Source organism: Dipodomys merriami, unplaced genomic scaffold (genome assembly GCF_024711535.1).
Source record: "Dipodomys merriami isolate MVZ:Mamm:240054 unplaced genomic scaffold, mDipMer1.0.p SCAF_54, whole genome shotgun sequence".
In the NCBI taxonomy this organism is placed as follows: domain Eukaryota; kingdom Metazoa; phylum Chordata; class Mammalia; order Rodentia; family Heteromyidae; genus Dipodomys; species Dipodomys merriami.
The window spans coordinates 3493423-3781780 of NW_027206113.1; positions in this window are offsets into that span (position 1 = coordinate 3493423).

Consider the following 288358-nt stretch of genomic DNA (forward strand, 5'->3'; position numbering starts at 1 on the left):
AACTCTAAACCTAACTCTAACCAAATCCCTCACCCTAATCCTAACCCTAACCCTGACTCTCTCCCTAACCTTAATCCTAATCCTAACCCTCATCCTCTACATGATACTTACCCTTACCCTAACCCTAACCCTCACCCTAATCCTTACCCTCACCCTAACCCTAACCCTACCCATCAGCCTAACACTCATCCTAACCCTAAACCTAAACCTAACCCTCACCCAAACCGTAACCCTCACCCTCAACATCAACCTCACCATCACCCTCACCCTAACCCTTACACTCACCCTCAACCTAACACTAACCTTAACTGTAATCTCATCCTAAACCTAACCCTCACCCTCATCCTCACCCTCACCATCACCCTAACCCTCACACTCACCCTCACCCTAAATCTAACCATAACTCTAACCCTCACCCTAAACCTAACTATGACCCTCACCCTCACCCTCACCCTAAGCCTAACCCTACACCTAAGCCTAATCCTAAACCTAACATTCACCCTCACCCTAAACCTAAACCTCACTCTAACCCTAAACCTAACCCTAGCCCTCACACTAACCCTTAACCTCACCATCACCTTAACCCTAAACCTCACCCTAACCCCAACCCTCACCCTCACCCTAACGCTAACTCTCACCCTCACCCTAACCCTAACCCTAAAGCTCACATTAACACTCACCATCCCCCTAACCCTAAGGCTAACCCTCACCCAAACCGGAACCCTAAACTTAATGCTATCCCTAACCCTCACCCTCACCATAACCCTCACTCTAACCCTTACCCTCAGCCTAACACTCACCCTAACCCTAACCCAAACACTAACACGAAACCTCAACCTAACCCTCACCCTAACCCTACACCTAAACCTAACCCTCACCCTAACGCTCACCCTAACCCTCAACCTAACCCTATCCCTAACGCTAATTCTAACCCTCACCCTCACCCTAAGCCTAACCTGAACCTTAACCCTCACCCTAACTCTAACGCTACCCCTAAACCTCACCCTCACCCTAAACCTCATCCTAACCCTTAGCCTCACCATAACCCTACCCCTAACCCTAACCCTAATACTCACCGTAATCCTTACCCTCAGGCTCACCCTATCCCTCACCATCACCTTAACCCTCAACCTAACCCTAAACATAACCTTAAATCTCACCCTCACCCGAAACCTCACCCGAACCCTAACCCTACTCTAAACCTCAACCTAACTCTACCCTTCACCCTAAACCTAACCCTAACCCTCGCCCTCATAATAACCCTAACCCTCATCTTAACCTTCACCCTAAACCTCAACCTAACCCTAACGCTAACCCTAACCCTCACTCTCAGCCTAACCCACACCCTAACCCTTATCCTCACACTAACGCTAACGTTAACCCTAACCCTCACATTAACCCTAACCCTCACCCTAACCCCTCACCCTACCCCTCACCCTAACCCTAAACCTAACCCTCACCCTAACCCTAACCCTAAACCCAACCCTCACCTAAACCTAACCCTAACCCTAATGCTAACCCTAAACCTCAACCTCACCCTAAATTTTCCCCTCACCATCAACCTCACCCTAACCCTAACCCTAACCACAACTCTCACCCTAACACTCACCCTCACACTAACACTCACCCTAACCATCGCCCTAACCCTAACACTATCCATAACGCTCAACCTTATCCTCAACCTATACCTAACACTAATACTAATCCTCACCCTATCCCTAACCCTAACCCTCACCCTCACGTTAACCCTAATGCTAACATTAACACTCAACCTCACCCTAAATTTCGCCTTAACCCTTACATTCACTTTAACCCTCTCCCTCACCCTCACCCTAACCCTCAACCTAAACCTTACACTCTCGCTAAACCTCACGCTAAACCTAACCCTAACACTAACACTAAACCTCACCCTAACCCTCATCCAAACCCTAAGCCTAAACCTAAACCTAACCCTCACCCTAACACTCACCCTCAAACAAAGAGTAAACTTAACCCACAGCCTAACCCTCATCCTAAACCTAACCCTAACCCCCTAACCCTAATCCTCATCCTGACCTTAGCCCTAACACAAAACCTAACCCTCACCCTAACACTAAACCGAACCCTCACCCTCAACCTCACCCTCAGCCTAACCCTAAACCTAACCCTAATCCAAACACTAAACCTCACCCTCACCCTCACCCTAACTCTAAACCTAACCCTAAACAAAACCCTCACCCTAACCCTAACCCTGTGCCTATCCCTCGACCTAACCCTAACCGTAATCCAAAACCTAACGCTCACCCTCAACATAACACTTACCCTCACGCTAACCCTAACCCTAACCCTCAGCCTAAGTCTCACATTAACCCTAACCCTAACCCACACCCAAACCCTAACCCTCACCCTCACCCTCAACCTCACCATCACCCTCACCCTAACCCTCACCCTCACCCTCACTCTAACCCTAACCATAACCCTAACCCTCACCCTAAACCTAACCCTAACCCTCACGCTCACCATCACCCTTACCCTAACAATCACACTCACCCTCACCCTAACCCTAAACATAACCATAAACTTCACCCTAAAATAAACTCTGACCCCACCCTCACCCTTACCCTAAGCCTAACCCTACACCTAAGACTAATCCTAACCCTAACCCTCACCCTCACCCTCAACCTAATCCTCAAGCTAACCTTAACCTAACCCTAACCCTCACGCTCACCCTCAACCTAACCCTTACCTTAAACTTAAACCTCACCCTAAACCTAACCCTAACCTTAATGCTAACACTAAACCTCACCCTCACCCTCACCCTCACCCTAAACCTCACTCTAACCCTTACTGTCACCCTAACACTCACCTTAACCCTGATCCTAACACTAACACTAAACCTCACCCTAACCCTCAACCTAACCCTAAACCTAAACCTAACCGTCACCCTAACGCTCAACCTAACCCTCAAACTAACCCTAACCCTCACACTTACCCTAACCCTCACCCTAAACCTTACCCTCACCATAACCCTAAACTTAAGCCTAACCTTCAATATAACCCTAACCCTAAACCTAAACCTAACTCTCACCGGAAACCTAACCCTCACCCTCACCCTCATCCTATCCCTAAACCTAATCCTAACCCTAACCCTTTCCCACACCCTAACTCTAACCCTAATACTACCCTGACCCTCAACCTAACCCCAACACTCACCCTAATCCTGACCCTCACCCTCACCCTAACCCTAACCCTCACCCTAATCCTAACGCTAACCCTACCACTCACACTCACCCTCAATATCACCCAAACAATAAACCTCGCCCTAACCCTAAACCTAAACATAATCTACACCCTAACCCTCACCCTCACTCTCACCGTCACTCTCACTCTCACCCTAATCATAACACTAACCCTAACCCTCAACCTAACCCTAACCCTAATCCTCACCCTAACCCTAACCCTAAGCCTAACCCTCACCCTAAAACTAACCCTAACCCTAATCCTCACCCTATCCCTAATCCTAAATCTAAACCTCACACTAACCCTCACACTCACCCTAACCCTAATGGTAATATTAACCCTCAAGCTCATCCTAAACCTCGCCCTGACACTTACCCTCAACATAACCCTATCTCTCACCCTCATCTTAATCCCCACCCTAACCCTTGTCTTCACCCTAAACCTCACCCTAACCCTAACACTAACCCTCACCCTAACACTCATCCTAACCCTAAGGCTAACCCTAACCCTCACCCTCACCATCACCCTCACCCTAACCCTCACCCTCACCCTCACCCTAACCCTAAAGATTACCCTAACACTCACCCTAAACCTAACCCTCACCATCACCCTCACCATCACCCTTAACCTAACAATCACCCTCACCCTCACCCTAACCATAACCATAACCTTAAACCTCATCCTAAACTAAACTCTGACCCTCACCCTCACTCTCACCCTTACCCTAAGCCTAAACCTACACCTAAGCCTAATCCTAACCCTAACCCTCAAACTCACCCAAACCTTAACCCTCACCCTAACCGTAATCCTCACCCTAACCCTAACCCTAACCCTCACGCTCACCCTCACCCTAAACCTAACCCTCACCCTAAAACTAACACTAACCCTAATGCTAACACTAAACCTCACCCTCACTCTAAACCTAACCCTAAGCATAACCCTCACCCTAACCCTAACGCTAACCCTAATGCTATGCCTAACCCTCACCTTAACCCTAAACCTAACTCACTCTATCCCTTACCCTCACCCTAACACTCACCCTAACCCTAATGCTAACACTAACACTAAACCTCACCCTAACCCTCAGACTAACCCTAAACCTAAACCTAACCGTCACCCTAATGCTCACCCTAACCCTCAAACTAACACAAACCCTCACCCTTACCCTAACCCTCAACCTAAACCTTACCCTCAACCATAACCCTAACCCTAAACCTAACCCTCAACCTAACCCTAACCCTAACTCTAATCCTAACTCTCACCGTAATACTAACCCTCACACTCACCCTCATCCTAACCCTAATACTAAACCTAATCCTAACCTTAACCCTCATCCACACCTTATCTCTAAACCTATCACTACCCTGACCCTCACCCTAACCCCAACACTCACCCTAAACCTGACCCTCACACTCACCCTAACCTTAACCCTCACCCTAACCCTAAGGCTAACCCTAACCCTCACCCTCATCCTAAATATCACCCAAACAATAAATCTCACCCTAACCCTAAACCTAACCATCTACTACACCCTCACCCTCACTCTCACCCTCACCCTAATGATAACACTAACCCTAACCTTCAAACTAACCCTAACCCTAATCCTCACCAGAACCCTTACCCTCACCTTAAACCTCATCCTCACCCTAACCCTCACCCCAACCCTGACCCTAAGCATTTCCTAACAGAAACCCTCACCCTCACCCTAACCCTCACTCTAACACACCCCCTCCCCGTAGCCTTCACCCCAAAACTAACCCAAACACTAAGCCTCTCTTCACCCTCACCCTCAACCTCAGACTAACCCTAACCCTAAACCTATTCCTAAACCTAACCCTCACCCTAACCCTAACTCTAACCCTAACCCTAAACCTAATGTTAACACTAGACATCCCCCTCCCTCTAACCCTAACCATAACCCTCATCCTCACCCTAACTTTAACCCTAATGCTAATGCTAAAACTCAACCTCACCCTAACCGGCACCCTAACACTTACCCTCACCCTAAACCTCACCCTAACCCTAACCATAACCCTTACTCTAACTCTCACCCTAACCCTAACCCTAACCCACACCCTTTCCCTAACCCTCAGCCTAACCCTCACCCTAAACCTATCCCTAACCCTAATCTTCACCATAACCCTAATCTTAACTCTAACCCTCACACTAACCCTCACCCTCACCATAACCTATTGCTAACATTAACCCTCAACCTCACCCTAAACCTCGCCCTAACACTTACCCTCACCAATACCTTATCCCTCAACCTCACCCTAACTCCCTCCCTAAACCTTACCCTCAACCTAAACCTCACCATAACACTAACACTAACGCTCACCCTAACCCTTATCCTAAAAATAAGCCTAAACTTTACCCTCACCCTCACCCTAACCCGAACCCTAACCCTTACCCTCACCCGAACCCTAACCCGAACCCTCAGATTAAACCTTATCCTAAACCTATCCCTAACAATAACCCTCACCCTCACCCTAACCCTAACCCTAACCCTCACCTTAAACCTCACCCTCACCCTAATACTCACCATAACCCTAACCCTAATCCTTTCCTAACTGAAAACCTCACCCTAACCCTCACCCTAACCCTCACCTTAAACCTCACCCTCACCCTAACCCTAACCCTACGCCTATCCTAACTGAAACCCTCACCCTCACCCTAACCCTCCCCCTTACCCTCAACCTCACCCTAGCCCTCACCCTGAACCAAACCCTAACCCTAACCCTCACCCTCAAACTCACCCTAACTCTAACCCTAAACCTAACCATCACACTAACCATAACCCTAACACTAACACTAACCCTCACCCTAACCCTAAACCTAACCCTAACCTTCAACCTAACGCTCACTCTCAACCTAACCCTAACCCTAATCCTCACCCTCACACTAACCCTCACCATAACCCTTAACCTCACCCTAACCTAAACCCTAATCCTAACACTAACCCTCACACTAAACCTAAACCTCACACTAACCCTAACCCTAACCCTCAGCCTAAACCTCACCCTAACACAAACCCCAACCATCAACCTAAACTGATTCCTAACCCTCACCCTAACCCTAACCCTCAACCTCACCCTCACCCTCACCCTCAGCCGAACCATAACCGTAACCCTCACCCTAACTCTTACCCTCATTCGATCCCAGACCCTAACCCTCAGCCTAACCCTCAGCCTAATCCTTAACCTAACCCTAACCCTCACCCTAACTGTAACCATACACTAACCCTAATGCTCACCCTCAACTTAACCTAACCCTCAACCTCACCCTCAACCTCTGCCACAGCCTAAGCCTAACCCTAACCCTAATCCAATCCCTAAACATTACCCTCACCCTCACCCTAACTCTAAACATCACTCTAACCAAAACCCTCACCCTAACCCTAAACCTATCCCTAAACCTCTCCGTAACCCAAATCCTAATCCTAATCCTAACCCTCACCCCAACCTGATCCTTACCCTTACCCTATCCCTAACCCTCACCCTAAACCTTTTCCCTCACCGTAACTCTAACCCTAACCATCAAACTAACACTCATCCTAACCCTAACCCTAAAGCTAACCTTCACCCTAACCGTAACCCTCACCCTCAACATCAAGCTTACCATCACCCTCACCCTAACCCTCACACTCACCCTCAACCTAACACTAACCCTAACTGTCTAAACCTAACCCTCACCTTAACTCTCACTCCAATCCTTACCCTCACCCTAACAATCTCCCTAACCTTAACTGTAACCTTAAAACTAACATCACCCTAATCCTCACACTAACCCTAAACCTAAACCTCTACCTAAGCCTCACCCTAACCCTAAACCTAAACCTAAACCTCTCCCTAACCCACACACTAAACCTTACTCTCACCCTAACCCTAACCCTAACACTAACTCTTATCCTCAGCGTCACCCTAAGCCAATCCCGAACCCTAAACCTCACCCAAACCCTCACCCTAACTCTAACAATATCCCTAAAACTCACCCTCACCCTAAACCTCATCCTAACCCTTACCCTCAACATAAAACTAACCCTAACCCTAACCCTAATCCTCACCATAATCCTAACCCTCACCCTCACCTTAACCGTCACTGTCACCTTAACCCTCACCCTAACCATAACCATCACCCACTACCTAAAACTCACCCTCACACGAACCCTCACCCGAACTCTAAACCTACCCTAAACCTCACCCTAACCCTAACCCTCACCCTAAACCTAACTCTAACCCTCAAAATCATACTAACCCTAACCCTTATCCTCACCTTAACCATAACCCTAACCCTCACCTTAAACATCACCCTCACCCTTACCTCACCCTAACCCTAAACTTAAGCCTTTTCTAACCTAAACCTTTACCCTAACCAACACCCTCACCCTAGCCCTCACCCTAAAACTAACCCTAACCCTAACCATCACCCTCAACCTCACCCTCACCCTCAGTGTAACCCTAACCCTAACCATAATCCTAATATTAACCATAATCCTCACCCTCACCCTCAACCTAAACCTAACACTAAACCTTACCGTAATGCTAACACTAGACCTCACCCTCACCCAAACACTAACCCAAAGCCAAACTCTCACCCTAACCTAACCCTAACCCTAACCCTAACCCTCAACCTAACCCTCACCCTAACCATACCCCACAGCCTAACCCTCACCTTATATCTAACTACAACACTAATCCTCACCCTATCCCAAACCCTAACCCTAATCCTCACCCTAACCCTCACCCTCACCGTAACCCTAATGCTAACAATAACCCTCAACCTCAACCTAACCCTCGCCCTTAACCTTACCCTAACCTTAACCCGAACCTCACCCTCACCCAAACCCTAACCCTAACACTTATCCTCACCCTAAACCTCACCCTAAACCTAAGCCTAACGCTAACCCTCACCCTCACCCTAACCCTCTCCCTAACCCTTAACCTCACTCAAACCCAGATCCTAACCCTCAGCCTAATCCTAATCCTAACCCTAACCCTAACCCTCACCCTAACTGTAAACCCAACACTAACCCTAAACCTCACCCTCACCCTAACACTAAACCTTATTCTAAACCTTACCCTCACCCTAACCCTAACCCTAAGCCTCAGCTTAACCCTCATCCTAACCCTAAACCTAAAACTAACCCTCACACAAAACCTAACCCTCACCCTCATCATCAACCTCACCATCACCCTCAACCTAACCCTCACAATCACCCTCACCCTAAAACTAAACTTAACCCTAAACCTCACCTTAAACCTAACCTTCACCCTCACCCTAAACATCACCCTCACACTAACCCTCACCCTCACCCTTACCCTAATCCTAACCATAATCCTAACCCTCACCCTAAACCTAACTATGACCCTCACCCGCACCCTAAGCCTAACCCTTCACCGAAGACTAACCCTAAACCTAAGCCTCACCCTCACCGTAAACCTAAAGCTCACCCTAACACTAACCCTAATGCTAGCCCTCACCCTAACCCTTAAACTTACCGTCACCCTAACCCTAAACCTCAACCTAACCCTCACCCTCACCATAACCCTAACCCTCACCCTCACCCTAACCCTAACCTTAAAGCTAAACCTAACACTCACAATCACTGTAAACCTAAGAATAACCCTCACCCAAACCCTAACCCTAACCCTAATGCTATCCCTTACCCTCAACTTCGCCCCAACCCTCACTCTAACCCTTACCCTCAGCCTAACACTCACCCTAACCCTTACACTAACACTAAACCTCGGCCTAAACCTCAACCTAACCCTAAACCTAAACCTAACCCTCACCCTAATGCTCACCCTAACCCTCAACCTAACCCTAACCCTTACCCTCACCCTAACTCTCACCTTAAATCTTACCCTCACCCTCACCCTATACCTAACCCTAACTCTAACTCTAACCCTCGCCCTCACCCTAAGCCTAAACCTCACCCTAACCCTCAAAATAACCCTCACCCTAACTCTAACCCTACCCCTAAACGTCACCTTCACCCTAAACGTCACCCTAACCCTTACACTCACCGTAACCCTAACCCTAACCATAACTCTAATACTCACCGTAATCCTTACCATCACCCTCAACCTCACCCTCAACATCACCTTAACCCTCACCCTAACCCTAACCATCACCCACACCCTAAAACTGAACCTCACCCTCACCCTCACCCTCACCCTAAACCTAACCCTCACCCTAACCCTAACCCTAATGCTAACACTAAACCTCACCCTCACCCAAATCCTAACCCTAATCCTAACCCTCACCCTAACCTTAACCCTAAACCTAATGCTACCCCTAAACCTCAAACTCAACCTAATCCTCACTCTAACCCTTACCCTCACCCTGACCCTCACCCTAACCCTAACCCTTACACTAACACTAAACCTCACCCTAACCCTAAAGCTAACCCTAATCCTAACCCTAAACCTCACCTTCACCCTAGCTCTAACCCTAACCCTAACCCTCACCCTCACCTCACCCTAACCCTAACCCTCACCCTAACCCTCACCTTAAAACTAAAGCTAACCCTAACCCTCACACTCACCCTAAATATCACCCAAACCCTAAACCTCACCCTAACCCTAAACCTAACCATCACCTACACCCTAACACTCACCTTCACCTTCACCCTCACTCTCACCCTCACCCTAAACATAAGCCTAACCCTAACAATCACCCTAATCCTAACCCTAAACCTCACCCTAAACCTAACCCTCACCTTAAACCTCACCCTCACCCCAAACCTCACCCAAACTCTAAACCTAAGCCTTTCCTAACTGAAACCCTCATGCTCACCCTAATAATCTCTCTAAACCCAACCGTCCCCCTAGCCCTCACCCTAAAACTAACCCAAACCCAAAACCTCAACATCACTCTCACCCTCAACCTCAGCCTAAACCTAACCCTAACCCTAATCCTAACCCTAACCCTAAACCTCACCCTCACCCTAACCCTGACTCTAACCCTAACCCTAACCCTAATGCTCACACTAGCCCTCACCCTCACCTTCACCCTTACCCTAACCCTAACCCTCACCATAAACCTAACTCTAACCCTAATGCTAACCCTCAACCTCAACCTCACCATAACCGGCTCCCTAACATTTATCCTCACCCTCAACCTCAACCTAAACCTCACCCTAATTCTCACCCTAACCCTAAACCTAACACTAACCCTAACCCATCCCTTCAGCCTAACCCACACCCTAAACCCAATCCTCACCATAATCCTAACCCTAACACAAACCCTAAACCTAACCCTCACCCTAACCCTAAGCCTAACCCTAACCCTCACCCTGACCCTAACCCTCACCCTAACCCTTACCCTCACCTGAACCCTCAGCATAACCCTCAGCCAATCCTCATCCTAACCCTATTCCTAACCATAACCCTCACCCTCACCCTAAGCCTAACCCTAACCCTCACCTTAAACCTCACCCTCACCCTAATCCTCACGCTAACCCTAACCATAAGCCTTTCCTAACTGAAACCCTCAGCCTCACACTAACCCTCACCCTAACCCTCACCTTAAACCTCACACTCACCCTAAGCCTAACCCTACGCCTATCCTAACTGAAACCCTCACCCTCACCCTAACCCTCCCCCTTACCCTCATCCTATCCCTAGCCCTCACCCTGAACCAAACCCTAACCGTAACCTCACCCTCAACCTCACCCTAACTCTAACCCTAAACCTAACCCTCACACTAAACCTAACTCTAACCCTAACACTAACCCTCACCCTAACCATCACCCTAACCCTAAACTTCAACCTAACGCTCACTCTCAACCTAACCCTAACCCTAATCCTCACCCTCACACTAACCTTCACCATAACCCTTACCCTCACCCTAACCTAAACCCTAATCCTAACACTAACCCTCACACTAAACTTTATCCTCACCCTAAACCTAACCCTAACCCTAAATCTTACCCTCACCCTCACCCTAAGCCAAACCTGAACCCTAAGACTCACCCAAACCCTCACCTTAACTCTAAGTATATCGCTAAAACTCTCCCTCAGCCTAACCCTCACCCTAACCCTCAAAATAACCCTCACCCTAACTCTAACCCTATCCCTAAACCTCACACTCACACTAAGCGTCACCCTAACCCTTACACTCACCATAACCCCAACCCTAACCATAACTCTAATACTCAACGAAATCCTTACCATCACCCTCAACCTAACCCTCAACATCACCTTAACCCTCACCCTAACCCTAACCATCACCCACACCCTAAAACTCACCCTCACCCGAACCCTCACCCGAACCCTACCCTAAAACTCACCGTAACTCTAACCCTCACCCTAAACCTAACTCTAAACCCTCACCCTCATACTAACCCTAACCATCATCTTAAACTTCACCCTAAATCTCACCCTAACCCTAATGCTAAACCTAACCTTCAATCTCAGCCTAACCCCAAACCTAAAACTTATCCTCACACTAATGCTAACCCTAACCCTAACACTCACATTAACCCAAACACTCACCCTAACGCCTCACCATAGCCCTCACCCTAACCCTAAACCTAACCCTCTCCCTAACCCTAACCCTAACCCTAATGCTAGCCCTAAACCTCATCCTCACACTAACCTTTACCATTCACCCTCAACCTCACCCTAACCCTAACCCTAACCATAACTCTCACCCTAACCCTCACCCTAACCCTAACCCTAACCCTACTCCTCAGCATAATCCTCAACCTAAGCCTAACCCTAACACCAATCCTGTCCCTATCCCTAACCCTAACCCTAACCCTCACACGAACACTAACCCTAATTCTCAGCCTAACCCTCATCCTAAACGTAACCCTAACCCTAACCTTCACCCTGACCTTAGCCCTAACATAATCCCTAACCCTCACCCTCATCCTGAACCTCACCCTCAGCCTAAACCTAACCCTAACCATAATCCAAATCCTAAACCTCAGCCTCAATGTCACCCTAACTCTAAAACTTAACCTAAGCAAAACCCTCACCCTAACCCTAATCCTATGCCTAACCCTCACCCTAATCCTAACCATAATCCAAAACTTAACCTTCACCCTTAAAATAACACTTAACCTCACCCTAACCCTAACCTTAACCCTCAGCCACTCTCATCCTAACCCTAAACCTAACCCACATCCAAACCCTAAAGCGCACCCTCACCCTCAACATCACCATCAACCTCACCCTAACCCTCAGCCTCACCCTCACCTGAACCCTAAACGTAAGCTTACCCTCACCCTAAACCTAACCGTCACCCTCACCCTCACAATCACCCTTACCCTAACAATCACCCTCACCCTCACCCTAACCCTAAACCTCAACCTAACCCTAAACGTAATGCTCACGCGAAACCTCACCCTCACCCTAACCCTAACGCTAAACCTAACCCTCACCCTAAACCTAACCCTAATGCTAACACTAAACCTCACCCTCACCCTCACCCTAACCCTAAGCCTAACCCTCACCCTAACTCTAACCCTAAACCTAATGCTATCCCTAACCCTCAACCTCACCCTAAACCTCACTCTAACCCCTACGCTCACCCTGACCCTCACCCTAACCCTAACCCTTACACTAACACTAAACTTCACCCTAGCCCTCAGCCTAACAGTAAACCTAAATCTAATCCTCACACTAACGCTCACCCTAACACTCAACCTAAACCTAACCCTCACCCTCTACCAACCCTCACCCTAAACCTTATCCTCACCATAACCCTCACCCTAAACCTAATCCTAATCCTCACCATAACGCAACCATAACCCTAAACCTAACCCTCACCGGAACCCTCATCATCACACTCACCCTCAGCCTCACCCTAAACCTAACCCTAATCCTAACCATAACCCTCATCTTCACCCTAACTCTAACCCTAACACTAACGCTGACCCTCACCTCACCCTAACCCTCACCCTAACCCTCACCTTTAAGCTAAAGCTAACCCTAACACTTACACTCACCCTAAATATCACCCAAACCCTAATCTCACCCTAACCCTAAACCTAACCATCACCTACACCGTAACACTCACCCTCACCCTCATTCTCACACTCACCCTCACCCTAAACATAACCCTCACCCAAACAATCACCCTAACCCTAACCCTAATCCTCACCCTAAACCTAACCCTCACCTTAAAACTCACCCTCACCCCAAACCTCACCCCAACTCTCAACCTAAGCCTTTCCTAACTGAAACCCTCACCTTCACCCTAATAATCACTCTAAACCTCACCCTCCCCCTAGCCCTCACCCTAAAACTAACCCAAACCCAAACCCTCACCCTCACTCTCACCCTCAACCTCAGCCTAAACCTAATCCTAACCCTAATCCTAAACCTAACCCTAAACCTCACCCTAACCCTAACCTTGACCCTAACCCTGACCCTAACCCAAACTCTAACCCTAATGCTAACCCTCAACCTCAACCTCACCCTAACTGGCACCCTAACACTTACCCTCACCCTCAACATCAACCTAACCCTCACCCTCACCCTTACCCTAATTCTCAACCTAAACCTAACCCTAACCCTAACCCTAACCCATCCCCTCAGCCTAACCCACATCCTAAACCTAACCCTTACCCTAATCCTCACCATAATCCTAACCCTAACACTAAACCTCACCCTAAAACTAACCCCAACCTAACGCTCACACTAGCCCTAACCCTCACCCTAACCATCATTCTAACCCTAATCCTAACCCTAACCCTCACCCTCACCACAAACCTCAACCTAACCCTTACCCTCACCATAACCCTAACCCTAACCCTAATCCTCACACATATCCTAACCCTAACCCTCACCCTAACCCTAACACTAACCCTAACATGAACCCTCACCCTAAACATCACCCTAACCCTAGTCCTCACCCTAACCCTTACCCTCAACCTCACCCTAACCCTCAACGTCACCATGAACCTATTGCTAACATTAACCCTCAACCATAACCTAAACCTCGCCCTAACCTTTACCTCACCTTAACCATATCCCTCACCCTCCGCAAAACCCTCACACTAAAAGTTACCCTCAGCCTAACCCACAACCTAACCTTTACCCTAACCCTAACACTAACCCTCACACTAACCCTCACCCGAAAATTAACCCTAATCCTAACCCTCACCATAACCCTCAATCTATACTTTCACTCACCCAAAACCTAAACCTAACCCTCAGCCTAACCCTCATCCTAACCCTAACCCTAATCCTATTCCTCACTCTCACCCTAACCCTAACCCTAATGCTAACTCTGACCCTCATCCTAACCTTAACCCTAACCCTAACCCTAACCCTAGCCCTCACCCTAACCCTTACCCTCACCGTCACCCTAAACCTAACCCTCACGCTAAATTTAACCGTCACCCTAACCCTAAGCTTCATCCTATCCCTAACCCTAACCTTCACCCTCACCCTCACCCTCACCCTAAACCTAACCCTAACCCCCATTCTAACACTCACCCTCACCCTCAACCTCACCCTCACCCTAACCCTAACACTAACCCTAACCCACACCCTCAAATTAATCCTCAACTTAACCCTAACCCTAAACCTTACCTAACCTAAAACCTCACCCTCACCCTCACCCTAACCCTTACCCTCACCTTAGCCCATACCTAACACTAAGCCTCAAAATAACCCTAACCATAAACCTCACTCTCATCCTAATCCTAAACCTAAACCTAACCCTAACACTCATCCTAAGCCTAACCTTAAACCTAATGCTAACCCTAAACCTCACAATCAACTTAACCCTCACTGTAACCCTTACAGTCACCCTAACCCTCACACTAAACCTAAGCCTCACACTAACCCTAAACCTACCCCTCAGCCTAACCCTCACCCTAAACCTAAACCTAACCCAAATTCTTATCCTATCCTTAACCTTAACACAAATCCTAACCCTAACCCTCACACTCAACCTAACCCTCACCCTCAACCTAACCCTCACCCTAACACCCACACCCTAACACTCACCCTATCCCTAACCATAAACCTAAATTTCAAACTAACCCTCAACCTAAACCTAAACTTCACCGTCACCCTAATATTCACCCTAAACTTTACCCTCACCCTAGCACTTACCCTAATGCTAAACCTAACCCTAACACTAACCCTAACCCTAACCCTAAGCCTAACTCTTATCCTAACCCTAAACCTAACCCTAACCCTCACCCTAAACCTAGCCCTAACCCTAACACTAACACTAACCCACATCCTAACCCTAACCCTTACCCTCACCCTCCACATCACCCTCAGCCTAACCCTAATCCTAACACTAATCCTAACACTCACCCTCACCCTCACCCTAACTCTAACCATAAACCTAACCCTAACACTCACCATCACCCTCACACTAACCTTAACCATAACCCTAACCCTCAACCTAACCCTAAGCCTCACCATATACCTCACCATCACCCTAACCCTAACCCTAACCCTAACACTCACTGTAACCCTCACACTATCCCTAACACTAACCCTCACCCTCATCCTCACACTAAACCTCACCCTAATCCTTAAATTCACCAGAACCCTAACACTAATCCTAACCCTAATCCTCACCGAAACCCTAAATCTCATGCACACCCTAACCCTCACTCTCACCCGAACCCTCAACCTCACCCTAACACTCACCCTAACCCTAACCTTAAGCCTAATCCTAAACCTAACCCCCACCTTGAAACTCACCCTAACTCTAACCCTAACCCTAACCCTAACCCTCACTCTCACCCTCACCTTAATCCTCACACTCACCCTAAACCTCACCCTAACCCTAACCCTACATATCTCTATAACTCTCAACCTAACCCTAACCCTAACCCTAAACTTCACCCTCAGCCTGACCCTCAACCTCAGCCTAACCCTAACCCTAACCCTATTCCTATTCCTAACACTTACCCTCACATGCAACCTAAAACTAACCCTAACTCTATCCCTCACCTACACCCTCACCCTCACCGTAACCCTAACCCTCAACCTAACCCTCACTCTCACACTAAACATCACCCTAACACTAACCCTCACCCAAACCCTAACCCTAACCCTCAACCTAAACCTAAACTCAGCTTAAACCTCAACCTCACCCTAATCCTCACCCTAACCCTAACCCTTATCTAAATGAAATCCTCATCCTCACACTCACCCTAACACTAACCCTAAAACTAACCCTAACTCCGACCCTAACCCTAACGCTAAAACTCACCCTAAAACTAACCCTAAACCACACCCTGACCCGCACCCTCACCCTAACCCTCACACTAATCTTAAACTTAACATTCAGCCTAAACCTCATCCTAAACCTAACCTAACCCTAAAACTCACTCTAACTCTAACCCTCACCTTCACTTTCAACCTCACCATCACCCTAACACTAACGCTAACCCTAACCCTCCACCTCACCCTAAACCTCACCCTAACCCTTTCCCTCACCCTAACCCTAACCCTCACCCTCACCCTGACCCTCACCCTAAATGTTACCCACATCCTAAACCTCACCCTAACCCTAAACCTAAACCTAACCCTCACCCTCACCCTCACCGTAACCCTAACCATAAACCTAAACCTAAGCCTCACCCTAACAGTCATCCTAACCCTAACCCTCACACTCACCCTAAACCTCACCCTAATCTTTACCTTCAATCTAACCCAAACCCCAACCCTAAACCTAACACTCACACTCACCTTAAACCTAACCCTCAGCCTAACCCATATCCTAACCCCAAACCTGACCCTAACACTCACACTCACCCTAAATCTAACCCTAACCCTAACCCTCACCCTAACCCTAACTATCACCCTCACCCTAACCCTCATCTTAACACCCTCAACCTAAACCTATCCCTAACCCTCACCCTAATCCTAAACCTCAACCTAAACCTAACCCTCACCCGAACCCTCACCGTAACCCTAACCATAACCCTAAACCTAACCCTCACCCTAACACTCACCCTAACCCTAACCCTCACCCTAAACCTAACCCTCACCATAAAAATAACAATCAGACTAACCCTAACACTAACCCTAACCACCACCCTCACCCTCACCCTTAACCTAATCCTAACCCTCATTCTAACCCTAACGGTAAACGTAATGCTAACCCTAAACCTCATCCTCACCCTAACCTACACCCGCACCCTAAACTTCACCCTCACCCTAAACATCACCTTAACCCTAATCCTCACCGTAACCCTAACCCTCACCCTCACCCTAAACCTAACTTCAGCTTAAACCTCACCGTCACCCTAATCCTCACCCTAAACCTAACCCTTACCTAACAGAAACCCTCATCCTTACCCTCACCCTAAACCTAACCCTAAAAATAACCATAACTCTAACTCGAATCCCAACCCTAAAACTCACCCTAAACCTAATCCTAACCCTAACCCTCACCCGCACCCTCACCCTCATTCTAACCCACACTCTTACGCTAACCCTCAACATCACACTAACCCTCACACTAACCCTAACCATCACCCTAACCCTAACCCTCACCCTCACTTTCACCCTCACGCTCAGCATAACCCTAACCCTAACCCTAACTCTAATCCTAACTCTAACCCTCACCCTGACCCAAACCCTAAACCTAACCCTCATCCTCAGCCTCACCCTCACCTGCACCCTCCCCCTAACCCTCCCCCTCCCCCTTACACTAACCCTCAACCTCACCCTAAACATCACCCTAACCCTAACCCTCACCCTAACCCTAAACCTCACCATAACCCTAATGCTAATCCTGACCCTCACCCTCACCCTAAACCTTATCCTCACACTAACCCTAACCCTAACCCTAACCCTCAAACTAACCCTAACCGTAAACCTAAACTTCACCCTCAACCTGACCCTCCCCATCACCCTAACCCTCACCCTACCCCTAAGACTCAACCAAAACTTAACCCTCACCCTCACCCGAATCCTCACCCTCACCCGAACACTCACCCTTACCCTAACCCTCACCCTCACAATAAACATGAACCTAACCCTAACTCTCACCCTAACACTAACCCTAACCCTCACCGTAAACCTAAGCTTCAACCTAACCCTAACCCTCACCCTGAACCTCACCCTAAACTAACCCTAACTTTAACCCTCACTCTAAAGCTTACCCTAACCCTAACACTCATCCTAAACCTAAACCTCACCATAACACTAACCCTCACACTAAACCTAAACCTAACAATCATCCTCACCCTCTACCTCACCCTCACCCTGACCCTAACCATCATCCTAACCCTAACAGAAACCTAAGGCTAATCCTAAAACTCACCCTCAGCCTAACAGTCACCCAAACCCTTACCCTCACCCTCAACCTAACCCTAACCCTCATAGTAAACCTAACCCTCAACCTAAACCTAACCCTAAACCTCACAGCAAACCTAACACTCACCCTAATCCTAACCCTACCACTCAGCCTAACCATCACACTAAACCTAAACCTAACCCTAATACTCACCCTATCCTTAAACTTAACCCTAAACCTAACCTAGCCCTAACCGTAACCATCATCTTCACCCTAGCCCTCCTCCTAACTATAATCCTAACAATATCCCTAACCCTAACCATAAAACTCACCCTAACCCTAATCAAAATGCTAACCCTCACCCTCTTCCTCACCCTTACCCTAACTTTCACCCTCAACCTACCCCTCACCGTAACCCTCACATTAACCCTAACCCTCAACCTAAACCTAACACTAACCCTCACCCCTAAACCTATCCCTAAACCTCACCCTCACCCAATCCCTCAACCTCAGAATAACCCTAACCCTAACCCTAATCCTAAACCTAACCCTAACACTCACCCTCAAACTAACCCTAAACTTAAACCTCACCCTCACCCTCACCCTCAACTCAGCCTAACCCTAAACCTCACCCTAACCCTAACACTCACCCTCACCCAAACCCTAACCCTAACCGTAAATCTCAGCCTCAACCTCACCCTCAATCTAACCCTCAACCTCACCCTCACCCTAACCCTCACCCTCACCCTAAACATCACCCAAACCCTAATTCTCACCTTAACCCAAATCGTAACCCTAACCCTAACCCTCACCCTAACCCCAACGATAAACCTAACACTCACATGCAACCTAAACCTCACCCTAACACTTATCCTCACACTAACCCTAACTCTAACCTTAACCCTTACTCTCACACTAACCCTAACCCTCACCCTAACACTAAACCTAATCTAACCCTTTCCCTAACGCTAACCCTAATAGTAACCTTCACCCTCATACTAAACATCAAACTAACCCTAAACCTCACCCTAACCCTAAAGCTAACCCTCACCCTAATCTTACCCCTCAACCTAATCCTCACCCTCTTCTAATCCTAACTCTAACTCTAAACCTAACCCTTACCTAAACGAAGCCCTCACCCTCACCCTCACCCTCAACCTAACCCTCACCCTCACCCTAGCCCTCACTCTAATCCTAACCCTACCCCTCACCCTACCCCTCACCCTAACCCTAACCTTCACCCTAAAACTAACCCTAACCCTCACCCTCACCCCAAACCTCATCGTCACCCTAAAACTCAACCTAAACCAAACCCTCACCCACACCCTAACCCTCACTCTCACCCGAAGCCTAAAACTTACCCTAACTCTAAACCTCACCCCAAACATCACCCTAACCCTAACCCTCACACGAACCCTCACACTCACCCTAACACTCACTCTCACCCTAACCTTCACCCTCACAATAAACATCACCCTACCCCTACCCCTGAGCCTAAACCTAACCCTCTAAATAAACATAACCCTCACCCTGGCCCTCACAGTAAGCCTAACCCTAACCCTCACCCTTATCATAAACTTAACCTTCACCCTCACCCTCACCCTAAGCCTAAGCCTAACCCTAAACCTAAACCTAAACCTCACCCTCAGCCTAAACCTAACCCTCACCCTAACGCTCACCCTATCGCTAACGTTAAACTCACTCCTCACCCTCACCCTAACCCTCAACCTAACCCTTATCCTCACACTAACCCTCACCCTAACACTAACATTAACCCTCACATTAACCCTAAACTTCAACCTATACCTCACCCTAACCCTAACCCTATCCGAAAATCTAACCCTCACACTCACCCTCACCCCAACACTCACCCTCACCCTCACCCTAAACCTCACCCTCACCCTAAACATCACCCTAATCCTAACCTTCACCCTAACCTTAACTATAACCCTCACCCTAAACCTAACCACAGCTTAACCCTCACCCTCACCCTAATCCTCACCATAACCCTAACCCTTACCTAAACGAAACCCTAACCCTCACCCTCACCCTCACCCTTACCCTAAACCTAAAAATAAGCCTAACACTAACTCTAACCCTAACCCTAAAACTCATCCTAAAACTAAACCTAAACCTCACCCTCACCCGCACCCTAGCCCTAACCCTCACACTAACCATAACCTTAACACTCAGCCTAAACCTCATCCTAACCCTAACCCTAACCATAACCCTCACCCTAATCCTAACCCTCACTTTCATTTTCACCCTCACCTCACCCAAACCCTAACCCTAACCCTCATCCTCAACCACACCCTCACCCGCACCCTCACACTAACACTAAACCTCACATTAAATATCACCTTAACCCTAAACCTCACCGTCACCCTAACCCTAACCCTAAACCTAAAACTAACAATAACCCTAACCCTCACCATCACCCTAACCCTCACCCGAATCCTTAACGTCCCACTAACCCTAACCCTAACCCTAACCCTTAAACTAACCCTAACCCTCTCCCTAACCCTATCCCGACACCTCAACCTAACTGTCACCCTAACCCTAACCCTAACCCTCACCCTAACGCTCACCCTAACCCTAACCGTAAACCTAACCATCACCCTCACCGTAACCCTCACCGTCACCCTAAACTTCACCCTAACCCTAAGCCTCAACCACACCCTAACCCTCACCCTCACTCGACCTCTCACCCTCACCCGAACACTCACCCTTACCCTAACCCTTACCCTCACAATAAACACCACCCTAACCCTAACTTTCACCCTAACACTAACCCTAACCCTCACCCTAACCCTAAGCCTCAACCTAACTCTAACTTTCACCCTGAAACTCACCCTAACCCAACCCTAACCCTTAACCTCACCCTAACACTTACCCTAATCCTAACACTCACCCTAAACCTAACCCTCACCCTACCACTAACCCTGACACTATACCTAAATCTAACACTCTTCCTCACCCTCACCCTAACCCTAATCCTCATCCTAACCAAAACCCTAAATATAATGCTAACCCTAAATCTCACCCTCAGCCTAACCCTCACCCTACACCTTACCCTCACCCTAACCCTAACCCTAACCCTCAGACTAAACCTAACCCTCACCCTAACCCTAACCCTAAACCTCACACTAAACCTAACCCTCACCCTAATCCTAACCCTACCCCTCATCGTAACCCTCACCCTAAACCTAACCCTAATCCTCACCCTATCCCTAATCTTAACCCTAACCCCAACCCTTACCCTCACCCTAACCCTAATGCTAACCCTAACCTTCCACCTCACCCTAACCCTCACCTTAACCCTTTCCCTCACACTAACCATAACCCTTACCCTCACCCTAACCCTCACCCTAAAAGTTACCCACACACTAAACCTCCTCCTAACCCTAACCCTAAATCTAACCCTCACCCTAACCCTAACCCACACCCTTACTGTCACCCTCACCCTCATCCTAACCATAATACTTACCCTATTCCTAACCCTCACCCTCACCCTCACCCTAACTCTAAACCTAACACTCACCCTCACCCTCACAATACCCTCACACTAACCCTAACACTAACCCTAACCCTCATCCTCACAATATACCTCACCCTAACCCTTATTTCACCATAACCCTAAGCCTAACCCTAACCCTAATTCTCACCCTAACCCTAACCCTCAACCTCACCCTCACCGTAACACTCAACCTAACCCTAAACATAACCCTAATCCTAAACCTTACCCTCACCCTCAAACTTACCCTAACCCTAACCCTAATGCTCACCCTCACCCTCACAATAACCTGCTCCCTAACCCTAACCCTCACCCTAACACTAACCCTAACCCGCCCTATCCCTAACCCTCACATTCCCACTAACCCTAACCCTAACACTAACCCTCACCCTAACCCTAATCCTCACCCACACCCTAACCCTGTCCCTCACCCTCACCCTCACCCTTCCCCGAATACTCATCCTCACCCTAACCCTCACCCTCACCCTAAACATCACCCAAACCCTAACCCTTACCCTAAACCTAACTCTAACCCTCACCCTAACCATAACCCACAACCTAACCCTCAACCTCACGCTAATCCTCACCATAACCCTGACCCTTACCTAAACGAATCCCTCACCCTAACCCTCTCCTCACCCTCGCCCTCAGGCTAAACCTATCCCTAACCCTAACCCTCTCCCACACCCTTAACCTCACCCTAACCCATACCCTCAGCCTAACACTAACGCTAACCCTATTCCTAATCCTAACCCTCATATGTACCCTCACCCTAAACCTAACCCTAACACTAACCCTCACCCTCACAACACCCTCACCCTCACCGAAAACTCACATTCACCCTAAACATCACCCTAACCCTAACCCTCACCCTAAGCCTACCCCTAACCCTCACCCTAACCCTAACCTCACCTTAACTCTCAACCTAAACTTCACCCTAACCATAACGATAAGGTAAATGAAACCCTCACCTCCACCCTCACACTTCCCTTCACACTCACCCTATCCCTCACCCTAACCCTAAACCTAAAACTTACGCTCAACCTCAACATCCACTTCCCCCTCAGCCTAAACCTACACCTAAGCATAACCCTAAACCTAACCCTCACCATCCCCCAAACCTTCACCCTAAACCTAACCCTCAACCTTACCCTAACCCTAACCCACACCCTAACCCTAAACCTAACCACTAATCCTCTCTCTCACCCTCACCCTAATCCAAATACTAACAATAACCCTAACTCTCACCCTCACCCTAACCCTCACCCTAACACTTACACTCACCCTCACCCTTACCGAAACCCTCACCCTCACCATCACCCTAACCCTAATCCTTACCCTCACCCTACCCCTAACCCTAACCCTAAACCTAACCATCACACTAACCCTAACCTTCACCCACAACTTAATCATCACTCTCGCCCTCACCCTCACCCTAATCCTTACGATCACCCTAATCTTAACCCGAATCCTAACCCTAATCCTAACCTTAACCCTAACCCTAATCCTAAACCAAATGCTCACCATACTCCTCACCCTAACCCTTACTCTAACCCTAACCCTCAAAGTCATCCTAACCCTCACCTTCACCAGAACAATCACCCAAACCCTAACCCTCACCCTCAAAATAAACATCACCCTAACCCTAACCCTCAACCTAACACTAACCCTAACCCTCACCCTCACCGTGACCCTCACTCTCACCCTAAACATCACCCTAACCCTAAACCTCACCCTAACCCTATCCCTAACCCTCACCCTAAACCTAACCTCAGTGTAAATCTCAACCTCACCCTAATCCTCACCCTAAACTTAACCCTTACCTAACCAAAACCCTCACCCTCACCCTCACTCTAACCCTAACCCTAACAATAACCATAACTCTAACCCTAAACCTAACTCTAAAACTCACCCTACACCTAATCCTAACTCTAACGCTCACCCTCACCATCAAACTCACCCTAACACTAACCCTAACCCTCACCCTCACCCTCACCCCAAATCTCACACTCACCCTAAACCTCACACTAATCCTACACCTACCCCTCTCCCTAACCCTCAACCTAACCCTAACCCTAACCCTAACCCTACCCTTAAACCTAAACCTCACACTAATCCTAAACTTAACGAAAACCCTCAACCTAAACCTAATCCTCACCCACACCCTCAGCTGAACCCAAACCTTCACCCGAACCATCAGCCTCACCCTAACCTTCAACCTAAACATCGCCCAAAACTTAACTCTCACCCTAACCCTAACCCTAAAACTAATCCTAACCTTAACCCTCATCCTCAACCTCACCCTCACCCGCATCCTCACCCTAAACCTCATCCTCACCCTGACCCTCATACTAACCCTCTACCTCACTCTAAACATCACCCTAACTCTAACCCTCACCCTCACCCTAACCCTAAACCTCACCCTAACCCTAACGCTAACCCTAACCCTCACCATCTACCTAAACGTCACCCTAACCCTTATCCTCATACTAAACTTAACCCTAACCCTAAAACTAACCCTCACAGTAACCTAAACCTAACCCTCATCATAACCCTCATCATAACCCTAACCCTCACCCTCAGCCTAACCCTCAACCTAACCTTCACCCTCAACCTAACCCAAACCCTAACCCTAAACGTAACACTCACACTAACCCTAACCCTAACCCCCAGACTAACCCTTATCCTAACCCTCAACCTAACCCTAAGCCTAACCCTCATCCTAAACCTCACCCTCACCCGCAACTTCACCCTAACCCTCACCCTCACCCTGACCCTCATACTAACCCTCAACCTCACCCTAAACTTCACCCTAACTCTAACCCTCACCCTCACCCTAAAACTAACCTTCACCCTAACCCTAACGCTAACCCTAACCCTCACCCTCACCCTAAACCTAACCCTAACCCTCACCCTAACCCTTAACCTAAACGTCAGCCTAACTCTCGTCCTAAACCTAACCCTAACTCTAAACCTCACCCTCACCCTAAACCTAACCCTTAACCTCACCCTAACCATAACCCTCACCCTAACTCTCACCCTAACCCTAACCCTCAAACTCACCCTAACATTCATACTAAATCTTACCCTCAACCTCACAATATCCCTAACACTAAACCTAACTCTCTCACCCGAACACTCATCCTCACCCTAACCCCCACCCTCACACTAAACATCACCCTAAACGTAACCCTCAACCTAACACTAACCCTAACCCTCACCCTAACCCTAACTTCACCGTAAACCTAACCCTCACACTAACCCTCAACCCCACCCTCAGCCTAACGCTAACCCTAACCCTAATGTTAACCCTAACCCTCATCTTCACCCTAACCCTCAAAATAACACTTACCCTCAACCCAACCCTAACCCTCACCCTCACACTAACCCTCACCCTAACCCTTATCCTAACCCTAAATCTAACCCTCACACTAACCCTAACCGTAACCCTCAGCCTAACCCTAAATCAAACCCTAACCCTCACCCTAACCCTAACCCTAACCCTCAAACTAATCCTAACCCTAACTGTCAGCCTAACCCTCATCCTAATCCTAACCCTCAAGGAACCTTCACCCTAACCCTAACCCTAACCCTCACCTTAACCCTAACTCTCACCCTCACCCTCCCCATCACCCTCAGCCTAACCCTAACTCTAACCCTAAACCTAACCCTAAAACTCTCCCTCACCCTCACCCTAACACTAACCTTAACCCTAACCCTCACCCTAAATCTAACACTAACCTTAACCTTCATCCTCACAATAAACCTCAACCTAACCCTTACCCTCACCATAACCCTAAACCTAACCCTAATCCTCACCCTAACCATCACCCTCAACGACAATGTAACCATCACCCGAGCCCGAACCCTCACCCTCACTGTAACACTCTCTCTAACCCTAAACCTAACCCAAAACCTAACATTCACCCTCACCCTGACCCTCACCTTCAGCCTAACCCTAGACCTTACACTATTCCTAATCCTAACCCTCACCCTCACCCTCACCCTAAACCTAACCCTCACCCTCACCCTCACCCTCACACTCACCCTAAATATCACTCCAACCCTAACCCTCACCCTAACCATAACCCAAACCCTCAACCTAAACCTATACTCAGCTTAACACTCACCATCACCGTAACCGTAACCCTTACTTAACTGAAACCCTCACCCTAACACTCACCCTCACCTTAGCCCTCACCCTAAACCTAACTCTAACCCTAAAACTCACCCTCTAACTTCCCTTTCCCCTCAGTATTACCCTAAAACTATCCCTAATCCTAAACCTAACCCTCAACCCCAACCTCACTCCAACCCTAACCCTAACCATAACGCTAAGCTTCACCCTCAACCTAACCCTAAACCTAAGCCTAACAATAACCCACAGCCTAACCCTAAACCTAACCCTAAAACTGACCCTAATCCTAATCCTAACCCTAGCTCTCATCGTCATCCTCACCCTCATTCTAACCCTCACCCTCACCCTGACCCTCATCATCAGACTAACCCTCACACTAACCCTAACCCTCACCCTAAATTTAACCCTAACACTCACCCTTCATTTTCAACCTCACCCTCAGCCTAACCCTAACCCTAACCCTCATCCTAACCTAACCCTCACCTCACCTTCACCCTAACCCTAACCCTCACTCTAACCCTGACCCTCACCCTGACCCTCACCTTCACCTTAACCCTCACCCTCACCCTCACCCTCACCCTCACACTAACACTCAACCTCACCCTAAACCGCACCCTAACCCCAACCCTCACCCTAACACTAACCCTAACACTCAACCTAACACTCACCCTTACCCTAACCCTAACGCTAACCCTAAACCTCACCCTCACCCTAACCCTAACCCTAAACCTTATCCTCATACTAACACTAACCTAACCCTAACCCTCCCACTAACAATAACCCTCACCCTAACCTATCCTGACACCTCACCCTAACTCTCACCCTAACATTAAACCTAACCCTAACGTTCACACTTACCCAAAATCTAAACCTAACCCTCACCCTCACCAGAACACTCACCCTCACCCTAACACTCACCCTCACAATAAACATCACCCTAACCCTAAAGCTCACCCTAACCCTATCACAAACCGTTACGCTAACGCTTACCCTAACCCTAACCCTCACCCTAACAGTAACCGTCACACTAACCCTAAAACTAACCCTCACCCTCAACCTCACCTTCACCCTCACCCTAACACTAACCTCATCCTAACACTAACGGTAAACCTAATGCTAAACCTAAAACTCATACTCACCCTAAACCTCACTCTAACCCTTATCCGGAACCTAACCCTAACCTTAACCCTCACACTTAACCTAACACTCAACCTATTCCTAAACCTAATCCTCAGGCTAACCCACACCCTAAACCGAACCCTAACCCTAATACTCACCCTATCCCTAAATTTAACCCTAACAATCACCCTAACCCTCACCCTCACAATAACGCTCATGCTAACCCTAACCCTCACCCTAATCCTAACACTCACCCTAACCCTTACCCTAACCCTAACCCCAAAGCTCACCCTCATCCTAACCCTCACCCTAACCCTTACCTACACCCTAACCCTCACCCTAAGCCTAACCCTAAAACTAACCCTCACCCTAACCCTCACCCTAACCCTAAACATAACCCTAACACTCAACCCCACCCTCACCCTAAAACTAACCATAATCCTAATGCTAACCCATGCCCTCCCCCTCACCCTAACCATAACTCTAACCCTAACAGTAACCCTAACTCTAACCCTAACCTTAAACCTAAACCTAAAAGTTACTCTAAACCTAATCCTAATCCTAACCCTAACCCTCACCCTAACCCTAAACCTAAACCTAATGCTATCCCTAACCCTCAACCTCACCCTAACCCTCACCCTAACCTGAACACTCACACTCAATCTCACATTAACCCTAACCCTACCCCTCAGCCTAACCCTCAACCTAACCCTAACACTAACCCTAATCAAAACCCTAACCCTCAACCTCACCCTCACTCTAACTCTAACCCTAACCCTAACCCTAACTCTCAACCTACCCGTAACCCTATCACTAACACTAACCCTCACCCTCATCCTAAGCCTCACCCTAACCCTGTCACACTCACCCTCATCCTAACCCTCACCCTAAACCTCACCCTCAACTTAACCCTCATCCTAAACCTAATCCTAACGCTAACCCTCACCGTATGCCTAATCCTAGACCTAACCCTAAACCTGACCCTCACCCTAACCTAACCCTGTTCCTAAACCTCACCCTAACCCTAACCCTAACCCTAATGCTAAATCTAAACCTCAAACTCAACCTAACCCTCACCCTAACCCTTACCCTCACTGTAACCCTCAATCTAACTCTAACCCTAAGCCTAACCCTAATCCTCACCCTAACCCTAAACCTAACCCTAACCTTAATGCTAACACTAAACCTCACCCTCACACTCACCCTAACCCTCACTCCCACCCTCAGCCTAAAACTAACCTTAACCCTACTGCTAACCCTCACCCTAACCCTCACATCGCCCTCACCCTAACCCTAACCCTAACCCTCAGACTAACCCTAACCCTAACCCTAATGCTAACACTAACCCTCACCCTCATTCTAACCCTAACCCTAACCCTCACCCTAACTGTAACCCTAACCCTAATATTAAACCTAAACCTCAACATCACCCTAACCCTCACCCTAAACCTTCACCTCACTCTAAACCTAACCCTAACCCTAACCCTCACCCTAACACTAACCCTAAACCTACCCCTTAGCCTAACCTTAACCCTCACCCTAACCCTTCCACTCACCCTAACCCTAAACCTAACCCTCAGCCTAACTCTCATCCTAACCCTATCCCTATCCCTAAACGTCACCCAAACACTCACCCTAATCCTTTGCATAATCCTAACCCTCACCCTCACCATAAAACTCACCCTAAATCTTATCCTCACCCTAAACCTAACCTTAACCCTCATCCTAACACTAACCCTCACCCTAAATATCATCCTAACAATAAGCTTAGTCCTAACCCTCACCCTCACACTAACCCTCACTCTAACCATTAACCTCACCCTAACCCTAACCCTAAACCTCAGCCTAACCCTCATCCTAACCCTACCAATAACACTAAACATCACCCTAACCTTAATCCTAACCCCAACCCTAACACTCACCCTAACCCTAACCCTGACCTTCACCCTCAACCTCAACCTCAGCCTAAACCTAACCCTAACCATAATCCAAACCCTAACCCTCACCCTCACGCTCCCCCTAATTCTAACCTTAACCCTAACCTTAACCCTCACCCTAACCCTAAACCTAATCCTAAATCTCACACTAAGCAGTAACCCTAACCCTTATGCTAACCCTAAACCTCACCCAAATCCTAACCTTCACTCTCAACTTTACCCTCACACTCACCCTCACCCTAACTCTACCCCTACCCCTCAGCCTAACCCTCACCCTAACTCTTACCCTAACCCTAATCCAAACCCTTGCCCTCACCCTCACCCACACCCTAACTCTAAACCTAACCCTAACCCTAACCCTCACCCTAACCCTAACACTATCCATAAACCTCATGCTAACCACAAACCTAATCCTAAACTTAACCCTCACCATCACCCTCACCATAACCCTAACACTCACCTAAAACCTAACCCTAACCCTAGCCCTCACCCTAACACTTACCCTCACCCTCACCCTAAACCTCACCCTAAGCCTTACACTCACCATATCCCTAACCCTTAACCTAACCCTAATCCTCACACTAAACCTAACCCTAACCCTCACCCTAATGCTCACCCTAATCTTCATTCTCACCCTAACCCTTACCGTCACCTTAACCCACACCCTCTCCCTCACCCTAACCCTAAACCTAACCCTAACCCTCAACCTCACCATAACCCTCACCCTTACCCTCACCCCCACTGTAACACTAACGCTAAACCTAACCCGCACTCTCACCCTAAACCACACCTTAAAACTTGTCCTCACACTAACCCTAACCCTAATCCTAAACCTCACATTAAGCCTAATCCTCATCTTAACCCTAACCCTACCCATAACTCTACCCCTCACCTTAACCTAATCCAAACCCTCACCCTAACCGTAACTCTAACCCTCACCTTCACAATAACCCTCACATTCACCATAACCCTCACCTTAAACCTAACCCTCACCTACACCCTCACACTCACCCTAACCCTCAACTGCACCCTAACACTCACCCTCACCCTCACCTTCACCCTAATCCTAACCCTAACCCTCATCCTAACACTAACTCTTAGCCTCATCCTCTCCCTCACCCTAACCCTAACCCACACGGTCACCCTAATCCTCACCCTAACCCTAACCCTAACCCTTTCCTAACCGAAAAACTCACCCTCAACCTCACCCTCACCCTAACCTTCACCCTCATCCAATCCCTCACCCTAACACTAACCCTCACCCTAACCCTAACCCTAAAACTCACCCTCACCCTCTACCTAACCATAACCCTAACCCTCATCCTAACACTAAAGCTAAACCTAATGCTAACCCTAAAACTCACACTCACCCTAACCCTCACCCTAAACCTTACCGTCACCCTAACCCTAAACCTAACCCTCAAACTAAACCTAATCATCAGACTAAGTCTAACTCTACCCCTCAGCCTAAACCTCACCCTAAACCTAACCCAACCCTTATCTTTACCCTATCCTTCACCTTTAACTAAACCCTCACCATAACCCTCATCCTCACCCTAACGCTTATTTTAACCCTAACCCTCACACTCACCCTAACACTCAACCTAACCCTTACCCTCACCATAATCCTAACCCTCACCCTCAAACTAATCCTCATCCTAACACTTACCCACACCCTAACATTCACCCTAACCCTATATTTAACCCTCACCCTAAACCTAACCCTAACCCTATTCTTATTCCTAACCCTCACCCTCACCCTCAGCCTAAACCTAACCCTAACCCTAACCCTAACCCTCACAATCACCCTCACCCTCACTCTCACCCTAACCCTCACCCTCACCCTAACCCTCATCCTCACCCTAAACATCACCATAAACCTAACACTCACCGTAACCTTAACCCTAACCCTCAACCTAAACCTAACCTCAGTTTAACCCTCACCCTCACCCTAATCCTCACCCTATCCCTAACCCTTACATAAACGAAACCCTCACCCTCACCCTAACCCTCACCCTCAACCCTAGCCCTCACGCTAAACCTAACCTTAACCCTAATCCTCACCCTCCACCTCCCCTTCCCCCTCAGCCTTACCCTAAACCTAACCTTTATCATAACCCTAACCCTCAACCCCACCCTCACCCTAACCCTAACACTAACCCTAATGCTAACCCTCACCCTCATCGTCACCCTAAATCTAACCCTAACCCTAAAAATTAACATAACCCTAGCCCTAACCCTAACCATAACCATAAAACTCACCCTAACCCTAAACCTAACTCTAACCCTCACCCTAATCCTCACCCTCATCCTAACCCTCACCCTCATCCTGACCCTCACCATTACACTACCCTGACCCTCATCCTAACCCACACCCTCACCCTCAGCCTAACCCTTAACCTAACCCTAATCCTCACCCTAACACTCACCCTCATCCTAACCCTAACCCTAACACTCACCCTCAACCTCAACCTCACCCTCACCCTCACCTTCACACTAACTCTCAACATCACAATAAACATCACCCTAACACTAACCCTCAACCTAACCGTCCACCTCACCCTCACCCTAACCCTCACCCTGACCTTTATCCTCACACTAAACCTAAACCTAACCCTCACCCTCACCCTAACACTAACCCACACCCTAACCCTATCCCGACAACTCACCCTAACTCTCAACCTTACCCTAAAACTAACCCTAATCCTCACCCTAACCATAACACTAAGCCTAACCCTCACCCTCACCGTAACCCTCACCATCACCCTAACCCTCAACCTAACCCTAAATTTCAACCACACCCTAACCTTCACACTCAACAGAACCCGATCCTCACACGAACACTCACCATCACCCTAAACCTGACCCTCACAATAACCATCACCCTAACCCTAACTCTCACCCTAACACTATCCCTAACCCTCAACCTAATCCTAACCCTCAACCTAACTTTAACCCTCACCCTAACACTAACCTTCACACTAAACCTAACCCTAACATTCACCCTCATCCTCAAACTCACCCTCACCCTCACCCTAACCCTCATCCTAACCCTAACCCTAAACCTAATGCTAACCCTAAACCTCACCCACACCCTTACCCTAACCATCACACTAAACCTAACCATCACCCTAAACCTTTCCGTCACCCTAACCCTAACCCTCACCCTCACCCTACCCTCACCCTAACACTTACCTACACGGTAACCCTCACCCTAACCCTAAAACTAACTCTCACCCTAAACCTCACCCTAAAACTCACCACATCCCTAAGTATAACCCTGACCCTAACCCTAACTCTAAACCTAAACCTCACCCTAAACTTTACCCTCAACCTAACAAAAAACCTAAACATAAATATAACACTCACACTAACCCTTACCCTAACCATCAGCCTAACACTTATCCTAACCCTAAACCTAACCCTAACCATAACTGTAACGCTAACCCTAACCCTAACACTCACACTAACCCTAACCCTAACCCTCAGCCTAACCCTCATCCCAGCCCTAATCCTAACCCTAAACCTCACCCTCACCCTAACCCTCCCCCTCCCCCTAAGTCTCACCCTAACCCTAACCCTTACCTAACCGAAACCCTCACCCTCACCCTAAACCTCACCCTCACCCTAGCCCTCAGCCTAAACCTAAACCTAACCTAATCCTCACCCTCCACCTCCCCTTCCCCCTCAGCCTTACCCTAAAACTAACCTTAATCCTAACCCTAACCCTCAAACCCACGCTCACCCTAACCTTCACCCTAACCCTAAGGCTAACCCTCACCCTCACTCTCACCCTAACCCTAACCCTAAGCCTAAAAATTACCATAACCCTAGCCCTAACCCTAACCCTAACCATAAAACTCACCCTAACACTAAACCTAACGCTAACCCTCACCCACACCCTCACCCTCATCATAACCCTCACCCTCACCCTGACCCTCACCATCACACTAACCCTAACCCTCACCCTAACCCTCACCCTCACCCTCAGCCTAAACCTATCCCTAAACCTAATCCTAACCCTAACACTCACCCTCATCCTAACCCTAACCCTAACACGCACCCTCAACCTCAACCTCACCCTCACCCTAACACTCACACTAACTCTCAACCTCACCCTAAAAATCTCCCTAACACTAACCCTCAACCTATCCCTAATCCTAAGCCTCACCCTAACCCTAACCCTCAACATAACCCTAACGCTAACCCTAACCCTCACCCTCACCCTAACCCTCACCCTAACCTTTATCCTCACACTAAACTTAAACCTAATCCTAACCCTCACACTAATCCTAACCCACACCCTAAGTGTATCCCGACAACTCACACTAACTCTCACCCTAACCCTAAAACTAACCCTAACCCTCACACTAACTCTAACCCTAAGCCTAACCCTCACCCTCATCGTAACCCTCACCATCACCCTAACCCTAAATTTCAATCACACCCTAACCCTCACCCTCACCAGAACTAGACCCTCACCCGAACACTCACCCTCACCCTAAACCTCAACCTCACAATAACTATCACCCTAAACCTAACTCTCACCCTAACACTAACCCAAACCCTCAACTTAATCCTAACCCTCAAGGTAACCCTAACCCTCACCCTAAACCTAACCCTCACCCTAACACTAACCCTTACACTAAACCTAACCCTAACACTCACCCTCACCCTCACCCTCACCCTCACCCTAACCCTAACCTTCATCGTAAACCTAACCCTAAATCTAATGCTAACCCTAAACCTCACCCTCACCCTAACCCTAACCCTCACACTAAACCTAACCCTCACCCTAAACCTTTCCATCACCCTAACCCTATCCCTCACCCTCACCATAAACCTCACCCTAACACTTACCCACACCCTAACCCTCACTTTAACTCTAAAACTAACTCTCACCATTAACCTCACCCTAACCCTAACCACAACCATAAGCCTAACCCTGACCCTAACCCTCACCCTAACCCTAAACCTCACCCTCACCCTAACCCTCACCCTAAACATTACCCTCAACCTAACCCACACGTTAACCCTAAACTTAACACTCACACTAACCCTTACCGTAATCCTCAGCCTATCCCTTATCCTAACCCTTACCCTAACCATCACCATAACTGTAAACCTCACCCTCACACTAACCCTAACCCTAACCCTCAGCCTAACTCTCATCCTCACACTCACCCTAACCCTCAAACTAACTCTTACCCTCACCATAATCCTAACCCTCACCCTCAAACTAATCCTCAGCCTAACACTTACCCACAACCTAACACTCACCCTAACCCTAAATTTAACCCTAATTCTAACCCTAAACCTCAGCCTCAACTTAACCCTAACACTAACCATAATCCTCACACTAACCCTAACCCTCACCCTCACCCTCACCCTAACCCTCACCCTAACCCTTACCCTCAACATAAACCTATCCCTAAACCTAAACCTAACCCTAATTCTCACACGAACACTCAGCCTCACCCTAACCCTCACCCTAACACCAAAAATCACCCTAAACCTAACCCTCAACCTAACCCTAACACTCACACTAACCCTAACCCTAACCCTCACACTAACCCTAACCCTAACCCTCACACTCATCCTCACCCACACCCTAAACCAAACCCTAAACCTCCCCCCCTCCCCCTCCCCTTCCCCCTCCCCCTCCCTCTCCCCCTCAGCCTAAAGCTCACCCTAACCCTAACCCTAAACCTTACCTAACAGAAAACCTCACCCTCACCCTCACCCTCATCCTAAACCTCACCCTTACACTAGCCCTCACCCTAACTCTAAACCTCACCCTAACCCTAACCCTAACCCTCACGGTAACCCTAACACTCCCACTAACCCTAACCCTAACCCTCACCCTCACCCTCACCTTCACCCTAATCCTAACCCTAACCCTCATCCTAACACTAACTCTCAGCCTCATCCTCACCCTCACCCTAACCCTAACCCACACGGTCACCCTAATCCTCACCCTAACCCTAACCCTAAACTTTTCCTAACCGAAAAACTCACCCTCAACCTCACTCTCACCCTAACCTTCACCCTCACCCAATCCCTCACCCTAACACTAACCCTCACCCTAACCCTAACCCTAAAACTCACCCTCAACCTCTACCTAACCATAACCCTAACCCTCATCCTAACACTAACGCTAAACCTAATGCTAACCCTAAAACTCACACTCACCTTAACCCTCACCCTAAACCTTACCGTCACCCTAACCCTAATCCTAACCCTCAAACTAAAAGTAATCATCAGACTAACTCTACCCTTCAGCCTAAATCTCACCCTAAACCTAACCCAACCCTAATCTTTACACTATCCTTAACCTTTAACCAAACCCTCACCATAACCCTCAGCCTAACCCTAACGCTTATGTTAAGCCTAACCCTCACACTCACCCTAACACTCAACCTAACCCTTACCCTCACCATAATCCTAACCCTCACCCTCAAACTAATCCTCAGCCTAACACTTACCCACAACCTAACACTCACCCTAACCCTAAATTTAACCCTCACCCTAAACCTAACCCTAACCCTATTCTTATTCCTAACCCTCACCCTCACCCTCAGCCTAAACCTAACCCTAACCCTAACCCTCACACTCACCCTCACTCTCACCCTAACCCTCACCCTCACCCTAACCCACATCCTCACCCTAAACATCACCGTAAAACTAACACTCACCGTAACCCTAACCCTATCCCTAACCCTAATCCTAACCTCAGCTTAAGCCTCACCCTCACCCTAATCATCAAACTAACCCTAACCCTTACCTAACCGAAACCCTCACCCTCACCCTAACCATCACCCTCACCCTAGCCCTCACCCTAAACCTAACCTTAACCCTAATCCTCAACCTCCACCTCCCCTTCCCCGTCAGCCTTACACTAAACCTAACCTTAATACTAACCCTAACCCTCAAACTGACCCTCACCCTAACCCTAACCCTAATGCTAACTCCCACCCTCATCCCGACCCTCACCATCACACTAACCCTAACCCTCACCCTAACCCTCACCCTCACCCTCAGCCTACAACTATCCCTAACCCTAATCCTAACCGTAACACTCACCCTCATCCTAAACCTAACCCTAACACTCACCCTCAACCTCAAACTCACCCTCACCCTCACCCTCACACTAATTCTCAACCTCACCCTAAACATCTCCCTAACACTAACCCTCAACCTAACCCTAATCCTAATCCTCACCCTAACCCTAACCCTCACCATAACCCTAACGCTAACCCTAACCCTCACCCTAAACCTAACCCTAACCCTAACCCTAACCGTCACACTAACCCTAAACCTAACCCTCAGCCTAACCCTCATCCCAACCCTAATACTAACCCTAACCTTCACCCTCACCCTTCCCTAACCCTAATCCTCACCCTAACCGTAACCCACAACCTCACCCTCCCCATCACCCTCAGCCTAACCCTAATCCTAACATTAAACCAAACCTTCATACTCACCCTCACCCTAACCTTAACCCTATCCCTATCCCTATCCCTTACCTTTACCCTAACCCTAACCCTATACCTCACCCTCAACCTAACCCTAATCCAAACCCTGACCCTTACCCTAACCCTCACCCTAACCCTGACACTAACCTTACACTCATCCTCACACTAAACCTCACCATAAACTTTAATCTCACCATAACCCTAATCGTTTCCCTAAACCTAACCCACTCCCAAACCCTAACTCTTAACCGCACCCGAAACCTCACCCTCACTCTAACACTCTTTCTAACCCTAACCCTATCCCTAATCCTAAACCTAACCCTCACCCTCAAACTCAACATAACCCTAACCCTAATCCTAACCTTAACCCTCACCCTCACTGTCACTCTAACCCTCACACTCACACAAAAAACTCACCCTAAACCTATTCCTACCCCTCTCCCTAACCCTAACCCTCAACCTAACCATAACCCTACCCTTAACCCTCACCCTCACAAGAAACCTAAACCTAACCCTAACCCTCATCATAACCCTAATCCTCACCCACACCCTCACCCTCAACTGAACCATCATCCTCTCCCTACCCCTCAACCTCAACCTAAACATCAACTTAACCCTAACCCGCACCCTAATCCTAACCCTAACCCTAACCCTCAACCTAACCCTCACACTAACCCTTACCCTCACCCTATCCCTAATCGTAACCCTAACCATAACACTCACACTAACCGTAACCCTCATTCTAACCCTAAACCTAACCCTAACCCTAACCTTCACCCTCACGCTGACACTCACCCTCAGCCTAACCCTAACCCTAACACTAATCCTAATTCTAACTCTCAGCCCCACGCTCACCCTAAACCTCACCCTCACCCTCACATTAACCATCACCCTCACCCTAAACATCACCCTAAACCTAACCCTCACCCTAAACCTAACCCTAAACCTCACCCTAATGTTAACCCTCACCCTAACCCTCACTGTAACCCTAACACTAAACCTAACCCTCATCTTAAACCTCACCCTAAACCTTATCCTCACACTAACCTTAACCCTAAGCCTAACCCCCACACTAACCCTAACCCTCACCCTAACCCTATCCCGAAACCTTACCTTAACTCTCACCTTAACCATAACCCTTACCCTAAACCTCAACCTAACCCTAACTGTAGACTTAACCCTCACCCTCACCCTAACCCTCACCGTTACCCTAACCCTCACCCTAACACTAACCCTCAACCACACCCAAACCCTCACCCTCACCCGAACCCTAACCCACACACGAACACTCACCCTCACCCTAACCCTCAACCTTATACTAAAGTTCACCCTAACCCTAACTCGCATCCTAACCCTAACCCTAACCCTTACCCTAACCCTAACCCTCAACCTAACACTAACTCTCACCCTGACCTTCACCTTAACCCTAACCCTAACCCTAACCCTCACCCTAACACTTATCCTAAACCTAACCCTCACCCTAAACCTAACCATCATCCTAACACTAACCCTCACACTGACCCTAACCCTAACCCTCACCCTCACCCTAAACCTAACCCTCATCCTAACCCTAACTGTAAACCTAATGCTAAACGTAAACCTCATCCTCACCCTAAGCCTCACCCTAAACCTTACCCTCAACCTCACCCTAACAATAACCCTCAACCTCACCCTAACCCTCACCCTAACCCTTACCTACACCTTAACCCTCAGCCTAAGCCTAACCCTAAATCTAACCCTCACCCTAACACTCACCCTAACCCTAAATATAACCCTAACCCTCACCCTCACCCTAACACTCACCCTAAATTTTACCCTCATCCTAATCCAAACCCTAACCCTAAACCTAACACACACACTGACCCTAACCCTAACCCTCAGCCTAACCCTTATCCTAACCCTAAAACTAACCCTAAACCACACCCTAACCCAAACCCTAACCTTAACCCTAACCCTCACACTAACCCTAACCCTAACCCTCAGCCTAACCCTCACCCTAACCATAACCCTAACCCTGACCCTCACCCTCACCTTAACCCTAACTCTAAACCTAACCCTCACCCTAACCCTAAACCTCACCCTAGCCCACACCTAACACTAAACCTCAAACTAACCCTGACGCTAAACCTCACCCTCATCCTAATCCTAACCCTAAATGTAACCAAAACACTTATCCTAACCCAAACCCTAAACCTAATGCTATCCCTAAACCTCACACTCACACTAACCCTCACTGTAACCCTTACTGTCACCCTAACCCTAACCCTAACCATCACACTAAAACTAATCCTCACCCTAACCTTAACCCTAACCCTCAGCCTAACCCTTACCCTAAACCTAATCCTTAGCTAAGTCCTCATCCTATCCTTAACCTTAACACAAACCCTCATCCTATCCCTCACACTCACCCTAACCCTCACTCGCACCCTAACCCTCACCCTAACACTTACCCACACCCTAACACTCACCCTAACCCCAACCATAAACCTAACCTTCAACCTAACCCTCAACATAACCCTAAACTTCACCATCACCCTAATATTCACCCTAAATTTACCCTCACCCTAGCACTTACCCTAACGCTAAACCAAAACCTCACACTAACCCTAACACTAACCCTCAGCCTAAACCTTATCCTGAACATAAACCAAATCTAACCCTCACCCTAAACCTAACCCTAACCCTAACACTAACACTAACAATCATCCTAACCCTAACCCTAAATCTAACACTAAACCTAACCCTAACACTCAACATCACCCTGACACTAACCCTAACTTTATCCCTAACCCTCACCCTAACCCTAAGCCTCACCCTATACCTCACCCTCACCCTAACCCTAACCCTAAACCTAACACTCACCGTAACCCTCACCCTATCCCTAACACTAACCCTCACCCACATCCTCACACTAAACCTCACCCTAATTCTTAAATTCACCAGAACCCTAACCCTAATCCTAACCCTAATCCTCACCATAACCCTAAAACTCATGCACACCCTAACCCGAACCCGAACCCGAATCTGAACCCTCACCTACCCCTCACCCTAACCCTCACCTTAACTCTAATCCTAAACCTAACCCTCCCCTTCAAACTCACCCTACCTCCAACCGTAACCCTAACCCTAACCCTCACGCTCACCCTCACCTTAATCCTCACACTCATCCTAAACCTCACCCTAACCCTAACCCTACCTTTCTCCATAACTCTCAACCTAACACTAACCCTATCCCTAACCTTCACGCTTACCCTGACCCTCAAGCTCAGCCTAACCCGAACCTAACCCTATTCCTTTTCCTAACACTGACCATCACATGCAACCTAAAACTAAACCTAACCCTAACCCTCACCCTAAACCTAACCTCAGCTTAACCCTCATCCTCACCCTAAAACTAACCCTAAACCTCACCCTCACCCACACCCTCAAACTAACCCTCACACTAATCATAAACTTAAGACTCAGTCTAAACCTCATCCTAACCCTAACCTAACCCTAACACTCACCCTAACCCTAACCCTCAGCTTCACTTTCAATCTCACCCTCACCCTAACCCTAATAACCCTCCACCTCATCCTAACCCTCACCCTAACCCTTACCGTCACCCTAACCGTAAACCTCACCCTCACCCAAAACCTCACCCTAAAAGTTACCCACATCCTAAACCTCATCCTAACCCTAAACCTAACCCTGACCCTAACACTCACCCTAACCCTAACCCTCAAACTCACCCTAAACCTCACCCTAACCTTTACCTTCAATCTAACCAAAACCCTAACCCTAAACCGAACACTCACACTAACCTTAAACCTAATCCTCAGCCTAACCCTTATCCTAACCCCAAACCTGACTCTAACGCTCACACTCACCCTAACACTAAACCTAACCCTAACCCTAAACCTAACCATTACCCTCACCCTAACCCTAATCCTAACACTTACAATCAACCTAACCCTATCCTTAACCATCACCCTAATCCTAAACTTCAAACTAATCCTAACCCTCACCCTGACCCTCACCCTCACCCTAACCCTAAACCAAACCCTTACCCTAACCCTAACCCTCACCCTAAACCTAACCCTCACAATAACAGTAACCGTCACACTAACCCTAACACTAACCCTCACCATAACCCTGACCCTCACCCTCACCCTAACCCTAACCTTCATCCCAACCCTAATGGTAAACCTAATGCTAACCCTAAACCTCACCCTCACCCTAACCCTCACCCTCACCCTAAATTTCACCCTCACCCTAAACATCACCCTAATCCTAGTCCTCACCCTAACCCTAACCCTAACCCTCACCCTAAACCTAACCTCAGCTTAACCCTCACCTTCACCTTAATCCTCACCGTAAACCTAACCCTTACCTAATGGAAAACCTCATCCTCACCCTCACCCTAACCCTAAACCTAACCCTAACAATAACCATAACTCTAACCCGAACCCTAACCCTAAAACTCACCCTAAACCTAATCCTAACCCTAACCCTCACACTCACCCTCACCCTCACCCTCATCATTACTCTCACCCTGAGCCTCAACATCAACTAACCCTCACACTAACCCTAACCATCACACTAAACCTAACCCTCACCCTCACTTTCACCCTCACCCTCTGCCTAACCGTAACCCTAACTCTAATCCTAACCCTAACACTCACCCTGACACAAACCCTAAAACTAACCCTCATCCTCAGCCTCACCCTCACTCGCACCCTCACCCTAACCCTCACCCTCACCCTCACACTAACCCTCAACCTCACCCTAAACATCACTCTAAACCTAACTCTCACTTTAACCCTAACACTCACGCTAACCCTAACGCTAACACAAACCCTCACTCTCACACTAACCCTCACCATAACCATTATCCTCACACTAACCCTAACCCTAACCCTAACCCTCAAACTAACACTAACCCTAACCCTAAACCTATCCCAACACCTCAACCTAACTCTCAACCTAACCCTAACCCTAATCCTAACCCTCACCCTAATCCTAACCGTAAACCGAACCCTCACCCTCACCCTAACCCTCCCCATTACCCTAACCCTCACCCTAACCCTAAGCCTCAACCACACCCTAACCCTGACCCTCACCCAAAGCCTCACACTAACCCGAAAACTCACCCTTACCCTAACCCTCACCCTCACAATAAACATGACCATAACCCTAAATCTCAATCTAACACTAACACTAACCCTTACCCTAAACCTAAGCCTCAACCAAACCCTAACCCTCACCCTGAGCCTCACCCTGACCTAACCCTATCCCTAACCCTCACTCTAACACTTACCCTCACCCTAACCCTAACGCTCATCCTCACCGTAACGCTCACCCTAACACTTTCCCACACCCTAAACTTCACCCTAATGCTTACCCTAAACCTACCACTCACCTTAAGCCTCGTACTAAGCCTAACCATAACCCTAAACCTAACACTCATCCTAACCCTCACCCTCACCCTAACCCTCACCCTCAACCGAACCCTCACCCTCAACCGAACCCTCACCCTAAACTTTACAGTCAACCTAACCCAAACCCTAACCATATACCTAACACTCACATTAACCCTAAACCTAACCCTCAGCCTAACCTTTATCCTAACCCTAAACCTAACCCTCACCCTAACACTAAACATAACCCTAACCCTCAACTTCACCATAAACCTAACCTTTGACCACACCCTAACCCTAAACCTATCCCTAACCCTCACCCTCACCCTAACCCTCACCCTTTTCCTAACCCTCACCCTGACACTAACCCCAACCTTCACCCTAAACCTATCCTCAGTGTAACCGTAACCCTCACACTAACCCTCACCCTTACCCTCACCCTCACCCGAACCCTAATCCTAACACTAATCCACACCCTCACCCAATCCTCACCCTAACCCTAACCCTAACCCATATGTAACCGAAAACCTGACCCTCACCCTCACCCTCAGCCTAAACCTCACGCTCACCCTAGCCATCACCCTAACTCTAACCCTCACCCTAACCCTAATCCTAACCCTCATCATCACCCTCACCCTAACCCTAAACCTAACCCTAACCCTGATCCTAACACTAACCCTACCCCTAATTCTAAACCTAAACCTTACACTCACCCTAACCCTCTCCTTATCCATTACGGACACCCTAACCCTAACCCTAATCCTCAAACTAAACCTAGCACTCAACCTACCCTATACCTACCCCTCAGCCTAACCCTCACCCTCAACCTAAACCTAAACCTAATCCTCACCCTATCACTAAACTTAACCTTAATCCTCACCCTCACCCTAAACCTACCCCTCAACCTAACCCTCACCCTAAACCTCACCCTAACCCTAACCCTCACCCTAAACCTAACCATCACCCTAAACCTATCCCTCACACTAACCCTAACACTCAACCTCACCCTCACCCTCACAATACCCCTAACGCTAACCCTAATCCTAACCCTGACCCTCACCCTCAGCCCAACACTAACGCTAACCCTATTCCTAATCCTAACCCTCACCCTCAACCTCACCCTCACCCTCACCCTCACCCTAACCATCACCCTCACCCTAAACATCACCCTAACCCTAACCCTAACCCTTACCCTAAACTTAACCCTAACCCTCACCCAAAACCCTAACCCTCATCCTACCCTAACCCTAACCCTCATCTTCACCCTAGCCCTCATCCTAACCCTAATCCTAACAATAACCCTAACCCTAACCATAAAACTCACCCTAACCCTAATCAAAACGCGAACCCTCACCCTCTTCCTCACCCTCACCCTAACTTACACCCTAAACCTACCCCTCACCCTAACACTCACACTAACCCTAACCCTCAACCTAAACCTAACACTAACCCTCACTCCTAAACCTAACCCTAACCCTCACCCTCACCGAAACCCTCAACCTCAGAATAACCCTAACCCTAACCCTAATCCTAAACCTAACCCTAACACTCACCCTCAACCTAACCCTAAACTTAACCCTCACCCTCAACCTCACCCTCAACCTCAGCCTAACCCTAAACCTCACACTAAACCTAACCCTCACCCTCACCCAAACCCTAATACTAACTGTAACCCTCACCCTCAACCTCACCCTCAACCTAACCCTCAAACTCACCCTCACCCTAACCCTCACCCTCACACTAAACTTCACCCAAACCCTAACCCTCACCCTAACCCAAATCGTAACCTTAACCCTAACCCTCACCCTAACCTCAACGATCTATGTAACACTCACATGCAACCTAAACCTCACCCTAACACTCATCCTCACACTAAACCTAACCCTAACCCTAACCCTTATCCTCACACTAAACCTAACCCTCACCATAACCCTAAACCTAATCTAACCTGTTCCCTAACGCTAACCCTAATACTAAACCTCACCCTCATACTAAACATCAAACTAACCCTAACCCTAACCCTAACCCTAACACTAACCCTCACCCTAAACCTACCCCTCAACCTAACCCTCACCCTCACCCTAGCCCTCACCCTAATCCTAACCCTACCCCTCACCCTAACCCTCACCCTAACCCTAACCCTCACCCTAAACCTAACCCTAACCCTCACCCTCACCCCAAACCTCATCGTCACCCTAACACTCAACCTAAACCAAACCCTCACCCACACCCTAACCCTCACACCCACCCGAAGCCTAAACTTACCCGAACCCAAACCCTCACCCTAACACTCACCCTCACCCTAACCTTCACCCTCACAATAAACATCACCCTAACCCTACCCCTGAGCCTAACCCTAACCCTCTACCTAAACATAACCCTCAGCCTGACCCTCACACTAACCAGAACCCTAATCCTAACCCTTACCCTAACCCTAACCCTCAACCTAAACCTAACCCTAACCCTTACCAACACCGTCACCCTAAACCTAACCCTAACCCTAATGGTAACCCTAAACCTCACCTTGACCCTAATCCTCACAATAACCCCTACCCTCACCATAACCCTAAGGCTAACCCAACCTAATCCTCACCGTAAACCTAACCCTCGCCCACACCCTAACCATCACCATCACCCGAACGTTCATCCTCACCCTAACACTCACACAAATGCTAACCCTAACCCTTATCATAAACTTAACCCTCACCCTCACCCTCACCCTAAGCCTAAACCTAAACCTAAACCTAAAACTAAACTTCACACTCAGCCTAAACCTAACCCTGACCCTAACTCTCACCCTATCGCTAACGCTAAACCTACACCTCACCCTCACCCTAACCCTCACCCTAACCCTTATCCTCAAACTAACCCTCACCCTAACACTAACACTAACCATCACATTAACCCTAATCCTCAACCGATACCTCACCCTAACCCTAACACTAACCGAAAACCTAACCCTCACACTCACCCTCACCCCAACACTCACCCTCACCATAAACATCACCCAAACCTTAACCCTCATCCTTAACCGAAACCTAACCCTCACCCTAAACCTAACCCTATCCCTGACCCTAACGTCACCGTATCACTAACGCTAACCCTACACCTCACGCTCACCCTAACCCTCACAAAAACTCTTATCCTCACACTAACCCTAACCATAACCCTAACCCTAACCCTCACACTAAACCTAAGCCTCACCGTAACCCTAACCCTACCCCTCAGCCTAACCCTCACCCTAAACCTAACCCTAACCCAAATCCTCATCCTATCCTTAACCTTAACCCAAAACCTCACCCTATCCCTCACCCTAACCCTAACCTTCACCCTTATCCTTACCCTCACTTGAACCCTAACCCTCACCCTCAACCTAACTCTCACCCTAACACTTACCCACAGGCTAACACTCACCCTAAGCCGACCAATAAACCTAACCTTCACCCTAACCCTAAACTTCACTGTCACCCTAATATTCACCCTAAACTTTACCCTCACCCTAACACTTACCCTAACCCTAAACCTAACCCTCACACTAACCCTAACTCTAACCCTCAGCCTAACCCTTATCCTAACACTAAACCTAACCCTAACCCTCAACTTTAACCTAAAACTAACCCTAAACCTAACACTAACCCTCATCCTAATCCTAAACCTCACTCTCACCCTCCACATCACCCTCAGCCTAACCCTAATCCTAACCCTAATCCTAACACTCACTCTCACCCTCACCCTAACTCTAACCCTAAACCTAACCCTAACACTCACAATCACCCTCACCCTAACCCTAACCGAATTCTTAACCCTAACACTCAACATAACACTCACCCTATCCCTAACAGAAACCCTAACCCTCATCCTCACACTAAACCACACCCTAATCCTTAAGCTCACCAGAACCCTAACCCTAATCCTAACCCTAATCCTCACAATAACCCTAACCCTCATGCACACCCTAAACCTCACCAGAACCCTCACCCTCACCTTAACACTCACCCTAACCCTAACCTTAACCCTAATCCTAAACCTAACCCTCACCTTCAAACTCACCCTAGCTCTAACCCTAACCCTAACACTAACCCTCACCCTAATCCTCACACTCACCCTAAATCTCACTCTAACCCTAACCCTACCCCTCTCTGTAACTCTCAAATTAAACCTAACCCTACACTTCACCTTCACCCTGACCCTCAAGCTCAGACTAACCCTAACCCTAACCCTATTCCTAATCCTAACCCTTACCCACATATTCAACCTAAACCTAACACTAACCCTAACCCTCAACCACACCCTCACCCTCACCCTCACCCTAACCCTCACCTCACCCTAAACATCACCCTAACCCTAACCTTCACCCTAACCTTAACCATAACCCTCACCCTAACCCTAACCTCAGCTTAACCCTCACCCTCTCCCTAATTTTCACCCTAAACCTAACCCTTACCTAAACGAAACCCTCACCCTCACCCTCACCCTAACAATTACCCTAAAAATAACCCTAACTCTAACTCTAACAGTAACCCTAAAACCCACCCTAAAATTAAACCTCAACCTCACCCTCACCCGCAACGTAACCCTAACCCTCACACTAACCATAATCTTAACACTCAGCCTAAACATCATCCTAACCCTAACCCTAACCCTAACCCTCACCCTAACCCTAACCCTCACCTTCACTTTCACCCTCACCCTCACCCTAACCCTAACCGTAACCCTCATCCTCAACCTCACCCTCACCCACACCTTCACACTAACCCTCACCCTCACCCTCACCTTCACACTAACACTAAACCTCACATTAAACATCACCCTAACCCTAAACCTCACCGTCACCCTAACCCTAACACTAACACTAACCCTAACCCTCACCATCACCCTAATCCTCACCCGAATCCTTAACCTCACAATAACCATAACCCTAACCCTACCCCTCAAACTAACCCTAACCCTTACCCTAACCCTATCCCGACACCTCACCCTGTCACCATAACCCTAACACTAACCCTAACCCTAACCCTCACCCTAACCCGAACCGTAAACCTAACCCTCACCCTCACCCTAAACCTCACCGTCTCCCTAACCTTCACCCTAAACCTAAGCCTCAACCACAAACTATCCCTCACTCTCACCCGACCCCTCACTCTCACACGAGCACTCACCCTTACCCTAACCCTCACCCTCAAAATAAACATCACCCTAACCCTAACTCTCACCCTAACACTAACCCTAACCCTCACCTTAACCCTAAGCCTCAACCTAACCTAACCTTCACCATGAATCTCACCCTAACCCAACCCTAACCCTAATCCTCACCCTAACCCTTACCCTAACTCTAACACTCACCCTAAAACTAACCCTCACCCTACCACTAACCCTGACACTATACCTAAAACTAACACTCTTCCTCACCCTCTACCTCACCCTTACCCTAAACCTAACCCTCATCCTAACCTTAACCCTAAACATAAAGCTAACCCTAAATCTCACCCTCAGCCTAACCCTCACCCTAAACCTTACCCTTACCCTAATCCTCACACTATCCCTAATCTTAACCCTAACCCCAACCCTCACCCTCACCCTAACCCTAATGCTAACCCTAACCCTCCACATCACCCTAACCCTCACCCTAACCCTTTCCCTCACCCTAACCCTAACACTTACCCTCACCCTAACCCTCACCCTAAAAGTTACCCACACATAAAACCTCCCCCTAACCCTAACCTAAAAATAACCCTCACCTTAACCCTAACCCACACCCTAGCTGTCACCCTCACCCTCATCCTCACCATAATACTTATCCTATTCCTAACCCTCACCCTCACCCTCACCCTAACTCTAAACCTAACACTCACCCTCACCCTCACCCTAACCCTATCCATAACGCTCACCATAGCGCTAACCTTCACCCTATACCTCAACCTCACCCTAAAACTAAAGGAAAGCCTAAGCCACACCCTAACCCTCACCCTAACCCTAACACTAACCCTTATCCTTATTGTCACACTATACATCACCCTAACCCTTAACTTTACCATAACCCTAACCCTAACCATAACCCTAATTCTTGCCCTAACCCTAACCCTCAACCTAATTCTAACCCTATCCCTAACCCTCACCCTCCCCCTAACCCTAACCCTTACCCTAACACTCACCCTCACAATAAACATCAACCTAACCCTAACTATCACCCTAACACTAACCCTAACCCTCACCCTAAACCTAAGCCTCAACCTAACCCTAACCTTCACCCTGAAACTCAACCTAACCCAACCCTAACCCTAAACTCACCCTAAACCTTACCCAAACCCTAACACTCACCCTAAAACTAACACTCACCCTAGCACTAACCCAAACACTCTACCTAAAACTAACACTCTTCCTCACCCTCGACCTCACCCTCACCCTAACCATAACCCTCATCGTAACCCTAACCCTAAACATAATGCTAACCCTAAATCTCACCCTCAGCTTAACCCTCACCCGAAACCTTACCCTCACCCTAACCCTAACCCTCAGACTAAACCTATCCCTCACCCTAACCCTAACCCTAAACCTCACACTAAACCTAACCCTCACCCTAATCCTAACCCTACCCCTCATCCTATCCACCCTAAACTTAACCCTAACCCTAATCCTCACCCTATCCCTAATCTTAACCCTAACCCCAAACCTCACACTCACCCTAATCCTAATGCTAACCCTACCCCTCCACCTCACCCTAGCCCTCACCCTAACCCTAACCCTTACCCTAACCCTAACCCTTACCCTAAAAGTTACCCACACCCTAAACCTCCCCCTAACCCTAACCCTAAACCTAACCCTCAACCTAACCCTAACCCACACACTTACTGTCACCCTCACCCTCATCCTAACCCTAATACTTACTCTACACCTAACCCTCACCCTCACACTCACCCTAACACTAAACCTAACACTCACCCTCACCCTCAATCTAACCCTATCCCTAAGCCTTACCATAGCGATAACCCTCACCCTATACCTCAACCTCAACCTAAAACTACATGTAAGCCTAAGCCTCACCCTAACCCTCACCCTAACCCTAACACTAACCCTAATCCTCATCCTCAGACTATACATCACCCTAACCCTTACCTTCACCATAACCCTAAGCCTAACCCTAACCCTAATTCTCACACTAACCCTAACCCTCACCCTCACCCTCACCCTCACCGTAACACTCAACCTAACCCTAAACCTAACCCTAATCTTAAAGCTAACCCTCACCCTCAAACTAACCCTAACCCTAACCCTCACCCTCACCCTAACAATAACCTGCACCCTTACCCTAACCCTGACCCTAACACTAACCCTCAAACTAATTCTAACCCTATCCCTAACCCTCACCCTCCCACTAACACTAACCCTAACACTAACCCTCAACCTAACCCTAATCCTCACCCACACCAAAACCCTCTCGCTCACCCGAACACTCACACTTCCCCGAACACTCATCCTCACCCTATCACTCACCCTCACCCTAAACATCACCCAAACCCTAACCCTTACCCTAAACCTAACCCTAACCCACACCCTAACAGTAACCTTCAACCTAACCCTCAACCTCACGCTATTCCTCACCATAACCCTAACCCTTACCTAAAAGAATCCCTCACCCTAAACCTCACACTAACCCTCTCCTCACCCTAGCCCTCAGGCTAAACCTATCCCTAACCCTAACCCTCTCCCTCACCCATAACCTAACCCTAACCCATACCCTCAGCCTAACACTAACGCTAACCCTATTCCTAATCCTAACCCTCATACATACCCTCACCCTAAACCTAACCCTAACACTAAACCTCACCCACACCCTCACCCTCACCCTCACCCTCACCCTCACCGAACGCTCACCCTCACCCTAAACATCACCCTAACACTAACCCTCACGGTAAGCCTAACCCTAACCCTCACCCTAACCCTAACCTCAGCTTAACCCTCAACCTCAACCTAAATTTCACCATAACCCTAACCCTAAGGTAAATGAAAACCTCACCTCCACCCTCACACTAACCCTCACACTCACCCTAGCTCTCACCCTAACCCTAAACCTAACCCTTACCCTCCACCTCGCCCTCCCCCTCCCCCTCAGCCTAAACCTAACCCTAACCATAACCCTAACCCTAACACTCACACTAACACTAACACTCACCCTAACCCTTACTCTAACCCTAACGCTAACCCTAAACCTTACCCTCACCCTAACCCTCACCCTAAACCTTATCCTCATACTAACCCTAACCTAACCCTAACCCTAGCATTAACCCTAACACTATCCCGACACCTCACCCTAACAATCACACTAAACCTAAACCTAACCCTAACGTTCACCCTTACTCTAAATCTAAACCTAACCCTAACCCTCACCATAACACTCAACGTCACCCTATCACTCAATCTAAACCTAACCATCAACCACATCCTAACCCTCACCCTCACCCTAATGCTCACCCTCAACTGAACACTCACCCTCACAATAAACATCACCCTAACCCTAAATCTCACCCTAACCCTAACACTAACCCTCACCCTAACCTTAACCCTCAACCTAAACCTAACCCTCACCCTGACCTTCAACATAAGCCTAACTCAAACCCTTACCCTAACCCTAACCCTCACCCTAACAGTAACCGTCACACTAACCCTAACACTAACCCTCACCCTCACCCTCACCTTCACCTTCACCCTAAAACTAACCCTCATCCTAACCCTAACGGTAAACCTAATGCTAAAGCTAAAGCTCATACTCACCCTTAACCTCACTCTAACCCTTACCCTCACCCTAACCTTAACCCTCACACTAAACCTAACACTCAACCTAACCCTAAACCTACCCCTCAGCCTAAACCACACCCTAAACCTAACCCTAACCCTAATCCTCACCCTATACCTAAAGTTAACCCTAACAATCACCCTAACCCTCACCCTCACACTAACCCTCATGCTAAACCTAACCCTCACCCTCAACCTAACCCTCAACCTAACCCTTACCCTAACCCTAACCATAAACCTCACCCTCATCCTAACCCTCACCCTAAACCTTACCTACAGCCTAACCATCACCCTAAGCCTAACCCTAAACCTAACCCTCACCCTAACCCTCACCCTAACCCAAAACATAACCCTAACTCTCACCCTCACCCTCATCCTAAACCTAACCCTCACCATCACCCTCATCCTAACTCTATCCCTCACGCTCAACCTCACCCTCACCCTCAACCTAACCCTCACCCTCTCCCTAAACCTCAACCTCACCCTAAACTTCACCCTAACCCCAAACCTAACCCTAAACTTAACCCTCTACCTCCCCTTAACCCTCAGCCATACCCTAACCCTAACCCTAATCATAACCCTAACACTCAACCCCACCCTCACCCTAACCCTAACCATAATCCTAAAGCTAACCCTCACCCTCACACTCACCCTAACCCTAACCCTAAAAGTCACTCTAAACGTAATCCTAATCCTAACCCTCACCCTCATTCTAACCCTCACCCTCACCTGACCCTCACCATCACACTAACCCTCACACTATCACTTACCCTCACACTAACCCTAACCCTAACCCTCACGCTCAACCTCACCCTCACCCACACCCTCACCCTAATCCATACACTCACACTCACACTCACATTAACCCTCAACCTCACCCTAAACATCACCGTAAACCTAATCCTCACCCTAACCCTAACCCTAACCCTCACCCTAAAACTAACACTCACCCTAACCCTAATGCTAACCCTAACTCTCACCCTCACCCTAACCTTCACCCTAACCCTTATCCTCACACTAACCCTAACCCTAACCCTAACCCTTGCCCTCACAGTAAACCTAAACCTCACCCTAAAACTATCCCGACCATATCTCACCCTAACACAAACCCTAACGCTAACACTCACCCTAACCCTAAACGTAACCCTCACCCGAACACTCACACTCACCATATCCCTCACTCTCTTAATAAACCTCACCCTAACCCTAACTCTCACCCTAACACTAACCCTAACCCTCACCCTAAAACTAACCCTCAACCTAACCACAACCCTCACTCTTACCCTCACAGTAACCCACTCCTAACCCTAACACTCACCCTCACCATCTAACTCACCCTAAACCTAACCCTAACCCTAACCCTCACCCTCACCCTCACCCCAAATCTCACACTCACCCTAAACCTCACCCAAATCCTACCCCTACCCTTCTCCCTAACCCTCACTCTAAACCTAACCCTAACCATAACCCTCCCCTTAAACCTAAACCTCACACTAACCCTAAACCTGTCATTAACCCTCAACCTAAACCTAATCCTCACCCACACCCTAACCCTCACTCTCAGCCTAAACCGAACCCTCAGCCTCAACTTAACCTTCACCCTACACATCACCCAAACCTTAACCGTCACCCTAACCCTAACCCTAAAACTAACCCCCACCCTAACCCTCATCCTAACACTTATTCTCACCCTAACACTAAACCTAAACTTCACCCTCACCCTGCCCCTCACCCTCAGCCTAAATCTAACCCTATTCCTAATCCTAATCCTCACACTCACTCTCACCCTAACCCTAACCCTAACACTGACCATGACCCTCACACTAGCCTTAACCCTTAACCTAATCCTAACCCTAACCATAACGTTCACCCTCACCCTGACCCTCACCCTCAGCCCAACACTAATGCTAACCCTATTTCTAATCCTAACCCTCACCCTCACCCTCACCCTAATAATAACCCTAACCCTAACCGTCACCCTCACCCTAACCATCACCCTTACCCTAAACATCATCCTAATCGTAACAATCACCCTAACCGTAATCCTAACCCTCACCCTAAACCTAACCTCAGCTTACCCATCAACCTCAACCTAATCCTCACTCTAACCCTAACCCTTACCTAACGAAACTCTCACCCTCAACTTCACCCTAACCCTCACCCTCACCGTAGCCCTCACCCTAACCCTAACCCTCACCCTCAACCTCCCCTTCCACCTCAGCCTTACCCTAACACTAACCCCAATCTTAACCCTAACGCTCAACCCCACCCTCACCCTATTCCTAACCCTAACACTAAACCTAACCCACACCCTCACCCTCACCCTAAGACTAACGCTAACAATAAGCCTAAACCTAACCCTAAACCTAAACTTAAAACTCAACCTAACCCTAATCCTAAACCTAAACATCACACTCACCCTCATTCTAACCCTCACCCTCACCCTCACCATCACCAAAACACTAACCCTCACACTAACACTAACACTCACCCTAACCCTAACCCTCACCTTCAATCTCACCCTCACCCTCAGCCTAAGCCTAACCCTAAACCTAAGCCTAACCCTAACCCTCACCCTAAACCTAAACCACACCCTAACCCTATCCCGACAACTCACCCTAACTCTCACCCTAACCCATACCCTAACCCTAACCCTCACCCTAACCTTAACCCTAAACCTAACCCTCACGCTCACCCTAACCCTCACCGTCACCCTAACCCTAATCCTAACAATCACCCTCACCCTAACCCTTATCCTCACCCTAACCCTAAACCTAATACTGACCATAACCCTCACACTAACCATAACCTTTACCCTAACCCTAACCCTAACCATAATCTTCACCCTCACCCTGACCCTCACCCTCATCACAATACTAACGCTAACCCTGTTTCTAATCCTAACCCTCACCCTAAAATTAAACCTAACCATAACCTTCACCCTCACCCTCACCCTAACCATCAACCTCACCCTAAACATCACCCTAACCCTATCCCTCACCCTAACCGTAATCCTAACCCTCACCCTAAACCTAACCTCAGCTTAACCATCAACCTCACCCTAATCCTAACCCTAACAATAACTCTTACCTAAGCAAAAGCCTCACCCTCACCCTCACCCTCACAATAACCCTCACCCTCATTCTAACCCTAACCCTAACACTAACCCTCAGACTAACCCTAATTCTCACCCACACCCTAACCCTCTCCCTCACCTGAACCCTCACCCTAACACTCACCCTCACCCTAAACACCACCCAAACCCTAAACCTTACCCTAAACCTAAACCTAACCCTCTCCCTAACCGTAACCCTCAACCTAACCCTCAACTTCACGCGAATCCTCACCATAACCCTAACCCTTACCTAAAAGAAACCCTCACCCTACTATCACACTAACACTCTCCCTCACCCTAGCTCTCAGCCTAAACCTATCCCTAGCCCTCACCATCACCCTCACCCTTGACCTCAACCTAACTCTTACCCTCACCCTAACGCTAACCCTAACAATAATCATAATCCTCACACTAACCATAACACACACCCTAACCCTAAACCTAACCTTAACCCTAAACTTCACCCTCACCCTGACCCTTACCCTCAGCCTAACTCTAACCCTAACTCTATGGCTAATCCTAACCCTCACAACCAACCTCACCCTAAACCTAATCCTAACACTAACCCTCACCCTGACACTCACCTCACCCTTAACGAACGCTCACCCTCACCCTAAACATCACCCTAACCCTAACCATCACCCTAAGCCTAACCCTATCCCTCACCCTAACCCTAAACTCAGTTTAAACCTCATCCTCAACCTAATCTTCACCCTAACCGTAACCCTAAGGTAAATGAAACCCTCACACTCACCCTCTCACTAACCCTCCCCCTCACCCGAGCCCTCACCCTAACCCTAACGCTAACCTTTACCCTCTACCTCCCCCTCCCGCTCCCCCTCAGCGTAAAGGTAACCCTAACCATAAGCCTAACCCTAACCCTCACCATCAAACAAATCTTCACCCTAACCCTTACCCTCACACTTACCCTAACCATAATCCTAACCCTCACAGTCACCCTAATCCTAACCCTAACACTAACCCTAACCCTCATCCAAATCCTAAACCTAACACTAACATTAACCCTCACCCTCATCCTAAAGCTCACCCTAACACTTACTCTCAACCTCAAACTAAACCTAACCCTAACCCTATCCATAACCGTAACCCTCACCCTAACCCTAACCCTCACCCTAACCCTACCACTCTCCTTCACCCTCACCCAAATCCAAACCCTAACAATAACCCTAACCCTCACACTCACCCTCACCCTAACCCTCACGCTAACTCTTACACTCACCCTCACCTTTACCATAAACATCACCCTCAACCTCACCCTAACCCTAAACCTTACCCTCACCCTAACCCTAACCGTAACCCTCAACCTAACCCATATACTGACCATAACCATCACCCAAACCCTAACCGTCACTCTCACCATCACCCTCACCCTAAGCATTACCCTCTCCCTAAAGCTAAATCTAACCCTAAACCTAATCCTAACCCTCACACTCACCATACCCCTCACCCTAATGCTAACTCTAACCATAAACCTCACCCTCATCCTAACCCTCATCATCACCCGAACAATCACCCTAACCCTAACCCTCACCCAAACAATAAACATCACCCTAACCCTAATACTCAACCTAACGCTAACGCTAACCCTCACCCTAACCCTAACACTCACACTAAACCTAACCCTACCCCTCACACTAACCCTTACCCTAACCCTAACCCACACCCTAAACCTAGCACTCACACTTACCCTAACCCTAACCCTCACCCTCACCCTCACCCTAACCCGAACCCTAACCTTAATTTTATCACTAACCCTCACCCTCACCCCCTCCCTAACCCTAACCCTCATCCTAACACTCAACCTAAACCTCACTGTAAGCCTACCCCTCACTCTAACCCTAACCCTTACCCTCACCCTCACCCTAAGCCTACCTCTGACCCTAACCTTCACCCTAACCCTCACACTAACACTCACAATAATCCTAACCCTCACCCTCACCCTCACCCTCAACCTAACTCTCACACTCAAACTAATCATCACCCTAACCCAAAACTTCACCCCAAACCTAACCCTAACCCTCACGTTCACCCTAGCCTTCATCCTAACCCTAATCCTAACAATAACCCTAACCCTAATCCTAAAACTCACCCTAACACTAATCCTAAGGCAAACCCTCACACTCTTCCTCACCCTCACCCTAACCTTGACCCTCAACCTCACCCTCACCCTAACCCTCACACTAACCCTAACCCTCACCCTAAACCTATCCATAACGTTCACCCCTAAACCTAGCCCTAACCATCACCCTCATCCAAACCCTCAACGTCAGCCTAACCCCAAACCTAACCCTAAACCTAAACCGAACCCTAACACTCAACCTAACCCTCTCCCTCACCCTCAACCTAACCCTCACCCTCACCCTAAATATCACCCTAACCCTAAACTTCACCCTAACCCTAAGCCTAATCCTAACCCTCACCCTAACCCTAACGATAACCCTAAACCTCACCCTCAACCTAACCCTCACCCTAACCTTTAACCTCACACTAACCCTACCTCTAACCCTAAACCTTACCCTCACACTAACACTAACCCTCACCATAACCCTAAACCTAACCCTCAACCTAACCCTCAACCTAACCCTTACACTAACCCTAACCCTTTCCCTAAATCTAACCCTAACAGGATCTCTCAACCTCATAGTATACATCACCCTAACGCAAACCCTCACACTAAGCCTAACCCTAAAACTCACCCTAAACTTAAACCTGAACCTAACCCTCACCCTCCCCTAATCCTCACCCTAACCCTCACCCTAAACCTTACCTAAACGAAGCCCTCACACTCAACCTAACCCTCACCCTAAACCTTACCCTCAAACTAAACTTAACCCTAACACTGACCCTAACGCTAAAACTACCACTCAGCCTACTACTCACACTAACCCTCAGCATAACCCTAACCCTCACCCTAAAACTAAACATAACCCTCACCCTCTCCCTAAACCTCACTGTCACCCTAAAACTCAACCTAAACCTAACCCTCACCCACACCCTAACCCTCACCCTCACCCGAACACTAACCCTCACCCTAACCCTAAACCTCACCATAAACATAACCCTAACGCTAACCCTCACCCAAATCCCAACCCTAACCCTCCCCCTCACCCTAACACTCACACTAACCCTCAATCTCAACATAATTCTCACCCTAAAAATAACCCTAACCCTTACCTAACTGAAAAACGCACCCTCACTCTCACCCTAACCCTCAACCTCACCCTAGCCCTCACCCTAACCCTAATCCTAACCCTATCCCTAACGTTAACCCTATCCCTTACCCTCACCCTAACCCTCACCCTAACCCTAAACCTAAACTTCACCCTAACAGTCACCCTATACCTAACACTAACCCTAACCCTCACCCTCACCCTAACCCTCACCCTAACCCTATTCCTACACCTCACCCTAACTCTCAACCTAACCCTAACCCTAATCCTCACCCTAAACCTAACCCTCGCCCACACCCTAACCGTCACCATCACCCGAACGCTCATCCTCACACTAACACTCACACTAAACCTAACCCTAACCCTAATCCTAAACCTAACCCTCAACCTCACCTTATGCCTAACACTCACCTTCACCATAAACATCACCCTAACCCTAACCTTCATGCTAAACCTAACCCTAACACTCACCCTAAACTTCACCCTCACCCTAACGCTCACACTATCCCTAACGCTAACGCTACACCTCACCCTCAACCTAAACCTGAAGCTAACCCTTTTCCTTACACTAACCCAAACACTAACCCTAAACCTAAACCTCACACTAACCCTAATCCTCACCCAATCCCTAACCCTAACCCTAACCCTCACCCTCAACCTAAGTCTAATGCTAACCCTAAGTCTCACCCTCACCCTAACCCTCACCCTAAACGTTACATTCATCCTAACCCTAACCCTCACCCTAAATCTCACCCTAACCCTTATTCTCACCCTATCCCCCAGACTAACCCTAACCCTAAACCTAATGCTCACCCTAACCCTCACCCTAAACCTCACCCTAACACTTACCCTCACACTAACCCTATCCCTGTCCCTAACCCTAACCCTAACTCTCACCAGAACACTCACCCTCACCGTAACTCTCACTCTCGCTCTAAACATCACCCTAAACCTAACCCTCACCCTAAGCCTAACCCTAACCATCACCGTAACCCTTACCCTCACACTAAGCTTAACCCTCAACCTCACACTCACCCACACCCTCATCCTAACCATACCTTCATCATAACACTCACCCTCACCCTCACCCTGACCCTAACCCTAACCCTAAAACACACCCTCAGCCTAATTCTCACCCTGAACCTGACCCTAAACCTTACCTAACCAAAAACCTCACCCTCACCCTAAAACTCACCATCACCCTAGCCCTCACACTAACACTAACCCTCAACCTAACCCTAACCATACCCCTAACCTTAACCTCACCCTAACCTTAAACCTAATCCTAACCCTAACACTCATCCTAACACTAAACCTAAACCTAATGATAACCCTAAACCTCACACTCACCCTAACCCTCAACCTAACCCTTACCTTCACCCTAACCCTAACCCTAACCTCCACACTAAACCTAACACTCACTCTAACCTTAACCCTAACCCTCGGCCTAACCCTGACCCAAAACCTAACCATAACCCTAATCCTCACCCTATCCTTAACCTTAACCCAAACCGTCACTCTAACCCTCACCCTCACCCTAACTCTCACAGTAACCCTTACCCTCACACTAACCCTAACCCTATCCATCCCCCTAACACTCACCCTATCACTCACCCTCACCCTAACCCTCACCCTAACACTTATCCTAGCCATCACCATCATCCTAACTCTAATGCTAACCCTATCTCTCACCCTCACACTAACACTCACCCTAACCATCAACCGAAACCTTACTGTCACCATAACCCTAACACTAACTCTAAACCATAACCTCACCCTCACCCTAACCCTCGCCAACACCCTAAACCACACCATCACCCGAACCCTCATAATCATTCTAACACTCACACTAACCCTAACCCTAACTCTAATCCTAAACCTAACCCTCACCCTCACCCTCACCCTCAACCTAACTCTAACCCTATCCCTAAACCTAATCCTCACTCTCACACTCACCCTCAACCTAAAACTCACCCTCACCATAAACATCACCCTAACTCTAACCCTATCCCTAAACCTAATCCTCACTCTCACACTCACCCTCAACCTAAAACTCACCCTCACCATAAACATCACCCTAACCCTAACCCTCACCCTAAACCTAATCCTAACCCTCACCCTAAACCTAACCCTCACCCTAACGCTCAACCTATCCCTAACGCTAACCCTACACCTCACCCTCACACTAACCCTCACACTAACCCAAATCCTCACCCTATCCCTAACCCTCACACTAACCATCTCCCTCACCCTAACTCTAATGCCTAACTCTCACACACACTAACCCTCACCCTAAACCTCACCCTAACCCTTACCCTCACCCTAACCCGCACACTAACCCTAACCCTAATGCTCACTCTAACCCTCACCCTAAACCTAAACCTAACCCTCACCCTAACCCTCACCCTCACCCTAACCCTAACCCTATCCCTAACCGTAACCCAAACCCTAACTCTGACCTCAACACTCACGCTCACCCTAACCCTCACACTAAACATTACCCTAACCCTCATGCTAACACTTACCCCAATCCTAAACCATTCCCTAACCCTCACCCTCACCCTCAACCTCAACCTAAGCCTAAAGCTACCCCTAACCCTAAACCACACCCTCAACCTAATACTCACCCTAAACCTAGCCCTAACCCTTACCTAACAAAAAATTCACCCTCACCATTACCCTCACCCTAACCCTCACCCTCACCCTAGCACTCACCCTAACACTAACCCTCACCCTATCCCTAACCCAAAACCTCACCCTAACACTTACCGACACCCTAACCCTAACCCTAACAAACACCCTAAACCTAACCCTCACCCTTAACCTAACCATAGCCCTCAGCCTAACACTAACCCTAAAGCTAACCCTAACCCAAATCCTCACTCTATCCTTAAACTTAACCCAAAACCTCACCCTATCCCTCACTCTCACCCTAACCCTGACCCTTACCCTTACCCTCACCCGAACCCTTACACTCATCCTCAACCTAACCCTCACCCTAACAGTTACCCACACCCTAACACTCACCCTAAACCTAACAATAAACCTAATTTTCACCCCATTCCTCAATTTAAACTTAAGCCTCACCCTCAACCTAACCCTCACCCTAACCTTTACCCTCACCCTAACACTTACCCTAATCCTCCCACTAACCCTAACTCTAACCCTCAGCCTAACCCTTATCATAACCCTAAACCTAACCCTAACCTTCACACTAAACCTAACCCTAACCCTAACCCTAACCCTCACACTATACCTAACCATAACCCTCAGTCTAAACCTCATTCTTACCCTAATAATAACCCGAACCAGAACCCGAAACCTAAACCTCATCCTAACATGAGCCCTCACCCTCACTCTCCACATTACCCTCAGCCTAACCCTAATCCTAACCCTAATCCTAAACCTCACCCTCACCCTCACCCTAACTCTAACCCGAAACCAAACCCTAACACTCACCTTCACCCTCACCCTAACCCTTGACCACAACTCTAACCCTCACCCTATACCTCACCTTCACCCTAATCCTATCCCTAACCCTAACCCTCACACTAAATCTCACACTAACCCTAACACTAAACCTAACCCTCATCCTCACACTAAACCACACCTTAACCCTTACCCTCACCATAACCCTAACCCTAACCCTAACCCTAACCATTAAACTAACCTCAGCTTAAACCTCACTCTAATCCTTACCTAAATGAAACGCTCAACCTCACCCTCACCCTCACCCTGTCCCTGAACCTAGCCCTCACCCTAACCGTAACCCTAACCCTCACCCTCAACCTCCCGTTCCCCCTCAGCCTTACCCTAACTGTAACCCTAATCGTAAACCTAACCCTGAACCCCACCCTCATCCTAACACTAACACTAACCCTAAAGCTAACCCTCACCCTCATCCTCACCCTAACCCTAACCCTAAACATAACCCAAACCCTAACCCTAAACCTAACCCTAAAATTCACCCTAACCCTAATCCTAACCCTATCACTCACCCTCACCCTCACCATAATTCTAACCCTCAATCTCATCCTGACCCTCACAATCACACTTATTCTCACACTAACCCTAACCCTCACCTAACCCTAACCCTAACCCTCACCCTCACTTTCTCCCTCAACTTCAGCCTAACTCGAACGCTAACCATCACCCTCACCCTAACCCTAACCCTAATCCTCACCCTCAACCTCACCCTCACCTGCCCCAAGAACCTAACCCTCACCCTCATCCTCACCCTCACACTTACCTTCAACCTTACCCTAAACATCACCTTAAAACTAAACTTCACCCCAACCCAAACCCTAACCCTCACTCTTACGCTAACCCTCAACCTAAAACTAACGCTAACCCTACCCATCATTTTAACCCTCACCCTAACCCTAACACTAACCTTAACTCTTTCCAGAAGGCTAACCCTGACAGTAACCCTCACCCTCCTACTAAACATCACCCTAAAGCTAACCCTCACCCTAACCTAACCCTAACACTCACCCAAACCCTAACCCTCAACCTAACCCTCACCCTCATCCTAGCCCTCATCCTAATCCTAAACCTACCCCTCACCCTAACCCTCAACCTAACTCTTACCCTCACTCTAACCCTAACCCTACCCCTCTCCCTAACCCTCACCCTAACCCTAAACCTAACACTAACACTCTACCTAACCCTATTCCTCACCCACACCCTAAACCTCAACTTCTTCTGAACCCTCACTCTCAGCTGAACCCTCATCCTCACCATAACTCTCACCCTCACCCTAAACATCACCCAAACCCTAATCCTCACCCTAAACCTAACCCTACCTGTGAACCTCACACTCACCCTAAACCTCACCCTAACATTTACCCTCACCCTAACCCTAATCCTAACCATAACCCTCACACTAAACATAACCCTCACCTTAACCCTAACCCTAATCCTAAACCTAACCCTAAACTTCAACTTCACCCTGACACTCAACCTCAGCCTAACCATAACCCTAACCCTATTCCTAATCCTAACCCTCACCCTCACCCAAAATCTAACCCAAAACCTAACCCTCACCCTCACCCTCACGTTAACCCTCACCCTGACAATAAACATCACCCTAACCCTAACTCTCACCCTAACACTAACCCTAACCCTCACCCTAAAATTAACCCTCAACCTAACAGTAACCCTCACCCTGACCCTCACCCTACCCCTAACCCTAACCCTCACCCTCACCCTCACCCTAGCCCTAACCCTAACTCTCACCCTAAAACTAACCTCAGAGTAACCCTCAACCTAAACTGCACCCTAACCCTAACCCTTACCTAACCGAAACACTCATCCTCACCCTCAGCCTAACCCTCACCTCATCCTAGCCCTCAACCTAACCCTAACCCTAAACCTCACCCTCAACATCCCCTTCCCCCTAAGCCTTACCCTAACCCTAACCCCAATCTTAACCCTAACGCTCAACTCCAGCCTCACCCTAACCTTAACCCTAACCCGAACACTAAACTTCACCCACACCCTCACCCTCACCCTAAGGCTAACGCTAACAATAAGCCTAATCCTAACCCTAAACCTAACCTTAAAACTGAAATTAACCCTAATCCTAACCCTAAACATCACCCTCACCCTCACCTTCATTCTAACCCTCACCCTCACCCTCACCCTCACCATCACACTAACCCTCACACTAACCCTAACACTCACCCTAACCCTAACCCTCACCTTCACTTTCACCCTCACCTTCATCCTCACCCTAACCCTAACCCTAATCCTAACAATAAACCTCACCCTCAACCTAATCCTCAGCCTAACACTTATCCTCACACTAACCCTAACTCTAAGCCTAACCCTTACCCTAACCCTAAACCTTTCCCTAACGCTAATCCTAACAGTAACCCCCACCCTCATATTAACATCACTCTAACGCTAATCCTCACCCTAATCATAACCCTAATCATCATCCTAAACCTACCCATCAACCTAAACCTCACCTTCCCCTAACCCTCACACTAAGCCTAACCCTCACACAAACCCTAACACTCACCCTCAATTTCACCCTCACCCTCAGCTTAACCCTGATCCTAAACCTCATCCTTACCCTAACCCTAATCCTCACCCTAAACCTAACCCTAACCCTCACCCTCAACCTCACCCTCACACGCACCCTCAACCTAACCCTCACCCTCACACTCACCCTCACACTAACACTCAACCTCACCTTAAACATCACCCTAAACATAACCCTCAAACTAACCCTAAACCTGACCCTCACCCTAACCCTAACCCTAACCCAAAACCTAACGCTAACCCTAACCCTCACCCTAAACCTACCCCTCACCCTAACCCTTATCCTCAGACTAACCCTAACCCTAACCCTAGCCCTCACCCTAACCCTATCCTGACACCTCAACGTAACTCTCACCCTAACCCTAACCTTCACCCTCACCCTAACCCTCACCTTCACCCTAACACTTACCCTAACCCTAATTCTCAACCACACCCTAAATTTCACCCTCACCCGAACCGTCACCCTCACCGAACACTCACCCTCACCCTAACCCTCACCCTCACAATAAACATCAACCTAACCCTATCCCAACACCTCACCGTAACTCTCACCCTAACCCTAACACTAACCCTAACCCTAAATCTCACCATAACCCTAAACTTAAATCTAAAACTCACCCTCACCCTAACCCTCACCCTAACCCTCATCCTAACCCTAAACCTAACCATCAACCACACCCTTACCCTCACACTCACCCGAAACCTCACCATCACCCCAACACTCATGTTCACCCTAACCCTCACCCTCACAATATACATCACCCTAACGCAAACCTGCAGCCTAACCCTAACCGTCACCTTAACAGTAACCCTAATCCTAACACTAAACCTCACCCTCAACCTCACCCTCACCCTAACACTAACCCTAGCCCTAACCCTCACCCTAACCCTCATTCTAACCCTCACCCTCACCCTAACTCTAATGCTAACCCTACCTCTCACCCTCACCCTACCCATCACTCTAAACCTCACCCTAACCCTTCCCCTACCCTAAGCCTAACCCTCTCCCTCACCCTCACACTCACCCTAAACCTCACAATAATCCTAACCCTAACCCTAACACTAACCCACACCCTCAACCTCCCCTTCCTCCTCAGCCTTACCCTAACCCTAATCCTAACCCTAACACTCAACCCCACCCTCACCCTAAACCTAACCCTAATCCTAATGTTAACCCTTGCCCTCACCCTCTTTGTAACCATAACCGTAACTCTAACAATAACCCTAACTCTAACCCTAATCCTAAACCTAAAACTCACCCTAAACCTAATCCTAAACCTAACCCTCACCCTCACCCTCACCCTCGTTCTAAACCTCACCCTCACCTGACCGTCACCATCACACTAACCCTCACACTAACCCTAATCCTCACCCTAACCCTAACGCTAAACCTTACCCACACTTTGACCCTCACCCTCAGCCTAACCCTAAACCTAACCCTAATCCTAACCCTAATCTTCCCTCTCCCCCTAAACCTAACCCTAACCCTCAACCTAACCCTAACACTAACCCTCACCCTGAACCTCACCCTCAAACGCACCCTCAACCTAACCCTCAACCTCACCCTCACCATCACCCACACACTAACCCTCAACCCCACCCTAATCATGACCCTAAACCGAACTCTCACCCTAAAACTTACCCTAAGCGAAAACCTAACCTTAACCCTCACCCTAACCCTAACGCTAACCCTAACACTCACCCTCACCCTAACCTTCACCATAACCCTAATCCTCACACTAACCCTAACCCTAACCCTAACCCTCAACCTAAACCTAAACCTCTCCCTAACCCTATCCCGACACCTCACACTAACACTCACCCAAACCCAAATGCTAACCCTAACCCTAAACCATACCCTCACCCTCACCCTAACCTTCACCCTAAACCTAATCCTAACCATCACACTCACCCTAATCGTTATCCTAACCCTAACCCTTACTCTAACACTGACCATAACGCTTACACTAGCCATAACTTTTACCCTAACCCTAACCCTAACCATAATCTTCACCCTCACCCTGACCCTCACCCTCAGCATAACACTAAAGCTAACACTATTCCTAATCCTAACCCTCAACCTCACCCACACCCTAAAACTAAACCTAAGCCTAACCCTTACCTAACCGAAACCCTCACCCTCACCCTAACCCACACCCTCACCCTCACCCTAGCCCTAATCCTAAACCTAACCTTCACCTTCAACCTCCCCTTCCCCCTCATCCTTACCCTAACACTAACCACAATACTAACCCTAACCCTCTACACCACCCTCACCCTAACCCTAACCCTCACCCTCAACATCACCCTAACACTAACCCTAACAATAAGCCTAACCCTAACCCTAAACGTCACCCTAAAACTCAAACTAACCCTCATCCTAACCCTGAACCTCACCCTCAACCTCACCCTCATTCGAACCCTCACCCTCACCCTGACCCTCACCATCACAATAAACCTAACACTAACCCTAACCCTCACCCTAACCCTAACCCTCACCCTCATTTTCAGCGTCACCATCAGCCTAACACTAACCCTAACCCTAATCCTAACCCTAGAACTCACCCTCAAAATAATCCTCACCCTAACACTTATCCTCACTCTAACACTAACTCTAACCCTAACCCTAACCCTCACCCTAACCCTAACCTAACCCTCACCCTCAACCTCACCCTCACATGCACCCTCAACCTAACCCTCACCCTCACACTCACCCTCACACTAAAACTCAACCTCAATTTAAACATCACCATAACACTAACCCTCACCCTAACCCTAACCCTAACCCTCACCCTAACCCTAACCCTAACCCTAGCGCTAGCCCTAACCCTCACCCTCACCCTAAACCTCACCCTAACCCTTATCCTCACACTAACCCTAACCCTAACCCTAACCCTCACCCTAACCCTATCCCGACACCTAAACCTAACTCTCACCATAATCCTAAAGCTAACCATAACCCTCACCTTAAACCTAACCCTAAGCTTAACCCTCAGCTTCTCCTAACCCTCACCGTCACCCTAACACTCACTCTAACCCTACGCCTCAACCACAGCCTAAACTTCACCATCACCCACACCCTCACCATCACCTGAACACTCACCCTCACAATAAACATCACACTAACCCTAAGTCTCAACCTAACACTAACCCTAAACCTCACCCTAACCCTAACCCTCAGCCTAACCCTAACCCTCACCCGGACCCTCACCCTACCCTTAACTCTAACCCTCAACCTAACCATTACCCTAACCCTAAACCTCACCCTAAAACTAACCCTCACCCTTACACTAACCTTCACACTAAACCTAACCCTAACACTCACCCTCACCCTCAACTTCACCCTCACCCTAAACCTAACTCTCATCCTAACCCTCACACTAACACTCACGCTAATCCTAACATTCACTCTCACTCTAACTCACCCTTACACTAACCTTCACACTAAACCTAACCCTAACACTCACCCTCACCCTCAGCTTCACCCTCACCCTAAACCTAACTCTCATCCTAACCCTCACACTAACACTCACGCTAATCCTAACACTCACTCTCACTCTAACCCTTAGCCTAATATTTACCCTCACCCTAACTTTAACCCTAACCCTCACACTAAACCTAACCCTCACCCTAACTCTAACCCTTAACCTACCCCTAATCCTAAACCTAACCCTCACACTCACCCTCACCCTAAGCCTCACCCTCACCCTCAAACTCACCCTAACACTCACCCTCAAACTAAACATCACCCTAACCCTAACCCTCACCCTAAACCTAACCCAAACCCTCACCCAAAAACCTAATCCTCATCCTATACCTAACCCTAACCCTCATCTTCAACCTAGCCCTCATCCTAACCCTAATCCTAACAATACCCCTAACCCTAACCCTAAAACTCACCCTAACCCTAATCCTAACGCTAACCCTCACCATCTTCCCCACCTTCACCCGAAACTTCACCCTCAACCTCACCCTCACCCTAACACTCACACTAACCCTAACCCTCAACCTAAACCTAACCCTAACCCTCACCCCTAAACCTAACCCTAACCCTCACCCTCACCCAAACCCTCAAGTTCAGCCTAACCCTAACCCTAATCCTAATCCTAAACCTAACCCTAAAACTCACCGTCATCCGAACCCTAACCTTAACCCTCACCCCCACCCTCAGCCTAACCCTAAACCTTATCCTCACCCGAACCTTCACGGTAAAACTTACCCTCATCTTTTCCCTAAACCTAACTCGCACTCTCACCCTAACCCTAACCCTAAGAATAACCCTAAAATTCAACCTAACAGTAACCCTCAGCCTCACGCAAACCCAAACTCTAATCTTAACCATCACCCTCACCCTCACCCTCAACATAACCTTCAACCTAACACTCAACCTAACCCTCACCCTCACCCTACTCTCATCCTAACCCTCAAACTAACACTCAACCTAACCCTCACCCTCACCCTACTCTCATCCTAACCCTCACACTAACACTCACGCTAATCCTAACACTCTAATCCTAACACTGTCACTCTAACCCTCACCCTAATATTTTCCCTCATCTTAACCTTAACCCTAACCCTCACACTAAAACTAACCCTCACCCTAACTCTAAACATTAACTTAACCCTAATCCTAAAGCTAACCCTCACACTCACCCTCACCCTAGGCCTAAACCTCACCCTCACGCTCACCTAACACTCATCCTCAAACTAAATATCACCCTAACCCTAACGCTCAACCTAAACCTAACCCTGACCCTCACCCAAAACACTAATCCTCATCCTATCCCTAACCCTAACCTTCATCTTCAACGTCGCCCTCATCCTAACCCTAATCCTAACAAGAACCCTAACCCTAAAACTCACCCTACCCTAATCCTAACACTAACCCTCACCCTCTTCCTCACCCTCACCCTAAATTTAAAACTCAACCTCACCCTCACACTAACACTAACCCTAAACCTCAACCTAAACTTAACCCTAACCCTCAGCCCTAAAACTAACTCTAACCCTCACCTTCACCCAAACCCTCAAACTCAGCCTAACCCTAACCCTAACCCTAATCCTAAACCTAACCCTAAAACTCACCCTCACACTAACCCTAACCTTAACCCTCACCCCCACCCTCAGCCTAACCCTAAACCTTATTCTTACCCTAACCCTCACCCTAAACATTACCCTCATTCTATCCCTAACCCTAACCCTCACCCTCACCCTAACCCTAACCCTAAATATAACCCTAACCATCACCCTAAACCTAACCCTCACCCTCACCAAAACCCTAAAACCAATCATAACCCTCACCCTCACCCTCAACCTAACCCTTAACATCACCCTCACCCTAAGCCTCACCCTCACGCTAAACATCACCCTAACCCTAACCCTCACCCTAACCCAAACCCTAATCCTATCCCTAATCCTTACCCTAACACTCACCCTAACATTTATACTCACACTAACCCTAACTATAACCCTAACCCTAACCCTCACACTAACCCTAACTCTCACCCTAAACCTAAACCTACTTCTCACCCTAACCCTCACTCTAACCCTAACCCTACCCCTTTCCTTAACTATAAGCCTAACATTAACTCTCACCCTCATACTAAACATCATTCTAACACTAACCCTAACCCTAAACCTAACCCTCACCCTAAACCTACCACTCAACTTAAACCTCAACCTCCCTTAATCCTCACCCTAACTCTAACAATAACCCTTAAGTAAACGAAACCCTCACCCTCACCTTCACCCTCAACCTAACCCTCACCATAACCCTGACCCTACCTAAACCTAACTCTAACCCTCACCCTAAACCTAACCCTCACCCTAAACCTAAATCTACCCCTCACCCTAACCCTCACGCTAAGCCTAACACTCACCGTAACCTAACCCTAACCCTCAACCTAACCCTAACCCTCACCGTCACCCTAACACTCAACCTAACCCAAAGCCTCACCCACACACTAAGCCTCACACTCACCCGAAACCTAAACCTTACCCTAACCCTAAACCTCACCCAAACCATCACCCTAACCCGAACCCGAACCCGAACCCTCACAATAAACAATAACCTAACCCTACCCCTCAGCCTAACCCTAACCCTCTATCTAACAGTAAGCCTCACCCTGACCATCACCCTAACCCTTACCGTAACACTAAACCTAACCCTCACCCTCACCCTAAAGCTCATCCTAACTCTAACGCTAACCCTAACCCTCACCTTCACCCTAAACCTCACCCTAACCCTTACCCTCACCATAACCCTAACTCTAACCCTAATCCTCACCCTAACCCTCACCCTAACCCTAACCCTAATCCAAAACCGAACCCTCACCCTCACCCTCACCCTAACACTCACCCTCACCATAAACATCACCCTAACCCTAACCCTCAACCTAAAACTAACCCTAACCCTCACCCTTGACCTAAACCTAACCATCACCCTAACTTCACCCTATTCCTAATGCTATCCCTACACCTCACCCTCATCCTAACACTCACCCTAACCCTAACCCTCACACTAACCCTAACCCTAACCCTGACCCTCACCCTCACAATACCCCTAACCCTAAACCTAATCCTAACACTAAACCTCACCCTCACTCTAACCCTCACCTTAACGCTAATCCTCAACCTAAACCTCACCCTAACCCTCATCCTAACCCTAACGCTAACCCTAACCCTCACCTTGACCCTAAACCTCACCCTAACAATAAACCTCACCCTAACCCAAACCCTAACCCTAACACTGACCTCAGCCTAACCCTCACCCTCACCTAAACCCTAACCCTAATCCTAACACTAACCCTCACCCTCACTCTCACCCTCATCCTAACCCTTAGCCTAACCCTCACCCTAACCCTAATCCTAACCCTCAACCTCACCCTAACTCTAATGCTAACCCTACCTGTCAGCCTCACCCTAACACTCACCCTAAACCTCACCCTAACCCTTAACCTCACCATAACCCTAACACTAACTCTAACCCTAATCCTAACCCTGAAACTAACCCTCGCCCAAACCCTAACCCTCACCATCACCTGCACCCTCATCCTCACCCTAACACTTACACTAACCCTAAAGCTAACCCTAATCCTAAACCTAACCCTCACCTTCACCCTCACCCTAAACCTAACCCTAACCCTAATGCTAACCCTAAACCTAAACCTCACCCTCACGCTCACCCTCACCATAAACTTCACCCTAACCCTAACCCTCACCATAAACCTAACCCTAAACCTAACCCTCACCCTAAACCTAACCCTCAGCCTAACGCTAACCCTATCCATAACACTAACCCTACACCTCTCCCTCACCCTAACCGTCACCCTAACCCTTATCCTCACACTAACTCTAACCCTAACACTAACCCTAACACTCACCTTAAACCTAATCCTCACCCTATCCCTAACACTCACCCTAATCCTCACCCTCAGCCTAACTCTAATGCTAACCCTACCTCTCACCCCAGCGTAACCCTCAACCTAAACCTCACCCTAACCATTACCCTCACTATAACATGCAAACTAAACCTAACCCTAACCCTAACGCTCACCCTATCTCTCACCTCACCCTCACCCTCAGCCTAACACTCACCCACAGACTAAACATCACACTAACACTAACCCTCACATTAACCCTAACCCTAACCCTCAACCTCACCCTCACCCTCACCCTCACCCTCACCCCAACCCTCATCCTAACACTAACCCTCACCCTCACCCTCACCCTCAACCTCACCCTAAACCTAACCCTAACCCTAACCCACACCCTCAACCTAATATTCACCCAAAACCTATCCCTAACCCTTATCTAACCAAAAACTTCACCCTCACCCTTACCCTCACCCTAAACTTCACCCTCACCCTAGCACTCACCTTAACACTAATCCTCACCCTAATCATTACCCTAAAACTCACCCTAACCCTAACCATAATCCTAACACCAACGCTCATCCTAACACTAACCCTAAACCTAATTGTAACCCTAACACTCACTTTCACCCTAAACCTCAACCTAACACTTACCCACACCCTAACACTCACCCTAAATCTAACCATAAACCTAACCTTCAACCTAAACCTCAATCTAATCCTAATCCTCACCCTCACCCTAACCCTCACCCTAACCTTTACCCGCACCCTAACACTTACCCTAACCCTAAACCTAACCCACACACTAACCCTAACTGTAACCCTCAGCCTAAGCCTTATCATAAAACTAAACCTAACCCTAATCCTCACCCTAACCCTAACCCTAAACCTAACCCTAAGTCTCACACTACACCTAAACCTAAACCTCAGTCTAAATATCATCCTAACCCTAACCATAATCCTAACACTCATCCTAAGCCTAAACCTCACCCTCACCTTCCCCTTCACCCTCCGCCAAACTCTAATCCTAACCCTAATTCTAACCCTCACCCTCACCCTCACCCTAACTCTAACACTAAACCTAACGCTAACACTTACCCTCACCTTCACCCTAACCCTAAACGTATCCCTAACCCTCACCGTAACCCTCATACTCACAATAAACTTCACCCTAATCCTTACCCTCACCATAACCCTAAACCTAACCCAAACATTAATCCTAACACTAAACATAACCCTCACCCACACCCTTACTCTCTCCGTCATCATAACTCTCAACCTCACCCTAACACTCACCCTAACCCTAAACCTAACCCTCATCCTAAACCTAACCCTCACCCTCAAACTCACCCTAACTCTAACCCTAGCCCTAACCCACACCATCACAATCACCTTCACTCTAAAACTCACACTCATCCTAAATCTCACCCTAACCCTAACCCTACCTCTCTCCCTAACCCTCACCCTAACCCTAACCCTAAGCCTAACCCTCAACCTAACCCTAACACTTCCACTAACATTCACCCTTACACTAACTCTAAACCTAACTCGAACCCTCACCCTAACACTAAACCTTACCCACACCCTAACCCTCACCCTCATCCGAACCCTCACCCTCACCTGAACCCTCACCCTAACCCTCACCCACACCCTAAACATCACCCAAACGCTAACCCTCACCCTAAACTTAGCCCTAACCCTAAACCTCACCCTCACCCTAATCCTTACGCTCACCCTAACCCTAAAACTAACCCTAAATATAACACTCACACTAACAGTAACCCTCACCCTAACCCTCACCCTAACCCTAACCCTAAACTTCAACTTCGCCCTGACCCTCACCCTCAGCCTAACCCTAACCCTAACCCTATTCCTAATCCTAACCCTCACCCTCACCCGAAACCTAATCCTAACCCTCACCCTCACCCTCACCCTAAGCCTCACCCTAACCCTCACCCTCATAATAAACATCACCCTAAGCCTAACTCTCGCCCTAACACTAACCCTAACCCTCACCCTAAAACTAACCCTCAACCTAATCGTAACCCTCACAATGACCCTCACACTAACACAACCCTAACCCTAAACCTAACCCTATTACTCACTGTAGCCCTAAACCTAACCCTAATCATAAACCTAACCCTCACCCTCCAAATCACCCTAACACTAACCCTAAACGTACCCCTCACCCTCACACTCACCCTAACCCTCACACTCACCCTAAACCTCACCTTAACCCTACCCCTACCCCTCACCCTAACCCTCACCCTAACCGTACCCCTAATCCTAACCATAACCCTACCAGTAAACCTCAGCCTCACACTAACCCTAAACCTAACGCTAACCCTCACCCTAACCCTAATCCTCACCCTCAACATAACCCTCACCCTAACCCTTATCCTCACCCTAACCCTAACCCTAAAACTAACCATAACCCTCACACAAGCCGTAACCCTTATCCTAACCATAAACCTAACCATAACCTACAACCTCACCCTGACCCTCACCCTCAGCCCAACACTAACTCTAACCCTATTCCTAATCCTAACCCACACCCTCACCCTCACCCTAAAACTAACCCTAACCCTAACCCTCACCCTCACCCTCACCCTCACCCTAACCATCACCCTCAGCCTAAACATCACCCTAACCCTAACCATCATCCTAACCCAAATCCTAACCCTCACCCTAAACCTAACCTCAGCTTAACCATCAACCTAACCCTAATCCTCACCCTAAACCTAACCCTTATCTAAATGAAACCCTCAAACTCACCCTCAACCTAACCCACACCCTCACCCTAGCCCTCACCCCAACCCTAATCCTCACCCTCAACCTACCCTTCCCGCTCAGCCTTACCCTAACCCTAACCCCAATCCTAACACTAACCCTCAACCCCACCCTCAGCCTAACGCTAACCCTAACCCTAATGCTAACCCTCACCCTCACCCTCACCCTAACCCTAACAATAAACCTAACCCTAACCCTAAACCTAACCCTAAAACTCAACCTAACCCTAATCCTAACCCTAAACATCACCCTCCACCTAACCCTCACCCTCAACCTGACCATCACCATCACACTAACCCTAACACCTATCCTAACCCTCACCCTAACCCTAACCCTCACCCTCACTTTTACCATCACCATCAGCCTAACCTTAACACTAACCCTAATCCTAACCTTAAAACTCACCCTCAATCTAATCCTCACCCTAACACTTATCCTCACACTAACCCTAACTCTAACCCTAACCCTTACCCTTATACTAACCTCAACACTCACCCTAAACCTAAACATACCCATCACCCTAAACCTCAACCTAATCCTAACCGTAACCCTTTCACTAACGCTAACCTTAACAATAACCCTCACACTCATACTAAACATCACTCTAATGCTAAGCCTCACCCTAATCATAACCCTAACCCTCACCCTAACCCTAACCCTCAACCTAACCTTCAACCTGCCGTAACCCTCATACTAACCCTAACCCTAACCCTCACCCTTACTTTCACCCTCACCCTCTGCCTAAACCTAACCCTAACCCTAATCCTATCCCTAACCCTCACCCTACCCCTAACCCTAACCCTCACCCTCATACTCACCCTCACGCGCACCCTCAACCTAACCCTCAACCTCACACTCACCCTGACACTAACCCTCAACCTCACTTTAAACATCACCCTAACCCTAACCGTCACTCTAAACCTAACCCTAACCCTCACCCTCACTCTAACCCTCACCATAACCCTTATCCTCACACTAACCCTAATCATAACCCTAACCCTCACCCTAAACCTATCCCAACATCTCAACCTAACTCTCACCCTAATCCTAACCCTAATCCTAACCCTCACCTTAACCCTAACCCTAAACCTAACCCTCATCCTCCCCTAACCCTCACCGTCACCATAACACTCACACTAAACCTAAGACTCAACCACACCCTAAATTTCACCATCGCCCAAACCCTCACCCTCACCGAACACTCACCCTCACCATAACACTCACCCTTACCCTAACCCTATCCCTATCCCTAACCCTAATCCTAAATCTGACCTGAACACTCACGCTCACCCTAACCCTCACACTAAACATCACCCTAACCCTAACCCTCACCCTAACCCTTACACTAATCCTAACCCTCACCCTAACCCTTAACCCTCACCAAAACCCTACCTCTCACATTAACCCTAACCCTCACCCTCACCCTCACCCTAATCCTAACCCTCATCCTAACACTAACCCTCACCCTCACCCTCACCCTTAACCTAACCCTAACCCTAACCTTAACCCTAACCCACACCCTCAACCTAATATTCACCCTAAACTTAGCCCTAACCCTTATCTAACCAAAAACTTCACCCTCAACTTTACCCTCACCCTAAACGTCACCCTCACCCTAGCACTAACCCTAACACTAACCCTCACCCTAATCCTAAACCTAACCCTCACCCTAACCCTCACCATAAACCTAACCCCAACAATCATCCTAAACCTAAGCCTAAACCTAATTCTAACCCTAAACCTCACACTCACCCTAAGCCACACTCTAACAATTACTGTCACCCTAACCCTAAATCTAAACCTCACACTAAACTTAACACTCACCCTTAACGTAAACCTTCCCTCAGCCTAACCCTCACCCTAAACCTAACCTTAATCCAAATTCTCACCCTATCCTTAATCTTAACCCAAACTCTCACCCTGTCCCTCACTCTCACCCTAACCCTAACACTTACCCTTCCCCTCACCAGAACCCTAACACTCACCCTCACCCTAACCCTCACCCTAACACTTAGCCACACCCTTACACTCACCCTAAACCTAACCATAAACCTAACCTTCACCCTAAACCTCAATATAATCCTAAGCCTCAACCTCACCCTAACCCTAACCCTAACCCTAAGTCTCTCACTAAACCTAACCCTAAACCTCTGTCTAAACCTCATCCTAACCCTAACCATAACCATAACCCTAACACTAACCCTAACCCTCATCCTAACCCTAACCCTCACTCTCACCTTCCCCATCAACATCAGCCTAACCCTAATCCTAACCCTAATCCTAACCCTCACCCTCACCCTCACCCTAACTCTAACCCTAAACCTAACGCTAACACTCAACCTCAACCTCACCCTAACCCTAAACTTATACCTAACCCTCACCCTGATCGTAACCCTCACCCTAACACTCACCCTAACCCTCATCCTCACACTAAACCTCATCCTAAACCTTACCCTCACCATAACCCTAAACCTAACCCAAAACCTAATCCTAACACTAAACATAACCCTCACCCACACCCTAGCTCTCTTTGTCAACCTAACTCTCACCCTCACCCTAACACTCACCCTAACCCTAACCCTAACCTTAATCCTAAACCTCACCCTCAAACTCACCCTAACTCTAATCCTAGCCCTAACCCTCACCCTCACACTTACCTTCACTCTAAACCTCACACTCACCCTAAAACTCACCCTAAACCTAAACCTACACCTCTCCCTACACCTCACCCTAAGCCTAACCCTAAGCCTAACCCTCAACCTAATCCTAACACTTCCCCTAACCCTCACCCTCACATTAACCCTAAACCTAACACGAACCCTCACCCTAACCCTAAACCTCACCCACACCCTAACCCTCACCCTCATCCAAACCCTCACCCTCACCTGAACCCTCACCATCACCCTAACCCTCACCGTGACCCTAAACATCACCCAAACGCTAACCCTCACCCTAAACTTAACCCTAACCCTAACCCTCATCCTCACCCTAACACTCACCATCACAATAAACATCACCCTATCCCTAACTCTGGCCCTAACACGAACCCTCACCCTCACCCTATCCCTCACCCTCACCATAGCCCTCAACACAACCCTAACCCTCACCTTCAACCTCCCCTTCCCCCTCAGCCTTACCCTAACCCTAACCCCAATCCTAACACAAACCCTCAACCCCACCCTCAGCCTAACCTAATGCTAACCCTCACCCTCTCTCTCACCCTCAACCTAACCCTCACCCTAACAATAAGCCTAACCCTAACCATAAACCTAACCCTAAAACTCAACCTAACACTAATCCTAACCCTAAACATCACCCTCACCCTCACCCTCATTCTAACCATCACCCTCACCCTGATCCTCACCATCACACTAACCCTCACACTAAACCTAACCCTCACCCTAACCCTAACCCTCACCCTTATTTTCACCCTCACCCTCAGCCTAACCCTAACCCTAAACCTAATCCTAACCCTAAACCTCACCATCAAAGTAATCCTCACCCTAACACTTATCCTCATACTAACCCTAACTCTAACCCTAACCCTCACCCTAACCCTAAAACTAAACCTAACACTTTCCCTAATGCTAACCCTAACAATAACCCTCACCCTCATACTAAACATCACTCTAACGCTAACCCTCACCCTAAATATAAAACTAACACTCACCCTAACCCTAACCCTAACCCTCACATTAACCCTAACCCTAACCCTCAGCCTAACGCTCATACTAACCCTAACACTCACCCTAACCCTAAACATAACCCTAAAACTCACCCGAACCCTAACCTTCACCCTCACCCTAACACTAACCCTAAAACCTCACCCTCACCCTAACCCTGTCCATAATCCTCACAATAACCCTAAACCTCACCCTATATTTCAACCTCAACCTAACCCTAACCCTAAGCCTCACCCTCATCCTACCCTTACATTAACCCTAAAACTAATACTAACCCAAATCCTCACACTGAACCTCAACCTAAACCTTAACCTAACCATAAACCTAACCCTAACCCTAACCCTAATTTTCATCCTAACCCTAACCTGAACCCTCACCCGACCCTCACCATCACCCTAATATTCACCCTAACCCTAAACCTAAATGTAAACTTCACCCTCTCCCTCACACTCACCCTAACGCTCACCCTCACCCTAACGCTCACCCTAACCCTAACACTAACCCCACCCTAACCCTCACACTAACCCTTACCCTCACCCCAACCCTCACCCTACCCCTAATCCTCACCCTCACACTCACCCTAAACCTAACGCTAACCCTCACACAAATCCAAATCCTCACAAACAACCTCTCACCGTAACTCGAAACCTCACCCTCACCCCAACCCTAATCCTCACCCTAACCCTAACCCTTATGTAAACATAATCCTCACACTCAAACTCACACTAACTCTAACCCTCACCCTAACCCTCACCCTAAACCTAACCCTAACCCTCAACCTCACCCTCAGCCTCACTCTCTGCCTAACCCTAAACCTAAACCTAACTCTCAAATTCACCCTAGACATAACCCTAACCCTAATCCTAATCTTCACCCTAACCCTAACCCTCACCCTAACCCTAACCCTCAACCTCCCCCTCAAACTAATCCGAACCCTAACCTTCACCCACAGTGTAACCCTTACCCTAAACCTTACCCTCATCCTCACCCTAACCCTAACCTTAACCCTCACCCTAAACCTAACCCTAACCCTCACACTAAGACTTACACTCAACATAAACCTAACCCTCACCCTCATCATCACTCTAACCCTTACCCTAAGCCTTGCCCTCACCATAACTCTAACCCTAACCCTAACCCTAAACCAAAACCTCACACTAAAACTAACCCTCACCCTAACCCCAACCCTACTCCAGAGCATGAACCTCACCCTAACCCTAACACTAACCCTTATCCTCACTCTATCCCTAACCCTAACTCTAACCCTCACACTAAACCTAACACTCACCCTAACCCTAACCCTAGCCTTCAGCCTAACCTTCACCCTAACCCTAACCCTAAACCTAATCTTCACCCTATCCATAACCCTAACCCTAAGACTCACATTCACCCTAGCCCTCACCTTAACCAAACACTAACCCTATCCCTAACCCTAAATCTAACCCTCAACTTAACCCTCACCCTAACCCTTACCTAATCTTAACCCTAACCCTAACCCTAACCCTAAAACTCACACTACACTAACCCTCACACTATCCCTAACCCTAATCCACAGATTAACCCTCATCCTAACCCTAACCCCAACCCTAATCCTAACTCTAACCCTCACCATCGCCCTAACCCTAACCATCACCCTCAAACTAAGCCTAAACCTCACCCTCACCTTCATATTCACCCTTAGCCTAAACCTAAACCTAACCCTAATCCTAAACCTAACCCTCACCCACACCCTCACATTAACTCTAACATTAACACTAACCCTCACACTCCCCGTAACCCTCACCTTCACCCTCACCCTCAACCTAACGCTCACACTCACCATCACTCTAACCCTTACCCTAAGCCTTGCCCTCACCCTAACTCTAACCCTAACCGTAACCTTAACCCTAACACTAACCGTCACCCTCACCTTCACCATCACACTCACCCTAAACTTCACCCTCACCCTCACCCTAACCCTAACCCTAAACTAACCCTCACGCTAACCGTTAGGGTTAGCCTAACCTTCCCCCTCACTCGAAACTTCACTCTCACCCTAAACATCACCCTAAACCAAACCCTCACCTTAACCCTCACCCTCACCCTAATGCTCATCCTAACCTAACCCTAACCCTTATCTAAACTAAACCCTAACCCTCACCCTAAACCTCAACCTCACCCTAGACCTTACCGTAACCCTAACCCTAAACGTAACCCTCACCCTCACCCTAACCCTAACCCTAACCCTCACGCTAATCCGAACCCTCACCCTAACCCAAACCTTCACCCTCACCCTCACCCTAATTCTAACCCTAACACTAACACTAATCCTCACCCTCACCCTAACCCTCAACCTAACCCTAATACTGACACTAACCCTCACCCTAATAATAAACCTCATCCTAAACCTAAACTTAACCCTCACCCTCACCCTAAACCTAGCCCTAACACTAATGTAAAACCTCACCCTCACCTTAAACCTCACCCTAACCTTGTCCTAACCCTAAACCTAACCATAACCCAAAGGCTAACTCTCACACGAACCCTCCCCTTCACCCTAAACCTAAACCTAACGCAAACCCTCAGCCTAGCCTCAGCCCTAACCCCAAACTTTACCATCACTGTAAACCTAACCATAACCCTAACCCTCACACGAAGCCTAACCCTCACCCAAACCCTAACCCACAACCTCACCCGAACCTTCACCCAAACCCTAACCCTACTCCACAGCCTAAACCTCACCCTAACCCTAATCCTAATCCTAATCCTAACCCTATCCCTAAAGCTGACCCTAACCCTTACACTCACCCTAACCCTCACCCTAACCAAAACCCTAACCCTAACCCTAAACTTCACCATAATCCTCACCCTAACCTTATCCCTAAACCTCAGGCTAACCCTCACCCTAACCCTAACCCTAACACTCACCCTGACACTAAACCTCACTTTAACCCTAACGCTAACCCTAACCCTCACCCTCACCTTAACGGTAACCCTAACATTAACCCTCACCCTAACTCTAACCCTCACCCTCACCCTAACTCTAACCCTAACCCTCGGCCTAACCCTCACGCTAACGCTCACTCTCACACTAAACGTCACCCTAACCCGAACCCTCAGCCTAACCCTAACCCTAACCCTCACCCTAACACTCAACCTTACCCTTATCCTCACGATAAAACTAACCCTATCCCTTACCTAAAGGAAACCCTCACCCTCATCCTAACCTTCACCCTAACACTTATCCTCACCCTATCCCGAACCGAAACCCGAAACCTCACCCTATACCTCACGCTCACCCTAACCATAATGCTAACCATAACCCTCAATCTCACCCTAACCTTCAACCAGCCCTTACCTTCAACATAATCTCTCATCCTAACCCTAACCCTCACCCTAACTCTCTCGCTCACCCTAATAGTCACGTTAATTCTAACCCTCATCCTAATCATAAACCTCAACCAAACCCTAACCCTCACCCTCACCCTAATCCTAACCCTAAAACTCACCCTGAGAATAACCCTCACCCTAACACTCACCATCACCCTAATCCTCACCCTAAGCCTAACCCTCAACCACACCATAATCCTAAACCTCACGCGAACCCTCAACTTAACGCTAACCCTCACCCTCAAACTAAACATCATCATAACCCTAACAATCACCCTAACCCTAAACCTAACCCTCAGGGTAACCCTAACCCTCAACCTCACTCTCACCCTCACCCTAAGACTAAACCTAACCCCAAATCTAATCCTAAACTTAACCCTCACCCTCAGCCTCAACCTAACCCTAAACCTTCCCCGAACCCTCACCCTCAAACTCACACTCACCCTCACCCTAAACCTACCCCTAACCATAACCCTCATCCTAACCATAAACCTTACCCTAATCCTAACCCTAACCCTCACCCTAATCCTAATCCTAACCCTAATCCTCACCCTAACCCTCACCCTCACCCTAACCCTCACTCTAACACTTATCCTAACCCTAATACTAATCTTAACCCTAACCCTCACACTAACCCTGTCACCCTAAACTTAACATTACCTCTCACCCTACCCCTCACCCTAACCCTAACCCTAACCCTTACCCTCAACCTAAACCAAACCCTAACCCTCACCCTCAACCTAACCCTCACCCACACCCTAACCCTCACCCTCACCAAAAACCTAACCCTCACCTTAACCCTCACACTAACTCTAATACTAACCTGCACCTTAACCCTAAGCCTCACATTAACCCTCACCCTCAACCTAATCAACACCCTAACAATAACCCTAAACCTTCCCTAACCGAAAACCTCACCCTCAACCTCAACCTAATCCTAAACCTCACAATAGCACTCACCCTAACCCTAAACCTAAACCTAACCCTCACCCTCAACCTCACCCTCTCCCTGAGCCTAACCCTAACCCTAATCCTAATCCTAACCCTAACCCTCACCCTCACCCTCACCCTAATCCTAACCAAAAACAGAACTGTAACCCTCACCCTCATCTTCACCCTAACCCTAAACCTAACCCTAACAATTACCCTAAACCTAAACCTAACCCTAATCTTAACCCTAACTCTCACCTTAACCCTAACCCTAACCCTAAACCTCACCATAATCCTAAACCTAATCCTAACACTCATCCTCAACTTCACCCTCACCCTAAACTTCAGCCTCACCCTCACCTTCACCCTAACACTCACACTAACCCTAACCCTCAACCTAACCCTAACCCTAAACCTCACCCTCACCGTCACCCTCACTCTCAGCCTAACCCTAAAACTAACCCTAATCCTAAACCTAATCCTCACCATGACCCTAACCCTAACAGTCACCATCACCCTCACCCTCACCCTAAACATCACCCTAAATCTAATCCTCACCCTAGTTCTAAACCTAACACTAACCCTCACTCTAACCCTCACCTTCACCCTAATTATCACCCTAACCTTTATCCTCACAATTACCCTAACTCTAATCCTAAACCTAACACTCGCACTAACCCTAAATCTCACCCTCACCCTCACCATCAAACTAAACCTCAACCTAAACTTAACCCGTACCCACACTCTATAACCCCCACCCTCACCCTCACCCTCACCCTCAAGTGAACCCTCAACAGAACTCTAACACTCACTCTAACCCTAACCCTAAACCTAACCCTAACCTTAACCCTTACCTAACCGAAACCCTCACCATCACCCTCACACTCACTGCAACCCGCACCCTCACCGTAGCACTCACCCTAAACCTAATCCTCACCCTAACCCTAAACCTAACCCTCACCCTAACCCTAAGCCTAAGCCTAACCCTCACCCTAAACCTCATCCTAACCCTAACCCTATCCGTAACCCTAACCCTCATCCTAACCCTCACCCTCACCCTAACCCTAAAGCTTACGCTAACTGTCAACCCTCACAATGATCCTTAACCTCAACGTGACCCTAACCCCCAACCTAACCCTAACCCTCACCCTAATTCTAACCCTAACCCTAAACTTCACCCTCACCCGAATCCTCACCCTAAGCCTTACCCTCAACCTATTAATAACCCTAACACTAACCTTCAACCTAACCCTCACCATCACCCTCACCCTAACCCTCATCATCACCATAACCCTCACCCTAACCCTCACTCTAACCCTAACCCTCAAAAACACCCTAACCCTCACCCTCACCTGAACCTTCACCCTCACCCTTACCCTCACCCGTACACTAACCCTAAATCTAATCCTAAACCTAACCCTCACCCTCATCCTCACCCTAACACTAACCCTAACACTAAATCTCACCCTCACCTTAACCCTCACCATAAACCTAACCCTAACCCTCAACCTCACCCTCACCCTAACCCTATCACTAACCCTAACCTCACCAAACCCTAATCCTTACCCTAACCCTAACCCTCACCCTAACCCTCAGCTTAAACCTAATCGTAACCCTAACCCTCTCCCTCACGTTAATCCTCACCCAAACTCTCACCCTATCCCTTATCCTCACACTAACCCAAACCCTAACACTAATCCTAACCCACAAAATAACCCTAAACCTCAGCCTAACCCTAAACTTAACCTCACCCTAACCCTCACCCTAAACCCTACCCTCACCCTAACACTAACCCTAACCCTAAACCTTCCCTAACCCTAACCATCACCATCCCCATAAACCTCACCTTAAGCCTAACCCTCACCCACAAGCTAACCCTAATCGTCATCCTCACCCTGAACATCACCCTGACCCTAACCCTCACCCTAAACCTAAGCCTAATCCTCATCCTAAACCTAACTCTCACCCTCAACCTAACCCTAAGCCTAACCTTAACAATAACACTAATCCTAAACATATCCCGCACCCTCACTCTCAACCTAAGCCTAACCCTAACACTAATCCTAACACTAACCCTCACCCTAACCCTAAACCTAACCCTAAAACACATCCTCACCCTCATCCTAACCCTTACCCTAAACCTAATCCTAACCCTAACCCACACCCTCACCCTAAACCTCACCCTAACCCTTATCCTCACACTAAGTCTAATCCTAACCCTCACACTCACCCTCAACCTAACCCTAAACCTAAACTTAACCCTCACTCTAACCCTAATTCTTACCCTAACCCTAACCCTCACACTAACCCTCACCCTAACCCTTACCCTAAAATTAACCCTAAAACTAACCCTCAACCTAAGCCTCACCCTACCCCTCACCCTAACCCTAAAACTCACCCTAACCCTTAACTTAACCCTCGGCCTAAACCTAACCCTCAACCTCACCCTAATCTGCACCCTAACCCTAACACTTACCTAACGGAAACCCTCACTCTTACCCTCAACATCACCCTAACCCTAACCCTCACCCTAACCCTGACCTCACCCTAAACCTAAACCTAATCCTAATCCTAACAGTAAACCTAACCCTCACACTAACCCTAACACTACAACTCAGCCTAAACCTCACCCTAAACCTAACCATAACCCTATTCCTCACCCTATCCATAACCCTAACCCGAAACCTCACCCTAACCTTAACCTCACCCTAACCCTATTGCTAAACCTAACCCTCCCCTTAACCCTAAACCTCACCCTCAACCTAACCCTCAATCTAAGCCTTACCCTGACCCTAACGCTAACCCTAACCCTCACCCTAACCTAACCCTAAACTTCAACCTCACCCTAACCCTCACCCTAACACTTACCCTCACCCTAACACTAACCCTAACATTAACACTCACCCTAACACTCAGCATCACCCTAACCTTCACCCTAAGCCTAAACCTCATCCACACCATAACCCTAACACTCTTATGAACCCTCACCGTCACCCTAATTCTCATCCTCACCCTGAACATCACATTAACCCTAACCCTCACCATAACCGTAACCCTAACCCTCAAAATCACTCTCACACTCCGCCTAACCCTAACCCTACCCCTCACCCTAACCCTCATTCTAACCCTAACCCTAATCCTCAACCTAACCCTAATCCTCACCCTCACCCTCACCTAAGCCTGAGCTTAACCCTAACCCTAACCCTAATCCTAAACCTAATCCTCACACCCTCACTCAACCTAACACTAACCGTAACCCTAATGCTAACCCTCACCCTCAACTCAACCTAACCCTAACCCTAAACCTAACAATAACTGAAACCCTAAACCTAATCCTAATCCTAACACTAACCCTCACACTAACCCTAAACCTAACACTATAACTCACCCTAACCCTCACCCTAACACTATACCTCACACTAAGCCTACCCCTAACCCTCACCCTAAACTTCACCCTCACCCTAACCCTAAATCTAACCCTCAACCTAACCCTCACCCTAACCCTAACCCTACCCTCAAACTAACCCTCATTCTAACCATAAACCTAACACTCACCCTAACCCTAACCCTCATCATCACCCTCACGCTCACCCTCAGCTTAACATAAACCCTAAACCTAATCTTAAACCTAACCCTCACCCCCTCCCTCACCCTAATCCTAACCATAACCCTAATGCTAACCCTCACACTTACACTCAACTTAACGCTAACCCTAACCCTAACAATAACTGTATCCCTAACCCTAAACCTAATCCTAACCCTAACCCTCACCCTCAAGCTATCGCTAAACGTAAACCTCACCCTAATCCTCAACCTAACCCTATTGCTATCCCTAAACCTCAACCTCACCATAAACCTCATTCCAACTCTAAACCTCACTATAAGCCTAACCCTAACCCTAACCCTAATCCTCACCCTTACCGTAACCCTCAATGACACCCTAACACTCAACCTCACACGAACCCGAACCATCAAGTTCACACTCACTTTAAGCCTAACCCTAACACTAACCCTACGCCTAACCCTCACCCTCACCCTCACCCTCACCCTAACCCTAACTCTAACCCTCACCCTGACCCTAAATATCACCCTAACCCTACCACTAACACTAACCCTCACCATAACCCTCACCCTAACCCTAACGCTAACCCTAACACACACCCTCACCCTAAACCTCATCCTCACACTAACCCTAACCCTACACCTAAACCTAACCCTCACAATAACCCTAACCATCACCCTAACCCTAACCCTACCCCTCACCCTAAACCTCACGCTAACCCTAACCCTAAAACTAACCCTAACCCTAATCCTAACCCTAACCGAACCCTCACCCTCACCCTAACACCATCACCCTAAAACTCACCCGAACCCTAACACTCACCTACACACTAACACTCACCCCCACCCTCACCCTCACCCTCACATGAACCGTTACCCTCATCCTAACCCTCACCCTCAACCTAAACATCACCCTAAACCTAAAGCCTCACCGTAACCCCAACCCTAACCCTCACCCTAACACTAACCCTCACCCTCTATCTAACCCTCATCCTCACCCTAATCCTCACCCTAACCCTATCCCTTACCAAACTGAAACCCTCAACCTCTCCTTCACCCTCACCCTCACACTAACCTTAACCCAAATGATAACCCTAACCCTGACCCTCACCCTAAACATCACCGTAACCCTTACCCATACCCTAACCCTAATCCTCACCCTCACCCTAACCTTCACCCTAACCCTTATGCTCACAATAACACTAACCCTATACATAACCCTAACCCTCACACTAACCCTAACCCTCACACTATCCCTAACCGTACCCTCACCCTAACCCTCACCCTAACGCTAAACCTAATCATAAACTGAACCCTAACCCTACCCTCACCCTAACCCTCACCGTAACCCTAACCCTAATGCTAACCCTCACCCTAATCATAAACTGAACCCTAACCCTCACCCACACCCTAAACCTCATCCTCATCCGAACACTCACCCTGACCCTAAACCTCACCCTCAACCTAAACATCAACCTAACCCTAACTCTCAACTTAACCCCAACCTTAACCCTCACGCTAAACCTAAGACTCAACCTAACCCTCACCATCACCCTAAACCTCACCCTAACTCTTACCCTTACCTAACCGAAACCTCACCCTCACCCTCCCTCTCACCCTCACCCTAACGCTCACCCTCACCCTACCCCTAGCCTTAACCCTAACCCTCAACTGAACCCTAACCCTCACCCTCACTCTCACCCTAACGCTAACCAAAGCCTAACCCTCACCCTAAACCTAACACTAACCCTAATGCTAACCCTAACCCTCACCCTCAATCTAGCCCTCAGCCTAAACCTAACCCTCAACCTAACTCTGACCCTCAACCTCACCCTCACACTCACCCTATTCCTAAACCTAACCCTCACACTCACCCAAACCCTCAGCGTAAACCTTACCCTCAACCTAATCCTAACTTAATCCTACCCCTCACACTAACCATAACCTTCAATCTCACCCTCACCCTCACCCAAGGCCTAATCCTAACCCTAAACCTAATCCTAAACCTTACCCTTACCCTTACCCTAACCCTAACCCTAACCCTCACCCTAAACATCACACTAACCCTAAGACAAAACCTAAACTTCACCCTAATCCTAACACTCACCATAACCCTTATCCTCACAATAACACTAACCCTAAAACTAACCCTAACACTAACCCTAAACCTCACCCTAACCCTAACCCTACCCCTCACCCTAACCCTCACCATAACCCTAACATTAACTCTAACTCTCAACCTAAACATAAGCCTAACCCTCACCCTCACCCTAACCCTCACTGTCACCCTAAAATTCACCCTACAATCAACCCTCACCCACACCCTAACCCTCACCTGAAACCGAACCCTAACCCTCACCCTAACCCTCATCCTAAACATCACCCTATCCCTAACCCTCACCCTAACCCTAACCCTTTCACTCAACACCATCATCGCCCTCAGCCTAACCCTAACCCTAACACTCACCCTAAACCACCCTAACCCTAACCCTCACCCTCACCCTAGCCCTCAACCTAACCCTAACACTAATCCTAACCCTAACACTAACCCTCAGCCTCTCCCTCATCCTAAACCTAACCCTAACCCTAATTCTAAAAATAAACCAAACCCTCACCCTAACCTTAACATTAACGCTAACCCTCAGCCTCACCCTCACTCTCACATTCACATTAACCCTCACCCTCACCCCCAAACCTCACCCTCACCCTCAACATCACCCTAAACATCACCCTAACCCTAACCCTCACCATAACCCTCACCCTCTCCCTAAACCTCACAATAACCCTAAAGCTAACCCTCACCCTCACCCTCTTCCTAACCCGCAACATAACCCTTATCCTCACACTAACCCTAACCCTAACCCTCACACTAACCCTAACCCTAACCCTCACGCAAACCCTCACCCTAACCCTAACCTCAACCCTAATTGTCACATTAAACATAACGCTAAACCACACCCTCACCCTAACCCTCACCGTCACCTTAACCTTCACCCTAACCCTCACCCATAAACTAATCCTCACCTGAACCCGAAATCTAACCTTCACCCTAACCCTCTCCCTCACCCTAAACATCACCCTAAACCTAACCCTCAACCTAACTCTAACGCTAACCCTCACCCTAACCCTAAACCTCACACTAACCCCCACACTCAACCTAAACCTCACCCTAACAATAACCCTAACACTTACCTAACACTTACACTCACCCTAGCCCTCACCTTAACCCTCACCCTAACTTTAACCCTAACTCTCACCCTCAACTTCAGAATAAACGTAAAACCCTCAACCTCACCCTCAGAATCAGCCTAACCCAAACGCGAACCCTAATCCTAAACCTAACCCGAACCTCACCCTAACCCTAACCCTAACCCCAACGTTAACCCTAACTCTCACACTCACCCTCACCCTAACCCTCACACTCAACCTCACCCTCACCCTAACCTTAACATTAACACTAACACTCATCCTAACCCTAACCCTAACCCTCTCACTCACCCTCACCAAACCCTCACCCACAGCCTAACCCTAACCCTGACCCTAATTCTAACCCTAACACTCACCCTCACCCTAAACCTCATGCTGACCCTAACACTAACCCTCAAGCTCACCCTCACCAAACCCTCACCCTCAGCCTAGCCCTCACCCTGGCCCTAATCCTAACCCTAACACTCACCCTCACCCTAACCCTCATCCTATAACTAAACCCAACCCTCAAACTAACCCTAACCAACACCCTAATCCTCACCCTAACCCTCACCTTCAAACTAACCCTCATCCCAAACTTTAACCTCACACTAACCCTAACCCTAAACTTAACACTAACCCTCACACTAACCCTATCCCTCACCCTAACCCTAACCCTAACCCTAAATCTAACCTTAAGCCTCTTCCTCACCCTAACCCTCACCCTCACTCTAAACATTACCCTCACCATAACCCTCGCACTAAACCTAACCCTCACACTAACCCTAACCCTAACCTTAACGATAACCCTAACACTCACCCTCACCCTAACCCTCAGCCTAACCTTTAACCATGCACTAAACCTGTCTGAACCTAACCCTAACACTCACACTAACACTAACCCTCACCCTAATTCTAACCCTAGACCTCGTGTTAACTCTCACCCTAAGCCTAAACCTAACCCTAACACTAAGCCTCAACCTAAACCTAACCCTGATCCTCAACCTCACCCTAACCCTCACATACACCCTGACGCTCACACTAATCCGAACCCTCACCACACTCTAACCCTCACCCTAAAACTAACCCTAACCCTAACCCTCACCTTCACCCTCAACCTAACCCTAACACTCACCATAACCCTAAACCTTACCCTAAACCTAAACCTACACCTCACCCTCACCCTAACCATAACCCTAAAGCTCACCCTAATCCTAACCCTAACCCTAAACCTCAACCTAACCCTAACCCTAAAACTAATCCTTACCCTAACTCTAACTCCAACACTCACCCTAACGTGAACCTTAACCCTTACCCTCACCCTCACCCTCAACCTAACACTAACCCTAACCCTAAACCTAACCCTAAGTCTAATCCTAACATTCACACACACCATCACCTTCACCCTAAACCTAACCCTCAAACTCACCTTCACCCTAACCCTCAAACTAATCCTAACCCTCACACTAACCCTAACCCTCACCCTCACCCTCAACTTCACCCTAACCCTAAACCTAACCCTAATCTTAAACATAACCCTCACATTCACCCTAAAACTAACCCTCAACGTCACCGTCACCCTCACCCTCAACCTCACCCTCACCCTAACGTTCAACCTCACCCTAAATATCACCCTAACCCTAACCCTCACCCTAACCCTAACCTTAACGCTAACACTAACCCGAACCCTCACCCTAACCTTTATCCTCATACTAAACCTAACTCTAACCCTAACCCTAACCCTCTCCCTAACACTAACCTACCCCTCACTACAACCCTCACCCTGACGCTAAAACTAACACTCACCCTCACCCTCACCCTAACCCTAACCCTAACACTAAACCTCACCCTCACCCTCACCCTAACCCTAACCCTAACAATAACACTAAGCGTCACCCTAACCCTAACCCTAACAATAACACTCACCCTAACCCTAACCCTAACACTCACCCTAACTCTAACCCTCACTATAAACCTTACCCAAACCCTAATCCTAACCTTAACACTCACCCTCACCCTACCCCTTATCCTCACACTAACAATAACCCTAAACTTAACGCTAACCCTCACACTAACCCTAAACCTCACGCTAAGCCTAACCCTACCCCAAACCCTAACCCTCTCCCTAACCCTAACCCTAACGCTACCCCTCACCCTAACAATAACATTAACCCTAAACCTCACCCTCACCCTAATCCTCACCGTCACCCTAGACCTCACTCGAAACCTAACCCTCACCCACACCCTAACCCTCATCCTCACCGAACCTGAACCTGAACCCGAAACCTCACCCTAACCCTCACCCTCAACCTAAACATCTCCCAAAATCTAACCCTAACCCTCAACCTAAACCTCACTCTCACTCTACCCCTCACCCTAAACCTAAACCTCCACCTCACCCTCACCCTCACCCTAACTCTAACCCTAACCCTAAACCTAAACCTAAACCTAACCCTCACCCTCACCCTCACCCTCACCCTAACTCTAACACTAACCCTAACCCTAACACTCACCCTAACCCTAAAACTCACCCTAAAACTAACGCTAAACCTAAACCTCACCCTCAATCTAACCCTAACCCTAAGCCTTATCCTCACACTAACCCTAAACCTAACCCTAACCCTCACACTAACCATAACCCTCACCATAACCTGAAACCTACAACTCACACTAACCCTCTCCCTAACCCTAACCCTAATCCTAACCTTCACCCTAACTCTAACCCTAACCCTCACCCTCACCCAAACTCTCACCCTCACTGTCACCCTAACTCTCACCCTAAACATCACCCTAACCCTAACCCTCACCCTAAACCTAACCCTAACACCCACCCTAACCCTAAGCCTCAACCTAACCCTCACCCTCACACTAATCCTCACCATAATCCTAACCCTAACACTAACCTAACCAAAACCCTTTCCTCACCATCACCCTCACGCTCATCCTCAACCTCTCCCTATCCCTCACCCTAACTTTTACCCTCAACCCTAAACCTAACACTCAGCCTAAGCCTCACCCTAAACATAACGCTAAACCTAACCCTCACCCTAACCTAAACCTTACCCCCAACCTTACCCTCACCATAACCCTAAACCTAACCCTAACCCTCACTCTCACCCTCAACTACACCCTAACCCTAAACCTAACCCTAATCTTAACCATAACCCTCACATTCATCCTAAACCTAACCCTCACCCTAACCCTACCCTACCCCTCACTTAACCTCTCACCCTAACCTTAACCCTAACACTTACCCTCACCCCCACCCTCGCCCTCAGCCTAACCCTAACTCTAACCCTAACACTCAACTTCATCCTCACCCTAACACTAACCCTAATGCTATCCCTCAACCTCACACTCACCCTAAACCTGACCCTACCCCTAACAATAACCCTAACCCTAACCCTAATGCTAACACTAACACTCACCCTAAACCTTACCCTAACCCTAACCCTCACCCTCACCCAAACCCTCACCCTAAACTTTAACCTCACACTAACCCAAACTTATCCCTAACCATAATCCTCACACTAAAACTAACCCTCACCCTAACCCTAAACCTAACCCTCACCCTAACTATCACCCTCAACCTAACACTAACGATATCCCTAACCCTCACCCTAACCCTAACACTAATCCTTACACTCACCCTCACCTTCACCCTCAGCCTAAACCTAACCCTAACCCTAACCCTAACACTCACCCTCACCCTCACCCTAACCCTAACCCTAACGCTAACCCTCACCCTCATACTAACCCTAACCCTTATCCTAGCCCTAACAATAATCCTCACCCTAAACCTAACCCTGATCCTAACACTAACCTCACCCTCACCCTAACCCTAATGCTAACCCTAACGCTTACCCTCAACCTAACACACACCCTAAAACTTTCCCTCAACCTAACACTAACCCTAATACTAACACTAACCCTCACACTAACCCTGACCCTCAACCGAACCCAAATCCTAAACCTCACCCTTACCATCACCCTAACCCTAACCCTTACCCTAACACTAACTCTCAACCTAAACATATCCCTAACTCTCACAGTCACCCTAAGCCTCACCGTCACCTTAATCCTCAACCTAACTCTCAAACTCACCCACACGCTAATGCTCAACCTCACCCTAACCCTAACCCTCACACTCACCCTAACCCTCAACCTAAACCTTACCCTCAACCTGACCCTAAACCTAACCCTAACCCTAACCCTCACCCTAACACTAACCCTCACCCTAACCCTAAACCTAACCCTAACCCTCACCCTAACTCTAATCCTAACCCTCAACCTAACCCTAAACCTCACACTCTCCCTCACATTCAACCTAATCCTCACCTTAACAATAACACTAACTCATACCTAACCCAAACCCTCACTTTCACCCTCATTCTCACTCTAACCCTCACCCTCACCCTAGCCCTCACCTTAACCCTAACCCTAACCTTATTCCTAACCTTCACCCACACACTCACCGTCACTCTCAGCCTAAACCTAACCCTAACCCTAATCCTAACCCTAACCCTCAACCTCAACCTCACCCTAACCCTAACCCTAAACCTAAACTTCACCCTCACCCTCAACGTCACACTCACCCTTACCATAACCCTAACCCAAATCGTAAACCTTACGCTCACCCTAACCCTCACACTCACCCTAAACCTCACCCTCCCGGTAGCCCTCACGCTAAACCTAAACCTATCCCTAACCCTAACCCTAAACCTCACTCTTACACTAACCCTAACCCTAAGCCTAACAATAAACCTAACCCTAAACCTAAAACTCACCCTAAACCTAACCCACACCCTCACTGTCACAGTCACCCTAAACCTGACCCTCAACTTCACTCTCACCCTAACCCTCACACTAAACCTAACCCTCACCCTAATCCTAACCCTAACCCTCACCCTCACCCTCACAATCAGCCTAAACCTTAATCAAACCCTAATCCTAACCCTAACCCTCACACTCACCCTAACCCTAACCCTAACAATAACCGTCACCATCACCCTCATTCTCACCCTTACCCTAACCCTCAACCTCAACCTCACCCTCACTCTAACCCTCACCGTCACCCTAAACTTCACCCTAACCCTAACCCTCACCCTAACTCCAAACTTAACCCTAATCTTAACCCTCACCTTAACCCTCACCCTAATCCTCACCCTAACCCTAACCCTACCCCTCACGCTAACCCTCATCCTAACCCTAACCCTAATCGTCATCCTAACATTAACCCTCAACCTCAGCCTCATCCTAACCCTAAGCCTAATCCTAATCCTAAACCTAACCCTCACCCCCTCACTCACCCTAACACTAACCAAAAACCTAATGCTAACCATCACCCTCACCTCAACCTAAACCTAATCATAACCCTAAAAATAACTGAAACCCTACACCTAACACTAATCCTAACCCTAACCCTCACAATAACATTAAACCTAACACGATAATTCACCCTAACCCTAACCCTAACCCTCAACCTAACACTAAACCTCACCCTAACCCTACCCCTAAACCTCAACCTAAATTTCACCTTAACTCTAACCCTCACCCTAACCCGAAACCTAACCCTAACCCTAAACCTAACCCTCACCCTAACCCTCACTATAACCCTCACCCTAACCCTAACCCTACCCCTCACCCTAACGCTCATCCTAAACCTCACCCTCACTCTCACACTCACCCTCAGCCTCACACACACCCTAATCCTAATCTTAAACCTAACCCTCACCCCCTCCCTTACCCTAATCTTAACCATAACCCTAATGCGAACCCTCACACTCAAACTCAACTTAATCCTAACCCTAACAATAACTGTAACCCTAACCCTAAACCTAATCCTAACACTAACCCTCACCTTCAGCCTCACCAAAACTCTAACCCTAATCCTAATCCTAAACCTAACACTCACCCTCAATCTATCCCTAAACCTAAACCTTACCCTAATCCTCAACCTAACACTATTGCTAACCCTAAACCTCACCCTCACCCTAAACCTCACTCTAACTGTAAAGCTCACTATAACCCTAACCTTAATCCTAACCCTAATCCTCACTCTAACCGTAACCCTCAACCACACCCTAACACTCCACATATCCCGAAACCTCACCCTCACGTGCACACTCACTCTAACCCTAACCCTAACCCTAACACTACACCTAACCCTGACCATCACCCTCACCCTCACCCTAACCCTAAACCTCACCCTCACCCTAAATATCACCCTAACCCTAACCCTATCCCTAACACTAACCCTAACACTAACACTCACCATAACCCTCACCCTAACCCTAACCCTCACCCATACACTAACCCTCACTCCCCACCCGAACCCTCTCCCACACCCGAACCATCAACTTTACTCTAACCCTCACCCTCAAAATAAACATCACCCTAAACCTAACCCTCACCGTAACCCCAACCCTATCACTCACCCTAACCCTAACCTCACCCTCAGTCTAACCCTCACCCTCACCCTAATCCTCACCCTAACCCTATCCCTTACCTAACCGAAACCCTCACCCCCACCCTCACCCTCATGCTAACACTAACCCTAATCCTAAGACTAACCCTAACCCTGACCCTCAACCTAACCATCACCCTAACACTTATCCTCACACTAACACAAACCCTATACATAACCATAACCCTCACACTAAACCTAACCCTCACCCTAACCCTAAACCTACCCCTCACCCTAACCCCCACCCTAACCCTAACCCTAACGCTAACCCTCACCCTAATCATAAACTGAACCCTCACCCTCACACACACCCTAACCCTCACCGTCACCCTAAAACTCACATGAACCCTAACCCTCACCCACACCTAACCCTCATCCGCAACCGAACCCAAAACCTCACCCGAACCCTCACCCTCACCCTAAACCTCACCCTCAACCTAAACATCAACCTAACCCTAACCCTCACTTTATCCCTCACCCTAAACCTCACCCTAACACTAACCCTCAACCTAACCGTCAACCTATCCCTAACGCTAACCGTAACCCTCACCCTCACCCTAACCCTCATCCTAGCACTTATCCTCACACTAAACCTAACCATAACCCTAACCCTAATCCTCACATTAACAGTAAACCTCACCCTAACCCAAAATCTACCCATCACCCAACACTTCACCCTCACCCTAACCAAAACCCTAACACTCACCCGAAAACTAACCCTAACCCGCAAACTCACCCTAAAGTTCACCGTCACCCTAAACCTCACCGTCACCCTAACCCTCACCCACACACTAACCCTCACTCTCAACCGAACCCTAACCCTCACCCTAACCCTTACCTTCACCTTAAACATCACCCTAACCTTACCCCTAAATCTAACTCTAACCCTAATCCTCTCCCTAACAATAACCCTCAAACTAACACTCACCCTCAACTTAAACCTCACCCTAACAATAACCCTAACCCTTTCCTAACCAAAACCCTCACCCTCACCCTAACTCTCACCCTAAACCTCACCTTCAACCTAGCCCTCAACCTAACCCTAACCCTAAACCTAAACCTTACCCTCAACCTCACCCTCGACCTCAGCCTTACCCTAACCCTAACACAAACACTAACACTCACCCTCACGCTCACCCAAAACCAAAACCTAATCCTAACCCTAACACTCAACCTCACCCTAACCCTAACCCATCCTTTAACCTCACATGAACCCTAACTCTAACCCTAAACCTAACCTTCACAGTAAACCTAAACCTCAACTTAACCCTAAACCTCACCATCACCCTAACACTAACCCTAAACCTCACCCTCACCCTAACCCTCACCTTCACCCTAACCAAACCCTAACCCTAATCCCAACACACACCCTTACCCTCACCCTCACCCGAACCCTCATCCTCACCCAAACACTCATCTTCACCATAAACCTTACCCTAACCTTTATCCTCATACTAACCCTAACTCTAACCCTAACCCTAAACCTCACACTAACCCTACCCTTTCCCTAAACCTAATCCTACCCCTCATCCTAACCACACCCTAAACATAAACCTAACCGTAACCCTCACCCTAACCCAAAACCTCACCCTCACCCTCACCCTAACCCTCACCGCAACTTTAACCCTCACAATAAACCTAACACTAACCCACACCCTAACCCGAACGCTCACCCGAACCCTCATCCTCACCCTAACCCTAACACTCACTCTAACCCTAACCCTAACCCTAATTTTAACACTGAACCTCACCCTCACTCTCAGCCTAACTCTAATCCTAACCCTAACGCTCACCCTCACCGTAACTCTAACCATAACCCTAATCCAAATTCTAACCCTACTCTCACCCTCACCCTAACTCTAACCCTAACCCTAACCCTAACTTTCACCCTCACACTCACCCTAACCCTAACTGTCACCCTAAACCGCACCCAAAGCCTAACCCTCACCCTAACCCTAACACTAACCATAACCCTCAACCTCACACTAAACCTCACCCTATCCCTTAAACTCACCATAACCCTAACCCTAACCCTAACCACAATCCTCACCCTAACCCTAACTCTCACCCACAACCTAAAACTCAACCTCAACTTAAACATCACCCTAACCCTAACACTCACCCTAACCCTAACCCTCAATGTAACCGTCACCCTAACCCTAACGCTAACCCTAACCCTAACCCTCACCATCCCCCTAACACTCAGCTGAAACCTAACCCTCACACACATTCTAACCCTCACACTCAACCGAAACCTCAACCTCACCCTAACGCTAACCCTAACACTGACCCTAACCCTAACCCTAACCCTAACCCTAACACTCACCCTAACCCTAACCCTAACCCTCACCCTCACCCTAACACTCACTGTCACCCTAACACTACTCCATAACCTAATTCTCACCCACACCCTGACCTTCACCCTCTCCCAAACACTCACACTCACCCAAACCCTCACTTTTACCCTAACACTCTTCCTCACCCTAAACATCACCCTAACCTTAACCCTCAACCTAACCCCAACCCTAACACTCACCCTAAACCTAACCCTCAACCTAACCCTCACCCTCACCTTAATCCTCAATCTAACCCTAAGCCTAACACTTAACTTACCAAAATCCTCACCCTCATCCTCACCCTAACCCTAACCCTCAACCTAGCCTTCAACCTAACCCTAACCCTAACCCTCAGCCTCATCTTCAACCTAACCCTAACCCTAACAATCAGACTCACCTTCAACCTAACCCTAACCCTAAACCTCATCCTAACCCTAATGATAACCCTATCACTAACCTGAACCCTAAACCTCACACTAACCCTAACTCTAAACGTAAACCTAAAACTCACACTAACCCTCCCCCTAACCCTAACGTTATCCCCAACACTCACCCTCACCCTCACCCTCCCCCTAACCCTCACCCTCAACCTAACCCTATCCCTAACCCACACCCTAACCTTCACAATACCCCTAAATCTAACCCAAACCCTAACCCTCAATTTAACCCTCACCCTCAACCTAACGCTAACCTAACCCTTACCCTCACCCTAACTCTCACTCTAACCCTTACCCTCACCCTAACAATCATGGTGACCCTTACCTCAACCTAACCCTAACCCTAACCCTAACCCTCAACTTAATCCTTACCCTCTCCCTAACCATAACCCTACCCCTCACCCTAAACCTCACCGTAAACTTAACCCTAACCCTAATTCTCACCCTAAATCTAACCCTAAGCCTCACAGTCACCCTAACCCTCACCGACACCCTAACCCTCACCCTAACCCTAACCCTCATCCACACCCTAAAGCTCAACCTCACCCGAACTCTAACGCTCACCCTAACTCTCACCCTCACCAAAACTGGAACCATAACACTCCCTCTAACCCTAACCCTCACACTAAACCTCACCCTGAACCTAATCCTCACCCTGACAATAACCATAACCCTTAAGTAACAGAAACCCTCACCCTCAACCTCACCCTCAACCTCAACCTCACCCTAGCCCGCAGCCTAACCCTAACCCTATTCCTAAACCTACACCTCACCCCCAGCCTCACCCTAACCCTAACGCTAACCCTACCCTCCCCCTCACCCTAAGCCTCACCCTCACCCTAACTCTAAACATAAACCTAACCCTCACGCTAACCCTCACCCTAAACCTAACATTATCTCTAACCCTCACCCTCACCCTCACCCTCACCCTAACCCTCACCCTCAACCTAACCCTAGCAATACCCCTCTCACTAACCTTCATCCTAACCCTCACACGACCCTAGACCTCACCCTAACCTTAACCCCCACCCTAACCCTAACACTAACCCTCACCCTCACCCTAAACATAACCCTAACCCTAACCCTCACCATAACCCTCACCATAACCCTAACTCTAACACTAACCCTCACTCTAACCCTCATCCTAACCCTAATCCTCAACCTAACCCTCACCCTCACCCTAATACTCACCAAAACCTTAACCCTCACCCTTGCCAAAACGAAACCCTCACACTCAGCCTCACCCTAACCCTCACCCTCACCCTAGACCTCACCCTAACCTTAATCCTCAACCTATCATTAACCTTCAACCGAACCCTATTACTAACCCTCACCCTCTCGTTAACCCTAACCCGAACCCTAACCATCACCCTAACACTAACCCTAACCCTCACCCTAATGCTAACCCTCACCTTAATGCTCACCCTAACCCTAATGCTAACTTTAAACCTCACTCTCACCCTAACCGTCACCCTAACACTTATCCTCACACTAAACCTAACCCTAACCCTCACACTAACACTAATCCTCACCCTATCCCGAACTGTTACCCTAAACCACACCCTAACCCTCACTCTCACACTAACCCTAATGCTAACCCTACCACTCAACTTCACCCTAACCCTTACTCTCACCTTCAACCTAACCTTAACCCTAACCCAAACCCTCACCCTAACCATAACCCTAAATCTATCCCTAAAGTGAACCCTAACCCTCGCCCTCACCCTAACTCAAAATCTAAACCTAACCCTCACGCTAACCCTCACCCTAACCCTAAAGTTATCCCTAACCCTCACTCTCTCACCCTCACCCTCACACTCTCCCTAATGCTCACCCTCAACCTAGCCCTCATTTAACCCTAACCCTAAACCTAAACTTCCCACTCCCCCTCCCCCTCACCTTCAGCCTAACCCTAAACCTAATCCTAAAAATTCACCTCACCCCCACAATCACCCTAACCCTAAACCTATCCCTAACCCTCACCCGAACCCTCACCCTAACCCTAATCCTCAACCTAACCCCCATCTTCACCCTAATCCTCACCATAACCTTAACCCTAACCCTTACATAACCGAAACTCTCACGCTCACCCTCCCCATAACCCTCTCCCTAACAATTATCCTCACACTAAATCTAACCCTAACCCTCAAACTAACCCTAATCCTCACCCTATACCAAAGCCAAATCCTAACCCTCACCCTAACCCTCATTCTCACCCTAAGCCTAATGCTAAACCTAACACTCAAACTCACCATAAGCCTCACCCTATCCCTTATCATCAGCCTAACCCTAAACCTAACCCTCCCCCTAACGCTAACTCTAAACCTCATCCTCACCCTAACCCTAAAGCTAACCCTAACATTTACACTAACCCTCACCCTAACCCTTACGTGAAACCAAAACCTCAACCTCACCCTAAACCTCACCCTAATACATACCCTCACCATAAACCTAACCCTAACCCGAATCCTCACCTTAAACCTAACCCTCACCCACAACCTAAAATTCACCCTCATCCGAATCCTTACCCTAACCCTAACACTCACCTTACTCTAAACAAAATCCTAAACCTAAACCTCAACATCACCTTCACCGGCACACTAACGCTAACCCTAACACTCACCCTAACCCTCACCCTCACGCTAAACAGTAACCTTACCCTAACTCTCACCCTAAGCCTAAACCTAACCTTCTCCATAAACCTAACCCTCACCCTAACCCTCACCCTAACCCTAACGAGAACCCTAACCCTCAACCTCACCCTACCCCTCACCCTCAACTTAAACCTCACATTAAACCCAATTCTAACACACACCGTCACCCTCACCCTTACCCTCACCCTCACTGTAGCCCTCACCTTAAAGTGAACTCTCACCCTAAACTTAACCCTCACCCTAACCCTCACCCTAACCCTTACCATCACCCCAACCCTAAACCTAAGCCTCCCCTATCCCTAACTCTAAACCTCACCCTCAGCCTAACCCTAAACCTAACCCTAACCCTCACACTAACCCTCACCCTAACCCTAACGCTAACCCAAAACCACAACCTCACCCTAAACCTAACCCTAATACTTACCCTCAACATAACCCTAAATCTAACCCTAATCCTCACCCTAAAGCTAACCCTCACCCACAACCTAAAATTCAACCTCAACCGAAACCTTACCCACACCCTAAACCTAATCCTAAACCTAAACCTCAACATCACCCTCACCTGAACCCTAACCCTAAACCTAACCCTAACCCTCACTCTCATCCTCACCGTAACCCTGAACTCACCCTAAATATCACCCTAACCCTAAGCCTCAACCTAACCATCACCCTCACGCTAAACAGTACCCTAACCCTCTCACCCTAACCCTAAACCTAACCCTCACACTAAACCTAACCCTTACCCTAAGCCTCACTCTAACCCTAACGATAACCCTGACACTCACCCTCACCCTAACATTCACCCTAAACTTTAACCTCACACTAACCCTAACTCTAACCCAAACCCTCACCCTAACCTTAACACTACCCCTCAACCTAACCCTCACCCAAACCCTAACTCTAAACCTAACCCTCACCCTAAAACTTACCCTCACCCTAGTCCTCAACCTAACCCTAACCCTCAACATAACCCTAACCCTAACCCTCACCCTCACCTTCAACCTAAACCTAACCCTAACCCTAAACTTCACCTTAACTTTCACCCTAGCCCTAACCCTGAGCCACACCCTAAACCTCACTGTCACCCTTGCACTCACCTTTACCTTCACCATCACCAGAACCCTAACACTCAGCCTCATCCTAAACTTCAACCTAACCGTAACCCTCACTCTAACCCTAACCCTAACCCTAACCCTCACCCTAACTTAACCCTCAACCTCAGCCTCACCCTCACCATAGCCCTCACCATAACTCTAAACACAAACCTAACCCTAAACATCAACCTCCTTCTCTGCCTCCCCCTCAGCCTAACCAAAATCCTAATCCTAAACCTACCCCTCACCCCCAACATCACCCTAAACCTAACACTAATCCTAACGCCAACCCTCAACCTAACCCTCACCCTAACCCTAACCCTAACCCTAACAATAACCGTACCCTAAACCTAACCTTAATCCTAACCCTAACCCTTACCCTAACCATAACCTAACTCTAAAACACTCTGTAACCTTTATCCTAACTTTAACTCTCACCCTAACACTAAGCCTCACTCTAACCCTCACCCTAACCCTCACACTAAACCTAACCCTAACCCTATCAACCTAAACATAACCCTAATGCTCACCCTCAACCTAACCCTCACCCTAAACCTAACACTCACATTAACCCTCACCCTAACCCTAACGCTAACCCCAAACCTAAGGCTAACCCTAAAATTCACCCACAACCTAACCCTCACCCTAACCCTTATCCTCACACTAACCCTAATCCTAACCCTAACCCTAACCCTCACACTAACCCTAACCCTCACACTAACCCTAACCCCACCCCTCACACTAACCCTAACCCTAAACCTAAACCTAATCCTAGCCCTCAACCTAAATCTAACCCTAACCCCTAAACCTAATCCTCACCCGAACCCGAACCTCACCCTTACCTTAAACTTCAACCTCATGCTAAACATCACTCTAACACTAACCCTCACCCTAACCCTAACCCTCAGCCACACCCTTAACCTAATCCTCAACCTAACCCTCACCCTCACCCTAATCTTCACCATAACTATAACCCTAAAACTTACCTAACAGAAACACTCACCCTCACACTCACCTTGACCCTCACGCTAACCCTAGCCCTCACCTTAACCTTAACCCTCACCCTAACACTAATACTAACCTTCACCCTAACCCTAAACATGACCTAACCCTAACCCTCACACTAACCCTCACCCTAACCTTAAACCTAAGCCTAACCCTCCCCCTCAATCTAAACCTCACCCTAACCCAAACCTCACCCTAACCATAATGCTAACCTTAAACCTAACGCTAAACCTAACCATCACCCTCAACCTAACACTCACCCTAACCATTATCCTCACACTAACCCTAAACCCAACCCTAACCCTAACCCTCACACTAACCTTAACCATCACCCTAACCCTAACCCTACCCCTCACACTATCCCTCATCCTAACCCTCACCCTAACCCTAACCCTCAAGCTAACCCTCACTCTCACCCTAATCCTCACCATAATCCTAACCCTAACCCTTACATAACCGAAACCTTCACCCACACCCTAACCCTAACGCTCACCCTCACCCTGACCCGAAACCTAACCCTAACCCTCACCCTCACTCTCTCCCTAACCCTAACACTAACATTAACCCTAAAACTAACCGTCAACTTCACCCTCACCCTAACACTCAACCTCACCATAAACACACTCTAATCCTAACCCTCACCTATCCATCACCCTCAACTTAAACCTCACCCTAACCCTAACCCTAACCCTCACCCTCAACCTAACCCTCAACTGCACCCTAACCATCACCCTAACCCTAACCCTAACCCTAACCCTCACCCTTACCCTAACCCTCAACCTAACCCTCACCCTCACACTAATCCTCACCATAGCCCTAACCCTAAACCTTACCTAACCGAAACCCTCACCCTCACCCTCAACATAACCCTCACTATCACCCTAGGCTAAACACTAAACTTAACCCTCACCCTAACCCTAACACTAACCCTCACCCTCACCCTAACCCTACCCCTAACCCTAACCCTCACACTAACCCTCACCCTAACCCTAACCAAAACCCTAACCCTAACCCTCACCCTAACCCTCACCATAACACTAACAGGCAACCTAAACCTCAGAATCACGCTAATCCTCACCATAACCCTAACCCTAACTTTTACCTACCTAACTGAAACCCTCAAACTCACCCTCACCCTAACCCTCACTGTCACCCGAGCCGATAACCTAACGTTTACCCTCACCCTAACCTTCACCCTCACCCTAATGCTAACAGTAACGCTCACCCTCACCCTTACCCGAACTCTAAGCCTCGATCTCACCCTCACTCTCACCCTAACCCTAAACCTAACCCTAACCCTCAACCTCACCCTCAGCCTAACACTCACCCTCACAATAAACACACACTAACCCTAGCAATCACCCTAACTCTCACCCTCAATCTAACCCTAATGATAAACCTAACCCTCAACCTCACCCTAACCCTCACCCTAACTCTTACATTCACCCTAACCCTAAACCTAACCCTCACCCTCACCTTCACACTAACACTCACCCTCACCATAAATATCACATTAAACCTAATCCTCAACCTAACCATAACCCTAACCCTCACCCTTAAACTAACCCTTACGCTAAGGCTCACCTTAACACTAAGTCTAACCCTAACCCTCACCCTCACCCTAATCCTCACCCTAACCTTAACACTTAAATAACCGAAACCCTCCCACTCACCCAAACACTAGCCCTCACCATAACACCAATGCTAACCTTATAACTCACCCTCAGCCTCACCATCACCCTCTCACTCAGCCTAACCCTAACCCTAAACCTAATCCTAACCCAAACTCTCAACTTCACCCTCACACTAACTGTAACCCTAACTCTAAACCTAACCCTCACCCTAACCCTCACCCACACGCTAACCCTAAAATTAACCCTCACCCTCACCCTCACCCTAACCCTCACCCTAATCCTAAACCTATCCCTAACCCTAACCTTCACCCTAACCCTAAAACTTACCCTAACCCTAAACCTAACCGTAACACTCACCCTAAACCAAACCCTAAACATCACCCTAACCATAAACCTTAAATTAACACTAACCCTCATCATCACCCTAATCCTAAACCTAACCCTAACCCTAATCTTCATCCTCACCTTACCCTCAGCCTAACCCTTACCCTCAAACTAACGCTAACCCTAACCCTAACCTTAATCCTCACCCTAACCCTCACTGTATCCCTAATCCTCATCCTAAGCCTAATCCTCACCCACACGCTAACCCTCACCCTAAGCCTAACCCTAACCCTAACCCTAATCCTAAACCAAACCGTCACCCTCAACTTAAACCTCACCCTAACCCTAACCCTAATGCTCACCCTCACCCTAACCCTCACCATTGGCCTAACACTCACCCGAACCCAAACCCTCACCCACAACCTAACCCTCACCATCTCGCGAACCCCCAACCTCACCAAAACCTCAGCCTCACCCTAACCTTCACCCTCACTCTAAACATAACTCTAACCCTAACCCTAACCGTAACCCTCAAAATAACCCTCAACACTGTAGGGAGCCGAGGCGAGACTCCGCCCACTTGGTGCTTGGCGGGACGCCTAGGCTGTGCGCGTGCACGAGCCAGGTAGAGTTCCCAGCCAATCCCATGACACCTGGTGACGGTGAAAGGCAGGCGACCAACAATAGAAAGACCCGCGTTCCGATTCTCATATATAAGCAGCTGTGTTTCGGGTGCACACTCTCTCGTGCCCAAGCTCTCCTACAACTAAAAGGCTCTCCAATAAAGCGTGATCTGAGAAGACTCCTGGTGTGGTGGTCGTTTTTCCTCGCTGGTCGAGTAGAAGGTCACTACACAACCTCACCCTTATCCTCACCCTAACCCTAACCCTAACCCATACCTACCTGAAAACCTCAACCTCAACCTCAGCCTCAACTTAACCCTCACCCTCACCATAGCCTTCATGCTAACCCTAAACATCACTCTAATCCTAACCCTAACCCTAATCCTCAAACTAACCCTTACCCTAACCCTAACCTTAACCCTAACCCTAAACCTAACCCTAATTCTAACCCTAATACTCACACTCACCCTAAACATCACCCTAAATCTAAATCTCACCCTAAACCTTACCCCCTAACCCTAACACTCACACTAAACCTAACCCTCACCCTAACCATAAACCACGCCTCAGCCTAAACCTCAACCTAACCCTAACCCTAACCGTAACCCTCACCTTATCCCTAACCCTAACCCTCACCCTATCCCTCACCTTAACACTTACCCAAACACTAATCTTCACCCTATCACTAATCCTAATGCTAATCCTAACCCTAACCCTCACCCTACCCTAACCCTTACCCTCGCACTAATGCTAACCATAACCCTGACCCTCAGCCTAATTCTAACCCTCACCCTCATCCTAACCCTACCCCTCACCCTACCCCTCAGCCTAACCCTAACCTAACCCTCACCCTAATCCTCACCCTAACCCTAACACTTACCTAACTGAAACCCTCACTCTCAGACTCACCCTAGCCCTCACCCTAACCCTAAACCTAACCCTAACCTTCAACCTCACTCTCACCCTCACCCTCAGTCTAACAGTAAACTTAACCATAAACCTAATCCTCACCATCACCCTCACCCTCACCCTAAAGCTAACAATCACCCTAGCCCTAACCCTCACCCTAACCCTAACACTGAACTTAACCCTAACCCTCACCATCATCCTAATCCTAAACCTAACCCTAACCCTAATCTTCATCCTCACCTTACCCTCATCCTAACCCTTACCCTCACACTAACGCCAACCCTAACCCTAACCTTAACCCTCACCCTAACCCTCACTGTATCCCTAACCCTCATCCTAAGCCTAATCCTCACCCACACCCTAACCCTCACCCTAAGCCTAACCCTAACCCTAACCCTAATCATAAACCTAAGCGTCACCCTCAAATTAAAACTCACCCTAACCCTAACCCTAACCCTCACCCTCACCCTAACCCTCACCATTACCCTAACACTCACCCGAACCCAAACCCTCACCCACACCCTAACGCTCACCCTTGCCCGAACCCTCAACCTTACCCTAAAACCTCACCCTCACCCTAAACTTCACCCTCACTCTAAACATAACTCTTACCTAACCCTCACCCTAACCCTAACCATCACCCTAATATTCACCCTCACCCTAGACCTTACCCTGACCCTAACACTCACACTAAAGCTAACCCTCACCCTAACCCTAAACCTACCCCTAATCCTAAACCTCACCCTAACCATAACCCTAAACCTAACCTTCAACCTACACGTCACCTTAACCCTTACCCAAACCCTAGTACTCAAACTATCACTAATCTTAACCCTAACCCTAAAACTAACCCTCACCCTCACGCTAACCCTCACCCTAACACTTAGCCTCACCCTAATGCTAACCCTAATCCTAACCCTCAGCCTAAACCTAACCCTCACCCTCACCATAAGCATAACCTTAACACTAAACATAATCCTAAATCTAACACTCATGGTCACCCTAATCCTCACCCTAACCCTAACTGAAACCCTCACCCTCAGCCTCACCCTAGCCCTCACCCTAACCCTAAACCTAACCCTACCCTTCAGCCTCACCCTCACCCTCAGTATAACAGTAAACTTAACCATAAACCTAACCCTCACCATCACCCTCACCCTCAACCTAAACCTAACACTAACCCTAAACCTAACCCTCACCCTAACCCTAACTCTGAACTTAAACCTAACCCTCACCATCACCCTAATCCTAACCCTAACCCTAACCCTAATCCTCATCCTCACCTTACCCTCATCGTAACCCTTACCCTCACACTAACGCTAACCCTAAACCTAACCTTCACCTTCACCCTAACCCTCACCATTACCCTAACAATCACCCGAACCCAAACCCTCACCCACACCCTAACACTCACCCTCTCCCGGACCCTCAACCTCACCTGAAAACCTCACCCTAATCCTAACCTTCACCCTCAATCTAAACATAACTCTAACCCTAACCCTCACCCTAACCCTAACCCTCAAAATAACCCTTAACCTCACCCTTATCCTCACCCTAAACCTAACCCTAACCCATACCTACCTGAAAACCTCAACCTCAACCTCAGCCTCAACTTAACCCTCACCCTCACCATAGCCTTCATGCTAACCCTAAACATCACTCTAATCCTAACCCTAACTCTAATCCTCACTCTAACCCTTACCCTAAACCTAAACTTAACCCTAACCCTAAACCTAACCCTAATGCTAACCCTAATCCTCACCCTCACCCTAACCATCACCCTAAACCTAAACCTCACCCTAAACCTTACCCTAACCCTAACACTCACACTAAACCTAACTATCACCCTAACCCTAAACCACCCCTCAGCCTAAACTTCAACCAAAACCTAAACCTAACCGTAACCCTCACCTTATCCCTAACCCTAACCCTCACCCTATTCCTCATCTTCACATTTATCCCAACACTAATCTCACCCTATCACTAATCCTAATGCTAACCCTAACCCTAACCCACATCCTACCCTAACCCTCACCCTAACCCTTACCCTTGCCCTAATGCTAACCATAACCCTGATCCTCAGCCTAATCCTAACCCTCACCCTCATCCTAACCCTACCCCCCACCTTAACTTTCAGCCTAACCCTAACCTAACCCTCACCCTAATCCTCACCCTAACCCTAACACTTACCTAATGGAAACCCTCAACCTAACCTTCACCCTAACCCTAAACCTAACCCTTACCCTCACCCTCACCCTCAGCCTCACCCTCACCCTCAGTCTAACCCTAAACTTAACCCTAAACCTATCCCTCACCATCACCCTCACCCTCACCCTAAAAGTAAACCTAACGCTAACCTTAACCCTCAACCTAACCCTAACCCTGGCCCTAACGTTAATATTCACCCTCACCCTAATCCTAAACCTAACCCTAACCCTAATCCTCACCCTCACCTTACCCTCATCCTAACCCTTACCCTCACACTAACGCTAACCCTAACCCTAAACTTCACCCTCACCCTAACCCTCACCATATCCCTAACCCTCATCCTAAGCCTAACACTCAACCACACCCTAACCCTCAACCTAAGACTAACCGTAACCCTAACCCTAATCCTAATCCTAACCCTGACCCTGACCCTAAACCTCACCCCAACCCTAACCCTAAGCCAAACCATATCCCTAAACCTAAACCTCACCCTTACCATCACCCTCACCCTAACCCTAATGCTTAACCCTAACCCTCACCAGCACCCTAACCCTCACCATAACCCTTACCCTCTCCCTAACCCTAACCCTAACCCTAACCCTCACAGTCACCCTAACCCTCACCCTAACCCTAATTCTAACACTAAGATTCACCCTCACCCTAATCCTCACTCTAACCTTAACACTTACCTAACCGAAACCCTCACCAACACCCATACTCTAGCCCTCACCCTAACCCCAATCCTAACCTTAAAATTCACCCTCAGCCACACCATCACTCTCTCCCTCAGCCTAACCCTAACCCTAAACCTAATCCTAACCCTAACTCTCAACCTCAGCCTCACACTAACCGTAAACCTAACCCTAAACCTAACCCTCATCCTTACCCACACCGTCACCCAAACCCCAACACTAACCCTCACCCTAACCCTCACCCACACCCTAACCCTAAAATTAACCCTCACCCTCCCCCTCACACTAACCCTCACCATAACCCTAACCCTATCCCTAACCCTAACCCTCAACCTAACCCTAACCCTAAACCTAACCCTAACACTCACCCTAAACCAAACCCTAACCCTCACCCTAACCCTAAACCTTACCCTAACCCTAATCCTAACCCTAACCATTACCCTAACCCTAAACCTAACCCTCACCCTCACACTCAGCCTATCCCTAACCCTTTCCCTAACCCTCACCCTAACCCTAAAACTTACCCTAACACTAACCCTAACTCTGACCCTCACCCTAACACTAACCCTAACCCTAACACTCACCCTAACGCTCACGGTCACCCTAACCCTCACCCTCACCCTAACCCTCACACTAACCCTAACCCAACCATCACCCTCACCCTAACCCTATCGCTAAACCCAATCCTAACCCTCACCCTAGTCCTAATGTTACACCTATCCCTCACCCTCACCCTAACCATCACCCTAATCCTCACCCTCACCCTAGACCTTACCCTGACCCTAACACTCACACTAAAGCTAACCCTCACCCTAACCCTAAACCTACCCCTAATCCTAAACCTCACCCTAACTGTAACCCTAAACCTAACCTTCACCCTTCACGTCACCTTAACCTTACCCAAACCCTAGTACTCAACCTATCACTAATCCTAACCCTAACCCTAAAACTAACCCTCACCCTCACCCTAACCCTCACCCTAACACTTAGTCTCACCCTAATGCTAACCCTAATCCTAACCCTCAGCCTAAACCTAACCCTCACCCTCACCATAAGCATAACCTTAACACTAAACGTAATCCTAAATCTAACACTCACGGTCACCCTAATCCTCACCTTAACCCTAACTGAAACCCTCACCCTCAGCCTCACCCTAGCCCTCACCCTAACCCTAAACCTAACCCTACAATTCAACCTCACCCTCACCCTCAGTATAACAGTAAACTTAACCATAAACCTAACCCTCACCATCACCCTAAACCTAACACTAACCCTAAACCTAACCCTCACCCTAACCCTAACTCTGAACTTAATCCTAACCCTCACCATCACCCTAATCCTAAACCTAACCCTAACCCTAATCCTCACCCTCACCTTACCCTCATCGTAACCCTTACCCTCACACTAACGCTAACCCTAAACCTAACCTTCACCTTCACCCTAACCCTCACCATTACCCTAACACTCACTCGAACCCAAACCCTCACCCACACCCTAACCCTCACCCTCTCCCGGAGCCTCAACCTCACCCGAATACCTCACCCTAATCCTAACCTTCACCCTCACTATAAAAATAACTCTAACCCTAATCCTCACCCTAACCCTAACCCTCAAAATAACCCTCAACCTCACCCTTATCCTCACCCTAACCCTAACCCTAACCCATACCTACCTGAAAACCTCAACCTCAGCCTCAACTTAACCCTCACCCTCACCATAGCCTTCATGCTAACCCTAAACATCACTCTAATCCTAACCCTAACCCTAATCCTCACTCTAACCCTTACCCTAACACTAACCTTAACCCTAAACCTAACCCTAATGCTAACCCTAATCCTCACCCTCACCCTAAACATCACCCTAAACCTAAACCTCACCCTAAACCTTACCCGAACCCTAACACTCACACTAAACCTAACCATCACCCTAACCCTAAAACACCCCTCAGCCTAAACCTCAACCTAACCGTAACCGTAACCCTCACCTTATCCCTAACTCTAACCCTCACCCTATCCCTCACCTTAACACTTATCCAAACACTAATCTCACCCTATCACTAATCCTAATGCTAACCATAACCCTAACCCTCATCCTAGCCTATCTCTCACCCTAACCTTTACCCTCGCCCTAATGCTAACCATAACCCTGACCCTCAGCCTAATCCTAACCCTCACCCTCATCCTAACCCTAACCTAACCCTCACCCTAATCGTCACCCTAACCCTAACACTTACCTAACAGAAACACTCACCCTCAGCCTCACCCTAGCCCTCACCCTAAACCTACCCCTCACCCTCACCCTCACCCTCACCTTCAGTCTAACTCTAAACTTAACGCTAAACCTAACCCTCACCATCACCCTCAACCTCACCCTAAACGTAAAACTAACCTTAACCATAACCCTCACCCTAACCCTAACCCTGACCCTAACCTTAACCTTCACCCTCACCCTAATCCTAAACCTAACCCAAACCCTAATCCTCACCCTCACCTTACCCTCATCCTAAACCTCACCCTCACACTAACGCTAACCCTAATCCTAAACTTCCCCCTCACCCTAACGCTCACCATATCCCTAACACTCATCCTAAGCCTAACACTCAACCACACCCTAACCCTCAACCTAAGCCTCACCCTAACCCTAACCCTTATCCTAATCCTAACCCTGACCCTCACCTTAAATCTCACCCCAACCCTAACCCTAACCCTAACCCTAACCCTAACCCTCACCGTCACGCTAACACTCCCCCAAACCCGAAACCTCACCCACACCCTAACCCTCACAATCTCCCCAACCCTCAACCTCACCCTCACCCTCACTCTCAACCTAAAGCTCACCCTCACTCTAAACATAACCCTTACCCTAACCCTCACCCTAACCCTAACCCTAACCCTCATCCTAACCCTAACCCTCAAAATAACCCTCAACCTCACCCTAATCCTCTCCCTAGCCCTAACCCTTACCTAAGTGAATATCTCACCCTCACCCACAACCTCAACCTAACCCTTACCCTCACCATAGCCTTCACGCTAACCCAAAACATCACTCTAACCCGAACCCGAACCCGAACCCTCACCCTCACCCTTACCCTAAACCAAAGACTAACCCTAACCCACACCCTAAACCTAACCCTAACCCTAATGCTAACCCTAATCCTCACCCTCACCCTAACCATCACCCTAACCCTTACCCTCAACCTAAACCTTACCCTAACCCTAACACTCACACTAAACCTAACTTTCACCCTAACCCTAAACCTAACAGTCAGTCTAAACTTCAACCTAACCCTAAACCTAACCCTAATCCTTACCTTATCCCTAACCCGAAACCTAACCCTCACCCTAACCCTCACCTTAACACTTACCCAAACTCTAATCCTCACACTATCTCTAATCCTAACACTAAACCTCAACCTCACACTAACCCTCATCCTAACCCTTACCCTCACCATGATGCTAATCCTAACCCTAACCCTCACCGTAATCCTAAACCTCACCATTACCCTAAGCCTAACCCTAAAACCATTTCTAAATCTAACCCTCTCAGTCACAATACCCCTAACCCTAACCCTAACCCTAACCCTCACCCTCACCCTAACCCTAACCCTGACCCTCACCCGATACCTCACACTAACCCTCACACTATCCGTAACGCTAACCCTAACCCTCACCATCACACTAACCGTCACCCTAAGCCTTATATCACACTGAACCTAACCCTATTCCTAAATCTAACCCTCATACTAACCGTAACGCTCACCCTAAACCTAACAATAATCCTCAACCTAACCCTCACTCTAACACTCACTCTAACGCTCACCCTAATCCTAACACTGAACGTCACCCGAACCCGAATCCTAAACCTCACCGTAAAACTCACCCTCACCTTAAACATCACACTAACCCTAATACTCACCCTTACTCTAACCCTAAGCCTCACCCTAACCATAATCCTAACCATAACTCTCACCCTGACTCTCACCCTCAACCTAAACCTCACCCTCACCCTTACACTCACCCTTACCCTAAACATCACCCTAACCCGAACCCTCACTCTAACCCTAACCCTCACCCTAACCATTATACTCACACTAACCCTAACACTCACACTAACCCTAACCCTCACCCTATCCCTAAACCTAACCCTATCCCTCAACCTAAACCTCAGCCTCACCCTAAAACTAATGATAACCCTAACACTCACCCTCACCCTAAACCTCACCATAACCCTTACCCTCATCCTAACCCTAAGCCTCATCCTCAAACTAAAGCTCACCCTAACCCTTACTCTCACCCTAACCTGCACTCTAAGCCTAACCCTAACCCTCACCCTTACCCTCACCCTAACCCTAACCGTAATCCTAACCCTCACCGTAACCCTAACCTCACATTCACCCTCATTCTCAACATCAGCCTAAGCCTAACCCTACCCCTAAGCATAATCCTAAACCTAACCCTCGACCTCACCCTCACCCTAAACCTAACTCTATCCCTAAGACTCACCCTAAATCTAACCCTCACTCTAACCCTAACTCTAACCCTCAGCCTCACCCTAACCCTAATCCTAACCAAAATCCTCACCCTATCCCTAACCCTAACACTAACCCTCACCCTAACACTCACCTTAACACTTACCCAAACCCTAACCCTCAGCCTATCCCTAACCCTAACTCTATCCTTCACCCTAACCCTCACGCTCACCTTAACATTAATGATAACCCTAACCCTCACCCTAACCATAACCCTTACCCTCATCCTAACCCTAAGCCTCACCTTCAATCTAAACCTCACCCTAACCCTTACACTCACCCTAACCCTAACCCTAACCCTAACCCTCACCCTAAGACTAACCTTACCCTCACCCTCAGCCTCAGCCTCATTCTAAGCATAACCCTAACCTTAACCATAATCCTAACTCTAACCCTCACCCTAAGCCTCACCCTAACACTAACCCTAAACAACAACCTCACCCTCACCCTAACCTTAACCCTATCCCTAACACTCACCCTAAATCTAACCCTCACAATAACCCTAACTCTAAACCTCACCCTAACCCTCATCCTAACCCTAACGCTATCCCTAACCCTCAACCTCACCCGAAACCTCATCCAAACCCTTACCCTCACCATAACCTTAACCCTAACCCTAACCATAATCCTCACCCTAACCCTAACCCTAACCCACACCCTCACACTCACCCTCACCCTCACCCTCACCCTAACACTCACCCAAACCTTAACCTTAACCCTAATCCTAAGCCTAACCCTCATGCCCACCCTCACCCTAAACCTAACACTAACCCTCACCCTCATCCTAACCCTAACCCTCACCCTCACCCTAAACATCACCCTAAACCTAACCGTCACCCTAACCCTAACCGTAACCCTAAACTTAACCCTAAACCTCACCCTAACCATCACCCTAACCCTAACACTAACCCTAACCCTCACCCTCACCCTAAACCTCACCCTATCACTTATCCTCACAATAACCCTAACCCTAACCCTAACTCTCACACTATCCCTAACCCTCATCCTAACCCTAACCCTACCCCTCAACCTAAACCTTACCTTTAACCTAACCCTAACCCTATCCCTCACCTTAACCCTAACCCTAACCCTAACTGACACCTTCACTCTAACCCTCACCGTCACCCTAACACTCACCAGAACCTGAACCCTCACCCACCACCTAACCCTCACCCTCTCCTGAACCTCACCCTCACCCGAAACCACACTGTTACTCTAAACCTCACCCTCACCCCAAACTTCATCCTAATCCTAAACCTCACCTTAACCCTAACCATCAAACTAAGACTCACCCTCACCCTAATCCTCACCCTAACCCTAACAGTAGCACTTACCTAACTGCAAACCTCACCCTCAACCTCACCATCACCCTCAACCTAATTCTCACCCTCACACTCACCCTCACCCTAACCCTTACCCCAAGCCTAAACCCCACCCTAACACTAGCCCTAACCCTAATGCTTACCCTAACCCTCAACCTCACCTTACCCTCACCCAAACCCTTACCCTCACCCTAACCTGTACCCTAACCCTAACACTCACGCTAAACCTAACACTCACACTAACACTAAACCTACCCCTCAGCCTAAATCTCAACCTAACCGTCACACTAACATTCATCTTAACTGTTACCCAAACCATAATCTTCACCATATCACTAATCCTAACTCTAGCCCTGAACTCTAACACTCACGCTCACCCTAACGCTAACCCTAAACCTTATCCTCACTCTAATGCTAATCCTAACCCTAACCCTCACCCTAATCCTAACCCTCACCCTCACCTTCACCCTCACCCTAAGCCTAAGCATATCCCTAACCCTAATCCTAAATCTAATCCTCACCCTCACCCTAACCCTAACCCTGACACTGACCCTTACCGTACGCTCACCCAAGCCCTTACCCTCATCCTAACCCTCACCCTAACTCTAACGCTAACCCTAACCCACACCATCACCCTAACAATAACGCTAACCCTAACCCTCACACTAACACTACCCCTCAAACTAACTCTCACACTAACCCTCACCCTAACACTAACCCTCAACGCCACCCTCACACTAACTCTAAACCTAACCCTAATCCTCAGACTAACCCTCACTCTAACCCTCACTCTAACCCTAAGAATAACCCTAAAACTCACCCTAAAACTCACCCCCACCCAAACATTAATGCTAACCCAAACCCGAACAATCACCCTAACCTTCACCCTAACCCTTACCCTCACCCTAATGCTAACCCTATCCCTAATCCAAAGGATAATCCTAAAACTCATCCTCACCCTAAGCATAACCTTAACCCTAAACCTAATCCTAAATCTACCCCTCACCATCAACTTAACCGTAACCCTATCACTAAACCTCACCCTCACCCTAATCCTAACCCTAAACCTCACCCTGACCCTCACCCTAACCCTAACGCTAACCCTAACCCACACCCTCACACTAACCCTCATCCTAACCCTTATCCTCACAGTAACTCTAACCCTAACCCTAACCCTAAACCTAACCCTAACCCTCACAGTAACCCTAACTGTCACCCTAAACCTAACTCTACCGCTCACCCTAAGCCTCACCCTAATCCTAACCCTAACCCTCACCATAATCCTCACCATAATCCTATCCCTAACATTTACCTAACCGAAATACTCACTCTCACCCCCACCCTAGCTCTCACACTAACACAAACCCTAACCCTAACAATCAAATTCACCCTCAACCTCACCCTCAGTCTAACCCTAAACCTAACCCTAATCCTAACACTAACCCTCACCGTCACACTTACCCTAACCGTAACCCTAACCCAAACCCTAAACCTCATCCTCAACCTCAACCTCAGCCTAACACTAACCCTAACCCTAACCCTCACCCTAACCCTGAACCTAACCCTAACCCTCATCTTCACCCTAATCCTAAACCTAACCCTAACCCTAAGCCTCACCCTCACCTTACCCTCATCCTCACCCTTACCCTCACACTAACGCTAACCCTAAACCTAAACGTCAACCTCACCCTCACTTTCGTCGTCACCCTAACCCTCATCCTAAGCCTAACCCTCACCCACATCCTAACCCTCACCAGACCCCTAACCGTAACCCTCACCCTAACCCTGACTCTAATCCTCACCCTCACCGTAAGCCTAATCTGAAACGTAACCAGCACTCTAACCCTCAACCTAACTTGATCGCTATCCCTAACCCTCACCCTCACCCTAAACCTCATCCTAACCCTTACCCTAACCATAACCCAAACCCTAAATCTAATCCTCACCCTATCCCTAAACCTCACCCATCCCCTAACAGTCACCCTCACCCTCTCCCTCACCCTAACACTCACTCTAACTCTAACACTAACCGTAATCCTAAACCTAACACACATGCTCACCCTCAACCTAACCCTAACCCTAAACCAAACCCTAAACCTCATTCTCACCCTAACCCTCACCCTCAACCTAAACATCACCCTAATCCTAACCCTCACCCTAACCCTAACTGTAACCCTCACCCTAACGCTAAACATTACCCTCACCCTAAACCTAACCCTCACCCTAACCCTAAAGCAAACCCTAACCCTCACCCTCACCCTAAACCTCACCCTAACACTTACCCTCACACTAACCCTAACCCTAACCCTAACCCTAACCCTACCCTCAAACTAAGCCTCACGGTAAACCTAACAACAACCATAACCCTCTCTCTAACCCTAACCCTAACCTTAACACTCACCCTCACCCTAACCCTCACCGTCACCCTAACAATCACCCTAACCCGCACCCTCACACACACCTTAACCCTCACCCTCTCCCGAACCCTCACCCTCACCCGAAAGCTCATCTTCACCCTAACCCTGACCCTCACCCTATACATCACCCTAACCCTAACCCTTACCCTAACACTACCCCTCACCCGAAACCTAACCCTAAAACTAAGCCTCACCCTCAACCTAATCCTCATCCTAACCCTAACCCTAATCCTTACCTAATTGAAAACGTCACTCTCAACCTCACCATCACCCTCAGCCTAACTCTCACCCTCACACTAGCCCTGTCCCAAAACCTAACCCTCATCCTAACCCTAACCTTAACCCTCAACTTCACCCTCACCCTAACCCTCACCCTCACCCTAAGCCTCACAGTAACCCTTAACCTCACCCTAACCCTTACCTTAACCCTTACCCTCACACTAATGATAACTCTAACCCTAACCCTCACCGTAATCCTAACCCTCAAACTCACCCTCACCCTCACCGTAAGCCTAACCCTCACCCTAATCCTAAATCTAACACTCACCATCACACTAACCCTAACCATGACCCTCACACTCACCCTAACTCTAACCCTAACTCTCACCCTAACTCTCACCCTAACCCTAACGATAACCCTAACCCTCACCATCACACTAACCCTCAACCTAACAATTATCATCACACTAACCCTACCCCTATCCCTAACCCTAAACTTCACACTAAACCTAATACTCACCCTAATCCTAATCCTACCCCTCAGCCTAACCCTCACACTAACACTCACAAAAACCCTCACCCTCATCCTAAACATCACACTAATCCTAACCCTCACCCTAACCCTAACCCTAACCATCACCCTAAGCCTAACCATAATCCTCACCCTAACCCTAACCTTCACCCTAGCCATCAACCTAACCCTAACGCTAATCCTAACCCTCACCCTCACCCTAAACCTCAACCTAACACTTATCCTCACACTAACCCTAACTGTAACCCTAACTCTAACCCTCAAAATAAGCCTCACCCTAAACCCTACACTATCCCTAATCCTCATGGTAACCCTAACCCTAACCTTAACCCTAAGCCTCACCCTAACCCTCACCGTCCACCTAACACTCACCCGAACCTGAACCCTCACACACACCCTAACCCTCACCCTCTCCCGAAACCTCACCTCACCCTCAACCGATACCTGACCTTCACCCTAACCCTGACCCTCTCCGTAAACATCACCCTAAACCTATGCCTAACCCTTACCCTAAACCTCACCCCAACCCTAACACTCAAACTAAGCCTAATCCTCAACCTAATCCTCATCCTAATCCTAACCCTAACCCTTAGCTAAATGAAACCCTCACCCTCAACTTCACCATCACTCTCAGCCTAACTCTCACACTCACCCTAGCCCTGAACCTAAACCTATCCCTCACACTAAACCTAAACCTAACCCTCACTCTCAACTTAACCCTAACCCTCACACTCACACTAAGCCTCACCCTAAACCTTACCCTCACTCTAAACCTTAAACTAACCCTTACCCTCTCACACTAATGCTAACCCTAACCCTAACCCTCACCCAAATCAGAACCCTCACCATCACCCTCACACTCACCCTAATCCTAACCCTAACCCTAATCCTAAATCTAACGCTCACCATCAGCCTAAACCTAACCATAACAATAACCCTCACCCTCACCCTAACACTAAGGCTAACCCTCACCCTAACACTCACCCTAACCCTAACGCTAACCCGAAACCTCACCATCACGCTAACTCTCACCCTAACACTTATCATCACACTAACCCTACCCCTATCCATTACCCTAACCCTCAAACTAAACCTAATGCTCACTCTAACCCTAACCCTACACCTCAGCCTAAACCTCACCCTAACACTCACCCTAACCCTCATGCTCACCCAAAACATCACCCTAATCCTAACCGACACCCTAACCATAACCGTAACCCTCATCCTAACCCTAACACTCACCCTAACACTAACGCTAACCCTAACCCTCACCCTCACCCTAAACCTCACCCTAACACTTATCCTCACACTAACCCTAACCCTAACCAATAACCCTAACCCTACCCCTCAAACTAAGCCTCGCCCTAAACCTAACAGTAACCCTAAACCTCACTGTAACCCTAAACCTAACCTTAACCCTAATCCTAAATCTAACCCTCACCATCACCCTAATCCTAACCCTAATCCTCACCCTCACCCTAAACCTAACCCTAACCCTCACACTAACCCTCACCCTAACCCTTAATGCTAAACCTAGCACTCATCATCACACTAACCCTCACCCTAACACATATCATCACACTAACCTTACCCCTATCCCTAACCCTAACCCTCACTCTGAACCTAATACCCACCCGAACCCTAACCATAGACCTCAGCCTACCCCTCACCCTAACACTCACCCTAACCCTCACCCTAAACCTAACCCTAAACCTCGCACTCACCCAAAACCTAAACCTCACCCTAAACCTCACCCTCACCATAAATATCACCCTAACCCTAACACTCACCCTAACTCTAACCCTAAACCGCACCCTAACCCTAACTCTAACCGTAAAACTCACCCTCACTCTCACCCTCACCCTAAACCTCATCCCCACCCTAACCCTCACCCTAACCCTAACGCTAACCCTAACCCTCACCCTCACCCTAAACCTCACCCTAACACTTATCCTCACATTAACCATAACCCTAACCTAAACATAACCCTACCCCTCAAAGTAATCCTCATCCTAAACCTAACACTAACCCTAAGCCTCACTTTAACCCTAACATTAACCTTGACCCTCACCCTCAACCTAAACCTCACTGTCACACTAACACTCACTCAAAACCGAACCATCACCCACCCCCTAACCCTCACACTCTCCCGAACCCTCAACCTCTCCCGAACCCTCAACCCTCACCGGAAAACTCAGGTTCACCCTAACCCTGACCCTCACCCTAAACATCACCTTAACCCTAACACTTACCCTAATCCTAACCCTCACCCGAACCCGAACCCTCAAACTAAGCCTCACCCTCAACCTAATCCTCATGCAAACCCTAACCCTAACCCATACATTATTGAAACCCTCACCCTCAACCTCACCATCACCCTCAACCTAACTCTCACCCTCACCCTAACACTGAACCTAAACCTAAACCTCACCCTCACCCTAAACCTAACCCTCACTCTCACCCTAACCCTAACCCTCAACCTCACCCTAAGCCTCAACCTCAATCTTTTCCTCACCCTAAACCTTAGGCTAACCCTTACCCTCACCCTAATGCTAACCCTAACCCTAACCCTCACCCTAATCCTAACCCTCAAACTCACCCACACCCTCACCCTAAGCCTAACCCTAACGCTAATCCTAAATCTAACTCGCACCATCACCCTAACCCTAACCCTAAACCTAACCCTCATCCTCACCCTAACCGTAACCTAATCCTCAACCTAATACTCAACCTAACCATAACGCTAACCCTAACCCTCACCATCACACTAACCCTCACCCTAACACTTATCATCACACTAACCCTACCCCTATCCCTAACCCTAACCCTCACACTAAACCTAATGCTCACCCGAAACCTAACCCTACCCCTCAGCCTACCCCTCACCCTAAAACTCACCCTAACCCTTACCCTAAACCTAATCTTAAACCTCACCCTCACCCGAAACCTAAACCTCACCATAAAACTCACCCTCACCATAAACATCACCCTAACCCTAACACTCACCCTAACTCTAAACTTAAACCACACCCTAACCCTAACCCTAACTGTAACCCTCACCCTCACTCTCACCCTCACCCTAAACCTCACCCTCACCTAACCCTCACCATTACACTCACCCTCACCCTGAACATCACCCTAACATTAGCCCTCACTCTAACCCTAACCCTAACCCTCACCCTAACCCTAAAAATTACCGTAACCCTCACCCTCATTCTCATCCTCACTCTAAACGTCACCCTCACCATCACCCTCACCCTTACACTCACCCACACCCTAAAAATCAACCTAACCCTAACTCTCAATCTAACCCAAAACCTAACCCTCACCCTAACCCTAACACTCAGCCTAACCCTCAACCTAACCCGAACGATAACCTAACCCTCAGCCTCAACCTAACCCGCACCCTAACCCTTATCCTCACACTAACCCTAACACTCACACTAACCCTATCCCTCAACCTATCCCTAACCCTAACCCTATCCCTCAACCTAACTCTCATCCTCACCCTAACACTAATGCTAAACCAAACCCTAACCCTCACCCTAACCCTTACCCTCATCCTAACCCTCAGCCTCACCCTGAACCTAAACCTCACCCTAACCCTTACCCTCAGCCTAACCCGCAGCCTAACCCTCAACCTAAACCTAAACCTCACTCTTAACCTCACCCTAAACCTAACACTAACCCTAACCCTCACCCTAACCCTAACCTCACCCTCACCCTCAGCCTCAGCCTCAGCCTAAGCTTAACCCTAAACCTATTCCTAATCCTAACCCCAATGCTCACCCTCAGCCTCAACGTAACTCTAAACCTAATCCTTACCCTAACCCACACCTTCACCCTCACCCTAACCCGAACCCTACACCTAACCCTCACCCTAATCCTGACTGTAAACCTCAACCTCACCGTAAGCCTAACCTGAAACATAACCCTCACACTAACCCTCACCCTAACTCGAACGATATCCCTAAACCTCACCCTCACCCTAAACCTCAGCCTAACCCTTACCGTCACCATAACCCAAACCCTAACCCTAAACCTAATCCTCACCATAACCATAACCCTCACCCTCACCCTCACCCTCACCCTAAAACTAATTCTAACTCTAAACCTAACCCTAATCCTAAACCTAACCCTCACATTCACCCTCACCCGAACCCTAACCCTAAATCTAACACTAACCCTCACCTCACCCTAACCCTCAACCTTACCCTAAACATCACCCTAATCCTAATCCTCACCCTAACCCTAACCGTAACCCTCAGCCTAACCCTATACTTAACGCTCACCCTAACCCTAACCCTCACTCTAGCCCTCACCCTAACCATAACGCTAACCCTATCCCTCACCCTCACCATAAACCTCACCCTAACACTTATCCTCACACTACCCCTAACCCTAAAATTAACCCTAACCCTATCCCTCAAACTAAGCCTCACCCTAAACCCAACACTAACCCTAACCCTCATTGTAACCCTAACCATAACCTTAACCCTCATCCTCAACCTAAACCTCACCGTCACCCTAACAATCACCTGAACACGAACCCTCACACACACCCTAAACCTCACCCTCTCCCAAACCCTCACCCTAATCCTAAATCTAACCCTAACCCTCTCCCTAACCCTCACCCTAATACTAATGCAAACCCTAAGCCTAAACCTCACCCTCACCCTCACCCTAACTTATCCTCAAACTAACCCTAACAATACCCCTAACCCTAACCCTCACATTAAACCTAATGCTCACCCTAACCCTAAGCCTACCCCTCAGCCTAACCCTCACCCTAACAGTCACCCTAACCTTCATCCACACCCTAAACATCACCCTAAACCTAACCCTCACCGTAACCCTAACGGTAACCCTCATCCTAACCCTAAACCTCACCCCAACACTAACGCTAACCCTAACCCTCACCCTAAACCTCTCCCTAACACTTATCCTCAAACTAACCCTAACCCTAACCCTAACCTTGTCCCTACCACCCAAACTAAGGCTCACCCTAAACCTAACAGTAACCCTAACCCTCAATGTAACCCTAAACCTAACCTTAACCCTCACCATCATCCTAACCCTCACCGTCACCCTAAAACTCACCCGAACCCGAACCCTCATCCACACCTAAACCTCACCCTCTCCCAAACCCTCACCCTCACCTGAAACCTCACCTTCACCCTAAACCTGACCCTCACCCTAAACATCACCCTAACCCTAACCGTTACCCTAACATTAACCCTCACCCGAACCCTAACTCTCAAACTAAGCCTCACCCTCAACCTAATCCTCATCCTAACCCTAAGCCTAACCCTTACCTTACTGAAACCCTCACGCTCAACATCACAATCACCCTCAGCCTAACTCTCACCCTCACCCTAGCCTTTATCCTAAACCTAAACCGAACCCTAAGCCTAACCCTAACCCTCAGTCTCACCCTCACCCTAACCCTAACCCTCAACCTAAGCCTCACCCTATCCCTTTCCTTCACCCTAACCCTTACCCTAATCCTTACCCTCACAATAATGCTAACCCTAACCCTAACCCTCACCCTAATCCTAACCCTCACCCTCAACCTCACCCCCACCCTAACCCTCACCCTAACCCTAACGGTAACCCTAAGCCTCAACATCACACTAACTCTCACCCTAACTCTTATCATAACACTAACCCTACCCTATCACTAACCGTAACCCTCACACTAAACCTACTGCTCAAACTCACCCAAACACTCACCCTAACCCTTATCCTCACACTAACCCTACCCCTACACCTAACCCTAACCCTCACACTAAACCTAATGCTCACCCTAACCGTAAGCCTATCCCTCAGCCTAATCATCACCCTAACACTAACCTAACCCTCATCCTCAGCCTAAACATCACCCTAAACCTAACCCTCACCCTAACCCTAACCGTAACCCTCACCCTAACCCTAATACTCACCCTCATCCTAACGCTAACCCTAACCCTCACCCTCACCCAAAACCTCACCCTAACACTTATCCTCACAATAACCCTAACCCTAAACCTAACCCTAACCCTCCCCCTCAAACTAAGGCTCATCCTAAACCTAACATAACCCTCACTGTAACCCTAAACCTAAGCTCAACCCTCACCCTCATCCTAACCCTCACCGCCAACCTAACACTCACCCGAACCCGAACCCTCACCCACACCTAAACCTCACCCTCTCCCGAACCCTCACCCTCACCCGAAACCTCACCTTCACCCTAACCCTGACCCTCACCCTAAACATCACCCTAACCCTAACCCTTACCCTAACACTAACCCTCACCCGAACCCTAACTCTCAAACTAAGCCTCACCCTCAACCTAATCCTCATCCTAACCCTAACCCTAACCCTTATCTTACTGAAACCCTCACCCTCAACATCCCCATCACCCTCACCCTAGCCTTGACCCTAAACCTAAACCTCACCCTCACCTTAACCCTAACCCGCACTCTCACCCTCACCCTAACCCTCACCCTCAACCTAAGCCTCACCCTAACCCTTTCCCTCACCCTAACCCTTACCTTAATCCTTACCTTCACACTAATGCTAACCCTAACCCTAACCCTCACCCTAATCCTAACCCTCACCCTCACCCTAACCCTCACCATAACAATAACTGTAACCCTAACCCTCACCATCACACTAACACTCAACCTAACAATTATCATCACACTAACCCTACCCCTATCCCTCACCCTAACCGTAACCCTACCCCTCAGCCTACCCCTCACACTAACACTCAACCTAACCGTCACCCTAAACCTAACGGTAAACCTCACCCCCCGCTGAAACCTAAACCTCACCCTAAACCTCACTCTCACCATAAAAATCAACCTAACCTTAAAACTCACCCTAACTCTAAGCATAAACCTCACCCTAACATTTATCCTCACACTAACCCTTAGCATAACCCTAACCCTAAACCTACCCCTCAAACTAAGCATCACCCTAAACCCAACACTAACCCTAACCCTCACTGTAAACCTAACCCTAACCTTAACCCTCACCTTCACCCTAATCCTCACCGTCACCCTAACACTCACCAGAACCCGAACACTCACACACACTGTAACACTCACCCTCTCCTGAACCTTCACCCTCACCCGATACCTCACGTTCACCCTAACCCTGACCATCACCCTAAACATTACCCTAACCCTAACCCTTACCCTAACCCTAACCCTCACCCGAACCCTAACCCTCAAACTAAGCCTCACCCGCAATCTAATCCTCATCCTAACCCTAACCCTAACGCTTACTTAATTGAAACCCTCACCCTCAACCTCACCATCTCACCCTAACCCTAGTCCTGACCCTAAACCTAACCCTCACACAACCCTAACCCTAACCCTCACTCTCACCCTCACCCTAACCCTCACCCTCACCTTAAGCCTCACCCTAACCCTTACTCTAACCCTAAACCTTACCCTAACCCTCACCCACACACTAAACCTCACTATCACCCTCACCCTCACCCTCAAACTAAACCTCACCCTCCCCTTAACCCTAAACTTAACCCTAATCCTCACGCTAACACTAATATTCACCATCAACCTCACCCTCCCCCTAAGCCTAGCCGTAAACCTAACCAAAATCCTAAACCTAACCCTCAACCTCACCCTCACCCTAAACCAAACCCTAACCGTAACCCTCACCCTAACTCTAACACTCACCCTAAACCTAACCGTTAACGTCACACTCAACCTAAACCTAACGCTAACCTTCACCCTCACCCCAACCCTCAGACTAATCCTAAGGCTAACCCTGACCCTCACCATAACCCTAACACTCACCCTAACCCTTATCCTATCACTAACCCTAAACCTAACCCTAACCCTCAAAATAACCATAACCCTCACCCTAAACCTGACCCTACCCATCAACCTAAACCCTACCCAAACCTAACCCTAACCCTAAACCACACCCTAACCCTAACCCTAACCCTAACCCTCACCCTCACCCTAACTCTCACCATCACACTAACACTCACCCTAAATCTAACCCTCACACACAACCTAACCCTCCCCCTCACCCAAACACTCACGGTTACTCTAACCCACACCCTTACCCTAAACATCACCATAACCCTAACCCTCACCCTCACCCTAAACATAACACTCACCCTCACCCTAACCCTAGCCCTGAAACTCACCCTAACAGTCACCCTCACACTCACGCTAACCCTATCCCTCACTCTCAACCTAACCCTCAGCCTAACCTTTACACTTACCCTAAACCTAACTCTAACCCTAACCCTAACTCTAATGCAAAGCGTAACCCTCACCCTCACCCTCACCCTCACCCTCATCCTTACCCTTACCCTCACCCTCACTCTCTCCCTAACCCTCAACCTAAAATTAACCCTTAACCTAACCCTAAGACTAAACCTCACCCTCACCTTCACCCTAACCCCAACCCTAAACCTAACCCTGATCCTAACCCTAATCCTCACACTAAACCTAACCCTAAACATAAACTTAAACCTCACCTTAACCCTCACCCTAAAGCTAAACCTAACCCTAACCCTCACCCTCACCCTAACCCTCACCCTAAAACTAAACCAAACCCTCATCCTCACCCTAAAAATAAACCTAACCCTAACCCTCACCCTCACCCTCAACCTTACCCTAACCCTAACCCTAACCCTCACCCTAACCCTAACCCTCACCCTAACGCTAACTCTAAACCTAACCCTAATCCTCACCCTAAACCTCATGCTAACACTAATGCTAACCCTAACCCTAATCTTTACCCTAACTCTCTTCCTAACCCTTACACTCACACTAACCCTAAACCTAACAATAATCCTCACACTAACCCTAATCCTAACCCTAAACCTCAAACTCACACTAACCCTCACCTTCAACCTAACCCTCATTCTAAACCTAACCCTCACCCACACCCTAATACTCACCCTAACCCGAACATGAAACCTCACCCTAACCGTCACGCTCAAACTAAACATCACCCTAACCCTAACCCTCACCCTAACACTAACCATAAACCTCACCCTCACCCTAACCTTAACCCTAACACTAACCCTAAACCTAACCCTCACCGTAACCCTGACCCTAACACTCAGGCTAACCCTAACCCTCACTCTCAACCTAACACTCACCCTAAACCTTTCTCTCACCCTAACCGTAAGCCTAACCCAAACCCTCACACTAAACATTAATGCTAACCCTATCCCTCACCCTAACCCTCACCCTCACCCTAATCCTACCCTTAAACCTACCCCTCAGCCTCACCCTAGCCCTCACCTCAACCCTAAACCTAACACTAACCATACAACTAACCATAAACTTAACTCTAAACCTCACCCTCACTCTCACCATCACCCTCACCCTAACCCTCACCCTCACCCTACCCTAACCCTAATCCTCACCCTGACCCTCACCTTAACCCTAACCTTAACCCTCACCCTAACCCTAATCCTAAACCTAACTCTAACCCTCAACATAAACCTCACCCTCACCCTAAACCTAACCGTAACCCTAAAACTCACCCTAACCCTAACCCTAAACCTAATGCTATCCCAAATCCTCACCCTCACCCTAACACTCACTCTAACCCTTAACCTCACCCTATCCCTAACCCTAACCCTAAACCTAAACCTCAATCTAACCCTAACCCTAACAATAGCCCTCAACCTAACCCTTACCCTCACCATCAATCTAAACCTCATTGTAACCCTAACCCTCACCTTAAGCCTAACCTTAACCCTCACCCTCAACCTCACCTTAACCCTAAGCCTAATCCTAATACTCACCCTAAACCTAACCCTATCCCTAACCCTCAACATAACCCTCAACCAAACCCTCACCCTAAACCTAACTGTAACCCTAACCCTCACCCTCACCCTAACCCTAACCCTAATGCTATCCCTAACCCTCACCCTCACCCTAACCCTCACTCTAACCCTTACCCTCAACCTGACCCTAACCCTAAAACTAAACCTCATCCTAACCCTCACCCTAAACCTAACCCTAACCCTGACCCTCGCCCTAAACCGGAACCTCAACCTAACCCTAAACCTTTCCCTCACCCTAATCCTAAACCTAACCCTAAGTCTCGGCCAAACCATCTTCCTCACCCTAACCATAACACTCAACCTAACCCTAACGATAACCATAACCCTAAACCTCACCGTAACCCTAAACCTTACCCTCACCCTCAGCCTAACCTTAAACCTAACTCTATTCCTAACCCTAACCCTCACACTCACCCTCATCCTAACTCTAACCCTAACCCTAATCCTGACCCTCACCCTAACCCCAACCCTATCTCTAACCCTCAAACTAACCCTAACCCTCAAGCTAACCCTAACCGTAACCCTCACCCTCACCCTAACCCTAACCCTAATGCTATACCTAAACCTCACCCTCACCCTAACACTCACTCTAATCCTTACCCTCACCCTAACCGTCACCCAAACCCTAACCTTAACACTAACACTAAACTTCACCCTAACCCTCACCCTAACCCTAAACCTAAACATAACCCTCACCCTAACGCTCACCCTAACCTTCAACCTAACCCTAACTCTTACCCTCACCCTAAACCTCAGCCTGAAGCTTATCCTCACCCTAACCTTAACCCTAACCCTAACTCTAAGCCTCACCATCACCCTAAGCCTAAACTGAACCCTAATCCAAACCCTAAACCTCACCCTAATTCTCTCTCCCTAAACCTATCCTCACCCTAAACCTCATCCTAACCCTTACCCTCATCATAACCCTAACTATAACCCTAACCCTATTGTCACCGCAAACCTAACCCTCAACATCACCCTAAACCTCACCGTCACATTACCGTCACCCTAACCCTAACCGTCACCCACACCCTAAAACTCACCCTCAACTGAAACCTCAACCCCACCCTTAACATTCCCTGAAACTCATCCTAAACCTAACTCTAACCCTCACCCTTATACTAACCGTAACCCTAACCTTAAACCTCACCCTAACTGTAACGCTAACCCTAACCCTCACTCTCACCTTAACCCTAACCCTAATCCTTATCCTCATACTATCCCTAACCTTAACACTCACATTAACCCTAAATATCACCCTAACCCTAACCCTACCCCTCACCCTACCCCTCACCATAACCCTAACCGTAACCCTCAACCTAACCCTAACCCTATCCCTCAACTTCACCCTAACCCTCACTGTCACCATAACCCTCACCCTAACCCTAAACCTCATCTACACCCTCACCCTCACCCTAACCCTCACCCTCACAATAAACATCACTCTAACCCTAACCCTTACCCTAACCCTAACTTCACCTTAACCCTAACCCTCATTTTAAACCTCACCCTCACCCTAGTTCTCACCCTAATCCTAAACCTAAGCCTTTCCTAACTGAAACTCTCACCCCCAACCCTAAGCCTCTCCCTCACCCTAGCCCTCACCCTAAAACTGACCCTAACCCTAACCCTCACCCTCAACATGACCCCCCCTCAACCTAACCCTAAACCTCAACCTCACACTAACCCTCACCCTAACAACCTCACCCATAACCTCAACCTCAACCTCAACACTAACCCTAACCCTAACCCTAATTCAAACCCTAACCCTCACTCTCAACCTAACTCTAAACCTAACTCTAACCATAACATTCACCCTAACCCTAAACCTGTCCCTAAACCTCACCCTTACCCTAAACCTACTCCTAAAATTAACCCTCACCCTCAACCTAAACCTTACCCTCACCCTATCCCGAAGCCTAACCCTCAGTCTAACCCTCATCCTAACCCTAAACCTAACCCTAAACCTCACCCTAAACTTAACCCTAACCAAAACCCTAACCCTCACCCTCACCCTCAACCTCACCATCACGCTCCCCCTAACCCTGAACCTCACCCTCACCCTAACCCAAACTATAACCCTAACCCTCACCCTAAACCTAACACTCAGCCTAACGCTCACCCTAACCCTCGACCTAACCCTAAACCTCACCCTCACCCTAACCCTCACCCTAAACCTTACCCTCAAACTACCAATAACCCTAAACCTAACTCTAACCCTCACCCTCACCATAAGCCTAACCTGAACCCTAACCCTCAAACTCACCCTAACTTTAACGCTATACCTAAACCTCACCCTGACCCTAAAACTCATCCTAACCCTTTCGCTCATCATAACCCTAACCCTAACCCTAACCCTAATCCTCACCATAACCCTAACCCTCACCCTCACCTTAACACTTACTGTCACCTTAACCTTCACTCTAAACCTAACTGCCATCCACACCCTAAAATTCACCCTCATCCGAACCATAACCCTCACCATAGCACTACCCTAAACCTCACCCTAACCCTAAACCTCACCCTAAACCTAACTCTAACTCTAACTCTCACTCTCATACTAACCCTAACCCTCAACTTAACAGCCACTCTAACTCTCACCCTAACTCTAACACTAACCCTAACCCTCATTCTCACCCTAACCCTAACCCTAATCCTTATCCTCACACTATCCCTAACCCTAACCCGAACACTCACATTAACCCTAACCCTCACCCTAACCCTAACCCTAACACTCCACTTCACCCTAACCCTCATTGTCACCGTAACCCTCACCCTAACCCTAACCCTCATCTACACCCTCACCCTCACCTTCACCCTCACCCTCACCCTAAACCTCACCCTCACCCTAAACTAACCCCACCCTAAACCTCACCCTAACCTCACCTTACACCTAAACCTCACGTTAAACCCTTAACACTCATCTACACCCTCACCCTCACCTTCACCCTCACCCTCACCCTAAACTTCACCCTCACCCTATCACTAACCCCACCCTAAACCTAAACCTAACCTCACCTTACACCTAAACCTCACCTTAAACCTCACCTTCACCCTAACCTTCACCCTAACCTTCACCCTCACCCTAGCCCTCACCCTAAAACTAACCCTAACCTAAATACTCACCCTCAAGTGCACCCCACCCTCAACCGAACCTTTACCCTAACGCTCACACTAACCCTAACCCTAACCCTAATGCTAACCCTAAACCTCAACCTCACCGTAACCCTCACCCTAACGCTTAACCTCACCCTCACCCTCACCCTAACCTTAACACTAACCCTAACCCTAACCCTCACCCTAACCCTCACTTTAACCCTAACACTAACCATCACCCTAACCCTAACCCTCAACCTCACCTTAACCCTCACACTAACCCTCATACTCCCCTGAACCCAAAACCTAACAATCAGCCTAACCCTCATCCTAAACCTAACCCTAACCCTAACCCTCACCCTAACTTTAACCCTAACCCTAATCCTAACCATCACCCTAACACTAAACCTCAACCTCAGCCTCAACCTCAACCTCAATCTAACCCTAACCCTAACACTAATTCAAACCCTCACGCTCACCCTCACCCTAACTCTAAACCTACCCCCAAGCAAAACTCTAACCCTAACCCTAACCCTGTCCCTAAACCTCACCCTAACCCTAACCCTAATCCTAAACCTAACCCTCAGCCTCAACCTAACCTTAACCTCACCCTATCCCTAAGCCTAACCCTCAGCCTAACCCTAATCCTAACCCTAACCCTAACCCTAAACCTCACCCTAACCTTAACCCTAACCCTTACCCTCACGCAAACCCTAACCCTTACCCTCAACCTCAACCTCACCATCACCCTCACCCTAACCATAACCCTAAATCTCACCCTAAACCTAAACCTAACACTCACATTAACCCTAAACCTAAACCTCATGCTATCACTAACCCTCACCCTCACCCTAACCATCATTCTAACACTTACGTTCATCCTAACCCTCACCCTAACCCTAACCCTAACACTAACACTAAACCTCACCCTAATCCTGGCCTTAAACTTAACCTAAAACTAGCCCTCAATGTAACGCTCACTCTAACCCTCGACCTAAACCTAACCCTAACCTCACGCTCACCGTAAGCCTAACTGAACCCTAAACCTCACCCTCAAACTCACACTAACTCTAATGCTATCCCTAAAACTCACCCTCACCCCAAAACTCATCCTAACACTTACCCTCACCCTAACACTTACCATCATCACAACCCTAACCCTAAACATAAACATAAACCTCACCCTCACCCTAACCCTTACCGTCACCTTAACCCTCACTCTAAACCTAACGGCCACCCACACCCTAAAACTCACCCTCAACCGAACCCTCACCCTCACCGTAGCCCTACCCTAAACCTCACCCTAACCCTAAACCTCACCCGAAACCTATCTATCTATCATCCTCATACTAACCCTAACCCTCACCTTATCCTTCACATTAACCCTCAACCTAACACTAAGGCTAAGCCTAACCCTCAGTCTCACCCTAAACCTCTCCCTAACCCTTATCCTCACACTAACCTTAACCCTAACACTAACCCTCACATAAACCCTAACCCTCATCCTAATTCTAAACCTACCCCTCACATTACCCCTCACCCTAACCCTAACCCTAACAGTCATTCTAACACTAACCCTAAACCTCTCCTTCACCCTAATTCTCACCGTCACCCTAACCCTCACCCCAACCCTAACCCTCAAATACACCTTCACGCTCATCCTCAACCTTACCCTCACCCTAACCCTAAACTTAATCCTCACATAACCCTAACCCTCACCTTAAACTTCACCCTCACCCTAATCCACACCCTAACCTTATCCCTAAGCCTTTCCTAACCTAAAACCTCACCCTCATCCTAAACCTCACCCTAACCCTAACCCTCACCCAAGACCTCACCCTAAAACTAACCCTATCCCTAACGCTCACCCTCAACCTCACCCCCAACTTCAGCCTAACACTAACCCTAAACCTAATCCTAAACATAACCCTACCCCTCACCCTCACCCTCAACTAACCCTAACCCTAACACTAACTCTAATGCTAAAACTAGCCCTCACCCTCACCCTAACCCTAATCCTAACCCTAACCCTCACCCTAACACTAATACTAACCCTAAACCTCAACCTCAACCTAACCCTCACCCTAACCCTTACCCTCACCCTCAACCTCACCCTAACCATAAATCTAACCCTAACCCTAAACCTCACCCTAACCCTCACCCTAACCCTAAGCCTAATCCTACCACTCAGCCTAACCCTCAACCTAAACCTAACCCTAACCCTAATCCTCAACCTATCCCTAAACCTAACCCTAACCCTTACCCTAACCCTCACCCTCACCGTAACCCAAATGCTAACATTAACCCTCAACCAAACCCTAACACTCAACCTAACCCTTACACTCACCCTAACCCTAAACCTAACCCTAACCCTCACACTAAACCTAACCCTCACCCTAACAATAAAGCTAACCCTACCCCTCACACTAACACTCACCATAACAATAAACCTCACCCTAATCCTAACCTTAACCCTAGCCCTCAGCCTCACCCTAGCACTCACCCTAACTCTAAACCTAACACTAACCATAAAACTTACATTAACCATAACTCTCACCCTCACCCTCATACTCACCATCAACCTCACCATAACCCTCACCCTCACCCTCACCCTAAACCTAACCATAACCCTAACCCTCACCCTAAAACTAACTCTGAACTTCACCCTCACGCTAAACCTATGCCTAACCCTAAACCTAAGCCTAAACCTAAACCTAAACCTCAACCTCATACTCACACTAAACCTAAACCTTACCCTAAACCTAACCCTAACCCTAACCCTCACCCAAACACATAACCTCACCGTCACTCTAACCCTCACCATAACGCTAACCCTCAACCTACCCCTAAACCTAACCCTCACCTTCACCCTCATCCTAAACCTAACCCTAACCATAAACCTCACCCTAACCCTATTCATAACCCAAAACCCAACCCTCAACATAACCCTCACCCTTACCCTCACCCTAAACCTAACCGCAACCCTAACCCTCATCCCCACACTAACCCTAACACTAATGCTATTTCTAACACTCAAACACACACTAACCCTCACTCTAACCCTTACCCTCACCCTAATCTTAACCCTTACCCTCACCCTAAACCTAACCCTCCCCCTAACCCTCACACTCACCCTAACCCTAACCCTACCCCTCAGCCTAACCCTCACTCTAAACCTAACCCTAACCTAATCCTCACCATATACTTAACCCTAACACTTACACTCACCCTAACCCTAACCCTAAACCTAACCCTCAAACTAAACCTAACCCTCACCCTAACAATGACGCTAACTCTACCCCTCACCCTAACACTCACCCTAAACTTAATCCTCACCCTAATCCTAACCTTAACCCTAGACCTCAGCCTCACCCTAGCCCTCACCCTAACCCAAAACTAAAACTAACCATAAACCTAACCCTAAACCTAAATCTCACCCTCACCCTCATCCTCACCATCACCCTCACCCTAACCCTCGCCACCTTATCCCTAAGCATAACTCTAACCCTCACCCTAAACCTAACTTTGACCCTCACCCTCACACTCACCCTAACCCCAAACCTAAACCTAACCCCACCCTAACCTTAACCTAACCGTAACTCTCAACATAAACCTCACCCTCACCCTTACCCTAACCCTAACCGTGACCCTAAACCTCACCCTAAACCTAACCCTAACCCTAATGCTATCCTTCACCCTCACCCTCACCCTAAATCTCACTGTAACCCTTACCCTCACCCTAACTCTAAACCTAACCCTAAAACTAAACCTCACCCTAACCCTCATCCTAACCCTAACCCTAACCCTAACCCTCAACCTAACGTTCACCCTAATCCTCACCCTAACCCTAACACTCACTGTCACCCTAACCCTAACCCTAAACCTTTCCCTCACCCTAATAATAACCCTAACCCTAAGCCTAACCCTCACACTAAACCTATCCCTCACCCCAACCCTAACCATTAACCCTCAGACAAACCCTCTTCCTAACCCTAACCCTAAGACTAACTCTAACCCTCACATTCACCCTAATCCTAACCTTAACCCTAACCCTAACCTTAAACCTCACCCTAATTCTAATGCTATACCTAAACCGCACCCTCACCCTAAACCTCATCCTAACACTTACCCTCACCATAACCCTCACCCTAAGCCTAATCGTCACCACAACCCTAAACCTCACCTTCACCCTTAACCTCACCGTCACCTTAACCCTCACTCTTACCCTAACCGTCACACCCTAAAACTCATCCTCACCCATACCCTCATACTAACACTAACCCTCAACTTAACCCTCACCCTAACCCTCACCCTAACCTTAAAGCTAACACTAACCCTCACACTCACCCAAATGCTAACCCTATCCCTACCCCTAACCCTTAACCTCACATTAACCCTAACTCTCACCCTAACCCTTACCCGCACCCTAACCTTAACTGTAACAATAACCGTGACACTAAACCTAAACCTCACCCTAACCCTAACCATAACCCTCAGACAAACCCTCTTACTAACCCTAACCCTAACCCTCAAACTAACCCTAACACTAACAGTCAACCTAACCCTAACCCTAACCCTAAACCTAACCCTCACCCTAAACCTAAACCTCACACTCACATTAACCCTCACCCTCATCCTAACCCTAAACATAACCCTAATACTAACCCTAACCCTCACACTCACCCTAAACCAAACTCTAACGCTCATCCTCATACTAAACCTAACCCTTACCTTAACCCTCACCCTCACCCTCACGCTAACCCTAACCCTAATCCTCACCCTAAACCGAAACCTCACATTAAACCTCACCTTCACCATAAACCTCAACTTAAATCTAAAAATAAACCTTTCCTAAATGAAACCCTCACCCTCACCCCAACCCTCACCCTCAGCCTCACCCTAAACCTAAACCTACCCCTAAGCCTAATCCTAAACCTAACCCTCAACCTCAACCTAACCCTAAACCTAATCCTCACCCTAACCCTCAACCTCACCCTAATCCTAACTCTCAACCTAAACTTTACCCTCAGCCTAACCCTAACCCTAAACCTAACTGTAACCCTCAACCTCACCCTAAGCCTAACCCGAATCCTAACACTCACACTAACCCTCACCCTAACTTTAACGCTATCCCTAAACCTCACCCTCACCCTAAAACTCATCCTAACCCTTACCCTCTCCATAACCCTAACCCTAACCGTAACCCTAATCCTTAACGTAATCCTAACCCTCACCCTCACCCTAACCCTAAACGTCACCTTAAACCACTCCCTAACAATAACCATCACGCACACACTAAAACTCACCCTCAACCGAACCCTCACCCTCACCCTAACCCTACCCTAAACCTCACCCTAAACCTAACCCTAACCCTAACCCTCACCCTCACCCTAACTCCAAACCTATCCCTAAACCTCAACCTAACACTAACCCTCACTCTTACCCTAACCATAACCCTAACCCTAATGCTATCCCTAAACCTCACCCTCACCCTAACCCTAACCCTAAACCTAAACCTATCCCTCTCTCTAACGCTCACCGTAACCCTCAACTTAATCCTAAGCCTCACCCTAACCCTAACCCTTACCCTAAACCTTACCCTCACCTCAACACTAACCCTAATCTTAACTCTAACCCTCATCCTCACCCTAAGCCTAACCTGAACTCTAAACCTCACCCTAACTCTAACGCTATCTCTAAACCTCACCCTCACCCTAAAACTCATCCTAACCCATTCCCTCACCATAACCATAACCCTCACCCTAATCCTAATCCTCACCGCAACCCTAACCCTCACCCTCACCCTAACCCTCACCGTCACCTTAACCCTCCCCCTAACCCTAACTTTCACACACACCCTAAAACTCACCCTCACCGAAAACCTCACACTCACCCTAACCTTACCCTAAACCTCATCCTAACCCTAACACTCACACATAACCTAACTCTAACCCTCACCCTCATACTAACCTAAACCCTCACCCTAATCCTCACCCTATAACCCTAACACTAACCCTAATGCTCACTCTCACCCTAACTCTCACACTAACCCTTATCCTAACTCTAACTCTAACACTATCCCTAACCCTCACATGAACCCTAACACTCACTCTAACCCTAAGCATACCCCTCAGCCTACCCCTCACCCTAAACCTAAACCTAAATCTCACCCTAACCCTAACCCTAACCCTCACCTTCACCCTAACCCTCACCTACACCCTCACCCTCACCCTCGGCATAACCATAACCATAACGCAAAACCTAACCCTCAAACTAACCCTAAAACTCACCCTCACCCTCACCCTCACCCTCAGCTTAACCCTAACCCTAAACCTTATCCTAACCCTAACCCTCACACTCACCCTCACCCTAACTCTAACCCTAACGCTAACTCTGACCCTCACCCTAACCACTACTCTGTCCCTAACGCTCAACCTAACATTAACCATCACCCTAACCCTAACCTTAACCCTCACCCTAACCCTAAACCTAACCCCAATGCTATTCCTAACCCTCTCCCTCAAACTAACCCTCACTCTAACCCTAACCCTGACCCTCACCCTAACCCTCACCCTAAACCTTACCCTCACCCTAACCCTAACCCTAATCCTAACTCTAACTCTCGCCCTCACCCTAAGCCTTACCTGAACCCTAACCCTCACCCTAACCCTCACCCTAACTCTAACGGTATCCCTAAACCTCACCCTCACCCTAAAGCTATTCCTAACCCTTAGCCTCACTGTAAGCCGAACCCTAACCCTAACCCTAATCCTCACTGCAACCCTAAACCTCACACTAACCCTAACCCTCAGCATCACCTTAACCCTCACCCAAACCCTAACCGTCACCCACACCTTAAAACTCACCCTCAGCCGAAAAATCACACTCACCCTAAACTTACCCTAAACCTCATCCTCACACTAACCCTCACCGTAATTCTAACTCTAACCTTCACCCTCATACTAAGCCTAACCCTCACCTTAACCCTCACCCTTACCATCACCCTAACCCTAACGCTAACCCTAACCCTCACTCTCACCCTAAGACTCACCCGAACCCTTATCCTCACACTAACCCTAACCCTAACCCTAAACCGCACATTAACGGTAACCCTCACCCTAACCTTAACCCTACACCTCACCCTAACCCTCACCCTAACCCTAACCCTAACCCTCACCCTAAACCTAACCCTAACCCTCACCTTCAAACTAACCCTCACATACACCCTGAACCTCACCCTCAGCCTGACCCAAAACCTAACCCTAAACCTAACCCTCACCGTAACCCGAAATCTCACCCTCAGCCTCACACTCACCCTCAGCCTAACTCTAACACTAACCGTAATCCTAACCCTAACCCTCACCCTCACCCTAACCCTAACCCTACTGCTATCCCTAACCCTCATCCTCACCCTAACCCTCACTCTAACCCTTACCCTCACACTAACCATAAACCTAACCCTAACCCTAATGCTATCCCTAAACCTCACCTTCGCCCTAACCCTGACTCTAACCCTTACCCTCACCCTAACCCTCACCCTAACCCTAACCCTAACACTAGCACTAAAACTAACCCTAACCCTCACCCTCACCCTAAACCTCACTCTAACACTTACCCTCACCCTAACGCTAATGCAAACACTAACTCTAACCCTCAACCTCACCCTAAGCGAAACCTGAACCCTAACCCTCATCCTAACCCTCACCCTAACTCTAACACTGTCCCTAAACCTCACCCTAACCCTCACCCTCATTCTATCCCTTGTCCTCACAATAACCCTAAACCTAAACCTAAACCTAATCCTCACCACAACCCTAACCCTCAACTTCCCCCTAACCCTCACTGTCACCTTAACACTCAACCTAACCCTAACCGTCACCCACCCCCCAAACTTCACCCTCACCCTCAAGCTCATCCTCACCAGCACCTTACACTAAACCTCACCCTAAACCTTACTCTAACCCTCATCCTCATACTAAACCTAACCCTTACCTTAACCCTCACCCTAACCCTCACGCTAACCCTAACCCTCATCCTCACCCTAAACCTAAACCTCACATTAAACCTCACCTCCACCATAATCCTCACCCTAACCCTAACAATAAACCTTTCCTAAACGAAACCCTCACCCTCACCCCAACCCTCACCCTCAGCCTCACCCTAAGCCTAAACCTACCCCTAAGCCTAATCTTAAACCTGACCCTCTACCTCAACCTAACCCTAAACCTAATCCTCACCCTAACCCTCAACCTCACCCTAATCCTAACCCTCACCCTAAACTTTACCCTCAGCCTAACCCTAACCCTAAACGTAACTGTAACCCTCAACCTCACCCTAAGCCTAACCCGAATCCTAACACTCACACTAACCCTCACCCTAACTTTAACACTATCCCTAAACCTCACCCTCACCCTAAAACTCATCCTAACCCTTACCCTATCCATAACCCTAACCCTAACCGTAAGCCTAATCCTTAACATAATCCTAACCCTCACCCTCACCCTAACCCTAAACTTCACCTTAACCATCACCCTAACCATAACCATCACGCCCACACTAAAACTCACCCTCACCCGAACCCTCACCCTCACCCTAACCCTACCCTAAACCTCACCTTAAACCTAACCCTAACCCTAACCCTGAACCTCACCCTAACTCCAGACCTATCCCTAACCCTCAACCTAACACTAACCCTCACTCTTTCCCTAACCCTAACCCTAACCCTAACCCTAAGGCTATCCCTAAACCTCACCCTCACCCTAACCCTAACACTAAACCTCACCCTAACCCTAACCCTAACCCTAAACCTATCCCTCTCTCTAACGCTCACCCTAACCCTCAACTCAATCCTAAGCCTCATCCTAACTCTAACCCTTACCCTAAACCTTACCCTCACCTCAACACTAACCCTAACCTTAACTCTAACCCTCATCTTCACCCTAAGCCTAACCTGAACTCTAAACCTCACCCAAACTCTAATGCTATCTCTAAACCTCACCCTCACCCTAAAACTCATCCTAACCCATACAATCACCATAACCATAACCCTCACCCTAATCCTAATCCTCACCGCAACCCTAACCCTCACCCTCACCCTAACCCTCACCGTCACCTTAACCCTCACCCTAACCCTAACTTTCACACACACCCTAAAACTCACCCTCACCTAAACCCTCACACTCACCCTAACCTTACCCTAAACCTCATCCTAACCCTAACCCTCACACTAAACCTAACTCTAAACCTCATCCTCATACTAACCATAACGCTCACCTAAACCCTCACCCTAATCATCACCCTATAACCCTAACACTAACCCTAATGCTCACTCTCACCCTAACTCTCACCCTAACCCTTATCCTAACTCTAACCCTAACACTATCCCTAACCCTCACATGAACCCTAACCCTCACCCTAACCCTAAGCCTACCCCTCACCCTAACCCTCACCCTAAACCTAAATCTCACCCTAAACCTAATCCTAACCTTCACCTTCACCCTAACCCTCACCTACACCCTCACCCTCACCCTCGGCCTAACCCTAACCCTTATGCCAAACCTAACCCTCAAACTAACCTTAACCCTCACCCTCCCCCTCCCCCTCACCCTCAACTTAAACCTAACCCTAACCATTATCCTAACCCTAACCCTCACACTCACCCTCACCCTAACTCTAACCCTAACCCTAACACTGACCCTCACCCTAACCACTACCCTGTCCCTAACCCTCAACCTAACATTAACCATCACCCTAACCCTAACCCTAACCCTCACCCTATCCCTAAACCTAACACCAATGCTATCCCTAACCCTCTACCTCATACTAACCCTCACTCTAACCCTAACCCTGACCCTCACCCTAACCCTCACCCTAAACCTTACCCTCACCCTAACCCTAAACCAAATCCTAACTCTAACTCTCACCCTAACCCTAAGCCTTACCTGAACCCTAACCCTCACCCTTAACCCTCAACCTAACTCTAATGGTATCCCTAAACCTCACCCTCACCCTAAAGCTATTCCTAACCCTTCGCCTCACTGTAAGCCAAACCCTAACCCCAAACCTAACCCTAAACCTAAACCGCACATTAACGCTAACCCTCACCCTAACCCTAACCCTACACCTCACCTTAACCCTCACCCTAACCCTAACCCTAATCCTCACCCTAACCCTAACCCTAACCCTCACCTTCAACCTAACCCTCACATACACCCTGACCCTCACCCTCAGCCTAACCCTAAACCTAACCCTAAACCTAACCCTCACCGTAACCCTAAACCTCACCTTCAGCCTCACACTCACCCTCAGCCTAACTCTAACACTAACCGTAATCCTAACCCTAACCCTCACCCTCACCCTAACCCTAACCCTAATGCTATCCCTAAACCTCAACCACGCCCTATCCCTCACTCTAACCCTTACCCTCATCCTAACCCTCACTCTAACCCTAACCCTAACACTAACACTAAACCTAACCCTAACCCTCACCCTAACCCTAAACCTCACCCTAAAACTTACCCTCACCCTAACGCTAATGCTAACACTAACTCTAACCCTCAACCTCACCCTAAGCGAAACCTGAACCCTAACCCTCACGCTAACCCTCACCCTTACTCTAACACTGTCCCTAAACCTCACCCTCACCCTCACCCTCATTCTAACCCTTATCCTCACCATAAACCTAACCCTAAACCTAAACCTATTCCTCACCACAACCTTAACCCTCACGCTCACCCTAACCCTCACTGTCACCTTAACACACAACCTAACCCTAACCGTCACCCACAACCTAAAATTCACCCTCACCCTCAAGCTCATCCTCACAGTAACCTTACCCTAAACCTCACCTGAAACCTAACCCTCACCCTAAACCTAACTCTAACCCTCATCCTCATACTAAACCTAACCCTTACCTTAACCCTCACCCTAACCCTCACCCTAACCCTAACCCTAATCCTCACCCTAAACCTAAACCTCACATTAAACCTCACCTTCACCATATTCCTCACCCTAACCCTTACAATAAACCTTTCCAAAACGAAACCCTCACCCTCACCCCAACCCTCACCCTCAGCCTCACCCTAAGCCTAAACCTACCCCTAACCCTAATCCTAAACCTGACCCTCAAACTCAACCTAACCCTAAACCTAATCCTCACCCTAACCCTCAACCTCATCCTAATCCTAACCCTCAACCTAAACTTTACCCTCAGCCTAACCCTAACCCTAAACGTAACTGTAACCCTCAACCTCACCCTAAGCCTAACCCGAATCCTAACACTCACTCTAACCCTCACCCTAACTTTAACGCTATCCCTAAACCTTACCCTCACCCCAAAACTCATCCTAACCCTTACCCTCACCATAACCCTAACCCTAACCCTAGCCCTAATCCTTAACGTAATCCTAACCCTCACCCTCACCCTAACCATAACCATCACGCCCACACTAAAACTCACCCTCACCCGAACCCTCACCCTAACCCTACCCTAAACCACACCCTAAACCTAACACTCACCCTAAACCTAACTCTAACCCTCAACCGAATACTAAAACTAAAACTAACCTTAACCCTCACCCTAACCCTCACCCTAAACCTAACTCTAACCCTAACCCTAACTCTCAACCTAAACTCACCTTAACCCTTAACCTCACACTAACCTGAACCCTAAGCCAAACCCTCACATTAACCCTAACACTCACGCTAAGCCTAAACCTACCCCTCACCCTACACCTCACCCTAACCCTAACCTTAACCCTCAGCCTAACACTACTCCTAACACTCACATTGACCCTAACCCTCACCATCACCCTCATCCTCAGCCTCACCCTCAACCTAATCATCACTCTAACCCTTACCCTCACCCTAAACCTCACCCTAACCCTAACCCTAACACTAACACTAAGCCTGACTCTAACCCTCATCCTAACCCTCAACCTAAACCTAATCCTCAGCCTAATGCTCACCCTAACCCTCACCCTAAACTTAACCCTCACCCTAACCCTCAGGCTAACCCTATCTCTAACCCTAATCTTAACCGTCACCCTCACCATCACCCTAACTCTAACACTAACAGTAACCCTGACCCTCACCCGAAACCCCACCCTCACCCTAACCCTAACCCTCACCATCAACCTAACCCTAACACTCTCCTTAAACCTCACCCTTACTCTAATGCTAGCCCTAACTCTCATCCTCACCCTAAACCTCACCCTAAACCTTACCCTCTCCATTACCCTAAACCTAACCCTATTCCTCACACAAAGCCTCACCCTAACACTCACCCTAAAAGTAACCCTAACCCTCACCTTCACCCTAACCCTCACCGTCACCCTATCCCTCACCCTAAACCTAAACCTCACCTACACCCTAACCCTCATCCTAACACTCATCCTCACCCTCACCCTAACCCTCAACCTAAATATCACCCTAACCTAACCCTCATCCTAACCCTAAGCCTAATCCTCACCCTAACCACAACCGTCACCTTAAACCTCACCCTCACCCTAATCCTCACCCTACCCTTTACCCTAAGCCTTTCCTAACCGAATCCCTCACCCTCACCCTAACCCTCACGCTAACCCTCACCCTCACCCTAGCCCTCACCCTAAAACTAACCCTAACCCTAACCTTCACACTCAACCTCACCCCCACACTCAGGCGAACCCTAACCCTAATCCTAATCCTAGCCCTAACCCTAACCCTCACCCTCACCCTCACCTTCAACCTCACCATCACCCTCACCATAACCCTCAACCTCACTCTCAACCAAACCCTAACCATTACCCTAACCCTCACACTAAACCTAACCCTCACCCTCACCCTCACCATTACCCTCACCCTAAACTTCAACCTCACCCTCACACTAACCCTAAACACAAGCCTAAACCTCACCCTAAACCTAAATCTGACCCTCACCCTCAAGCTCACCCTAAACCTAACCCTACACCTGAGCCTAATAATAAACCCCACCCCAACCCTAAACATAAACCTGTCACTAACACTAACCCTAACCCTAGCCCTCACCCTAACCCATACACACACCTCACCCTAAACCTAACCCTCACCCTATCCTTCACACTAACCCTCAGGTTAACCCTAATCCTCACCCTCAGCCTAACCCTCATCTTAACCCTAACCCTAACCCTAACCCTCACCCTAATCTTAACCCTAACCCTAACCCTCACCCAAACCCTAACCCTCACCCTCACCCTCAACCTCACCATCACCCTCACCCTAAACCTCACTCTCACCTCCACCCTAACGCTAACCATAACCCTAACCCTCACCCTGACCCTCATCCTCACCCTATATCTTTCACTCATGCTAACCCTAAGCCTAACCTGAAGCCTAATCTTCACCTTAAATCTAACCATATCTGTAAACCTCACCCTCACCATAAACCTCATCGTAACCCTTACTGTCACCATAAATCTAAACCTAAACCTAAACCTAACCCTAACCCTAACCCTAACCCTCACCCTAATCTTAACCCTAACCCTAACCCTCACCCAAACCCTAACCCTCACCCTCACCCTCAACCTCACGATCACCCTCACCCTAAACCTCACTCTCACCCCCACCCTAACGCTAACCATAACCCTAACCCTCAACCTGACCCTCATCCTCACCCTATATCTTTCACTCATGCTAACCCTAAGCCTAACCTGAAGCCGAACTTTCACCTTAAATCTAACCATATCTGTAAACCTCTCCCTCACCATAAACCTCATCGTAACCCTTACTGTCACCATAAATCTAAACCTAAACCTAAACCTAATCCTCACCAAAAGCCTAACCCTCACCCTCACCCTAACCCTCATCATTACCTTAACCCTCTCTCTAACACTAACTGCCACCCACACCCTAAAACTCACCCTAACCCGAACCCGAACCCTCATCCTAACCCTACCCAAAACCTCACCCTAAACATAACCCTCACCCTAAACCTAACTCTAACACTCACCCTCATATTAACCCTAGCACTCACCTTAGCCCTCACCCTAACCCTCACCCTAACCCTAAAGCTCACCCTAACCCTCAGTCTCACCCTATCCCTCACCCTAACCCTAAACCTAACCCTCACCCTTAAGCCTAACCCTCACCTTCACACTCATCTTCACCTGCACCCTCACCCTAACACTCACCCTCACCCTAAACATCACCCTAACCATATCCCTCACCCTAACCCTAACATTAATCCTCACATAAGCCTAACCCTCACCTTAAACCTCACCTTCTATCTAATCCTCACCCTAAACCTAACCCTAAGCTTTCCTAACCGAAACCCTCACCCTCACAATGACCCTCACCCTAACACTCACCCTCACCCTAGTCCTCACCCAAAAACTAACCCTAACCCTAACCCTCACCCTCAACCTCAACCCAACTTCAGCCTAACCCTAACCCTAAACCTAATCCTAAACCTAACCCTAAACCTCACCCTCACCCTAACACTACCCCTAACCCTAACTCTAACACTAATGCTAACACTAGCCCTCACCACAACCCTAACCCTAATCCTAACGCTAAACCTCACCCTAAACATAATGCTAACCCTAAACCTAAAACTCACCCTAACCCTCACCCTAATCCTCACCCTAACCCTCACCCTCACACTAACCCTAACACTACACCTCAGCCTCAACCTCACACTAAACCTAACCATAACCCTAATCCTCACCCTATAGCTAACCCTAACCCTAACCATCACCCAAAACCTCCCCCTCACCGTATCCCTGATGCTAACATTAGGCCTCAACCTCACCCTAAACCTCGCCCTAACCCTTACCCTCACCTTAACCCTATCCCTCACCTTCACCCTAAGCTTAACCCTAACCCTAACTGTAATCCTCACACTAACCCTATCCCTCAACCTAAACCTAACCGTACATGTAACCCTAACGCTAACTTTAACCTAACCCTAACCCTAACCCACAACCTAACCCTAACCCTAACCGTAACCCTAACACTCAACATAACACTCAATCTCACACTCACCCTAACCCGAACAGTAACCCTAACCCTCACCCTAACCATAACCCTAACCTAATGCTATCCTTAAATCTCACCCTCACCCTAAATCTCACTCTAAACCTTACCCTCACCCTAACTCTAACCTTAACCCTAAAACTAAACCTCAACCTAACCCTCACCTTAAGCCTAAACCTAACCCTAACCCTCACCCTAACGCTCACCCTAACCCTCACCCTAACTCTAACACTCACCGTCACCCTAACACTCAACCAAAAACTTTCCATCACCGTAATCCTAACCCTAACCCTAAGCCTAACCATCACACTAACCCTATCGCTGACACTAACCCTAACCCTTCAGCCAAACCATTTTCCTAACCTTAACCCTAACCCTCAACCTAAATCTAACCCTAAACCTAAACCTAATTCTCACCCTAACCCTAAACCTCACCCTCATCCTCACCCTCACCCCAACCCCAACCCTAACCCTAACCCTCAAACTAACACTAAACCTCACCCTAACCCTTACCCAACCCTTACCCTAACCCTAACCCTAACCCTAATGCTATCCCTAACCCTCACCCTCACCCTTAACCTCACGTTAAATCTTACCCTCACCCTAACCCTAAACCTAAACGTAATCCTCACCCTAAAGCTCACCCTATCCCTCAACCTAAACCTAACGCTAACCCTAACCCTTACTCTCACCCTAATCCTCACACTAACCCTTATCCTCACAGTAACCCTAACCCTAACCCGCATATTAACGCGAACCCTCACCCTAACCCTAACCCTAACTTTCACCCTACCCCTCACACTAACTCTAAACCTAACCCTCACCCTAACCCTAACCCTAACCCTCACCTTCAACCTAAACCTCACCTAAACCCTCATCCTCATCCTCAGCCTCGCCCTAACCCTAAACCTAAACCTGAGCCTCACCCTAACTCTAAACCTCACCCTCCCCCACAACCTCACCCTCAGCCTAACCCTAACACTAATCCTAACCCTAAACCTCACACTACCCCTCATGCTAACTCTAAACCTAACCCTAACGCTGACTTTCACCTTAACACCCACCCTATCCCTAACCCTCAACCTAACCCTAACCCTCACCCTAACCTAAACCTAAACCTCACCCAAACCCTAACCCTAACCGTAATGCTACACCTAACCATCACCCTCACCCTAAACCTCACTCTAACCCTTACCCTCTCCCTAACACTCACCCTAATTCTAACCCCAATTCTAACACTAAACCAACCCTAACCTCAACCTAACCCTAAACCTAACACATTCCTTAACGCCCACCCTAACCCTCAACCTAACCCTAACCCTCACCCTCACACTAACCCTCACCCTAAACCTTACCCTAACCCTAAACCTAACCCTAACCCTAACTCTAACCCTCACGCTCAACCTATCCCTAACCTGAACCCCAAACCTCACCCTAACTCTCACCCTAACACTAACGCTGTCCCTAAACCTCACCCTCACCCTAATCCTCATTCTAATCCTGACCCTCACCATAACCCTAACCCTAACCCTAACCCTAATCCTATCGCAACCCTAACCCTCACCCTCACCCTAACCTTCACCGACACCTTAACCCTCACCCTAAACCTAACCGTCACCCACACCCTAAAACTCACCCTCACAAGAAACCCTCACCATTACCATAACCGTACCCTACATCACCCTAAAACTAATCCTCACCCTAAACCTAACTCTAACACTCACCCTCATACAAAACCTAACGCTAACCTTCACCCTCACCCTAACCTGAACGGTAACCCTAACAATCAATCTCACCCTAATCCTTATCCTCACACTAACCCTAACCCTAACCCTAACCCTCACATTAACCCTAACCCTCTCCCTCACCCTAACCTTACTCCTCACCCTCGCCCTCACCATAACCTTAACCCTAACCCTCACCTTCACCCTAACCCTCACGCTAACACTCATCCTCACCCTAAACATCACCATAACACTAACCCTCACCATAACCCAAACCCTAACCCTAATGCTATTTCTAACCCTCACTTTCACCCTAACCCTCACTGTACCACTTACCCTCACACTTACCCTAACTCTTACCCTCACCCTAAACCTAACCCTCACCCTTACCCTCACAATAACCCTAACCCTGACCCTACCCCTCAGCCTAACCCTCACCCTAAACCTAACCCAAACCTAATCCTCACCCTACACCTAACCCTAACCCTTACCTTCAACCTAACCCTCAGACTCACCCTCACAATAACCCTAACCCTATCCCTAACCCTGACCATCACCCTAACACCAACCCTATCCCTAACCTTCAACCTAACACTAAACTTCACACTAACCCTAACCCTAACCCTCACCCTAACCCTAACCCTAACCCTAATGCTATCCCAAACCCTCACCCTCACCATAACCCTAACACTAACACTAAACCTCACCCTAACCCTCACCCTAACCCTAAACCTAAACCTAACCCTCACCCTTACGCTCACGCTAACCCTCAACTTAACCCTAAACCTCACCCTAAATGTAACCCTCACCCTAAATCTTACCCACATCCTAACACTAACCCTAACACTAACTCTAAACCTCACCCTCACCCTAAGCCTAACCTGAACTCTAACTCTCACCCTAAATCTAACACTATCCCTAAACCTCAACCTCACCCTAAACCTCATCCTAACCCATACCCTCACCATAACCCTAAACCTAACACTAAACCTCACCTTCACCCTAAACCTCAGCATCACCCTAACGCTCACCCCAACCCTAACTCTCACCTACACCCTTACCCTCACCCTCACCCACACCATAACACTCACCCTCACCCTAAACTTCACCCCAACACTAACCCTCACCCTATCCCTAACCCTAACACTACCCCTCAGCCTAACCTTCACACTAACCCTAACCCTAACCCTAATCCTCACCCTATAGCTAACCCTAACCCTAACCCTCACCCTAACCCTCCCCCTCACCATAACCCTAATGCTAACATTAACCCTCAACCTCACCCTTAACCTCGCCCTAACACTTACCCTCACCTTAACCCTAACTCTCACCTTCACCCTAAGTTTAAAACTAACTCTATCCCTAATCCTCACACTAACCATAAACCTCACCCTAAACCTAACCGTATATGTCACTCTAGCTCTAACTTTTACCTAACCCTAACCCTAACCCACACCCTAACCCTAACACTAACCCTCAACCTAATCCTCACCCTAACCCTAAGCCTAACCTTAACCCTCACATTACCCTCACCCTTACCCTTACCCTCCCCTGAACCCTAACCATAACCCGCAGCCTCACCCTCGTTCTACCCCTAACCCTAACCCTAACCCTCATCCTAACCTTACCACTAATCCTCACACTAACCCTAATCCTCACCCTAAACATAACCTTACAAGTCACCCTAACCCTAACTTTAACCTAAACCTAACCCTTACCGTCTTCCTAACCCTAACACTAAGCCTAAACTTCAAACTCACCCTAACCCTCACCATCACCCTAACCCTCACTCTAGCCCTAACCCTTACCCACACCCTAACCCGAACCCGAACCCGCAACCTAACCGTCACCCTCAACCTAAATATCACCTTAACCCTAACCCTCACCCTAACGTTAAACATAATCCTCACCCTCACCCTAACCTTAACACTAACCCTAACCCTGAACCTAACCCTCACCGTAACCCTCACCCTAACACTCAGGCTAAACATAACTCTCACTCTCACCCTCACCCTCACCCTCACAATCACACTCACCCTAACTCTTACCCTCACCCTCACCCTAACAGTAACCCTAACCTTCACACTAAACCTAACCCTCACCCTAATCCTAAACTTGACCCTAGACCTCAACCTCACCCTAGCCCTCACCCTAACCCTAAACCTAAAACTAACCATAACCCTCACCCTCACCCTCAACCTAAACCTAAACCTCACCCTAACACTAACCCTAAACCTAGCCCTCACACTTACCCTTACCATCACAGTCACTCTAACCCTCACCCTAACCCTAACCCTAAGCCTCACCCTCACCCTAACCCTAACCCTCACCCTATCCCTAAACCTAAACCTAACCCTACACCTCAACATAACCCTCACCCTCACCCTAACCCTAACGGTAACCGTAACCCTCACCCTAACCCTAACCCTAACCCTAATGCTATCCCAAACCCTCACCCTCACCATAACCCTAACACTAACACTAAACCTCACCCTAACCCTCACCCTAACCCTAAACCTAAACCTAACCCTCACCCTTACGCTCACGCTAACCCTCAACTTAACCCTAAACCTCACCCTAAATGTAACCCTCACCCTAAATCTTACCCACATCCTAACACTAACCCTAACACTAACTCTAAACCTCACCCTCACCCTAAGCCTAACCTGAACTCTAACTCTCACCCTAAATCTAACACTATCCCTAAACCTCAACCTCACCCTAAACCTCATCCTAACCCATACCCTCACCATAACCCTAAACCTAACACTAAACCTCACCTTCACCCTAAACCTCAGCATCACCCTAACGCTCACCCCAACCCTAACTCTCACCTACACCCTTACCCTCACCCTCACCCACACCATAACACTCACCCTCACCCTAAACTTCACCCCAACACTAACCCTCACCCTATCCCTAACCCTAACACTACCCCTCAGCCTAACCTTCACACTAACCCTAACCCTAACCCTAATCCTCACCCTATAGCTAACCCTAACCCTAACCCTCACCCTAACCCTCCCCCTCACCATAACCCTAATGCTAACATTAACCCTCAACCTCACCCTTAACCTCGCCCTAACACTTACCCTCACCTTAACCCTAACTCTCACCTTCACCCTAAGTTTAAAACTAACTCTATCCCTAATCCTCACACTAACCATAAACCTCACCCTAAACCTAACCGTATATGTCACTCTAGCTCTAACTTTTACCTAACCCTAACCCTAACCCACACCCTAACCCTAACACTAACCCTCAACCTAATCCTCACCCTAACCCTAAGCCTAACCTTAACCCTCACATTACCCTCACCCTTACCCTTACCCTCCCCTGAACCCTAACCATAACCCGCAGCCTCACCCTCGTTCTACCCCTAACCCTAACCCTAACCCTCATCCTAACCTTACCACTAATCCTCACACTAACCCTAATCCTCACCCTAAACATAACCTTACAAGTCACCCTAACCCTAACTTTAACCTAAACCTAACCCTTACCGTCTTCCTAACCCTAACACTAAGCCTAAACTTCAAACTCACCCTAACCCTCACCATCACCCTAACCCTCACTCTAGCCCTAACCCTTACCCACACCCTAACCCGAACCCGAACCCGCAACCTAACCGTCACCCTCAACCTAAATATCACCTTAACCCTAACCCTCACCCTAACGTTAAACATAATCCTCACCCTCACCCTAACCTTAACACTAACCCTAACCCTGAACCTAACCCTCACCGTAACCCTCACCCTAACACTCAGGCTAAACATAACTCTCACTCTCACCCTCACCCTCACCCTCACAATCACACTCACCCTAACTCTTACCCTCACCCTCACCCTAACAGTAACCCTAACCTTCACACTAAACCTAACCCTCACCCTAATCCTAAACTTGACCCTAGACCTCAACCTCACCCTAGCCCTCACCCTAACCCTAAACCTAAAACTAACCATAACCCTCACCCTCACCCTCAACCTAAACCTAAACCTCACCCTAACACTAACCCTAAACCTAGCCCTCACACTTACCCTTACCATCACAGTCACTCTAACCCTCACCCTAACCCTAACCCTAAGCCTCACCCTCACCCTAACCCTAACCCTCACCCTATCCCTAAACTTAAACCTAACCCTACACCTCAACATAACCCTCACCCTCACCCTAACCCTAACGGTAACCGTAACCCTCACCCTAACCCTAACCCTAACCCTAATGCTATCCTTAACCCTCACCCTCTCCTGAAATCTCACTCTAACACTTACCCTCACCCTCACCCTAACCCTAACCCTAAAACTAAACCTCAACCTAACCCTCACCTTAACCCTAAACCTAACCCTAACCCTCACCCTAACGCTCACCCTAACCCTAACACTCACTGTCACCCTAACCCTCAACCTAAAATTTCCCTCACCCTAATCCTAACCCTAAAGTTAAGCCTAACCCTTACACTAACCCTATCCCTCACCCTAACCCTAACCCAAACCTCAGCCAAACCCTCTTCCTAACCCTAACCCTAACCCTCAACCTAACACTAACCCTAAACCTAATTTTCACAATAACCCTAAACCTCACCCTCACCCTCACCATCAGCCTAACCCTAACCCTAACCCAAATCCTAACCCAAAGCCTCACACTCACCCTCACCCTAACTCTAACCCTAACCCTAACATTGACCCTCACCCAAACCACAACCCTCTCCCTAACCCTCAACCTAACTCTAATCCTCACCCTAAACCTTACCTTAACCCGCAACCTAACACTGACCCTAATCCTAATGCTATCCCTAACCCTCACCCTCACCCTTACCCTCACTTTAAATCTTACCCTCACCCTAACCCTCACCCTAACCCTAAAGCTAAACCTAACCCACACCCTAACGCTCACCCTATCCCTCAAACTAACCGTAACGCTAACCCTAACCCTCACTCTCACCCTAATCCTCACACTAACCCTTATCCTCAGAGTAACCCTAACCCTAACCTGCACATTAACGCTAAATCTCACCCTAACCCTAACACTACCCTTCACCCTACCCCTCACCCTAAATCTAACCCTAACCCTCACCGTCACCCTAACCCTCACTTACATGCTCACCCTCACCTTCAGCCTAACCCTAACCCTAACCATAACCCTACTCCTCACCCTAGCCCTCACCTTAACCATAACCCTTAACCTCACCCTACCCTAACCCTAAACCTCACCTTCACCCTAACCCTCACCGTCACCCTACCCTCACCCTAACCGTAACCCTCACCCTCACCCTAAGCCTCACCATAACCCTCACCGTCAAACTCACCCCCACCCTCAACCTACCCCTAACCCTAACCCTAACCCTCACACTAAACCTAAACCCAATGCTAACCCTAAACCTCAACCTCACCCTTAACCTCACCCTAACCCTTCACCTCAACCTCAACCTCAACCTAACCCTAACACTAACCTTAACCCTAACCCTCCCCTAACCCTCACCCTAACCCTAACCTTAATCCTACCCCTCAGCCTAACCGTAACCCGAACACTAACCCGAACACTAATCCTTACCCTATACCTAAACCTAACGCTAACCCTCACCCTAACCCTCAGCCTCACAATAATTCTAATGCTAACATTAACCCTCAACCTCACCCTAAACTTTGCCCTAAACCTTACCTTCACCTTAAACCTATACCTCACCCCCACCCTAACCCTCACCCTAAGCCTAAACCTCACCCTCAGCCTCAAGCTCAACCTCAGCCTAACCCAAACCCTAACCCTAACTCAAACCCAAACACTCAACCTCACCCTAACTCTAAACCTAACCCTTACCCAAACACTCAGGCTAACACAAACTCTATCCCTATCCCTCACCCTAACCCTAAACCTAATCCTAAACCTAACCCTCACCCTCACCCTAACCCTAAGCCTAACCCTCAGCCTAACCCTCATACTAAACCTAACCCTAACCTTAACCCTCACCCTAACCTTAACCCTAACCCTAACCATAACCCTCAACCCAACCCTAAACCTCACCCTCACCATCAACCTCACCATCACACTCATCCTAACCCTCACACTCTCCCTCACACTCATCCTCACCCTAAACATAACCCTTACCCTAAACCTAAGCATCACCCTCACCCTCACAATGACCCTCACACTAACCCTCACCCTCAACCTCACCCTAACCCTAAACATAACCCTAACCCTCACCTTAAACCTAACTCTGACCCTCACCCTCACCCTCACCCTAAGCCTAACCCTACACCTAATCCTAATCCTAAACCTAACCCTCAACCTCACCCTCACCCAAACCTAAAACCCCGCCTAAGCCTAATCCTAACCCTAGCACTCACCTAACCCTTATCCTCATCGTCACCCTAACCTTAATCCTCAACATAACCTAACCCTCATCGTAACCCTAACCCTCACAGTAACCCTTACCCTAAACCTAACCCTAGCCCTCAACCTAACCCTTACCCTCACTGTCACTCTAACCCTCACCCAAACCCTAACCCTCACCCTAACGCTAACTCTCACCCTAACCCTAAACCTAACCCTAACCCTCACCCTCACCCTAACCCCAAAACTCACCCTAACCCTATTCCTAACCCTAAACCTAACCCTCAACATAACCCTCACCCTTACCCCCACCCTAACCCTATCCCCAACCCTAAACCTAACCCTACCACAAACCCTAAACCTAATGCCATTTCTAATCCTCATTCTCACCCTAACCCTCACTCTAACCCTTACCCTCACCCTAACCCTAACACTTACCCTCACCCTAACACTAACCCTAACCCTAAAACTAAACCTCATCCTAAACCTCTACCTAACACTAAACCTAACCCTAACAATGACCATAATGCTGACCCTAACCTTCACCCTGACCCTAACCCTCACAGTGACCCAAACACTGACCCTATACATTTTCCTCACCCTAATCCTAAACCTAACCCTAATACTAACCCTCACTCTAACTCTAACCCTCACCCTAACCCTAACAGTAACCTTCAGCCAAAACCTTTTCCTAACCCTAACCCCAACCCTCAACCTAATCCTAACCCTAACGCTCAACCTAACCCTAATCCTAACCCTAAACGTAACCCTCAACCTAAACCTAAACCTCACCCTCACCCTCACCCTCACCCTCAGCCTAAATTAACCCTAACCCTAATCCTAACCCTAAACCACAAACTCACCCTCATCCTAACTCTAACCCTAACCCTAACCATGACCTCACCCTAACTCCAACCCTATCTCTAACCCTCAACCTAAAACTAACCCTCACCCTTAACCTAACCCAAACCCTAACCCTAACCCTAACCCTAACCCCAATTCTATCCCTAAACCTCACCCTCACCCTAACCCTAACACTAACACTAAACCTCACGCTAACCCTCAACCTAACCCTAAACCTAAAACTATCCCTCACCCTAACGCTCACCCTAACCCTCAACATAACCCTAAACCTCACCCTAAACCTAACCCTCACCCTAAAACTTACCCATACCCTAAAACTAACCCTAGCACTAACTCTAACCCTCACCCACACCCTAAGCCTAAGCTGAACCCTAACCCTCACCATCACTGTCACCCTAACTCTAACACTATCCCTAAACCTAACCCTCACCCTAAGCCTCATCCAAATCCATACCCTAACCATAACCCTAACACTCACCCTAACCCTAACCCTGACACTCACTGTCATCCTAACGCTCACCCCAACCCTAACCCTCATCTACACCCTCACCCTCACACTCACCCTCACCATAACACTCACCCTCACCATAACCATCACCCTAACCCTAACCCTCATGCTAACCCTAACCTCAATCCTCACATAACCCTAATCCTCACCTTAAACCTCACCCTCACCCTAATCCACACCCTCAACCTAACCCTAAGCCTTTCCTAACCGAAAACCTGACCCTCACCCTGAACCTCACCCTAACCCTCACCCTCACCCTAGCCCTCACCGTAAAACTAACCCTAACCCTAACCCTCACACTCAACCTCACCCCCAAATTCAGCCTAACCCTAACCCTAATCATAATCCTAAAACTAACCCTAACCATCACACTCACCCTCACCCTAACCTTCACCCTAACACTAACACTAATGCTAACGCTAGCCCTCACCCCAACCCTAACCCTAATCCTAACCCTAACCCTCACCCTAAAAGTAATGTTCACCCTAAACCTAAACCTCACCCTAACGCTCACCCTAACCCTTACCCTCACCCTCAACTTCACCCTAACCCTAACCCTAACACTACCCCTCTGCCTAAACTTCACCCTAAACCTAACCCTAACCCTAATCCTCACCCTATAGCTAACCATAACCCTAACCCTCACACTAACCCTACCCCTAACCGTAACCCTAATGGTAACATTAACCCTCAACCTCATCCTAAACCTAACCCTAAGCCTTACCCTCACCTTAATCCTATCCCTCACCTTCACCTTAACCTTAACCCAAACCCTAAACCTAATCCTCACACTAACCCTAAACCTCACCCTAAACCTAACCGTACATGTCACCCTAACGCTAACTTTAACTTAACCTAACCCTAACCCACACCCTTACACTAACCCTAATCCTAACCCTAACCCTCACCCTCACCCTAACCCTCACTCTAACACTTATCTTCACCCTAAACCTCAGACTAACCCTTACCCTAACACTCCCCCTCAACCTAACCCTCACCCTCACAATAAACATCACACTCAGCCTAACACTAACCCACTACCTAACCCTAACCCTCACCCTGAACTTCAACCTAAACTTAACGTTAACCCTAACCCTCACCCTAAACCTTACCCTAACCCTAAGCGTCACCCTAAACCTAACACTCACACTAAACCTAAACCTCACCCTATCCCTAACCCTAATCCTAATCCTAACGCTAACCTTAACTGTCCACTTAACCCTAAACCTCACCCTAACCCTTTCCCTCACCATAACACGAACCATAACCCTAACCCTACCCCTCAGCCTAAACCTCACCCCAAACCTAACCCTGACCCTAAGCCCTACCCTAACCCTCACCCTAACCCTAAACCTCACCATAACCCTAACCCTCACACTAATCCTAACGATAACCCTCAACCTCACCAACACCCTCATCCTCACCCTAACCCTCATCCTAACACTCACCCTCACCCTCACCCTCACCCTAACCCTAACCCTAACTCACACCCTCACCCTAAATCTCACCCTGAACCTGACCCTAAACCTTACCTAATCAAAAACCTCACCCTCACACTAAACCTCCCCCTCACCCTAGCCCTCACCCTAACACTAAACCTCACCCTAACCCTAAACCTAAACCTAACCCTCACCCTAACCCTAACCCTCACCCTAACCCTAACACTAACACTACCCATCATTCTAACCCTCACCCTATCCCTAACGCTAACCCTAACTCTTTCCCTAAGGCTAACCATCACAGTAAACCTCACCCTCCTACTAACATCACCCTAACACTAACACTCACCCTAAACCTAACGCTAACCCTCACCCTAACGATAACCCTTAACCTAACCCTCACACTCCCCTAAACCTCACCCTAAACCTAAACCTACCCCTAACCTTAAACCTAACCCTTAACTAACCAAAACCCTCAAACTCACCCTCACCCTCACCCTAACACTCACCCTAAACCTTACCCTCACCCTAACCCTAACCCTAACCCTCAACTTAACCCTAACCCTACCCTTCACACTAACCCTCACCCTAACCCTCACCCTAACCCTAACCCTCAGCCTAAACGTAACCATAACCCTCACACTCACCCTAACCCTCACAGTCACCCTAACACTCAATCTAACCCTAACCCTCACCCACGCCCTAACCCTCACCCGAACCCGAACCCTAACACTAAACATTACCCTAAACTTCACCCTAACCCTAACCCTCACCCAAAACCTAACCCTAACCCTCACCCTAACCATAACACTCACACTAACCCTAAACCTCAACCTAATCCTCACCCTAAAATTAACCCTAATCCTTACCTAACCGAAACCCTCACCCTCACACTCACCCTAACCCTCACCCTCACCCTCACACTCACCCTATCCCCAACGCTAACCCTAACCCTCATCCTGACCCTAACCCTCACCCTAACCCTATCCCTAAACCTCACCGTAACCCTCACCATAACCCTAACGCTAACACTAAAACTCACCATAACACTAACCCTAAATCTAACCCTCACCCTCACCCTAACACTCACCCTCAACCTAACCCTCCCCCTCACAATATACATCACCCTAACACTAACCCTCAGTCCAACCTTAACACTCACCCTAACCGTAAACCTAATCCTAACACTAACCCTCACCCTCACCCTCACCCTAACCCTAAACATAACCCTATCCCTAACCCTCAACATAACCCTCATCCTAAACCTCAGCCTCACCCTACCTCTAATGCTAACCCTACCTCTCACCCTCACCCTAACCCTCACCCTAAACCTCACCTTAACCCTTACCCTCACCATAACCCTAACCCTAACTCTAACCCTAATCCTCACCCTAAACCTAACCCTTGCCCACACCCTGACCCTCACCCTCACACGAACCCTCACCCTCACCCTCACCCTCAACCTAACCCTAACGCTAACCCTAACCCTAACCCTAAACCTAATCCTACCCTCACCCTCACTCTCACCCTAACACTCACCCTCACCATAAACATCACCCTAACACTAACCCTCACCCTAAACCTAACCCTAACCCTAACCCTAAACCTAACCCTCACCCTAACGCTCACCCTATTCCTAACGCTAACCCTACACCTCACCCTGAAACTAACCCTCACCCTAACCCTTATCCTCACACTAACCATAAACCTAACCCTAACCCTCACACTCATCCTAATCCTCACCCTAACCCTCACCCTAAATCTCACCCTAACGCTTACCCTCACCCTAACCCGCAAACTAACACTAACCCTGACCCTAACGCTCACCCTAAACATCACCCTAAACCTAACACTAACCCTAACCCTCACCCTCACCCTAACCCTCAAGCTAAACCTATCCCTAAACGTGACCCTAATCCTAACTCTGACCTGAACACTCACGCTCACCCTAACCCTCACACTAAACATCACCCTAACCCTAAACTTCACCCTCACACTTACCCTAATTCTAACCCTCACCCTAACCCTAACCCTCACCATAATCCTAACCCGCACATTAACCCTAACCCTAACCCTCACCCTCACCCTCACCCTCACCCTATCCCTCATCCTAACACTAAACCTCAACCTCACCCTCACCCTCAAAATAACCCTAACCCAAACCCTAACACTAATAGTCACCCTAAAACTACCCCTAACTCTTACCTTACCAAAAATTTCACCCTCACCATTAGCCTCCCCCTAAACCTCACCCTCAGCCTAGTACTCATGCTAACACTAACCCTCACCCTAACCCTAAACCTAACCCTCGCTCTCACCCTAAGCCTAACCATAAACCTAACCCTAACACTCATCCTAACCCTAACCCTAAACCTAATTCTAACACTAAACCTCACACTCACTCTAACCCTCACCCGAACATTTACCGTCACCCTAACCCTAACCCTAACCCTCACATTAAACCTAAACCTCATACTTAACCTAACCCTACCCCTCAGCCTAACTCTAACCCTAAACCTAACTCAAATCCTCACCCTATCCTCAACCTTAAACCAAACCCTCATCCTATCCCTCACTCCCAACCAAACCCTCATCCTTAGCCTTACTCTCACCCGAACCCTAACACCCACCCTCACCCTAAACCTCACGCTAACACCTACCCACACCCTAACACTCACCCTAAATCTAACCATAAACCTAACCTTGACCCTAACCCTCAACCGAACTCTTAGCCTCACCCTCACCCTAACTCTCACCCTAAATTTTACCCTCACCCTAACACTTACCATAACCCTAAACCTAACCCTCACACTAACCCTAACTCTAACCCTCTGCATAACCCTTATCATAACCCTAAACCTAACCCTAATCCTCACCCTAAACCTCACCCTAATCCTAACCCTAACCCTCACACTAAACCTAACCATAACCATCAGTCTAAACCTCACGCTAACCCTAACCATAACCCTAACCTTAATCCTAAACATAATCATTAACATAACCCTCAACCTCCCCTTCCCCTTCCCCCTCAGCCTTACCCTAACCCTAACCCTAATTCTCACCCTAACACTCAACCTCACTCTCACCCTAAACATAAACCTAATCCTAATGCTAACCCTCATTCTCAGCATATCACTAACCCTAATCCTAACCCTAACACTCACCCTTATCCTAACTCTCAACCTCACCCTAAGCCTAAAATTAACCCTAACTCTCATCCTCACCCTCACCCTCAGCCTCTCAACTTCATCCTCACCCTAACACTAACCCTAACCCTAACACTCACACTAACCATAAACCTCACCAAAACCCTAACGCTAAATCTAAACCTCACCATCACCCTAACCCTCATCCTAACCCTAACCCTCAACCACACCCTAACCCTCACACTCACCCGAACACTCACCCTCACCCTAACACTCACTCTTACCCTAACCCTCACCCTCACAATATACATCACCCTAACCCTAACTCCCAGCCTAACCCTAACCCTCATCCTAACCCTAAATCTAATCCTAACACTAACCCTCACCCTCACCCTCAATCTAACCCTAACACTAAACTTAACCCTCACTCCAACCTTAACACTTACCCTAACCCTAATCCTAAGCCTCACACTAACCCACACCCTAACCCTTATACTCACACTAAACCTAACCCTAAAGCTCAACCTCACCCGCACACTAACCCTAACTTTAAACCTAACCCTCACCCTGACCCTTACACTAAACCTAACCATAACCCTCACACTAATTCTCACCCTAACCGTAACCCTAACCCTAACGCTCACATTCACACTCACCCTCAACCTAAACCTAACCCTGAACCAAACACTCACCCTAAACCTAACCCTTACCCTAACCCTAACCCTAACCCTCACCTTATACCTCACCCTGACCCTAACCCTAACCCTAAACCTAACCCTAACCCTAATCCTCACCCTAACACTAACCCTATCCCACACCCTATACCAAAACCTAACCCTCACCCTAAACCTAACCCTAACCGTAACCTCACCCTTACCCTAACGTTAACCCTCACCCTAAACCTAACCCTTACCCTAAACTTAACCCGAAACCTAACCCTCACCCTAACCCACCCCTAACCCTAAACCTCACCCTAACCCTTACCCTAACCCTAACCCTAAACCTAACCCTCACCCTAACCATAAACCTAACCCTTAACCCTCACCCTCACCCTCAACCCTAACCCTAACACTAACCCTAACCGTCACCCTACCCTAACTCTAATCCTAACCCTAATCCTCACCCCCACCGTCACCCTCAGCATCACCCTCACCCTCAAACTCACCTTCACCCTAACCCTCAAACTAACCCGAACACTCATCCTAACCCTAACCCTAAACACCACACTCACCGTCACCCTCAGCCTAACCCTAAACCTAACACTAATCCTAACTTTAACCCTCACCCTCACCCTAAACATAACCCTCAACGTCACCCTCACCCTCACACTCACCCTAACCCTAATCCTCAACCTCCCCCTCCCCCTAATATTCAACCTCACCCTAAACATCACCCTAACCCTAATGCTCAACCTAACCCTAACCTTTATCCTAACCCTAACCTTAACACTCACCCTAACTTTTATCTTCAGACTAACCCTTACTCTAAACCTAACCCTAACCCTCAAACTAACCCTAACCCTCTCCCTAACCCTAACAATACCCCGCACCCTAACCCTCACCCTAACTCTAAATCTAACCCTTAACCTCACCCTAAACTTAACCCTAACCCTCACCATCACCCTCAAACTCACCGGAACCCTCACCCTCACATGAACCCTCACACTCACCCTAGCCCTGAGCCTCACCCTAAACCTTACCCTTACCCTAACCCTCAACCTAACCCTCACCCTAACCCTGAACCTCACCCTAACCATAAACCTAACCCTTACCTAAGGGAAACACTCACACCCACACTCACAGTCAACCTAACCCTCACCATCACCATAGCCCTCAACCTCAACATAAACCTCACACTAACCCTCACCCTCACCCTAACCCTAACCCTAAATCTCAAACTAACCCTAACATACCCTAACCCTCACCCTCACCCTAACCCTAACCTTAATCCTAACTCCCACCATAATCGTAACCCTTACCCTAACCCTAATCCTAAGCCTCACCCTAACCCTCACCTTAACCCTAATCCTAACACTAACCCTCACACTAAACCTAACGCTAACCCTAACACTCACCCTCACCCTAACTATCATCCTAACCCGTATCCTCACACTAACCCTAACTCTAACCCTAACCCTCACCCTCAACATCACCCTAACCCTAACCCTCACACTAACCCTCACCCTACCCGAATCCTTATCCTAACTCTCATCCTCACCCTCACCCTAACCCTAAACCTAACCCTCACACTAACCCAAACCCTTACCCTAACCCTAACCCTAACCCTTAAACTAAGCCTCCCCTCCCCCTAACCCTAACCCTAAACCTCACTGTAAACCTAACCTAACCCTAACCCTCACCCTAACCCTAATATTAAACCTCACCCTAACCCTAACTCTTATCCTAAACCTAACCCTAAACCTAACCCTCACCCTAACCCTAACCCTCACAGGAACCCTCACATTCAACGTAATCCTCACCCTCACAATAAACCTAAGTCTTACCTAACCGAAACCCTCACCTTCAGCCTCATTCTCACCCTAACCCTCACACTCACCCTAGCCCTTACCTTAACCCTAACATTAACCCTAACCCTTCCCCTCACCCTAAACTTCACCCTAACCCTAACCCTCTCCCACACCCTAAACCTCACCCTAATCTGAACCCTAACCCTCACCCTAGCCCTCAACCTCATCCTAAACATCACACTCACATTCAACCTAACCCTTACCCTACCTCTCAACCTAACCCTAACCCTCGCCCTCACCTTCACCATCAGCTTAACCCACATTCTAAACCTACCCCTAACCCACAACATAACCCTCTAACTCACCCGAACCCTCAACCTCACCTAAAACCTCACCCTCACACTAACCCTCAGCCTCACCCTAAATATCACCCTACCCTAACTCTAACCCTCACTCTTACCCTAAACCTAACCCTCACACGAACCCTAACTCAAAACCTTACTAACCGAAAACCTCACCCTCACACTCACACTCACTGTAACCCTCACACTCACCGTAGCCCTCACCCTAAACCTAAACCTCACCCTAAACCTAAACCTAACTCTCAGCCTAACCCTTACCCTAAACCTCACCCTAAACCTCACCCTAAACCTAAACCTAAATATAACCCTAACCCTCACCCTAACTCTCGCCCTCACTCTAAACCTAAGTCTAACCCAAACCCTCACCCTCACCCTCACCCTAACCCTAACCCTAACCCTCAACCTCACACTCACCCTCATCCTAACAATTACCATAAACATAACCCCAACCCGAACACTCACGATCACCCTAACTCTAACCCTAACCCCAACATTCACCGTCACCCTCACCCTCACAGTCACCCTCATGCTAAACCTCACCCTCAAACACACCCTCACCCTAACCCTCACTGTCACCCTAAACAACACCCTAAGCCTAACCCTCAACCTAACCATAACCCTTACACTAACCCTAAACCTAAACTTAATCCTCACTCTAAACCTAACTCTAACCCAAACCCTCACCCTAACCCTAACCATAACCCGAACCCTCACACTAACTCTAACCCTAACCCTAACCCTAAACCCCACCCTAAACCTAATGCTAACCCTAACCCTCACCCTCACTCTAAACCTGACCCTAACCCTTATCCTCACAATAACACTAACCCTAACCCTCACTCTCACCCTAACCCTCACACTAAACCTAATCCTCACCCTAGCCCTTAGCCTTACCCACACCCTCACACTCACACTAACCCGAACCCTTAACAAAACCCTAATCCTAACCCTAACCCTCACACTCACACTAACTCTAACCCTAACAATAACCCTCACCATCACCCTCACTCTAACCCTCCCCCTAATCCTCACCCTCAACCTCACATTCACCCTAACCCTCACCGTCACCCTAAACTTAACCCTAACCCTAACATTCACCCTAATCCTAAACCTAAAACTAACGCTAACCCTAACCCTAACCCGCAACCTAAACCTAACCCTAACCCTAACCATAACCCTCACGCTAACCCTAACCTTAACATTAAACCTAAACCTCATCCTAAGACTCACCCTGACCCTAACTCTCAAACTCACGGGAATCCTCAACCTAACCCTTGCCATCACAATAAACCTAACACTTGCCCTAACCCTAAATCTCATCCAAACCCTAACCCTAACTCTAACCCTAAACCTAACCCTCACCCTTACACCAACCCTCACACTGACGCTCAGCCTCACCCTCAGCCTAAACCTAACCCTAACCCTCACCCTCACCCTAAATGTCACCCTAAACCTAACGCTCACTGTAAACCTAACCCTCACCCTAACCCTAACCCTAACATTAACCCTAAACCTCACACTAACACTCACCCTAACCCTAACCCTCAAACTCACACTAAGCCTCAACCTAACCCGTACCATCACCCTAAACATAACCCTCGCCCTAACCCTAACCCTCATCCTAACCCTAACCCTAATCCTAATCCTAACCATAACCCTTATCCACAGCCATACCAAAAATCTACCGTAACCTTAATCCTAAACCTAACCCTCACCCTCACCTATCCCTAAACCTAACCCTTGCACTAATCCTCACCCTAACCCTATTGCTAACCCTAAACCTCACCCTCACCCTAAACCTCACTCTAACTCTAAAGCTCACTATAACCCTAATACTAACCCTAACCCTAATCCTCACCCTAACCCTAATCCTCAACCACACCCTAACACTCAACCTCACCCTCAGCCTCACCTTCACGCTCACACTCACTCTAACCCTAAACCTAACACTAACCCTACAGCTAACCCTTACCCTCACCATCACCCTAAACCTAACCCTAACCCTAGACCTCACCCTCACCCTAAATATCACCCTAACCCTAACCCTCACCCTAACCCTAACCCTAAAACTAACCCTAACCCTAACCCTCATCCTCACACTAACACTAACCCTAACCCTAACACTCACCCTAACCCTTACCCTAACCCTAAACCTAAAACTAACCCTCACCCTAATCCTAACCCTAACCCTAACACTCAACCTCACCCTCACCCTAACCCTAACCGTCACCCTACCATAAACCTAATCCTAAACCTAAAGCTCACCCTCACAATCACCCTCACCCTAACCCTCACCCTCAATCTCAACTTCACCCTAACCCTCAAACGAACCTTAACCCACACCCTAACCCTAACCCCAACCCACACCCTCACCCTAAACCTAACACTAATCCTAACCCTAACCCTCACCCTCACCGTAAACATAACCCTCAACATCACCCTCACCCTCACACTCAAACTAACCCTCACCCTCAACCTCAGCCTTACCCTAATATTCAACCTCACCCTAAACATCACCCTAACCCTAACCCTCAACCTAACCCTAACCTTTACCCAAAACCTAACAATAAGCCTCACCCTAAACATAAACCTAACCCTTACCTAAGGGAAAAACTCAACCTAAATCTAACCCTAACCCTAAACCTAAACCTCACCCTAACCTTAACCCTAAACCTCACCCTCACCCTCATCCTAAACCTAACCCTAACCCTTACCCTCACCCAAAACCTAATCTTAACCTTAACCCTTACCATAAACCTAATCCTAACCCTAACACTCACCCTCACCCTAAACCTCACGCTAACCCTTATCCTCATTCTAACCCTAACCCTAACACTCACCCTCACCATCGCCCTAATTCTAACACTAAACTTAACCCTCACTCAAACCCAAACTTTTACCCTAACCCTAAACCAAACACAAACCCTCACCCTAACCCTAACCCTCACCCTCACCCTGACCTTCACCCTAACCCTAACCCTAACCTAACCTTCACCCTAACGCTCACCCTAACCCTAATGATAAACCTTACCATCATGCTCACTCTAAAATTCCACCTAAGCTTTATCCTCATACTAACCCTAAGTCTAACCCTAATGCTAACCGGCACAATAACCCTAACCCTCTCCCTAACCCTAAACCTAACCCCCAACCTAACCCTCACCCTAAACCTAACCCTAACCCTAACCCTCACCCTAACCCTAACCCTAACCCTCACCCTCAACCTAACCCTCACCGTCACCCTAACCCTCACCATAAACCTAACCCCAAACCACACCCTAAACCTCACCCAAACCCTCACCCTCACCCGAACTGTCACCCTCACCCTAACCCTCAGCCTAACCCTAAACCTCACCCTATTACTAACCCTCAATCTAACCCTAACCCTAACCCTCACCCTAACCCTAACACTCAACCTAAACCTCACCCTCAACATAAACCTCACCCTAAACCTAATCCTAATCCTTCCCTAACTGAAAACCTCACCCTTACCCTCACATTCACCCTAACCTACACCCTCACCCTAGCCCTCACCCTAAAACTAAACCTCACCCTAACCCTAACCCTAAACCTCACAATCACCCTCACCCTGAACCTAACCCTAAACTTGACTCTAACCCTCACCCTCACGCTAACCCTCACCCTGACCATAAACCTCAACCTAAACATCACCCTAACTCTAATCCTCACCCTAACCATAACACTAACCCTTACCTAAAGGAAACCCTCACCCTCACCCTCACACTTACCCTAACCCTCACCATCACCGTAGCCCTCACCCTAAGCCTAAACGTCACAATAACCCTTACACTCAACTTCAGCCTAACCCTAACCCTAACCCTAACCCTCACCCTAACCCTAATACTCACCCTAAACATAATCCTAACCCTAAAAATAATCGTCACCCTAACTCTAATCCTTACCCTAAGCCTAACCCTAACCCTAAATTTCACCCTAACCCTAACCCTAACCCAAAACCTCACCCTCACCCTAACCCTCATCTTAAACCTAACCCTAACACTAACCCTCTCACTAAACCTAACAATAACCCTAACACTCACACTTACTCTAACCCTCACCCAAACCTTACCCTCACACTAATCCTAACCCTAACCCTAACCCTCACCCTCACCATCACCCTAAGACTAACCCTAACCCTCACCTTCACCATCCCCCTAACACTAACCCTAACCCTAACCCTCACCCTAAACCTAACACTTGCCTTAACCCTAAACCTAACCCTCACACTAACCCTCACCCTCACCCTAACCCTAAACCTAAACCTAACCCTAATCCTCACCCTAACCCTCACACTCACCCTAAACTTTACCCTCACCATCACCATCACTCTCACCCTCACCCTCACCCTAAACCTCACCCTCAACTTCACCCTCACCTTAACCCTCACCCTCACCGTAAACATCACCCTAACCTAACCCCACCCTCACCCTAAACCTAAACCTAACCCTCACCCTAACCCTAACAATAACCCTTAACCTCACGCTCACCCTAAAACTCACCCTAAGCTTTATAGTCATACTAACCCTAACACTACTCCTAACGCTAACCGTCACACTAACCCTAACCCTCTCCCTAAACCTAACCCTACCCCTCAACCTAACCGTCACCCTAAACCTAACCCTAACCCTAATCCTCACCCTAACCCTAAACCTCACCCTCACCCTAACCCTCACCGTCACCCTAATCCTCACGATAAACCTAACACTAAACCACACCCTAACATTCACCCTCACCATCAACTTCACCGGAAACGTCAATTTCACCGTAACCCTCAGCCTCACCCTAAACTTCACCCTACCCCTAACCCTCAATCTAACCCTAACCCTAAAGCTCACCCTAAACCTAACCCTCAAAAGAACCCTCACCATCATCCTAATCCTCATCCTAAACTTAACCCTAATCCTTACCTTACTGAAAACCTCACCTTCACCCTCACATTCACCCTAAACCACACCATCACCGTAGCCCTCACCCTAAACGTAAACCTCAACCTAACCCTAACCCTAAATCTCACCCTCACCCTCACCCTAACCCTAACCCTAACCCTCACCCTAAACCTCACCCTCACCCTAAACCTAACCCTAACACTAACCCTCACCCTCACACTAACCCTCAACCTAACCCTAACCCACACACTAACCCTAACCCTACCTCTCACCGTAACCCTCACCTCACCCTAACCCTAAACCTAACCGTAACCCTAACCCTCACCCTAACTCTGACCCTAACACTCATCCTAAACTTAACCCTCACACTATCCCTCAAATTCAACCTAATCCTCACCCTAACAATAACCCTAACTCTTACCTAACCAAAACGCTCATGTTCACCTTCATTCTCACCCTAACACTCACACTCACGCTAGCCTTCACGATAACCCTAACCCTAACCCTAACCCTAATCTTCACTCTCACCCTCACTGTCACCCTCACCCTAACCCTAACCCTAACCCTAACCCTAAACCTAACCCTCAACCTCACCCTCAACCTAACAATAATCCTAAACCTAACCTTCACCCTCACCCTCACCGTCACCCTCAGCCTTACCATATCCATAACCCAAATCATAACACTTACCCTCAAACTCACCCCTCACACTCACCCTTAACCTCACCCTCACCATAGCCCTCATCCTGAACCTATACCTCACCCTAACCCTAACCCGAAACCTCACTTTTACCCTAAACCTAACGCTAACCCTAACCCTAACAATAACCCTGACCCTAAACCTAATCCTAACTCTAACCCTCATCCTACCTCTAACCCTATACCTAAAACTCACCCTAACCCTAATCCTAACCTTAGCCCTCACCCTCACTGTCACTGTCATCCTAACCCTGAACCTCAACCTCACCCTCACCCTAACCCTCACACTAAACCTAGACCTCACCCTAACCCTAACCCTAACCCTGACCCTCACCCTCACACTCAGCCTAACACTTAAACAAGCCTTAATCCTAATCCTATCCCTCACACGCACCATTACCCTAACCCTCACACTCACCATTACCCTAATCCTAACAATAACCCTCACCATCACCTTCACCCTCAGCCTCACCCTAACCCTCACCCTCAACCTCACCCTCACCCTAACACTCACCATCACACTAAACTTCACCCCAACCCTAACTCTCACACTAACCCTAAACCTAACCCTAACCCTCACCCTCACCCTAACCCTCACCCTCAACCTCACCCTCACCCTAACACTCACCATCACACTAAACTTCACCCCAACCCTAACTCTAACCCTAACCCTAACCCTAACCCTAACCCTCGACCTCACCCTAACCCTAAACTTCACTCTAAACCTAACCCTAATCCTAACCCTCACCCTAACCCTAACGCTAACCCTCACACTAACCCTAACTCTTACCCTAACCCTAACCCTAACCATCACCCTAAACCTAACTCTAACCCTCACCTTAAAACTAACGCTGACCCTAACCATAAAACTAACCCTTACCCTGAACTAACCCTAACCCTCAACATCACCCTCACACTAAATTTAACCCTAACTGTCACACTCACCCTAACCCTAATCCTAACCCTAACCCACACCCTCACTGTCACTCTCACCCTAACCCTCACCGTCAACCTCACTTTCACGCCTACCCCCAAACTAACCCTAACCCTCACCCTAATCCTAACCCTAAAACTAACCCTCATCCTCACCCTAACCCTCATCCTCACCCTAGACCTAATCCTCAAGATCACCCTCCCACTCCCCCTCTTCCTAACCCTCACCCTCAACTTCACCCTCATCCTAACCCTCACCCTCACCAAAAACATCACCCGAACCCTAACCCTCAGCTTAAACCTAACCCTAACCCTAAACCTCACCCTAACCCAAACGATCAACCTTACCCTCATGCTCACTCTAAAACTCACCGTAAGCTTTATCCTCATACTAACCCTAACTCTAACCCTAATGCTAACCGTCAAACTAACCCTAACCCTCTACCTAACCCTAATCCTACCCCTCAATCTAACCCTCATAGTAAACCTAACCCTAACCCTAACCCTCACCCTAACCCTAAGACTAAACCTCACCCTCACCCTAACCCTCACAGTCACCCTAACCCTAACACTAAACCACACCCTAACCCTCACCCTCACCCTCACCCGAACCGTCACCCTCACCGTAAACCTCAGCCTTACCCTAAACATAACCCTAACCCTAACCCTCATTCTAACACTAAATCTAACCCTCACCCTAACCCTAACACTCAAACTAACCCTCACCCTCAACCTAATCCTCAACCTAACCATAACCCTAACCCTTAACTAATGGAAACCCTCACACTTAACCTAACACTCACCATAACCGTAGCCCTCACCCTAAACGTAAACGTCACAATATCCCTCACCCTCACCTTCACCCTAAACCTAACCCTAACACTAACCCCCACTCTAACCCTCAACCTAAACCTAACCCTGACGATAACCATAATCCTCACCATAACTCTAACCCTAACTCTATCCCTCACCCTAACCCTTATCCTCACACTAAACCTAACCCAAACCCTAAACCTAACCCTCATCATCACCCTAATCCTAACACTATCCCTCACCCTCACCAACACCCAAACCCTAACCCTAACCCTAACCCTCACCCTAACCCTAACACTTACCCTAAGCCTAACTCTAACCCTCACAATGACCCGCAACCTAAACCTAATATTAAACCTAACCCTCACCCTCACCCTCACCCTCACCCTCACCCTCACCTTAACCCTAACCCTCACCATAACCATTATCCTCACACTAACCCTAACACAAACCCTAACCCTAACCCTCATCATCACCCTAACCCTAACACTTTCCCTCACCCTCACCAACACCCAAACCCTAACCCTAACCCTAACCCTCACCCTAACCCTAACACTTAACCTAAGCCTAACCCTAACCCTCAAAATAACCCTCACCCTAACCCTAACCTTAAACCTAACCCTCAACCTCACCCTCACCCTCACCCTCACCCTAACCTTAACCCTCACCCTAACCCAAACCCTTACCCTAAACCTAACCCTACTCCTCTCCCTCAACCAAACCCTAAACCTAAACCTCACTCTAAACCTAACCCTAACCCTAAACCTTACCCTCACCCTAATCCTAATTCTAACTCTAACCCTAATCCTTACTTACTTGTAAACCTCAACCTCACCCTCAGACTCATCCTAAACCACACCCGAACCGTAGCCCTCACACTAAACCTAAACCTCACCCTAACCCTAACTCTTACCCTAACCCTCACCCTCACCCTAGCCCTAACACTAAACCTAACCCTCATATTAATCCTCACCCTAAACCTAATGTAACCCTAACCCTCACACTCACCCTAACCCTCAAAATAACCCTTATCCTCAACCGGACCCTAACTCTAACCCTAACCCTCACACTAACCCTAACTCTCACACTAACCCTAACCTTGCCTCTCACCCTAACCCTCACTTTCACCCTAACCTTAAACCTAACCCTAACCCTAACCCTCAGCCTAACTCTGACCCTAAAACTCACCCTAACCCTAACATTCACACTAACGCTCACATTCAACCTAATCCTCACACTAACAATAAACCTAACTCTTACCTAACGGAAACCCTCACGTTCACCTTCATTCTCAACCTAACACTCACACTCACGCTAGCTGTCACCTTAACCCTAACCCTAACCCGAACCCTAATCTTCACCTTCACCCTCACCGTCAACCTCAGCGTTACCATAACCCTAACCCAAATCGTAACCCTTAACCTCACACTGACCCTCACACTCAACCTAAACCGCACCATCACCATAGACCTCACCCTGAACCTAAACTTCACCATAACCCTAACCCTAAACCTCATTCTTACCCTAACCCTAACCCTAACCCTAACAATAACCCTAACCCTAATCCTAATCCTAATTCTAAAACAAATCTTAACCCTAACCCTATACCTAAAACTCACCCTGACCCTAATCCAAACCCTAAACCTCACCCTCAATGTCACCGTCACCCTAACCCTGACCCTCAACCTCACCCTCACCCTAACCCTCACACCTACCCTAGCCCTCACCCTAACCCTAACCCTAACCATCACCCTCACCCACACTCAGCCTAACACTTAACCAAACCGTAATCCTAAACCTAACCCTCACACTCACCCTAACCAAAATCCAACAATAACCCTCACCATCACCATCACCCTCACCCTCACCCTAACCCTCACCCTCACCCTCACCATCACTCTAACCCTCAACATCACCCTAAACTTCACCCCAACCCAAACCCTCACCCTAATCCTAAACCTAACCCTAACCCTCACTCTCACCCTAACCCTGAAGCTAAACCTCACTCTAAATCAAACCCTAACCCTAACCCTCAGCCTAACCCAAAAACTAACCCTCAGCCTGACCCTAACTCTTACCCTAACCCTAACCCTTACACTAACCCTCAATCTAAACCAAACTCTAATGCTCACCCTAAACCTAACACCTACCCTAACCCTAAACCTAACCCCTACCCTCACCCTAACCCTAACCCTAAACCTAACCCACAACCTCACCCTCACCCTAAACTTAACCCTAACTCTCACATTCAGCCTAACACTAAACCTAACCCTAACCCACACCTTCACTGTCACCCTCACCTTAACACTCACCGTCAACCTCACCTTCACCCTAAACCTCAAACTAACCCTAACCCTCACCCTCACCATCACCTTAACCCTAACCCTAAAACTAACCCTAATACTCACCCTAACCCTCATCCTCACCCTAAACCTAACCCTCAAGGTCACCCCCACCCTCACCCTCACCCTCACCCTCATATTAACCCTTACCCTAACCCTAACCCTAAACCTAAACCTAACTCAAAACCTAACCCTAACCCTAAACCTCACCCTAACACTTATTCTCACACTAACCGTAAAGCTCACCCTCACCCTAATCCTGACCCTAAACTTAACCCTCAATTTAAACTTAACACTTACTCTAACCCTAACCCTAACCCTCATACTAACCCTCACCCTAACCCTTATCCTCACACTAACCCTAAGCCTAACCCTCAACCTCACCGTCACCCTAAACCTAACCTGAAACCTAACCCTCACCCTAACCTTAAACCTTACACTAACCCTAACCATAAACTTCACACTAAGCCTCACCCTAACCCTAAAACTAACCCTAACCCTCACCGTCACCCTCACACTCACCCTAAACCTAACCCTGCATCTTACCCTAACCATAACCCTAACCCTAACCCTAACAATAACCCAAATCCCAACACTAATCCTAACCCTAAACCTCACCCTAACCCTAACCTTAAACCTAAAACTCACCGTAAACATAATCCTAAACCTAAACCTCACCCTTATTGTCACTGTCACCATAACCCTGACCCTAAACCTCATCCTCACCCTAACCCTCACACTAACCGTAATCCTCACCCTAAACCTAACCCTAACCCTCACACTCACCCTAACCCTAAACCTAATGCTAACAATAACGGTCACCATCATCCTCACCCTAACCCTCACCGAAACACTAACCCTAACCCTACCCCTCACCCTAAATTTCACCCTAAACCTAACCCACTCCCACACCCTAAACCTCAGGCTAACCTGAACCCTAACCCTCACCCTAGCACACACCCTCACCCTAAACATCACCCTCACCCTCACCCAAATCCTAACCCTAATCCTAACACTCAACCTAACCGTAACACTTACCCTCACCCTCAGCGTCAGCCTAACCCTCACCCTAACCCTAACCATAACCCACAACCTAACCTTCACCCGAACCTGAACACTCAACCTCACCTGGACCATCACGCTCACCCTAACCCTCAGCCTCACACTAAACATCTCCCTAACCCTAACCCTCAATCTAAACCTAACCATAACCAGAACACTAACCATAAACAAACCCTTACCTAACCTAAAACCACACCCTCACGTTCACACTCACCCTAACACTCACCCTCACCGTAGCCCTCACCCTAAACCTAAACCTCAACATAACCCTAACCCTAAACCTCAGCCTAACCCTAACGCTAACCCTAACCCTCACCCTAAACCTCACACTAACCCTAAACCTAACCCTAACCCTAACCCTCACACTAACCCTCACCCTTACCCTAACCCTAACGCTAAACCTAACTCTCAGCCTCACCCTAACACTAACCCTAACCCTCACCCTCACCCTCATCCTATCCCTTACGCTAACCGTAACCATAACCCTAACCCTCACCTTCACCGTAACCCTAACCCTAACCCCAACATTCACCATCACCGTCACCTTCAGCCTAACCCTCACCCTAACACTCACCGTCACCCTAAACATCACCCTAACCCTAACCCTCAACCTAACCCTAACCCTTACATTAACCCTAACCCTAACCCTAAACCTCAACTTAACCCTAACCCTAAAACTAACCTTAACCCTCACCCTAAACGAATGCTAACCATAACACTCACCCTCACCCTAAACCTCACCCTAACCCTTATCCTCACACTAACCCGAAACTTAACCCTCACCCTCACACTCACCCTAACCCTAACCCTAAACTTAACCCTCACTCTAACCTTAACAATTTTTCTAACTCTAACCCTAACCCTCACACTAAAGATCACCCTAACCCTTATCCTCACACTAACACTAAGCCTAATCCTCAACCTCACCCTCACCCTAAACCTAACCCTAACCCTAACCCTCACCCTCACACTAACCCTAATCCTCATCATAACCCAAAACCTTACCATAAACCTAATCCTACTCCTCACCCTAACCTTTATCCTCAGCCTAACCCTAAACCTAAACCTCACCCTAAAACTAACCCTAATCCTATCCCTAACCTTCAACCTCACCCTTACCCTAACCCAAACCCTAAACTTAACCCTCACTCTAACCTTAACAATTACTCTAACCCTAACCCTAACCCTCACACTAACGCTCACCCTAACCCTTATCCTCACACTAACCCTAAGCCTAACCCTCAACCTCAGCCTCACCCTAACCCTAACCCTAACCCTAACCCTCACCCTCACCCTAACCCTAACCCAAACCCTCACCCTAAACCTCACCCTAATCCTAACCCTAACCGTAACCCTAACCCTCATGCTAACCCTCATCCTCACCCTAACCCTAACGCTAACCCTTACCCTAATCCTCACCCTCACCCTCACCCTCACCCTCATCCTATCCGTTAGCCTAACCATAAGCATAACCGTAAGCCTCACCTTCACCGTAACCCTAACCCTAACACCAACATTCACCATCACTGTAAGCTTCACCCTCACCGTCACCCTAAACATCATCCTAATCCTAAGCCTCAACCTAACCCTAACACTTACACTAACCCTAAACCTAACCCTAACCCTCAATTTAAGCCTAACACTAACCCTAACCCTAACCCTCACTCTAACCCTAATGCTAAACCTAAATCTCACCCTCACCCTAAACTTCACCCTAACCCTTATCCTCACACTAACCCTAAACCTAAACCTCACCCTCACCCTCACCCTCACCCTCACCCTAACCCTAACCCTAAACTTAACCCTCACTCTAACCTTAACAATAACTCTAACCCTAACCCTAATCCACACAATAACGCTCACCCTAACCATTATCCTCACACTAACACTAAGCCTAACACTCACGCTCACCCTCACCCTAATCCTAAATCTAACCCTCAACCTCACCCTCACCCTCACCCTCACCATCACCCTAACACTAACCCTAACCCTCACCCTTACCCAAACCCTTACCTTAACCCTAACCTTACTCCTCACCCTAACCCTCACCCTCAGCCTAAACCTAAACATAAACCTCACCTAAACCTAAACCTAATCCTAACCCTAACCCTTACCCTCACCCTAACCCTAACCCTAACCCTAACCCTAATCCTTACCTAACTGAAAACCACATCTACACCCTCAGACTCACCCTAACCCACAATCTCACCATAGCCCTAACCCTAAACCTAAACCACACCCTAACCCTAAACCTAAACCTCACCCTCACCCTCACCCTAACCCTAACCCTAACCTAACCCTCACCCTAACCCTGACCCTCACCCTAACCCTAACCCTAAACCTAACCCTAATCCTAACCCTAAACCTAACCCTAATCCTAACCGTCAACCTAACTCTGAGCCTAACACTCACCCTAAACCTAAACCTCACACTAAATCTCACATTCAACCTAATCCTCACCCTAACAATAACCCTAACACTTACCTAACCGAAACCCTCACATTCACCCTCATTCTCACCCTAACACTCACACTCGCGCTAGCCCTCAACCTAACCCTTATCCTCACACTAACCCTAAGCCTAACACTCAACCTTACCCTCACCCTAACCCTAACCAGAAACCTAACCCTCACCTTCACCTAACCCTTTCACTAACCGTTAAAATAACCCTTACATAAACCCTAACCCTAACACTCACACTAAGCTGAACCCTAACCCTAAACCTAACCCTAACCCTCACCTTCACCCTAACCCTGACCTAACACTAAACCTGAACCTTACCCTTACCCTAACCCTAACTCTCACTCTCACCTTAACCTTAACCCTAAACCCAACATTCACTGTCACCCTCACCCTCACCCTAACCCTCACAGTCACCCTAAACATCACCCTAACACTAACCCTCAACCTAACCCTAACACTTACACTAACCCTAACCATAAACCTAACCTCACCCTAACCCTAACCCTAACCCTTACACTCAGCCTTATGCTAACCCTAACCCTAACCCTAGCCCTAACACTAACCTTAACCCTCACCCTAACCCTAAACCTTACCCTAAACTGAACCCTAACCCTCACCGTCACCCTAAACCCAAACCCTAAACTTAACCCTCACTCTAACCTTAACAATTACTCTAACCCTAACCCTAACCCTCACACTAACGCTCACCCTAACCCTTATCCTCACACTAACCCTAAGCCTAACCCTCAACCTCAGCCTCACCCTAACCCTAACCCTAACCCTAACCCTCACCCTCACCCTAACCCTAACCCAAACCCTCACCCTAAACCTCACCCTAATCCTAACCCTAACCGTAACCCTAACCCTCATGCTAACCCTCATCCTCACCCTAACCCTAACGCTAACCCTTACCCTAATCCTCACCCTCACCCTCACCCTCACCCTCATCCTATCCGTTAGCCTAACCATAAGCATAACCGTAAGCCTCACCTTCACCGTAACCCTAACCCTAACACCAACATTCACCATCACTGTAAGCTTCACCCTCACCGTCACCCTAAACATCATCCTAATCCTAAGCCTCAACCTAACCCTAACACTTACACTAACCCTAAACCTAACCCTAACCCTCAATTTAAGCCTAACACTAACCCTAACCCTAACCCTCACTCTAACCCTAATGCTAAACCTAAATCTCACCCTCACCCTAAACTTCACCCTAACCCTTATCCTCACACTAACCCTAAACCTAAACCTCACCCTCACCCTCACCCTAACCCTAACCCTAAACTTAACCCTCACTCTAACCTTAACAATAACTCTAACCCTAACCCTAATCCACACAATAACGCTCACCCTAACCATTATCCTCACACTAACACTAAGCCTAACACTCACGCTCACCCTCACCCTAATCCTAAATCTAACCCTCAACCTCACCCTCACCCTCACCCTCACCATCACCCTAACACTAACCCTAACCCTCACCCTTACCCAAACCCTTACCTTAACCCTAACCTTACTCCTCACCCTAACCCTCACCCTCAGCCTAAACCTAAACATAAACCTCACCTAAACCTAAACCTAATCCTAACCCTAACCCTTACCCTCACCCTAACCCTAACCCTAACCCTAACCCTAATCCTTACCTAACTGAAAACCACATCTACACCCTCAGACTCACCCTAACCCACAATCTCACCATAGCCCTAACCCTAAACCTAAACCACACCCTAACCCTAAACCTAAACCTCACCCTCACCCTCACCCTAACCCTAACCCTAACCTAACCCTCACCCTAACCCTGACCCTCACCCTAACCCTAACCCTAAACCTAACCCTAATCCTAACCCTAAACCTAACCCTAATCCTAACCGTCAACCTAACTCTGAGCCTAACACTCACCCTAAACCTAAACCTCACACTAAATCTCACATTCAACCTAATCCTCACCCTAACAATAACCCTAACACTTACCTAACCGAAACCCTCACATTCACCCTCATTCTCACCCTAACACTCACACTCGCGCTAGCCCTCAACCTAACCCTTATCCTCACACTAACCCTAAGCCTAACACTCAACCTTACCCTCACCCTAACCCTAACCAGAAACCTAACCCTCACCTTCACCTAACCCTTTCACTAACCGTTAAAATAACCCTTACATAAACCCTAACCCTAACACTCACACTAAGCTGAACCCTAACCCTAAACCTAACCCTAACCCTCACCTTCACCCTAACCCTGACCTAACACTAAACCTGAACCTTACCCTTACCCTAACCCTAACTCTCACTCTCACCTTAACCTTAACCCTAAACCCAACATTCACTGTCACCCTCACCCTCACCCTAACCCTCACAGTCACCCTAAACATCACCCTAACACTAACCCTCAACCTAACCCTAACACTTACACTAACCCTAACCATAAACCTAACCTCACCCTAACCCTAACCCTAACCCTTACACTCAGCCTTATGCTAACCCTAACCCTAACCCTAGCCCTAACACTAACCTTAACCCTCACCCTAACCCTAAACCTTACCCTAAACTGAACCCTAACCCTCACCGTCACCCTAAACCTCACTATAATCCTAACCCTAAACCACAACCTAACCCTCACCCTCACAATCACCCGAAAATTCACCCTCAACCTAATCCTCAGCCTCACCCTAATCTTCACCCTAAACCTAACCCTCAATCTAACCCTAACCCTAACCCTCACCCTAACCCTAATCCTAAAACTAACCCTCAGCCTCAACCTAATCCTCACCCTAACCCTAACCCTAATCCTTACCTAATTGAAAACCTCACCATCACCCTCACACTCACCCTAAACCACACCCTCACCCTCACCCTAACCCTAACTCTAACCCTCACCTAACCCTCAACCTCATCCTAACCCTAACCATAATCCTAAACCTCACCCTAACCCTCACCCTAAACCTTAACCTCACCCTAACCCTAACCCTAAACCTCACCCTCACCCTCAACCTAACCCTAAGTCTAACCCTCACCCTAACCCTCAATCACACCCTAACCCTAACCATAATCCTAAACCTCACATTAATTCTCACCCTAACCCTAAAGCTAACCCTAACCCTCACCCTCACCCTAACCCTAACCCTCACCCTAACTTTAACCTTAACCGTCAACCTGATCCTCACCCTCACACTAACCCTCACATTCAACCTAATCCTCATCCTAACATTAAACCTAACTCTTCCCTAACCGAAACCCTCACCTTCACCCTCATTCTCACACTAACCTTCACACTCACCATAGCCCTCACCTTAACCCTAACCCTAAGCCTAACCCTAATCTTCACCCTCAACCTCAGCATCACCCTCCGCCTAACTCTAACCCTAAACCTAGTCCTAAACCTAACCCTCAACCTCACCCTCACCCTACCCCTAACCCTAAACCTAACCTTCACCCTCAACCTCACCGTCACCCTCACCCTAACCCAAATTATAACACTTACCCTCACACTCACACTCACACTCACCCTAAACCTCACCCTCACCCTGAACCTAAACCTCACCCTAACCCTAACCCTAAACCTCACTCTTACCCTAACCCTAACCCTACCAATAACCCTAACCTAACACTAATTGTAAATCTAACCCTCATCCTTACCCTAACCATATACCTAAAACTCACATTAATCCTAATACTAACCCTTACCCTCACGCTCAATGTCACCGTCAACCTATCCCTCACCCACAACCTCACCTTCACCCTAACCCTCACACTAACCCTAGCCCTCACCCTAACCCTAACCCTAACCCTCACCCTCACCCTCACCCTCACCCTAACCCTAAACCTCACCCTCGAATTAATCCTCACCCTAACCCTAAAGCTAACGGTAACCCTTATCCTCACACTAACCTTCAACCTAAATCTTCCCCTCAACCTGACCCTAACCCTTACCCTAACCCTCACACTCACCCTAACCCTACCCCTCACCCTAACCCTAACATTCAAACTAACCCTCACCCTCAACCTAATCCTCACCCTAACCATAACCCTAACCTTTACCTAACAGAAAACCTCTCCCTCATACTCACACTCACCCTAACACTCACCATCACCGTAGCCCTAACCCTAAACCTTAACGCCACACTAACCTTCACCCTCACCTTCTTCCAAACCCTAACCCTAACCCTAAACCTCACTCTAACCCTCACCCTAACCCTAACGCTAACCCTTACCATAACTCTCACCCTAACTCTGACATTACCCTAACCCTAACCCTAACACTAAATCTCACCCTTACCCTAACCCTAAACCAAACCCTCACCCTCACCGTAAAACTCACCTTAACACTAACCCTAAAATTAACCCTCATCCTAAACCTAATATTAACCCCAACCCTCACCCTCACCCTAACCCTCACACTAATCCTTATCCTAACCCTAACCCTAACCCTAACCCTAACCCTAACCCTCACCCTCACCATCACCTTAACCCTAACCCTAACCCAAGCCTCACCCTAATGCTAACACGTACCCTAACCCTAACCCTAACCCTCACACTAACCCTCACCCTAATCCTAACCCTAAGCCTAACCCTCACCCTCACCCTCACCCTAACCCTAGCCCTAACCCTCACCCTAACCCCAACCCTTACCCTAACCCTAACCGTACCCCTCACACTATCCCTAACCCTCAGCCTAACCCTAAACCTAAAACTCACTATAAACCTAACCCTAACCCTAACTCTAACCCTTACCCTCACCCTAATCCTAACCCCAAAGCTAACCCTAATCCTTACCTAACTGAAAACCTCACCCTCACCCTCATACTAACGCTAACCCACACCTTCCCCGTAGCCCTCACCCTAAACTTAAACCTCAACCTAAACTTAACCCTAAACCTCACCCTCACCCACACCCTAACCCTAACCCTAACCCTAACCTAAACATCACCCTAACCCTCATCCTCACCCTAACCCTAACCCTAACCCTAACCCTCACATTAATTCTCACCATAACCCTAAAGCTACCCTAACCCTCACCCTCACCCTAACCCTTAAACCAACCCTTACCCTCAACCTGACCCTAACCCTAACCCTAACCCTAAACCTCACATTAAGCCTAACCCTCACACTAACCCTAACCCTACCTCTCACGGTAAACCTCACCCTCACCCTAACCCTAAACCTAACCCTAATCCTAACCATCAACCTAACTCTGACCCTAACACTCACCCTAACCCTAACCCTCACACTAACCCTCATATTCAACCTAATCCTCACCCTAACAATAACCCTAACTCTTACCTAATCGAAACCGTCATGTTCACCCTCATTTTCACCCTAACACTCACACTCACGCTATCCTTCCCCTTAACCCTAACCCTAACCCTAACCCTAATCTTCACCTCACCCTCACTGTCGCGCTCAGTCTAACCCTAACCCTAAACCTAACCTTCACCCTCAATCTCACACTCACCCAAAACGACAACCTCACCATAGCCCTCACCCTAAACCTAAACCTCACCCTAAAACTGTCCCTAAACCTCACTCTTACCCTAACCCTAACCCTAACCCTAACAATAAACCGAACCATAACCCTAATCCTAACCCTAAACCTCACCCTAAACCTAACCCTAAACCTAAAACTCAACGTAACCCTAATCCTAACCCTAACCCTCACCCTCACACTCACCCTAACCCTAAACCTAACAATAACGCTCACCATCATCCTCACCCTAACCCTCAACATAACACTAACCCTAACCCTACCCCTCACGCTAAACATCAACCTAACCCTAACCCACTCCCACACCCTAAACCTCAGGCTAACCTGAACCCTAAACCTCATCCTAGCCCTCAACCTCACCCTAAACATCACCCTCACCCTCACACTAATCCTAACCCTAACCCTAACCCTCAACCAAAACCTCACCCTCACCCTCACCTTCAGGTTAACCCTCACCCTAAACCTAACCCTAACCCACAACCTAACCCGAACCTGAAACCCAAACCTCACCCCCACCTGAACCCTCACCCACACCCTAACCCTCAGCCTCACACTAAACATCACCCTAAACCTAACCCTCACTCTAAACCTAACCCTAACTGAAACACTAAACCTAACTCAAACCCTTACCTAACCGAAAAACTCACCCTCACCCTCACACTAACCCTATACTTCACCCTCACCATAGCCCTCACCCTAAACCTAAACCTAAACATAACCCTAACCCTATCCCTCACCCTCACCCTAACCCTAACTCTAACCCTCAACCTAAATCTCACCTTAACCCTAACCCTAATCGTAACACTAACCCTCACCCTAACCCTCAACCTGACCCTAACCCTAACGCTAACCCTAACCCTCACCCTCATCCTAAACCTATCCCTAACCCTCACTCTCACCCTCTCCCTCACCCTCATCCTATCCTTTACCCTAACCGTAACACTAACCCTAAACCTCACCTTCACCGTAACCCTAACCCTAAACCCAACATTAACCGTCAATGTCACCTTCACCCTCACCCTCACCCTAACCCTCACCTTCACCCTAAACATCACCCTAAACCTAACCCTCAACCTAAACCTAATCCTTACACTAACCCTAACCCTAAACCTAACCCTCAACATAACCCTAACCCTAACAATAACCCTCACTCTAACCCTAATGCTAACCCTAACACTGACGCTCACACTAAACCTCACCCTAACCCGTATCCTCACACTAACCCTAACAGTAACCCTCAACCTCAGCCTCACCTAAATGTAACCCTAAACTTAACCCTCACTCTAATCTTAACACTTACTCTCACCCTAACCCTAACTCTCACACTAACCCTCTCCCTAACCCTTATCCTCACACTAACCCTAAGCCTAACCCTCAACCTCACCCTCACCCTAACCCTAAACTGAAACCTAACCCTCACCCCAACCCTAACCCTTACACTAACCCTAACCTAACCCTCACAATAACCCTCACCCTAAACATAAATCTAACTATAACCCTGATATTCATCCTCACTCTCACCCTAACCCTAACCCTTAACCTTACCCTCACCCTAACCCTAACCCTTAACCTAACAAAAACTGTACCCCTAACCCTAACCCTCACCCTCACCATAACCTTAACCTGACCCTAACATTAACTGTCACCCTGACCCTCACCCTCACCTTCACCCTAACCCTCACAATCACCCTAAAGATCACCCTAAACCTAACCCTCAACCTAAACCTAACACTTACACTAACCCTAACCCTAAACCTAACCTTCACCCTAACACTAACCCTAACTCTAACCCTAACCCTCACCCTAAACCTAATCCTAACCCTAACCCTCACCCTCACCCTCACCTTAACCCTAGCCCTAATACAAACCCTAACCCTCACCCTAACCCTTAACCTTACCCTAAACCCTAAACCTAACCCTCACCCTCAATCTAACCCTCACCCTCAACCTAACCCTAAACCACACCCTAAACCTCATCCTCACCCTCACCCAAACAGTCACGCTCACCCTTAACCTCAGCCTCACCCTAAACATCACCCTAACCCCAACCCTAAAACTAATCCTCACCCTCAACCTAATCCTCACCCTAACCCTAAACCTAATCCTTACCTAACTGAAAACACCTCCCTCACACTCTCACTCACCCTAACCCACACCCTCACCGTACCCCTCAACCTAAACCTAAACCTCACTCTAAACCTAACCATAAACCTCACCCTCACCCTAAACCTAACCCTAACCCTCACCCTCATCCTAACCCTAATTCTAAACCTAACCCTCACATTAATCCTCACTCCAACCCTAAAGCTAACACTAACCCTCACCCTCACACTAACACTCAATCTAACCCTTACCCTCAACCTGACCCTAACCCTAACCCTAACTCTCACACTAACCATAACCCTAACACTAAACCTAACCCTACCTCTAACCCTAACTCTCACCCTCACCCTAACCCTAAACCTAACCCTAACCCTCGCTCTAACTCTAACCCTAACCCTCACCCTCACACTAACCCTCACATTCAACCTAATCCTCACCCTAACATTAAACCTAACTCTTCCCTAACCGAAACCCTCACCTTCACCCTCATTCTCACCCTAACACTCACACCACCCTAGCCCTCAACTTAACCCCAACCCTAAACCTAACCCTAATCTTCACCCTCAACCTCACCAACACCCACAGCCTAACTGTAACCCTAACCTTAGTCCTAAACCTTTCTCTTAACCTCACCCTCACCCTAACCCTAATGCTTACCCGAACCTTCACCCTCACCCTCACTATCACCCTCAGCCTTACCATAAACCTAACCCAAATCATAACACTTACCCTCACCCTAACTCTCAAACCCACCCTAAATCTCACCCTCACCATAGACCTCACCCTGAACCTAAACCTCACCCTAACCCTAAACCTCACGCTTACCCTAACCCTAACCCTAACCCTAAAAATAACCCTAACCCTAACCCTAATTCTAAATCTAACCTTAATCCTAACCCTAACCCTATACCTAAAAATCACCCTAACTCTAATCCTATCCCTAACCCTCACCCTCACTTTCACCGTCACCCTAACCCTGACCCACAACCTCACCCTCACCCTAACCCTCACACTAACCCTAGCCCTCACCCTAACCTTAACCCTAACCCTCACTCTCACCCTCACACTCAGCCTAACACTTAACCAAACCCTAATCCTATCCCTAACCCTCACACTCACCTTAACCCTAATCTTAACAATAACACTCACCATCACCCACAACCTGACCCTCACCCGAACCCTCACCCTCAAACTCACCCTCACAATAACCCTCACCGTCACCCTAAAGTTCACCCTAAACCTAACCCTCACGCTAACCCTAAACCTAACCCTAACGCTCACCCTCACCATAAACCAAACCCTGAACCTAACTCTAAACCTAACCCTAAACCTAAACCTCACCCTAACCCTAACTCTTACCCTAACCCTAACCCGCACCCTTACCCTAAATCTAACCCTCATCCTAAACCTAACGCTTACCCTAACCCTAAATCTAAACCTTAACCTCACCCTAACCCTAATCCTAACACTAACCCTCAAACTCACCATCACCCTAAACTTAACCTTAACTCTCACACTCACCCTAACCCAAATCCTAACCCTAACCCACACCCTCACTGTCACCTCACCCTAACATTTGCCCTAAAACTTACCGTAAGCTTTATCCTCATGCTAAACCTAACTGTAACCCTAACGCTGTAACACTAACCCTAACCCTCTCCCTAACCCTAATCCTACCCCTCAACCTAACCGTCACCGTAAACCTAAACCTAAACCTAACCCTCACCCTAACCCTAACCCTCACCTTCACCCTCACCATAACCCTCACCGTCACCCCAACCCTCACCATAAACCTAACCCTAAACCACACCCTAAACCTCACACTCAACCTCACCTGAACCAGCACCCTCACTGTAACTCTCAGCCTCACCCTAAACATCACCCTAACCCTAACCCTCTATATAACGCTAACTTTAAACCTCTCCCTAAACCTAACCCTCAAACTAACCATCACCCTCAACCTAATTCTCACCCTAACCCTAACCCTAATACTTATAACTGAAAACCTCACCCTCAACCTCACACACACTGTAACCATACACTGACCGTGGCCTTCAGCCTAAACCTAAACCTCACCCTAACCCTAAACCTAAACCTCACCCTCACCCTCACCCTAACCCTAACCCTAACCCTCACCCTAACCCTCACCCTCACCTCACCCTAAACCTAAACTTAATCCTAACCTTCACATAAATCCTCACCCTAACCCAAACGCTAACCCTAACCCTCATCCTCTCCCTAACCCTCAAGTTAAGCCTTACCTTCAAACTGAACCTAACCCTAACACTAACCCTAACCCTCACACTAACCCTAACCCTACCTCTCAACCTAAACCTACCTCTCACCCTAACCCTCACCCTAACCCTAAACCTAACCCTCACCCTAACTCTAACCCTAACCTCCACCCTAACCCTAACCCTCACACTAACCCTCACATTCAACCTAATCCTCACCCTAACAATAACCCTAATACTTACCTAACCAAAACCCTCACTTTCACCCTCATTCTCACACTAAAGCTCACACTCACCTTGGACCTCACCTGAACCCTAACCCTAACCCTAACCCTAACCTTCACCGTGAACCCCACCCTCACACTCAGCCTAACCCTAACCCTAACCCTAATCCTAAACGTAACCCTCAACCTCACCCTCAACCTAACCCTAACCTTTACCCTCAGCCTCACCGTCACCCTCAGATTTACCATAACCCTCACCCAAATCGTAACGCTTACCCTCACCCTCACCCTCACACTCACCCTAAACCTCACCCTCACCATAGCCCTCACCCTAAACCTAAACCTCACAATAACCCTAACCCTAAAACTCACTCTTACCCTAACCCTAACCCTAACCCTAACACTAACAATAACCCTAACCCTAACAGTAATCCTAACCCTAACCCTCACCCTAACCCTAACCCTAAACCTAAAACTCACCCTAACCCTAATCCTAACCCTAACCCTCACCCTCACCCTCACACTCAGGCTAACCCTTACCCAAACCCTAATCCTAACCCTAACCCTCACACTCACCCTAAACCTATACCTAACACTAACCCTCACAATCACACTCACCCTCACCCTCACCCTAACCTTAACCCTAACCCTCACCCTAACCCTCACCCTCACCTCACCCTAAACCTAATCCTAATCCTAACCTTCACATAAATCCTCACCCTAACCCTGACACCAACCCTAACCCTCACCCTCACCCTAACCCTCAAGCTAAGCCTCACCTTCAACCTGACCCTAAACCTAATGCTCACACTAACCCTAAACCGACCTCTCACCCTAAACCTACCTCTCACCCTAACCCTAAACCTAACCCTCACCCTAACTCTAACCCTAACCCCCACCCTAACCCTAACCCTCACACTAATCCTCACATTCAACCTAATCCTCACCCTAACAATAACCCTAATTCTTACCTAACCAAAACCCTCAGCTTCACCCTCATTCTCACCCTAAACCTCACACTCACCATGGACTTCACCTTTACCCTAACCCTAACCCTAACCCTAACCCTAACCTTCACCGTGAACCTCACCCTCACGCTCAGCCTAACCCTAACCCTAACCCCAATCCTAAACGTAACCCTCAACCTCATCCTCAGCCTAACCCTAAACCTAACCCTAACCTTCACCCTCAGCCTCACCGTCACCCTCAGATTTACCATAACCCTCACCCAAATCGTAATACTTACCCTCACACTCACACTCACACTCTCCCTGAACCTCACCCTCACCATAGCCCTCACCCTAAACCTAAACCTCACAATAACCCTAACCCTAAACCTCACTCTTACCCTAAACCTAACCCTAACCCTAACACTAACAATAAACCTAACCCTAACACTAATCCTAACCCTAACCCTCACCCTAACCCTAACCCTAAACCTAAAACTCACCCTAACCCTAATCCTAACCCTATCCCTCACCCTCACCCTCACACTCAGCCTAACCCTTAACCAAACCCTAATCCTAACCCTAACCCTCACACTCACCCTAACCCTATACCTAACAATAACCCTCACAATCACACTCACCCTCACCCTCACCCTAACCCTAACCCTAACCCTAACCCTCACCCTAACCCTCACCCTCAATTCACCCTAAACCTAACCCTAAACCTAACCTTCACATAAATCCTCACCCTAACCCTGACGCTAACCCTAACCCTCACCCTCACTCTAACCTTCAAGCTAAGCCTTACCCTCAACCTGACCCTAACCCTAACCATCACACAAACCCTAACCCTACCTCTCACCCTAAACCTACCTCTCACCCTAACCCTCAACCTAACCCTAAATCTAACCCTCACCCTAACTCTAACCCTAATCCCCACCCTAACCCTAACCCTCACAGTAACCCTCACATTCAACCTAATCCTCACCCTAACCCTAACCCTAACCCTAACCCTAACCCTCACCATCACCCTAAACATCACCCTAAACCGAACTCTTACCCAAACCCTAACGCTCACTCTCAACCGAACCCTAACCCTGACCCCAACACTTACCCTCACCCTAAACATCAACCTAACCCTACCCCTCAACCTAACTCTAACCCTAACCCCCACCCTAACCCTAACCCTCACAATAAACCTCACATTCAACCTAATCCTCAACCTAACAATAACCCTAACTCTTACCTGACCAAAACCCTTATCTTCACACTCATTCTCAACCTAACCCGCACACTCACCCTGGACCTCACCTTAACCCTTACATTAACTCTAACCCTAAACTTCACCGTGAACCTCACTCTCACGCTCAGCCTAACCTTAACCTAAGCCTACTCCGAAACGTAACCCTCAACCTCACCCTCAACCTAAACCTAACCCTAACCGTAACCTTCACCCTCAGCCTCACCATCACCCTCAGATTTAGTATAATCCTCACCCAAATCATAACGCTTAACCTCACCCTCACCCTTACACTCACCCTAAACCTCTCCCTCACCATAGCCCTCACCCTAAACCTAAACCTCACAATAACCCTAACCCTAAAACTCACTCTTACCCTAACCCTAACCCTAACCCTAACACTAACAATAACCCTAACCCTAACACTAATCCTAACCCTAACTCTCACCTTAACCCTAATCCTAAACCTAAAACTCACCCTAACCCTAATCCTAACCCTAACCCTCACCCTCACCCTCACACTCAGCCTTACCCTTAACCAAACCCTAATCCTAACCCTAACCCTCACACTCACCCTAACCCTATACCTAACAATATCCCTCAAAATCACCCTCACCCTCACCCTAACACTGACCCTCAACCTCACCCTCACCTTAACCCTCACACTAACCCTAGCCCTCACCCTAACCCGAACCCTAACCCTTACCCTCAACTTCAACCTCATCTTAACCCTCACCCTCACCGAAAACATCACCGGAACCCGAACCCTCACCCTCAACCTAACCCTAACCCTAACCCTCACCGTAACCCAAATGATAAACCTTACCCTCATGCTCACTCTAAAACTCACCGTAAGGTTTAACCTCATACTAACCCTAACTCTAACCCTAACGCTAACAGTCAAACTAACCCTGACCCTCTCCCTAACCCTAATCCTACCCCTCAATCTAACCCTCATACTAAACCTAACCCTAACACTCACACTCAGCCTAACCCTCACCCTCATCCTCACCCTCACCCTAACCCTCACCGTCACCCTAAACATCTAACTAACCTTAACCCTCCCTCTAACACTAACCCTAACCCTAACCCTAACCCTCACCCCAACCCTCACCATAAACCTAACAATAACATCATCCTAACCCTAACCCTAACCCTAACCCTAACTCTAACCCTTACCGTAACCCCCACCCTAACCCTAACCCTCACCATCACCCTCACCCTCAGCCTCAGCCTAACCCTAAACATAACCCAAACCTAAACCTAAACCTCACCACCTCACTCACCCTAACACTAACCATAACCCTAATGTTAACCCTAACCCTCACCCTCAACCTAACCCTAAACCTCACCCTAACAATAACTCTAACCCTATCCCTAAACCTAATCATAACGCTAACCCTCACACTAACCCTAAACATAACCCTATAACTAACCGTAACCCTAAACCTAACCCTACCCCTCACCCAAACACTAACTCTCCCCCTAACCCTACCCCTAACCCTCACCCTAAACCTAACCCTCACCCTAACCCACACCCTAACCCTCACCCTAACCCTAAATCTAACCCTAACCCTCACCCTCAACCTAAACCTATCCCTAAGCCTTATCCTCACACTAACCCTAAACCTAACCCTAACCCTATCCCTCACACTAAACCTCCCCCTCACACTAAGCCTAACCCTCACCCTAACACTAACCCTACCCCTCACACTAGCCCTGACCTTAACCCTAACCCTAATCCTAACCCTCACCCTCACCCTAAACCTAACCCTATCACAAACCCTCACCTTCACCTGAACACTCACCAGAACCCTCACCCTAAACATCACCCTAACATTAAGCTTCACCCTAACCCTCAACCTAACCCTCACCCTAACCCTAACCCTCAACCTAATCCTCACCCTCAACCCAATCCTCACTGTAACCCAAAGTGTAACACTTTCCTACCCGAAATGCTCACCGTCACCCTCAACCTCACCCTAACCCTCACCCTCACCTTAGTTCTCAACCTAAACTTAACCTCACCCTTACCCTAACACTAACCCTCACCTTCACCCTCAAAATAAACCTAAACCTAAACCTAATGCTTACCATAAACCTCACACTAACCCTAACCCAAACCATTACCCTAACCCTCACCCTAACCATCACCCTAGCTCTAATCCTCACCCTATACCTAAACCTCACCCTAACACTAACCCTAAAGCTCACCCTGACCATAACCCTCACCCTCACCCTAACCCTAACCCTCTCCCTAGCCCTAACCCTACCCCTCAACCTACCCCTCATCTTAACCCTAAACCTAACCCTCACCCTAAACCTAACCCTCAACCTCACCCTCAGCCTCACCTTCTGCCTAACGCTAATCCTAACCCTAATCTTAAACCTAAACCTCAACCCCTCCTTCATCCTAATCCTAACCATGACCCAAATGCTAAACCTCACCCTCACACTCAACATAACCCTAACCCTAACAAAAACTGTAACCCTAACCCTAAACCTAATCCTAACCCTAACCCTCATACGAACCAAAAACCTAACCCTAACCCTCACTCTCAACCTAACCCTAACTCTAGCCCTTATCCTCACACTAACCTTAAACCTAACGCTAACCCTAAACCTCACACTAACCCTAACACTCACCCTAACACTAACCCTAGCCCTCACACTAACCCTGACCCTAACCCTAACTCTAATCCTAACCCTCACCCTAATGCTAACCCTAACACTAACCCTCACCCTCACCGGAACCCTCACACTCACCAGAAACCTCAGCCTAAACATCACCTTAAAACTAAGTTTCACCCTAACGCTAACCCTAACCCTCACCCTCACCGTAACCCTTATCCTCACGCTAAGCCTATCCCTAACCATAACCCTCACCCTCACCAACACCCTACCCCTTACCCTAACCCTAACCCTCACCCTAACCCTAACACTTACGCTAACACTAAACCTCACACTAACCATCAACCTAACACGAAACCTAACCCTAACCCTCAAGCTCACCCTCACCATAACCCTAAACCTAACCCTGACCCTCACCCTAACCCAAACCCTTACCCTAACAATAACCCTACCCCTCATCCTAACCCTCACCCTCACCCTATCCCTAACCCTAAACCTCACTCTAAACCTAACCCTCACGCTAACCCTCACCCTAACCCTAACACTAACCCTCAAGCTAACCCTAACTCTTACCCTAACCCTAACCCTAACCCTCACCCTAATCCTAACACTAACACTCGCCATAAACCTAAACCTTACCCTAACCCTAACCCTAACCCTTAACCTCACCTAAACCCTAACCCTAACCCTAACACTCAACCTCAACCTCACCCTAAACTTAACCCTCACCCTCACCCTCACCCTATCCCAACCCTAACCGTAACACTCACCCCCCCTAAATATCACCCTAACCCTAACCTTCACCCTAACCCTAACACTAATCCTAACCCTAACCCTTACCGTAACCCTCAGCCTATCCCAAACGCTCACCCATACCCTCACCCTCACCCTAACCCTCATCCTCACACTTAGCCTAACCCTATCCTTAACCCTAACCATCACGCTAACCTAACCCTCACCCTATCAATAACCCTACAATTACCCTAAACCTCATGATAACCCTAACACTAATGCTAACCCTCACCCTAATCCTAACCCTAAACCTAACACTCACGCTAACCCTCACGCTCACCCTAACCCTCACCCTACCCCTAACCCTCACCCACTCTCTAACCCTCACCCTAAACCTAACCCTAAACCTCACCCTCACCCTAAACCTAACCCTAATCCTAACCCTAATCCTCACCCTACCCCTAAACCTTACACTAACCCTAAACCTACCCCTCACCCTAAATCTAACCCTCACACTAAACCTGACCCTAAACTTAAACCTCAACCTAACCCTAACACTAACCCTCACCCTAAACCTAATCCTCACCCTCACTGTCACCCTCACCCTAATCCTCACCCTCACACTAACCCTAACACTAACCCTACCCCTCACTCTAACCCTAACGTTCACCCTCACCCGAACCCTACCCCTCACATTAACCCTCACCCAAACCGCAACCCTAAACCTCACCCCCATTCTAACTCTCATCCTCACCCTAATCCTCACCCTAACACTAACCCTTACCTAAGGGAAACCCTCACCCTCACCCTCACCCTAACCCTAATGCTAACCCTAAACCTCAAGCTCACCCTCAACCTCACCTTAAGTCTAATCCTAACCCTAATCCTAATTCTAACCCTCATCCTCACCCTCACACTAACTCTAACCCTAACCCTATAACTAACCCTCACCCTCACCCTCACCCTAACCCTCACCCTCAACCTAACACTAATACTAACCCTCACCCTAACCCATACCCTTACCCTAACCCTAACCCTCACCCTCACCATAACCCTCACTGTTGCCAATATCCTCACCCTAACCACACTCTAAAACTAACCCTAACCTTAACCCTATCCCTTACCCTAACCATAAACCTACCCAACAACCTAACCCTAACCCTCAACCTCACCCTCAACCGCTTCCTAAGCATAACCCTAAACCTAACCCTAATCCTAAACCAAAAACTCAACCCCACCCTCACCCTAACCATAACCCTAAACCTCTCCCTAAACCTAACCCTTACCCTAACCCTATCCTTAACCCTCACCCTCACCATAACCATCACCCTAAACCTATCCCTCAAGTTCACCCTAGCCCTCATCCTCAACCACACCCTAAACCTCACCCTAACCCTGATAATCACCCTAACCCTAACCCTAACCTTAATCCTCACCCTAACCCTAACCCTCAACCACACAGTAACACTCAACCTCACCCTCACCCTCACCCTCACACTCACATTCACTCTAACCCTAACCCTAACACTAACCCTACACTTAACCCTCACTCTCACCCTCACGCTAACCCTAACCCTAACCCTAACCCTAAACCTCACCCTAACCCTAAATATCACCCTAACCCTAAACCTAAAACTAACCCTAACCCTAACCCTAATGCTAACCATAACTCTCACCCTCACCCTAACCCCCATCCTCACACTAACCCTAAACCTAACCCTAACCCTCATGCTAACCCTTACCCTAACCCTAAACCTAACCCTTACACTAACCCTAAACCTAACCCTCAACCTCACCCGAACCCGAACCCGAACCCTAACCCTCACCCTACCCTAACCCTAATCCTAAACCTAACCCTCACCTTCACCATCACCCTCAACCTAAACCTCACCCTCAAACTCACCTTTACCCTAACCCTAAAATGAAACCTAACTCTCACCCTAACCCTAACCCTAACCCCCACCCTCACCCTCACCCTCAGCCTAACCCTAAACCTAACCCTAATCCTAACCCTAACCCTCACCCTCACCCTCACCCTAACCCTAACCCTAATGCCAAGCCTAAACCTGACCTTCACCCTGACCATCACCCTTACGCTCACCCTAAACCTAACCCTAACCCTACCCCTCACCCTAATACTAACCCTCACCCTCACCCTCAAACCTGACCTAAGACTAACCCTAACTCTAATCCTAAACCAAACCCTCACCCCCACCCTCCTCTGAACCCTAACCCTAAACCTCACCCTCACCCTCACCCTCACTCTAACTCTAAACCTCACACTACCCCTAACCCTCAGCCTCATCCTAACAGTAACGCTAACCCTATCCCTCACCCTAACCCTAAACATCACCCTCACCCTCACCCTAACCCTATCCCTGAAGCTCACTCTTACCCTCACCCTACCCCTCACACTAACCCTCAACCTAACCCTAACCCTAATCCTAATCTTCACCCTAAACCTAACCCTAACCCTAACCCTCACCCTCACACAAACCCTCACCATCACCCTAAAACTCCCCCTCACCCTAATCATCACCCTAACCCTAACCCTCACCCTAAACCTAACCCTAACCCTCAAGCTAACCCTCAACCTCACCTTAATCCTCACCATAACCCTAAACCTAACCCTTATCTAACCAAAACCCTTAACCTCACCCTCACACTCACACTCACCCTCACCCTCTCCCAATCCCTCACCCTAAACTTTACCCTCACCCTAACACTAACACTCACCCTCAACCTCACCCTATCCTAACGCTAACCCTAATGCTCACCCTACCTTAAACCTCACTCTAAACATTACCCTCACCATAACCCTAAAACTAACCCTAATCCTCACACTAACCCTAAACCTAACCCTCACCCTAACCCTCACCGTAACCCTAAGCCTCACCCTCGCCCTAACCCTCACCGTCACCTTAACCCTCACCCTAACGCTAACCGTCACCCACACACGAAATCTCACCCTCACCCGAACCCTCACCTTCATGCTAACCCTACCCTAAACCTCATCCTAACCCTAACCTTCACCCTAAAACTACCTCTAACCCTCACCCTCATACTAACCCTAACCCTCACCTTATCCCTCACCCTAAACCTCACCCTAACCCTAACCCTAACCCTAACCTTCACTCTCAACCTAAACCTCACCCTAACCCTTATCCTCACACTAACACTAACCCTAACCCTAACCCTCACCCCAAACCTGACCCTACCCCTCATCCAAACCCTCACCTTTACCCTAACCCTAACTCTCACCCTAACCCTAACCCTAACACACACCGTCACGCTAACCCTCACCTTAAACCTAACCCTCACTTACACCCTAACCCTCACATTTGCCCTCATCCTAACCCTCACCCTCACCCTAAACATCACCCTAATCCTAACCCTCACACTAACCCTAACCTTAATCCTCACTCTAACAAAAACCCTCACCTTAAAACAAATCCTCACCCTTATTCTCACCCTAACCCTTAACTTAAGCCTTTCCTAACCGAAAACCTCACCCTCACCCTAATCGTCACCCTAACCCTCACCCTCACCCTAGCCCTCACCCTTAAAATAACCCTAACCCTCACCCTAACACTCACCCTAACCCTAAGCCTAACCCTAACACTAACTCTCACCCTAACCCTCACCCTAACACTAACCATAACACTAACACTCACCCTAAACCTAACCCTAACCCTAAGCCTAACCCTAAACCTCACCCTCAACCTAACCCTCACCTAACCCTTACCCTCACACGAACACTAAACCTAACCCTAAGCCTAACCTTCATATTAAACCTAACCCTAAACCTAACCCTCACCCTAACCCTAACCCTTACCTAACCGAAACCCTCATCCTCAACCTCACTTTCACCCTCACATTCACCCTCACCCTAACCCTAAACCTAATGCCAACACTAAACCTGATCTTCACCCTAACCATCATCGTAACCCTTACCCTCACCCTAACCCTAAACCTAACCCTACCCCTCACCCTAACCCTAACCCTCACCGTCACCCTCAAACTCGATCTAAGCCTAACCCTAACCCTAACTCTAATCCTAAACCAAAGCCTCACCCCCACCCTCTTCCTAATCCTAACCCTGACCCTCACCCTCACACTCACCCTCATCCTAACTCTAAACCTAACCCTAACCCTCACCCTAATTCAAACCCTTACCCTAACCCTATACCTAACCCTCACTCTAAACCTAACCCTCACCCTAACCCTAACCCTAAAGCTCACTCTAACCCTCATCCTCACCCTCACTCTAAACCTCACCCTAACCCCGATCCTCACACGAACCCTAAACCTAACCTTAATCCTCAACCTCACACTAACCCTAATCCTAACCCTAACCCTCACGCTCACCCTCACCCTCACCCTAACTCTAACCCTAACCCTAATACTAATTGTAAACCTCACCCTCACCCTCACCCTAAGTCTAACCCTAACCCTATCACTAACCATCACAGTCACCCTAAACCTCACCGTCATCCAAAAACTCAACCGAAACATAACCCTCACCCACACCCTAACCCTCATCCTCAACCTCAGCATCACCCTCACCCTCACCCTCACCGTTTCCCTAACCGTAACCCTCACCCTCACCTTCGCCCTCAGCCTAACCCTAACCCTAAGCCTAACTCTCACCCTCACTCTCACCCTAAGCCTAAACCTAGCCCTAATTCTAACGCTAACCATCACCCTAACCCTAATCCTAAAGCTAACCCTAACGTTTACCCTCACTCTAACACTCACCCTAACTTTTTCGTTCAACCTAACCCTAACCCTAACACTAACCCTAACCCTCACACTAACCCTGAACCTCAACCTAACCCTAACCCTAATCTTCACCCTAAGCATCACCTTAACCCTAAACCTTACCCTAACCCTAACCCTCACCATAAACCTATCCCTAACCCTCACAGTCACACTAATCCTCAGCATCACCCTAATCCTCAACCTAAACCTCAACCTCACCCACACGCTTATGCTCAACCTCACCCGAACCCTAACCCTCACCCTAACCCTAACCATAACCCTCACCCTCACCCTAACCCTATCCCCAACCCGAAAAATAATCCTAACCCTAAACCTAACCCTAAACCTAACGGGAAAACTCACCTTAACACCAATCATAACCCTAACCCTAACACTCACCCTAACACTCAACTTCAACCTAAAACTCACCCTAACTCTAACGCTAACCCTAACCTTCAACCCTCAACCTAACCCTCACCCTAACCCTTATCCTCAAACTAACCCTAACCCTAAACCTAACCCTAACCCTCACACTAACAGCAACCCTCACCCTAACCCGAACCCTACCCCTCACACTAACCCTCACCCTAACCTTAACCCTAATCCTAATCTTCACCCTAACGCTAACCCTAACCCTAACCCTCACCCTCACTTAAATTCTCCCTCTCACCCTAAACAACACCCTAACCCTAACCCTCACCCTAAACCTGACCCTAACCCTCACCCTAACCCTAACTCTCAACCTAACCCTCACCCTAATCCTGACCATAACCCTAACCCTAACCCTTACCTAACCAAAAACCTCACCCTCTCCCTCACACTCACCCTAACCCTCACCCTCAACCTATCCCTCAACCTAACCTTAACCCTCACCCTAACCCTTACCCTCACCCTAACCCTCACCCTAAACCTGACGCTAACCCTAACCCTCACCCTACCATAAACCTCATCCTAACCCTTAGCCTAACCATAACCCTAACCCTAACCCTAAACCTCACACTAACCCTAACAGTAAGCCTCATCCTAACGCTCACTGTAAATGTAACCCTCGTCCTCACCCTAACCCTCACCGTCACCTTAACCCTCCCTTAACCCTAACCGTCACCCACACCCTAAAACTCACCCTCACCCAAACCCTCACCCTCACGCCAACCCTACCTTAAACCTCACCCTATCCATAACCCTCACTCTATCCCTAACCCTAACCCTCACCCTAATCCTAAACATCCACCTAACCCTCACCCTCAACCTAATCCTCTCCAGAACCCTAACCCGAACCCTTACCTAACAGAAACCCTCAACCTCACTCTCACCCTAACCATCACCCTAACCCTAACCCTAACCCTGACCCTCACCCTCATCCTAATCCTAACCCTAAACCTAACCCTCACCCAAACACTCATCCTAACCCTAACCCTAACCCTAAGCCTCACCCTAACCCTCACCCTAACCTTAACGCTAACCCTAACACTTACCCTCACCCTAACACTCACTGTAACATTTAGCTCAATCTAACCCTAACCCTAACCCTAACCCTCAACCTAACCCTCATCCTCACCCACACCTTAACACTCAACCTCACCCGAAACCTAACCCTCACCCTAAACCTCACCCTCACCCTAAACCTCACCCTAATCCTAACACTCACCAAAACCCTAACCCTAACATTCACCCAACCCTAACTCTCACACTAACCCTCACACTCAACCTAAACCTCATCCTAACAATATCCCTAACACTTTCCTATCCGAAACACTCACCCTCACCCTCACCCTCACCCTAACTTTCACCCTCATGCTAGCCCTCACCCTAACCCTAACCCTAACCCTAAACCTCACCCTCCCCCGCCCCTCACCCTCACCCTAAACATAACACTAACAAAAATCCTAAACCAACCCCTCACCCCCACCCTCACCCTAACACTGAACCTGACACTAACAGTCACCCTAACCCTAAACCTCACCCTAACCCTTTCCTAACCATAACGCTAACCCTCACCCTCACCCTAACCCTATCTGTAACTTTAACAACAATCCTAACCCTAACCCTAACCCTAATCCTAACCCTAACCCTCACCCTAACACTAAACCAAACCCTAAAACTCACCCTAACACCAATCCTAACGCGAATCCTCACCCTAACACTAACCCTCACCCTAACCCTAGTCCTAACACTCACCCTAACCCTAAGACTCACCCTAAACATCACCCTAAACCTCACCCTAACCCTAACCCTCAACCTAACCCTCACCCTCAGCTAATCCTCACCATAACCCTAAACCTAACCCTTACCTAACGAAAACCCTTAACCTCACCCTCACACTCACACTCACCCTCACACTCTCCTATCCCTCACCCTAACTTTAACCCTCACCCTAACCCTAACACTCACCCTAAACCTCACCCTAAACCTAACGCTAACCCTCACCCTCACCCTACCATAAACCTCACTCTACACATTACCCTAACCATAACCTTAACCCTATCCCTAACCCTCACCCTAACCCTAACCCTCACCGTCACTTTAACCCTCAACTTAATCCTTACCGTCACCCACACCCTAAAACTCACCCTCACCCGAACCCTCACCTTCATGCTAACCCTACCCTAATACTCATCCTAACCCTAACCCTCACCCTAAAACTAACTCTAACCCTCACCCTCATACTAACCCCAACCCTCACCTTATCCCTCACCCTAATCCTCATCCTAACCCTAATGCTAACCCTAACCCTCACTTTCAACCTAAACTTCACCCTAACCCTTATCCTCACACTTACACTAACCTTAATCCTAAACCTCACATTAACCATAACCCTCACCCCAACCCTTACCCTACCTTCATCCAACCCCTCAGCCTAACTCTCACCAAACCTAATACGAACACTCAGTGTCACGCTAATCCTCACCCTAACCCTAACCCTCAAATACACCCTAACCCTCACACTTGAACTCACCCTAACTCTCACCCTCACCCTAAACATCACCCTAATAATAAACCTAACCCTAACCCTAACACTAATCCTCACCCTAAACCAAACCCTCACCTTAAAACTCACCCTCACCCTAATCCTCACCCTAACCCTAACGCTAAGCCTTTCCTAACCAAAACCCTCACCCTCACCCTAACCGTCACCCTAACTGTCACCCTAACCGTAGCCCTCACCCTCAAACTAACCCTAACACTCACACTCAACCTCACCCCCACCCTCAGCCTAACCCTAATCCTAACCCTAACCTCAACCTCACCCTCACCCTCACCCTCACCCTAACTCTAACACTAACCCTAACCCAATTGCTAAAACTAGCCCTCACTCTCACACTAACCCTAACCCTCAGCCTAACCCTAACCCTACCCCTAACCCTCACCCTCACTCTAATCCTCACACTAATCCTCACCCTAACCATAACCCTAACCTAACAGAAACCCTCACCCTCACCCTCATTCTCAACCTAACCCTCACCCTAACCCTAACCCTAACCCTCACCTTAACCCTCACCCTCACAGTAACCTTAACCCTAAACTTAACCCTCACCCTCAACCTCACCCTCACCCTAACCCTTACCCTAACCCTTACCCTCAACCTAACCCTATCCCTAACCCTCACAGTCAGCCTAACCCTCACTGTCACCCTAACCCTCATCCTTACCTGAAATCTCACCCACACCCTATCGCTCAACATCACCCGAACGCTAATACTCACCCTAACCCTCACCATACTCTAAACCTCACTCTAACTCTAATCCTCACGAAAACTGTAACGCTAACCCTCACCCTAACACTAGCCATCACACAAACCCTCACCCTCAACCAAACCTCACCCGAAAAATAACCCTAACTCTTACCTAACCAAAACCCTTACCTCACCATAGCCCTCACCCTCAACCTCACCCTCACCCTAACCCTCACCCTAAACCTTATCCTCAACCTAACCCTAACGCTAACCCTCAAAGTCACCCTAAACCTCACCGTCACCCTAACCGTCATTCTTACCCTAAACCTCACCCACACCCGATCGCTCAACATCACCCGAACCCTAACACTCACCCTAACCCTCACCATACTCTAAACCTCAAGCTAACCCTAACCCTCATGAAAACCGTAATGCTAACCCTCACCCTAACACTAACCATCGCACAAACCCTCACCCTCAACCAATCCTCACCCGAAAAATAACCCTAACCCTTAGCTAACCAAAACCCTTACCTCACCCTAGCCCTCACCCTCAACCTCACCCTCACCCTAACCCTCACCCTAAAACTTGTCCTCAACCTAACCCTAACGCTAACCCTCAAAGTCACCCTAACCCTCACCGTCACCCTAACCGTCATTCTTACCTTAAACCTCACCCACACCCGATCGCTCAACATCACCCGAACCCTAACACTCACCCTAACCCTCACCCATACTCTAAACGTCACTCTAACCCTAACCCTCACCAAAAGAGTAACGCTAAGCCTCACCCTAACACTAATCCTCACCCAAACCCTCACCCTCAACCTAATCCTCACCCTAACGATAACCCTAACCCTTACCTAACCGAAACCCTTATCCTCACCCTCACCCGCACCCAAAACTTCAACCACACCCTAGCGCTCACACTCTCCCTAACCCTAACCCTAACCCTAAACCTCACCCACACCCTCCCACTCCCCCTCGGCCTATACCTAACCCTGACCCTAACCCTAACGCTAACCCTCAACCTCAACCGAAACCTAACCCTAAACATAACCTTAACCCTAAACCTAATCCTATCCCTAAACCTCACCCTAACCCTAAACATAATGCTAAAACTAACGCTAACACCAATCCTAACCCTAACCCTCACCCTAAACCTGTCCCTCACCCTAACCCTAACCCTAACCCTAACACTCCCCCTAACCCTAAACCTCACGCTAACCCTCACCCTAACCCTAACGCTAACCCTAAACCTCACCCTCAACTTAAACTTCACCCTAACCCTTACCTTCACGCTAACTCTAATCCTCACACTAACACTAACCCTCCCCTGAACCCTAACCCTAACCCTCACTCTAACCCTCACCCTAAATCTAACCCTAATGCTAACCCTCACCATAACACTAAACCTAACCTTAACCCTCACTCCCACCCTCCCCCGAACCCTCACCCTAACCCTCACCCTCACCCTAAATATCACCCTAAACCTAACCCTCACCCTAAACCTAACCCTAAACCTCAACCTAACCCTAACCCTCAACCTAACCCGAACCCTCACCATAATCTTCAACATAACCATAATCCTAACTCTTACCTAATCGACACCCTAACCCTCAACCTCACCCTCACCCTAAACCTCACTTTAACCTTAACCCTCACCCTAATCCTAACACTACCACTCACCCTCACGATAAACCTAAGCTTAACCCTAACCTAACCCTAAAACTCAACCTAACCCTAACCCTAACCATAACCATAACAATCACCCTAACTCTAACCCTTACCCTAACCCTAAACCTAACCCTAAATCTCACCGTAACCCTAACCCAAACCCAAACCTTCACCCTCACCCTAAACCTCACCTTAACCCTAACCCTAACACTAACCCTCACCCTAAACCTAACACTAACACTAACCCTCCCCCTCACACTAAACCTCATCCTAACACTTATTCTCACACTAACCCTAACCCTAACCCTAACCCTCACCCTCAATATCACCCTAAACCTAACCCTAACCCTAACCCTCACCCTCAATATCACCGTAACCCTAAACCTAACCCTCACCCTCACCATCACCCTAACCCTAACCCTAACCCTAACCCTCACCCTAACCCTAACACTTACCCTAACCCTAACCCTAACACTCACACTAACCCTCACCCTACACCTAACCCTCACCCTCACCCTCAACCTCAAACTAACCCTAACCCTAATACTCACCCTAACCCAAACCCTTAACCTAACCCTAACCCTACCCCTCACCCTAACTTTCACCCTCAGCCTAACCCTAAACCTAAACCTCACTCTAAACCTAAACCTAACCCTAACCCTAACCCTTACCTCACCCTAACCCTAACCCTATCCCTAACCATCAACCTCAACCAGACCCTAAACTTAACCCTAACTCTCACACTCACCCTAACCCTAATCCTAAACGTAACCCACACCCTCACTCTCACTCTCACCCTAAAACTCGCCTTCAAACTCACCTTCACACTAACCCTCAAACTAAACCTAACCCTCACCCTCACAATAACCCTAACCTCACCCTCACCCTCATCCTCACCTTCACCCTAATTCTAAACTTAACACTAATGCTCAGCCTAAACTTCACCCTCACCCTAATCCAAAACCTCACTATCACTCTTATCTTCTCCCTCACCCTCACCATCACCCTAACCTACACCTTCATCCTCACCCTCATCCTAACACTCACACTCACCGTAAACCTCACCCTAACCCCAACCCTCGCCCTAACCCTAACCCTAAAACTAACCATCACCCTAACTCTCACCCTAACTCTAACCCTCAACGTCACCCTCACCCTAAACATAAGCCTAACTCTCACACTCACCCTAACCCTAATCCTAATTATATCCCACACCCTCACTCTCACCCTCACTCTAACCCTCATCGTAAACCTCACCTTCACCCTAACCCACAAACTAACCCTAACCCTCACCCTCACCCTAACCCTAACCCTCACCCACACCCTCACCCTAACCCTAAATCTAACGCTAATCCTCACCCTAACCCTCAACTTCTCCCTAAACCTAACACTCACCATCACCCTCAACCTCACCCTAACCCTCACCCTCAACTTCACCCTCACCTTCACCCTCACCGTCACCGTAAACATCACCCTAACCCTAACCCTCACCCTAACCCTAACCCTATCCATCACCGTAAGCCTAACGATAAACCTTACCCTAACGCTCACCCTAAAACTCACCCTAAGCTTTATGCTCATACTAACGCTAACACTAACCCTAAAGTTAACCGTCACACTAACCCTAACCCACTCCCTAACCCTAATCCTACCCCTCAAACTAACCCTCACCCTAAACCTAAACCTAACCATAACCCTCATCCTAAAGCTAACCCTAAACCTCACCCCCACCCTAACCCGCACCGTCACACTAACCCTCACCATAAACCTAACACTAAACCACACACTAAACCTAACCCTCACCCTCACCCAAAACTTCACCCTCACCCTAACCCACAGACTCACCCTAACCATTCAACCTAATCCTCACCCTAACAATAACCCTCCCTCTTACCAAACCGAAACCCTCACGTTCAACCTCATTCTCAACCTAACCTTCACATGCACGCTAGTCCTCACCTTAACCCTAACCCTAAACCTAACCCAAATCTTCACACTCACCCTCAGGTCACCCTCAGCCTAACACTAACACTAACCCTATTCCTAAACCTAACCCTCAAACTCACCCTCACCCTAACCCTAACACAAAACCTAACCTTCACCCTCACCCTCACTGTCACGCTTAGCCTAACCCTAATCCTAACCCTAAGCTTAAACCTAAACTTCAACCTCACCCTCACCATAACCCTAAACCTAACCCTAACCCTAAACCTAACCTTCACCCTCACCCTCACTGGCACGCTTAGCCTAACCCTAACACTAACCCTAATCCTAAACATAACCCTCAACCTCACCCTCATCCTAACCCTAACCCTAACCCTAACCCTAACCTTCACCCTCACCCTCACCGTCAACCTCAGCCTTATCATAACCCTCACCCAAATCGTAACCCTTACCCACACCCTCAACCCACACTCACCCTCAACCTCACCCTCACCATAGCCCTCACCCTAAACCTAAAACTTACATTAACCCTAACCCTAAACCTCACTCTTACCCTAACCCTAACCCTAACCCTAACAATAATCCTAACCCTAACAATAATAATAACCCTAACCCTCACCCTCACCCTCATTCTAACCCTAAAACTCACCGTAACCCTAATCCTAACCCTAAAACTCACCCTCACTGTCACTGTCACCCTAAACCTGACCTTCAACCTCACCCTCACCCGAACCCTCACACTAACCCTAACCCTCACCCTACCCTAACCCTCTCCCACACCCTAAACCTCACCCTAACCCTCACCCTAACCCTCACACTAGCCCTCACCCTCACCCTAAACCTCACCCTCAAACTCACCCTAACCGTAACCCTAAACCTAACCCTCAACCTAACCATAACCCTCACCCTCACCCTCATCGTCAGCCTAACCTCACCCTAAACCCAACCCTAACCCACAACATAACACTCACCTGAAACCAAAACCGAATCCTCACCTGACGCTTCACCCTCACCCTAACCGTCAGCCTCACCCTAAACATCACCCTAAACCTAACCCTCAATCTAAACCTAACCTTAACCCTAACACTAACCATAAACCAAACGCTTACCCAACCGAAAACCTCACCCTCACACTCACACTCACCCTAACCCTCACCCTCACCATAACCCTCACCCTAAAACTAAACATCAACATAATCCTAAACCTAACCCTCACCGTCACCCTAACCCTAACGCTAACCCTAACCCTCATCGTCACTCTAACCCTAACCCAAACCTTAAATGTCACCCTCACCCTCACCCTTACCCTCATCCTGTCCCTTACCCTAACCATAACCCTAACCCTAAGCCTCACCTTCACCGTAACGCTAAACGTAACCCCAATATTCACCGTCACCGTCACCCTCATCCTCACCCTCACGCTAACCCTCACCATCACCCTAAACCTAACCCTCAACCTAACCCTAACCCTTATACTAACCCTAACCCTAACCCGCACACTCACCCTAACAGTAACCCTAACCCTAACATCACCCTAACCCTAACCCTAACCCTAACCCAAACACTCAGCCTAACGCTAACCCTTAGCCTAACCCTAACCCTAACCCTCAAACTAACCCTAACCCGAACCCGAACCCTCAACCTAACCTCAATGCTAACCCTAACACACACCCTCACCCTAAATCTCACACTAACCCTTATCCTCACACTAACCCTAACCCTAAACCTCACCCTCATCATCACCCTAAACCTAACCCTAAACTTTACCCTCACTCTAAACTTAACACTTACTCTAAACCTAACCCTCACACTAACCCTCAAACTAACACTTATCCTCACACTAACCCTAACCCTAACCCTCAACCACACCCTCAACCTAACCCTAACTTGAAACCTAACACTCACCCTAACCCTAACCCTTACACTAACCCTAACCCTAACCCTCACACTAACCCTCAACCTAACCCTAAACCTAACCCTAACACTGACCTTCACTCTCATCCTGACCCTAACCCTAACCCGGAACCTAACCCTCACCCTAACCCTAACCCTTCCTCTAACCAAAAGCCTATCCCTAACCCTAACCCTCACCCTCACCCTAACCCTAACCCTAACCCCAACATTCACTGCTACCCTCACCCTCACCCTCACCCTCACCCTAATCCTCACAGTCACCCTAAACATCACCCTAACCCTAACCCTCAACCTAACCCTAACACTTACACTAACCCTAACTCTAACCCTAAACCTCACCCTAAACCTAACCCTAACCCTCACCCTCACCCTCACCCTAAACCTAAACCTAACCCTAACCCTCACCCTCACCCTAATCCTAAACCTTACCCTAACCCTAACCCTAAACCTTACCGTCACCCTAACCGTCACCATAAACCTAACCCTAAATCACACCCGAACCCTCAACCTAATCCTCACCCTAACCCTAACCCTAATCCTTTCCTAACTGAAAACCTCACTCTCACCCTCACACTCACCCTAACCTGAACCCTCACCATAGCACTCACCCTAACCCTAACCCTAAACCTCACCCTCACTCTCACCCAAACCCTAACAATAACTCTCATTCTAAACCTCACCCTCAAACTAACCCTAACCCTAAATCTAACCCTCACATTAATCCTCACACTAACCCTAACGCGAACCCTAAACTTCACACTCACACTAACACTCAACTTAACCCTTACCCTCAACCTGACCCTAACCCTAACCCTAACCATCACACTAACCCTAACCCTCACACTAAACGTAACCCTAACCCTCACACTAAACCTAACCCTACCTCTCACCCTAAACCTCACCCTCACGCTAACCCTAACCCTAACTCTAACCCTCACCTTAACTATAACCCTAACCCTCACACTAACCCTCACCCTCACACTAACCCTCACATTCAACCTAATCCTCAGCCTAACATGAACCCTAACTCTTACCAAACTGAAACCCTCACCTTCACCCTCATTCTCACCCTAACCCTCACACTCACTCTAGCCCTCACCTTAAACCTAACCCTAACCCTAATCTTCAACCTCAACCTCACCATCACCCACTGCCTAACTTTAATCCTAAACCTAGTCCTAAACCTAACCCTCAAACTCACTCTCACCGTAACCCTATCCCTAACCCTAAACTTCACCCTCATCCTCACTCTCACACTCAGCCTTACCATAACTCTAACCCAAATCGTAACCCTTACCCTCACCCAAACACTCACACTCACCCTAAACCTCACCCTCACCATAGCCCTCACCCTGAACGTAAACCTCACTGTAACCCTAACCCTAAACCTCACTCTTACCCTAACCTTATCCCTAAACCTAACCCTAACAATAACCCAAATCCTAACCCTAATCCTAACTCTAACCCTCATCCTAACCCTATCCCTATACCTAAAACTCACTCTATCACTAATCCTAACCCAAACCCTCACCCTCACTGTCACCGTCAACCTAACCCTGACCTTCAAACTCACCCTCACCTTAACCCTCACACTAACCCTAGCCCTCCCCCTAACCCTAATCCTATCCCTCACATTCACCCTCACACTCAGCGTAACACTTAACCAAACCCTAATCCTAACCCTAACCCTCACACTCACCCTAACCCTAATACTAACAATAACCCTCACCATCACCCACACCCTCACCCTCACCCTAAACCTCGCCTTCATCCTCATCCTCACCCTAACCCTCACTGTCACCATAAATTTCACCCTAACCCTAACCCTCACCTTAACACTAAACCTAACCCTAACCCTCACCCTCACCCTAACCCTAACCCTAAACCTCACTCTAAACCTAACCCTAAATCTAACCCTCACACTAAACCAAACACTAAGCCTCACCCTTACCCTAACTCTTTCCCTAACCCTAAAACTAACCAAAACATTCACCCTAACACTAACTCTAACCCTCACCGTAAACCTAACACTTACCCTCACTCTAACCCTAACCCTATCCCTAAACCTCAACCTCACCCTCACCATAAAATTAACCCTAACTCTCACACTCACCCTAACACTAATCCTAACCCTAACCCGCACCCGTACTGTCACCCTCACCCTAACCCTCACCCTCACCCTAAACCTAACCCTAAACATCACCGTGACCCTCATCCTCACCCTAACCCTAACCCTCACCCTCAACTTCAGCATCACCTTAACACTCACGGTAAACATCACCCTAAGCCTAACCCTCACCCCAAAAATAACCCTAACCCTAACCCTCACCCTAACCCTAATGATAAACCTTACCCTCACGCTCACCCTAAAACTCAACTTAAGCTTTCTCCTCATACTAACACTATCTCTAACCCTAATGCTAACCGTCACAATAACCCTAACCCTCTCCCTAACCCTAATCCTACCCCTCAACCTACACCTCACCGTAAACCTAACCCTAACCCTAACCCTCACACAAACAATAACCCTAACCCTAACCCTAATCCTAACCTTAACCCTGACCCTAACCCTAACCCTGACCCTAAAACTCACCCTAACCCTAATCCTAACCCTAAAACTCACCCTCATTGTCACCGTCAATCTAACGCTGACCCTCAACCTCACCCTCACACTAACCCTCACACTAAACCTAACCCTCACCCTAACCCTAAGCCTAACCCTCACCCTCAACCTCACACTCAGGCTAACCCTTAACCAAACCCTAATCTTAACCCTAACCCTCACACTTACCCTAACCCTAACCCTAACAAACACCCTCACCATCACCATCACCCTCACTCTCACCCTCAAGCTCACCCTCAAACTCACCCTCACCCTAACACTCACCGTCACCCTAAACTTCACCCTAATCCTAACCCTCAACCTAACCCTAAACCCTACCCTAACCCTAATCCTCACCCTAAACCTCAACCTAACCCTAACCCTACCCCTCACCCTAACCCTCATCCTAAACCTAACCCTAACCCTCTCCCTAACCCTAACCCTCAACCTCACCCTCACCCTTACCCTCAGCCTAACCCTAACCCTAACCCTAATCTTAAACCTAACCCTCAACCCCTCCCTCACCCTAAACCTAACCATAACCCTAATGCTAACCCTCACCCTCACACACAACTTAACCCTAACACTAACCCTATCAAAAACTGTTACCCTAACCTTAAACCTAATCCTAACCCTAACCCTCACAATAACCCTAAACCTAACGCTAACCCTCACCCTCAACCTAACCGTATCCCTAAACCTTATCCTCACACTAACCCTAAACCTAACACTAACTCTGACCCTCAAACTAAACCTAACCTTCACCCTAACACTAACCCTAGCCCTCACACTAATCTTGACCCTAAACCTAACCCTAATCCTAACCCTCACCCTAACGCTAACCCTTACACTAACCCTCACTCTCACCGGAATGCTCACCCTCACCCGAAACCTCACCCTAAACATCACCTTAACATTAACCCTCACCCTAACACTAACCCTAACCCTCACCCTAACACTAACCCTCAACCTAATGCTCACTGTCAACCCAAACCTCACCGTAACCCAAACACTAACCCTTACCTACAGGAAACCCTCACCCTCAACATCACCCTCACCCTAAACCTCAACCTCACCCTAGTCCTCACCCTATACTTAACCCTCACCCTAACCCTAACACTAACCCTCAAATTCACCCTCACCCTAAACCTAACCCTAAACCTAATCCTCACTATAACCCTCACCCTAAGCCTAACCCAAACCCTCACCCTAACCCAAACCCTAAACCGCACCTACACTCTATCCTTCAACCTAAACCTAACCTCACCCTCACCCTAAACGTCACCCTAACCCTCACACTAACTCTAAACCTAAAGCTCACGCTAACCCTCACCCTCATCCTCACCCTCACCCTAACCCTAAACCTAAGGCTAACATTAACCCTAAAAGTCACCCTAACACTCACCCTAACCCTAACCCTCAAACTCACCCTAAACCTCAACCTAACCATTGCCATCACCCTAAACCTAAGCCTCGCCCTAACCCTAACCCTCATCCTAACCTAACCCTAACTCTAACCCTAAACCTAACCCTTACCCTTACCCTAACTCTCAGACTGACGGTCACCCTCAACCTCAGCCTAATCATAACCCTAACACTCACCCTCAGCCTCATCAAAACTCTAACTCTAAGCCTAATCCTAACCCTAACCCTCACGCTCACCCTATCCCTAAACCTAACCCTTACCCTAATCCTCTCCATAACCCTATTGCTCACCCTAAACCTCACTCTAACTCTAAAGCTCACTATAACCCTAACCCTAACACTAACACTAATATTCACCCTAACCCTAAACCTCAACCACACCCTAACACTCAACCTCAACCTCACCCTCACCCTAATGCTCACATTCACTCTAACCCTAAACCTAACACTAACCCTACACTTAACCCTCAACCTCACCCTCACCCTAATCCTAACCCTAACACTCAACCTCACCCGAAATATTACCCTAACCCTTACCCTCACATTAACCCTAACCATAACACTAACCCTAACCTTAACCCTCACCCTATGCCTAACGCTAACCCACACTCTAACCCTAAACCTAACCCTATAACTCACCCTAAACCCTAAACCTAACCCTAATACTCACCCTAACACTAACCCTCACCCTACCCCCACCCCTAACCCTCACCCTAAACGTAACCCTCACCCTAACCCTCAGCCTAACCCTAAAGCTAACCCTAACCCTCACCCTCAACGTAACGCTAACGCTAAACCTTATCCTCAAACTAACCCTAAACCTAACCTAAACCCTAACCCTCACACTTAACCTAACCCTCACCCTAACATTAACCCTACCCCTCAAACTAACCCTGACCCTAGCCCTAACCCTAATCCTAACGCTTACCCTAACCCTAACCCTAACACTAAACCTCACCCTCATCTGAACCCCCACCTGAACCCTCACCCTAAACATCACCCTAACATTAACCCTCACCCTAACCCTAACCCTAACGGTCACCCTAAAACTAACCCTCAACATAAGCCTCACCCTCATCCCAATCCTCACTGTAACCCAAACCGTAACACTTTCCTACCCAAAATGCTCACCCTCACCCTGACCCTCACCCTAATCCTCACCCTCACCCTAGCCCTCACCCTAAACTTAACCCTCACCTTAACACTAACAAAAACCCTCACCTTCACCCTCACCCTAAACCTGAACCTAAACCTAATCCTTAAATAACTCTCACCCTAAACCTAACCCCAACCCTTACCCTATCCCTCACCCTAACCCTCACCCTCACCCTAAACATCACCCTAGCTCTAATCCTCACGCTAAACCTAAACCTCACTCTAACCCTCACCCTAACCAGAACCTTAAAGCTCACCCTAACCACACCATCACCATCACCTTAAACCTCACCCTAGCCCTAACCCTCACCCTAACCCTAAACCTCACCCTAACCCTCACCCTAATCCAAACCCTAACCCTCACCCCCACCATCATCCAACTCTAAACCTAACTCTAAACCTACTTCTAACACTCACCTTCACCCTCACACTAACCCTAATCCTCACATTATCCCTAACATTAAGCCTAAACCTCACCCTAACCCTCACCCTCAACCTAACCCTAATGCTAACCCTAACCTTCGTCCTTACCCTAACCCTAAACCTAACCCTCACCCTAACCCTAAACCTAGCCCTAAACCTCACATTAGCCCTAACAATAAACCTAACCCTCACCCTCACCCTAACCCTCAACCTAAACCTTACCCTAACCCTAACACTAACCCTAACCCTCACACTATCCCTAACCCTCACACTAACCCTAACCCTAAATTTCACCCTCACCCACACCGTCATCCTCAGTTTAACCATAACCCTAACCCAAATCCTAACCATTATCCTCACCCTCACACTCACCCTAAACCTCAACCTCACCATAGCCCTCACCCTAACCCTAACCCTAAACCTCACTCTCACCCTAACCCTAACCCTAACCCTAACCCTAAAAATAACCCTAACCCTAACCCTAATCCTAACCCTAACCCTCACACTAACCCTTACCCTAAAACTAACGCTCATCCTAAACGTATCCCTAACCCTCACTGTCACCCTAAGAATCACCGTAAGCCAATCCTCAACCTAAACCTCAACCTCACCTACATGCTAATGCTCAACCTCACTCGAACCCTAACCCTCACCCTAACAGTAATGATAACCCTCAACCTCACACTAACGCTATAGCTACCCCTAAAAATAATCTTAATCCTAATCTTAATCATCACCCTAACCCTAAACCTAACCGTAAAACTTACCCTAACACCAATCATAACCCTCAACCTAATACTCACCCTAAACCTAAACCTCACAATAAACCTAACCCTAACCATAAAGCTAACCGTAACCTTCACCCTCAACCTAACCCTCACCCTAACCCTTATCCACTAACTCTTATGCTAACCCGAACCCTAAACCTCACACTAACCCCAACCCTCACTCTAACCCAACCCTACCCTCACAATAACCCTCACCCTAAACCTAACCCTAATCCTAACCTTCACCCTAACCCTAACCCTAACCATAACCCTCACCCTCAACTTAATCCTCCCCCTTACACTAAACATTACCCTAACCCTAACCCTCACCCTAACCCTAACCCTCAACCTAATCCTCACCCTCATCCTAATCCTCACCATAACCCTAACCCTAACCCTTACCTAACCAAAAACCTCAACCTCTCAATCACACTCACATTAACCCTCACCCACACACTAACACTCACCCTCACCCAAACCCTCACCCTCATGCCAACCCTACCCTAAACCTCACACTAACCATAACCCTCACTCAATCCCTAACCCTAAACTTCACCCTAATCCTAACCGTCCACCTAACCCTCACCCTCAAACTAATCCTCTCCCTAACCCTAACCCTAACCCTTAAATAACTGAAGCCCTCACCCTCACTCTCACCCTAACCCTCACCCTAACCCTAACCCTAAACATCAGCCTCACCCTAACCCTGACCGTAACCGTAAGGCTAGCCCTAAGGCTTACCCTCACCCTAACACTCACTCTAACCCTTACCCTCAAACTAACCCTAACCCTAACCCTCACCCTCACACTAACCCTAACCCTCACCCTAACACTAAACCTAACCCTACCCCTCACCCTAACCATCACCCTAACCCTAACCCTAACTCTAACACTAACCCCCACCCTAAACCTATCCCTAAACCTCACAGTCACCCTAACCCTCACCCTAACGCTAACCCTCAACCTAAACCTCATCCTCACCCACACCCTAATGCTCAACCTCACCCGAACCCTAACCCTCACCCTAAACCTCACCCTAACCCTAAACCTCACCCTAATCATAACACTCACCAAAACCCTCACACTAACACTCACCCAACCCTAAATCTTACATTAACCCTCAAGCTCAACCTAATCCTCACCCTAACAATAACCCTAACCCTTTCCTAACCAAAACACTCACCCTCACCCTCACCCTAAGTTTCAACCTCATGCTAGCCTTCACCCTAACCTTAACTCTAAACCACACGCTTCTCTTCCCCTCCCGCTCATCCTAACACTAACACTAACCCTAATCCTAAACCTAACCCTCACCCCCACCCTCACCCTAACCCTAAACCTAACACTAACAGTCACCCTAACGCTAAACCTCACCCTAACCCTCACCCTAACCCTAACCCAACCCCTCAAACTAACCCACACCCTAACCCTAACAGTAATCCTAACCTTCACCGCAACCCTAATCCTAACCCTTACCCTCACCCTCACACAAACCATCACCCTCACCCTAACCCTCCCCCTCACCCTAAACATTACCCTCACCCTAACCCTCACCCTAAACCTAAACCTAACTCTCACCCTAACCCTAACCCTAACCCTCACCCTAAACCTAACCCTCAACCTAACACACACCCTCACCCTAATCCTCACCATAACCCTAACCTTAACCCTTACGTTACCAAAATCCTTAACCTCACCCTCACCCTCACAATCATGCTCACGCTCTCCCTATCCATCACCCTAAACTTAACCCTCACCCTAACCCTAACACCCACCCTCAACCTCACCGTAAACATAACTCTAACCCTAACCCTCACCCTACATTAAACCTCACTTTAACCATTACCTTCAACATAACCCTAATACTAACCCTAAACCTCACAATAACTCTAATCCTAACCCTCACCCTAATGCTCACCGTAACCCTAACCCTCACCCTCACCCTAACCCTCACCGTCACCTTAACCCTCACCCTAACCCTAACCATCACCCACACCCTAAACCTCACCCTCAATCGAACACTCACCTTCACGCTAACCCAACCCTAAACCTCATCCTAACCCTAACCCTCACGCTAAAACTAACTCTAACCCTAACTGTCATACTAACCCTAACCCTCACCTTATCCCTCACCCTAAACCTCATCCTAACCCTAACACTGACCCTAACCCTCAATCTCAACCTAACCCTCACCCTAAACCTTATCCTCACACTAACACTAACCCTAACCCTAACCCTCACATTAACCCTAACCCTCACCCCAACCATTACCCTACCCCTCATCCAACCGCTCACCCCATCCCTAAACCTAACCCTCACCCTAACCCTAACACTCACCGTCACGCTAACCCTCACCCTAACCCTAACCTTCACCTATACCCTAACCCTCACACGTGTCCTCACCCTAACACTCACCCTCACCCTAAACATCAGCCTAAGCCTAACCCTCACCCTAACCCTAACCCTAATCCTCACCCTAACCCTAACCCTCACCTTAAAACTCACCCTCAACCTAATCCTCACCTTAACCCTAACCCTAAGCCTTTCCTAACCAAAATTCTCACCCTCAACCTAACCATCACACCAACCGTCACCCTCACCCTAGCCCTCAACCTAAAACTAAACCTAACTCTCACCCTCACCCCCACACACAGCCTAATCTTAATCCTAACCCTAACCTCAAACTCACCCTCAACCTCATCCTCACCCTAACCCTAACCCTAACATTAACCCTAATGCTAAAACTAGCCCTCACCCTCACACTAACCAAACCCACAGCCTAACCCTAACCGTAACCCCAACCCTACCCTAACACTCACCCTCACCCTAACCCTTATCCTCACACTAGCCCTCACTCTAACCCTAAACCTCACCCTAACCATAACCCTAACTCTAACACTCTCCTTCACCATAAACCTCACTGTTACATTAAACCGCGCCATAAACCTTACCCTCACCCTAACACTAACCCTAACCCTCTCCATAACCCTCACCCTAACCCTTACCCTAATCCTAACCCTAACCCTCACCCTAACCCTAACCATAACACTAAACCTCACCCTAACCCTAAGCCTAACCCTAACCCTCACCCTCTCCCTAACACTCACCATAACCCTTATCTAACACGAACCCTAACCCTAACCCTCAGCCTAAACCTCATATTAAACCTAACCCTAACCCTAACCTTCACCTTACCCTTAACCTTAACCTTAAACCAAACCCTGACCCTAACCCTAACCCTCACCCTCACCCTCAACCTCACCCTCAGCCTAACCCTAACACTAACCCTAATACATACCCTAACCCTCACCCTCACCCTCACCCTAAATCTAAACCTAACCCTAAACAAAATGCTCACCCTCACCCTAATCCTATCCCTAACCCTCAGCCTAACCCTCATCCAAACCCTAACCCTAACCCTAACCCTCACACTAAATTTAACCCTATCCCTAACGCTAACCCTAAAACTCGGCCTAAATGTAATCCTAAACCTAATCCTCACCCTCACCCCAACACTAACCCTAAACCTAACATTCACCGTCACAGTCACCGTCACTGTCACCTTAGCACTCACCCTCACCCTCACCCTCACCCTAACACTCACCTTCACACTAAGCAGTACTCTCACACGAACTCTCAGCCTAACCCTAACCAGAACCCTCATCCTAACCCTAACCCTCACCCTAACCCTCACATTTACCCTAACAATAACACTTACCCTCACCCTCACACTAACCACCACCCTAACCTTTAACCTCACACTAACCTTCTAACGCTAACCATAACCCTCACACTAACCCTACCCTCACCCTAACTCTAACCCTACCCCTCCCCTAAACCTCAGCCTTATCCTAACCCTAACCCTGAACCTCACACTCAACCTAACCCTAACAATCACCCTCACCCTAACCCTAACCGTCACCCTGAACCTATCCCTAACCCTCACCCTCACCCTAACCCTAAATGTCACCCTAAACCTCACCCTAACCCTAACACTAACCCGCGAACTAACAGTCACCCTCACTAGAACCCTCAATCTCACCCCAACCCTCAGCCTTATCCTAAACTTCACTCTAACACTAACCCACACTCTAACCCTAACCCTAACCCTCATCCTAAATCTAACCCTCAACCTAAACCTCACCCTCACTCTAATCCTCACCCTAACCCTAACCATAACCCTTACCTAATTTAAACCCTCACCCTCACCCTCACTCTCAACATAACTCTCAACCTAACCCTAACCCTAAAACTCACCCCAACCCTCACCCTCACAGTAAACCTAAACCTAACCCCAAACCTCACCTTCAACCTCACCCTCACACTAACCCTCACCCTAACCCTTACCCTCAACCTAACCCTAACCCTAACTCTCACAGTCACCCTAACCCTCACCGTCACCCTAACCCTCATCCTTACCCTAAACCTCAACCACACCCGATCGCTCAACATCACCCGAAACCTAACACTCACCCTAACCCTCACCCATACTCTAAACCTCACTCTAACCCTAACCCTCACCAAAACCATAACGCTAACGCTCACCCTTACACTAACCCACACACAAACCCTCACCTTGCATCTAATCCTCACCCTAACAATAACCCTAACCTTTACCTAACCAAAACCCTTACCCTAAACCTCACCCTCACCCTCAACCTCACCCTCACCATAGCCCTCACCCTAACCCTTACCCTCAACCTAACCCTAAACCTCACCCACACACTCCTCCTCCCCCTCAGCCTAACCGTAACCCTGACCCTAACCCTAACCCTAACCCTCAACCTCACCCCAAACCTAACGCTAAACCTAACCCTAACCCAAAACCTAATCCTATCCATAACCCTCACTCTAACCCTAAATGTAACGCTAAAACTCAGCCTAACACCAATCCTAACCCTAACCCTCATCCTAAACCTAAGCTTAACCCTAAACCTCAATCTATCCCTCAACCTATATCTAACCCTAACCTTATCGCCCACCCTAACCCTCAACATAACCTTAATCCTCAACCTCACGCTAACCCTCACACTCAACCTCACCCTCACGCTAACCCTCATTCTAACCCTTATCGTCACACTAATTGTAACCCTTATCCTGACCCTAACCCTAACATTCACCGTCACTCTCACCCTAACCCTAACCTTAACCCTAATCCTAGCACTAACCCTCATCTGCACCATCACCCTAACTCTAACCCTAACCCTAACCCTCACTCTCACCCTCACCCTAACCCTAATCCTAACCCTAATCCTAATGATCACACTACCCCTAATCCTCACCCTAACCCTAAATCTAACCCTAACCCTCAGCCTAACCCTTACCCTCACCCTAACCACCACCAAAACCCTAACCCTAAACCCAACCCTAACCCTCACCCTAACCTTCACCCTAACCCTAAACCTCAACCTAACACTAAACCTCACCCTGTCCCTAACCCTCAAACTCTCCCTCACCCTCACCCTAACCCTTACCCTCACCCTAACCCTAAACCAAAAACTAAGCTTAACCCTCACACTAACCCTAACCCTAACCCTCAGCCTATCCCTCATCCTAACCCTAAACATAACCCTAAACCTAAACGGCACCCTAACCCTAACCCTCCCCCTCACCCTCAGCCTCAGGCTAACCCTATCCCTAAACCTAATCCTTACCCTAAACCACACACTCAGGCTCACCCTAACTCTAACCAGAACACTAATCCTAAGCCTCACCCTCACCCTCACCCTAACCCTAACCCAAACCCTCACCCTAACCCTCACCCTCACCCTAACCCTAACCCTAACACCCACCCTCACCCTAAACCTCACCCTAATCTTTAAACTCATCAAAACCCTGACCCTAACCCTAACACTAATATGAACCCTAACGCTAACACTCACCCAAACCCTAACACTCAAGGTAACCCGATTCCTCAACTGAACCCTTACCCTATCCCTAACCCTAACCCTAATCCTATACCTATACCTCACCCTGAACTTAACTCTTACACTATAACCCTAACCATCACCCTCACCCTAACATTCACCCTCACCCTTAATATCACCCTAACCCTAACCCTCACCCTAACCCTGGTCCTAACCCTAACCCTACCCCTCACCCTAACACTACCCATAGCCCTAACCCTCTCGCTAACACTAACCATAATCATAAGCCTCACCCTCACTCTAACCCTCATCGTCACCCTAACACACAGCTGAAACCTAACCCTAACCCACACCCTAACACTCACCCTCATTATCACTCTACACATCAACCTAACCTTAACCCTCACCCTAACCGCTTCCCTAACTCTCACCCTAAAGCTAACCCTCAACCTAACCTTCACCCTCAACCTAATTCTCATCCTAACCCTAACCCTAACCCTTACCCAACAGAAACCCTCACCCTCACCCTAAATCTCACCCTCACACTAGCCTTCAACCTAACATTAACCCTCACCCTAACCCTAACTCTAACCCTCAACCTCACCCTCACTGTCACCCTCACACTAATCCTCACCCTCAAACTCACCTTCACCCTAACCCTCAAAGTAACAATAACCCACACCTTAACCCTAAGCCTCACCATCAACCTCACCCTTAACTTCAGCCTAAACCTAAACCAAACCCTAATCCTTATCCTAACCCTCACATTCACCCTAAACCTAACACTCACCCTCACCCTCACCCTCAACCTCACGACACCCTAACCCTCACCCTAACCCTAACCTTAACTCTAACCCTAACCCTCTAACCCTAAACCTAACTCTAAAACTCACCCTAATCCTAACGCTAACCCTAACCCTTATCCTCACACTAACCCTAACCCTAACCCTAAACCTCACACTAACCCCAACACTCACCCTAACCCGAACCATACCCCTCACACTAACCTTCACCCATATGCTAAGCCTAATTCTAAACTTCACCCTGACGCTATCCTTAACCCTAACTCTCACCCTTACCCAAACACTCACCCTCACCCTAACCTTCCCCCTCACCCTAAACATCACCTTAAACCTAACTGTAACCCTCACCCTAACCCTAACCCTCAACCTAACTCTCACCCTCACCATAATCCTCACCATGACCCTAACTCTAACCCTTACCTGAACTAAAGCCTCACCCTCATTCTCACCCTCATGCTCACCCTCACACGCTCCCTGTTCCTCACCCTAACCTTAACCCTCAAGCTAACCCAAACCCTCACACTAACCCTCACCCTAATCCTAACGCAAACCCTAATCATAAACCTAATGCTAACCCTAACCCTCACCCTACCATAAACCACAAACTAAACCTTAGCCTCCCTATAACCTTAATCCTAACCCTAATTCTTACACTAACCCTAAACCTAACCCTCAACCTAATGCTCACAGTAACCCTAACCGTCACCCTCTCCTTAATCCTCACCATCAACATAACCCTCACCCTAACCCTAACCATCACCCACACCCTAAAACTCACACTCACCCGAACACTCACCCTCACGTGAACCCTACCCTAAACCTCACCCTAACCCTAACCCTCATCCTAAAGCTAACTCTAACCCTCACCCTCATACTAAACCTAACCCTCACCTTATCCCTCACCCTAAACCTCACCCTAACCCTAACGCTAACCCGAACCCTCACTCTCAACCTAACCCTCATCCTAACCCTTATATTCACAATAACTCTAACCCTAACCCTAACCCTCACATTAACGCTTACCCTCACCAAAACTCTTACCCTACCCCTCACGCAAACCCTCACCCTAACCCTAGCCCTAACTTTCACCCTACCCATAACCCTAACCCTCACCTGGACCCTAACCTTCCCTGTCACCCTAACCCTCACCCGAAACCTAACCCTCACCTACAACCTAACCCTCACACTCGCCCTCACCTAACTCTCACCCTCAACCTAAACATCACCCTAATCCGAACCTTCACCTTAACCCTAACCCTAATGCTCCCCCTAACCTAACCCTCACCTTAAACCTCACCCTCACCCTAATCCTCACCCTAATCCTAACCCTAAGCCTTTCCTAACCGAAACCTTCACCCTCACCCTAAACGTCACCCTAACCCTCACCCTCACCCTGGCCCTCACCCTAAAACTAACCCTAACCCTCTCCCTCACCCTCACCCTCACCCCCACCCTCAGCATTTCCCTAACCCTAACCCTAACCTCAACCTCACCCTCACTCTCACCCTCACCCTCACCTTAACCCGAACCCTAATGCTAAAACTAGCCCTCACACACACACTATCCCTAAACCTCAGCCTAAACCTCAACCTAATGCTAACCCTACCCCTAACCCTCACCCAACCCTAACCCTCTCCTTCACACTAGCCTTCACCCTAACCCTAACCCTCACCATCACCCTAAACCTAAACCTCTCCTTCACCCTAACCCTCACCGTCATCCTAAAACTCGGCCTAACCCTTAACCTCACCCTAACCCTCACCCTAAACCTAACCCTAACCCTGACACTAACCCTCACCCTAACACTAAGCCTAACCCTAAGCCTAACCCTAACGGTCACCCTCACCCTAACACTCATCTTAACCTTTACCCTCACAGGAATCCTAACCCTAACACTCAGCCTAACCCTTATATTAAACGTAACCCTAACCCTAACCCTCACCTTACACTTAACCCTATACTTAAACCTAACACTCAACCTAACCCTCAGGCTCACCCTCAACATCACCCTCAGCCTAACGCTAATACTAACCCTAATCCAAACCCTAACCCTCATCCTCACCCTCACCCTAACTCTAAACCTAACCCTAAACAAAACGCTCACCCTAACCCTAAACTTATCCCTAAACCTCACCCTAACCCTAAACCTAATACTAATCCTAAACCTCACCCGCACCCTAACCCTTACCCTAACCCTAACCCTAACCCTAACCCTCAGCCTAACCCTAATTCTCAACCTAAACCTAACCCTCACCTTAAACCTCACCCTCACCATAATCCTCACTGTAATCCTAATCCTAGGCCTTTCCTAACCGAAACCATCACCCTCACCCTAACCGTCACCCTAACCTTCACCTTCACCCTGGCCCTCACCCGAAAACTAACCCTAACCCTCACACTCACACTCACCCTCACCCCCACCCTCAACCTAACCCTAACCCTAACCTTAACCTCAAACTCACCCTCTCCCTCAACCTCACCCTAACCCTAACCCGAACCCTAATGCTAAAACTAGCCCTCACACTCACACTAACCCTAACCCTCAGCTTAACCGTAACCCTAACCTTAAACCTGCCCCTAACCCTCACCCTAACACCAACCTTCTCACTCACACTAGCCATCACCCTAAACCTAACCCTCACATTAAACCAACCCTAACCTCCTTCACACTAACCCTCACCGTTACCCTAAAACTCGCCCTAGCCCTTACCCTCACCCTAACCCTCACCTTAAACCGAAACCTAACCCTAACACTAACCCTCACCCTAACCATAACCCTCACCCTCACCCTAACACTCACCCTAACCCTTACCCTCACAAGAACCCTAAACATAACACTCAGCCTAACCCACATATTAAACGTAACCCTAACCCTAACCCTCACCTTACCCTTAATCCTAACCCTATACTTAACCCTCACCCTAATCCTAACCCTCACGCTCACCTTTAACCTCACCGCAGCCTAACCATAACACTAACCCTAATCCAAACCCTATCCTTAATCCAAAGCCTAACCCTCACCCTCACCCTCACCATAATTCTAACCCTAAACCAAACCATCACCCTAACCCTAAAACTATCCCTAACCCACACCCTAACTCTAAACCTAATCCTAATCCTTACACTCACCCTCACCCTAACGCTTACCCTAACCCTAACCCTAACCCTAACCCTCAACCTAAGCTTAACCCTAACCCTAACCCTATCAATCACCCAAACCCTAACCCTCAACCTCACCATCAACCTCACCATCACCCTCACTCTCACCCTCACCCTAACCCTAACCATAACCCTAAACCTAACCCTAACCCTAACCATCACCCTAAACTTAACTCTTACCCTCACCCTCACACTCACTCTAAGCCTTACCATACACCTAAGCTTAATCATGAACCTAACCCTCACCTTCATCCTCACCCTAAATCTAAACCTGACCCTAACCTTAACCATAACCCTAACCGTAAACCTAACCGTCACCGTCACCGTCACCCTCACCATCACCTTAACACTCACCCTCAATCTCACCCTCAGCCTAAACCTCACCCTCACCCTAAGCAGTAGTCTCATCCTAACCCTCACCCTAACCCTAACAATAACCCCCATCCCAACCATAACCCACACCCTAACCCTCACCCTAACCCTAACCATAACACTTACCCTCACCTTCACCCTAACCCTAACCCTAACTTTTAACCTCACACTAAACCTAACCCTAACCCTAACCCTAACCCTCACCCTCACGCTAAACCTCCCCCTCCCCCTCCCCCTAACCCTAACCCTCACCCTCAACATAACCCTAACCCTCATCCTCACCCTAACACTCACTGTCACACTAACCCTCACCCTAAGCCTAACCCTAACCCACAAACTAACCGTCACACTCACCCCAAACCTCACCCGAAACTGAACCCTCAATCTCACCCCAACACTCAGCCTCAACCTAAACATAACCCTATCCCCAACCCTCACTCTAACCCTAACCCAAACCCTCACCCTAACCCTCAACCTAAACCTCACCCTCACCTTAATCCTCACACTAACCCTAACAATAACGCTTATCGAAACGAAACACTCACCCACACCCTCACTCTTACCCTAAACCTCACCATAACCCTAACCCTAACCCTCACCATCACCATCACAATAACCCTAACTCTATCCCTAACCCTCACCCTAACCCTCACTCTAAACCTAACCCTAACCCTAACCCTCACCCTCACCCTCACCCTAACACTAATGCTAATCCTAACCCTTACACTCACCCTAAACCTCACCCTAACCCTTATCCACAACCTAACCCTAATCCTAACCCTAAACCTCACAATCACCTTAACCCTCACCGTCACCCTAAACCTCATCCTTACCCTAAACCTTACCCACACCCGATCGCTCGACATCCCCCGAACCCTAACACTCACCCTAACCCTCAACCATACTCTAAACCTCACTCTAACCCTAACCCTCACCAAAACCATAACCCTAACACTTACTTAACCGAAACCATTACCCACACCCTCACCGTCACCCAAAACTTCACCCACACCCTAGCTCTCACACTAACCCTAACACTAACTCTAACGCTAAACCTCACCCATACTCTCCCCCTCCCCCTCAGTCTAACCCTAAACCTGACCCCAAACCTAATCCTAACCCTAACCCTAACAATAACCCTAACCCTAACCCTAACCCTAATCTTATCCCTAACACTCACCTTAAACCTAAACCTAATGCTAAAACTCACGCTAACACCAATCCTAACCCTAACCCTCACCCTAAATCTAACCCCCACCCTAACCCTAACCCTAAAACTCACACTAACCCTAAAGCTCACCCTAACCCTCACACTAACCGTAACACTAACCCTAAAACTCACCCTCAATCTAACCCCCACCCTAACCCTAACCCTAAAACTCACACTAACCCTAAAGCTCACCCTAACCCTCACACTAACCCTAACACTAACCCTAAAACTTACCCTCAACCTAACCCTTATCCTCACACTAACACTAACCCTAAGCCTAACCCTCACATAAGCCCTCACCCTAAACCTCACACTAACCCTAAGGCTAATCCTAACCCTCACTCTCAACCTTTCACTCACCCTATCCCTTATACTCAACTAACCCTAACATTAACCCTAACACGCACATTAACCCTAACCCTCACCTAACCCTTATCCTACCCCTCACCCAACCCCTCACCCTAACCCTAACCCTAACCCTCACCCTAACCCTAACCCTAAACCTCAACTTGACTTAACACTCCCCGTCACCCTAACCCTCACCCTAACACTAACCCTCACCTACACCCGAACCCTCACACTCGCCCTCACCCTAGCTCTCCCCTTCCCCCTCAACATCACCCTAATCCTAACCCTCACCCTAAATCTAACCCTCACCTACACCCTAACACTAGCTCTCAACTTAAACCTCACCTTCACCCGAATCCTCACCCTAATCCTAACCCTAAGCCTTTCTTAACCGAAACCCTCACCCTCACCCGAACCATCATCCTAACCCTCACCCTGACCCTAGCCCTCACCCTAAACTAACCCTAACCCTCACCGTCATGCTCATCCTCACCCTCACCATCAGCCTAACCCTACCGGTAACCCTAACCTCAAACTCACCCTCACCCTCACCCTCACCCTAACCCTAACCCTAACCCTAATGCTTAAACTAGCCCTCAACCTCACACTATCCCTAAACCTCAGCCAAACCCTAACCCAAACACTACCCCTAACCCTTACCCTCACCCTAACCATAACCCTAATCCTCTCCTTCACACTAAGCCTCACCGTCATCATAAAACTTGCCCTAACCTTTACCCTCAACCTAACTGTCAACCTAACCCTAACACTAACCCTCACCCTAACCGTCACCCTAACCCTAAGCCTAACCCTAACCATAACCCTCACCCTAACACTCACCCTTTCCCTTACCCTCACACGAACTCAGCCTAACCCTCATATTAAACTTAATCCTAAACCTAAACCTCACCTTAGCCTTAACCCTAAACCTAACCCTCACCCTAACCCTAACCCTCACGCTCACACTAAACCTCACCCTCAGCCTTACCCTAACACTAACCCTAATCCAAACCCTAACCCTCACCCTCACCATCACCCTAACTCTAAACCTAACCCTAAACAAAACCATCACCCTAACCCTAAACCTATCCTTAACCCTCACCCAAACCCTAACCCTAATCCTAATCCTAACCCTCAAACTCACCCAAACCCTTACACTAACCCTAACCCTAACCCTCAGCCTAACCCTCATCTTAACCCTAAAGCTAACCCTACCCCTCACCCTAAACTTAACCCTAACCCTAACCCTATCCCTCACCCAAACCCTAATCCTCACCCTCACCATCAACCTCACCATCACACTCACCCTACCCCTCACCCTCACCCTCACCCTCAACCTAACCATGACCATAACCCTAAATCTTACCCAAAACCTAACCCCCACCCTCACCCTCACCCTCACCCTCAACCTAACCCTAACCCTAACCCTAACCATCACCCTAAACTTAACTCTGACCCTCACCCTCACACTCTCCCTAAGCCTTACCAAACACTTAAGCCTAATCCTAAACCTAACCCTCACCCTCAACATCACCCTAACCCTAAACCTAAACCTCACCGTCACCGTCACCCTCACAGTCACCTTAACACTCACCCTCAACCTCACCCTAACCCTAACCCTCACCCTCACCCTAAGCAGTACTCGCACCCTAACACTCACCATAACCCTAACCATAACCCTCATCCAAACCCTAACCCTCACACTAACCGTAACCATAACACTTACCATCACCCTCACCCTAACCCCCACCCTAACTTTTAACCTCACACTAAAACTAATTCTAACCCTAACCCTACACCTCACACTAACCCTAACCCTCACCCTAACCCTCACCCTCACCCTAACCCTAACCCTCATCCTCAACCTAACACTAACCCTCACCGTAACCTTCACTCTAACCCTAACCCTCAACCTAACCCTAACACTAATCCACAAACTAACCATCACCCTCACCCGAAACCTCACCCTCACCCGAACCCTCAATCTCACCCCAACCCTCAGCCTCACCCTAAACATCAACCTAACCCTAACCCTAACTCTAACCCTAACCCTACCCCTCACCCTAACCCTAAGCCTCAACCTAAAACTCACCCTCACCCTAATCCTCTCCCTAACCCTAACCATAACCCTTACCTAACCGAAACCCTCACCCTCACCCTCATTCTCACCCTAACCCTCACCCTCACCCTAACCCTAACCCTCACTCTCACCCTCACCCTCACAGTAACCTTAACCCTAAACCTCACCTTAACCCTCACCCTAACTCTAACCCTAACCTTAACCCTAAGCCTCACCCTTACACTAACGCTACCCCTAAAATTAACCTCAGCCTAACTCTTACCCTCAACCTAACCCTAACCCTAACCCTAACTCTCACAGTCACCCTAACCCTCACCGTCACCCTAACCGTCATCCTTACCCTAAACCTCACCCACACCCTATCGCTCAACATCACCCAAACCCTAACACTTACCCTAACCCTCACCCATACTCTAAACCTCACTCGAACCCCAACCCTCACCAAAACAGTAACGCTAACCCTCACCCTAACACTAACCCTCACACAAACCCTCAACCTCAACCCAATCCTCACCCTAACAATAACCCTAACCCTTACCTAACCGAAACCCTTACCCTCACCCTCACCCACACCCAAAACTTCACCCTCACCCTAGCCCTCACACTAACCCTAAACCTAACCCTAACCCTAACCCTGACCCTAACCCCAACGCTAACCCTCACCCTCACCCCAATCCTAACCCTAACCCTAACCCTAACAATAACACTAACCCTAACCTTAAACCTGATCCTATCCCTAACCCTCACCCTAACCCTAAACCTAACGCTAAAACTCACCCTAACACCAATCCTAACCCTAACCCTCTCCCTAAACCTAACCCTCACCCTAACCCTAACCCTAACACTCACCCTAACCCTAAACCTCAGCCTATCCCTCACCCTAACCCTAACGCTAACCCTAACCCTCACCCTCAACTTAACCCTCACCCTAACCCTTATCCTCACACTAACCCTAACCCTAACCCTAAACCTCACACTAACTCTAACCCTCACCCGAACCCTAACCCTCAACTTAACCCTCACCCTAAACCTTATCCTCACACTAACCCTAACCCTAACCCTAAACCTCACACTAACCCTAACCCTCACCCGAACCCTAACCCCACCCCTCACACTAGCCCTGACCCTAACTCTAACCTTATGCTAACATTCACCTTAACCCTAACCCTCACCCTAACCCTCACCCTCACCCTAAACATCACCCTAAACCTAACCCTCACCTTAACCCTAACCCTAAACTTCACCCTAACTTTAACCCTCAACCTAACCCTCACCCTCACCCTAATCCTCACCATAAACCTAACCCGAACTCTTACCTAACCGAAACCCTCACCCTCACCCTCACCCCCACCTAACACTTACCCTCTCCCTAGCCTGCCATGCCTACTCCAGTGGAGTCTTCTTAGGATGGGAAACCAGCTTTCAGACCTGATAATGGGGCTTCATAGACCCATCTCTGAGTATTGGGACTTCACCGAAGTCTACCTCAGAGAATGGGGTTTTACAGAGACCTATCTCCGAGTATTGGGATTTCACCAAAGTCTACCTCGGAGAATAGGGCTTCTAAGAGGCCTACTCCTGGAAAGGCTGGCAAACCCCTGGGAAAGATGTGTTTCTGCCTTTCTTTTCCTCACTGTATAAGAGTGCCTATTAATCTTTTACTGTTTCTACTGCTCTTTGTACTTACTCATTGTCAACGTTCCCTTAGTCAAAGCTCTTTCTTAAGAGTGTTGACGACTCCAATATATGATGAATTTCTTAAAAATATGACTAAATCACCAGAGTTAAGTGCTACCCTGGAAACCCTCTTATGGACACTAGTAGACAAGTCATAAGCAAATATAAAAGTATTGGGGGTTTCACCAAGTCACTTCAGCAGAAGGAATTGTCTGTAAGAGATTTACAAGAAGCTGTAGGTGTGGCTAGAACAGAAAGAATGTATGGCAATTGCTGAGATAACTACTTGGGAGAAAGAACTTCCTGTTATTCTCTTTCATTTACTAAGAGACTTGCTAGATGTAGGCCTCCATGACCTTACTATTAAAGAAGGAACAGGAAAAATCTTATGGGATAATTAAGGCCTCTATAGATGGTGACAAACGTCGAAACGCATTATATTTCTTAGAGATAAGCTGGAAACAAGTGCCTTTCAGGCGACCAGCTGGGGTGACCACCCAAGAATGAAGCCCTGCAGCAAGATTGTGTAAACTTTAGCCCTTTCAGGCGACCAGCTGGTGACCATCCAAGAATGAAGCCCTGTAGCAAGATTGTGTAAACTTTTGCCCTTTTCATATGGAGACTTTCTGCTATAAAAGTTTGTTATCCTCTGCATTAAATCGCACTCAGCATCCACTCCTCTTGTGTGTGAGTTGTCTGTTTGCCATCTCCTCCCCTATTCCAGGTTCCTCCCCTAAGTATGCTCAGTCGTCCCAACAGAGCCGGTCCTCGGCACTAGCCCTCACCCTAAACTTAACCCTCACCCTAACCCTAACACTAACTCTCACCCTCACCCTAAACCTAAGCTTAAACCTAAACATCATCCTATCCCTCAACCTAAATCTAACCCTAAACCTAACACTAACCCTGACCCTCAAACGAACCTTTAACCATACACTAACCCTAAGTCTAAACATAACCCTAACCCTCACACTAATACTAACCCTCACCCTAACCCTAACCCTAACCCTCAACCTAACCCTCACTCTAAGCCTAAACTTAACCCTAACACTAACCCTCACCCTAAACCTAACCCTAACCCTCACCCTCACCCTAACCCTCATGGTCACCCTAACCCTCAGGGTCACCCTAACCCTAACCCTCACCCAAATTCTAACCCTCACCCTAAACCTAATCCTAACCCTAACACTCACCATCACAGTCAGCCTAAACCTAAAATTAATCCTAAACCTCACCCTAACCCTAACCCTTACCCTAACCCTCACCATAAACCTAAACCTAACTCTAAACCTCACCCTCAACCTAATCCTAAACCTAACCCTAACCCTCACCCTCACCCTAACCCTAACCCTAACCCTCACCTTAAATATAACCCTAACCGTAAACCTCAACCTAACCCTCACCCTAAGCCTCACCCTAACCCTAATCCTTACCCTAACCCTCACACTACCAATAACCCTAACTCTAACCCTCACCCTCACCCTCACCCTAACACTAACATTAACACTAACCCTAATCCTAATCCTAACCCTCACCCTCAACGCCACCCTCACCCTAATCCTCACCCTCAAACTCACCTTCACCCTAAACCTCAAACTATCTCTAAATCTCACCCTAACCATAACCCTAACCCTCACCCTCACCCTCAACTTCAGCCTAACCCTAAACCTAACCCTAATCATAACTCTAACCCTCACATTCGCCCTAAACCTAACCCTCACCGTCATCATCACCCTCAACTTCATCCTCAAATTCACCCTCACCCTAACCCTCACCCTTAAGCCTAAACATCACCCTAAACCTAACCCTCACCCTAAACCTAACCTTGATCTTAACCCTAACCCTAACCCTCACCCTAACCTTTATCCTCATACTAACCCTAACACTAACACCTAGCTCTCACACTCACCCTAACCCCAAACCTAAAACCTAACCCACACCCGCACTGGCACCCTCACCCTAACCCTCACCTTCAACCTCACCTTCACGCTAATTCTCAAACTAACCCTAATCCTCACCCTAACCCTAAACCTAACCCTCACCATCACCCTAAACCTAAAACTAACCCTAATCCTCCCCTAACCCTCATCCACACCCTAAACCTAACCCTCACCATCACCCTCACACTCACCCTCACCCTAACCCTACCCCTCACCCTCAACTTCACCATCACCTTAACCCTCACCCTCACCGTAAACATCACCCTAAACCTAACCCTTACCCTAAACCTAAGCCTAACCCTAACCCTCACCCTAAACCTAACGATAAACCTTACCCTCACGCTCACCCTAAAACTCACCGTAAGCTTTCTCCTCATACTAACCCTAACTCTAACCCTAACGCTAACTGTCACACTAACCTTAACACTCTCCCTAACCCTAATCCTACCTCTCAACCTAACCATGACCGTAAACCTAACCCTAACCCTAAACCTCACCCTAACCCTCACCCTAACCCAACCCTAACAATAAAACTAACCCTCACCCTAACCCTAACCCTAACAATAAAACTAACCCTAACCTTAATGCTAACCCTAACCTTCACCCTCACTGTCACTGTCACGCTAAACCTGAACCTCAACCTCACCCTCACCCTAACCCTCACACTAAACCTAACCCTCACACAAACCCTAAGCCTAACACTCACCCTCAACCTCACACTCAGCCTAACCCATAACCAAACCCTAATCCTAACCCTAACTGTCACACTCACCCTAAACCTAACCCTAACAATAATCCTCACCATCACCCTCACTCTCACACTAACCTCACCCTCATCTTCACCCTCACCCTAACACTCACCGTCACCATAAACTTCAAACTAACCCTAACCCTCAACCTAACCCTAAACCTAACCTTAACCCTAACCCTCACCCTAAACCTCACCCTATCCCTCACCCTAACCCTAACCATACCCCTCACCCTAATCCTCATCCTAACACTAACCCTAACCCTCACCCTAACCCTAACCCTCAACCTCACCCTCACCCTCACCCTCAGCCTAACCCTAAGCCTAAACCTAATCTTAAACCTAACCCTCAACGCCTCCCTCACCCTAATCCTAACCATAACCCTAATGCTAACCCTCACACTCACACTCAACTTAACAATAACCGTAACCCTAATCCTAACCCTCACCCTAACGCTAAGCCTAACACTAACTCTCACCATCACCGGAACCCTCACCCTCACCTGAAACCCCACCCTAAACATCACCTTAACACTAACCCTCACCCTAACCCTAACCCTAACCCTCACCCTAACCCTAACCCTCAACCTAATCCTCACTGTCAAGCCAATCCTCACCATAACCAAACACTAAACCTTACCTACCAGAAACCCTCACCCTCATCCGCACCCTCACCCTAACCCTCATCCTCACCCTAGACCTCACCCTAACCCTAACCCTCAATTTCAGCCTCACCCTAACCCTAACCCTAAACCTAAACCTCACCATAACCCTCACCATAACCCTCACCCTAACCCTAACCCTAACCTTCACCCTAACCGCCACCCTAACCCTCTCCCAAACCCTATCCCTCACCCTAACCCTAACCCTCACCCTCACACTAAACGTCACCCTAACCCTCACTCTACCTCTAAAACTAAAGCTCACGCTAACCCTCACCCTAACCCTTACCCTAGCCCTGAACCTCACACTAACCCTAACCCTAACCCTAACTCTAACACTCACCCTAACCCTAACCCTAACATTAACCCTAAAACTCACCCTAACACTCACCCTAACCCTAACCCTCAAACTCACCCTAAACCTCAACCTAACACTTGCCATCACCCTAAACCTAACCCTCGCCCTAACCCTAACCCTCATCCTAACCTAACCCTAACTCTAACCCTAAACCTAACCCTCACCCTTACCCTAACCCTAACACTGATGCTCACCCTCAGCAGCAGCCTAATCTTAAACCTAACCCTAATCCTAACCCTAACACTCACCCTCAGCCTCACCAAAACTCTAACACTAACCCTAATCCTAAACCTAACCCTCACCCTCACTCTATCCCTAAACCTAACCCTTACCCTAATCCTCCCCCTACCACTATTGCTAACCCTAAAACTCACACTCAGCCTAAACCTCACTCTAACTCTAAAGCTCACTATAACCCTAACCTTAACACTAACACTAATACAAACCCTAACCCTAAACCTCAACCACACCCTAACACTCAACCTCACCCTCACCCTCACCCTAACACTCAAATTCACTCTAACCCTAAACCTAACCCTAACCCTACACCTAATCCTCCCCCTCCCCCTCACCTTATCCTAAACCTAACCCTAACCATAACCCTCACCCTCAGCCTAAATATCATCCTAACCCTAACCCTCATCCTCACACTAACCAAAACCCTCAACCTAACCCTCACCCTAACCCTAATCCTCACACTAACCCTAATGCTAACCCTAACCTAACAGAAACCCTCACCCTCACACTCACACTCACTCTAACAATCACCATCAACTTAGCCCTCAACCTAAACCTAAACCTCACACTAACCCTCACCCTCACCCTGACCTTAACACTAACCCTAACCCGAACCCTCACCCTAACCCTCACCCTAACCCTATCCCTCACCCTAACTCTAACTCTTACTGTAACTCTTACCCTAAATCTCAGCCTAACCCTAACCCTAACCCTAACCCTCACCTTAACCCTAACCCTAACACTAACCCTCACCCTAAACATAACGATAACCCTAACCCTCACCCTCACCCTAACCCTCACCCTAACCCTTATCCTCATACTAACCCTTTCCCTAATCCTAACCCTCAACCTCACCATCACCCTAACCCTAAACCTAACCCTCACCCTCACCGTCACCCTAACCCTAACCCTAACCCTCACCCTCACCCTTACCCTCACCGTAACCCTAACCCTAACCCTAACCCTCAACCTAACCCAAACCCTGAAAGATTAAAAATTGACCATTACCATTACTAACTTGCTAACTGCTGATTCTGCTTCTGTAAACTTGCTTACACTAGCATTGACCCTTCCCTTCCCAGAAATGAGTTAAGAAGTTTCAGGGACCAGATGCCGGCCCCAGGACAAGGTCAGTGGTCGTAGATAAAGAACAGACAGTACATGTTCCTCAGTTCCCATTTAGAAATTCCCCAGACAGGACCTTGAGATAACGACCACCTGGCAAGACCACAAGCTGAGCCAAGTGTCAACCAATCATGGGCCTGTAACCATGTAACCCCCCCCTTAAACCAACCATGGGCCAGTCATTTTACAAAGAGTGTTACAAAATTTTCCGCTTGGCAAAGTGATTGTTGGCGTATATGATGACCTTTAAATGGACCAATCATGGCATGCTTTGTGTTATGCATTAATCTTGTGGTTTTTGCCTTTAAAAGAAGGCTTGTAACCGCTGCTCAGGGCTCCCTGACCACCCGGGGCAGGGAGTCCGTTTGCACAAACGTCAAATAAACTCCTCTTGCTTATTGCATCTCCCGGCCTGGAGTCTGAGTTTTCTGGGGTGCCCTTCCATTGACGAAAGTATCCTAGGGGACTAGGGTCTTTCATTTGGTGCATTGGGCCGGGAACCAGGCACCACCAAACCCCAGATTCCAGGACCAGCAGGAGGTAAGATAGAGCTCTTGTCTTTTGTGTTTGTCGTGTTCGTTTTATGTTTTGGGGATCCAAAATTGCCTGTACAGGAATTGTGTGGTGGACCAGAGGGAAAAGCAGACGTGCCCACTACCCTGGTCCCGCCCTGGGATTCTACTCCAGTGTGCATGAATTTGTGGTGTACTAGAGGGAAAAGCAGACGTGGCCACTACCCTAGTCCCGCCCTGGAGTCCTACTCCAGGGTCGCGTGGAGGGGGGACGAGATCCGAGTGTCTCTGTGTTTGGGGGATTTAAGGCACGGCCGGCCTCTCCCTTCTGAAGTTTCTCTCCTCATTTGTGCTCACTCGGGGACTGCTCGGCATTTGTCTAGTCTTGTCTGTGTCTGTCTGACGTTAATTGTCTTTGGTGTTTGTTTTGTGACTTTCAAGGAAATGGGTCAACAATTGAATCCACTCCTAGGACACCTGAGACCTTTTCCTAGTTCATTTAAAAACAAAAACCGCTGGTTCTGCTTTTGTAACTTGCTTGTTTGTCAATTATGAAGCTGCCATTGACCACCTGCGGGTGGCCTCAGTTAGATCTCAGCCTCGGGCCTTGGCTCGGGGGGGTCTAAACGTGGGGGAGAACCTGTCAATCTGAGGGGATGGCCGCTAGGGACTTCTTTCCCTTGCCCCAAGATGACTGGCAATTCTCCTCCACCTTGGAAGGCCTCTGGGTCAACGTCTGCAGGAATCTAAGAGAAAAATCCTCCGGAGGTGAGTAGTGGTGTTGAGTCCCCTGGTAAGTGAATGGTGGTGAGATGTTGCCCCATTCACTGAGACCTGATTTTGTCTTTGTGGCCACTTTTTTGTCTTGTTTACTTTAGTGTGTGTGTTTGTTTTATGTTTTCTGGGATAGGGAAGTTCTGGGTGAGTGTGGCAGTCTCACCCAGCAGACTCTGGGTTCAGCTTGCTGAGAACAGCACAGAGTTCCGGTAGGGATAAACTGGGGCCCATTAGTCCCCAACTCAGCCTTCAGTTCTTGTCTAGTTCTGTTTTAGAATTGGTACCAGTTTTAAATGTGGATCCTTGGTTTTTGTGTTTATCTGTGTTTTTGTTATTTATTTGAACATCTCTGGGGAAATAAAAGTTCCAGCTGGGCTCAGTCACAGACCTGCTATGCCCACCCCCCACCCCCACCCCCCCCCCGAGGCATGGAAGGTTACTGGGCTAGTTTGGTTCCCTTCAAGCCTCAGGCTGCATTTTCTCCTTGTAGAGGCTGCCAGCAGGGATGGTGTAGAAGGCTGTGTGCCTAGTTTGGACTTTTTCAGCTAGTCCTGACAATGTAACAATTTGTATAGTGTTCTTGTCTATCTGTGTGAGTGTTTTGTGTGTGTCTGTGAACGTGTTCAAAGATAAGAAGTGTCAGCATGCTGTAACAATTGGGTGAGTTTAAATTTAAAATTCAAAAGGTTATGAGGTTTGGACATTACCAAAAATTCTAAAAAAATCTTCACATTGTTTTAAATGGCTTTTTAAAGATTTTTTTAACTTGCAAATTAGAAAATCTGGTATTTTAAAAAACTAATATTTTAAATGCATAAGACTGTTTATACTGTAATCAAATTATCTGGCTTAACAAAATGCATTGGCTGTTTGGGATCTGGTTCCCTTGGCTAAAATTTGGGATAAATATTAAAAATTTAAATGTAAAAGTTACTTTAACACTGTCAAAGATGTTACCTGTTCTATCTGTATAAAAACTGTGTATTTCATTGAAGAACCAAGAAAAGAGACGGGGAAAAACTTAGAAGCCAACAGAAGACCTATCTTTAGGGATAAGGGGTGAACAAGCAGAAGTGCAATTCAGCTAGTCATGCATGGTGGGACAGGTCCTGGGAAGAGTCCATGCATGGTGAAAGATGGCAAGCTGGCACAAACGCAGTTCATCTAACCCTAAAGAGTCGGATTGGGTGTGTACCCATTCCATAGAAGGGGCTGAATGGCCCATCTTTGTTCTCTCTTTTCCATGCAGATAGACACTGAAAACATGATGGTTAAAATAAGGGATGTGATGATCTGATTATTATTGCTAAAACTTCCCCTTGGATATGTTAACATTAAAATTAGGAAGGCCTTAAAAAGAGGGCTAAAAAGTTATTTGTATAATGTGACTTGCTTTTAATGTTTTACAATTAGGATGATTAAAGGTCATAAAGACGCTAAGTCTGGCTTTTTGGTTCAGTTATGATGATTGTTATTTTCGCATTAAGGAAAAATTGTCATTTGAGTTTAAAAATCTTAATGTGTGTCTGTTTTAAAACAAGCAACTAAGAGGCAATGAGTGACACTTGGCCTCAAGATTTCAAGGGATCTTTTCAAAATGCAAATAAGAGGTTTAAAAAAAATAGAAATGGATTTTTGGATATAAAGTTTAAATGTAAAATTGTCCTTAAAATTGGCCTCAATGTACACAAAGGAAAAAATTAGGATTACCAAAATAATTGCTATTCCAGTTTGGTCTTATAGGTTTTTTTTTAAGTTTCCAGCAAGCCCAGAGCAAAGCACAGAGGATTCTTAAAAGTTTGTCAGATGTAACTTTGACTCTTAATAAGTTTCAGGTAAGAGCATGCTTAAAAGCTACTTCTATGTTGACCACCTTGTTGCTTTTAATTGGAGTAAAATGGCCTTTTATAAGACTCACTGATCTGCAAACTGGTTCAAAGCCAGCCCGGGCACAAAAAGGTTCCTGTGAGACTGTCACCTCTATTCAGCCAGCAGAGTACTAGCCCTGGACTGAAGAGTCAGGGGACAGTACTCAAGCCCCAAGCTCGAGACTCACAGTGGCAGAGTACTAGCCCTGGACTGAAGAGTTAGGGGACAGCATTCAAGCCCCAAGTCTGGGACTCAAAGTGGCAGAGTGCTAGCCTTGAGCTGTAGAGCTGAGGGACAGTGCTCAGGCCCTGAGTTCAAGTCCAGCGACCAGCTAACGGGAAATGCCAATGAGGCATTTTTCCCAATGTGAAGAAGACACTCCTGGGACAAAAGCAATGGAGGAGCATCCAGAGGAAGTAAGCTATTGCTTGGATGGCAGAAATGTCAGATCCTAGAGTCACTTGTGCGTGGACCTTCAAAACTGGTCAGAGCCGGGAGGTCATAAAAAGAGTTTATAAGCATGCCAAATGTCCATGACTATCTACCTTGTCAGGGACAGGAACGTGCCAGTCCTCTGTGACAGTAAAAGCCAATGTTATAAAATGTGGGGGATAGTTTAAATCTCAACCCCTTTATGTGCCAAAAGCTCTAATTGAGCTGACACTAGTTACATGAAGTTCATCTGCTCAGGAAAAAGTTTGTAAACCTGAGAGTGTGTTTCTATTTGATATCTGTCTAAAGGCCTGCAAAGGTAACTTAGGCATTGTTTGGGATCATTAGAGATCACATTCCTAAGCCATCTAGAAAGATGCTTTTGCAAACCAGAGTGCTAAACAAGCTACACTGCTGTAGCCGGAAAAAAGGTCTGTGGAGTTGTCAACAGTTAAATACTGTTCTTAATGATATCTAACCCTGATGGCCTCTTTGTAAAATAGGCTAAGGTTATAGGTTCCTGGCTAGGTAGGATCAACTCCCCTGAAGTCAGCTTGAAGAAGTTACAGAAGAGGGACCTTCGCCCTTCTACCCCATTTTAAGATCAAGGGTCCAGAGTCAGTTTTGAAAAAAATGAGACAAAATAGATGGCATAAAAAAATAGTGTTAACAGTTGTCGGTGTACAAGGTGTAAAGACTGCATCTGTCAGAGATGGCTACAAGACTAAGCCTTCTGAGCCTTCTGTGTCTATTTACAAAAATATCTTGTTAGTAGAAAGTTGTGATTTTGGTAAATTGTCCTGGACTATTGTTTAAAGATCATAACAATCAGCAGGATCAAAGCCTGTCAAGCCTATGCAATGTATTTTTAACCAGTCTGTGTAGGAATTTACAGCCGAGCATGAGGTGTGACAGTCCCTTGGAGCCACTGAGAGACCCTGCTGCTGCTGTTGCTGCTGCTGCTGCATACCCTGATGGGTAAAGTTCAAGGACGGCCTGACAGCCACCTGGAGGAACTCCTGCCTGATTCCATCACCTGAGTCTGCTTCCTGGTTGACTGCTGCTAAATCTAAGTTCTTGTGGGACATTCTTTTGGGTGATATCCAGAAACCCTCTCTTCTCACAGTGGATACTGAGGACAAGGATATCGGTGGCTTGCTTGTCTTAGGCACTTCAGTGCATAGTGACTGAAAATCCACTCTATGGTCACAGCCTAGTTTGGCTCTGGTATGGTAATAAACTGAGTGTGTTATCAATGAAAATTGTAAAGGAGAGGGGGGTAGTAAAGAAAGCCTTGGAAAAGGAATTATAAAGGAGAGGGGGTAGTAAAGAAAGCCTTGGGAAGGGAATTGGTGAAAAATTGGTATCCCCTTTAGATAAGAAAGGATTTGAAAAGTAAGGATTGTCTTTTATTGTTTGGAAAAGGGAAAGAAGACAAACCTCAGAAAGTTTAAGTATGTAGCAAATGGTATGAGTATGTCGCAAATGGTATGAGTATGTCGCAAATAGTATGAGTATGTCTTAAAATTGGAGCTTACAAGTACAACTGGTATAAAATTAAGTTAACTGTGATACACGGACGCAGGACTGGTAAAAAAAAATGTAAGGGGCTCTGGTACTGTTACTTTTGTTACAATCGGACCTTGTATACTCAACAGACTGATGTCTTTTGTAAAAAAAAAAAAAATCAGCGCAGTCCGTCTATTAGTTCTGGGGTCTCATTACCAAGCACTAAGAACAAGTGACACCCCACAAAATAATATAGAGACACCCTAAATTTTAAGATTAAAATTAGTTCAGAGAAGAAGTGGGGAAAATGAAAGATTAAAAATTGACCATTACCATTACTAACTTGCTAACTGCTGATTCTGATTCTGTAAACTTGCTTACGCTAGCATTGACCCTTCCCTTCCCAGAAATGAGTTAAGAAGTTTCAGGGACCAGATGCTGGCCCCAGGACAAGGTCAGTGGTCGTAGATAAAGAACAGACAGTACGTGTTCCTCAGTTCCCTTTTAGAAATTCCCCAGACAGGACCTTGAGATAACGACCACCTGGCAAGACCACAAGCTGAGCCAAGTGTCAACCAATCATGGACCTGTAACCATGTAACCCCCCCCTTAAACCAACCATGGGCCAGTCATTTTACAAAGAGTGTTACAAAATTTTCCGCTTGGCAAAGTGATTGTTGGCGTATATGATGACCTTTAAATGGACCAATCATGGCATGCTTTGTGTTATGCATTAATCTTGTGGTTTTTGCCTTTAAAAGAAGGCTTGTAACCGCTGCTCAGGGCTCCCTGACCACCCGGGGCAGGGAGTCCGTTTGCACAAACGTCGAATAAACTCCTCTTGCTTATTGCATCTCCCGGCCTGGAGTCTGAGTTTTCTTGGACGCCCTCCCATTGACGAAAGTATCCTAGGGGACTAGGGTCTTTCAACCCTTACTCTAACCCTAACCATCCCCCTCCCCCTAACCCTCACCCTCACCCTAACCCTAACCCTAAACTTCACTCTAAACCTCACACTAACCCTAACACTAACCCTCACCCTAACCCTAACCCTAAACCTCAAACTAAACCTAACCCTTCCCCTAACCCTAAACGTAACCCTTACCCTCAACCCAACCCTAACTCTAACCCTAAAATTCAACCTCACAATCACACTAACCCTAACCTTAGAACCTAACCCTCACCCTCACCCAAAATATCACCCTAACCCTAACCCTCACCCTAACCCTAACACTAACACTAACCCTAACCCTAACCTTCATCGTAACCTCAGCCTAACCCTAACGCTAACCCAAACCCTCACCCTCATCGTAACCCTCATCCTCACACTAACCCTAACCCTATACCTAACCCTAACCCTCACACTAACCTAACCCTCACACTAACACTAACCATACCCCTCACCCTAAACCTCACACTAACCCTAAACCTAACGCTAACACTCACCCTAATCCTAACCCTAACCCTAACCCTCACCATCACCCTCAACCTAACCCTGAACTTAACCCTAACCCTCACCCTAACACTTACCCTTACCCTAAACCTAAACCTACCCCTCACCCTCACGCTCACCCTCACCCTAAACCTAACCCTCAACCTAAAACTAACCCTAACCCTAAACCTCAAACTAACCCTAACCCTAACCCTCACCCTAACACTAATCCTTACCCTAAACCTAACCATAACCCTCACACTCACCATCACCCTAACCCTAACCGTAACCCTAACCCTAACCGTCACCCTCACTGTCACCCTCACCCTAATCCTCACCCTCAAACTCACCTTCACCCTAACCCTCAAAGTAACTCTAACACTCACCCTAACCCTAAACCTAACCCTCACCCTGACCGGCAACTTCAGCCTAACCCAAAACCTAACCCTATTCTAAACCTAACCCTCACATTCACCCTAAACCTAACCCTCACTGTCACCCTCACCCTCACCGTCACCCTCAACCTCACCCTCACCCTAACCTTAACACTAAACCTAACACTCACCATAACCCTAAACCTCACACTAACCCTCACATTCAACCTAATCCTCACCCAAACAATAAACTTAACTCTTACCTAACCAAAACACTCACCTCCACTCTCATTCTCACCCTAACCTGCACACTCACCCTGGACCTCACCTTAACCATAACCCTAACCCTAAACCTAAACTTCAACCTCACACTCATCATCACGCTCAGCCTAACCCTACCCTAACCCTAACCCTAACCTTCGCCCTCACCCTCACCGTCACCCTCAGCCTAACCATAACCTTCACCCAAATCGTAAACCTTACCCTCACCCTCACACTCACACTCACCCTAAACCTCACCCTCAACATAGCCCTCAGCCTAAACCAAAACATATTAAACCTAACCCTAAAGCTCACTCTTACCCTAACCCTAAACCTAAACCTAACCCTAACAATAACCCCAACCCTAACCCTAATACTAACCCTAACCCTCAAACTAACCCTAACCCTAAACCTAAAACTCACCCTAACCCTAATCCTAACCCTAAACCTCACCCTCACTGTAACTTTCACCCTAACCCTGACCCTCAACATCACCCTCACCCTAAACCTCACACTAACCTAAGCCCTCACCCTAACCCTAACCCTAACCCTCAGCCTCACCCTCATACTCAGCCTAACCCTTAACCAAACCCTAACCCTCACACTCACCCTAACCCTAATCCTAAAAATAACCCTCACAATCAGCCTTACCATCAACCTCAGCCTCACTCTCAGCCTCAGCCTAACCCTAAACCTAACCCTAACCCTAAAACTAACCATTACCCCCTCACTCACACTTACACTAACCATAACCCTAATGTTAACCCGCACCCTCACCCTCAACCTAACCCTAACCCTCACCCTAAGAATAATGGTAACCCTAACCCTAAACCTAATCATAACGCTAACCCTCACACTAATACTAAACCTAACCCTATAACTCACCCTAACCCTAAACCTAACCCTAACCCTCACCCTTACACTAACCCTCACCCTAACCATACACCTAACGCTCACCCTAAACAAAACCCTCACCCTAAACCTCACACTAACCCTAAATCTAACCCTAACCCTCACCCTCAAACTAAACCTAACCCTAACCCTTATCCTCACACTACCCCTAACCCTAACCCTAACCCTGACCCTAACCCTAACGCTAATACTAAACCTCACCCAAACCCTAACCCTAACATTAATCTTCACCCTCACCTGAGCCCTCACCCGAACCCTCACCCTAAACATCACCCTAACATTAACTCTCACACTAACCCTAACCCTAACCCTCACCCTAAACCTAACACTCAATCTAACCCACACCCTCAACCCAATATTCACCGTAACCCAAAACAAAACACTTTCGTAACTGAAATTCTCACCCTCACCCTAACCCTCCCCCTTACCCTAGCCCTCGCCCTAAACTTAATCCTTACCCGAACCCTAACACTAAACCTCACTTTCACCCTCACCCTAAACCTAAACCTAAACCTAATCCTTACCATAAGCCTCACCCTGAACCTAACCCAAACCCTTACCAAATCCCTCACCCTAACCCTCACCCTCACAATAAACATCACCCTAGCTCTAATCCTCACCCTAACCCTAAATATCACCCTAACCCTCACCCTAAACCTAAACCTAAAGCTCAACCTAACCCACAACGTCACCCTCACCCTCAACTTAAACCTCACCCTAGCCCTAACCCTCACCCTAACCCTAAACCTCACCGTAACCCTCACCCTAATCCAAACCCTAACCCTCACCCTCACCCTCATCCTAACTCTAATCCTAACTCTAATCCTAATTCTAACCCTAAACCTCACCCTAAATGTAACCCTAAACCTAAACCTAACCCTCACCCTCACAATAACCCTAATCCTCACCCTATCCCTAACCCTAACCCTAAACCTCACCCTAACCCTCATCCTCAATCTAACCCGAATGCTAAGTCTAACCCTCATCCTCACCCTAACCCTAACCCTAACCCTCTTTTTAACCCTCAGCCTCACCCTAACCCTAACCCTAGCCCTAACCCTCACATGAACCCTAACGCTAACCCTAACCATCACCCTCACCCTATCCCTCAACCTAACCCTTACCCTAACCCTAACACTAACCCTAACACTCACACTAACCCTAACCCTCACACTAACCCTAACCTTCACCCTCACCCACACCGTCATCCTCACCTTAACCATAATGCTAAACCAAATCCTAACCATTACCCTCACCCTAAACCTCAACTTCATCGTAGCCCTCACCCTAAACCTAAACCTCATCCTAACTCTAACCTAAACCTCATTCTCAACTCTAACCCTAACCCTAAACCTAACAATAACCCTAACCCAAACCCTAACCATAATCCTAATCTTAACCTTCACACTAACCCTATCCCTAAGCTTAAACTCACCCTAACCCTAATCCTAAACCTAACCCTCACACACACTCTCACCTTCACCCTAATCCTGACCCTCAACCTCACCCTAACCATAACCCTCACATTAAACCTAACCTTCACCCTAACCCTAAATCTAACCCACACACTCACGCTCACACTCAGCCTAACCCTTAACCAAACCCTAATCCTAACCCTAACCCTCACACTCACCCTAACCCTAACACTAACAATAACCCTCACTAAAACCCTCAAACTCACCCTCACCCTAATCCTCACACTCAACCTCACCCGCACCCTAACCCTCACCATCACCCTAAACTTCACCCTAACCCTAACTTTCACCCTAACCCTAAGCCTAAACCTAAAGATAACCCTCACCCTACCCGCACCCTAAACCTAAACCTCAACCTAACCCTAACCCTCACTCTAACCCCAACTCTAACATTAAACCTAAAACTCAACTTAACACTCACCCTTACCTTAACTCTCAAACTCTTCCTAAGCCTCAACCTAACCCTTGCCATCACACTAAACCTAACCCTCGCCCTAGCCCTAACCCTCATCCTAACACTAACCCTAACTCTAAACCTAAAACTAACCCTCAACCTTACCCTAACCCTCACACTGAGGCTCAACCTCACCCTCAGCCTAACCCTAACACTAACCCTAACCCTCACCCTCAACCTAAAAATCACCCTAACCCTAACCCTCACTGTAACCCTAACCCTCACCCTAACCCTAACATTAACCCTAAACCTCACAGTAACACTCACCCTAACCCTAACCTTCGCCCTAAACCTAACCCTCATCCTAACCCTAACCCTAACGCTAATCCTAACCCTAAGCCTCACCCTTAGCCACACGAAAACTCTAACCCTAACCCTAATCCTAAACCTAACCCTCATCCTCATCCTATCCCTAAACCTAACACTTACACTAATCCTCACCCTAAACCTATTGCTATCCCTAAACCTCACCCTCACCCTAAACCTCACTTTAACTCTAAAGCTCACTTTAAACCTAAACCTAACCCTAATCCTCACCCTAACCCTAACCCTCAACTACACCCTAACACTCAACCTCACCCTCAACCTCACCCTCATGCTCACACTCATTCTAACCCTAACCCTAACACTAACCCTACACCTAACCCTCACCCTCACCCTCACCCTCACCCTAACCCTAACCCTAACCCTAAACCTCACCCTCACCCTAAATATCACCCTAAGCCTAACCCTCACCCTAACTCTAACCCTAAAACTAACCCTAATCCTAACCCTCATTCTCACACTAACCCTAACACTAACCCAAACCCTCACGCTAACCCTTACCCTAACCCTAAACCTAAACCTAACCCTCACCCTAAACCTAATCCTAACCCTAACCCTCAACCTCACCCTCACCCTAACCCGAATTCTAACCCTAACCGTCACCCTACCCTAACCCTAATCCTAAACCTAACCCTCACCCTCACCATCACCCTCACCCTAACCCTCACCCTCAAACTCACTTTCACCCTAACCATCAAACGCACCCTAACCCTCACCCTAACCCTAACCCTAACCCGCACCTTCACCCTCGCCCTCAGCCTAACCCTAAACTTAACCCGAATCCTAAACCTAAACCTTGCCCTCAAACTAAACATAACCCTAACCGTCAACCTCACCCTAACCCACACCCTAACCCTCATACTCAACCTCACCCTCACCCTAACATTCACCCTCACATTCAATATCACCTAACAATAAACCTCACCCTAACCCTAACGTTAAACCTAAACCTAACCCTAAACCTCACCCTAACCATTATCTTCAGACTAAACCTTACTCTAAAGCTAACATTAACCCTCACACTAACCCTAACCCTCTCCCTAACCCTAACCCTACACCTCACCCTAACCCTCACCCTAACCCTAAACCTAACCCTAACCCTCACCCTAACCCTAACCCTCACCCTCACCCTAACCATCATCATCACTCTAATCCTCACCCTAAACCTAGCCTTAACCCACACCCTAACCCTCACCCCCTCCCTCACCCTCACCCTCAACTGAACTCTCACACTCACCTGAACCCTCACCCTCACCCTAACCCTCACCCTAACCCTAACTCTCAACATAACCCTCACCTAACCTAATACTCACCTTAACCCTAACGCTAACCCTTATCTAAGGGAAAAACTCACCCTCATCCTCACACTCACCCTAACCCTCACCATCACTGTAGCCTTCACCCTAAACCTAAACCTCACACTAACCCTCACCCTAAATATAACACTGAACCTAACACTCACCCTCACCCTTATCCTCACCCTAACCCTAAACCTCACCCTCACCCTCAGACTCGACCTAAACCTAACCCTAAACCTAACTCTAATGCTAAACCAAACCCTCACCCCCACCCTCCTCCTAACCTGAAAACTAACCCTTACCCTCACCCTCACTCTCACCCTAACTCTAAACCTAACCCTCACTGTTACCCTAAATCAAACCCTTACCCTAAACCTATACCTAACACTCACCCTAAACCTAAACCTCACCCAAACCCTCACCCTCACCCTAATCCTCAAGCTCATTCTAACCCTCACCCTCACCCTCACTCTAAACCTCACCCTAACCCTGATCCTCACACAAACCCTAAACCTAACCCTAACACTCAAATTCACATAAAACCCTAATCCTAACCCTAACCCTCACACTCACCCTCACCCTCACCCTAACTCTAACCCTAACCCTAATCCTAATGCTAAACCTCACCCACACCCTCACCCTAATTCTAACCCTAACCCTATCCCTAACACTCACCCTCACCCTTACCCTCACCGTCACCCAAAAACACCCGAACCATAACCATCACACAAACCCTCATCCTCACCCGAAAGCTCAGCCTCACCCAAACCCTCACCATCACCGTAAGCCTAACCCAAACCCTAACCCTCACCCTCACCCTCGGCCTCAGCCTAACCCTAACCCTAACCCTAACATTCACCCTCACTCGCACACTAACCATAAACCTAACCCTAATCCTAACAGTAACCCTCACATTAACACTAACCCTAACGCTTACCCTCACTCTAACACTCACCCTAACCCTTCCCCTCAACCTAACCCTAACCCTAACACTAACACTAACCCTCACAGTAAACTTGAACCTCAACCTAATCCTAATCCTACCCTTCACCCTAATCGTCACCCTAACCCTAACCCTTACCCTAACCCTAACCCTCATCCTAAACTTATCCCTAACCGTCACAGTCACCCTAAGCCTCACCGTCAACCTAACCCTCAACCTAAACCTCAACCTCACCCACACGCTATGGCTCAACCTCACTCGAAACCTAACCCTCACCCTAACCTTAAGGATAACCCTCACCCACACCCTAACCTTATCCCTAACCCTAAAAATAATCCTAACCCTAACCCTAACCTTAACCCTAACTCTAACCTAACAATAACCCTAACCCTACCCGAAACCTCACACTTACCAAAACCCACACTCTATCCATAACCCTAACCCTCACCCTAATCCTAACCATCCACCTAAACCTCACCCTCAACCTAATCCTCTCCCTAACCCTAACATTAACCTTACCTTACTGAATCCCTCACCCTCACTCTCACCCTAAACCTCACCGTAACACTAACCCTAACCCTGACCCTCACTCTCATCCTAACCCAAACCCTAAACCTAACCCTAACCCTAACCCTCACCCTCACACTAACCCTAACCCTAAGCCTCATCCTAAACCTAACCCTACCCCTCACCCTAACCATCACCCTAACCCTAACCCTAACTCTAACCCTAACCCTCACCCTCAACCTTTCCCTAACCCTCACAGTCACCATACCCTCACCCTAAACCTAACCCTCAACCTAACCTTCATCCTCACCCACACCCTAAATCTCAAACTCAACCGAAACTTAACCATCACCCTAAACCTCACTCTCACCCTAAACCTCACACTAATCCTAACACTCACCAAAACCCTAACCCTAACACTCACCCAACCCTAAATCTCACACTAACCCTCAAGCTCAACCTAATCCTCACCCTAACAATAACCCTAACCCTTTCCTAACCGAAACACTCACCCTCACCCTCACCCTCACCCTAACTTTCACCCTCATGCTAGCCCTCACCATAACCCTAACACTAAACCTCACGCTCCCCCTTCCCTCCCCTCCCCCAACCCTAACACTAACCCTAATCCTAAACCTACCCCTCACCACTACCCTCACCCTCACCCTAACCCTAAACCTCAACCTAAAACTCACCCTAACCCTAACACTAACTCTTACACTCACCCTAACCCTATCGGAAACACTAAAAATTACCCTAACAATAACCCTAACCCTATTCCTAACCCTAACCCTCACCCTAAACCTAAACCTCAACCTAACACTCACCCTAACCCTAACACTAACTCTTACACTCACCCTAACCCTATCGGAAACACTAACAATTATCCTAACACTAACCCTAACACTATTCCTAACCCTAACCCTCACCCTAACCCTAAACCTAACCATAAAACTCACCCTAACACCAATCCTAAAACGAATCCTCACCCTAACCCTAACCCTCATCCTAACCCCAAACCTAACACTCACTTTAACCCTAAAACTCACCATAACCCTCACCCTAACCCTAACGCTAACCCTAACCCTCACCCTCAATCTAACCCTCAACCTAACCCTTATCCTCACACTATCCCTAACCCTGTCCCTAACCGTAACCCTCACACTAACCCTAACCCTCACCCCAACACGAACCCTAGCCCTCACACTAACCCTCACCCTAACCCAAACCCTAATCCTAAACTTCACCCTAACCGTAAACCTAACCCTAACCCTCACATTAACCCTAAACCTCACACCAAACCCTTACCCTACCACTCATCCATCCCCTCAACCTATCCCTAAACCTAACCCTCACCCTAACCCTAAACTTCACCTTCACGCTAACACTCACCCAAACCCTTACCCTCACCTAAACCCGAAACCTCACACTTGCCTTCACCCTAACACTCACCCTCACCCTAAACATCACCCTAATCCTAACCCTCACCCTAACCCTAACCCTAATCCTCACCCTAAACCTAACACTCACCTTAAAACTCACCCTCACCCTAATCCTCACCCTAATCCTAACCCTAAGCCTTTCCTAACGGAAACTCTCACGCTCACCATAACCGTCACCCTAACCGTCACCCTCACCCTAGCCCTCACCCTAAAACTAACCCTAACCCTCACCCTCACCATCACCCTCCCCCCCACCCTCAACATAACCCTAACCATAACCCTAATGCTAAAAGTAGCCCTCACACTCACACTATCCAAAACGCCAGCCTAAACCTAACCCTAAACCTAACCCTACCCCTAACCCTCACACTCACCCTAACCCTCACGCTCACACTAGCCCTCACTCTAACCCTAACCCTTACCCTAACCCTAACCCTATCCCTCTCCTTCATCCTAAACCTCACCGTCACCCTAAACTTCACCCTAAACTTTACCCTCACCCTAAACCTCACCCTAACCCTAACCCTAAACCTAACACTAACCCAAACCCTAACCCTCACCCTAACACTAGCCCTCACCCTAACACTCACCCTAACCCTTACCATAACACTAACCCTCACCCTAAACCTAAGCCTAACCTAACCCTCACCCTCACCCTAACCCTCACCCTAACCCTTACCATCACACGAACCCTATCCCTAACCCTCAGCCTAAAACTCATATTAAACCTAACCCTAAGCCTAACCCTCACTTTACCCTTAAACCTAACCCTAAACCAAACCCTCACCCTAACCCTAACCCTCACCCTCAAACTCACCCTCAGCATAACCCTAACACTAACCCTAAACCTATCCCGAACCATCACCCTAACCCTAACCCTAATCCTAATCCTAAACCTCACCCTCACCCTCACCCTAAGCCTTTCCCTCACCCAAACCCTAACCCTAACCCTCAAACTAACCCTAAACCTCACCCTAACCCTAACCCTCACTCACATCTACACACTACTCCTAACCCTAACCCTAAGCCTAAACCTCACGCTCACCATAAAACTCACGCTAACCCTTACCCTCAAACTAAACCTAACCCTAAACCTAACACTCACACACCCAAACCTCAACCTAAAATTAAGCATAACACTAACCCTAACCCTAACTTTCATCCTCATCCTCAGACTAAACCTAACCCTAACTGGAAACCTAACCCTCACCCTCACCGTCACCCTCACCCTCAGCCTAACCCTAACCCTAAAAATAACCCTAACCCTAACACTAACACTAAGCCTAACCCTAAACCTAAATCTAACACTAAACCTAACCCATACCCTAACGCTCACCCTAACCACAACCCTAAACCTAACCCTCACACTCACCCTAACCCTAACACTCATCCAAACACACACGATAACCCTAACCCTATCTCTCACACTAACCCTCACTCTAAAGCTTATCCTCACCCTAACCCTAACCCAAACCCGAACCCTAACCCTCACACTAAACCTAACCCTCACCCTAAACCTAAACCTAAACATCACCTAACCCTAAAACTAATGCTAACTCTCACCTTAACTCTATGCCTAACCCTAACCCTAACCCTCAACCTAACCCTTATGCTAACCCTAACCTTAACATTAACCCTAACCCTCACCCGAAACCTATCCCTAACCTTAACCCTAACCCTCAACCTAAGCCTCACCTTAACCCAAACCCTAAAACTAATCGTCCCACTCACCTTAAGCCTCAACCTATCCCTTACCCTCACTCTCAATCTAACCCTCACACTAACCCTTACCCTCACCCTCACCCTAACCCTTACCCTAACCCTAACCCTAACCCTAACACACACCCTAACCCTAACCCTAATTCTCACCCTATCCCTAAACCTACCGCTAACCCTTACCCTCACCCTAGCCCTCACATAACTCTAACCCTAACCCTAAACCTCACCCTTACCCTCACCCTCACACTAACCCTCACCCTCACCCTAAACGTCACCCTAACCCAAGCCTCACCCTAACCTATTCCTAACCCTCACCCTAACCTTAACCCTCACCCTCACTTACCCTCACCCTAACTTTAACCCTAAACCAAACCCTCACCCTCAGCCTAAGCCTAACCCTAAACCTATTCCTAACCCTACCCCTCACCCTCACCCACACCCTACCCCTAAACCTAACCCTAACCCTCACCATCACTAACACCCTCACCTTAATTCTAACCCTAACCCTAACCCTCACCCTAACCCTAAACCTCACCCTAACCCTAAACCTCACCCTAACCCTAATGATAACCCTAACCGTCAACCTCAACCTCACCCTAATCCTATAGCTACCCCGAACCCGAACCCTCACCCACAACCTCACCCTAACTCTAACTCTAACCCTAACCCTCACCCTAACCCTAAACCTCACCCTAACAATAACCCTAACCCTCACCCTCACCCTCACCCTCAGTCTAACCCTAAACCTAATCCTAATCCTAACCGTAACCCTCACCCTCAACCTCACACTAAAATGAACCCTAACCCTAAACCTCACCCTCACCATCACCCTCACCCTAAGCCTAACCCTAAACCTCACCCTAACCCTAAATTCACCCTAAACATAATGATTACCCTAACCATCACCCTCAACCTCACCCTAACCCTAAAGCTAACCCGAACCCGAACCCTCACTCACACCCTCACCCTAACTCTAACTCTAACCCTAACCCTCACCCTAACCCTAAACCTCACCCTAACACTAACCCTAACCCTCACCCTCACCCTCACCCTCACTCTAACCCTAAACCTAATCCTAATCCTAACCGTAACCCTCACCCTCAACCTCACCTTAAAATGAACCCTAACCCTAAACCTCACCCTCACTGTCACCCTCACCCTAAGCCTAACCCTAACCCTAATAATAAAACTTACCCTAACCCTAACCCTCACCCTAAACCTAACCCTAACCCTAACCCTCACACTAACCCTAACCCTAACAGTCACCCTCAACCTAACTGTAACCCTAACCCTAATCCTAACCCTAACCCTCACCCTAAAACTCACGCTAACTCTAACCCTGATTCTCACACTAACCCTCAACCTAACCCTTACCCTCACCCTAACACTTACCCTAATCCTAAACCTAACCCTCACACTAAAGCTAACCCTCACCCTAATCCTAAACCTACCCCTCACCCTAACATTAACAACAACCCTAAAACTCACCCTAAAGCTAAGCCTAACACTAACCCTCACCCTCACCCTAGCACTCTTCCTAACCCTAATCCTAACCCTAAACCTCACCCTAACCCTAACCCTCACCCTAACACTAAAGCTCACCCTCATCCTAACCCTTACCCTAACCCTAACCCTAACATTAACCATAACCATCACCCTAACACTAAACCTAACCTTAACCCTAACTCTCAACCTAACCCTCACCCCAAACCAAACCCTGACGCTAACCCTCCCCTCCCCCTAACCCTCAACCTAAACCTTACACTCACCCTTACTCTAACCTCACACTAACCCAAAACCTCACCCTAATCCTAAACTTAACATTAACCTTAACCCTGACCCTTACACAAAACCCTAACCTTAACCCGAACCCTCCCCCTAACACTAACCCTAACCCTAACGCTCATCCTCACCCAAAGTCTCAACCTTACCCTTAATCTCGCCCTCACACTAACCCACACACTTACTCTAAAAATCACCCTAACCCTAACCCTCACCCTCACCCTCACCCTCACACTCAGCCTAACCCAAAACCTAACCTTAATCCTAACCTTAACCCTCAATCTCCACCCTAAACCTTAAACCTTCACCCTAAACCCTCAACCTTCACCCTAAACCTAACACTAACGCTAATCCACACCCTCACTCTCACCATGAACTTCATCCTCAACCTCACACTAACCCTAACCCTAACCTGATCCCTCCAACCTAAACCTAAACCTCACCCTAACCCTTAAACTAACCCTCACCTTCACCCTCAAACTAAACCTAAACCTAACCCTCACTCTAACACTCACCCTCACCCTAATGCTAACCCTAAGCCTCACCCTTACTCTCACACTTACCCTCACCCTTAACCTCACCCTAAACCTAACCCTAAAGTTAACTCTAACCCTAAAACTATACCTAACCCTCACCCTCACCCTAACCCTACCCCCCAGCCTAACCCTCAACCTAACCCTAACCATCAACCTAACACTAACCCTAACCCTAATTCTCACCCTATCCCTAACCCTAACACTAAACCTCACCCTAACCCTAACCCCATCACTAACCCTAACCCTCCCCCTCCCCCTCATTCTCACCCTAAGCCTAACTGTAACCTTAATGCTAATCCTAACCCTAACCCTCACTCTCACCCTAACCCTGAACCTAACCCTAACGCTAAAACTCACCCTCAGCTTCATACTCACCCTCACCTTTAACCTCACCCTAACCTTAAAAATAACCCTAACCCTAAACCTCACACTACACCTAACACTCACCCTTACCCTAACCCTACCCCTCAGCCTAACCCTACCCCTCAGCCTAACACTCACTCTAACCCTACCACTAAACCTAACCCTCACCCTCACCATAACCGTAACCCTAAACCTAACCCTTCCCCTAACCCTTACATTCACCCTAAACCTAACCCTCACCCTGACCCTTACACTCACCATAACCCTAACCCTAACCCTATCCCTCAACTTAACCCTCACTCTCAACCAAACCCTAACCTTCAGTGTACTCCTCACCCTAACCCTAAACCTAACCATAACCATAACCCTCACCCTAACCCTCAAGCTAACCCTTACCCTCAACCAAACCCTCACCCTAACTCTAACCCTAACACTCACCCAAACCATAACCCTAACCCTCAACCTAACCATAACCCTACTCCTCACCCTAACCCTCATCATAACCCAAACCCTAACCCTAACCCTCAGCTTCACCCTCAACCTAAACCTAACTCTAACCCTAACCCTCAACCTAACCCAAACCCTCACCCTCACCCTCAGTCTAACCCTAACTCTAAGCCTAGTCGTAACCCTCACCCTCACCCTCACCCTCACCCTAACCCTAAACCTAACCCAAACCTAACCCTCACCCTAACCCTCAAACTCACCCGAAACTTCACGCTAAACCTTATCCTCAACCGAACCTTAACCCTAACCCTAATCCTCACACTGATCCTAACGCTAACCCTAAACCTATCCCTCACTCTAACTCTCATCCTAAATCTAACCATTACCTTAACCCGAAGCCTAACCCTAACCTTCACCCTCACCCTCACCCTGAGCCTAAACCTAACCTTAATCCTAAGCCTAACCCTAACCCTCACTCTCATCGTCAAGCTAAACCTAAACCTAACCCTAAATCTCCCCCTCACCCTCAAACTCTCTGTCATCCTAACTCTGAAAATTACCCTAACCCTAACCCTAACCCTTACTCTAACCCTAACCCTAACCCTAACCCTAACCTCAGCCCTAAACTTAACCCTCTTCCTCAACCTCAACCTCAGCCTAACCCTAAAACTAATCCTAATCCAAACCCAAACCCTCACTCTCAACCTCACCCTAAACCTAACCCTAACCTAATTCTCAGCCTCACCATCACCATATCCCTAACCCTAACCCTTTTCCTCACCCTAGCTCTCAACCTAACACTCACCCTGACCCTATCCCTCACCCTAACCCTAACCCTCACACCAATCCTAACCTGAACCCTAACCCTCACTCTCACCCTCACACTAAACCTAACCCTACCCCTCAACCTCACCCTCACCCTCACCCTCAACCTCAACTCACCCTCACCATAACCCTAACAATAACCCTAACATTAACCCTAACCCTCACCCTAACCCTAACCCTCACCCTCACCCAAACCGTAAACCTAACCCTAAACCTAACACTCCCCCTCCCCCTCCCGCTCACCCTAACCCTAACCCTAACCCTAAACCCAACATTCATCCTCCCCTCACCTCACCCTCAGCCTAACCCTAACCTTAATCCAAATAATAAACCTAACCCACACTCTCACCCTCACTTAAAACCTAACCCTAACCGTAAACCTCGCCCTACCCCTACCTTTCCCATCACTCTCACCCTCACCCTAACCTTTACAATAACACTAACCGTAACCCTAACCCTAACCCTAATACTAAACCTAACCCTATGCCTAAACCACCCTCCCCCTCCCTCTCCAACTCAGCATAACCCTAAACCTAATCCTAATCCTAACCCTAATTCTGACTCTCACCCTCACCCCAAACCTAACCCTAAACCTAAACCTCACCCTGACCTTAACCCTTACCCTAACCCTAACAATAATCCTAAACCTAACCCTAAACCTTACCCTAACCCTCACCCGAACACTAACTTTAACCCGATCATAAACAGTAAACCTAAACCTAACCCTCACCCTAACCCTCACCCTCACCCTAATCCTAACCCTCACCCTGACCCTGAACCTCACCGTAACCCTAATCCTAAACCTAACGCTCACCCTAACCCTAAATTGCAACCTAACCCTCAACCTAACCCTAACCATAACCGTAAACCTCAGCCTCACCCTAACCCTCACCATCACCCTAAACCTCACCCTAAACCTATCCCTCACCCACACCCTAATCCTCACCCTCAGGGGACCACTCCCACAAACACTAAACCTCACCCTCACCTTAATCATCACACTAACCCTAATCCCCACCCTAACCCTAACCCTAACCCTCACCCTAACCCTCACCCTCACCCTCATCCTCACACTCACCCTAAGCCTAACATTAAACTTAACTAGTCCTAAACCTAAATCTCACCCTCACCTTCACCATAACTCTAACCCTAACCCTAACACTAACCTTAACGCTCACCCGCACCCTAGATTTCACCATAACCCTAACCCTAACCCTAATCCTAAAACTCAAACTAACCCTAACACTAACCCTAAACATATCCCTCACCCTAACCCTAAACCTCACCTTAACCCTAACCCTAAACCTCACACTAACCCTAAATCTCACCCTCAATCTCACCCTAACACTAATGTTAACCCTAACCCTAACCCTCAAACTAAATCTACACTTCACCATAACCATAACCCTACCCCTCAGCCTAACCCTCACCCTAACCCTCACCCTAACACTCAGGCCAACCCTAACCCTCACTCTCATCCTAAACCTCACTCTAACACTTACCCTCACCCTCACCCTCACCCTCAGCCTAACCCTAACCCTAACCCTAATCCTAACCCTAACGCTCACCCTCACCCTCACCCTAACACTAACCCTAACCCTAAACTTCACCCTCACCCTCACCCTCAACCTAACCCTCATCCTCACCCTCACCCTCACCTTAGTCATAACACTAACCCTCACCCTATCCCTAATTCTCACCCTAACCCTAATGCTAACCCTCACCCTCACCCTTGCCCTAACCCTAACACTCACCCTCACACTCACCCTAACCCTCACCAGAACCCTTACCCATAGCTTAAGCGTAACCTTAAACCTTACCCTAATGCTCAGACTAAACCAAGCCCTCACCCCAACCATAACCCTACCCCTCAGCCTAACCGTCACCCTAACACTAAACCTAACCCTAATTCTCACCCTATCCCTAAACCTAACCTAACCCTCACCTTCAACCTAGCCCTCACCATAACGCTAACGCTAACCCTAACCCTCATCCTAACCATCACCCTCATCCTAACCCTAAACCTAAACCTCACCCTGACCCTAACACTCACCCTAATCCTAACCCTAAACCTAACACTCAACTTCACGCTAACCCTCACCCTTAACCTTACCTTGACCCTCACTCTCAACATAACCCTCACAATCACGCTAACGCTCAACCTAATCCTCACCCTAACCCTTACCCTAACCCTAACCCTAACCCTCACCCTAACCCTCACCCGAAACCTAACACTAACCCTATCCCTCACACTAAATATAACCCTCAACCTAACAGTAATCCTACCCCTTAAATTAACACTCATCTTAACCCTAACCCTAAACCTAAACCTAACCCTCACCCTCACCCTAAACCTAACCCTAACCCTCACCGTAACACAATCCCTCACCCTCACCCTCACCCTCACCGTCAGTCAAAGCCTAACCCTAACCATAATCCTAATGCTAACCCTAACCCTAACCCTAATCCTAACCCTAACACTCACCCTCACCTTCACCCTAACTCTAACCCTTACACAAACCTAACCCTAAACTCACCCTAACTCTAAACCTCACCGAACCCCAAGCCCCACCCTCACACTCAACCTAACCCTAAACCTAACCCTAACCGTCACCTTCATCCTAACTCTAAACCTAACCCTAACCCTCACCCTAAACATCACCCAAACCCTGAGGCTAACTCTAACCCTCACCCTCACCATAAACTCTAGAGAGCTGCGTGCAGCCGCACCTGAAAGATGGTGCTGGATTCTGCCCTCCGCCTTCCCAATGGCTAGTGCTCTCTGTGGTAAACAACTCCTTATATGGCTAAGGCAAAGAATCTGGCTTGCTTCCGCGCACCTGAACCTATTGGTGGTTCCCACGTGGTGTATCAGGGTTGGCTACCCAGCGGGTACTTAAGGCTGTGGGGAATTCTCCCCGGGGTTGGGGTCAGAAGATTGCTCAAAGGTCCAGAATAAACTGCAGAGAGAAGAGCTTGGTGTCGCGTCTTCCTTGCTGGTCGAGGCGGTCGTGACAATAAACCTCGCCCTAACACTTACACTAACCCTAAACTTATCCTAACCCTAACCTTAACCGTGACACTAACCCTAACCCTAACCCTAACCCTCACCCTCACCCACACCCTAACCCTCACCTCAACGGAACACTCAACCTAACCCTAAAAAACACCATCACCAAAAACATCATCCTAAAGCTAACCCTCACCCTAACCCTAAACCTCACCCTAACCCTTACCCTCACCCTAATCCTAACCCTAAACCTCACCCTAACCCTAACCCTGACCCTTACCCTCACCTTAACACTAACCCTCCCCATAACCATAACCCTCCCCCTAACACTTACCCTCACACTAACCCTAACCCCAACCCTAAGCCTAACCCTCACACTAACCCTAAACCTCACCCTAACCCTAACCCTAACCCTAAGGCTAACACTAACCCTCACCCTCACGCTAAACCTCTCCCTAACCCAACCCTAACCTAACCCTAACCATCACAATAATACTAACCCTAACCCTAAACCTCACCTTCACAGTAACCCTCACAATCACCCTAACCCTCAACCTAAACCTAACCCTCACCCATACCCTTAAATTCACCCTCACCTGAACACTCACCCTAACCCTAAACCTCAGCCTCACCCTAAACTTCACACTAACCCTAACCCTTACCCTAACCCTAACCCTAACCCTCACACTAACCCTCACCCTCAATCTCACCCTCACCGTAAACCTCACCCTAACCCTTATCCTCACTCTAATCCTAAGCCCAAACCTAACCCTCACTCTCAACCTAACTCTTATGCTCACACTAACCGTTACCCTCCCCCTAACCCTAAGCCCAACCCTAACACTAAACCTCACACAAACCCTAACCATCACCCTAACCCTAAACCCAACCCTAACCCTCACCAAAATCCTCACACTAACCCTACACCTCACACTAACCCTTACACTTATCCTCAACCTAACCCTCAAACTCACACTCACCCTCACCCTCAGCCTGAGCCTAACAATAACCCTAATCCTAATCTTAACACTCACTCTCACCCTAACCCTAACCCTAACCTTAACTCTCACCTTCACGCTCACCCTCAGCCTAAGCCTCAGCCTCAACATCACCCTCAACCTAAACGTAATCCTAACCCTAACACTAACCCTAACCCTAAACCTAACCCTAACCCTCACACTAAAGTTAACCCCCACCCTAATCTTAAACCTACCCCTCACCCTAACCCTAAAAGTAACCCTAACCCTCACCCTAACCCTAACATTAACCCTAACCCTCACGCTATCCCTAAGCCTAACCCTAACTCTCACCCTCACCCTAGCAGTCACCCTAACCTAATCCTAAACCTATCCCTCACCCTCACCCTAACCCTAACCCTAACCCTAATCCTCACCCTCACTCTAACCCTCACTGTCACCCTAAACCGCACCCTCACTGGAACACTCACCCTAACCCTAACCCTCCTCCTAACCCTAACCTCACCCTAACCCTAACCCTCACCCTAATCCTAAACCTAAACCTCACCCTAACCCTAATCCTTAAACTTACCCTCACCTTAACCCTAACACTCACCGTAACCCTAACCCTCCTCCTCACACTTACCCTCACCCTAACCATAACCCCAACCCTAAGCCTAACCCTCACACTAACCCTAACCCTCACCAAAACACTAACCCTAACCCTAAGGATAACTCTAACCCTCAACCTCACTCTAAACCTCTCCCTAACCCTTACACTAACCCTAACCCTAACCTAACTCTAAACTTAACCCTCAAACTAATCCTAACCCTAACCGTAACCCTCACCTTATCTCTAACCCTAACCCAAACACACACCCTCACACTAACCGTAAACCTCATCCTAACCCTCACCCTCAACCTCACTCTCATCCTCACCCTAAGCCTAACCCTAAACCTAACACTAATCCTAAACCTAAATCTCACCCTAACCGTCACTCTAACGCTCAACCTAACCCTAAACTTAACACTCACCCTAACTCTTACCCTCACACTAACCCTAACCCCAACATTTACCCTCATCCTCAACCTAATTCTTACCCTCAACCTAACCGTTACTCTCACCCTAAACCTAAGCCCATCCCTAACCCTAACGGTCACACTAACACTAACCCTCACTCTAAACCTAAACCTAACCCTAACCCTAACACAAATCTTCACACTAACCCTAAACCTCACCGTAACCCTTACCCTAACCCTAACACTCAAACTAAACTTCACCCTCATCCTCACACTCAACCTCACCCTCAGCCTAACCCTAACCCTAATCCTAACCCTAACGCTCACCCTCACCCTACCCCTAACCCTAACCCTAACCCTAACCCTCACCTTCACACTCACCCTCAGCCTAACCCTCAACCTGAACATCACCCTCACCCTAACCATAATCCTAACCCTAACACTCACCCTAACCCTGACCCTCACCCTAACCCTAACCCTAAACTTCACACTCAACTTCCCCCTCCCCCTAACCCTAAACCTAAACCGAACACTCACCCTAACCCTAACCCTCACACTAAAGCTAACCCCCACCCTAATCCTAAACCTACCCCTTACCCTAACCCTAACAATAACCCTTAAACTCAGCCTAATCCTAAACCTAACCCTAACTCTCAATCTCACCCTAGCCCTCACCCTAACCCTAATCCTAACCCTAACCCTCACCCTAACCCTAAACCTAACCCTAACACTTACCTTAATCCTAACACTAACCCTAACCCTCACCCTCACTCTGACTCTCACCGTCACCCTAACCCTAACCCTAAAACTAACCCTCACCTTCATGCTCACCCTCAGCCTAATCCTAAACCTAAATCTCTCCCTCACTCTCATCCTAACGCTCACCCTAACCCTACACTTAAGCCTCAACCTAACCCTTACCCTAACACTAACCCTAACTTCACCATCAACCTAACTCTCACACTCACCCTAACCGTTACCCTCACCCTAACCCTAACCCTAACCCCAATCCTAATCCTCACCCTCAACCTAACACTTACACTCACCCTAACCGTTACCCTCACCCTAATCTAAGCCCAATCCTAACCCTAAAGCTCACACTAACACTAACCTTCACCCTAACCCTAAACCTAACCCTAAACCTAAACCTAATCCTCACACTAAACATAAACCTCACCCTAACCCTTACCATAACCCTAAATCTAAACCTCATCCTCACACTAACCCGCACACTAACCCTTGCCCTCAACATAAATCTAACCCAAAACCTAAACCTAACCCTCACACTAACACTCATCCTAACCCTAACCCTAACCCTAACCCTCACCCTAACCCTAACCCTCACCCTAATCCCAAACCTCAACCTCACCCGTACCCTCACCCTCAGTCTAACCCTAAACCTAACCCTAATCCCAACCCTAACCCTAACACTAATCCTAACCCTAACCCTCACCCTCACCCTCACCCTAAATCTAACCTTAACCTAACTCTAATCCTCACACTAACCCGAAACCTCACCCTAACCCTAACCATATCCCTATCACTACACTAACCCTTACCCTCACCCTAACCTAATATTAACACTAAACCTAACCCTCAGATTAAACCTACACTTCACGTTAACCATAACCCTACCCCTCAGCCTAACCCTCACCCAAACATTAAACGTAACCCTAACCCTCAGCCTCACAATAACCCTTACCGTCACCCTAACCATCAACCTAAACCTAACTCTCACCCACACACTTACCCTAACCCTAATCCTAACCCTAGCCCTCACCCTAACCCTCATACTAACCCTAAACCAAACCCTAACACTCACCCTAACCCTAACACTAACCCTCACCCTCACCCTAACCCTCACACTAACCCTTACCCTCACCCTAACCCTAACCCTAACCCTAACCCTCACACTAAATCTAACCCTCACCCTAACGGTAACAATACACGTCACCCTAACACTCATCCTAACCCTAAATCAAAACCTAACCCTAAAACTCACCCTCACCCTAAACATAAGCCTAACCCTCACCCAAACACAAATCCAACCCTCACCCTCATCTTCACCCAAAGTCTAAGCCTAACCCGAAACCTAATCCTAACCCTACCCTAACCCTCATCCTAACCCTAGCCCTAAACCTAACCCTAAACATAACCCAAACTCGAACTGTAACTCTAACACTAACCCTCACCCGAAACCTCACGCTAAACCTAACCCCCAAACTAAACCTTACCCTCATCCTCACCCTAACCCTAACCCTATCACTAACCCTTACCCACCCTCTCACCCTCAACTTCACCCTCAGCCTAACCCTAAACCTAATCCTAATCCTAACCCTAACCCTCAATCTCACACTCACCCTAAACCAAAAAATAATCCTAAACCTCACCCTCAAAATAACACTAAAAATAACCCTAACCCTAACCCTAAACCTTACCCTAACCCTCACCCAAACACTAACCCTAAACCTAACCCTATCCCTCACACTAAACCTAACCCTCACCCTAACCCTAACCCTAACCCTAACCCTAACACTCAGCCTAACCCTAACCCTACACTTAACCCTAAACCTAATATTAACCCTAAACCTCACCATAACCCTAACCATCACCCTAACCCTAAACCTCACCCTGACCCTCATCCTAACCCTAAACCTCATCATAAGCATCCCTAACCCTCACACTAATCCAAACCCTCACCCTAAACCTAAGCCTCACCCTGACCCTAACTCTCACCCTAACCCTATTCCTACCAATCAGCCTAAACCTAACCCTAAACCTAACCCTAACCCTAATACTCACCCTAAACCTCACCCTAACCCTCACCCTTACCCTTACCTTAACACTAAATCTCACCCTCACCCTCACGCTAACCCTAAACTTTAACCTCAACCAAACCATCACCCTAACGATAAATCGAACCCTAACCCTCACACTAACCCTAAACCTAACCCTAACCCTAACCCTAACCATAACCCTCACCCTCACCCTAACCCTAATGCTAAGCATCACCCTCACCCTAACCCTAATCCTACCACTCAGCCTAACCCTAAAACTAACCTAATCCTAACCCTAACCCTCACACTTACCCTAACCTTAACACTAAATCTTTACCTCACCCTCACAATAACCCTAACCCTAAACCTCACCCTAACCCTCACCCTAACCATAAATCGAACCCTAACCCTCTCCATAACCCTAAACCTCACAATAACCATAACCCTAACCCTCACCCTAAACCTAATCATCGCTCTAACCCTAACCCTGACTCTTACCTTCACCCTAACCCTCACACTAGTCCACAACCTAACCCTAAACCTAACCTAATCCTCAACCTAACCCTCACCCTAACCCTCACCCTATCCCTCACCCACACACTAACCCTCACACTAAACCTTACCCTCACCCTAACCATCACCCTCACCCTCACCCAAACCTAACACTAACCCTAACAATAACCCTTACCCCCACCCTAACCCTAAACCTAACCCTAACCCTCACCCTAACCCAAAGGCTAAACCTAACTCTCACCCTCACCCTAACACACTCATCCTAACCTTAACACTAAACCTAAACCTATCCCTCACACTAACCCTCAAGCTAACCCTAACCCTAACACTCACCCCAAACCTAACCCTAACCCTCACCCTAAACCTAACCCTAACCCTGACCCTCACCCTAAACCTCACCCGAACACTCACCCGAAACCAAACCCTAATCCTAACACTCAGCCTAACACTCACCCTAACCCTAACCCTACCACTCAGCCTAACCCTCACCCTAATCCTAACACTAACCCTAATCCTCACCCTATCCCTAAACCTAACCCTTACCCTCACCCTAATCCACACCCTACCCCGAAACCTAAACCTAAACGTAACCCTCACCCTAACCCTAACATTCACCCTGACACTAACCCTAAACCTAACCTAACCCCAACCCTAACCCTCACACTAACCCTAACCCTCATCTTAACTGTAACCCTGCCCCTCACCCTAACACTCATCCTAACACTCAGGCTAAACCTAACCCTAAACCTAACCCTCACCCTAACCCAAAACCTCACCCTCACACTCAACCTCACCCTCAGTCTAACCTTAACTCTAACCCAAATCCTAACCCAAACCCTAACCCTAATCATAACCCTAACACTCTCCCTCACCCTCACCCTCACCCTAACTCTAAGCCTTACCCAACCCTAACCCTAAACCTCACCCTAACTCAAACTCTCACCGAACCCCAACCCTTACCCTCACACTAACCCTAACCCAAACCCTAACCATAACCCTAAATCTCATCCTAACCCTCACCCTAACCCTAACCGTCACACTAACCCTCACCTTAACCCTAAACCTCACACTAACACTTACCCTCACCCTGACCCTAAGACTCACCCTAACCCTAACCCTAAACCTAACACTCATCCTCAGTCTTACCCTCACCCTTACCCTTACCTTCACCCTAACCCTCACCGTAACCCTATCCCTAACCCGAACCCTCACCCTAACTCTCACCCTCACCGTAACCCTCACCGTAACCCTCACCCTAAACCTCACCCTATCTCTAACCCTAACCCTCACCCTCACCCTAACCCTCACACTAAACCTTACCTAACCTTAACCCTCAGCCTATCCCTAACCCTAACCTAACTCTATCCCTAACCCTAACCATCATCCTCACCCTCACCCTAGCCCACACCCTAACCCTAACCCTAAACCTAAACCTAACCCTCACCCTAATCTTAACCCTCACCCTGACCCTAACCCTCAACCTAACACAAATCCTAACCCTAACCCTCACCATAATTCTTAGCCTACCCCACACCCTAACCCTCACACTACCCCTAAGTCTAAACCTCACCCTAACCCTAAACCTAACCCTAAATCTCAGCCTCAGCCTAACACTCACCGTCACCCTAACCCTCACCCTAACCCTAACCATCACCCACACTCTAACCCTCACCCTCAACTGAACACTCATCCTAACCCTAATCCTAATCCTTACCCTAAACATCACACTAAACCTAACCCTCAAACTAACACTAACACTAACTCTCATGCTAACCCTTACCTTCACCCTAACACTCACCCTCACACTCATCCTCACCCTTAACCTAAGCCTAACCCTAAACCTCACTCTAACACTAATCCTAACCCTAAACCTCACCTAAAACCTAACCCTAAACTAACCCTCACCCTAACCCTAATCCTAAACCTAGCACTAACCCTAACCCTCAACCTCACCCTAACCATAACCCTAACTCTCACACTAAACTCAACACTCACCCTTACCCTAAACCTCACCCTAACCATAACCTGAACCCTCACCCTCATCCTAATCCTCACTGTTAACCATACACTCACCCTTACCCTAACCCTGACACTAACCCTAACCATAAACTTAACCCTAACCCTAACCCTAATCTTCAGACTAACCCTAAACCTCAACCTAAACCTAACCCTAACCCTAAACTTCACCCAAAACCTGATCCTCACCCTAACCCTAACCTTAACCCTAACCGTATCCCTCAGACTAAACCTAACCCTCACTTTAACCCTAACCCTTACCCGCAGCCTAACCCTCACCCTAACCCTCACCCTAACACTCAGGCTAACCCTAACCCTCACTCTCACCCTAACCCTCACCCTTACACTTACTCCCACCGTAAAACTAACCCTAAACTTCACCCTCACCCTCACCCTCACCCTCAGCCTAAACCTAACACTAACCCTAATCTTAACCCTAAATCTCAACTTCACCCTCACACGAACCCTAACGCTATTCCTATCCCTAACCGCACCCTCACCTCACCCTAAACCTCAGGGTCACCCTCAAACTCACCCTAACCCTAAACCTAACACTACCCCTCACACTAAACCAAAGCCTGACGCTAACCCTAACTCTAACCCTCAACTTCACCCTTACCCTAACCCTCACCTTAACCCTAACCCTCACACTAAACGAAATGCTAACCCTCACCCTCATTCTAACCCTCAACCTCACCCTCACCCTTACCCTAACCCTAACCCTAACCTTCACACTAACCCTAACCCTCAGCCTAACCATAACCCTACCACTCACCCTAACCCTAGCCCTAACCCTAACCCTCCCAAAAATCCTAACCCTCAACCTAACCTTAAACCTACCCCTCACCCTACACCTCACACTAACCCTCAACTTCACCCTAAACCTCACCCTAACCCTAACCCTCACCCTGAACCTAACCCTCATCCTAACCCTAAAAGTAAACCTAACACTCAGCCTCACACTAACCCTCAACCTTACCCTTACCTTCACCTCACCCTAACCCTCACCCTAACCATAAACCTAACCCTAACCCTCACCATAACACTCACTCTAAACCTAAACCTAACCCAAACCCTCACCCTAACCCTAACTCTAACCCTAACTCTAACCCTCACCCTCACCCTAACCCTCACACTAAGACTTATCCCCACCCTAACCGTGACCGTAACCCTAACCCTCACACTAACCCTAACCCTCAACCTAACCATAAACCTAACCCTCACCCTAACACTCACCCTAACCCTAACCCTCACGCTAACCCTAACCCTAACCCTAACCCTCACACTAAGCCAAACCCTCAACCTCACCCTCACCCTCAACAACAGTCTAACCATAACCCTAATCCTAACCCTAACCCTAACATTAATCCTAAACCTAACCCTCATCTTCACCCTCAACCTAATTGCTAACCCTTACCCAACCATAACCCTCACCCTAACTCTAACCCTCACCAAATCCTAACGCTCATCCTCAAACTCACCCTAACCCTAACCCTTACACACATCCGAACCCTAACCCTAACCCTAAACTTAACCCTGACCCTAACACTCACATTAATCCTAACCTTAAACCTAACCCTAAACTTCACCCTAACCCTCACCCTAACCCTTAGCCTATCCCTCACCCTAACCCTAAACATAACCCTAACCCTAATCGTCACACTAACACTAAGCTTCACCCTAATGCTAAACCTAATCCTAAGCCTCACCCTAACCCTTACCCTCACCATAACCCTAACCTTAACCCTAACACTAACACTGTGACGAAACCTAACCCTCACCCTAAAACTACCCCTACCCCTCAGCCTAACCCTCACCCTAATCCTCACCTTAACACTCAGGCAAGCCCTAAACCTCACCCTCACCCTAAACCTAATCCTAACCCTTAACCTCACCCTAACCCTAGCCCTAACCCTAACCTTCACACTCAAACTAATCCTATCCCTAACCTTAAGGCTACCCCTCACTCTAAACCTCACCCTAAACCTAACCCAAACCCTTACCCTAACCCTAACCCTCACCCTAACCCTCACCCTCAATGTAACCCTCACCAACAACCTAACCCTACCCCTCCCCCTCACCCTAACACTCAGCCTCACCCTAACACTAATCCTAATCCTGACCATAACCCTAAACCTAACCCTGACCCTAACCCTCCCCTTCACCCTCAGCTTCAGCCAAACCTAATCCTAATCCTAATCCTAACCCTAACCCTCACTCTCACCCTAACCCTAAACCTAACTCTAACCCTACCTCTCAGTATAACACTCACCCTAACCCTAACCTTAACCCTCACCCTATCCCTAACCCTAACCCTAACCCTCATCCTAGCTCTCACACTAACCGTAACCCTAAACCTAACACTTACCCTAACCCTAACCCTAAACCATAACCCTAACCCTCACCCTAACATGAACCCCAACCCTAACCCTCTACTGATTACATCCTTGTCGGCTACACTCTATTCAACCTGAGGAGTAAGTTGAACCTGTACTTATGGTACTCTGTGAAAGTTTGGAGAACTACACCTCAGTTGTTTGGGACGTGAAAACTGTCCATCCTGGAATATGGACCACACTAGTTATGTCAGGCTCTAATTAGTCCACCGTTGTGTTCAACTGAATGACTTCTGCCAGAAACACTCAGAATGAGGTTCTGAGTTATTGCAAGACAGGTGCGTTTCACTCCTTTTCAAGGGTTCTTAGGAAGAATTTCAGATTCTGCCTGCCTGCAGGCTCCCGTATGTTCCTGGTAAACATCTAATTGTAAACGCTAACCCTAACCCTAACCCTAACGCTGACCATAACCCTAACCCTAATCCTAACCCTCACACTAACCCTAACCCTCACCCTCACCCTAACCTAACCCTAAACCTAACCATAACCCTAATCCTATCCCTCATCTTAACACTCACCTTAACACTCAAGCTAACCCTAACCCTCACTCTCACCCTGCCCCTCACCCTAACCCTTACGCTCACTCTAACCCTATCCGTAACCCTAACCCTCACACTAAACCTAACGCTCATCCTAAACTGAAACCTACTCCTCACCCTAACCCTAACCCTAAGTCTAATCCTAAACTTAAACATCACTCTAACCCTAAGCCTCACCCTCATCCTAAACCTTACCCTAACCTTTACACTCACCCTAATTCTAACCCTAAACCTAACCCTCACTCTCACACTCACCCTCACCCTCAGCCTATCCCTAACCCTAAACCTAATCCTAACCCTAAACTTCACCCTGACCCTCACCCTCACCCTCAACCTAACCCTAACCCTAACCCTCACCCTAACCCTTACATAACCTAAACCCTAGCCCTCACCCTCACCCTCAACCTAACCCTAACTCTCATCCTAAGCCTAACCTTAACCGTAACTCTCACCTTAACCCGAACCCTAAACCTCACCCTCACCCAATTAACCTAAACCTAACCCTAACCCTAACCCTCACACAAACCCTAACCCTCACCCTCACACTCAGGCTAAACTTAACCTAAACCCTAATCCTAACACTAAGCCTTACGCTCACCCTAACCCTAACCCTAACCCCAACCCTAAACGTCACCCTCACCCTAACCCTAAACATATCCCTAACCCTCATCCTAACCTAACCATAAGCCTCACCCTAAACATAACCTAAACCCTAACCATAAACCTTAACCTAAACTTAACCCTAACTTTAACCTAACCCTCACACTAAACCTAACCCTAGACTTTACCCTAACCCTCAACCTAATCCTCACCATAACCTTAACCCTAAATCTAACCCTCCCCCTCACCATAACCATTAACCTAAACCTTACCCTCATCCTCACCCTAACCCTCACAATAAACCTAACCCTCACCCTAAACCTAACACTAACACTCACCCTCACGCTCAAGCTCAACCTCAGCATAACCCTAACCCTAACACTAATCCAAACACTAATCCTCACCCTCACCCTCAACCTAACCCTAACTGGAACCCTAACACTCAACCTCAAACTAACACTCACCCTCACATTAAGCCTCATCTCCAGCCTCACCCTCAACCTAAACCTAACCCTAAACCTCACCCTAAGCCTAACCCTGACCCTGACACTAACCCTAATCCACACCTTTACCCTCACACTGACCCTAACCCTCAACCTCACCCTAGCCCACACCCTAACCCTAAACCTCACCCTAACTCTAACCCTCATCCTAACCCTCACCCTCATCCTAACCCTCACCCTAACAATTACCCTCACCCTAACCCTAAACCTAACCCTAAACCTCACCCTCACCCTCACCCTTAGGCTCACCCTAACCTTAAACCTAACCCTCAAACTAACCCTAATCCTAACCCTAACCGTAACCTTAATCCTTACCCTGACTCTAACCCTAACCCTAACCCTCACCGTCACCAAAACACTCACACTACCCTAACAATCACCGACACCCTAAAACTCACTCTCATCCTCACCCTCAACCTCAACCTAGACCTCAACCTAACCCTAATCCTAAACCTAAACCTCACAGTAACCCTAACCCTCACCCTCACCCTAATCCTAACCCTAACCCTCACCCTAACCCTCACCGTAAAACTAAACCTCAACTTCACCCTAACCCTCACCCTAACCCTAACCCTCACAATAACACTAACCCTCACCCACATACTAACCCTCACCCTTAACCTTACCCCCGGGGTAAACCTAAACTTAACCCTACCCCTCACCCTAACCCTAAACCTCACCCTCACCCTAAACGTTTCCCTAACCCTAACCCTACCCTAACCCTGATCCTCACCCTAACCCTAACCCTCACCCTCACCCTCACCCTAACCCTAACCCTACACCTCACCCTAACCCTCATCTAACCTTAACCCTAACACTCATCGTAACACTAACCCTAAACCTAACCCTCACCCTCACCCTCACCCTAACCCTAAACCTATCCCTAACACTACCCTCACACTCACCCTAACCCTAACACTAACCCTCACACTCACCCTACCCTAACCAAAACCCTAACCCTAACTGTCAACGTACCCCTCACCACAACTCTTAACCTAACCCTTACCCTCACCCGCACCCTTACCCTAAAGATAACCCTAACCTTCACCCTAAACCTAACCCTCACCCTGACCCTAAACTTAACCCTCATCCTCACGCTAACACTCTCTCTCACCCAAACTCTATCCCTAGCCCTCACCCTCATCCTAACCCTCACTTTTACCCTTAACCTCACGGTAACCCTAAACCTAACCCTAACCTTCACACTAATACTAAGGCTCACACTAACCCTAAATCTACCCCTCACCATTACCCTCAACATAAACCTAACCCTAACTGTAACCCTTAACCTAAACCTAAACCTCAGCCTAAACCTGACCGTAACCCTCATCCTCACCCTCACCCTAACCCTAACCCTAAACCTAACACTAACCCTCACCCTAACCCTAACCCTAACCCTAACCCTAACCCTAAACCTAACCTTTACCCTAAACCTAACCCTAACATTAACCCTAACCCTAACCCTGACCCTAAACTTAACCCTAACATTAACCCTAACCCTCAACCTAAACCTAACCCTAAACTTAACCCTAACCCTCACCCTAACCCTAAACCTCCCCTTCACCCTAACCCACAACCTAATCCTTACCCTCATCCTTACCCTAACCCTCACAATAAACCTAACCCTCACCATAACCCTGACACTAACACTCACCCTCACGCTCACCCTCAGCCTAAACCTAACCCTCACCCTAAACCTCACCCTAAACCTAACCCTAACCCGAACCCTCCCCCTCAACCTATCCCTCAACCTGAACCTTACCCTCATCCTCACTCTAACCCTCACCCTAACCCTAAGAATAAGCCTCACCCTCACAATAACACTAATTCAAACTCTCACCCTAACCCTCACCCTCACCCTAACCCTAAACCTAACCCTTACCCTAACCCTCACCCTAAACCAAAACCCCACCCTAAAACTGACCCTGACCGGAACCATAACCCTACTCCTCAGCCTAACACTCACACTAACTCTAAACCTCACCCTCACTCTAAACCTCACCCTAACACTTACCCTCATCCTAAGTCTAAACCTACCCCTAACCCTAACCCTAAACCTCAACCTAACCCTAACCCTCAGCCTAACCCTAACCCTAACACTAACCTTAAACCTCACCCTAACCCTCACCCTACCCTAACCATAACACTAACCCTAACCCTCAACCTAGGCCTCACCCTAACCCCAAACCTCACCCTAACCCTCACCCTCAGCCTACCCCTAAATCTAACCAAAATCCTCAACATACCCCTCACTCTCACACTAAGCCTAACCCTAACACTAACACTAATCTTAAACCAAACCCTCCCCCTACCCCTAACCCTAAACCTAATCCTCACCCTAACCCTAAACCTAACACTCACCCTCACACTGAACCTCACCGTCACCCTAACCATCATTCTACACTAACCCTCAACGACACCCTAAACCTCACCCTAAACTTCACCCGCACCCTAGCCCTCACCCTCACCCTAGTCCTCAGCCTAACCCCAAACATAAATCTAACCCTCACCCTAAACCTAAACCTAACCCTAAACCTCACACTAAGCCTAACCCTCACACTAACACTAACCCTACCCCTCACTCTAACCCTCATCCTAAACCTAAACCTAACCTTCACACTCACCCTAACCCTAAACCTAAACCTCACCCTAACCTATCCCTAACCCTCACCCTCATTCTAACCCTCAACCTTTCCCTGTCCCTCACGGTAATCCTAACCCGACCCCTAACCCTTACCCTCACACTAACACTAAGGCTCACACTAACCCTAACCCTAACCCTCACCCTTACCCTCAACCAAAACCTAACACTAACCGTAACCCTCACCCTAACCCTAACCCTTACCCTAACCCTCACCCTCACCCTCACCCTAACCCTAAACCTAAACCTAAACCTCACCCTAATCCTAACCCTAACCCTAAACCTAACCGTAACCCTAAACCTAACCCTAACATTAACCCTCTTCTTACCCCTTACCATAAATCTACCCCTAACATTAACCTTAACCCTCAACCAAAACCTAACCCTAAACTTAACCCTAACCCTCACCCTAACCCTAAACCTCCCCCTCACCCTAACCCTCAACTTAATCCTTACCCTCATCCTCAACCTAACCCTCACAATAAACCTAACCCTCACCAAAACCCTAATACTAACCCTCTACCTCACGCTCACCCTCAGCCTAACTCTAACCCTCACCCTAACCCTCACCCTAAACCTACATCTAACCCTAACCCTCAACCTAAACCTTTCCCTCATCCTCACCCTACCCTCTCACTAACCATAACACTAAGCCTCACCCTCACCCTCACCCTAACCCTAACTCTAAGTCTCACCCTAACCCTCACCCTCAACCTAGCCCTAAACCTAACCCTCACCGTAATCCTCACCCTAACCCTAACCCGAACCCTCACCCGAACCCTAACCCTACTCCTCAGCCTAACCCTCACACTAACTCTAACCCTCACCCTCATTCTAACCTTCACCATAACCCTTACCCTCACCCTAAGCAAAACCTAACCCTAACCCTAAACCTCAACCTAACCCTAACACTGAGCCTAACCCTAACCCTAACACTAACCTTAAACCTCACCCTAAACCTCACCCTACCCTATACATAACCCTAACCCTAACCCTCACCCTACACCTCACCCTAACCCTAACCGTCACCCTTACCCTCACCCTCACCATAACCCTAAAAGTAACCCAAAACCTGACCCTACCCCTCACCCTCACCCTAAGCCTAGCCCTAACCCTAACACTAATCCTAAACCAAACCTTCCCCCTCCCCCTAACCCTAAACCTAATCCTCACCCTAACCCTAACCCTAACCCTCACACTAACCCTCACAATCCCCGTAACCCTCACCCTACAGTAACCCTCACCGACACCGTAACCCTCAACCTCACCCTCACCCTCAGCCTCTCCCTAACCATCACCCTAGCCCTCATCCTAACTCTAAACCTAAACCTAAGCCTCAACCTAACCCTAATCCTAACCCTAAACCTCACACTAAGCCTAACCCTCACACTAACCCTAACCGTTTCCTTCACCGTAACCCTCATCCTAAACCTAACCCTAACCCTAACCCTACCCCTCAAACTGAACCTCATACTAAACCTAACCCTAATCTTAACACTCACACTCATCCTAAACCTAACGTTAAACCTCACCCTCACCCTCACCCTCAGCCTAACACTAAACCTCACCCTAACCCTCAATCTACCCTAACCCTCACCGACACCCTAAACCTCACCCTCACCATCACCATCACTCTAACCCTCACCCTCATCCTAGCCATCAGCCTAAACCAAACCCTAACCATAACACTAACCCTAACACTCAAACTAACCCTCACCCTCACCCTCACCCTAACCCTAACCCTAAACCAAACCCTCACCCTAACACACAACCAAACCCTAACCTTAACACAAACCCTAACCCTCACACTAACACTAACCTTAAGCCTAACCCTAAACCTCACCCTACCCCTCACCCTACCCCTAACCCTAACCTTAATCCTAACCCCACCCTCATCCTAACCCACACCGCTACACTTACCCTCACGGTAAAACAAACCCAATACCTAAGCCTAACACTAACCCAAAACCTAACCCTAACCCTCAACCTCACCATAAGACTCACCCTAACCCTTACCCTAAACCTAAACCTCAAACTCACCGTCACCTTTACACTCACACTAACCGTAACCCTCACACACACACTAACCCTCACTCTCACCCGAAACCTCACCCTCATCCTAAAACTCACCCTCACACTAAACATCACCCTAACCCTTACCCGCACCCTAACTCTAACCCTAACCCTCACCCTCACCCTCCCCCAAACCCTAAACCTAGCCCTCACCCTAACCCTCAACCTGAACCTAACCCTAAACCTAACCCTCAAGCTAACCCTAACCCTCACCCTCACCCTCAGCATAACCCTAACCCAAACCCTAATCCTAACCCAAAGCCTCAACCTCACCCTCACACTAATCCTAACCCTCACCTTAACCCCCACTATACCCCTCAACATAACCCTCAACCTAACACTAATACGAACCCGAACCATCACCCTAACACTAATTTAACCCTCGACCACACTCTAACCCTCCCTGTCAACCTAACCCTCACCTTTACCCTAACCCTCACACACAACCTAACCCTCACGCAAACCATTACCCTATCCCTAACCCCAACCCAATACCTAACCCTCACCCTCACCTTCACCCTCACCCTAACCCTATACCTAACCCTCACCCTAACCCTACCCCGACCCTAACCCTAACCCTAACCCACACTCTAACCCTCCCCCGTCACCCTCATGCTAACCCTCACCCTCTCCCTAGCACTCACCTTAATCCTAACTCTAACCTTAACACTCACCATTACAATAACCCTCACCCTAACCCTCACCCTCATCCTACCCTCACCCTAACCCTTACCCTCTTCCTAACCCTAACCCTCACCCTAACCCTAACCCTACCCCTCACTTAACTCTCATCTTAAACCTAAGCCTAACCCTAACACTCATCCTAAACCTAACCCTAACACTCACCCTGACCCTCAGCCTAACCCTGACCTTAACACTAATCCTAATCCTATTCCTAACCCTCACACTCACCCAAATTCTAACCCTAAGCCTAACCCTAACTATACCCCTCACCCTAACCCTAAAATTAACCCTAAACCTCACCCTCACCCTCACCCTCAGCCTAACCCTAACCCTCACCCAAAACCTTACCCTCACCCTACCCTAACCCTAACCCTAACATACAAAACTTAACCCTAAGCCTAACACTAAATCTAAACCTAACCCTCAACCTCACCCTAAAAATCACCCTAACTCTTACCCTAAACCTAACCATAAACTCAACGTCACCCTAACACTCACCCTAAGCCTAACCCTCACCCACACCCTAACCCTAACACTCACCCACCCCATAACCCTCACCCTCATCCTCACCCTCACCCTCACCCAAACACTCACTCTCACACTAAACATCACCCTACACCTAACCCGTACCCTAACCCGAACCCTAACCCAAAACCTAAACCTAACCCTAACACTAACCCTCACACTAACCTTTACCCTCACCCTCACCCTAACCCTCACCCTCACCCTCAAGCTCACCCTCAGCCTAACCCTCATCCTAAACCTAACCCTAACCCTATCCCTCACGCTAAACCTAACCATCATTCTCACCCTCAATCTAACCCTAACCCAAAACCGAATCTTAACCCTAAGCCTCACACTCATCCTCACCCTAACCCCAATCCTAACCCTCAACCTCACCCTCACTCTAACGATAAAATTAACCCTAAACCTCACCCTAACACCAAGCCTCACACTAAACCTCAGCCTCATCCTAAACCTCAACCTAACACTTATCCTCAACCTAACCCTAACCCTCACCCTAACCCTAACCCTCACCTTAAACCTCATTCTAATTCTAAGTCTAACCCTAACACTCACCCTAAACCTTACACTAACCCTACCACACACCCTCACCCTCAGCCTAAACCTAAACCTAACTCTAATCCTAACCTTATTCCTCACACTCACCCTCACCTTAATTCTAACCTTAATACTAACCCTAACGCTCACCCTCACCCTAAACCTAACTCTAACTCTCACCCTAACCCTAACACTCACCCTTATCTTAAACCAAACCCTCAACCTCACCCTAACTCTAAACCTGACCCTAACCCTCAACCTAACCCTAACTCTAACCCTGACCCTAAACCTCACCCAAAACCTCACCCTAACCCTTACCCTCACTCTAACAATAACCCTAACCCTAACCCTCACACTAATCCATCCTAACCTTCACCTTAACCCTAACTATACCCCTCAGTCTAACCCTCACCCTAACACTAATACGAACCCTAACCATCACCCTAAACCTAACCTTAAACCTTGCCCTCACTCTAACCCTCCCCGTCAACCTAACCCTCACCTTTACCCTAATCCTCACCCACAACCCAACACTCACCCTCACCCAACCCTCACCATATCCCTAAACCTAAACTTAACCCACACCCTAACACTCATGATAACACTAAAACTCTTTGTCACCCTACCCTCATCCTAACCCTTACCCTCACCCTAACCCTATCCCTAACCATAACTCTCAAAATAACCCTACCCCTCACACTATCCCTAATCTTAACCCTAATCCGCACCCTCAACCTAAACCTTACCTTCACTCAAACCCTCACACTCACCCTAACCCTAACCCTAACCCTAACCTTAACCTTAAACACAAACCTAACCCTAACCCTCCCCCTCCCCCTAAACCTCCCCCTAACAATTACCCTCATCCTAACCCTAACCCTAACCCTAACCCTCACCCTCACCCTAACCCTCACCCTCATCCTAACCCTAACACTAACCTTAAACCTAACCCTCACCCTAACCCTCACCCTAACCTTAACCGTAACCATAATCCTCAACCTGACCCTAACCCTAAACCTAACCATAACCCTAACCCTCACCCTAACCATCAACGTCCCCCGAAGCCTCACCCTGCCCTAACCCTCACTGACATCCTCAACCGCACCCTCACCCTAACCCTAACCCTCACCCTAGCCCTCATCCTAACCCTAACCCTAAACATAAACCTAACCCTCACACTAACACTCACCCTAACCCTAACACTCACCCTAAACCTAACCGTAACTCTCACCCTAACCTAACCCTTGCCCTAAACCTAACCTTAATATTAACCCTAACCCACCCTAAAGCGAACCCTAAACTTATCCCTCACCCTCACTCTAACCCTCCAACTCATCCTAACCCTCAACATAATCCTTACGCTCATCCTCACACTAAACCTCACAATAAACCTAACACTCACCCTAACCCTAACACTAACCCTCACCCTCACCCTCATGCTCAACCTCAGCCTAAACCTAACCATCACTCTAACCCTCACCCTAACACTAACCCTAACGCTAACCCTCACCCTCACCCTAACCCTCAACCTAAACCTTAACCTCATCCTCACCCTAACCCTCACACTAACACTAAAACTAACCCTCACCCTCACACAAACCCTAAATCTAACTCTCACCCTCACCCTCATCCTAACCCTAACCCTAACCCTAACCCTAAACATTAAGCCTAACACTCACCCTAGCCCTCACCCTAACCATAACCCTAACCCTCAACCACAACCCAACCCTCGTCCTCACCCAACCCTCACCCTTACCCTAAACCTAACCCTCACCTCAGGCTCACCCTCACCCTAACCCTAACCCTCGCCCTAACCAGACACTCACCCTCACCCAAACCCTCACACTCACACTCACCCTAACCATAACCCTAACACTAACCCTAAGCTTAAGCCAAACCCTCACACTCACTCTAGCCCTCACCCTAACACTAATCCTAACCCTAACCCTCACCCTAACCCTAAAACTCACCCTAACCCTAACGATAAACCCTAAACCTTACCCTAAACATAACCCTTACATTATTTCTCGCCCTAATCCTAGCCCTTAACTTAAACCTAACCCTCACCCTAACACTCACACTAACCCTAACCCTAAACCTAACCTTCCCCCTCACCCTAACCCTCAACCTTACCCTTACCCTCATCCTCACCCTATCCATACAATAAACCTAACCCTCGCCATAACCTTAACACTAAACCTCACTTTAAACCTCAACCCAAACCTGACCCGAACCCTAACCCGAACCCTAACCGTAACCCTGAACATAACCCTAACCCTAACCCAATCCCTAACCCTCACCTTCACCCTCATCCTCACCCTAAACCTCAACCTCATCCTAGCCCTACCCCTAAACCTAAATCTAACCCTCTCTCCCTAACCCTAACCCTCACCCTCATTCTTACCCTAACCCTCACACTAACCCTAACACTGCCCCTCACATTAACCCTCATCTTAACCCTAAGCCTAACGCTAACACTCACTCTAACCCTAACCCTAACACTCACCCTGACCCTCAGCCTAACCCTAACCCTAACCCTAATCCTAACCCTATTCCTCACCCTCACATACACCCTAATTCTAACTGTAACCCTAACCCTAACTATACTCCTCACCCTAACCCTCACCCTAACCCTAAGCCTAACCCTTACCCTGAGGGTGAGCCTCAACCTTAGCCTAACCCTAACCCTCACCTTAAAACTTACCCTCAACCTACCCTAACCCTAACCCTAACCCTTTCACTCACCCAAAGCCTAACCCTAACACTAATCCTAAAATTAACCCTAACCCTCACGCTGACCCTAACACTAACCCTAACACTTACCCTAAACCTAACCCTCAAACTCACCATCACCCTAACACTCACCCTAACCGTAACACTCACCCACACCCTAATGCTCACCCTCACCCTCACCCTCACCCTCACCCTCACACTAAAAATCACCCTAACCCTAACCTGCATCCTAACCCTAACCCTAACCGTCACCCTTACCCTTACCCTCACCCTCACACTAACCCTAAGCCTAACACTAAACCTAACACTAATCCTAAACCTAACACTCACCCTCACCCTAAACCTAAACCGAGCAATAAACCTCACCCTCACACTCCCCCTAATCCTAACCCTAAACCTCACCCTCACCCTAACCCTAATCAAAACCCTAAACCTAAAACTCACCCTACCCCTCACCCTAAACCTTAACCTATCCCTAAACCTCACCCTCACCCTAACCCTAACCCTCACCCTAACCCTAACCCTCATCCTCACCCTAACACTCACCCTCACCCTAACCCTATCCCAAATCCAAACCATCACCCTAACCCTCACCCTTACCCTTACCCTCACGGTAACACTAAAACTAACCCTAACCCTAACCCTCACACTAACACTAAAGCTCACACTAACCCTAGTTATACCCCTCACCCTAACAGTCAATCTAAACCTAAACCTAAACCTAAGCTCCACCCTAACACTTACACTAACCCTAGCCCTCACCCTAACCCTAACCCTAACCCTCACCCTAACTCTAACCCTCACCGAACCCTCAGCCTCATACTAACCCTAACCCTAACCCTTACCCTCACACTAACCGTAACCCTCAACCTAACCCTAACCCTACCCCTCAACTTTACACTCATCCTAACCCCAAGACTAACCCTAACACCGACCCTAACCCTAACCCTAACACTCACCCTCACCCTCAGCCTAACCCTAATCCTAACCCTATTCCTCACCCTCAACCTCACCCTAATTCTAACCATAACCCTAACCTTAACCCTCACCCTCACTCTAACTCTAAACCTCACCCTAACCCTCAACATAACCTTAACCCTAACACTAACCATAAACCTCAGCCTAAACCTCACCCTAACACTTACCCTCACTCTAACCCTAAATCTAACCCTAACCCTCACACTAATCCTAACACTCACCTTAACCCTAATCCTCAACCTGAACCTAACCCTAACCATAAACCTAACCCTCACCGTCCCCCTAACCCTTACCCTACCCTAAACTTCACCGACACCATAACCCTCATCCTCACCCTCACCCTAACCCAGGCACACACCCTAGCCCTAAGCCTAAACACAACCCTAACCCTAAACCTTACCCTAACCCTAAACCTAACCCTAACCCTCACACTAAACCCAACCCTACCCCTCACCCTACTCCTCATCCTAAACCTAATCCTGACCCTCACCCTAACCCTAACCCTAACCCTCACCCTAACCCTAAACCTCACCCTCACCCTCACCCTCAAAAAAACCCTAACCCTATCCCTTATCCTACCCCTCATCCTAACCCTAACCCTCACCCTAACACTCACACTAATCCTAAACCTAACCCTAAACCTCACCCGCACCCTCAACCTCAGCCTAACACTAACCCTCACCATAACCCTTAACCTCACCCTTCCCTAACCCTAACCCTAAACCTAACCCTCTTCCACATCCTACACTCACACAAACCCTCACCCTAACACTAACCCTAACCCTCACCCTAACCCTCAACCTCACCCAAACCCTAACCCTAAACCTCACCCTCACCCTAACCCTCAACCTTACCGATAACATCACTGTAATCCTAACCCTAACCCTAACCATCACACTAACAGTAAGGATCACAGTAACCCTAACCATACCCCTCACCCTAACCCTCACCCTCACCCTCACCCTCACCCCAACAATATCCCTAAACCTACCCCTCACCTTAAACCTCAACCTAAACTTTACCCTCATGCTAACCCTAACCCTCACCCTCACTCTCAGCCTAACCCTAACCCAAACCCTAATCCTAAACCTAACCTCACCCTCACCATAAACTTAACCCCAACCCTAACCCTCAACCTCACCCTCACCCTAACACTAAACCTAACACTGACCCTCACACTAAAATTAAACGTAGCCCTCACCCTAACTCTAACCCTAACCCTAACCCTTACCCTAAACCTAACCCTTACATTAACCCTAACCCTCACCTAAAAGTAACCCTAAACTTAACCCTAAACCTCACCCTAATCCTCACTCTAACCCTCCCGATCACCCAAACTCTCAACCTAAACATTACCCTCATCCTCACCCTAACCCCCACAATAAACCTATCCCTCACCATAAACCTAACACTAACAATCACCCTCACTCTCGTGCTCAGCCTCAGAATAACCCTCACCCTAATACTAATCCAAAAAATAACAATCACCTCACCCTCAAGCTAACCCTAACCTGAACCCTAAACCTCACCCTAACACTCACTCTCACCCTCACACCTCAGCCTCAACCTCACTTTAACCCTAAAATGTCCCTCACACTAACCGTAACCCTGACCCTAACCCTAAACCTAACCCACACCTTAACCCTCACCCTCACGCGCACCCTCATCCTAACTCTCACTCTAACCGTTACCCTCCCCCTAACCCTAACCCTACCCCTAAACCTAACCCTACCCCACAACTTAAACCTCATCCTAACCCTAAGCCTAACCCTAACACTCACCCTAACTCTAACCCTAACCCTAACACTCACCCTCACCCTCAGCCTAACCCTAACCCTAATCCTAACCCTATTACTCACCCTCACCCTCACCCTAATTCTAACCCTAACACTAACCCTAACTCTCACCCTCACCCTAACCCTAACTCTAACTCTCAACCTAACCCTAACACTCACCCTTACCCTGGCCCTAAACATCACCCTCACCCTAACTCTAAACCTCACCATAACCATCAATCTAACCCTAACTCTAACATAAACCCTAAACCTCACCATAACCTCACACTAACCCTTACCCTCACTCTAACCTTAACACTAACCCTAACCCTCACACTAATCCTAACCCTCACCTTAACCCTAACTATATCCCTCACCCGAACCATCACCCTAACCCTAACCTTAACCCTCGCCCTCATTCTAAACCTCCCCGTCAACCTAACCCTCAACTTTACCCTAACCCTGAACCACAGCCCAACCCTCACCCTCACCCAACCCTCACCTTATCCTTAAACCTAACCCTAACCCTCACCCTAACACTCATGCTAACCCTAAACCTTACTCTCTCCCTTCCCTCATCCTAACCCTTACCTTCACCCTAACCCTATCCCTAACCATAACTCTCATATTAAACCTAACCCTCACCCTAACCCTAACCCTACCCCTCAAACTAACCCTAAACGTAACCCTAATCCGCACCATCAACCTAACCCTTACCCTCCACCTACCCTAACCCTCACCCCAACCCTAACACTAACCATAACCTTAACCTTAACCATCAACCTCACCCTAACCCTCACCCACACCATAACCCTAACCTTAACCCTAAACTTAACCTTAAACATCACCCTAACAGTAACCCTCACCCTCATCCTAAAGTTCACCCTAAAATTTATACTCACCATAAGCCTAACCCTAACCCTAACCCTCACCCTCACCCTAACATTTACCCTCATGCTAACCCTTAAAGTAACCCTAAAGCTACCCCTCACGCTAACCCTCATCCTAACCATAACTGTAACCCTAATCCTCAACCTGACCTTAACCCTAACCCTAACCATAAACCTAACCCTCACCCTCACCCTAATCCTCATCGTCCCCCTAACCCTCACCCTACCCTAACCCTCACTGACATTCTAACCCTCACCCTCACCCTCACCCTAACCCACACCCTCATCCTAGCCCTCAGCCTAACACTAACGCTAACTCTAACCCTCAAAATAACCCTCACCCTAACCCTAACCCACAAACTAACCCTAACCATCAAACTAACTCTAATCCAAACCCTACTCCTCACCCTAACCCTCATCCTAAACTTTACCCTAACCCTCACCCTAACCCTAACCTTCATACATCCCTTAAACTTAAACCTCACCCTCACCCTCACCCTAATCCTCACGCTCAACCTAGTCCACACCCTAACCCTAACACTAACCCTAACACTAATCCTAACCCTAATCCTCACCCTCATCCTAACCCTTACCCTCAGCCTAATTCTCAACCTAACCCTAACCCTAACCCAACCCCTAACCTTATCTTTAAACATCACCCTAACCCTCACCCTAACCCTAAACCTTACCCTCATCCTAACCCTCACCCTAACAATTACCCTCACCCTAACCCTAAACTTAAACCTAACCCTCACCATCACCCTAAACCTTAACCTTACCCTAACCGTAACCGTCACCCTAACCCTCACCCACACCCTAATCCTCATCGTCCCTCTAAACCTCACCCTACCCTAACCCTCACCGACATCCTAACCCTCACCCTCACATTCACCCTAACCCACACCCTCATCCTAGCCCTCAGCCTAACCCTAACGCTAGCTCTAAACCTCACCATAACCCTCACCCTAACTCTAACCCACACATTAACCCTAACCCTCACACTAACCCTAAACCTAAACCAACCCCTCCCCTTAACCCTCATGCTAAACCTAACCCTAACACTCACCCTCACCCTAACCCTAACCCTCACACTAACCCTAAACCTCACCCTCACCCTCACCCTCAAATTAACCCTAACCCTAACCCTCACCATAACCCTCATCCTAACCCTAACCCTATCCCTAACGCTCACACTAATCCTAAAACTAACCCTAAACAACACCCTCAGCCGAAAACTAAACCTCACCATCACCCTTACCCTCACCCTTCCCTAACCCTAACCCTAAGCCTAAACCTCACCCGCACCCTAACACTCACCCAAACCCTAACCCTAACCCTCACCCTAACCCTCACCTCACATTAAACCTAACCCTAACCCAAACCCTAACCCTACCCCTCACCCTCACCCTAACCATAATCCTAACCCTAACACTAATCCTAAACCAAACTCTCACTCTCACCCTATCCCTAAACCTAACCCTCATTCTCACCCTAACCATAACCCTCACATTCACCCTCACCCTAACCCTAACCCTAACCCTCACCTTAAAAATCACCCTAAACCTCACCCTAAACCTATCCCTCACCCTCATCCTAACGCTCACCCTAACCCTTACCCTCATCCTAACTCTAAACTTAAACCTAACCATCACACTAACCCTAACCCTCACCCTAACCCTAACCCTACCATTCAACCTAACCCTCATCCTAACCATAACCCTAAACCTAATCTTCACACTAACCCTAACACTAACACTAACCCTCACCCTCATCCAAACCCTCACCTTCACGGTAACCCTCAACCTAACCCTAATGCTCACCCATACCCTAATCTTAAGCCTCACCCTCACCCTCACCCTAAACCTCACCTTCAGCTTAGTCCACACCCTAAACCTAGCCCTAAACCTAACACTAATCCTCACCCTAATCCTCACCCTCAACCTAACCCTTACCCTCACCCTAAATCTCACCTTGACCCTAACCCAAACACTACCACTAACCTTAACCTTAAACATCACCCTAACCCTCACCCTAACCCCAACCCTTACCCTCATCCTAACCCTCACTCTAACAATTATCCTCACCCTATCCCTAAACCTAACCCTAACCCTACCTCTAACCCTAACCCTCACCCTCACCCTAACACTCAAGCTAACCCTAAACCTCACCCTCACCCTCACTGTCAACTTAACCATAAACCTAACCCTCACCCTGACCCTCATCCTAACCCTAACCCTAACCCTAACGCTCACACTAATCCTAAACCTAACCCTAAACCTCACTCTTAGCCTAAAACTAAACCTCACCATACCCCTTACCCTCACCCTTCCCTAAACCTAACCCTAACCCTAAACCTCACCCGCACCCTGACACTCACCCAAACCCTAACCCTAACCCTCACCTTAACCCTCACCCTAACCCTGACCTCACATTAAACCTAAACCTAACCCAAACCCTCACCCTACCCCTCACCCTCACCCTAAGCCTAATCCTCACCCTAACACTAATCCTAAACCTAACTCTCAACCTCACCCTATCCCTAAACCGAACCCTAACTCTCACCCTAACCATAACCCTCACCTTCAACTTCACCCTAGCCCTAACCCTAACCCTAAGCTTAAAAATCACGCTGACCCTCACCCTAACCCTATCGCTCACCCTCATCCTAACCCTCACCCTATCCCTGACCCTCACCCTAACTCTAAACCTAAGCCTAACCCTCACACTAACCCTAACCCTCACCCTAACCCTTAACCTACCACTCAACCTAACCCTCATCCTAACCATTACACTAAACCTAATCCTCACCGTAACCCTAACATTAACCCTAACCCTCACCCTCATTCTAACCCTCACCTCACAGTAACCCTCACCCTAACCCTAACCCTCACCCATACCCTAAACTTAAGCCTCACCCTCACCTTCAGCCTAACCCTCACCCTCACCCTAGTCCACACCCTAAACCTAACCCTAACCCTAACACTAATCCTCACCCTAATCCTCACCATCAACCTAACCCTTACCCTCACCCTAACTCTCACCCTGACCCTAACCCTAACCCAACCCCTAATCTTAACCTTAAACATCACCCTAACCCTCACCCTAACCCTAAACCTCACCCTCATCCTAACCCTCACCCTAACAATTACACTCACCCTAACCCTAATCCTAACCCTAAACCTCAGCATCACCCTAACCCTTAACCTCACCATAACCCTAACCATCAACCTAAACCTCACCCTCACCCTAATCCTCACTGTCACCCTAACCCTCAACTGACCGTAACCCTCACCGATATTCTAACCCTCACCCTCAAACTCACCCTTTCTCTCAACCTCAACCTAGCCCTCTGCCTAAACCAAACAGTAACCCTAACCCTCAACCTACCTTAACCCTAACCCAAACCCTAACCCTCACCCAAAGCCTAAACCTAACACTAACCCTAAACCTAACCCTAACCCTCACGCTCACCCTAACACTCAGCCTAACACTTACAATAAACCTAACCCTAAAATTCACCGTATCACTAACACTCACCCTAACCCTAACCCTCACCCACACCCTAAGCCGAACCCTCACCGAACAGTCACCCTCACCCTAACCCTCACCCTCACACTAAAAATCACCCTAACCCTAACCCGCTCCCTAACCCTAACCCTTACCCTCACCCTAACCCGAACCTTCACACTCACCCCAACGCTAAGCCTAACACTAACTCTAACACTAATCCTAAACCTAACACTCACCCTCACCCTAACCCTAAACCTATCATTTACCTCACCCTCAAACTCACCCTAACCCTAACCCTAACCCTCACCCTCACCCTAACCCTAATCAAAACCCTAACCCTAAACCTCACCCTATGCCTCACATTAACCCTTAACCTAACCATAAGCCTCACCCTCACCCTAAACCTAAACCTAAACCTAAGCCTCACCCTAACCCTAACACTCACCTTAATCCTAATCCTAACCCTCATCCTCACCCTAACACTCACCCTCACCTTAACCCTATACCTAAACCTCACCCTCATCCTAACCCTCACCCTTACCCTTACCCTCACGGTAACCCCAACCCTAACCCTCACACTAACACTAAGGCTCACACTAACCCTAAACATACCCTTCACCCTAACCCTCAACCTAAACCTAACCCTAACCTAACCACCACCCTAACCCTTACCCTCACCGAAACCCTCACCCTAACCATAAACCTAACCTCCACCCTAACCCTCAACCTAAACCTCACCCTCAAACTAACCCTCAAGCTAACCCTAACCCTCACCCTCACCCTCAGCCTAACCCTAACTGAAACCCTAATCCTAACCCTAACTTTACACTCACCCTACGCCTAACCCCAAATCTAACCCTCACATACCCTTACCCAAACCCTAAACCTAACCCTAACCCTCACCCTAACCCGAACTGAAACCCTCACCCTAACCTTAACACTAACACTAATCCTAAACCTAACCCTCACCCTCACCCTAACCGTAAACCTAACCTTCACCCTAACCCTAACCCTAACCGTTACCCTCACCCTGAATCTAATCCTGACCCTAACCCTCACCCTAACCAACACCCTAACCCTAACACTAACAGTAAAACTCACCCTCATCCTAACCCGAACCCGAACCCTTACCATCACCCTATCCCTCATCCTATCCCTAAACCTAACCCTCCCACTAACCCTAACCCTCACCCTAACGCTAAAGCTACCCCTCATTCTAACCTACAACATATCCCTAAACCTAACCCTAACACTAACCCTAACCCTAACCATTACCTAAACAAAACCCTCACCCTCAGCTTCACCCTAACCCTAACCCTCACCCAAACCCTAACACTTACACTCAGCCTAACCCTCACCCAAAACTTAATCCTCTCCCTAAACCTAAACTTCACCCTCACGATAACCCAAACCTTAAACCTAACCCTCACCCTCAACCTTACTATCACCCTAAACCTCACCCTCTCCATAGCCCTTTTCCTCAAGCTTACCCTAACCGTAACCCTCACCCTCAACCTCAACCTCACCCTCATCCTAACCAAAACCCTAACCCTAATCCGAACCCTTATATTCACCCTTACCCTCACAATAACCCTAACCCTAATCCTAACACTCACCATCACAGTCAACCTCACCCTAACCCTAACCCTCACCATCACCCTAATCCTTACCCTAAACTTAACCCTAACACTCACCCTAAACCTAACCCAAAACCTACCCCTTACCCTCAACCTAATCCTAACCCTAACCCTCACACTAACCCTAACCTTCACCCTAACCCTAACGATAACCCTAACCCTCACCCTCACCACAGCCTAACTCTAATCCTCACCCTAACCCTAACACTAACTGAAACCCTAACCCTAACCCTTACCCTAACCCTCACCCTAACCTCACCCTCACCTTAACCCTAACCATAACCCTAACCCTCACCCTAAAACTCACCCCAACACTCATGCTAATCTTAAACCTCACTCTCACCCTAATCCTCACCCTAATCCTTACCCTCACGCTAACCCTAACCCTAACCCTAATCCTCACACTCAACCTAATCCTCACCCTAACACTAACACTAGCGGTCACCCTAACCCTCAACCTAACCCTACTACTCACCCTCACCCTCGACCTCACCCTAACCCTGATCCTAACCCTCACCCTAACCCTAACCCTAACCCTCACAATCACCCTAACCCTCACCCTAACCCTAAATCTAACCCTAAACCCAACCCTCACCCTATACCTCACACTAACCCTAACCCTAACCCATAAACTTACCCTCACCCTAACCATAACCCTCACCCTAACCCTCAACCTAACACTAATGCTAAACCTATGTCTCACCCTCACCCTAAACCTAACCCTCACACTCACCCTCACCCTCAGCCTAAACCTATCCCTACCCCTAACCCTCACCATAACCGGACACCTCACTTTCACCCTCACCATCAGAATAACAATAACCCTAATCCTAATCCTAACCCTAACCCACACCCTCAACCTCAAACAAACCTAAATCCCTTCCCTAACCCTCACCCTCACCCTCACCCTAATCCTAACTCTATCCCTAAAACTCACTCTAACTCTAACACTCACCCTAACCCTAAACCTAACCCTCACTCTCACACTAATCCTAACCTTACCCCTAACCCTCACCCTCACCGTCACCCTAACCATAATTATATCCCTAAAATTCACCCTATCCCTAAACCTCACCCTAACCCTAACACTATCCCTCACACTAACCCTCACCCTAACACTCACGCTAACCCTAAACTTCACCCTCACCCTAACCCTCACCCTAACCCTTATCCTCACCCTAACAATAAACCTAAACCTAACCCTCACACTAAACTTAACCCTCAGCCTAAACCTAACCCTACCCCTCAAACTAACCCTCACCCTAACCCTAACCCTAAAAATAACCCTTACCCTAACCTAAACCCTCACCCTAACCCGAACACCCACTCTCTCCCTAAAACTAACACTTACACTAATGCTAAGCCTAAACCTAAACCTCACCTTCTCCCTAGCCTTCACTTTTACCCTGAACCTAACCTTAACCCTCACCCTAATCTTAACCTTAACCCTAAACCTAACACTCACCCTAACTCTAACCCTAACCCTCAGCCTTACCCTAACCATACTCCTCAGCCTAACCCTCATCCTAACCCTCACCCTCACCCTAAACCTATCCCCAACACGCACCCTTACCCTAACCTTCACCCTAAACCTCACCCTCACCCTCACCCTAACCCTCAGCCTCAACCTAAACCTAACCCTAAAACTAACCCTCAAACTAACCCTAAACCTAAACTTACCTAAATGAAACACTCACCTTCAAACTCACCCTCACCAAAACCCTCACCCTCACCCTAAACCTAACCCAAACACTTTCCCTAACTCTCACCCTCACCCTCATTCTCAACTTCAGCCTAATCCTAACACTAAACCTAATACTAAATCTAACAATCACCCTCACCATCACCCCTCCGTAACCTGAACACGAACCCTCACCCTAACCCTAATCCTAACCCTCACCCTAACCCTAAACCTCACCCTCATCCTAACCCTAACCCTCACCCTCACACTCAGCCTAACCCTAACCCCAACCCTAACCCTCACCATAACCCTAAACCTCACCCTCACACTAACTCTAAACCTAACCCTAACCCTAACCATCACCAATCAAATTCACCAAAAGCCTAAGTATCCCTAAGCCTCACCCTAACCATAACCCTCACTCTAACCCTAACCCTAACCCTCACCTTCACACTATCCCTAACCATAACCCTAACACTCTCCCTAAACCTCACCCTAACACAAACGCTAACCCTAAACCTCACCCTAAACCTCACCCTAACCCTAACCCTAAACCTCACCCTAACCCTCACCCTCACCCTGACCTTCAACTTCACCCTCACCCTCACATTCACCCTCACCCTATTCCTCACCCTCACCCTAACCATCACCCTAAACCTAACCCTCATACTAAACCTAACCCTCACCCTCAGCCTAAACCTAACAGTAACCCTAAACCTAACCCTTACCGTCACCCTCACCCTAAGCCTCACTCTCACCATATACCTAGCCCTAACCTTCACCCTCACCCTTACCTTAAGCCTAACACTAACCCTAACCCTCACCCTTACCCTCACACTCAACCTAACCCTTACTCTCACCTTCACACTAACTCTCACACTAAACCTCACCCTAACGGTAACCCTCGCCCTAAACCTAACCCTAACTCTCACCCTCACCCTAACACTAACCCTAAACCTTAACCTCACCCTAACATTAACCCTAATCCTAACACTAACAATCACAGTAATCCTAACCCTCACCCTAACCCTAACCCTACACCTCAGCCTAAGCCTCACCATAACCATAACCCTAATCCTAATGCTCACACAATCCCTAAACCTAACCCTAACCCTAATCCCCACCCTAGCCCCCAACCTAATCCTAACCCTAACCTTAACCCACACCCTAACCCTAACTCTAACCCTAACCCTCACCCTAAACCTAACCCTCACCCTAATCTTAACCCTCATCCTCAGCCTCAACCTCAGCCTAACCCTTACACTAACACTAACCCTAATCTTCACCCTAACCCTAACCCTAAACCTCACCCTCACCCTAAACCTCACCATCACCCACACCCTAACCCAAACCCTGACCCTATCCCTAACCCTTACCCTAAAACTAACTCTAACCCTAACCCTCACGCTAACCCTCACCCTAACCGTAACCTTCACCCTCACCCTAAACCTCCCCCTAAGCCTTACCCTCACCCTAACACTAAACCTATACTTAAACCTAATCCTCAAACTAAATGAAACCTAACCCTAACCCTCCACCTGACCCTCACCATAAACCTTACCCTAAACTTCACCCTAACGCTAACCCAAACCCTAACCCTCAACATCACCCTAACCCTCACCGTAAACCTAACCCTCACCCAAAACCTACCCCTCACCCACAACCTAACCCTAATGCTAACCCTTAACCTAACCCTCACCCTATCCCTAACAGTAAACCTCACCTTCAACCTAACCCTCGGGCTGGCCCTCACCCTACCCTAATCCTCACCCGAACCCTAACCCTAGCATTTACCATACCGAAACCCTCACCCTCACTCTCAAATTCACCCTCACCCTAACCCTAAAACTAACCCAAACCCTCACCCTAATCCTAACCCTAAGCATCACCCTAACCCTAAACCTCACCCTCAGCCTAACCCTAACCATAAACCTCACCCTCACCCGCACCCTCACCCTGACCCTAACCCTAACCCTAACTATAACCCAAACCCTAAACCTCACACTCACCCTAACCCTCACCCCCATCCTAACACTCACCCTAACCCTATCCCTAATCCTCATACTAAACCTAACCATACCCGTCAGCCTAAACTTCATCCTAAACCTAATCCTCACCCGAACCCTCATCCTTACCCTAACCCTCACCCTCACCCTAACCCTCACCCTCACCCTCATCCTCACGATAAACATCACCCTAACCATAACC